Raw genomic sequence first — 257,567 nt, 5'->3', positions numbered from 1 at the left:
ATGAAATTGCTAATGTGTACTTTAGCCTACACATTAAATTCTGGTTTGCACTTATGCATATTAAAACACACCACTAAATACTCATCTGACAAGCTATATTTTAAACTTCAAACAAGGTTTTATTGTGCCTGGATGCATTTTAATATACCTACTAAATTTTAGCTGGAGTGAAAAATGGCTGGCAACGATGATTGATAAGGGGAGGGTGGATCCTCTCTCTTTATATCCCACACATTCCGCTTCCGCTTGGGGTATTAGGCATTGGCAGCCCCCACTGCTTGAGAGCTCTAGAGAGCTTTCCGGAAAAGATTTCAGACATGATCTTCTTGCCTTAAGCAGGGCCTGAGAGATCACGGCAAGGCTTCCCATTCCGGTAACTTGCCCAGCACCCAGGACCTCGGTGCATCCCATTAGAGCTTTTGGTCTTTGCCAGAACTGCGGTCAGAACGGGCTGGGATTAACTTTCCACAAGCCCCTCTCACATCCTTCCTAATTCCCTCTCTGCCGGGGTTTTGAAATTCCTTTCCTGCTCCCCACCCCTCGTGGCTGCACACAGCCTGCGGGCTGATGCCCAGGCAGCTCAGCCCAGGAAGGGAAAACCAGAACTGACATTTTCGGAGGCGCGGACGGTGCCCGGCGCTGGGTGAGGGCTTCATATCAAGTATCTCGTTGCATTTTAGGAATCACACCAGTTTTCTCATGGCCACTCGGGAGCTGAAGGTCACGCAAAGTCACGCCAGTCAAGCCTGCACCATATTTCCCCGTCACTCTTCTTTCCAACCTTTTCACTGCTGTTTTGGACTCTGATCAGCCAGGCTCCACGACTCACCATCCCCTGACTGTGCCACAAGGGCCTCCGCCTAGACTGTCCCTCCCCTTCCATGTTCTCGCTCCCACTCAGTGCTCAAGGTCTGGCTCAAGCTGTCCCTTCTCGGAGCTTTCTCAGGCCCTACTGCTCCTGCCCTCTTCTGAATCCCCATTTATTCCAGCACTGCTCCCTGGCAGGGAGTCTGTGCCTCGCCTCCCTGCCTCCCCCAGTTAAGAAAAATCCCCCTGAGGGCAGGCACTGTGTCTTACTCCTCTTGGTATTTACTGCAGGGCCTGGTAGGACCGAGATGGAAACTGCTTGGTTCTCTCAATCAGCAAGAGATTTATTTTTCCAGGACAAAGCACTCAACCTCTCTCCAGGCTCCTGTACTTCTCTTCCCTCTGCCCCCTGTCCCCCCACCCCGGAAGTCTGATGGGGCCCCGAGTCCTTCTATCCTGCCTGCCCTGCGCAGGTGATCCAGGCCTCACTCAGCTCTTTCGGGCCACAGCATCTCTCCTGGATGCAGCCTGCTTCTCCTGTAGCTGGAAGACGCAAAGGGCTCTTTTTTTCCATGTCTAATGACATCATCCTTTTCAAGCAGGGACTTTGGGAAATTCATAGCGAATGAAGTATGGCCACTTATTCAGAGAATGAGCAGAGTGTAGCGTCTCCAGGTGTCTCGAGGCTGCTGAGAGGCTGGTGTGTGGTTCGGATTGGCAGGAAGGTGAGGTACAATGGAATTAAGCACCTATAGGACAGGACAGGGGCCTTGGGATGGGGAACATGGATGGAAGACAGAGCTGCCTGCATCATGTGATTTCGGTGATGCCGTGAGACCCCAAGAGCCCCCAGTCATGTTCCTTTGAGCTTTTAATGGTTTCTTCTTTCCTTTTGTGCTCAAAATTCCTAGCATTTCAGTTCTTCTCTGATTTTGATTATGTGGCTCCTTCCCAAGATGCACAGGTCGGGAAGACTAATTACGGGTGGTGGGTAATACCCACTTGTTTTCTGGGAACATGGGCCCAGCTGGGGAAGGGCAAAGAAGGCCACAGTGAGTAGCCTTCACTCAGTTTCTGCAGAGGACTGGCTGTCACTTTGGGGACACTTTGACAGGAATAATGTGTCAGAAAAGCGGAACAAAGAGTCAGGGATAGGGTAGGAGAGGAAGGAAGTGTCTACCAGGGGAAAGGACTGCGGGGGTGTGGAGAGGACACCAACAGCCCTTGACGCAGGTCAGCCTGACTGGCTCCCTGAGATGCAGAAGCCCAGACTGGCCCAGCACCAGGCCATGGAGTCCCAGCCCCTACAGACAGGCTGAAGATGAGAGTTCAGACTAGCAGCTGGGACCAGGTGGAGCCACAGAGAGACAAAGGAGCAGTCAGCCAAGAGCTACAAGCAGGCAGGAGGTCGGAATGAAGTGCCGTCGTGGGTTCCTACTGTAGGGCAAAGCCCCAATCCAGCCTTTGTGGGAAGGGAAGAGAAGAGGAGGGGTGGCCTTAGAAAGCGTGCGGCTCCTGCAGCAGAAGGACTGAGGGACTGAGCAATTTCTTCACAGGAGATCCAGTTGCAAGGTAGGAACCGAGAATCAGGAACAAGGCAGAAGCACATTGAGCGATGTGAGAAAAACAAGGTCTTCAAAGACAGATGCGACATGGTTTTAAAAATCATTCTTATTGTCACAAAAAACACATAACATAAAATTTACCATTTTAACCAACCTAAAGTGCATAACTCAGCAGCATTAAGTACATTCACAGTGCTGTGTGACCATCCCATTATCTCGTTCTAGAATATTGTCATCACCCCAAATGGAAACCCCATACCCATTAAGCAGTTGCTCCCCATTCCCCGCCCCCCACCCCCAACGCTGCCAGCCCCTGGCAACCATAATTGCCTTCTGTTTCTATGGATTTGCCTGTCCGGGGTGTTTCACGTAAATGGAATCATACAATCTTTTGTGTCTGGCTTCTTTCACTTACCAGGATGTTTTTGAGGCTCAACCACGGTTGTAATGGTTAATTTTATGCATCAACTTGATTAAGCCAGAGAGTGCCCACATATTTGGTTAAACATTACTCTGGGTGTGTCTGTGAGACTGTGTCTGGTTGAGATTAACATTTGGATGGATAGACAGTAAAGGAGATTGTCCTCCCCAAATGTGGGTGGGCCTCATCCAACCCGTTGAACAGCTGAATAGCACATAAAGGCTGAGTAAGGGAGGATTTATTCTCTGTCTCTCTCTGCCTGACTGTTTTTGTCAAGCTGGGGCACCAGTCCTTTCCTGCCTTTGGACTCAGATGTAGACTGGACCTTACATCATCAGCTCTCCTGAGTTCCAACGTGCAGATGGAAGGTCTTGGGACTTGTCAGCCTCCATAGTCATGTGACATAATTCCTTATTATATAACATAATATTACAACGTTATAATGTTATAAATTTTATAATGTTATAAATTATTAAACATTATAAATTATAGCATAACATAATATTAACTTATGACACATATTAATATATTGTATTATATTTATCAATAGATTATGTACATATATATATATATATATATATATATATATCCTATTGGTCTGTTTTTCTGGAGAATCCTAGCTAATACATAACAAACATCAAGACTTGATCCCTTTTAATGGCTGAGTAATATTCCATTATATGGATATACTGCATTTTGTTTATCCGTTTGCCAGTTGATGGGCATTTGGGTTGTTTCCACCACGCACCAGGGTTTGAATCCTGATTAAGTCAAGACATTGAACCTCTCTGGCCACCTGCTCATCACATGTGAAATTCTTACAAGGATTAAATGAGATAAAGCACATACAAACCTGATACAGAGAGGGAAATCAACAAATTGGTTTCCTTAACTAATAAGGGGACCCAGAACGAACTGGGCCCAACAGCACAACTGTGTTTCAGTGGATTTTAGATCCTCAAAATCCCCGTCAAATCAGAAATGGGTCCAGAGTCAAGGCAGATGGACACCTACAGGTGGGGCACAAGAGATCTTAGTTCTTTTTTTTTTTTTTTTTTAAGTTTATTTATTTATTTTGAGGGAGAGCACAAGCAGGGAAAGGGGCAGAGAAAGAGGGAGAGAGAATCCCAAGCAGGCTCCACACCGTCAGCGCAGAGCCCAATGCGGGGCTCAAACTCACGACCCACGAGATCATGACCTGAGCCAAAACCAAGAGTCAGACGCTTAGCTGACTGAGCCACCTGGGTGAGATCTTAATCTGAGGGCAGAAAATTGTACCCTCTCTTGCCCTCCCCCTCTCCCTAGCAGACACACCTTAGGGAACTGAGGTTCAAAATCAGGGCCCCCAAACATGACCATACCTCTGTTTCAGTGTCTTAGGCCAATAAATATTGTGAGGAAATATCTCACATTTAACTTGTTAGAAATACCCCACATTTTGCAAATGTTTGAAAGAGAATGCACACACTGCCATCGTGCTCTATCTTAAAAATAAGTACTCTTCAGGTTTATTTACAACTTGTGTTCAGATTACTCCATAGCATAGCATGCACTCACGTTATATAAAACTTGTGAAAAAATAACACCTATCATTCCCTAAATCACAGTAATTTCATGCGTTTACATTTGCATTCTTTCTTTTTTTTTTACGTTCTGTAACTATAGATGTCTCTTTCAAAGATGTCATGAAAGGCAACCTGAAAACTGAATTAAAATGCACGGAGTCGTCCTGGCTCAAGGCACACAGACAGAACAGTTTATTCCACATTCAGCGGTGGCCAATTCAATGGCCAACCTAAGAGCATTGGCCTGGGGCTCACACGGCTCTGGGTGCATGTCCTACGGGGGCCATAGACATGGTCTGAGCTGCTCTGAGCCTCAGTTTCCTCCTTCATTCAGCAGCACTCCCCGAGGACCACAGTGGGCCAGGCATTGTGCCAGGCTCTGGGGTTACATAGATGAATAAGAACCTCCACCGCTTACCCTCAGAAACCAGAAGTCAAGTGGGAAAAAAGCTAACACACTTAACACCTTACCGGTGCCAGGGATTGCCCCCACTATTTCACATGTATTAACCCATCAGATCTCTCTAAAAACCCTATGAGATGGATAGTGTAACTGGAGATACTATGGTTATCTTCATGTCACAGATAAGAAAACTAAAGCTCGGAGCAGTGCAGTAATTTACATGGCTGGTCAAAAGCAAACCCAGGCAGTCTGGCTTTAGGGCCTGCCCCGTTAATCCCCACATGACTATGCCTCCATATGTATTTATATAATAGGCCTCCACGCAAGTGACACAGGAGCATAGAGCAGAGCAATTGATTTTACCTGAACAAAGTTACAGAAGGCATCAGACATGACCGTGTACCTTGGCAGGAAGAATGAGTGGGATTTCACCTGGCAGGGATGGGAGAGAGAAACAGAGAGCTAAGAGCGAGAGCAAAACGAGCTGGCCAAGTGTGTGGCATGGTCGGGCATGTGCAGAAGCCCCTGGCAAAAAATCAAGGCCACACAGTGAAAATGAAGACACAGGTTTATCCTGCAGGCCCTTCCAGTCTCTAATCCTGTGATTTGCTACAAATTGTATCTGCAGTCCTTCATTTAAGGGCGTGCAATGCTTCTGTACACATTGGTGATCAGACTGAGGTTTAAGAAAGCATATACCTCTCTATCCTAATGCCTAAACTTCCTTTAAGCAGTTTATACGGTGCATGGGACATTTCAATGCGCGTTTTTGGAAAATTCACTGAGCAAACATGTTGAGAGTGAAATCAGTGCACCGCGTCCTCTCCCTTCTGACTGTACCGCCGTAGTGGAAGGAGAGCCTCATGTCTTGCCTGCAGTCTCTGCTTTCTTCAATCAGTGTCTTCTCTTCTGTGGGGCATTAATCTACTCTGATTGCCCGGGTTCTCCATTTCCACGGCCGACCATTGCATAAAGCCTGTCCTCTTTCGCCTGGCATTCAGCACCTTTCTCCATCCTTTGTGGTCTCGCCTTCAACCTCGTCTCCCAGCCCTCCTCACCCCTCCCGTCTCCCAGCACTCTTCACCCCCCGCCACCCTCACCCCGTCTACCCCAAGTTCCAGCCCACTCCACACCATTTCCCATCTGAAGAGCATGAACCCTCTGCTTCTCTGGCCGCCGCGGACAGCAAGTCACGCCTTCGTCCTGCAGCTCTCTGCTCTTGCCTGGATGGCAGTACATACCCAGTCGTCCAGCTCGGTCCGGAAAACTTAGGTATGTTTCCCCAAGGCTCACCTGGCCTGCTTTTCATGTGGTCACTCAGCCTACAAATGCACGCACGTTTAGTGACCGTATGAAAACCTGGCCTGTTAATCTACGAATATTGACACGGTTAAGCGCTCACTACTTACAAAGAAGTGTACAGGAATCTTTTTAGCATTTTACTTAATATTATTTTTTTAAGTTTATTTATTTATTTTGAGTGAGAGAGACAGGAAGAGACTGTGCACACGCACGAGTGGGGGAGGGGCAGAGAGAGACGGGGAGAGAATCCCAAGCATGCTCTGCCCTGTCATTGCAGAGCCCAGCATGGGGTTCAAACTCATGAACCGTGAGATCATGACCTAAGTCGAAGTCGGACACTTAACCGACTGAGCCTTCCAGGTACCCCAGCATTTTACTTAGTATTCTTTCTTTTTTTTAATGTTTATTTATTTTTGAGAGAGAGAGAGAGACAGAAAGAGAGCGTGAGCGGGGGAGGGACAGAGAGAGAGGGAGACACAGAATCTGAAGCAGGCTCCGGGCTCTGAGCTGTCGTCGGCACAGAGCCGGGCGCGGGGCTCAAAGCCATGAATTGTGAGGTCATGACCTCACTTGCAGTCGGACACTTAACCAACTGAGCCACCCAGGCACCCCTTCGGCCACATTCTTGAAGTAAACTCATCGGTCCATTCACCAAATACATTCGGAGCATCTCCTCTGTTCCATACACAGCTAGACACTGGTGACAGAGCAGTGAGAAAGGCAGTGGTTAGCAAACTGCCAAAATGGAGCTTACAAAACTTTCTAGGTGGGAAAACAGACAAACACGAGAAAAGGATAAACATGACCCTGGCAGGCTCTAATAAGTCCTCATCGGCAAGGACTCATCAGCAGGGAAGGACATGGTGATTGCAGGGAGCTGCTTAGATGGGTGGCTCAGGACAGCCTCTCCAAAGAGACGATATGTGCACTGACACCCGATGAAAGCACAAGGCCAGCCATGGGAAGAGCAGCGGCAACGGCACCCTGGGCCAAAGGGAAGGAGATGCAAAGATCTGGAGGTGGGAAAGGGCGCTGTGAGCATTTGGAAGGGAAAGGAGCAGAGTGAGGCTGCTCAGGAAGCTCGAGAGGAGGGGAGCTAGGGCTGTCGTAGGGTTAAGTTAGAGTAAGCATGTGGGGTGTTAGCGGCTGCTCAGTAAATGCTAGTGGTCTGTCAATCATCATCATCATAAGTCTGGAAAGACAGAAGGTGGATCATGCAAGTCACTACAGCGCATGGTAAGAAATCTGGGTTTTAATCTACGAGCAATTGTGAGTCATTGATGGGCGTCTAGCATTGCTCCCCTGGCTGCTGAGTGGAGAGAGATCAGAGTAGGACAAAAATGGAAGGGGGGAGATGAACTAGGAGACCCTTATAATAATTGGGACAGGAACATAATATAGAATGTCTAAGCACTTACCTTCTATTTTGATCTTAATATGATTCTTAAAAATGAAACTGGGCTTCTGAGTCAGCTATACGCTTGTGACGGAAGATGCGTGTACCTTCTGATGTCCACGTTTAACGATGGACAGATTTATGTGGCCCTCTCAAGAACGCCACTGGCTGTTTTCCAATGGCAGCTACCGGATCTCTGGTTCTCCGGTCACTGTCTGGATGTCCCACAGTTCAGTTCAATTCTGACACTAACTTCCGGGGGTTAGGATCAGACCCCACAAAGGAAACAGCTCAGTTTCACCAGACTGCCCTCACTTCAGACGTCAGTCACGAGTCCTAAGGTGCCTGTACTTCTGACCGGCCGGCCGTAAGCTGGGGGTTCCCACCCCCACCCCCCTCAGGTTGAATAATTTGCTAGAATGGCTCCCAGAACTCAGGAAGACACTGTTCTTACTATTATCAGTTCGTTATAAAGGATACAGCTCAGGAACAGCCCAATGGAAGAGACGCATAGGGCAAGGAAGTGGGGGACAGTGCATGGAGTTTCCATGCCTTCCTCGAACATCTTCCAGCACCTCAGTGTACTCACCAACCTGGAAGCTCTCCAAACCCTGTCATGTAGGAGTTTTATGGAGGTGTCATCACGCCGTCATGATCCACGCAATCTCCAGCCCTCCTACCTCCCCAGAGGCTGAGCGGGGAGGGGCTGAAAGTTCCAGGCTTCTAATCAACGTTTGCTCTTTCTGGTAACAGGCCACCATTCTGAAGCTATCTGGGGGCCTACCAAGCATCTCTTCTTTACAGCAAAAGATATTCTTAACATCCCTAACACTCAAGGGATTCCAAGGGATTTAGGATCTCTATGACAGGAACCAAGGACAAAGGCCAAATATATATTTTTTACGATGCCACACCCACCATTGGATTAATTTAAATATTTTATCTGAGAAGAACACTCTTGCTTATTGCATCTAAAATAAAATACATGGAGGGGCGCCTGGGTGGCGCAGTCGGTTAAGCGTCCGACTTCAGCCAGGTCACGATCTCGCGGTCCGTGAGTTCGAGCCCCGCGTCGGGCTCTGGGCTGATGGCTCAGAGCCTGGAGCCTATTTCCGATTCTGTGTCTCCCTCTCTCTCTGCCCCTCCCCCGTTCATGCTCTGTCTCTCTCTGTCCCAAAAATAAATAAACGTTGAAAAAAAAAATAAATAAAATAAAATAAAATACATGGATAAAGTATGTTAATTTCCAGTGGCATTCTTTTTTTTATTTATTTTTTTTAACATTTATTTATTTTTGAGAGAGAGACAGAGTGTGACTAGGGGAGAGGCAGAGAGAGAGGGAGACACAGAATCTGAAGCCGGCTCTGGGCTCCGAGGTGTCAGTGCAGAGCCCGACACAAGGCTGGAACTCACAAACCGTGAGATCATAACCCGAGCCGAAGTCAGACACTTAACTGACTGAGCCACCCAGGCACCCTTTTCCAGTGGCGTTCTTGAGAGGGCAGCATAAATATAAGTAACTGCTAAGAACTACCTGAATGACTTATGTCATGCCCAGTAGACCTGGTTGTTTTGTAATAACCCATTGACTTCCCTGTACATTACCCTCATAGCCCTATTAGTTCATAGGTTTTTTTAATGTTTAGTTCATGGTTTTTTTAATATTTATTTATTTATTTATTTTGGGAGAGAGAGAGAGAGCAACCCCCTGCATGAGTGGGGGAGGGGCAGAGAGAGAGAGAGGGAGAGACAGAATCCCAAGCAGGTCCCTCGCTGTCAGCACAGAGTGGTACGCAGGGCACGAACTCACAAACTGTGAGATCGTGACCCGAGCTGAAACCAAGAGTCGGACGCTTAACTGGTGCCCCCAGGTTTGATTATTTTCTGTGTGTGTTTGTATAGACAAATATTTAACACAGTCCTTGGCACTGAATAGGTGTTCAATAAATGTTTCCCAAGTGCATGAAAGAAGACTGTGGGTTGTGAACTGAATGTTTGTGTCCCCTCCGCAATTCACATGTTGAAATCCTAACCCTCAATGTAATGGTTTTAGGAAGTGGGGATTGGGGGAGGCGATTAGGTCATGAGCATGGCATCCTCGTGGACGGGAACAGTGCCATTATAAGAAGATATCTCTCTCTCTCTCTCTCCCTCTGCAAGAAGCCACCAAGGAAGGCCATGTGAGTTCATAACCAGGGAAGAAGGACCTCACCAAGAACTCAACCCTGCCGGCATCCTGACCTCCAGCCTCCAGCACTGCTAGAAACAAATGTCTGCGTTTACACCTCCCGGTCTGTGCTATTTGTCACAGCAATCCCAGCTGACTGAGACATTACGGAAGCACCTCCACCTAAGACGGTCACTTCCCTCCGGAAGCTTCTAATCCATTTGGGAAGAGAACGGAGACACAAACACTTAAATAATATTTATTTTCACAATCCTCACGGGATAAAGGAGCTGATATGTGGTTGGAGTTAAGCTGGGCTCCCAACATACTCGCCGTGTGTCCCCTGATGTGTTACTTGTCTCTTACACTTCCATCATTTTCTGTTAATGGGCGGTTGTGAGAAGTAGATAAACCACAGAGAACGCTTCGAGCAGAGCCCGGAATGCAGCAAACGCCATCAAGCTGAACCCCGAAGAGGATATAATTTTTGCGCTGAGTAGCACAGGGGTAAGGCTAAAGGGATTGTTTGGGTTAATAAGAAACAAGATGCATAATGAGTTGATGGAAAGCCTGTGTGATTTGGCATCCTGTGAGCCTTGGAGGCTTCACCTCAACCCGGCAGAAATGTCTCTGGTCTTCAAAAGAGCAACTCTCGTTGGCAGCCCCTTCCACGACACCGGGACCTTGGCCGGGTCCTCCGCGGGTCCCTGCTGTGGAGTGTCAGCTTGGGCAGGATCCAGGGCACGCTGTGACTGAACCGTCTCCAGGAAGCCAGCTAGTCTGCGTTCGGCCGCAGGGAGGTTTGGGAGCCCACTACTGCCAATTCCAGCCGAGTGCTGGCCACGCGCTGGCAGTGAGGCTCTGGGAAGCTGTGACCTCTTATTTTATTAGATTCCGCACAGGCCCGTTTCCAAAGCTGGCTTTTGGCCCCCGCCACGGAGCTGGTGCAGAGCAATGAAGCAATGGCTGCTTCGCAGGAAAGGGAGATTGATTCATTACCCGGGGGTCTACACAGGTGATTTAGTGGCGGGCAGGCCACCCTGCCCACCTGGCTGCTCGCCCCTCTCCAGCTGGAACTCGGCGCCCTCCCGGTGCTCCACCCCCCCCCCTCCCCCCCGGGCCTTGGCAATACCATGGATTTAAAACGCTGGGAACACGACTCAGAACCAAAGCGCTACTCTTCCCCCTCGCACGCCTCACCCCTCCCAACCACCACTATCAAAGGCATGTCACACTTCAGAAAACCCAACTGGAGAAGCCCAGCAGAAAATAAAGGTGATGTGCCAAGCCCTTGACACGTCAGATTCTTCAACTGCACTGAAAATGGTATCTGACACATTTCTAGAGCATGACATTTTTACGTAAGACTGGATATGATTATGAGACTATCTGCCCATCTTCTAATGCTTCCCTTTGCTGCCCCATATCTAGTTCAATGACACAGTCTGTTGCTCTTGCTCTCCATTATCTTCCACTTCTTCTATTTATACAGCATAATCGTTTACATTGGAATTTATCATATATTTTATCGTTATTGGAGGGGGGCAGAAGATCACAACGACAGAGTCTTGATTGCCTGGGTTGGAATCGCCACCTCACCGCCTACTCTCGGGTGATCATAACCTCTCCGTGCCTCAGTTGCTCGATGTGGACAAATGAAGCAATGGGGCACAAATAAGATCTATGGGGCACAAATAAGATCATACGTGCAAAATACTTACAGGAGCGTCCAAAATGTAGGAAGCCCCTCCCTCCCTCCCTCCCTTCCTCAGTGAATGTTTGCCAGGGATCTCCTTATCCCCAAAGCCTCTGGCCAGTTACTCAGGTCACCACCTCTTTCCTTTGTTAGCTCCACTCATTACAAACATAATGGGTATGTCATTCGTTCATACAACTTTTTTAATAGAATTGTTAAGTATCTTAATTTCTGAGGATTATAGAAATAACATGAAATGGCAGCAGTTAACATTTACTTAGTGTTTCCTGCATGCTGGGCTCTCTGCTCAGCTGTTTACACATATCACCTCATTTAATCTGCCTAATTAATAGTTTCCAAAGGCTGGACGTGGGCTCGTGCTCGCACAAGACTAAACTTGTCACCAGTCTCAAATAGAGACATCAGAAAACATTTTTTCTTAAAGATATGTTCATTTGAAGAAATTAATCCTTCCTCCCTTTTTTGGTCTTAAAATACTCTTTCTTTTATGGTGAGGGTAGATGACAGTTTCTTTTCTGGAGCATTTCTAGTTGGAAAAATAAAAAACTGGCAATGATGTGTTAGTCACTAGACTTCGTTTGGTTTTGGTCCATTAAATCCAACAGTCCCAAACTGTTCCTCACCACAAATCTGACGGGTAGATATTATTATTCCCATTTTACAAAATGAGAAGCCAAGGCCCAGAGAGTTTATGGGACTTGCCCAGGGTCACACAGCTAGCAAAAGGCAGAACTCAGCATCCTAGCTCTTAAGTTCTTGGCAACAACATTTACTGAATACCTCCCACATGCGGGACACATATCTCATTTCATTCTAATAGCTGCCCTGTGAGGAGGTATGAGTCCCCAATTTATAGAATAATGGAACTTGAGGAGGTTAGGTATCTGCCAAGGCCCTAGAGTCTGAAACATGAAAGCAAGATCGGAGCACACTTCTCTGATTCTGATTCATTCTTTCTGCACCTACCGTGTGTCAGGTACGGAAGCTAAGCCTTTCACAAACAGCCAAAAACTGTTCTCTGACCTCAAGAGGCTCATAGTCTGAGCCAGGAGACATTCAACTTATCACGACGCCCTCTGATAAGCACTGTACTGAGGTGTGTCTAAGGTACTTTGAGAGCATTAGGGAGGGAGAAGTTTGTTGTGACAGACATTTCTGGCAATATTGTAATATCTTGCCATATTGTATTTTAAAGCACGCTTTATGAAACTCAGGATTTCAGGTATCTACTTTTTATGAACACTTGCCAGGAAATCTTTTCCATTAAGAGCATATTTCTTGTGTTAGATATAATAGGATGCTCTTGGTGAGGATTTTCTGAGGTCCTATAGACTAACACGTTTTATTTTTAAGATTGAAAAAATATTGATAACATTTAATTTTTGTTAATTTAATAAATCTTATTAATTTAGTAAATTTAATTTAATATATATTTCATATATAATGTATTATATATAATAGGATGCCCTGGATGAGGATTTTCTGAGATCCTATAGGCTATAGGCTATAGATCTTATAGGCTAACACATGTGTTATTTTTAAGATTGAGAAATATTTTGGGGGCACCCAGGTGGCTTAGTCAGTTGAGTGTCCGACTCTTGATTTTGGCTCGGGTCATGATCTCACTGTTCGCGGGTTCAAGCCCCACGTCGGGCTCTGCGCTGAAAGTGTGGAGTCGACTTAAGAGTCTCTCTCTCTCTCCTTCTCTCTCTCCCTCTCTCTATGTCCCTCCCCTGCTCATGCTCAAAATGAGAAAGATCTCAAAATAAAAATTTAAAAAAAAAGATGGAAGAATATTTTTAATAATACAAAAGACATAAGACACTTCCAATTCTGAAGCCTCTATTGTGTCCTGAAGTGCCAGCATGTTTCTCCCTGTGCCTTTAACTGTATCAGCTTGGCACTTTTGCAAAAGACTGAAGAGCACTTGATTCTGTGCCCCTCCCCCAGTCCCACCGCCTCATTCAGATTTTTACCTAACAGTCTATAAATAGTAAAATAGGAGGAAACACAAATAGCAAATGAAGGTTACATTACATTGGGGCAAGAAAAAAAAGTATTCAGGCTGAATTCCACTTTAATCCCCACAGAGGTGGCAGGTGAGATGTCCTTAGGCCAAATTCTTCTCTCCCAACTGCACTGTGGAGGCTGAGTCAGACACACCGGGCACAAGGATCTCCCACTGACGTCAGTGCACATTTGGAGAACAGGCTATTAAAACCGCAGTCAGGAAGGCAGCCTTACGGCAAAGTCGTGCCCTTGGACTTTGCCTTTGCAGGTTAATGTATCACCACATTTTCAAAAGTGTGGGCCGCCAGCTGGCTTCTGACATAGGGTATTGGGAATTGCCAAGTCCCAGCCTTTGGGGAGGATATTTCTCCTGGCCTATCAGGGCACATGGTCCACAATTTACGGTGTCCTTGAATCCTGTTCTTTCAAAGTAAATGATTATCCAACCCAACATTCAGAAGCTAGGCTTGCATCATCCTATAGCTCCATTTTTTAAATACGTTTCCCAGGGGTTCATTCACTCTTTGGCAAATACTTATGGAAGGGCTTGCTCTAAGAAAGGTTCAAATGCATGGAAAAGCAAACATAGACATACATGGTTCAATCCTGCATCAAGTTTAGAGTCTAGTTGAAAGCCAGGCAATCAATCAAATCAATCACACTAGTGAATCTGTAATACCAAATAGGAATTAATAGACTCAGGAGGAAAAGAAAGCTCTTTGCGAGCGAATAAGAAGGGAAGCTGACCTAGATTGAGGAGTTAGGTGTGAAGAGGGCAAGGAAGAGATTTCAGGCAGAGGCCAGGATGCAGGAGGGACAACGAAAATGGAGAACAGAGACAGCTTGGTGAAAAGCCAAGAGCTAGGCAGAGCCAGTCCAGGCGAGCAGAGTTAAGGATTTGAGCCAGTCCAGGTGGGGGGCTGCAGGGCAGAGTTAAGGATTTGATCCTCATCCTAAGAATAATAGGAGCGTCCAAAGAGTTCTAAGGTCAGGGTCATATTTGATGTGGTCAGACATGCCTTTTAGAAAGATGTCCCAAGAGCTGTGTGAAGAAGAGAAGGGAAGGAGGGTGTCAGATAGTACAAAGACCAGTTAGGAGACTACTGTGGTGGTCCCATCAAGACCCAATGGTACTGCCTGGGATGGTGGCAGTGGAGGGAGAGGAGAAAAGATGCCTCCGGTAAATGTGACTGGATGTAAGCAGGAGAGAGAAGGAGATTTGGGGGATGGTGCCTGACTCGGCCTCCACAGTGCAGTTTGGAGACAAGAATTTGATATGTAAGATACATATATATTTTTGGAACATGTTCTCTGCTTACACAGAGTTGGACTACATCTAGTTGAAGATTTATGCAGGCATATTCCTGAAGTCACCCATTTAAATTAGAGTTACATGGGGGCACCTGGGTGGCTCAGTCGGTTAAGCGTCCGACTTCAGCTCAGGTCATGACCTTGTAGTTCGTGAGTTCTAGCCCCACACTGGGCTCTGTGCTGACAGCTCAGAGCCTGGAGCCTATTTTGGATTCTGTGTCTCCCTCTCTCTCTGCCCCTCCCACTTGCGCTCTCTCTTTTCTCTCTCTCTCCCTCTCAAAAATAAACTTTAAAAATTTTTGAAAAAAATAAGTAAGTAAAATAAATTAGAGTTACATGTATCAACACGGATCAGTGTAAAAATATGTTGAACAAAACAAAAAACAACTTGCAGAATATGTGTAGAATTATATTATTTGCATAAAGTTTTAAGATATGTAAAACAATACTATGAATTATTTATGAATTCATACATACATGGTTTAAGAATATGCAAATCAATGATAAACACCAAATTTAGGAGAAGGATTGCCTTTGAAAGGGAGAGAAAGGACTGGCTTTGGGAAGGGGTCCTTGGGAGCCTTCCATTGTATCTATAAATGTTATATTTATCTTTTAAAACATCCGAGGCAAACAGAACAAAAATGCTAAGATTTGACAAGGCGCTTAAAATTAAGATGAAGATTTCTAGATGCCGAAAATATTTCAAATTTTTTTAAAGCTCACAGGGCAGTGGGGAAATAATAAGTGATACAAGAGAGGCATTGATAAAAGATCACGGAAGGATTGGAGAGGAAAAAATTAACTCTAGCAGGAGAATTTATGTTGCTAACTTTATCATCAATAGAAATACGGGCAATGAATTCAGTAAACATTAAGTGCCATCGCGTTAGCTCTCAGAGACAAGGTGTGACTATGGCACTGTCTGAAACATCAAGGCAGACGCAGACTTCACAGACACAACGAAGTGATACCAGCCAATGCTATGTTAGGCTTGAGTGAAAGGTTCTGAGATACCTATGTCTGCCTGGATACGTGGCAAAAAGCTTCACAGAGCAGGAAATCTCTAAGAAATAGAAATGCATAGGAAGAGAGAAAAGGAAGGCCAAGAGAGGTGGCAGCTACAGAATATACAAAGGCGTTAAGTTGTGAACACGCAGCATGACTAAAAATGAGCCTTGAAAGGGTCCAGTTTATGAACGGCTCTGCATGAAGTGCGAAATGCCTGCCTCTTCCCAATAAATATTGGTGGGAGGGAAGAAGGAATAAATCTGTATCTCGATCTTTGGACAAAAGGCAACCAGTGGAAGTATTCCATCAAGGGAGTGGCAGGATGTGATCGCGAGTGCTAAGAAGGGAAAGCTTGGCCGGAGTTGAGGAGAGCAGGGGTGGGGAAAGACAGGAGGCCCTCACATTGGTGCAGGGGGAGAGCTCCTATGGACCTGAAGCAAGACTTGGCAATGGAGAGCAAGAGAGGTGAGAGAGAGAAGATTCTCCTTTGACAGCAATGTTGAAAGTCTAAGTCAGGAGAATCGAATAACTTATTAGTTGTGGGAGGTGACAGAAAGGAAGAGGTGCAACACCCTTTTTTTTTTTTTTTCCCAGCTGGCTGGTTAAATCGACTTCCTAAAGATATGCTTTTCATAAGATAAAACTGCATCTACTTTAAGTATACGGTTTGATAAGTTTTGACAAATGTATACACCCACCACCAAATGTAACCACAAGCAAGACATAGAATATTTTCATCATCCAAAAAGTCTCATGCCCTCTGCGGTTGGTAAACAACTCCCCCACCCTCCCCCACCCAGGTAACCACTTACATGCTTTCTGTCCCAATACATCAGCTTTTTTTTTTTTCTAGAATTTCATATAAATCGAATCATACAGTGTGCACTCTTTTCTGTCTGGCGGATTTCATTCGGCATAATGTTTTTGAAATTCACACAGGATGTCGTCGATATTAGCAGACTGTGCCTTTGTTCTGCTGAGTATTACACTATTGTGTGGCTGGACCACACCTTATCTATTCAGTCACCTATTGATGGATGTTTGGTTTGACTTCAAGTGGAATGAAATTGTTAGGGACATTTCTGTGAATGTCTTTGTGTGGGTTATGTTTTCATTTCTCATGGGGGGCATAGCCAGGGGTTGATATTGCCAGACGATGTGGTAAATGCAAACTTAACCTTGTGGGAAACTGCCAAACAGTTCTCCAAAGTTGTTATATCCTTTCATAACCCCCACTAGCAACGTATATGTTCCATATCCTTGCCGACACTTGCAGTGACCACCTTTTTTATTTTAGACATTTTTGTGGGTATATAATGGTACCTGGTGGTTTTAATTTTCATTTAAGACTTGGTGATGGTAAGCATCTTTTCATATGCTTGTCCATTTGTATATATTCTTTTCTGTGTCTGTTCAACCTTTTGGTTATGAGTCCTTTATGTATCTTGAGAGGCTGGAAAGATGGAAGAAGCATCAACTGAGATAGGGAGCAGTGGGGGGAAAAACAGTTTTGACATGGTGGGGGAGGGAGGCAGGGGCAAACACAGTTTTGAGCCCCCGTGGTTAAAGCACAGATAAAACATTTAGGTTGAAATGCGGGACAAATACTGGAAATAGCCTTCTGGAGCCCAAGACAGAGTGACCCAGAAACGTGTTGAGTTGCGAGAAGTAGAGGCCCATCGGACAGCATCAAATGTCACGAAAAGGTTGAGTGAAGTGAAGACTGAAAAAGAAAATGGACGTTTGGATTTCAGCCATGGTTTTGCGATTGTGGGTGAGAATCTGTTGGAAATCCATTTAGTGGAGCCTTACCAGCTTTTTCAAAAAAATGAGATAGAATGAAAAAGTACATTGCAGGTACTAAGGTTAAGTGCGGTTTCATGAAACTTTTTTGTTATGTGTGTGCATTACATACTGGATTAGAGTGCAACATATATTTTTTACCTTGGACTAGGACAAAAGGAGAGCTCGGAAGAAGGAAGTAAGCTCCAGAGGTCCTTGCCAATGTTATCCTAATATCTGGGTAGTAGCCAAGGATCTGGACTTGGTGGGATCTGGGTTCATCTGGTTTCTTCCTCTTTGTTAGACGTTGAATAAAGTACAGAAATTCTTCAATTCTCATTTTCTTAAATTAGATTAGGAATAATGATGATATTCACCCCAAAGTTGGTGACAAAGCTGATTTGTGCACACTGGCGCCCTCCACCTCTCCCTCGAGACAGCAATCTTGGCTGCGTGTCAGCCCCGGACCCCTCTGATGGGCTGCCTGTGGCCCATGTGCAGGCTTTTGCCTCATGAGGATTAAATGGGGTCATGCTTGTAAACCACTGTGCACAACGCCTGGGACAGGCAAGCTCTTTATAACCATTGGTTGCTGTCATTCGATTAAGGAAATGGAGACAATGCACGGGGGTTAAAAAGCTCGGTTGAAAAAAATCCGACGCAAATGTCTATTAACTAATGAGCCAAAGGTGGTCCACCCATGCGATGGAATATCACTCGGTCACAAAAAAGCAGGGAGTGCTCATAGGAACCGGATGAACCCAGCGAAGTGAGAGAAGCTAGTCACAAGAAGCCACAGACGGAATAGGACATATTCAGAATAGGCAAATCCAGAGAGGCAACAGGTAGGTTAGCGGCGGCCAGGGGTTGAAGGGAAAACGGAATAGGGAGTGACTGCTCCACAGATGTGAGGTTTCCTTTCTGGGTGATGAAAATGTTCTGGAACTAGACTAGTGGTGGTGGTTGCAGGACATTGTGAATGTTCAAAATGCCGTTAAAGTATACACTTTAAAATGGTTAATTTCAGGGGCGCCTGGGTGGCTCAGTCAGTGTCCCACTCTTGATTTCAGCTCAGGTCATGATCCCAGGGTCAAGGGATCAAGCCCCACGTTGGTGTCGGCGCTGAGTGTGGAACCTGCTTAGGATTCTCTCTCTCTCTCTCTCTCTCTCTCTCTCTCTCTCTCTCCCTGTTCCTCTCCCCTACTCATGCCATAAATAAATAAATAAATAAATAAGGCTAATTTTATGTGTATTTTACCACAATTTTTTTTTAATTTTTTTTTTCAACATTTATTCATTTTTGGGACAGAGAGAGACAGAGCATGAACGGGGGAGGGGCAGAGAGAGAGGGAGACACAGAATCAGAAACAGGCTCCAGGCTCTGAGCCATCAGCCCAGAGCCTGACGCGGGGCTCGAACTCACGGACCGCGAGATCATGACCTGGCTGAAGCCGGACGCTTAACCGACTGCGCCACCCAGGCGCCTCTACCACAATTTTTTTTAAAAAGCCTTGTTCAACTTAGGGAGGCTTCATGGCCCTTTTGGCATCTCCCCAACCTGTTCCCAGAAAACACAGTTCAGTTGGGAGCATGATAGAAAGCATAGCTCAAGAAGACAGTAGTGCTGAGAGAAGGCTTGGGCAGAGGAGGGGAGGGTAGAGGGGAACCAGGAACAGGGAAAGTGTTTGAGGAAAAGGGAAACAATTTCTCCAGTGCAGAAAACGTCTGTCCGTCTCCCCCAGCGGCACAAATTTCTGTGCAGCTCTGAAGGCTACTTAAGGGCCCAAGTTATCTGCTGAGCAGCCTTCGGTGACAACTAGGACAATCCCTCTGTGAGAAGGACCCTAGGAAGTGAGGTGGGCACGAGTGGATCCTTCCTGCCCTCATTAGATGTGGGGCATATACTGTTGGTGTTCCTAAGGGAGAGAAGAATAATTGGACAGATAATTAATAATAATCCCCCATGGCCGCGTCTCTGACAGGTGTTTGGCTATGGCCCCAGGAGCTTGGAAGCTAAATAAATCTTTATTATAAACTGATTTCTCAGTGAATGGGACTATTGGTATTAATAATTAGAGTCAATTTACCATTACGTACACTATTGAGTGGAACAACAATGTGTATAATCTGGAGCACAAGGTGATTTCTTTTAATGCTTTGCATTGTGTTACAGGTATTTGATTCTCCTTCAATGTATTTACTTTCTTAATTATGTCTGACTTGAGACCATTTGAAAATCATTTTGCATTCCTAGAAGCGGGCCTTCTAGATGTCCTTCTCCTGGCTACTTTCCTCCCCTAAATGTGCTTGGCACTCCCCATCCTAAGATATTTTGACCTTAGAGTAAAAACCAGTTTTTAAAAATTGTCTAAACAAAATCACTAAGAGCAGGATATGTTAGAAGGATCATGGCAGAATTCAGGATTCTCAGCCAGACTTGCTATAAAACATGCTGGCAATATCTCCCAGTCAATAATATTTAAATCTCCTTGTTAGTCATTCATTCAGTAAACAATTTTTGAGGGCCATGTAGCAGGTGCGGAGATGCAGAAACAAACAAGATGTGATCATTGCTCTCAACGAACCACGTTATAGTAGAGGGAACAGACATAGAAACAAACATTTGCTCTCAAATTTAATAAATATAAGGAAAAAAAGCAATCAATTCAGCCTGGGGTCAAGGCCTTCAATAAAGATGTACATGAGAACTATCTCAGAGTATTGCCTTCTGTAGCCTTAAGATTTCACACCTATAGATCCAACCCAATCAGAGATTAAAACTCACTTGTGCACCTCAGACTCTCTCTGTTTAAATTATTGTGGATATTTTCTTTCTTTCATTTATCGTCACTAGTTTTATTGCCTTATTGTTGGTGCTTTGACTGAACACATTCCATTGTTGGTGGCGCCTTTTTTTTTTTTAATGTTTATTTATTTTTGAGAGAGAGAGAGACAGACAAAGTGTGAGTGAGGGAGGGGTAGGGAGAGAGAGAGGGAGACACAGAATCCGAAGCAGGCTGCAGGCTCTGAGCTGTCAGCACAGAGCCCGACGCGGGGCTCAAACTCACAGACCGTGAGATCATGACCCGAGCCGAAGTCGGATGCTTAACCGACCGAGCCACCCAGGCGCCCCAGTGGCACTTTAACTGAACACATTCCAGCATCTTTCCATCAACCTAAATGAATAAGTTAAAAAGCGTACCTGCTTATGTAGTCCCAGCAAACGTCTGAGGCCTAGAGTTTACAAATGAGTGTTTTTGGCCATCTGCAAGAAGACTCAGGACCACACCCAGGCTCCAGCTGTGGGCTCATGTGGACTTGGGACATTTGCCACCCTCTGTCCATGCCCTACCTCGGGTAGTAGAGTCCAGACACTCAACGCCCAGGGGCTACTAAGACATTGCTGGGATGGCAAGAGAGCATACATTTCATTGCTCCCAGGTGTCCAGGTAGATATCATGGGGGGTTGGTGGTCCACACATTTTATTCATTCCCTCTGGCTGGGAAGAAGCCTCTTAAACACCATCCCCATGGAAGAATAAAGAAGGAAAAAGCTGATTGAATCTGAGGGTTGGAATGGACCTCAAAGGTCCTCTCGACTCCTCTCACTTATTTGGTCATTTGTTCACGCGTCAACAGTTACTGAGCGCCTACTGTATGCCAGGCACCGTGTATGATACTGGGAACAAAATGTACTATGTAGTTCGCTGATCTATGGAATTTACAGTCTAGCGGGGGGGAAGGGCAGGAAGTCAGGAAACAGATAAATAAATGAGGTAATAACATATCAGTGTAGGAGGTGGGGGCGGGAAGTGGCAGGCACCTTAAAAAGAGTGGTAAAACCAACAAGGGCCAGGAGATTAGGGATTAGGAGATTAGACATCACCAGAGTAGGGCTGGGAACTTGGGCTAGAGATGTGGAGAGGCTATAAAAATAAGAGTTCAGCTGTCCCACAGTAGTCTATAAGCAGACTCAAAGAGGAGCCTGGGCCTGGAAAGAGGTATTACCTAGCTTTCATGGGTCACAGAATTTTGGAGGTTATCTAAATTTAGAGATTATCGGATGTTAGAGGCTAAATTGTAACTCCCCCCCCCCCCAGGATCAATACGTTTAAGCCCTAACCCCCAGTAACCTCTGAACAGGATGGTATTTGGAGACAGGGCCTCTAAAGATGTGATTCAATTAAAATGAGGTCATCAGGGTGGGTGGTGATCCAATCGGCCTGGTGTCCCTCTGGGGACTAGGACACTCAGAGACTGTGCACCTCAGGCTGTGTCTGTTTAAATTATCACTGACATCAGGGATATCACACAGGGACGCGGGGATGCCCACCCAGAAGAAGGGCCCTGTGAGGACACAGCAAGAGGGCGGCCTTCTGCGAGCCAAGGAGAGAGGTCTCAGGAGAAACCAACACCGTGATCTTGGACTTCTACCCTGCAGAACTGTGAGATTAATCTCTTGTTTAAGCCACTCCGCCTCTGGTATCTTGTTATGGCAACCCAAGCTGACTGATACACCAGCCTAGCATCATATCAGACACTTGCTAATAAACGGAATCGTGTTGAGGGGGCACCTGGGGGGCTCAGTTGGTTAAGAGTCTGACTCTTGACTTCAGCTCAGGTCATGAGTCATGATCTCACGGTTCCTGAGATTGAGTCGCACATAGCACTCTGTGCAGACAGCACAGGGCCTGCTTGGGATTCTCTGTCTCCCTCTCTCTCTGCCCCTCCCCCACTCATTCGAGAGAGAGAGAGAGAGAGAGAGAGAGAGAGAGAGAGAGAGAATTCCCAGAGAGAGAATCTTGGGTCCTGTGCCCCACTCCAGACTAACTAAATAACAACTTGTGTGGAGAAGGGAATAGAAATCTGGATTTGAAACAAGTGCCTCTCTAAATGATAGTAATAAATAGTACACGATTCTCATCCACACTGAAGTTGGAGAACTACTAGCACGTAGACCCACTTGTTCATTGTATGGATGAGAAAACTGGAGTCCAAAGCAAACAAGGGAAAGCAACACGTGGCACAGGACCTGCAGGCCGGGTCTCCCAATACTGAGCTTGCTGTTCCGTCCGCCGCCCCGGCAGGGGCCTGGGGAACGTGCTGTTGGAAGTCAAATCTAGCCTCGGAACATAGACTTCCCAGCAATGTCCATTAGGCTCCAGTAATCTGCCTGTCTGGAACTCAGATCGAGCAGGTCTGGATGTGGTGTAAGGAGGGCAAGGAATTCCCTTCTCTCTCAGCCCTTTGCTGAGACAGCCTAGTCACATGACTCTTAAATATTCTGTAACGAGGTTCGGTTCTAGCCTCTAAAGTCTTCCTGCTGTGGGTGAAAGCTATTTCTTATTCTGCCTGGCAGAGGAAAACTATTGTTTATTTTATTTTATTTTTTTTTAATTTTGTTAACGTTTATTTATTTTTGAGACAGAGAGAGACAGAGCATGAACAGGGGAGGGGCAGAGAGAGAGGGAGACACAGAATCTGAAACGGGCTCCAGGCTCTGAGCTGTCAGCACAGAGCGCGACACGGGGCTCGAACTCATGGACCGTGAGATCATGACCTGAGCCGAAGTCGGACGCTTAACCGACTGAGCCACCCAGGCGCCCCGGAAAACTATTGTTTATAACAACCTCCATTTAATTAAAGATGAGCCAACAACCTTGAGCCAACAACCATCTTTTTGGGGACTTGAAGCAAAACCCATCGTTTACCCTTTCACCTATTGGTTTGTTTTTATAGTTTTCCAAATTCTTCCTATACTGTGGGTCCCCAAACTAGCTATAATAGAATGTGATACATTATTATTAAATAATTAGATGAACAAATAAAGGAAGGATTATCCCTTTTTTTCCCCTCTTCCTGTCTAGGTTATGAGTTTCTGTGGTCAAAAAAAATAATAATCTGTAAGAACAAAAAAGACCTCAAGCAGTTACTCACAGAAAATCTGTCATGCAGAATGTTAGCTTTTGAGAAATGCAGATACATTGCGTCAGTCTTCACACATAATTACCAGCTGTGCTGACCCGGCATCTCCTGGCCTTCTTCCGTTCTCCAGATGCCATGTTCAGTTTCTATCTTCTGATTGCCTTGTCTTTTACCTCAATCTTGTTTTCATCACCTTTCATCATAAAGCACTTTCTTTTTTCTTTTAAATAATGGAAATCGTTGTCATGGGAAAACCTCAGTTCTGCTCTTAGCTGTAGCAGGGGCTCATGGACAGGGAGGAAGGGATCATTAGGGACAGGAATAGATCCCAGGCACATGATAGTAACGATGTAAATAAGCAAGGGCCTGAATGAGATCAAGCTGGCTCTATATTTAATGATTTACCAAAATATAACTGGATCCTGTCACTCTCTTGCTCAAATACACACACACACACACACACACACACGCACGCATAGTTTAACACGGATCTTGGCCTGCGTAAGTATTAAATACATGGTAGCCATCAAATATGAGAAGGAAAGGGAGGTGAGGGGGAAGGAGAACCCTTTCCAGGCAGCCAGCGCATGCTTTCAAGGATAATGGAAGAATTTGTTAATGGACACGTCTGTGAGGGAGAAAATGCTTGATTAGGGGTATTTTCAGGGGCTCTAAGGTACGAGACTCGAGGCGTGCACTATCGAAATCCTAAGTCCTCAGGATCAGGAAAGCTGGTAGCTAATATCATCAGACAGTCCATCAAGCATCAGTTCTGCCCACCAAGAGCTGCCCGGCTGGATCTGTCGCCTGGTCGTAGAGTCACAGAGTCGGAAGGGGCTCTCGAAACCACTGCACCCAGTATTCCACCCAGATGCAGTAACAGTACCACCTCATAAGATTGTCATGAGAATCAATGGGTTAATGCAAAACACTTGGAATAGTGTCTGATACATAATAAGGCCTTTGTGAGTGTCAGTTAAATACCATTTGTTGAGTGCTCTCTAAGTGTGGGCGCCAACCAAGATACTGCGCATTCTTCTCAACATGTAACCCTCTGCTGGACCCTTACCCTATTTTATACATGGGGGAGCTCAGCAAGATGAAGTGACTTGCCCAATGCATACCCTTAGTATGTGGAGTCGCTGGGATTCAAACTCGGTTTGATTTCAAAATCCGTGGTGCTCTTACTGCTAACTGTGACATTCCAGTGCCCACGACAAGGAGCGTCCCCAGGACTGCACACTTTCACAGACAGAGAATTCATCCTTGTAAGAGTGGCCCATCTTAGGGGCGCCTGGGTGGCTTAGTCGATTGAGCGTCTGACTCTAGATTTCGGCTCAGGTCGTGATCCCAGGGTCATGGGATGGAGTCTGCGTTGGGCTCCGTGCTCAGCACAGACCCTACTTAAGATTCTCTCTCTCCCTCTCTCTCTCTCCATCTATCCCCTGCGCTGCTCGCATGTTCTCTCTCTCTCTCTCTCTCTCAAAAAACAAACAAAAAAGAGTGGCCCATTCATAAAAAGTCTTTATACTGAGCTGAGATTTACCTCAGATAGTTTGTTCTCTTTGGGCTACACAGACTGAGCATCCTGCTTTTCCATTCCACAGGCCATCAGATACTTGCAAACGCTATCAAGAGAGTTAACAGACCCGGAGCCTGGAAATCACTCTTCAGATCAGCGTTTGAGATTCTCCCATGTTGTAACTGTGGGTTGGGTCAGACTGGAAGAGAAGGGTTTGAATGCCAGGCCACTGTGTACTTTAGTTTTTGCTTTCCACACACTCGGGGGCCCTTCTCCAGATGGTTAGACTGCAGCAGGGACCGGCGATTGTTGCTGTGGTGTGATGGGGGCAGAGCGAGGGGGACCCCCGAGGACATGGCTCCTGCCAGGTTTCACCTGCCAGAGCCATAAGCTTTCACTAAAATGAGCCCTAGGCTCCACAAAGGACGGCCTGCGCTATCCCACTGGTGTCCAGTAGGGGTCGACAGAGAAACCACTGGCAGGAGGTTTTCTCTCTGAGAACCTTCAGAGAGAAAATGAACCCGCACTGGCTGCCAACAGGATCCTGGTTACAAACCAGAGCTCTGGAGACAACACGTTGCATCCTGAACCCAGCTCTGGCACCTAAATAACCACTGACCTCAGGGATCTCTGCTTCCCCGCCTGCCCCCTTCCCCCCTCTGGATAAGGAGGGTGGTAATAATGGTTCCTACTCCCTACAGTTGTTTTTAAGGATTTCCTGACATAACCACATCAGGTGTTTAGAAACGTGCATGGCATTGCCCAAGTGCTCGATTAACATTACTTGTTGTTACTTGAAAGTTTCCTGTAGATGTAATTCACAGAGACACTTGGAGCAAATGTTACAAGCCCCATTTGATAGCTCAAGAAACGGAGGTTTAGAAAATGAAGTGGCTTGGCCAAAGACACTGAACTACGAACTGAGGAGTGCCGTCACGGAGAAAGCTAGCAGACCCAGGAAATCAGCCCCACCAGGTCGAGGGCTGAGGTGTGGAGAAGACAGAAAGGGGGAGGGAGGAGGCAACAGGGAGGAACCTCATCCTGGCAAGCAATCAGGGAGCTCGGTGAACAAGAGGCCAAAGGAAAGCCTGACCAAAAGAAGGCATGTTCACTGGCCTGCATGAAACCATAACAAAAGGGTCACCCGGAGGGTGTGCTGGGCAGACGACCAGTGACTTGTTCCAGGAAGAAAGCCCCCCAAAGCCTCCACTCTCTTAACTCCCTCATCCTGGCAGGGGAAGTAGTCCTCGGCAATCCAGTCTGCATGCCCCAAATACCCCCTCCCCAGCTGTAGTGCGGGCTGTACGAGAGTCCTCTGGTAGAGTACTGACGGGGATCTGAACACGCCATCCCCAAATAACACCACATTAGCATAAGGAGTAATTTGAACCGAATGTTCTCCCCCTATCTACAGAAAAGCAGATCAACATTTCCCTTTGTGAAGGCATTCTCCCTCCTGTCTCCCATACCAGGAGAACAATCCTGACTGGAGGCAGAAAGTCAGCACCAAGATGAGTCTACACAAACCTTACAAAACTAATCCTCAACAGGGCGCCTGGGTGGCTCAGTCACTTGAGCATACGACTTCGGCTCCGGTCATGATCTCACGATTCGTGGGTTCAGGCCCCACTTTGGGCTTTGCACTGACAGCACAGAGCCTGCTTCGGTTCCTCTGTCTCCGTCTGTCTCTGCCCCTCCCCCACTCACGATGGCTCGCTCGCTCTCAAAAATAAACATTAAAAATTTTTTTTACTAAAAATAACAAATAACTAAAAATAAAATAATCCTTATCTTCTATTATATTTAACCTTATATTTACTTTCCCTCAATTTACTGCCCCCAATAATCCTTTTCCTTTGTCTTGTTTCTTTTCTTCAAATATATTATCTTTGGGGTGCCTGGGTGGCTCAGTCGGTTGAGCGTCCAACTTTGGCTCAGGCTATGATCTCACAGTTCGTGGGTTTGAGCCCCAGGTCGTTCTCTGTGCTGACAGCTCAGAGCCTGGAGCCTGCTTCGATTCTGTGTCTCCCTCTCTCTCTGCCCCTCGCCTGCTCACACTCTGTCTGTCTCTCTCTCAAAAATAAATAAACAAAATAAAAAAAATTTTTAAATATATCATCCTTGTTAAACTGGCATATAAGCCCCCAGGTCTTTAATGTCTCTCTGGGTCTTTATTTCTTTTCTATGATGATCTAAGCACACATAAAAATTAAAATAAAATGTGGGGGCTCTAGAGTGGCTCAGTCAGTTAAGCGTCTGACTCCTGATTTCGGCTCAGGTCATGATCTCACAGTTCGTGGGTTTGAGCCCCACATCGGGCTCTGTGTTGATAAAGCAGAGCCTGCTTCAGATTCCCTCTCTCTCTCCCTCTCTCTCTGCCCCTCCTCTGCTTGAGCTGTCTCTCTCAAAATAAATAAACTTAAAAAAAAATTTAATAAATAAATAAATAATGAAAACATAAAATGTATTTGCATTGTCTCCTGTAATTTCTCTTTGGTCTATTTAACCTGCAGGCCCCCATAATATTACTTAAGAAAGTAGAAGAATACATTTTTCCCCTCTCCTAAAATTGGAGGTATTTTATTCTGCAAACTGAGAAAATTTAAAAGCAGATACCTTGTGGAAGGCAACACATTGACTTCAAAATTATACTTTTGAACTGTAAATATACATAACTACTTTATTGGTGAATGCCAGCACATAGCCTGGCACTTAAAAGAGTATATATATTCATTTGTAAGTTGACAAGTAAATAACTGATCCCAAAATATTGTCTGAAAACAGGTTCTCTGGTGTGAAAGAGAGTAACTGCTCAATAGATGTGGAAATTAAATGCTCTTGTTATGGGAAGGGCCCCTCATGAAGGCAGAGAAGATCAGATAAAACCAGCTTCACAGTTTTGTTGAACCAGTTCAGTTAGAACTGCTCTTGGCTGTTTGTGTTAAGACTTGACTTCTGTGCTTTCCAACTGTGTAGGAAGAGAAAAGAGAATGATGAGAAGGAATGGTATACTTGATTGTTGTTATATAAAAGTAATGAAAACGTGTGCGTGTCCAAAGATTTGGGGAACTAACTAGCAAGGGATAGTTCTAACAGATCACATGGACTGAGTAGCCTTGCATATTGTAGGGCTCAATAAATGTCTGGCAAGTTAGCTGAACAGAATTGAATGTGTACATGGAACTGAATTTTTTTTAAGTTTATTCACCTAGTTTTGAGAGAGAGACAGCACGAGTAGGGGAGGGACAGAGAGAAAGGGAGACAGAGAATCCCAAGCAGGCTCTGCAACTGTCACCAGAGAGCCTGATGATGCGGGGCTCAAATTCTTGAACCCTGACTGAGCCACCCAGGCGCCCCTATACATGGAACTGAATTTAAAAGAGAGTTCAGGCTGGTCTTGTCCACTTCTTGGGTTAGCGCATTATTTTGGTCAGCTGAAGAGTTTGTTTTTTCCTGAGCTCAGAAGTAATTGATAAGCACTTGCGTTGCCATGACCCGAGCCTCACCCTCCTCTTCTAATCCATTTCCTTTCTTTTCTTTCTTCTTCGTTTCCTCCCTGTTCCTTCTCCCTCTTATTCTTTTGAATCGATAATATTGCCTCCGTGATTGTTCTGTTTGCACACGCAACATCTGTATTAACCGCAAGAAGCATTCATTCACTCACAATTGACTGTTTCTCAAAAGAACTGCCTTGGGTTGTGGGTCCGTTCTCACGGACACTCTGAAATTCCTCATTTCCCTTTCATCAGAGACACATTTCCCCACATTTCATTTGGGTCTTGAGAGTTGCTAGACTTGTAGGAATGATTTAAAATCAATTAGAAATCAGGCCATCTAACACGGCGGTATTTCCCTGATGTCTTCATCTCATAACACCTCAGCCGCATCAAATTTTGTTGGATGGATAAAAATAATGAACACGTAAATGATTGATGAAAAGAATGAAATAAAAAAAAAAGAAGAAAACAGTGGGTTTTTTTCTGGCTCTGCCTCAAATACAGTTGTCCTTATCAATAAAACTTAAAGGCAGTGGAAACTCTACTCCAAAACATTTTGATATTTTAGATATTTTCTCCACCTTAACATAAGTCCATTGGACACAAATTAATCTTTGTTTGACTAGTCAGAGTCCCATTTCTCTGTGCTACAATGTAGAAATATACTTGGGGATTTTTTTAAATTTTTTTTAACGTTTATTTATTTTTGAGACAGAGAGAGACAGAGCATGAACGGGGGAGGGTCAGAGAGAGAGGGAAGACACAGAATCCGAAGCAGGCTCCGAGCAGTCAGCACAGAGCCCGACGCGGGACTCAAACCCACGAACTGTGAGATCATGGCCTGAGCCGAAGTCGGACGCCTAACCAACTGAGCCACCCAGGCGCCCCTTTTGGAGCCCTTTATCGTCCGCATGCAGGCATTGAGTCTAGGTGTCGGCTAGACGTAGTAGATTCTATCTCCTCCTTCTGTTAGCAATTACAGCCGCCACGACCCGCTCCCTAATGGAACAGGTTGCTTCTAATCTCCAGCTGGCTAAGAAACCAGTCATTCAAGCAAGTTAAAATTGTGTCCAATAGAAGAGTAAATCGATTCCGAGTGAAGAGTCATGAAACTCTATCGTAAAAAAAAATACACGAGCTTAAGTTTGTTGATTTGAGGCCATCTGTTTTAGTTGCGCAGTATTTGATTTTGCTTCCGAGTTGCTGTTCTTGTGGTTGCTGTTGTTGTTGTTGCTGTTGCTGTTGTTGTTGTGGGGGTGGCGAAGTTTTTGCCTTGATTCTGGGTCACCTACTTTGTTTCAGTTGGGCGAGGCTACCTAAGTGGTCCCTGACTCCTTTTCCATCCTAAGGGCTAGTCCCAGCTTCTCTTTCAAGGAGGCCCATTTGCTTAGTACAAGAATTAGATGATTAGAACATCAGACTACGAGAATTCCTGGGCTGGGACTTAGAACTCCTGGCTTCAAATATGAAATCCCCCAATTCAAGCGCCCAGAACATAGCATATATTCAAAAACTGTTAAAATTTAAAATAATAATAATAATAATAAAATGTAATGCTCAAATTCACTTCCCTTGAAAGCATTCTCGGAACTTATATGACACTGTGGCCTAAGACTTAACATTTCTTTTCCTCCCTCCTGGGTGAAAAATAAAATGGCTTCAAACACGCATACACATATGCAGGTATACAAATCAATCCTACCTAATTGAGGTCCCACCAAATTTGAATTCACGAAACGGGGACATGACTGAAATTTCTTTCTGGAAAGTTACTTACCAGGGTAAACAAAGTCACAAGAAGAATATTGGAGATTGGAAAGTAAACAATGTGCTGAAAGACCACACTTTAGAAGCATCCATTCACTGCACACGTAATTGCTAAGCTAATTGCGGATCATGGTCAGCTCTCGTCCCACAACTGGCCCTCCCAAAGCATTCACTTGGCAATATCTGCACCTGGTCTGAGCTACTATCTGTATTAGGAGTATCAAAAGTGCGTTTCTTTGGAAACATTCCCTAAATCAGACGTTTCTTCTCCCTAGTTAGTCTCAATAAACAAGGTTTGACAGAGCAGCCTAGAGAAAGGAATTGAACCAGAGCAATGCCGAGTCTACATTTATTCTTTTTTTTCCCCTTTCATTTTACAAAAGGAGAGGGATTCTAATCTTTTGATTTGCCTGATGTACTTTGACAGCATGGACTCCTCGCTGCTCTTACAAAGATGCTAAGTCCCAGGACGGTCCTCCATTCAAACCATTAGTCCTTTCCCCCTGCTCCTTCTAAGCCTGGCATCCTCCACAGATAATTATCCTTCTAGATAAAGCAGGCTATATTTTAAGAATTTCTTATGTAGTTCAATCGACATAATGGGTATACTGCCGGGGAGATGCATTTTAAAGTATTATTACCAGGAGAGAATTTCCCAAATCCCTAAGTTATAAGGATAGAGACAGCAATTTAGAAAGAGTAGAGCAGAAAGTCTTTATATGTGCATTTCATAAAATGGATTGTACTTCATGAATTTCAATGTGGCAGGATATTCACTCTGCTGTCCTGCCATTACCAAACAAGATGCTTGTTGTAAAAAAGAAATATGCATGACTGTTCAGGATGTTGTGTTATTAATGACTGTGTTCTGCACTCTGTAAAATACTTCATTGGAATGTTGTCACCTGCACGGAAAGATATGCACAAACTTTCTTACCTAAATTATCTTCCTGAAGACATTCAGAATATGCTAACTCCACAAATCCCCAAATAAAAAGCCAGTTTAACAAGCCCCCGTGTCCTTAAATTTAACGTAGGAATAAAATACCAGAATCCTGACATCTACGGATGATTCTTCTCCAGTGAGTTGCAAGATATTTCTTTTTATTAATTTGCACCATGCAGTTAGTTTTAATAAGCACAACTGTGTAAAAAACCTTTTTTTTTTAAGTTTGCAACTAGGCAATTTGCTTATGAGGCATTGTTGGTGGTAAAAATGGTATGGGGCTAATCAGTCTGAGGATAATGTGTACGACCTCCACAGAAGGGGCCAGGATTTCCTCTTCCGGGCACAGGAAAGGGAATGTGTATTTGCGAAAAGAATATATGGGTCTTTTTTCTAACACTAACCACTCCTTCTGTTGAGCTCTTGATTCCACCTTTTTCCACCTCTTTCAGGAATGTGTTTGTTTTAATATGTCAATCTCTTCTTTTTCCACTGGCTCCTCCTTCTGGGCGTATAATTCTACCCAAGTCTACCTCTGGTTGAAAATGTTTCTCGGGGCGCCTGGGTGGTGCAGTCGGTTAGGCGTCCGACTTCAGCCAGGTCACGATCTCGCGGTCCGTGAGTTCGAGCCCGGCGTCGGGCTCTGGGCTGATGGCTCAGAGCCTGGAGCCTGTTTCCGATTCTGTGTCTCCCTCTCTCTCTGCCCCTCCCCCGTTCATGCTCTGTCTCTCTCTGTCCCCCAAAATGAATAAACGTTGAAAAAAAATTATTTAAAAAAAAAAGAAAAAAAAAAAAAAGAAAATGTTTCTCTCGTTCCCGATGCTGGTCAAATTGCTCTATTAGCCTACAGGTGCACCCCTCACTTTTTTAACCTGCCACTCATTACTGAATGCCCAGAGACCTGCCTTCACCTCTACCTCTCATTAGAAATCACACTATGCAGGGGCGCCTGGGTGGCGCAGTCGGTTAAGCGTCCGACTTCAGCCAGGTCACGATCTCGCGGTCCGTGAGTTCGAGCCCCGCGTCAGGCTCTGGGCTGATGGCTCAGAGCCTGGAGCCTGTTTCCGATTCTGTGTCTCCCTCTCTCTCTGCCCCTCCCCTGTTCATGCTCTGTCTCTCTCTGTCTCAAAAATAAATAAACGTTGAAAAAAAAAATTTAGAAATCACACTATGCAAAAAACACAAATGGCTGTGTGATCCCAAATCTAATGGTAATGTCCTAGCCTCTGTGGAGCATCGAAATCGCCGGCGTTTCCCTCACTGAGACTCTATTCCTATCCCGGTGCTGCTCTTGGCACTCTGTGCTCATGGTCCTCTGAACTCCTTCTATCTCTGAGCTATCCTCTGTGCCTTTCCTCTTCGAGCCCCCCAACGGTGGGCACACGCCTGGATTAAATCTGTCTCTCAGAATCCACCTAGTCTCGTGGCTCCCAGAAATCCTTCCACCTGTGTGGCCATCCAGACTTTTCTCTGAGCTTTTCCCAAGAGCCTGTGTAGTGCTCCCAGCTGCTCGTCCCTCCAGGACCTCGGACTGATCAGGTCTAAAACTGGATTTGTGCGCTGTCCTCCAGAGCAGGTCTCGTTTCCAACTTCCCTCTCTCTTTCTCTCGAATGTACCTCAGAGACTAGATGAGACATGGTTTGACCTCATCTATTTTGCCCCTTCATCCATCTAGCCACCAATCCCTGCTACTTTGTGCCTTTGTGGGGTGCTTCTCAAGTCCTCTGCTCATCCCCGCTGTCACTGACAGCAGCAGTAAATGCCATGTTGATTTAGTTAAGCCAGAACTTAATCCATTTCCTTCCATGGTTCCAGGTAAGAGGTAATGAAGAGAAGAATATGGTGGTCATAAGAGTGATTTCCAAATAACCAACACATTCACACCTCCAAATGTAGGGAGTGAATTAACTGGCCCCAACTGCTGCTCTCGATATCCATCACCACATAGACACCTGGCCACAATTTCCATGAACCGTCCAGACAATGACTGAGCATGTCAGGAATACTGAGATAGGGCTCATACCGAGGAGATGGGACATTCCTCAGATGGGCAACTTTGGCCTGAGGACTCCCCAGTGGCCTTGAAAAACTCTCTTAGAGTTGCAATGATCCACCCAACCTTCCTTTCTTCTCTCTCCCCTTTACCCAGGATGAGACCTGCACTGTGGTCTGATGGCTCTTTCAGCCTCCCTACTACCCTTGTTGTCTGTCCATTTTCCTTCACAGATGTTCCCCTTAAAAAGTCTCTTGTGAGGCACCTGGATGGCTCAGTCGGTTGAGCGTCTGACATTGGCTCAGGTCACGATCTCGCAGTTCGTGAGTTGGAGCCCCACGTCGGGCTCTGTGCTGACAGCTCAGAGCCTGGAGCCTGCTTCGGATTCTGTGTCTCCCTCTCTCTGCCCCTCCCCCACTTGTTCTCTCTCTCTCTCTCTCAAAAAATAAACATTAAAAAAATTTTCTTTTAAGTATTTTGTATAGCAAGTCCTATTTGGCTCCTGCGTTCCCAAGGACCTAGAGCTACACAAAGAATTTATGCAAGTTTTGGAAGATAGAGTGTATTAGCAGCCATTAATCTCTGAAGGTCATCATGGTTAGAAGTGGCCATGATGCGACAGACAGATGCAGAGGGGCAGGTGCATTCCAGGTTGTCCCTGCTCTCCCTTACTTGACATTTAGCTCTTCTTGCCAACTGCTGGCCCTGATGACTAACAGTAGCCCATGCCCACTACCAGATGTTTGGCTGCATACTTACAAAAACAGGAGATACACAGAAGCGGCAACTTTCCATAGGCTTTTCTACTACCTCTCCTTTGTGGTCCCACCGTGGAAGCTAGACATAGCTACCCTCCAGATTCCCCAAGAAGCTCCAACTTTTCCACTCATACCAGTAACAGGAGGCCTAGTTAGAGACTCTTCTCTGACCTTCTAACTTTCCTTCCAGGGCCTCACTATGTCCATAGCTTCTCTCACAATAGTGTGAGGTGTATTACTACAGTGAACCCTCATTCCACAGTGGGTCTGCCTTCCTGATAGGACCCTAACTGACCCACCAGCCCTACATGTGCCTTTATTATCAACACCCAAACCACCAAAATAATGGCCTAACTCTCTCATCTTGACCAGTTCTGCTAGACTAATCTTTATAACTATACTCAAAGGATGAAAGGTGACTCTCCATTACCCGCACAATAAAATCTAAAGCATGGACGGGATCCTCCACAAGCTAACTCTCCTGGTTTATGCTCCTCATTCTCCCTACACGAATCTTTCTCTGCCAAATTAATCTACACACTTTCCCCTGATATTCCTTGTTCTTACCCATTCTACCTGTTCCTTGACTCCATGTCTCATCTTCCTCTTTCCCTGATCCACTTCTGATCCATTTATTCAAATCTGATACCTTCTAGACCAGTCAGTTCAAACCTCACCTCCTCTGCAAAGACTTTTCTATCTCGGCTAGAAGTGATTGCTATTTTTACAGAGCAACTTCCTAAAGCAATTAGGCCTTCTCTTGACATTTCTCTTCTATCGTATGTACCAGAATGTGGATTCTGAAAACTCGTTCTCTACTTGACATAAGATGAAATGAAACTATAATATGCATTTCATTTTTAATAGGCCTTGGTAAAAAGGAAACAAGCATCATATGCTGTTGAAATTTATATGCAAACCAAATAACATACATTACTTATATGAATTTTTATAACTCCTACCTTATGAAATTAATTGGGCTCCCCTTTCTCTTGTTTAGTGCTGAGGATTCAGCTGAACAGCCACTGAAGTCAGCAGGGCTAGGGCCAAGGATTAGGGTAGCAGGGTCAGGGTGATGGGGCCAGGTGTGGGAAGACATCCTGCATGGTCAGAAAACTGCTTACATATGGAAGGATGGAGAGAATAAGTAAATATATTAAGGATGATGGGAGAGGAAAGACTGGAATAAGCCCATGATGATTAGATGGAATTGGAAATATTGGTGTGGATTCACATATTTATAAGTATAGGTGCAGATGTCTGTGTGTGTGTGTGTGTGCGTGTGTGTGTGTGTGTGTGTGTGAAACAGAGAGAGAAAGAGAGATGAATTTTTGAGTGTGGTATGTTTATTAGAAATCAAAACATGTGGAAGGAAACCGATTGGGCACAAGGGGACATCGAACTGCAAGGCAGACCTAAGTCACTCTGGAGCACACGTGGCCTGTCAGAGTTCCTCACTGCACCAAAATGACCAAGCTTTATACCCTTCCCTTGACCAGTCACTAGAAGTGGGCTGGCTGCCCCCAGAAAGGTGGGACATTAGGCAAGAAAGTTCTCAGCGAGTCTTTCCTTGAAGCGGAACCTGAGTGGTACATTTTCGTGTCCATCACAATGCTTGCATGCACGCGCCCATGTGTGAGTTTGTGCGTGTACATATACAGTAGAACCTGGATTGCAAGTAACTTGTTCTGTGAGTGTTCCAAAGACAAGCAAGCATTTCTGATAAAGTTTAACTTGATAAATGAGTGATGCCTTGCGATACAAGTCGTACACAACGCCAAACATCACATGATCACAACTGAGCCAATGGTTCTTCTCTCTCTCTTTCTCACTGCAGGATTGTGACTGATCATCAATGCACTGTCACATTTCCACAAAATCCTCAAAAGGAGGCAAAAGCAAGTGTCATTGGATAGGTTCCTTGTTAAAGTTGCACAAAAGGAAAGATTCCATTGAGCCAATAGACAGCAACGATTCCATTAGTGATAGGGAAAGTCGTTCCTACACAATAACCCTCCTCTCTCTTGTCTCCCTCACACCAGCCATGAAGGTTTTCAAAGGTAAGTGCAGGTTACTTTGTTTATTTTTCTTTATATCTTGCATTTTCTTCATTATTTTTTACCATATTGCAGTATTAGAATCATTTTTATGCGAATATTTTTGGGTCATGGAATGAATCATCTGAGTTTCCATTATTTCATATGGGGAAATTCCCTTTGATATACAAGTGCTTTGGATTACAAGCATGTTTCTGGAACGAATTATGCTTGCAAAGTAAAGTTTTACTGTAGATGTCTTCTATGTGTATCTGAGAAGGCCCAGAAGCAATAAAACCCCAGTAGAATGATCATATTTAGTACCCAGATCTTGGTTACTAAATACCATTCTTTGCTCACCGGGCTCCTCAGAAAATGGCTGATTCCAGAGCTAATGTAGTAAAGGTACAAGATGCACCTGGGACAGTTTGTACCATAAAGCCAAGATTGATCCAAGAATGATGAGAACCTGTCAACAGAGCATAGGCACCATCTTGAAGAGGCCTAATCTGGCCAAATATGCAGTATTTCGGCATAAAAATAAATAATGACAGCCAGAAATTATAAATCACTGAGTAAAATAGGGATCCATGAGTCCATACTAACATAAAGAAACTGAGGGAAGGGGAAGGACCTGACTTAAAGTCAAATGACAACTAATAACAATTATAAAGGATTGACGGAATTAAAGAATCACCATTTGGCAATCATAACAGGAACAGTCAAGGCAAGGGTCAGCAATGAATGCTAAAATTAGCAACTAAAACTTCATGGAGGAACTAGGTATTTAAGTAGCCTCAAAATATCACCCCACAGTCAACTATACTGCAATTTAAAAACTATCTCCCTGGGCACCTGGGTGGCTCAGTTAAGCATCTGACTTTGGCTCAGGTCATGATCTTGCAGTTTGTGGGTTTGAGCTCGGCATCGGGCTCTGTGCTGACAGCTCAGAGCCTGGAGCCTGCTTCGGATTCTGTGTCTCCCTCTCTCTCTGCCCCTTCCTTGCTCGTACTCTGTCTCTCTCTCTCTCAAAAATAAATAAACATTATGGGGCGCCTGGGTGGCGCAGTCGGTTAAGCGTCCGACTTCAGCCAAGTCACGATCTCGCGGTCCGTGAGTTCGAGCCCCGCGTCAGGCTCTGGGCTGATGGCTCAGAGCCTGGAGCCTGTTTCCGATTCTGTGTCTCCCTCTCTCTCTGCCCCTCCCCCGTTCATACTCTGTCTCTCTCTGTCCCAAAAATAAATAAACGTTGAAAAAAAAAATTAAAATAAATAAATAAATAAATAAACGTTAAAAATGTTTAGAAAAATTTTTTAAAAAGTATCTCCCCATAAAATGCTTATTAAGTAAAGGATAAAATACTACTTATCTTTACAGTGGAGAAACCTGGTCAGACAGTATCTTACCACGTGATAGAAGAATGGGGTAACTCTTTTATCATCTCTAGTAATGGGGCTAATCAACATCATGTGCCTCTTGATCTGATGCGCAGAGAAGAGCACAGCATTACTTCTGCAGTAGTCCTGCCGCAAAGTGCATAAACTAAATGTAAACATGAAGAAGTATCAGACGAACCCCAAATGAAGGACAGAGTAACTGGCCTGTACTCTGAAAAAAATCCCATCATAGTCACAAAATACAAGGAGAGACAGAGGAAGCCAGTGGTATATTAGAGCCAGCTGGTATTGGCTCAGACCCACTCGAGAAAATCAATTGTGCGCATCTCTTCCTGACTCTACACTTCAGTGATAGTGACATGAAGTTGGTAACTTGAAATTGGCCAGAATGGGAATATTGACACCATAAAAACCAGCAGCCACTACAAATCAGGGCTTCTTTTTTCTCCCAGTGAGCTGGTGTAGCAGCACAGCCCTGGGACGTGCCGGATTAAAGGAGACGAAGGAGACGTGACCGCGAAATACAGCACATGAACCTGGATTTGATCCCAACTGTAAAGGACATGATTGGGACTCTCAGAGAAATTTGAATGAGCCTTGGGAATTAGACGATAGTACTGTGTCAGAGTTTATTTCCTGATTTTGATGGCTACACCCTGGTTTATAGTATAGCCTTGTCTTTAGGACATATACATTGAAGTATGGAAGAACAATGAAGCATCATGTCTGCTTATCCTCCAAGGTTCATAAAAAGCCTCTAACGCGAACTAAATGGAAAGAGGGAGAATCACAGGGCAAGCATGGTAAAATGTTAATACCGTGTCAGGGCATTAGGAATTAGGGAATAGCGTAAAGGCTGTATGAGAATTTTTGTACTATTCTTGCCACTTTTCTGTAAATTTGAAATTATTTCCAAAAAATTTCTTAAGGACTTGAATTTTAATCAAATGCTGTTCAGTCAGCATTTGGTTCCTCTCCTTTTCGTCTTGGGTTGGCTAGGGGTTCAATCCCTTTCACATTCAGCAAAGTTAGGGAAACACTAAAGGGGAAAATGGAGTTTAGTAAACCTTCACTTGTGATGCTGTGTAACTAAATGCGATCTCTACGGGGCTGTGCCCCTTCCTGGGTCTGCGGAGAAGTGGGAAAGCTTCTGTTTCATTTCTCTCCTCAGAAACTCGCGGATTTGTGGATATGGGAAGACTTTTATTTTACTGCCATTATAAACAACAAGGACAAGGGCTCCCAAGCCACCTGGGAGGCTCAGTTGAGCCTCCACCCCTTGATTTTGGCTCACAGCTTGTGAGTTCAAGCCCTGCATTCAGGGATGCTTGGGAGTTCAAGCCCTGCTTGGGATTGTCTCTCTTCCCCCTCTCTCTGCCCCTACCCTGCTCATGCTCTCTCTTTCTCTCAAAATAAATAAATAAACTTAATTTAAAAAACTAAAAACAGGGGCGCCTGGGTGGCGCAGTCGGTTAAGCGTCCGACTTCGGCCAGGTCACGATCTCGCGGTCCGTGAGTTCGAGCCCCGCGTCGGGCTCTGGGCTGATGGCTCAGAGCCTGGAGCCTATTTCCGATTCTGTGTCTCCCTCTCTCTCTGCCCCTCCCCCGTTCATGCTCTGTCTCTCTCTGTCCCAAAAATAAATAAAAACGTTGAAAAAAAAAAAATTAAAAAAAAAAAAAAAAAAAAAACTAAAAACAGGGGCGCCTGGGTGGCTCAGTCGGTTACGCGTCCGACTTCAGCTCAGGTCACGATCTCGTGGTCCGTGAGTCCGAGCCCCGCGTCGGGCTCTGGGCTGATGGCTCAGAGCCTGGAGCCTGCTTCCGATTCTGTGTCTCGCTCTCTGTCTGCCCCTCCCTGACTCATGCTCTGTCTCTCTCTGTCTCTCTCAAAAATAAATAAATGTTAAAAAAAATTAAAAAAAAATTAAAAAACTAAAAACATAAGCAATAAGGATGAGAAGGTGGGTAAAAGAGGAGCTTTTTAAGGGAAACGCTTTCGTTTGTTTTGTTATGAGCAAAATAGGTATTCAGATATTGGTAGTATCATGTTCTGAACCCTCACCAGTAGGTATTAACTGTTGTTTCTTAACAGGCTAAGAATTTATTAGTGTAAAAAATTAAGCATGGAGCCTCTCGTAAATTCCTTTTAATTCAACGTAAAAATAGTGAACAAAGATCACACAGAGAGCAGTGGTTGTTATTTCAAAATCACCCCCCTTTTTCCTTCCATCCTTTCTCCGTGGCACACGAGCACTGGGTGAGGTGTAGTCCTCTTGGGCAGGTGCAGTGCTCCCTGAGGTAGGGACCACGGCTTCCACTTCCTTTGTCCCCCATAACACGTGCCAGTGCCACCAGCCTTTGCCACGGGTGAGTGGGCTGCTTGATGAGACAACAAAGTGTTCCGCTAATGCCGCAAAAGACAGCGAGTCCTTCTCAAACGATAATCTGAATTGTCACCATAGTTGATCTGAGAGTCAGGATGGAACCAAGAGCCTGACAAAGAGCCTCCATCGCTTGAGTGGGAACAAAGGTCTTCACCCCTTCCATCGTCACAAAGCGATTTATAATGGAAGGCGGGATGCGAGGCACTGGCTGCGAACTCATTTAGCAACACTTTTTCTCTTGGCTGTTCAGATTTGCCAAATGCTCTCAACTTGACATTGTAATGTTTCTCTTTAGGGAAGATTAATAATGCCAATCAGGCATTTCTATGCCTATTTACCTGTTGTCAGTTAAGTTCCATCTCTATCCTAAGTTCTAAAAACAGCAAAGACTCAGAAAGCTCGCAGTTGGTTACCTGAGTAACAGTGAGTGCCATTGGGCGAACACCACAGTCACCTACAGGGACAGGGCAGGGCCTGGCGGACTTGGATGCGTGCTCTCTGATTCCAGCCGTGCCTTTTCCCAGCTTGTGGGACCAAATATGGACAACCAAGGGGCCTTGGGCTTGAGCATCCAGGGAAGGATTTCTAGCAAAAACAAATAAACTCCCACTAACATAGTGTGTGGACTAGTCTAAACTCATAAATACATACATTAAATCAACTTACTTTTTTCCAGTCTATAAAATGCTTTCCTCCGCATTTTGGCAACTCCCTAGTGACATCGTAACAGAGATGCTTTTGCACATAAATGGGCCTTCACTTAAATGTTGCTCAGGGAGCAGGAAGAAGCATTTGGACTTCCCTTAGCCTCTTCCTCCTCCCCACCAAAATATTGTACGGACATTGACCAACAATTAAAACTTTTACTCGCAATATAATTTATATGCAGTGAAATCAACAATTGAAAATCTTAAATTATTTTAATTGTATTAAATAACTACAACAACAAAAGGGATAATCCAGGCATGTTGGATTTTATCTTCTAAAACACCATTATTTGGTAGTCTCAAAACTTCCCCTATTTCCCCAAAAATTTATACATATTAACCAGTCACTTTTGGTAAATACAGTGTACAGTAAATTATTGTTTTATGTAAACAAAAATGCAGAAACTGGAATATAACCCTTTCAGTACGCCCTAGGGATTTAATTTTAAATGTTTAATCAGATGTTTTACACGTATTCTAAATGTGTCTAGCTTTTTAAAAATTGCTATATTAAAATTGTTCCTCTCTGCCACCTTTTCGTAGCTGGTAATGTTTAGTAGCCATTTAAAGCAACTTTTAATTACATACTGCCAATCAAAATCTTGGCACCGTGGGCTGTGTTTTAGTCTCAGGGAAGACACCACTCTTTAATTACCGGTGCATTGTTTCTAATTCCACTTCCAGAGTATATCCTCATCTGGAGTGACAAGATGTAAAAAAAAATTCTTACATTTCACATTTGGCAATTACAATCTAAACCGCACAGGACACAATGGTAATCAGACTATATTGTTTCAATCCTACACATAGCAGAAGTGGGAGATGGGGCTCCTAATGGAAAGAATTAATCACGGGCTTTTTTGATATTCATGGAAGGGGGAGACAGTGACATCCTTTTGAGGGAGCCCAGCTTCTGGCTGTGAAACCCATTCCCATGTGATTTCTTCCTAACAAGCCGAGGAGCTGCTTTAATCTTTAAACATGAAGCATCGTGCTTACAGTATCAAAGGTAGACAAGTTCTCCCACTGAGGTTCAAAAGCAGATAATAAGAAGAACCTGGTTGCTAATGTCAGGCTGATGTCAGCTCTGAAATCACTTTTCACTTGATTGAGCCATTTTGTCCTCAGAATCGCTCTGTTCTGTTCCACTGAATTTTTTCCAGCCCTTAATAGTGAGCAGTACATCCAATGCTTCCCTGGGGGGCTTTCTGTCAGAAGTTAGAGCCCCTGCGCCATAGACGTGTTATTTCATATCTAAACTCGCGTAGCCCGGGGAAAGCCGAGCAGATCCTCTCCACGCAGCCCCAGACTCACTCTTCCGGCTGCCTCCCAGGCGCCGACACCCCCCTAGTCTGCTGAGGAGACTATGTCCACTCCCACCAGGCAGACCCCCCAGATCGCCAGACTTTCCTTTTTGCCTGAAAGGCCCACCAAGATGCTGGATTTCACAAAGACTTTCACGGTTCGCTTGTGCCATTTGAGGAGCCATCCTGGAAAAAGTCTCCTACTAAAAACAAAGGTAAGTGAAACAGAAAACGATGCTCAAAATGAAGTTCCATTGAGACTCTTCAATACAGGAACAAACTAAGGGTTGATGGAAGGAGGTGGGGTGGGGGGGATGGGCTAGTGGGGGATGGGCACGAAGGAGGACACTTGTGACGAACACTGGGTGTTGATGTAAGTGATGAATCACTGGGTTCTACTCCTGAAACCAATATTGCACCGTACGTTAACTAACTAAAATTTAAATAAAACTTTGAAAAAAAAAAAAAAAAGAATAAAACCTTTAAAACTTTGAGGAAAAAAATGGAGTTCCAGGCGAAGCTGAGATAAAAGAAAGTCAAAGTGAATAGATGCCTCCACAGACCATTAGCATCCAACGTTTTTGCACACACACAACAGCAGACAGAGAGATTGCACAGCCTGCAGTGTGGGCACCATCCAAGTTTGGGGGAGTCCCCAAACTTCTACCATCAGTCTCAAACTTACCTTAATTTCTTTAGCAATTAAGCAAACAAGTTGTCTGGGACTGTCTTTTGGAGCCCAGTTTTGGACCACAGTTGCATTCCTCAAGTGAGTCAGATCTGGCACAGCTGTGAACCCTCCTCTCTGCCCCTCATACCATTTTGCCTCCCTGTTTCTATTAGTTTCTTAGGGCTCTTATACCAAATTACCACAAATAAGTGGCTTACAGCAGCAGAAATTCATTCCCTCCCAGTTCTGGAGGCTAGACGTCCAAAATCAAGGTGTTGGTGGAGTCATGCTCCCTCCAAAGGCTCAGCAAGAACGTGTTCCTTGCCTTTCCAGCTTCTGGTGGCCGCTGGCATTCTTTGACTTGTATCTGCGTCACTGTAAGCCCTGGCTCTGTTGGCCACATTCCCTTCTCTTATCTGTGTCAAATTCCCCTCTTATAAGGACCCAAATTGCATTTAGTGCCCCCCAGATAATCCTGGATCTCCCCATCTCAGGAACCTTAATCTAACCCCATCTGCAATTTTTAATTAAAAAAAAATTTTTTTTGCCATATAAGTAACATTCATAAAGTCCACTATTGAGACAATAATATCTTTTGGGGAGGTGGGGGGATGGGGGGTATTACTCAGCCTACCACACTGTTACTGGTTGCTAAAACAACTTTTTTTGTCACTTGAAGGCAGGAATTGGCCAACAGAAGAAAGCTAAGTAGTATATCCCAGCTTGGGACACCTCACAGAGCATCCCAGGCTCCTAGGGTCCTTTATGATTAAACTATCCAATAAGACAAGATACTCAGTTTCTAGTCAGGTCGAGAGCCTCCAAAGAATAGAAGTAAATTATAGAAAGGTTTTCAAGCTACCGTAAAACCTTCCTTAGGTGGATCCACAAAGAGCTATCTAAACTGGCCTGTGTTTGATTCAAGCAAACATATCATGTAAACTAAAAAAGTCCCAGGCAGTGTCCACATCTGAAGATTCTAGGAAAACCATACCATATCATTTCATTATCTTTCAGGTAACGAAAGCAAATCCTTAATCATAAAGGGATTCAACAACCTTTCAAGGGGTTGGACCAGAGGCTGGTGGCCTTCCAATGTTTAGATTTGGCCCATGAGTCTTGGACGGTCTCTAGCACGACCTTAACCTAAAATCCACTCTGACCTAATTCACCCAGCCTGCTGGCCTGTGCCAACCAAATATACTGGGTAATTATGCAGTATTGGACTTTGTCTCAGTTGGGTACACACATTTAGCTTATTTAATCAAGAGCGGTAATGCGGCAAGGCAACTTGGAAAAGAAGAAACACCAGAGCTCAGCTCAAGTGCTGGATTTAATGGACAATGCATAAGTAATGAGAAAGGCAGTACATGAAAAATAAAAGCAAGGAACCAAAAAACCTTGCTGGTGAGACTTTGAAAACTTTCCTTACGAATGTCAAAGCCTGTTTGTTTTTCTTGCAGCCTAGCTCCACCATGAGATGCTTGGCAGTAAAATCTACTCTGTATTAACTCTGAGTCCATTCATATTGCAAAATGGCCAATAATAATGATGTCCCTGAGCTGCTAATTGATTGTGAAATGCTTTAAGAGCTTTATGACAGCAGGAAGGTACAATTAGTTATTATTAGATCATGCAATTCATTCACTTAAAGGGCAAACAAAACTTCAATGGTAAGTGTTTCTACATATCTTCAATGGCAAGTGAGAAAACAGACTTGTCAGGCCACTGTTGTCTGCTATTAGCAATGTCACTCCTCCCCACAATGCAATTTGCATATTTTGTCACAATACGAGGTTTTCTTACAAATATATTTCAGAGCAGAGATAGAAGTGTGTTAATCTAGATGGGATGCTTTATCCAAAATATAATTTGGCCATCATATCTAATAACCAGCACTCAGTTGTAAATGCTTTTTAATTGCGTTAAATATCTGATAGTTGAAAGCAAAAAAAGGAAGTCATGAGTTGGACACTGTTAAGAAGCCCATCGAAGAAACTCCACATCTATAAAGAAAAAAAGGTTCAAAGTCACAAGGTTACTTTAAAGAGAAATATTTAAATGGCACTTACATAATAAGTTTCCTGTATGAATTAATATTGATACTATCCCATTTTCTGTTCCCTAAAACATCTTACCAATGAAAGGCACAATATTTTCCTCTGAGAACCACTGGCCCATAGCTATAGACTAGCTACTGCTCTAAATAGGCTCACTAAAATTTAGGGAAACACAAATTTAAAAGGGCTCCAAAGAAACAAACCTAGAAATGTAAGCTTTTGGCCTGTGGTTCATTATCCCACCAATTAGATAGAAAGTTTGCTGAACGTGTTCGCATTACGTCTAGTGGGGGATCATCTGGATTCTTTGACTGCCAGTGACAGGCACCCAACCCCACCATCCAAAGCTAGGGGATGTACTGGATTACACGGTCATGGAAGGAGTAAAATGGAGCTGGTCTTAGGGACGCCCACAGTCAGGGACTCAAATGCTCTGGACACTTTACTCTCTGTCTCTGCATTTTTCTGTATTTTGGTTTCATACATTTTATTGCAAGTGGAATTTCTCCACATGGCAAGGGAGACAGGAGACAAAGCACAGGCTGCTCTGGGCTTCCAGGCTTCTAGCTTAACGATCCGCAAGGAAGGAGAACTTCCCCGTCCTGGAGGTAGTTGAAAACTTCCATGAAAGGGCGCTGGTTGGCTTAGCTTGAGCGACATGACTATGCATGAACCAGTCTCTGAGAACAGGGGAACAGGCTATTATAACTGCTCCAGACAGAGTCATGTGCCTATAATACTCCCATGATTAGTAGGGCAAGGTCTGCTTATTTCAACATAATTAAACTAGCAAGTGAAAATAAGAGGGGATAGCATAACGATAGCCACAGCATCAGTCACTAAGGAAATCGTGGTGAGGTGAGTAGGCGAGTACCACGCACCCCCAGTTTGTACCCAACTGCATTCCCTGTGCACACATACGGAGTGGCCACTCCAGGCACACATCCCTATTTTGCAGTGGTCTCTGACATCAGACAGAACAGGGTTCAGTCAGGGAGAAGAAACATCTTCTTGGACAACAGCCCCCTCAGAATTCATATGTGAAAGTCCTAACCCCCAATACCTCAGGATGTGCCTCTATTAGGAGATAGGGTCTTTAAAAGAGGACATTAAGTTAAAATAAGGTCACTAGGATGGGCCCTAATCTAATCTGACTGGTGTTCTTATTAAGAAGAGGAGGATTTAGACACAGGCCAAAGAGAAAAGCCTGGAACAGGTTCTTCCTTCAAAGCTCTCAGTAGAAACCAACCTTGCTGACACCTTGATCTCAGTCCTTGAACTTCCAGATCCATGAGAAAATAAATCTCTTCCTTTTTGTAAAAGTTTTATGTATTTATTTTGACAGGGGAGGGGCAGAGAGAGAGAGAGAGAGGGAGAGAGAGAGAATCCTAAGCAGACTCCTCATTGTCAGTGAAGAGTCTGACTTGGGGCTCAATTTCATGGTTCAGGAGATTATGATCTGAGCTGAAATCAAGAGTGGGACGCTTAACTGAAAGAGCCACCCAGGTGCCCTGAAAATATACGTCTTTTACTAAGCTACCCCATGCATGGCACTTTATTATGGCAACCCTAGCAAACAAATATATCTCCACATTGTCACCCCTGTCACCAGCAAATGAGCCTCTCTGCCTCTTTCCAAGGAAGAAGAACCCATGCAACAACTAGTTGTTGTATGGTAACCAGTAGGATATCAGGCACTGTGTGTAGGCACAGGAGCTACAAAGGAAAGTGATATAAGGATGTGTGTTCTTTTCTTTCTTAATTCCCCACCTATCCAGGAATAGCAAATTCAAGGTATGTGTATATACATGTCATTATACCCCAACTCTCATGACCATGATCAAGATCCATAGTCAACCCTTGGACTCTACCCACTGAGCCCAGATTATTGCCTCAGAATCTTGCTTCACACAGTGCTCTAGGAAATCACTACAAATAAATCAAAATTGCCACTTGAGGTGAAACTTATTTACTCCAGGAGGAAGAAGCCGCTTATTGCCTACCCAGTATCTAACTATCTTCTTACTTAGTGGGGCAGCCATGTTTTTATTCAGTAAAGGGAACATTTTTCACCTTCTCCTCTAACACTAGTCAATAAAATATAATGGGAGATAGTGATTGGAAGATTCCTCAAAAAGACAATTGCCTGGGGTGTGCTATGTTGCCTTCCCCTTCATCCTTCCTGCTTTCTGGAATGAAACTGTGATGTCTAGAGCTTCAGCAGCCACTTTGGTTTATGAGACCACAATGAGAATGGAAGCTAACACTAAAGATGAAGGAAAAGAAAGAAGGAATCTGCTACCTTAATGATTGTGGATCCTCCATATCAATCTTAGATTATCTACATCCAGACTCTTATGTGTTTAAACCACTATTATTCTAGTTTTCTTGTTGTATACTACCAGACCTTGATTTAGAATGATGGTATTTTAGAGGTATTGTAGAATGGCTTACTCAACACCAGTGATCAACTTCTTATTTGTGTTTTTCTCTTACAAAGGCTTGAAACCTATACATACAAATACCTATCTCCCTTCCTTGCAGCTAGGAAAGCCATATGAAATGTAAGCCAGTTCTGGCCATTGAAATCAAAGGAGAAGTCCACTGGTGATTTTTGAAAAAGACTACCGTTTTCTTCCTTCCTCTTTCTGCCTGGAAGGCAGATGTGTAGCTGAGTGGCTCCATAACCATCTGGAGATCATGAAGCAACAAGGATGAGAATAAAAGGTGCTGACAAAGCTAGAGATGGAAGGGTAGAAATATGGGATGGGCCTGGGTCCCCTATGGCATTGCTCAACTACACAACCCCCAGACTGCTTTCCTCTGAACTTTTTGTTATGTGAGAATAAATGAACACTGTTTGCTTAAGCCACTTTGGATGGATCTTCTGTTATTTCTGGCTGAACGCATTCCCAGCTCTGTCTCTACACAAGCCCACTAGCATTTCGGCACTCAGCTGAGGCAACATCCCCACTGGAATCACCCCAAGCCTGGTGAATATTTTGCTTCCTGGGACAGCCAAAACAAATTGCCACAAACTGGCTTAACACAACATAAATTTATTCTCTCATAGTTCAAGAGGCCTGAAGTCCAAAATCAAAGTGTCAGTAGAGTTGATTGATTCTCCATTGATTTTTCAAGAGACTCTGAAGGAGAAACTATCCCCCAGGCACTTCGCCTAACTTCTGGTTACTCCCAGCAATCCTTGGTGTTCCTCAGCTAGTTATATCACTCCAATCTCGGCCTGTGTCCACACACCCTTCTTTCCTGTGTGTGTATTTCTGTCCTTTGTCTTCTTAATAAGGACACCAGTCACTGGATTTAGGGCCTACCCTTTACATCTGCACAGATCCTATTTCCAAATAAGGTTACATTCACAGGTACTGGAGGTTAGAGCTTGAAACCATTTTCAGAGGGCACAATTCAACACACCTACAGTGATGGACTCCCTCCTATTGCCCCCTTGGGGACCCATAGTATTACATTACCACATATGGCACTCAACTCATTATTTCAGAAAGAGCCTCAAGCTGGGACTTCGGACCAAGTTCTAATTTCAGTCACCTCACTAATCATTTCAATGCCCTCGCCAAGTAATTTAGCTCTTCAGTGACTCGGTTTCTTTATCATAACACAGCAATAAAAACACCTGCTCTGTCTACAAGCTTGATGAGAAAAGCCACTGAGATAATGTAGATGACACAGCCTTGAAAACCACGAAGATTTTCAAGGAGTAAGTCCTTCTGGACTTCCTCTCCTTCTTCAAGAGCATCATGATCATTCATCTCTGGCTTTCCAATGCCTAAGGGTGAAAAGGAAAAACGGAATGAGCTTGGGGAGCTGGAATCAGTAAGTCGAGACATCTTCTGCTTGCAGGGGGTGTTCCTGAAAACAGAGCAGGTCAGGACAAAGGAAGAGAGTGGTTGGACCATGGCTGAGTCTGCAGGAAATGACCCCGAGATGGAAGGGTGGCAGGCCACCAGGCAGGCCACCAGGCACTGCACAAGCTCTTCCAAATTGAAGCTTCCATACTGCCCTGGACCTCACAGCCTTGTTATCATGCTTTAGGGATTCTAAAAACATTCACTTTTTAAAATGTAAGAAACATATAATAAGTAAGTTAATGAAAGCACATGTAGCCTCTACCCAGATTTAGCACGTTAATATTTCACCATCTTCAATCCATATTCTCTTTAAGAAACAAAATATAAAAATGCAACTGAAGCCCCCTACACATAAAATCCCATTTTCCTCCCTCCTTTCCATTACTTTGAAGATTGTGTGTATCTTGCTTGCATGTTTTGATGTGTTTCTCCAAATGTCGATAGCTAGATTAAAAAATGCTCAATGTCAGGGCACCTGGCTGGCTCAGTCCATAGAGTATGTGACTGTTGATCTCAGGGTTGTGAGTTTGAGATTACAGATTCTTCAGCCACACGTGTAGAGATTACTTAAAAATACAAACTTAAGAAAAATGCTCAGTGTTGTTTCCTACACTGAAAACTTTTCATAAAAAAGCATCATTCTGTGCATATCCTCTTGGACTTGTTTTTTTTCACTCACCATGATTTTGAAATTTATCCGTGTGGCTACATAGAAATCTATTCATTTCAACTGCTACATATTATTGCATTACATGAATAAACCACAGTTTGTTTTTCCTACTCCCCTGCTGAGGAACAATTAGGCTGTTTCTAATTTTTTATATTATAACCAACGCACCAGTGAACAATCTTTTGTGTTCCTCCTCATGCCTATGTATGAGAGTTTCTCTAGATCTACTCATAACCCAAATTGCTGGGTTATAGGTATGTGCATCTTCAACCTCACAGACACTGAGTGTTAATGCCATTTGAATTAATCATTTTCTTCAAGAAGGTTTGAACTGTAGGGTCTTATTTAAGAAATCCTTCTCAACACGTATGGTTCTAGAAATAGTCACATATTTTTTTCACCTGTTTACATTGAGGCCTTTAATCCACCTGAAATTTATTTTTGTGCCTGGTGCAAAGTTAGTATCTAATTTTGTGCTTTTCCATCTGAATGGCTGGTTGTCCAGAACCATTCCTGGAAGTGTCCATTCTTTCTCCAGTGATTCGTGCTTTAACCTGAGGGGTAACTGTTCTAAAGCAGGGGTGATGCTCACCTTGAGCTCTTTATTTGGTCCCACTTGTCTTCTTGAGAATTCCTAGCACATTTTTATTTTTTTTTAAGTTTATTCATTTTGAAAGAGAGAGAGAGAGAGAACACAAGCAGGGGAGGGCCAGAGAGAAGGTGACAGAGAATCCCAAGCAGGCTCCACGCTGCCAGCATGGAGCCCAATGCAAGGCTTGAACCCACGAGCCAAAACCAAGGGTCAGACGCTTAACCCACTGAGCCACACAGGCATCCCCTCATACCACATTTTTAAATTAATGTAGCTTTATAATAAGGCCCTTTTAATGTTTATTTATTTTTGAGGGAGAGATAAAGAGCCAGAGAGGGGCAGAGACAGAGGGGGATAGAGGATCCGAAGCAGGCTCTGTGCTGATAGCTGAGGGCCCGATGTGGGGCTCAAACCCACGAACCATGAGATCACGACCTGAGCCAAAGTTGGTTGCTCAGCAGTCTGAGCCACCCAGGTGCCCCACTTTAGAATAAGTCTTAATAGCTACATAGCAAGTTCCCTTCTAACATCTTCCAAATTCCCTTGACTTTTCTGGGCCAAGTGACTTCTTAATAAAGAACTTTAACTCAGTAATTCAAGAGTAACTGACAACTTAAAGGAATAACATATTAGATGGAGTAAGTTTAACTAAAAACCCATTAGTACTTCTTGTCACTGAGCAAAAAGCAGGCTTAGAAAGAGTCTCAGGGCACCTGGGTAGCTCAGTCTGTTAAGCATCCGACTTCGGCTCAGGTCACGATCTCACGGTTCATGGGTTCGAGCCCCGTGTTAGGCTCTGTGCTGACAGCTCAGAGCCTGGATCCTGCTTCAGATTCTGTGTCTCCCTCTCTCTCTGTCCCTCCCCTACTGTGTGCACTCGCCCTCTCTCTCTCAAAAATAAGTAAATAAACATTGAAAAAAAAAAAAAAAAAGATCAACATAAGAGGCCTTCATATAGGGACCGGTGACGAGAGTCAGGCAGGTGAAGAGCTGAGATGGGGCAATGTGGAAAGCTGGTAGGGGGCTGGGTGGGGGAGAGGTGCAGATGACATCCAGCCTGCTCTGCTGGAGGTGCAGAGGGCCTGGGGGATGACATCCCTGTGGGGAGACAGCCTACACAGACAATCAGAGGTGCCCTTGCTGACAGTCAGCACCCACACCCAGTCATGTGAGAGAGGCCTTCATGGACCTTCCAGCACCATCCCTCTGCCAGCTGAATGCAGCTGCAGGAGTGACCTCAAGCAGCACCACGTGTGGCTGAAGAATCGCCCAGTCGACCCACAGGACAGAGGAAAATAATAAATCGTTGTTATTTTTTTAAAAAAAATTTTTTTTCAACGTTTATTTATTTTTGGGACAGAGAGAGACAGAGCATGAACAGGGGAGGGGCAGAGAGAGAGGGAGACACAGAATCGGAAACAGGCTCCAGGCTCTGAGCCATCAGCCCAGAGCCTGACGCGGGGCTCGAACTCACGGACCGCGAGATCGTGACCTGGCTGAAGTCGGATGCTTAACCGACTGCGCCACCCAGGCGCCCCTCGTTGTTATTTTAAAACACTAAGTTTGGGGTGTTTTGTTACCTGGCAGTAGATAACAGAAACCATCAGAGACATAACCACTTAAATATGATGGCTGCATTCCCCCCAAGACTAGCAGGAAAGCCCGGTTAATCGCTAAACAGGACACACTTTGCAATGCGAAATAACAGAAAATTCTATGTACTGATGCAGAACGGCGAGAAAATTCAGGAGGGCCCTGGGTTTTGACATGCGAATGAAGATGAGAGCACTCCCCATCAGAATCAGACAAACTAGAAAAGTATTCACAATCTACTTGAAGTCCTAGTCAATGCCCTAGGGCAATCTGCTTTTTAAAAAGAGAAGAAGAAAGAAAGAATCTTTAAAAAAAAAAAAAAAAAAAAAAAAAAAACCACCCTTCAGTTCCACTTTTCAAACTTAGGCAGAATGACTTTCACTGCTTCACTCAAGTTTGTCAAAAAGTAATTTTCTACCTAATTTACTTTCACAGGACGAAGACCTTCTCAGAGGCCGGAGGAAAAATCCCTTTCCGACAAGGGTGAGAATGGAACTAGATTTCCTCCAAGGTTCCCTTCCTTCTGTCTCCTGGGCACGTGTCAGGGATCCCAAGGACAGGCCTTGCTTATCCCCGCAGGTGGCCCCGTGTGTGGGAAGCATGGAGAATCCCTCCGTGGCACGGCCAGGAGTCTGCTTTTGATTCCCCGCCATCACTGATCTCTTAGCCCTAGAGTCATGGTCAATTGGAAACAGAAATCCTGGTTTCCTGGGAGCTGTTACACAGCTAAGAGTGTGAGAAAATCCAGTGTGGTTTCTTGTTTACACAGGGGTCAAATGGAGGTGGAACGAACTGAAAACCAATTTTGACTCCAGCTTTACTAAGTAATTTACAACAATGCCAACAGAGATAAAAATCTTCCCAGGAAAGGAAAGCAGGCAGGTAAATTACTGTGGCTTTCTAAGTGAACTGCAGGGTTTTTGCTTATCTTCTCTTTCTGCGTTCTTCTTCAAACAGCTGCTCCTTTGCTTCATTATTTCCGTATATAAATGGGAACACTTTTTATTAGCGAATGGCTCTGAAGGGTGATACCATTTCCCAGCCCAGACATCTCTGTGTGTGGTGTCCCCACACATACCAGCACACCCCAACCTTTTCCTTTGTGCCCCAGATCCAGTTGCGGGCTGTCATGAAACATTAGTGATTTTTAATTACAGAGTCTAATTACAGTGGTAGAAATTACCATGCAGAGAATAAGCTGGCGCCTGCACCAGCCCACTCAGACCTTTCCATCGTGATTCTACTCGCATTCTTGGACTCACTTATAATTTATGTGCTGTGGGGAAACGTTGAGAAGGTGGCCAAATTCCCTTGCAACCTCCGAATTAAGATGCACGGAAGAGAAGCAGTTTCGACATAGTGGAGAAGGTAGGATCTTTGCCAGACCCTGCACTTACATGGCCCGTGGGGAGGCTTGCTAAGTCCCAAGCTCGGATTTGCCGGAGAGGAAAGTCGGAGAGAACAGCAGGGGAGAGGGACGAGATGGGGCTCCTCTGCTACGTTCGGCAGCACCTCTTGTGGACGGTGCTAGACACTTTGTACAGAATCTTCACCATTACTTTCCACGGCAGCGCTGGGAGTGGGGTGTTCCTAGCCCCGTGCTCTGAGCGGTTACCTCACTTCTACCAGGAACACCTTCCTCCTTAACCAACCCGAGTTCCCTTCACCTGGTTAACTTTTTTTTTAAGTTTGTTTGTTTGTTTTGAGAAAGAAAGAGCATGGATGGGGTGGGGCAGAGAGAGAGAGAGACAGAGAGAGAGAGAGAGAGAGAATCCCAAACAGACTCCACGCGGTCAGTGCAGAGTCTGTTGTGGGGCTCGAACTCATGAACCGTGAGATCATGAACTGAGCCGAAATCAAGAGTCAGACACTTAACCGACGGAGCCCCCTAGGTGCCCCCCATCATCTGGTTACCTTTATCCTTAAGGACTGGCTCGGTCCTTACCACCCCTCCACCACCGCCTGGGCCTCTGAACACTACAGCAGTCTGCGTTTAGCACTATTAAAACCCTTGTTTTACGCTCTGAGGAAATTCCTTGTTTATTTTTCCGCCAGACGCTACTAGAGTCCTGCAGAGAGGAATTTGATCTTACCCATCTTTGTGTCCCTCAAATTTAGCACAATCCCTGGCGTATGGTCTGTGCTTGGTAAGTGTTTCGGGAATGGGCTGAGTGAATTGCCCATAGGTACACAGTTAGTAAGGGGTGAGGCTTCTAACACACCAGTTCAGGTCCGTTTGATTCCAAAGCTCTATTCGAGGCTTTCTATCAAGGAGTAATAGTATGCAGAGCATTGTTTCAGCAAAAAAAAAAAAAAAAAAAAAAGAGAGAGAGAGAGAGGAAAACTCATTATCCAACTTTAAATTGAGGTTAGAGGTCACGGAGAATCTTCTGGCATTCTTGGAGAATGGGCATTCAGTGATACGTTGCTGGTGAGAACAAGGATTTGGCGGTCTTGTGCAGGATGAATTGGCTGTTTGTGAAGACACCAGAGCAATTCTGTCCCCTTTCTAATCCTTGTGTGCCCCTGGGGGTCACGAGGACAGGGGGATGACAGCATCTCCTGCCCTTGATTTCAGAGGCACCCTGAAAAATATCCAACACAAGAATTTAATCTTGGATTAAAGATTAAATTCATTTGCATTAAATAAATGGAAGGAGCAAAATTGGTCTCCCGCCTCACCCCAGAGCTCGTATGTGGGAGTCCTAACCCCCAGAATCTCAGAATGTGACTGTATCTGGAGATTGAGTCTTTAAAGAGGTAATTAAGTTACAATGAGGTCGTTAGGGCGGGCCCTGATCCGACCTGACTGGTGTCCTTATAAAAAGAAGAAATTAGGACACTGATACAGAGAGAATATGACGTGGAGGCACAGGGAGAAGGCAGCCATCTACACGTCTCAGAGAGAAGCCTCGGAAGAAACCACTCTCGCTGATGCCCGGATCCCAGAATTCCAGCCTCCCGAACAGAGAAAATAAATTTCTTCTATTTAAGCCATGCTGTCTGCGGTACTCTGTTATGGGAGTCTAGCAAACTGATGCATTCCCAAAAGTAAAAACTGAACAACTTTAATTTTCAAACACTGGCGAGGTATTCTGAGTAAGTGAGTGACGGCCTTTAAGTGGTAGATGGCCATAATGAGTCTGGTTTCCTCTGTACCAAGAAAGCACAGGAAAAGGAACTTAGCCTGACCAAACTCTTTGTAATGATAGAATGTTCAATTGTCATTGCATTTCAGTGGGCCATATTGCAATAAGGAATGTTTTGTTTCTTCAATACAGATTTAGGTAGGTGTGTATGTGTTATTAGTGTGCACGTGTGTCGTTAGTGTGCAAGTCCTCAGAGTTGTACGTAGGGTCTCTCAGAAGACTGAAGAGGCCCATATGCACCTCATCTCAGCTAAGAGAACTTGGGAGGGCCAGTTAAAGTCCATCCTGAACTATTCCGTTGAATTGGAGACCAGACCACACAACTCAGAGCTTGTGAAATGTACTGATGGGACTTCCACGTTGCAGCTTTTTCAGGGTCAGGGAACTGATCTGAGAGCCAGAAAACCCCTAAGGGTGATGGTTTTGTGACCTGGGAGTTTTGAAGAAGAGAGTATGCTCCACCTCAGGATGGGGATGACGGCGGGGAACTGGGGCGTACTCCTGAGCATCCCCTTGTGACCGAGTGGACTTTGTTCATGCTTTTCCATTGCCTTTCAAGACAGTCACTTAGCAGTTTTTCTTTAAGATCTTTTCCCCTTCCAGGTGCCTGGGTGGCTCAGTTGGCTGAGCATCAGACTTCGACTTGCGTCGTGATGCCGTGGTTCATGAGTTCGAGCCCAGCTTGGGGCTCTATGCTCACAGCTCGGAGCCTGGAGCCTGCTTCAGATTCTGTGTCTCCCTCTCTCTCTGCCCCCCCCCCCCACTCATGCTCTGTGTCTCTTTCTCTAAAAAACAAATAAATATTTTTTAAAAAGATATTTTTCCCTTCATGCCCTATTTATTATAATTCCCTTTCATTATACCAGCTCTTTGGTAATGTCTGACACACTCACTCATCGACCTTTGGGTGATGGTGCCGTGGGTAGCAAAGGGTTGGACAGTAGAGGGGATAGGTACACCACCCAATCGTACCCCTCTGTGGATGCCCACACAAAGGGGTGCGTCCTACTGGGAGGACTGTACTCCAGGGGGGCAGGTAGACAGCCCAGTGAGAGGTGACCCACACCAGGGCTGGGAAATGGTGAGGAAGGATGGGTGACACAGAAATGAGGATCTGGGTGACTCCGGGGCATGACTGGAGGGAAGTGGCCTTCAGGACATGAGCCTGGCTTTAGGGTTACAAGTGTGAGTTGCAGGTGGGGGGGAAAAGAAATTGTCCTAAGTAGTCTTTTCAAAAGCGGGCTAAAAATTCCTCATGAAATGATAATTAACCTGAATTGCTTTTGTATGACTGTTACTTGTCATCTTGAATGGAAAGAGCTAGATTTAACGTGGATCATTTCTCCTGCATGCCGGGCAGTCTCGGCCTGGCGGTTCTCAGGACACAGCTCTGTTCAGGAGAGGACAGAGACCCACAGAGATGTGCTGTTCTCCACGACCGTGTGCGGACCCTTAGGCCATCATGGGCGGTCATCGGGGTCCACTTGGAGCCCTCCACTGAAGTCTATCGAGTCTTGCTAACAACACGAGACCCAGGGACAGCATCTACTCCCCAGGCACCTTGGCAGTCTTCCCAGCCCCGGCCCTGACTGGTAGGGAATTCACAAAGATTTATTCTGGCTCACACTGTCCCCCGCTGCTTTCTTTTCTCTTTCTCCTGCCATAAAATCTGCGTCATCTCATGTAATTCTGGCCCTCGATAAACCATATCTTTTCTGTCCTCTGTTTTCAGGGAAAAGAGGTAAATCACTGCTAAACAGGCTAAGATTGGGAATTTACTATTTTCATCATTTTTTTGCAGGGCACAAAGGGGGGCAGAAGTAAGAGGTTACTTTACAAAGCCTTGGCAGAGTGTGCTTTCATGTCTGTTGCCTCATGGTCGTCTCACCACCCTCCATGACAGGAAGGTCAGGTATTACCTCCAATTACAGTGAAGGAAACTGGGCTTTGGAGAAATTGATTTCGTCCAGGCCATGTGGTTAGAAAGTGGTAAACTGGGCCTCAAAGCGTCGCTGTGACACCACGGTCCACACTCTCTAATAGCCAGTCGCATTGGCATTTACTGAGCGCCTACTGTGTCCCAGGCTTCGCGTTGAGGAATGAGCTTTAATTCTCCACGCTCCCTGCTGTTAAAAAATCTCCAATTCACCTCCACATGTCTACATTCAAGGTGACCAACACTCGGAGAGGGTGCCACATAGGTCCCTGTTCAGAAGCTTCTCTTCTGACGGCTCAGGGCAAAGAAACAATGCCAATTATAGTGGTTCCTGGATTTTGGAAATCTGTTCCGGATTTAGGATGTTGAAGTTGACATGAAGTCAATCCCTCACTTTTAGAGTCTAGACCCGTGCTGACCAATAGAACTTTCTATGATGATATGGAAATGCCCTAAATCTGCCCTGTCCAATACGTTAGCTGCTAGCCACATGTGGCTATTGAGCGCTTGAAATGTGGCTAGTGGGACAAAGCAACTAAATTTTAAATTTGTATTTAATGTGTTTTTATTTAATATGTATTGCTTTATTTTATTTATTTATTTTATTTATTTTTGAGACAGAGAGAGACAGAGCATGAACGGGGGAGGGTCAGAGAGAGGGAGACACAGAATCTGAAGCAGGCTCCAGGCTCTGAGCTGTCAGCACAGAGCCTGACGCGGGGCTCAAACTCACAGACCGCGAGATCATGACCTGAGTCTAAGTCGGCCGCTTAACCGACTGAGCCACCCAGGCGCCCCTAATATGTGTTGCTTTAAAGTTACATTTAAATACCCACACATGACTAGCGGCTACCATATTGGATAGCACAGGAGTCTAGACAATCGCATCAGGCAGACTTGAATTCAAATCCCAAATGTGTGTGAGCTAACTTCTCTGAGCACCAGTATCCTAAAATGAGCATAATAAGATCTACTTAACAGAGGTAGTGGATGTGAAGTGTCCATGAGAAGGCCGAGGTGTCACAGCGGTGTTCTCTTGTTAATGTCTCCAATCCCTGCCAGACTATAAACTTCATGAAGGCAGGGACTCTACCTTATTTACATATGCATCCCTAGCAATAAGAACAGTATACAAAGTAGGCGTTCAGTAACTATTTCTTGAGATGAATTGAATAAAAGTTGGCAAGATGTCCTGAAGCAAGGCCAATGAAAAGAGAGTGGTGCCCACTGCCCCTTTGTCACCTTAGGCACTTTTCCTGAATTACCTGAATAACACCATCTGCCTGTATCAGAAGATAATACAAGAAACAAGAAAAATTTGTGTTAGTGCTACTATAAAAGATGTAGTTGAGGATGTTCACTGTGTTAAACAGTGAGATTTTATGAAGATGTTCAGAATAAATTTCTTTCTCCGGGTAGACTATCACTACTTGAGCAGTAATATTCTGCTTTATCCCATGACCTTCTTATGAACATATAACGAGGAAGTTTTCACATTTGCATCGGCTACCAAAGGGTGTCTGAAACATCTGAAAAATGTAGGATAAACTTATTTTTAAACAGAATGTTAGTTACTTTTACAAACAATATGCTAACATGGCTTTGTGTCCAAATTAAACGCACCATAGAATATCAGACTGTTCATGTGAAAAAAAATTATAATGACTACACTATTGTCCTGGTGTTTTGAAATGGTTTTTTGCCACTTCTGCTGTATATTTATTGTATTTTCTTTCCAGGCTAACAATTGGATCCACTGCTTAAAATTTAGAGGTACTTCACCTGCAAAGGTGAAGTACAAAACATGTTATGTGAAAATGTAACTGATGTACGTATGAAAATAAGCTTACTCTGCATTTCCGGACTTTGAACATCCTGTGGAAAGCTGAGAACCAAATCTGATGTTCAGATTTACTCAAGGGTTGTTCTGTTGTAAAGAACAGGACCCACTCAAGCTAACTAAACTGAGAAAGAAAGTTTCTGCAAGGAAATATCATACTGACATTAAGAACTGTCTCTCTCTCAGGAGACAGAATCTGATTAGCTCTATCCAGCCAACATTTTGCCCACCCTGGTGCCCAGTTTAGTCTGCACTGGCTGCAGAACTGGGCCCAATACAGTTGACCACACAGCAGAGAGCAAGGGAAGAGGTGCCTGAGACTGGTTTATCGTTAAGTAATGTCTCCTACAGAGTAGTGTCTCTTTATATTCTAGGAATCCTTGTAAGCTATCTTAAACACTTTTAGGAAGGGATAGGAGAGAGTGGGCAGAGAGGCTGAGTATGTTGGGAAGCAAATATACAATGATCATTTATTTAACAAATGTTTACTGAGTGTCTACACTACAAGACGGGATAAGAAACAGTTCTAATAAATCCAAAATTTAGTCTTGGTGCCACCTTTGGCACAGGTCACAGGCTGCCCACATCTGCTGTTCAGATTTTATATTTTCAAGCCTGTAGGATGGAGGCCAGCCTTCAGAGCCATGACCCAGGTACCCCAAGAGCTTCTATCACCAAGAAAGATAAACTTCCATGTCCATCGAACTGTCTGAGGGTGGGAAAATGCACTTATCCAGTTGGAAATAATTTTTAATAAGATCAGGACGAAAGAGGCTTCATGGTTAATTTTCAGTTAACCTCTTACTAAACAGAACACTTCGTTCCCCCATCGAAGCCCCTACTGTAAAAGATTTGCGTCAATGAGAGTAGACAAGCAAAAACAGAACAGTAACAAAAAAGAACCTCATGGAGCAAGATCGTTTGATAGTACATACAATCCGATTAATTGCTGCCTGCGTGACCTACAGGCACCTGTTAAACTGTGTTACGACATCTCAAGATAGGGAAACACCAAACCGAGCCTACTGTTTTTATGCATCTGACTGAGGAACTTTGGGAAAATCTTACAGGGGACCACGGCATAGTAATTATAATGATGGTTAACACACCAGGCACTACAATGTTAGGTACTTAGTATATAATATCTTATGGAAATAAGACACATATAGACATATACATATATATACACACACATATACATATACACGTACACATACATATACATTTATGTCTTATATATAACTCTGAGAAGTAGGGGTTATTGTCACCCTCAGTTTACAGATGAGAAAACTGAGTCTCAAAGACTGAATAAAACCTTTTGATTACCCAACCCAATCTGATTTTAAGGACTTTTTGTGGCCTACTAAGTCAATGTTTAAAAGGCAGAAAATAAAAGTGAAAAGTGTCCAGAGACCCCACCCAGATGATTCTGACCCAGAAATGGATTTTGGAGGGTCTGAATTAGTCATTCCTCTAAATGGGTTTTAATTTAAATCAGCAACAACCTCCACCCCCAAATCATGCAGAGAGGTGATGACCACTTATAAAAATCCGTAGGGAGTCTGACTCTTGAGTTCAGTTGTGGAAATAAGCCAAAAGCTGTTTTAACTCAAACACACGTGTGGTGGGGGTAGCATAATCATACCGAGTCAAGATCAAAGCTGACAACAGGGAAGTCATCTACTAAAGGAAATCATTCAAAGATCACAGCAGAATTGCTTGTTAAAAGCGATCATAAGCCGTGGTGCAAATATTGATGTTTCATAACATTTTTATTATTGTCATTTTAAACGGATGGCTTAGCAGACTATTTATTGGTCTGTTCTGGGGTCTCCCGACTTGCCTCTAATGAGTTGACCTTATAAAATTAGTGAAATCAGACCATGCTGTAAAGTGAAATCAGACCAGTCCTGTGAGGGCTCCCCCACAAAATCAACAAGCGAGAAACGCTGTGTCACTGGACAGGGACAGCGCCATGTGGAATGGCAGAAGGAATGAAGTCACCTTTGGCAAAAATATAAGATTAGGTAGTTTGGGGCAACAGAAGAAAAAGCATTTATGCTTTCAGCTTCGTTCTCACCAACCTCCGTGAGTGACACTCTGTCCCCTGCATTTCCTTCTGCCTTCCCCGTTGAGCGTTTCCTTTCCTCGGCCCAACAGACCTTTTTCCCAGGCTCTTAAACAGAAGGAAACACCCCTCCATGCCTCTGCCCACTCACTCCTCAGCACGAATGCTTGCTTTTCTGCCTCTCTTTTCCTCACCACCGTGTTGGCAGAATTTAGAATTATCTCGCTTCACTGAGGTCTGGGTCATAGGGAGTGAGGGGATCAGAGGGCAGGAAGCAAACGTCCCTGGTGGGAGAGCCGGTGGGCAGGCCGCCCTGGCGCGTGGGCAGGACACTCAGCAGCCGGCCCGCTTGCGGCTCAGGTTCGTTCCTCCCTACTCCACGTTCTTGTGTTGAATGCTCCCCAAAGCACAGTGCCCTGTATTTCTGAGCAGCTGGCCGGGTCCTAATCGGACCAGCTATGACAGCGTGTGGAAGTTTTCAAAAAAAAAAAAAAAGTGTGAAAGTGGTTTCAGACTAGAACCCTGAGAATACATGTGACTACATAAGAAGTTGGTTGTAGGGGTGCCTGGGTGGCTCAGCTGGTTAAGCATCCGGCTTCAGCTCAGGTCATGGTCTCACCGTTGGTGAGTTCGAGCCCCGATCGGGCTGCTGCTGTTGGTACAGACCCCGCTTCAGATCCTCTGTTCCCCTCTGTCGCTGCCCCTCCCCCTGCTTGCAGGAGCACGTACTCCTTCTCAAAAATAAACATTAAAAAAATTGCTTGCAGTGGTTGCCTCTGGGGAGAGGAACTGGAAGACTGGGGGGCGGAGGCAGAACTTGATTGTCACTGTCTTTAAATCCTCTTCCAGAGCTCGGATTTTGTATTGTGTGTTGGTCTTTTTCTTTTTTAATCAGGTTTTAAAGGACCTCGAGGGTCATTTAGTTGAAGCTAAGATGTCAGGCACGATTTTTTAAAAAGAGGATCCTTGACAACTGTTCACCTGCCTCTTCCCCAGACCTCTCTGAAGTCCTCTCGAATGGGGACAGTCCATCGGCCCAAGCCCCGCATTTGCCCACAGGACTGTCTCAAGAATGGGGGAGTGGGGGCGTGGGGGGGTGGGCTGGGCTCAGGGTCCTTCATGCGGCTGCCAAATCATTGCTTGTGCATCTTCAAATAAAAACTCGCCCTTCAAAACTCCTGCACTCTTGCTCATATTATGATGTGCCAATAGTATCAACATTTATTGAGATTTTACTAGATGTATAGCATTCTGAATGCTCTAAATAATCCAATTTATTCTTATTTATAGATGGGCAAGCTGAAACAAGTAAAGTTAAGTGACTGGCTGGCTACCGTGTGCTAATACTGGGGTTCAAACCCAGGTGTATCTAACGCCTGCGCTCCTAATTCCATCATGATGCTCCCTTCCCTTCCTCGTGGGTTGTTTACTGCATCACCCCCACATTCACTGAAGAGTTTTCTGGATGACATGGTGTTTGCATCTTCTCCTGACCTCACCTTTATCCTGGAGTGAGGGACGGGAGTGTGGAAGGGCCGGGAGGGAAGGTTGGAGGGCCACTCTGGATGGAGGGAAGCAGAATTAAAACAATCAGAAAAAAAATCACCACTACGAATATCCAAGCACTGCCTCCTCATTGTCTATCATCACATCTTCCCCAACACGTGCACGCACACGCGCACACACACACACACACACACTCATAATTACAAACACCCACGCTGAAGCCCTGACATCCACAGGTTCCACTGTTCAGACTTTTGTTTCCCTTCTTCCTAGGAGTTTGTGCTTTGACTTTTTATTTCATCTTTTATCAGGAGCATCACGAAAAGACTCCCTGGAAAGGGGAACAGAAAGACATACCTGGTGGATTCCCTCTGAATGGACCAAAAAGAAGACCTCCTCACATGGGGAGGCTGCGCGGGATTGGGAGCAGGTGAGGTCCAGAGCAGAACAGGGCATGGAAACAAAGGCTGGCCAGCAAGAGGCTAAAACAGGAAAGAAGAAAAGAACCGTGGTCTGGGAAGTTCAACCGGACAGAAGGAGGAAAGGATATCTTTTTCTGCCTTCCAAATGTGCAAATTAATTCAAGACATAAGAAAGTTAATCATCTTCCTCCCCTTGCCCCCTCCCTAATCAACGAACTGAAAATAAATAACTGAAATACTGTCCTCTCAGCCTTTACACAGTGAAACAAAACTACAAGCAGAGGTTACGTCCTGGAAAAAAAAAAAAAAAAAAGCAAAAAAAAGCCCACCGAGTTTATCTTTGGTTTTCAAACTCAGAAGTTTCAAACTCACAACCCTACTGAGGAACATGCACACCACAGAGAACTTAAATACAAGTATCTAGATAGGTATCTTTATATCACTTAAGTTTCCTATAGCTTGTATCTAGGCAGAAGAGGGGTGTCAAGTTTCTGACAGGGGACTGGCATACAAGAGAAACTCTGAAGGATTTAAACAGCTTTCTGCACAAGGCAAAACTCAAAACTGTCAAGAAGATTTACATTGTTTTTCTTTCTTACTTTCCTTCACCCTTCTTTTCATTTTTCTTTGCTTTTTTTCTTTCCTTTCTCCCCCAATGCACGCCCTTCTCTTTCCTTTTTCTACTCTTCTTCTCTTTTTTCTTTCTTTACAAAAAAAAAAAATAAGACAGAACAGCCAATAACGTTGCTTTCCCTCTATCACAGTGTGTGGGAATCAGAAAAAAATAAACGCCATACCTCATTAGGAGACCGTCAGCCCAGAAAGAGGGATCCAAATAAGAGACCTGGAAGCAGAATACCAGGAGATGTCAGAGAGCCACTCACAATCACTGGGATGGGGAGGGCTGCATCCTTGGGGGCAGTTTTGTTTAATCGGCTGAGGGGATGGAAACAGATACTCACAGATCCTCAGAGTACGTTAACCGAGGTTAACACCATGAGCACATGGCCAAGCTTGCACCAGTTCTCAATAAATAGTATTTCATTTGGATACCTGGATGGAACATATACGAAGGTCTCCAACATGATGCCGCTGATCTGCATGACAGTGTGACCCTTGTGTCAGAGACGACAGTGACAAAAAGAACCCGGATAATTTTTAGCAATATGATTTCTGTGGGTTTGAGCATCCGTGTGGAAACCTCGGGGGGACAGTAAAGAATAGCGGATTGGGAGTCAGGTAAAGCCAACGACGTCTGCTGTGTGCCAAATCTATGGGGGCAAGTTTGCAGACTCTCGCCCTGGAAGCTGCAAACTCTGCTGGGGAGGTAGCATGTTAATAGATATAGATATAGATATAGATATAGATATAGATATAGATATAGATATAGATGATATATATTATGTTAATAGCATGTTAATATATATATATATATCTTTATAAATACACACAAACACACTTATAAGTGCAACAATAAGGTTGAGAAAATATGGAGAAGAAGTCACTCTGCTTCAATGAATAGAAACAGCTTCCTAACCATCTACAGCCCCCAGTCTTCTGCCCTAAGCAGCTGCATTCTGTTCTCACCTCCAGCTCCCATGTGTGGGCATATACCCACCCAAATGCCAACATGACTTCTGCCAAGAGAGCTGCAGGTTCCTCACTTCTGAGGTCTCTAGCCTGTCCCTGACCCTGGCAGCTGATAGCCCCTTGGTCTCTTGTGGTTCCCCAGGCTTTTCACTTTTAGCATACTTCTAACCAGAATGACCCATTCATTCCTTGGCCCCTGCCTGGACGTTAGGGACGGCTGACTTCTGGCTCTTCCTGTCCACTGATATCCCACTCTCGAAGATTTTTGGCACACCCCCCCCCCCCCAGTGATCTGGCTAATGCCCAGACTTCAACACTTCCCACCTTCCCCTGCCCTCGGCCTGATGGAGTCCGAGTTTATGGCTTGTTGGTGGAATGTCAAGATCCAACCTTCTTGCCCCAGTTAAGTGAGGTACATGATAATAATGGAAAAATAGGGAAATTACCCAACCAACCAATCCCTTTAAGATTTGGCATCCAGAAATAGGCTTCTGTGGCTTTAAGAGACCAACCAAGGAGTCACCACACCAGAGTGAGTCTCTGCCTTTCTCGAGTTATAAAATGAACTAACACCACAGAGGAAGTCAGCAAGTATTGCCTACCTTGAACTACACATTGAAAAAGTCCGAGAAGTACCACAGCTAAAGCCCTCTAAATGTTTAGGAGCTCGAGCAGGCTGGGTTTACTGAGGTCTGATTGTGTGGCTTGGGTCTGCGTGAGGAAGGAACAGTGGAGCCAACACGGGGGACAGTCCATGCTAGCTGCCTTCCTTCTCTTTCTCCTGATAGGTACACTAGATATAAGAATACGGGACCTACTCTGCAGGGGGATGCTGAGGAAATATTGTCAGTCTCCCCACTGGATTAGAAGCCACTAGGCTGGAGGCAGCAGCTTACATATCTCCATACCCTCCATACTTAGGCCAATACCCGGTATGTAGTAATAGCTTGATTAATGTTTGATGAATAAATGATTAAGACTCTGTTTCACTCCATTCTGAATCTTCCAATTAAGTATTCCTCCAATTAATACTTATCAACTTGAATTCAAGTATCACTAACAGAGGTTAGGGGGCCTTTCTAAAATCGTGGCTTAGGAGAGCCAAAATGTTTAACTAAAGCAGTGGTTCTCCTTCTGCTTAGGAAGCGTATATCATCGTTGGCCCAAAATAAATTAATTTGGATCCAATAGAGTCTGGATCTTAAGGTTTCCTTTCGTAAGGTTGGTGTCACTGAGCTGTGACCCTCAGATAATAGTCTAGTATTCAGAGGTCAGAGCCTCAGGTCCAGCTAAGGTTAAGAGCAAACAATTGAATGGAATTGACTGAGAATTTTTCATGTGGACAAATTTCAAACAATGATGTAAAAATTATATTATGTTTCCTGCTAACACGATGGGAATGTTAATGGGGAGATGCAGGCCGCTCTCTCTCTCTTCTCTCTCTCTAAAGAGTAATTCCGAAGCACTTCATTGGAATCTTGAATAACAACGATGACTTGGATATGGCTTCTGGAAGCAGGGGCAGTGCCTGAGAATCACTTTATCTGAGACTGAAATGCGTCTACCTCTTTCATGAAACCCAGACAGTGTTGCACACGTACAGGGGACCCACTGAATATTAGCGGAGCCAGGACCCGATCCCAGGGGGAAAAGCTGTCATATTTTCCTCAAAATATCAGTCCGTTCTCTCAGAGAGCATCCCCAGATCCAGGGAGTTAGTCAGATATTTCCTAACCCTCCAAGTGATCTGCCACACTGCAGTCTAGTCTGAAAGATCCCCTCTGCTTACCAAGACTTGGCTGCTTCCTGGTGCAGACTGACTCCAGGTAAAACTGTAAAGATGCCCAAGTTTGTCTTTGTGGCCCCTCCAACTCAACTTTCTAGCCCCTTCATGCCCCCTCCCTCTGTCCAACCACCCTTAAGTAGGCCTTCAGATACAAGTTCCCAGGAAAGGCTTGGTATGCAAACTCAGGTGCCTGGATTTCCTATTCCAAACAGTGTTTGCTGTGGAATGAACGACTTTGTCCCCTCTAATTTAGGCGAAGAGATGTGTATGTTGATGTGGGCACATGCATGTGTCTACGTGCCTAAGGAAGTCCTTTCCCAGGACCTTTCAATTTCAACAAATGTATTGTAAGCACTTTGGAAAGTGCCTTTGGAAAGGCAGAGCGGTGAGGGGAAGTGACTCTCAATCTTGACTACAGATTAGCATCATCTGGGATGCTCCTGAAACTTACCAATGTCTCGCCCTTACTCAGTCCAGGCAATCAGAGTCTTGGCCAGGGTTTAAAACCACTGGTACGGTGGAACACACTTGGGCGTGGCGGGTTGTAGGTTCAAATCCCAGCCGTGATACTGACGAGGGGCATGATTTTTAATAAATCATTTAACTTGGGTATGTCTCAGTGCCTTCACCAGGAAAATGAAGTAATGGTACCAATCTCACTGAGGTGTAGGGCAGTTAAATGACAAGCAGGGCACCAGACCCATAGTAGGGGGTACAGTACCTTTGTTTCTTTCTTCCCCACTCTGCCAGGCTAGCATCTGTCGAGCTAGATGCTAGAAATCACACATACAAAGAATCAATTACCATGGCAGTATCTAGCCCTTCATAAAGATACCTCCCTTTGGATGAAAACATTTTTCCCCCTAGCAGTCCTGAAAACTTCTACCGGAGCAGTGACTTCTCACTTCTGGATGCACATGAAAGTCACTCTCGGAATTTTTTCTTTTTAATGCAGATGGATATTGGCTCCATTTCAAAGATTCTGACTTAATTGATCTGGGATAGGACCTGAGCATCAGGATTTTTAAAAAGCTTCTAAGACGAATCCAGGATTGAAAAGATACTGTCCTAGAACAAGGACAGATATATTATTCCAGAAAGAGTAATAAATAAAATGGTTCTGCCCTCCAGCTCTGCCACTTTCAGTATGACCTTGGACACATCATATAGATTCTCCAAAATTGAAAATGGAGATAATATTATTTGGCTTAAAGGGTAGTCATACAGATCAAAAAAGATAACGTAGGCGAAAGTGCTTTTGAAACCATCAGACCTTGTGCAATTTTAAGTTATCATTCCGGAGGTGACAAAGTCTTGAGTTAGCGTCATGGTTAACTACAAACCTTCCCAAGATTGTCCAGGCCCTGGGGCCAAATGGAGAGTTGGGATGGAGAGTCTGGGAATACAGAGGGACGTGGTGTTGACTGTAATAAGACTTTGAGAAAGACGTTCTCCAAATGAGAAAAGAGTAATTTTTTTCTCTGGGTCAAAAATCCATCAGACTTCAAGGCAAATTGAAACAGCAAATTCCTCACCGTCCCAAACGACGATTTATCTGATACATAAACAGCTAGTGGGACTTTTTATTTTTGCAATACGGTTTCTGCTTCCCAAATTTGGCTTCCTCCAGCTCCTACAATGCTCCCCCACCAACAGGTCTTTGAGGTAGATTGGAATAGTTCATTATTCTAATCACGCAGGCCCTGGGTATTGAGTTTAATTTAGCTGCCTGTGCGGTAGGATGCTAGGATATTTTCAAATCTTTAGCCCCTGGCGCTGTAAATCAGCCTGAACGTCAGCCAAGAAAAGTGTTGAGATGTAAGCCAGCCCTGCGTTCACAAAAACCACCCATTACTTCTGTTACAAGGGAAAACAATAAATGTCGCATTTAAACACTACTTTGTGGAGGGTCTTCAACATCAAGAAAGTTGAAGTGAGGGACTGTCACTGCACGCTGTTCCAACATTTCCTTAGTGGCACTCAGTCTTGGCCCCATCACTTGGGAATTGGTAGAAATCAGAGTCTCAGGCCCCACCTCTCACACTTAGAGTCTCCGAATCTGCGTTTTTAACCTGTATTTCCCCACAGGTGATTCTTATGACATGAAGCCCTGTCTGACAGAATTGTCTCATCAAATCCTCACAGACCACTGTGGCAGTTATTTCCCCATCTCACAGATGAATCAACTGAGACCCAGATGGGAGCAGCTAGGTCCAGGACTCAGCACCACACCATTATTTATGGACAAACCGAGACAGCAGAGCACTTTCCGGCTCATGACATCGACCTTGTTGTAGGGTTTGTTTGTTTGTTTGTTTGAACTATCACTGAGGGCATGGTGTCTATAATTTATTTTGCATCCTCTTTAGCACGAAGCAGCTTCGCAGGGATTATTCTTAACAGATAAACTGCAAGTGGAAGTAAAAGAGAAAAGTTGTGGGAGACACAGCATCCAGAAAATAAACATGACAAAAAAGTAAGATTTTCACCAAGAAGGACCTCTACAAGAAAGCTGGAGAAAGGCTTCAATCTATGGATTTCTGGTAACCCTGGAAACCTGCACCTCTATAGAGCAAGGATAAAAACCCTCAAAGGACTGGGATGAAGATTAGTAACATAATTAGATAGAAGGCAGACGGAACCCTTTGAGAAAGAAATCAATACGTACACAGATGCAGAATACCAATATAGGAAACACCCCTGCCCCCCTCACCCCTGCTGCTGGGGTGATGTTCTGCAGCAAAACACTGGCCAGGTCCTAGCTGGGCCAAACGCAGGGCAGGGGCTCTGACTGATGATATCACCCCCATCATCTTGCATTTTTGCCCTGCCTGATCCAAACTCGAAGCACCCACGATCCAGGCAGTGCCAGAGGCTGAAGGAGTAGCACTACACAGAGGAAAAGCACTGGAACAGGTATGGGAAGATGAACTAGCTGTGTGACCTTAGATAAGTCACTTAATGTCTCCAAATCTGTTTCTACATCCTTAAAATGGAGGATAACAACCCTGTCTTGTCCGCCATAGATCCTTTGAGTGTTGACTATGTTAGATTCTTTGAGTATTAGCTATGTTAATCCATGCAAAAGTGCTTGGGAGTTCATGATTTTATCATCATGGAGTCTGATAATATGTATAGCATTATAATTACTACTTTTTCTTGGCCATGCAGGCACAGGCACTTGAAATTCACACTGGTGCTGAAAAATGGCCCTGCGCTATGCAGAAGCCATTAGCTTCTGGGCTGCTTGAATTGTGTGTCAAACTAGGTGCTAACAAACACTAGAGGGTGTAATAAACACAGGTTGTTTAGAAGGGACAGGGAATAATCCAGAAAAGCCCCCTAAGGCAGCCCCACTGGCAAGTCACATTGCCTCACATTCCACTATTCTGGCGGTATTTGCTTCCCTGAAGCATTGTCCTTGGGAAGCTTTGAAATGCAAATATTCCCAGAAAAGGTTAACATATTAACTACTCTCTGGCACTTTAGTCTGAATTAGTCTATGCACGGATTCCTCAGATAATGTTCTTAAATTTCCCAACGAAGGGAATTGAATGGTGATTTCGATAGTGGAGAATTTTGGAGGCTGAGACCCTGCCTTGAGACCCACTACCTGAATAGGGATGCGAGGGGCCACTGGGTGCCTCACGGGAGGTAAAAGCCCCAAACCAGTGAGGTGAACACTAAATAAAAGTGTGTAGAGAGTGCTGAGCCGAATTCACCCTATACTTTTTCTCAAGGTCTAAAAGGAGAAGAATTGGATCCTGTAGTCCCCTGCCTGATCTGCCTCCCTCTTTGGGCCAATTATTTGCCTTTTCCTCTTTGTGGCAGAGTTTAGCTTGCTATTGCTCCAGAAAGTGGGAAAACAAAGCTAATTTAACAATCCCGACTGTTGCTCATTGTAAATCATTATTTATCGCAGACGAGCAATTATCTGTAAGACTTGCCAAGTGTACCTTGTTTTTATCAAAAAGTTCTTTAAAGTGGGTTAGAAGGCTTTGGTCCAATATAAGTTACCTTCAAAAAAAAAAAAAAAAGCATTCAGGGTTCTAAATGATCCTCAAAGGCTGTAGGCATGGGAAGTGTTCTAGAACCCTTTAGGGGTGTAACATGCTACCTCAGTTTTCCCAGGGTGATCAGTGTCTGGCGAGCTAAAGATCAGACTACAGAGGACAGCACTGATCCAAGCAAACACAAAATGAGTAGCTCACACTTCCCTGATGGACCCTAATGGGTTCTGTCCCCCAAGCCTGCACACTTGTGAACCTTTAAATCAGCCAGCCAGCTCCTCCATGTCCCAGCCAGTCACTGGTCATGAACACAAATGATCCAGGGTATCCATGGCAATCACCCTTGACCCCACCGTTGCTCCAAATTCCTTTCCCTCCAGTTCTGGTGGGTTCTAACCTCACTGGTCTTCCCTCCCAATTCTGGCCTTAGAGTAACTCATTTGACCTCTGAATTGAGATCCCAAATTTGATGCTCAGAACTCTGTACTCATTGTAATATATTGGATTTACTCATCACCCAATATTCTGATCCTTCTCCCCGAGAGAGAGGGTTATAAAAGCCTGCCCTGTGGAACTCCAGAGTAACTATAGGCTCACTTGGCCCATAAAAAGTGGGCAGAAAGGACACTAGGAACATTCCCTCTGTCTCAGTGACAGGAAACATTCAAGGGAGAGGCAATTCCATCAGCCTGGTCTCAAGATGCAGATGTGAGAGTGGCAGCTGATCCATGTAGGATACAGAAGTGAGAAATAAACATTTGTTATCATAAACATTGAGATTTGGGAGTCTTATTTGTTACTGTAGCATAACTGATTCACATCCCCTTGGAGTCCCACCACTTATGGCAACTTTAGACAGATTGCCAGACAGACTGTCAGACTTGGCTCTCGCCCCAGTGCACCATGATATTCAGAAAGGGAGGATAGACCCATCAGCCAGGGAAAAGCAACCTACTCATGTATTCTATGACGGTTCAGCACCTGGGCAGCGGTATGTAATGTTCTGAGTCCCTAGATTTCATCTGTTTCTCTGGGTTTAAGTCCCTTAACAAAGTCTCATCCCAGAATCTAGAACCCTACGTGATACGAAGGTCCCCTGTGGGTGAGCTAAGGTAGAATGTCATGGCATGGGTCTCTTTCAGGCTTTATAAGAGGGAATCATCCATCTGGCCTTGCCCAGACCATCTACTTGTCTAGAAAATTACCAAACTCTATCCGACACTACAGAGATGAATTTTCTAAGAACCCAGTAGTAATCATTAGAGGTGTTCCTTTCTATGTCAAGTTTTCTTCACGTATAGATTTTCCTTTCTTCTCTTTATCATGTTCTCAACCATAAAAATAAGGTGGCAAGGTCAAAAGACCATAGCTCTAGGATCTGACAAACATATGTCTTGATTATGCCATGTTCCCCCAGTGTAAACTTGAGAACATCTGTACCTTCCTGGGGCTCCCGTTCCTTGCCTGTAAATCTGGGGTAACCGTTCAGAGACTTGCTGGATGGTGGTTCTGACACCGAGTAAGAAGGCATTCCCAAAATAGGGGCTGCTCACTGTATCACATTTTCCAAGCCCTGCATTTCCTCCTTACTGGCAACAGATAAATTCCAAAAAGCTATCATTTAAGGAGGCCTTTCCTTCATTAAGGTAATGTGTTAAAATTGTGTATTTCAGTATTTTCTCTCCTACCCTCACCCCACACCTCAGGAGGATAGAGGCCATAATAGACTCCAGATGGCTCAGAGTGTAATAAATGTTCAGTACGGACTGTGAAATAAAATAATGAATGAATGGACCCAGAATGGTGAGCCTTACAAAATAATATGCAACTACTTATTCCTTCCACTTCTTCACCCTTAGTTCTCCTTCTGTTCGTATGTCAATCCTGTGTTCACTTGTGTCAGTCATCAAATGAAGGAAATGTGAATGTGTGTGCATGTATGTGTACGTGTGTTATGCCCTGAGCTCTTCGGGAGAGTCTTGTGTCAAAAAGAAAAAAAGAAGAAAAAAGGTATGTCCAAAAATGTATTCTGTTAAAGTAAAATTGGAGAGGAGAGCCCCTGCACCCACGTGGCGAGTCACAGCCTACCCCACTTCGACTCCGCCATGTCCCCTGGGTCCTGCAAAGAACACATCGATTCTGCTGTGCCGGCTGATCGTTATTGTGTTCAGAGTGTACACAATTTATTAGCAGGACTTACAGCCATCCAGTGATCTAAATTATACATGAAATCATAATAAAAATTTAAAAGGGTAACCAACACCCCTGCCTGCAATTTTGTAGATTGTGAAAAATACCAAGCGTTTGGTTTTGTTCTTAAATAGATCTCAGATCTTCCCTGGCCTCGGTGTCTGCCCGGCATCCAACCAAACCCTGCTTTGGTACGTGTGTTCAGCTGTAGTGGGATTCTTCCACGCTCTCTTCCGAAGCGCGGCATGGGTTCCAGAGGCTTCCAGGGGATCTGGGTCCATCTAGGTGGGAAAAAAGTCTTTATCACAGTCAGCCAAGCCCTCGTTTTGAAGTGCTTTGGAAAAGCGCGTTGGAAATACACGGTGGTTCTCTCCCCAAGAGCGCATTCAGAAAGTAAAGTGCAGTGCTTTGCAAATTGTATTCCTTGACCACGTGCCTCAAAATCCCTGGGATGGGTGGATTTCGATGCTGATTTCTGGGCCCTACCCCAGATGGGCTGGATCAGAATTTTAAGAGAACGAAGTACAGGGATCACTATTTTTAAATTTTTTTTTCAACGTTTTTTATTTATTTCTGGGACAGAGAGAGACAGAGCATGAACGGGGGAGGGGCAGAGAGAGAGGGAGACACAGAATCGGAAACAGGCTCCAGGCTCTGAGCCATCAGCCCAGAGCCCGACGCGGGGCTCGAACTCACGGACCGCGAGATCGTGACCTGGCTGAAGTCGGACGCTTAACCGACTGCGCCACCCAGGCGCCCCCAGGGATCACTATTTTTAATAAGCATCCTAGGGAAATCTTCAGCACATGCAGTTGTGAAAAGCATTAGTATATCTGTTTGGAGCCTGGGTTCCAGAGTCAGATGGGACCTAGTTTGAATTCTTACTAGCTATGTGACCTTAGGCAAGTTACTTAACCTCCTTAGGCCCCAGTGCCCAAACACCCGAAAAAGTGCCCCACAGTGTGTTGGAAAGATAAAATGAAATGCAATTGTGCATATTGTACTTCTCCAACTCCACGTGGATAGAAACATCATCTGGGGATCTTTAGAAAGTGCAAATTCTGATCCAGGGAATGTGGGTCGGAGCCTGAGATTCTGACTTTTTCTAATAAGCCCCCTGGTAAAGTCAACGCTGCCGGTCCCCCCGGCCACACTTGGAGAGACTGCCCGACAGAGTACATTCTGAATAAATGTTAACTGTTCCATTTCAATTGCCCCCTTATTCATTGTTTCGCTTTCCAGGGTCTCAGTTATCTGTGGTCAGCTGCGGTCTGGAAGCAGGTGATCCTTCTGACCTATGGTCAGAAAGTCAATGGTAGCCGAACGCCACATCACAGTGCCTATGTCATTCGCCTCGCTTCATCTCATCACGTGGGCTTGTTATTATTTCACATCATCGCGAGAAGGGTGAGTACACAGTACCATAAGATACTTTGAGAAAGAGAAGCCACATCATATAACTTTTATTACAGTATACTGTTAGAATTTTTCTGTTATGCTTACTTACTGTTGTTAATCTCTTACTGTGCCTAATTTATTAATTACACTTTATCATAGGTATGTAGGTACAGGAAAAATATAGCACATGTAAGTTGCACTACTATCTGCGGCTTTAGGCATCCACTGGGGATCTTGAAACATGTCCCCTGTGGCTAAGAGAGGCAAGGGCCACCGTACGAGAACTCGCTGGGCAAGCGTGAGAAGATGGAGCAGTGTCATTGTGTTTTAAACCCTGATCATCCATTATAATCACCGGTGGTGTTTTGAAAAGATCCCTGGGCTCCCATCTCCAAAGATTCTAATTCAGTATTTTTATGGTGGAACCTAGGAATCTATGTTTTCAAAGTGCGACAAATGAAGCGTGCCTGGGGGGGGATCAGTCGGTTGAGCGTCCGACTTTGGCTCAGGTCATGATCTCGCGGTCTGCGAGTTCAAGCCCTGCGTCGGGCTCCGTGCTGACAGCTCAGAGCCTGAAGCCTGCTTCAGATTCTGTGTCTCCCTCTCTCTCTGTTCCTTGCTGCTCATGCTCTGTGTCTCTCAAAAATAAATAAACATTAAAAAATTTTTTTATAAAGTGCAGCAAGTGAGCCAGGATTGAGAAATCTTGTATCTGAAGTTGTAAGTATCTTTGATGAAATTTATTTTGCATCCACTGAGAGAATGTCAAAATGTCCCCCTAGTACAAAACTCTTATTCACTCCTGCTATAGATTGAATGTTTGTGTCTTCCCCTATATTTATAGATTGAAATTCTAATTCCCAAGGGGATTATATTTAGAATTGGGCCTTCGGGAAGTGATTGGGTCATAAGGGTGGAGCCCTCATCAATGGGATTACTGTCCCTTACAAAAGAGACCCCAGAGAGTCGCTTTGCCCCTTCCACCATGTAAGCATACAGCAAGAAGACAACCCAGAAAGAGGGTCTCTACCAGATACCATAGCTGCTGGTGCCTTTGTCTGGACTTCCCAGCCTCCAGAACTGTGAGAAATAAGTTTCAGTTGTTTATAAGCCACCCTGTCTGTGGTATTTTGTTATAGCAGCCCAAACATACCGACACTATGATGCCAGTCTAAAGTGTAGTGCCCGAGTCATGGCCATTAGTAGGGAAAAGAGGGAACAGTGGTCATAGCCCCTAGACTGTTCTAGCAATTCATTATAGGGCCGGTCTCAGTTCCTTTCTGTCCCTTAAGGTACAAAGGAAGAGAGGGCCGCAGGAGGCAAACACCACAGGGAGGCCAACTCCATCACTTAATAGCTATGGCATCTTAGACACGTGTTTTAACTCCATGCTCCTCAAACACCTCATCTATAAGCTATGGAGATAACATCTAGTCTACCCACCTTATAAGCTCGTTATGAGATTCAAAGGAATACTCTAAAGCCTTGCTACTCAAAGTGTGGTCCATGGACCAGCAGTATCAGCATCACCCAAAAGGTCGCTTAAAATGTAGACTCTCTGAGCTACCGAATAAGCCTCTGCATTTTAACAAGATACCCCTACCCACCTAGTGATTCCAATGCAAAGTTTACAAAAGCCTGCATTATGCTGAAAAAAAAAAAAATTGGAGGGAGATATTATAAGAAGAAATAGCCCTACATTCTCATTGGAAAGGAACAAGCCTTATATTATACATGAACAATGAGAGATGAGGACAAAGCCACCCAAATCAAGTGCTCGCTAGTGTCCATACGTTTCCAGAAAACGACAGCAGCAACAGCACCATTAGCTGACATTCTTTCCAGCTCTGATTATAATAGTCAGCGCTTTCCACATGTTTTCGCAATCGAGGAGCAAATAATGATAATAGTTACACATTGCGGTGGGATAAAAGGATGGGATTGTTCAAGCCCAGATCAATTGTCTTGGGCACAGCTTCTGAAAGTTAAATGGGCAGGCAATCACTAGGTGTCTTGCAAAAATGCAGATTTTGAGATGACGCTTGAAGCGTTGCATTTTGAACAAGCTCCCAGATGATGCCCGTGCGTGGACAGTACTTCGGGGAGTAAGCTGTGAGGACCCAGGCCCCCCAGGCCCCATACCGGTGGCCCTGAGGGCCAGGGAAAAAGAAATATCTGAGTACACCTTAACACATCCGGGGTACAACGGATAGGAAGCTGTATCCTCACATTAATTTGAGGGTCGCTCCTGCTCCTGGGGACATCTTTAGTCCTAATGCACACAAGGTGAGGGTGGCTGGCTGGGAAGACACCTGCCCGGTGCCCAAGTATAAGCACCACTTTGTGGTGAGATGTATGTCTGTCAACAGCGCTGACAGGGAGGGAAATAGCCAGTGATTACATGGCGGTGCCATCTGGGAAACCCGTCAAGGTAAACCTTTCTGGTTCCCCAGAACCTCGTACTTGGGTTCATTTGCATATGTCTCCTTGGAGCAAGACCGTAAGTGCACAGTTTCCAGAAGCCGCGCGAGGTTCTCTCCCTGGCCCCTGCTGTAGGCGTAGATGTTTAACAACCGTGGCAGCTCACCCTTCGGCGAACTCCCTAGGGAACTGGTTTCATGACACTTGGCCTTGGTAGAGCGTTCCTACTTCCCAGGTTCCTGGGGGTATATGTTTGATGGGCCGGGTAGTGTCGTACCACCTCCTTCTACCTGGATTCATAATACTTTAGCAAGAAATTGACCTCCAAGAAGACAATGTCCCGAGTAAACACTGCTAAGAAAGCCTCGGCAAGCTCAATATTCAAACATTCATCACATAACTATATTCTTATTGGAGAAATCAAAAACCACCAGGGAAAATGAATACATGTGACTGCATAATATATTGTTAACTTCTTTTTGTCAAAAACACCTAAAATAAGGATGAAAGGCAAATAAGAAACAGGAGAAAAGGTTGGCAATTTAAAAAAGATTTAATACACAAAAAACAAATCAGTAAGGGAAAGACTCCTCGTGGAAGCGCAGATGAAGGACATCACCTAGGAATTCACACAAACAACGCATGTACAAATGCTCGATAAATCTATACCTAAAATATGCAAATAATCCCAAAATGCAGGCGGAAAGAAAATATTTTCCCTATGAGATTACTAAAGATGAAAAGTATTGACAAAACCCTTTTTAATGAGCATCGAGCCAATGGCACTGTCAGGTCCCGATGGGAACATAAATTGGTCAAATATGTCAAATAACGACGAAATGTGTCAAATGTGTCTTTAATATTCATACCTTTTTAAAAAAAATTTTTTTAACGTTTTATTTATTTTTGAGACACAGAGAGACAGAGCATGAGCAGGGGAGGGTCAGAGAGAGAGGGAGACACAGAATCCGAAACAGGCTCCAGGCTCTGAGCTGTCAGCCCAGAGCCTGATGCGGGGCTCGAACTCAGGGACCGCGAGATCATGACCCGAGCCGAAGTCGGACGCCCAACCGACTGAGCCACCCGGGCGCCCCATCATACCTTTTTTTAGAGAGAGAGAGGGCACACGTGAGAAAGGGGCAGAGAGAGAGAGAGAGAGAGAGAGAGAGAAGCAGAGCTCACCCGAAGTGGGGCTCGTGTTCACGAACTGTGAGATCATGACCCGAGCCGAGGTCCGATGCTTAACCGACTGAGCCACCCAGGGACCCTAATATTCATACACTTTGAGTCGGTAATTCAACTCCTAGAAATCTACCCTAAGGAGATACTTGCACTACAAGATGAATATTCATTCATTTAACAAATATGTATCGAGCTCCTATAGTTGTCAAGCATTAGATGAGGAGTTAGAGTTATAACCAAAAAGAAAACAGACAAAATGCCTGCCTTCAAGGAGCATATGTTATAGTCAGGGGAGACAAACCACAAATAAATTGTGTATGTGTTTGATGTGCGTGTGTGTGGGGGGGTGGTGGTGGTGGTGGTGATAATGGTAAGAAAAATAAAGCAGGGCAAAAAAAGAAAAAAAAAGGTAAGGGCAACAGACGGTGGAAAGTATTGCTCCCAACAGGGTGATTAGAAAGGCCTGTCCGACAAGAAGACACTGAACAGACCCTTGAAGGAAGTAGAGAAGCAGGGTGTAGGGATACCTGGGGAAAGATGATTCCAGGCAGAGGGAAGGGTGGCAGCAAAGGCAGGCCAGTGAGGAGGCCAGTGAGACGGGAGCAGAGTGGGGGAGGGGTAAAGATGTGGAACCTGACAGGGCAATGCTCTGAAATCACTCAGGGCCTTGTCAGCCACAGTAAGGCCATTGGGGTTTTACCATCAACGAAATAGGCAGAATCAGAGGGCTTTGAGCAGAGCGATGATGGTCAACGACATGGGTTTGTAAAGACTCTCTCTCGCTGCTGGGTGGAAAATAGGGTGCAAGTGGCCAAGAGCGTGAGCACGAAGACCACTTGGTTGTAATTGCAATAAACCAGCTGAAATATGATGGGGGAGGGGACAGTGGAGGCGGCTGAAGGTGGCTGAATTCTAGATATGTTTTGGAGGTAGAGCCACCAGGATTTCCTGACAAAGCAGATGTGAGTTAGAAGAGAAAGGAGTCGAGGGTGACTCAAGGTTTTGGCTGAAAAGTATGATATTTATCAAGATGGGAAAGCCGTTAGGAGGAGAAATTAGGTGAAATGAAGTCAGAGAAACAAAGGGCTTTCAACTCAAATGTGTGGTATGTATTAGACTTTGCAGTAAAGACGTCAGGGAGGTAGTTGGATTAGGAATCTGGCGCTCAGGGACAGGTCCGGGCATATAGATAGCATTTAGTCCTGAGGCCAGATGAGATCACCTGAGGAATGAATGTAGACAGAGAAGAGGTCTGAGATGTGAACACTGGGTTGCTCCAAAATTTAGAGATCAGGAAGGCCAGGGGAAACAAGCAGTGTGAAGAGCAGTGGCCAATGAAACAGGAGCAAAACACTCCTACTAGAAGTGGTTTTCTGGAAGGCCAGTGAAGAACTCCGGGAGAGAAAGGAATGGTCAGTAGGTGAAATGTTGCGAGAGAGATATAAATGGAGGACCAACCATTGGGTCACCAACTGGGGACCTTGACAAGAACTGTTTGTGGAGGAAAACCCGATTGGAGTCGATTCAAGAGAAAGTGAGTAGAAAGTGAGTAGAAAGTGAGGCTGGCAAGTATAAACAGTGCTCTCAAGAATTTCTAGGTGTCTAGGTAAAGAAGAAAACAGGCTGTAGCTAGAGGTGGGGTGACGTCAGGGAAGATTTTTTTTTTAAAAGATGGAGCTATTATCTGAATCTTGCTCCTAAAGAAATGATATGACAGAGAAGAAAAATGACAAAGGAATTCAGAGAGATAAGATGGGATCCAATTAACAAAGGTGAGCCTCTCTTGGATAGAACTAGACACAAAAAAATGGTTACACAATTATTTATAATGGTAAAAAAAAAGGAAATTAATGAATAGTTTATCAATAAGAACTGGATAAGTGATTTAAGGGATCTAAGTACAATAAAATAAAACACAATCTTTAATATTGATAGTGAGGATTCTGTATTTATCTACATGATAACATATCCAAAAAAAAAAAAAAAAAAAACAGTATAGCAGGATCCTGACTAAAAATGATTAAAAATGCTTTATCTGGATGATAAGATTTAAAGGTTGTTTTCACTTTATTCTTTAGATATTCTGTGTTGATAACTTTTTTTTTTTTTTTTTTTTTACAAAGAACACATATAATTTGCTCAAAGGTATTTTCTCCACTTAGAGCTGCTAAAACAGAAAATGCCCTGCCCTGAAGCCCTCTTAGAGGCTTTGAATGGTGATTTACCATTTAATTTCAGGCCCTTTCAAGACTTCTCCTTTTCCCACTTAACTCCTTCCACACAAACATCAATTCAAATCTGTCATTTATTAGCTACTTGCTTTTGAGCAATATTTTTTAATCTTAATAAGCTTATTTCTTTATTTGTAAAATAATGACTTAAAAAATTGCTGTTTTTTTTTAACGTTTATTTTTGAGAGAGTGTGTGTGCACAAGTGGTGGGGTGGGGGGGGGGGGTGGCAGGCAGAGAGAGAGGGAGACAGAATCCAAAGCAGGCTCCGTGCTGTCAGCACAAAGCCAGATCTGGGGCTCAAACCTACGAACTGTGAGATCATGACCTGAGCTGAAGCCAGACGTTCACAGACTGAGCCACCCAGGCACATCTCCTCGGAAGTCTGTTGTGAGGATCAAAGAAGATAATGTAGCTAAAACGCCTAGTATGGTGCCTGCATATGGGCATATGGGCATATAGGCGGTACATTAGGCTATTATTATCTGGTGTGGTCCGGTTTGCTTCCCTAGGGCAGTCCAACTACGCTATACGCACTTAGAGAAGAAGATGATGAAGGGGACCCACTCTTATCAATAACACTGGCACTGCCTTTGCTTCTTCCTATTTCTGGTGACCCTGCTCTCTCCTCTGTCTAATGCAAGGGGACTTGTGAAAGGAAGAAAAAAATTCCTAGTTTCCCATTGTCCGCAATCATTTCAAAATTTGACAAATCCGCCCTCTAGTGGCAGACATTATAATTTCTACCACTTACCCCCCAAATTGGAGTTGAACTGAGATGCTGCCTCTGTCCTGCCACCACCATGTAAATGTGAGAAGGTGCCTAAAACTGGCTCATTGCTCCCTTCCTTGGGTTAAGGCTTTGAAAGACCTTAAAATGCGAACCTGTGCCTACGCCTTCAAGGAGTGGTCCACCTGTGAATCTTTGAGCTTGGATTAGACAGCCAGAGGAATGAAACCTAGTAATATAAGGGTCGAGAAGGTCTATGGGAAGTTAGCCATTCAGGTGAACCCTAAAGGGGGCTGCTGGCTATTCAAAGGACAGAAAGCAGGAGGCATGATTCCCCCAAATGCTTCCTCTGTTGCCTCAAAAATTGTAATTGTCTATCTAGGAGTAATACCTCAAAACAGGAGTTAATGTAATAACACTGGAAATTAGGTCTTGAAGGAAAGGAATGCAAAACTTATCTAGCCTGGAAGGTGACTGTCTTTACTATGTTAGTGTGCATTCGTGCCGGCATAAAGGACCTATGCTACTCATCCCATTGACAAGATGCGTAATACCAGGCAAGCTATTTAGTCTTTTTGAGCATGAGCTTTCTCATCTGTAGAACGGGGACAATGGTGATCACCGTGCTCTCGGTGAAATACTTGGCAGAGCATAGATCATGTAATGGTTTTGTTTGTTCCTTTAAGTCTTCCTGAATGTGGTATGTTTGTGACCAGTGTTGAAGATGGGGGCACGTACCAGAGAGGGGGTATGCACACCTCTTCTGACCTGGGCCTGGTGCCTTGACGACATCAGGGGATAGATTATGAAGTCCTTAGGCTCTTGGAAAAACTAAGGAGAGAGAGTATAAGATGAGTAGATCTCTATTAGAAGATTTGGGTGCAATTCCAGTAGTAGAATCCCAATAGTGAAGTCTTAGGAGCAAAGATGGGAGGGAAGAGAAAGAAAAGGAGAAAAAAGAACACAGAAGCTTGAAATCTAGGAAAAGCTACTGGAGATGAGATTCAACTCACAGAAATAGGATAAGGGCTTTGTCTACAGAAGAGTCAACAAAAGCCCAAATGTGAAAGCCACAGACATGGTCTGAGAGAGACAGAAACTGCTGGAAGGGGCTCGGGGAGCTCCAGAGAAGTTGGTTCTGTAATAAGTGATGTCAAACTCATTCTTAACTGATCTGACGGAATATTGGGTCATCAAATGCCATTCACTTACAAATAAGGAAAAGGTGGTATGCGAGAAATGGTCTCATGGTCAAAGTTTTATCACATGGGAAATATAGAGGGAAATATAGCAATTCATTGCTAACCAATGAATTAAAGCCCAGTTATTTCTGAAGCTAGATCATCTTATAATAATCAGAACACAGAGCTGAAAACAGTCTCATATCTAGTGTTTGTGGGTGCATACTTTCTTTCATTTATTTATTAGAAATATATTTAGGACCACCAGTGGTTTGAACCCTGTGCTCTACCCAGCCCCATACAAGTGCAAAATAAATTAGACGTGGCAGTTTCCTCCAAGATGTTTCCAGTCCACCAGAGGATATGGCACAGTTATAAAATAATTATAAAACTAGGTAGAAGGGTTGTTAATGTCGAGCAGAGAAAGTTTGGGATACAGTCGGATCATAGCTGGCTAGAAGAGAAACACAGGAAGTACAGAGCATCGTTTACACAACTACTCAGTAAATGTGTACTGAGTGATTAGAGTGGAATGGAAAACATGGCATTAACAGAGAGGAATGGAAATATGGATTTGGTGTTGGAAACATCTGGGTGAAAACCTCAGTCCTGTGACTTGAGCCACGTACTCCGGGCAACATAAGGGCTCAATAAAATGGTAGGTATTAGGATGTTGTAGCCTACGGGTGCCTGGATGGTTCAGTCGGTTGAGCTTCCAACTCTTGATTGCTCAGGTCATGATCCCAGGGTAGTGGGATCGAGCCCGGCATCAGGCTCTGTGCTGAGCATGCAGCCTGCTTAAGATTCTCTTCCTCTGCCTCTGACCCACTCCGGCACTCATACACTCTCTCTCTCCCTCTGTAAAATTAAAAAAAAAAAAATGAAAAAGAAATACTAAAAAAAAAAAAAAAGACTATCTTAGCCTTGAAAGATGGGCAGATTATAGATGAGTGGAAAAGAAGGGAAGGGCATTTGTGTCCCATGACTTATCAAACATATACTTGTCTTGATACTCGGAGGAATCATCCTTGTCGTCAAGATGTTCATATTATAAGCTAGCAACACAGAGGCATGGTAGGAAGAGGAGATCAGCCCCGGAAGCCATACAACATTGGTCCCACACTACTAGGGAACAAGGAATCCCGCACACTTGGCACCTCTCTAATGTTGTGATTTTATCCTGTGAAACCCTGAGTGATGAACCAATGAAGAGAGTTGTTTCATGTATTTCACACCCTTGCACTAGCTTCAGGAGGAAGCATTCTCGGTTGTATTGTACCCCCCAAGCATATCTGTGTTGAAGTCCTAACCCCCAGCACCTCAGAATATGACCTTGTTGGGAATAGGGTCATTGCAGACATAACTGGTTAAAATGAGGACACACTAGGGGTAGAGTAGCCCCTAATCCAATATGGTGTCTTTGAGTGGTGTCCTTATGAAAAGGGGAAATTTGGACACAGACACACACACAGGGAGAACACCATGTGAAGCTGAAGGCAGAGATCAGGGTGATGCTTCTACAAGTCAAGAAACTGCCAGAGGCTAGCAGAGAGGCATGGAATAACTCCTTCCCTCCAGGGGGAAGATGATCCTGCTGACACCTTGATCTCAGACATCTAACCTCCAGAACCGCGAGGCAAGGAATTTCTGTTGTTTAAGCCACTCAGTTTGTGGTTCTGTGTTATGGCAGCCCTAGCAAACTAATACTGAAAGGTGCTAAGAATTTGAGAAAGGGGGGCGCCTGGGTGGCTCAGCCGGTTAAGCATCGGACTTCGGCTCAAGTCATGATCTCACTGTTCGTGGGTTCGAGCCCCTCGTTGGGCTCTGTGCTGACAGCTCTGAGCCTGGACGCTGCTTCGGATTCTGTGTCTCCCTCTCTCTCTGCCCCTCCCCTACTCGCCCTCTGTCTCTCTCTCTCTCTCTCTCCCTTTCTCAAAAAGGAAATAAACATTTTTAAAAGATGACTCTGACTCTGAACAGCAACAGGTGACAGCACTACCAAGATAAGATCTGGAAACATGAGACTGGCACTGAGGAGTCTGCCATAATCCAATGTCAGTTAGGAAATAACCATCAATGGATCTGTTGATTCCAAAATATACAGTATAGCATCAAGCTTAGGTGTTTCACTTTGGAATAAAAAGTCCTAACTTGGAAGTCTGTTGTGCTCACTTGCTAGGACGTGACCTCTCTGAGTCTCGGCTTCCTCGTTTGTAAAATGGCGATCTCAAGGTGACCCATTTCCTAAATAAGTAAGTATCAGAGCTAGGGTAAGAACTCCAAACCCTGTATACTCGCTCGACCACCCACCTGCCTGTACCAGCAAGTGGCCAAGGTCTCCATCAGTAAAGGAAAACACTACCCACGTTTTAGATAGTGTCATGATCTACCTCTATCACTTATTCATATTGGGACCCATTTGCTTCCCCTTCTCTCTTCCTACTTGGACATAATAAATTGCTCTGTTGTAACTTCACCTCACATGGGGCCCTGTGTAGGGCAGCGCTTCTCAAATTTCAATGTGCGTACGATTGCCTGCAGATCTAGTTCAAGTGCAGGTTCTGATTCAGTAGATCTGGGATGGATCCTGAGGGTCTGCATTTCTAACAAGGTGATGCCAACGCTTCTGATCTTTGGACCACAACTTGGGAAGCATGGGTGTAGATTACTATTACGTTCACAATGAAAATGATTTTGGATGAAGGGAACTCTGAGCAAACAGTGATGACTCGTATGTATAAAGCTAGATCAGTTAAAGCAGGTCAGGGGCGAGTGACTCAGTTGGTCAAGAGTTCGACTCTTGATTTCGGCTCAGGTCATGACCTCATGGTCCATGAGATCCAGCCCTGAGTTGGGCTCTGCGCTGCCAGCATGGAGCCTGCTTGGGATTCTTTCTCTCACTCTCCCTGTGCCCCTCCCCCCTCTCCAAACAAATAAATCAACGTTAAAAAAAAAAAGTAAAGCAGGTCGAATGGCAGTAACAAAGAAACCTGTGAAAGTTGCCTGCCCCAAGCCTGTACGGGTGGCCAAGCTGCAGTACGATGTTTTTAGAGTTATGTTTTTGCTTTTATGTAGGATGTTTACAGCTTAAATTTTAAAAATGTAATTTTCACAACTTCTCCGCAAGATAGCGTGGGTGCTAACATTCCTGGCACGCAGAGTGCCTAATAGACGTTGGGTATTTCTATCTCTATTTTATATAGAGAGGCTGAGCCTCAGAGAGTTAACTGTTTGTCCAGCAGATGTTCAAACCCACATCAGCTGCTTCCAGCTGCAAAACTCTTCCCACGCCATCTCCTCAACTGCTATGTGCTTGTCTGGGTTGTACACAATCTCCTTCCCACTCACCCCACAACTTTTCACTTAGACTTCCCTCACTTTTTAGGTATGTAACTCACAGTCTACCCACTAATGGCTTAATAAACATTAGTATATTAATAAATACTGTATTAGCGATGTGCTAAAAAAAGGCTGAAAATATGAAACGTGACCAATCAACTTCCCCAAACTCTCCTCTCCTTTCTCACTCTCCTCAAATAAATGGCCCAATTCCTCACCACCCCAGAACTACCCACACACCTTTAAAAAAAAATATTTATAGCTTTTAAAAGCCTTTCTCAGCCCATCTTTCCTCTCCGGCCGGGCACTCTCAATCTCACCGCTGGTAGCAGTTCTAAATTATCCTCTTGAGATACTATCACTTGTTAAACTCTCGTGGTGTTTATGCCAGAGAGAGAGAGAGAGAGAGAGAGAGAGAGAGAGGGCAGTTGGCAGATGGTAGGATGGTTGATTATTTCTGTTCTTGCAGAGATTCTCTTTCTTCCGGAGTTGACACGCGACAATTATTGAGAGTGTCCCTGCTCCCTACTCACCACCACTGTAATTGACGTTACACTCACACTGGATGTGGGCAAAGGTTCCTGTGCATTCAGAACAGTAAAGCTCCTGCCATCTGAGAAATGTCTTAAAGGGCTCCAATCCTGGAGGGCTCCAGCTGCGTTTTAAGGAGGGGCAGCATCACACAGCAACTCACTAGACTAACTCAAGTCATCACTGCCTACGGCCACTCTTCCTCTTGATCACCGCACACTAACATTCATTCCTGATGGCCGAACAACACTCGAGAAGCTAAATACACATGCCTCTACCCCACAGAACACAAGAGGACCTAATTAAAAATTAAGCCCAAAACACCAATAGACACTTAAATGCGGTTGGGGTTTGTGTGTGTGTGTGTGTGTGTGTGTGTGTGTGTGTGTGTGTGTGTTTCTGTTTTTGTTTTTGCCTCCTGTCGTCTGAAATAAATGTATTAAAATAGAAGCCAAAAAACTTAACGTTTATCGCATACTTTGTGCCAGGCATTGTCTCAAGAGCTTTAAACCTCACAACAATACTACATCCTTTTTAAAGCCGAGCACATTGGCTTTTGAGGAGGTTCGGGAACTAGCTCAAGGTCAAAGAGTTGTTAAACCAGAAATTTAAATCTAGGCAGTGGGACTCGAGGTCCAAGATCGTAACTATTATTCTATACTATTTCTTGGGATGCCCAGATGTTGTTTGTCCACAAGAACTTAAATGTAAATCTACAGGGGCACCTGGGTGGCTCAGTCAGTTAAGTGCCCAACTTCAGCTCAGGTCATGATCTCACAGCTCGGGGGTTCGGGCATCAGCCTCTGCATGGACAGCTCAGAGCTTGGACACTACTTTGGATTCTGTCTCCCTCTGTCTGCCCCTCCCCCGCTCGTTCGCTCTCTTTCAAAAAGAAATAAACTATAAATAAATAAATAAATAAATAAATAAATAAATAACAAATCTACAGGCTCTTTCAATTTGCATAAAAGGGGGTGGATTTAATAGCTCCTATCAGTAAACTAGAGAATGAACTGTGTCCAGGGACTTGAACATTCAGGATTCTCTGTGTTTGAGATGAATGTCAGTCTCATTCTTTCAGCTACCGCATGTTAGGAACCTTGCTGGAGAAGCTCCAGTGTCATATTATTTTTGTTTTTTAATTTTTTTATGTTTTATTTTTTATATTTGAGAGAGAGACCGAGAGACAGAGAGCGAGTAGGGAAGGGGCAGAGAGACAGAGACAGAATCGGAAGCAGGCTCCCGGCTCTGAGCTGTCAGCACAGAGCCCAACACAGGGCTTGAACTCACAAACCGTGAGATCGTGACCTGAGCCGAAGTTGGACGCTTAATCGACTGAGCCACCCAGGCGCCCCATCCAGTTTCATATTCTAAGATTAGCCCAGAGAGGAAAAAATTCATCCCTTCTGGCTCCAGTAAGAAAAATTCCTGTGAAAGATTCTGATCGGCCTGATTTAGGTCATGTACTCATCCTTTCATCAATCCCAGTGGCAAGGGGCAGAGAGGACTGTAATTTGCCCAATCTGGGTCACTTGTCTCCCCCTGTGGCCTGGAGGGGTGGATACATACCAGAGGAGGAGAGAAAGTTGCTAGACAAAATGTAAAATAGCTGTTATATTACGTAACATGGGGATACCTCTTTGGAGTGTGCAAGATGCTCTCATGATTCCTGCCTTTTGAGTCTCACAACCAGCCTACAAAGAGGGCACGCCGAGTATTACTTAAAAAAAAAATGGTGATGAATGGCATTAATTCTTTATCACTCTCTCCATTGAGAGACAGGGTTCACTTCTCTTGAATCTGGGCTTGCCCTATGATATTTAATAAAATACGGCTGAACTTGCAATAACTACTTATCAGTTTTGTCTTTAAAAGGCCCTGCACGCTCCACTTTCTTTCTCTGGGAATACTCACACTTACGATGCTCCCTTTTAAACTCTGCTAGTAAGAAGTCAGCCCACAAAGAATGGCCACAAAGAGTCATACCATTCACCAGATCCAGCTGAGCCTTCCACTGACAGCCAGAGTCAACTGCCAGCCATAAAGAGTGAGCCATTGTGGGCATTCTAGGGTGGTTTGGCTGGCAACAACACAGAACCAAAACAGAAACTAGGGCTCATTGGCTTCGTGTCCTACAGTTAGAAAGTCTCAGAGTTGTAATGCTAAACCAGATGCTCTGACTCTAAGCCCACTGGGCTTTCTTTGATTCCTAACTGCCTTCTATTGAAAACAGAACAAGCCTTAATTTAAAATCTCCGATTGCAGAATTTCTGCCCAGGATGCAGGTTGGGGAAGTGAAGCATATAATTCACTCAGCAAGCATTTAAGAAGATGTATGTGGCCAGCAACTGAACAAAATGCACTACTGGTTCTTGAGGAACTCAGAGTCTAATCAATAGAGAGGCCTATTGACAGCTCATTTCAATAAGAACTGGTAAGTGCTATGATGGGAAATGTACAGAGTACTTTTGAAAAACATGGCGGGCACTAAACCTACCCAACAGCATGAAATAATGGGCACATCTTTTGTTGGGTGTAAGAGGGTATCTCTGAGTCTATGTTGAGGATGTTGAAGAATATGTTTATTTTTTTTTTAATTTTTTTTCAACGTTTTTATTTATTTTTGGGACAGAGAGAGACAGAGCATGAACGGGGGAGGGGCAGAGAGAGAGGGAGACACAGAATCAGAAACAGGCTCCAGGCTCTGAGCCATCAGCCCAGAGCCCGATGCGGGGCTCGAACTCACAGACCGCAAGATCGTGACCTGGCTGAAGTCAGACGCCTAACCGACTGCGCCACCCAGGCGCCCCGAAGAATATGTTTAGAATGAAGCAATTATTCATCAAGATAACTATGACAGGAAATGGAAAGGGAGGAAAAATTCTAGTATTTAGGATAAGGACATGAATTCTAGTCCTGGTTTCACCCTCCACGCACATGTGCTTTTGGCCAAGTCACTGAATTTCCCCTTCACTTAGCTTCCTTATTTGCAAAGCTGAGGTGGGATCACACTATTTATTCTTTGTGTCCTTGGACAGTTTGTTTCTCTAACTCCCTTTAAGTTTTGATGTTCCTCAGAGTTTGGTCCTTAGTTCATTGTTCTTCTCACTCTGCAAACCCTTGCCAAGTGATCTCATCCTCTGGTTATCACTCTGCTCTGGTTGTCACTCATATGGAAATGAACCCCAAGTCTATATGCTAGCCCAGCTCTGTGGGCTATCTACCTCTGTAGTCATCCACTACTGCCCATCACTAAATGTTCCACAGGCAAGTAAAGTTCAATGCGTCCAGAGCTGAGCTCATCTCCTTGCCCACTTTAACTGACTCCCACTTCTGATTTCTCCCTTGATTGGTGGCACCACCTATGAGATTAATTTCACTCTCAACTTTCCCCCCAACCTCACCCATAGTCCTTTGTCAGTACTACTAATTTTGCCTCTGAAATATTTCTACAATTCATTCCTTTGTCTAGATATCCCATAAAAAGCTCAAATTCAAAATATTCAAAACTGAACTCATTGATTCCCCCTCAAATCTGCTTCTTTTCCTGAGTTCTAGCAGGATGTTATCCTTATCCACTCACTGTGTGTTGCCAAACATACATAGAACTTAGGCATCATGGTTGATTTCTCCCTCCCTTTGCTTTCCATAACCAGGTAACCACCAATTTCTGATGTTTGGCCTCGTTTGCTTCTTAAATCTACTCATTTCTCTCCATTCTCATTATGATCATCACTTCCTGTAGTAGTATGCTGAATTGATAGTTTTCAGCCTTCAGTCCCTTTGGCCTCTTCTGCACAATGATGCTGAATCTGATCATGGCAGCAACTTCCCTCTTCCCCACTCTCCATTTTCTAATTGTTTGATTTTTCGTGTTTTAACTGCAGGCTACAAAATCTAGGAGAGGGGCCATAATCCGTTTACCCTGGTCTCCCCTGCACCTACCACACTGTACCTGGCACATAATAGTTGCTCAATAAATACGAACCTGGACGCATCCCTTTTCTGATTACAGGTTATTTATAGTGAGTAAATTTGTAACATGTTCTACATGTATCGGACCTTTGGAGGCACAGAGTGTCATGATACGGTTCAGCGTTGTACAAACTGGAGGCCTTGAAGGAACGCTGTGAGACACTGCAGCATAATGTACCGAATGAATTGTGTAGGCAGTGCACAAAAGGATATATATCCCAAGCCATCTTCATAACAGGGCTTAAAACTAAAGTCCCCTCAACTCTCTGGGCAAATATTTTCCCCTTTCTGGACCTCTGCCTCCTGATCTATAACATGAGCGCATTGAGAGAAAGGTAGCAAACTTCAAATCCGCAGCAGGTATGAGGAATAATGGGCCGATGCGTAGGGTACGACGCGGGCGCGTGCGCGTGCGCGTGCGCGGGCTTTTCCGGCGCGGCAGTCCCGGCTGTCCTAGGGGGAGGCGGGACTAGGCCGATTCCCGCGGCTTGGCCCAGCCATTGGCGGGCTGTTTGAATGACGGAAGTGACGGGAGGTCGGCGATGGCTGCCCCGCAGGCGCACAAACGGCTGTTGGGAAGCTGGTGGGCCCCTGGCGCCGGGGCCTTTTCTGTCTGAGCTGTGATTCCTGACCCCGGGTTTCTGGTTCACGGGTGAGTGACGGACGCTCCTGCTTCCCGCGGCCCGGCCGTGCTGAACTCCTTAAGCCCCGAAACTCGAGGTGTGCTCCCCGGAAGGGGATGCCTTGAAGGCCCCGGGCCCTGCCTGGGGTCGGGCTGGCGGCGGTGAGGAGTGGGGGGACTGGAGGAGCGTCCGGACGCAGACCCGCTGCTTGCTGCGAGAGGCTGCTCCCGGACCTTAGGCGCATGTGGCCTTGCGCCCCCTCCCGGGGTGCTGTCGCGCGAGGTCTTTGGGCTTGCGAATCGGGGGCAGCCGGGAAGGCCTCCGCGGTTGCTGCTGTAAACGAAACGCTTTTCGGTGCGTCCTGCCCTCCCTTCCCGCGTGTCAACCGCGGACTTGGCCTGAAACCTTGTACCCGTTTAAGAGCACTGCCTGGAATTGTTTCTTGCAGACAGCGTGCTCTGTTTTGGTGTCTCTCACCTTTAATTTCTCAGGTAGTAAGTCCGGCCGCAAGCTGAGCTTTTAAAATAGTGGGGGAACGTTTGAGTCTTTAATACTAAAACAGTATTGGCAGTTTCACATTCATTAAGTCACGTAATCATCAGAACAACCTTTTGGGGTAGATGCTGTGATTTCCAGTATACTTTAAGAAAACGAGACCAAAGTAACGTAAGTGACTTGGCCAGTGTCTTCCTGCAGTAAATGGCCATGATGAGTCTTGAACGCAAATCTTCTAGGGCTAGTATTTTGTGACTACAGTATGTGCCATTTAATCCTCGGGACAAATTCTTAAAAGATAAATTAGTATCATCTCTGTTATTGGATGGTATTAATACGCAGAATTTAAAAATCCATATTGATAGGAATAAATGATTTAATGAATAAGAGAAGGAGCAGGGGAAACTTCCGTACAGTAGGATTGCGATTGGTAAGTGTAGGAGGAAGAATGGAAATAGAAAATGCTTTTTGGCAAACGCCACAGTTAATGTTTCAAACAGCCATCAGTGGTTACTCAGGAGCAAACGTATAGTAAGGAACATGATACTTACATATATAGCCTCAACTGTCTCTCCACCAGATACTTAACAAAGGAGAAGTGGAGAGACCTGGTAGACACCACCCAACCAAGTGATCAAAATTAACATCAGCAGCTGGCAGTAAGACATGTTAACACAATTTAATACACTGAGAAAGGTCGCATCATCACTTCTGCGGTGTTCTTGCCAAAAATGCATACTCTTAGTGCAACTACAAGGAAAGATTAAGTAAATCCATATCGAGGGACGTTCTACAAAATAACTGACCAGCAGTTTAAAAAAAAAAAAAATCAAGAGGTTGAAAAGAAAGGCACAGACTGAGGAACTGTTCCAGATTAGAGGAGTCAAAGGGGGCATTACGATTTCAGCAGTGGTGAAAATGTAGTTCACAGACCTTCAGCTCCTGTATTCTGTATCCATTTGCATGGCTGCTTCTGGCCAGTGACTGAACATGGCATGGACATTAAGGCAGGCCTATTCCTGAGACACGGGGACTTTCGCTTAAGAACTCCTCAGAGGTCTTACTGAATCAGTCTCTTTAGGCTGCATGGCGGTCATCTGCCCAAATTTCCCTCTCTCCATTAATTGTCAGATTTGCATGAAGTCTGTCTGAAATGCTCCCAGCTTTTACTGGCTCCCTCCCATTTTACCTCACACAGGCATCTCCTAACAAAATCTTTGTGGGTTTAATCCTGTCTTGTCCTCTGCTTCTTGGAGGATCTAGAGATCTACAACTGTTGAAAGCAATGGGTTGTCCTTGAATTGGGTCCTGGTTCAGAAAATGGACATTAGTGGAGTACTTGACAAAATTTGAATAAGGTCTGTAGATTCGTTAAAAGTATCGTGCGAATGTTAATTTCTTGGTTTTGGTCGTTGTGCTGTGATTGCCACTTAGAGGAGCTGGGGAAAGAGTACAGTATATGGGAATTCTAAGTCTGAAATTACTTACAAATAAGTTAAAAAATTAAGAAAATTATATGCAAGAGAAAAGTCACTCTATCACATCTAAGGAGGTAAAAGTAACCTATGTTTTCCTATGCTCCTGAAGCAAATAAGATGAGAAATACTCAAAGCAATCTGAAAAAATAGTGTCACCCCCCCCCCCCATCTTTTGAGGTTTAACTTAGAATGAAGTATAACCATCCAAATGTAACATGTGAGGAATTTTTACATATGTATACACCTGTGTCATCATTATACAGATAAAAATACAGATCATTTCTAGCACCCTTGCAGGCTCCTTTGTGTCCCATCCTAGTCATTAACCTACAGAAAGATGACCCCTATTTTAACCTCTCTAATCATAGATTGGTCTTGCTTGTTTTTGAGTTTCATATAAATGGAATTTTGTAGTGTGTTCTCTTTTTTGTCTTTTTTCCCTTGATACATTGTGAGATTTATCAGGTTTGTATATGAATTTTCAGAGACCTTCAGAAAAATTGTGAGGACTGAATTTAATCTTGCTCATTTTTTCTTTGTTTAGTACTTCCTTGTTCATCAGTCCCCACTCACAAAAAATACTGGTTTAAGCCAAAATTTCCTCATTCCACAATGTTTTAGCATGTCAGAAAGTTAGGAGCCATATGGAATAAGGAAACCAGATTCTTCCTTTGTATCTGCCAACAGATCCTGTTGCTTAGGTCAAGTCCTTTAACCCAAAAAGCTTTTTGATTCTTCATTTGTCAAATGAGGAAGACAGGGTCGCCTGGGTGGCTTAGTTGGTTAAGTATCTTTAAGCGGTGGACTCTTGGGGTGCCTCAGTCGGTTACACCTCTGATTCCCGCTCAGGTCATGATCTCACGGTTCATGAGTTCGAACCCCGCATTGGGCTCTGTGCTGACAACTCAGCCTGAAGCCTGCTTCAGATTCTGTGTCTCCCTCTGTCTCTGCCCCTCCCCCACTTGCACTCTGTGTCTCTGACTCTCTCCATCTCTCTCAAAAATAAACAAACATTTAAGGGGCCGACTCTTGATTTTAGCTCAGGTCATGATCGTGTGAGATCAAGACCCCTGCATCAGGCTCTGCACTGACATCGCAGAGCCTGCTTGGGATTCTCTCACCCTCTCTCTCTCTGCCCCTCCCCCACTTGCAAAAAAAAAAAATGAGGGAGACAGCACTTCACCTACTGTTATCAAGGCCCTGTGAATATCAGATAAATGGGATGCATTGGAAAAGATTTTTTTTTTTTTTTTTTTTTAATTTTTCAACGTTTATTTATTTTTGGGACAGAGAGAGACAGAGCATGAACGGGGACGGGCAGAGAGAGAGGGAGACACAGAATCGGAAACAGGCTCCAGGCTCTGAGCCATCAGCCCAGAGCCCGACGCGGGGCTCGAACTCACGGACCGCGAGATCGTGACCTGGCTGAAGTCGGACGCTTAACCGACTGCGCCACCCAGGCGCCCCTAGAAAAGATTTTCAAATGCAAGCCGTTATTTCTTTTTGGACTCAGAGTCCTATTAGATAACTTTAAATCCTCCTAGCCCAAAACAATATCCATCCATAGCATGTGCAATACTGCCTGGTAGTTATTTGTTAAATTAGTTTGAATATTAAAATAAAACGATAACCTCTGTCCTTCAGTTGTTAGGAATCTAGCTAGAAAGGGCACACTGTAATAGATGAAAAATAGAGGAAGGTAATACCAAGACAACATTAGATTGGTCCCCATGTGAGTGTAAAGGTAATATTCATCATAGGTGAGCAAGTCAGGAATGGGGTGGTGGGTGGGTAAGGCAAAAATCGATAGAGTCTCATGAAGAAGTGGGTCATAAGCTAACTTCCGAAAGCTCTGAGTATCCATGTTATAACCTAGGGTGGAGAGTGACAACACCTGGTCAACGGCATTAGAAGAGTAGATCTGAGAACCTAAACACCTGACTCATCCAAACAACAGAATTATGCTCAGAAATTTTTTAAATGGTTGTTGATTTTTTAAAAAATCACACCATAGTAATTATTAAAGAATTGTTGAAGGTTGATGTGATTCCATATGATACAGTGACACTTGGCGATCAACTTATACACAGCAGACTGAGAGTTGAATGTAGGGAGCAGGAGCCTTTTACAATTACAGCAGTCTTGCTGGTTATGAACAAGTTATCAGCGTTCTCGAGTGTAACATTGTAATTGTGAAAACATTTATGCTAACACATTTTTTTAAGTCTTTGTGCTTTTTTTACATTTAAGCTAGGTAAACTCTGGAAATCTTGATCAGAAGTCAGGTTCCAGATACTCTAGATGAACACACTGCTGTAATGGGGGAAAACGTTTCCAAGTAAATGCTACTTGTAAATATAAATCGACTTAGTCTATCTGAATTTTTTTTTCATATGTATATAGTCCTTTAAATATGAACTGTTAAATACATTTTAAAAATTGTTCTAATCTTTGCTACCCTATTTTAATAGACATTTTTTTTTCTTTTCTTTTTTTAAATTCAGAATCTCTAAAGTGCCCAGAAATGAAAAGAAAGGTAGGGAATGCTGGCAAGCTGAGATTGAGTCCTAATGAGGAAGCTTACGTTTTAAAGGAAGATTATGAAAGAAGACGAAAACTAAGACTGCTGCAGGTAAGATTCATTTAGAACAATGTTTCAAATTCTTTGTCTTCCCCAAATTATTAACGGGTTTATAGTAGAGAGTTTTAAATGTTGCATTTAAAGCCCTTTTCTGGGGCGCCTGGGTGGCTCAGTCAATTGAGCATCTGATTTTGGCTCAGGTCATGATCTCACAGTTTGTGGGTTTGAGCCCCGTGTTGGACTCTGTTGACAGGTCAGAGCCTGGAGCCTGCTTCGGATTCTGTGTCTCCCTTTTTCTCTGCCCCTCCCCTGCTTGTGCTCTGTCTCCATCTCTCTCTCAAAAATGAATAAACATTAAAAACATTTTAAAAAATAAAGCCCTTTTCTGGCTGTACAAGAGCCCTGGTTCTTGTGTATTAACTAGTTTTGGAAAATTTGAAAAATAGGCTGAAATAGTAAACAGATGAAGAAGAGTTTGAGGTTAGGGATTATTTGACTTGATAATTATTTGAAAATCGTTCTTTAAACATTTTTTAAATTATGTGTTATTGATGAGGATTCGAGTAGGAAGATTAGAATGGCTTTGAAGACTTATTGGAAAGATTATTAGCTGCTGCAACAGACTGATTAAGAAGTTGTAGATTATTCTTTTCTAGAGGTCTTCTCAGAGTAAGATATTTAAGTCCTTGTGAAGCGTGTTGTAGGTGCCATTCTGTCTAGAATTGGGGATGATGTACCACAAACATGGACTTCTCATCCAGCTCTGTCTGTATTCACCTGGGCTGGAAATTTTGTTGATCATCCTTACCTTTTTAACCTCTTATAGGTTATTAAAATGACCATGGTAATCCTGTTAGTGCTTAGATTGGAGAGGAGAAGATAGTAGCTAATGATTTAGAACTTTAGAAGTAGTCTTGAGGGTTTAACTTCTTACATCACTTGGATTTTCTGCTTTCCGTAGGCCTTACCTAATATATGGATATTCAGGAAAATTGATATACCTGAGGAGAATTCATTTAAGTTCCTATTTCCAAGTGGCTTTTCAGAAAACTTGAAGTAAGCCTCTTTTCATATAATCTGTTAAATATGCATTCTTTAGGTTCGAGAACAAGAAAGGGATATCGCCTTTCAGATAAGAGAAGATATAAAACACAGGAGAAATCAGCAATTAGCCCGTTTGGCAGAGGAACTAAGGACAGAATGGAAAGAATCACAAACTCAGAAAATAAAGACCTTGGAAAAACTGTATTTGGCAAGTTTAAGAAATATGGGAGAGGGACACCAACAAGCCAAAGAAAATGTAAGTGAACACTTACTGACCGCCTGTCTAGTAGTAGTAGTGGTTAGAAGTAAGTTACAGTTATTCAGTGTTGTCTGGTATGAATGTTTGCACGTATAGAATTTATTTGGGGCAGCCTAAACTTATGTTTTCTACAGTCTTTTTTTTTTTCTTTATTTAAAGTGGTTGACATACAATATTTTATTAGTTTCAGGAGTACAACATTGTGGTTCAACAATTACCTTATGCAGTGCTCACCCTGATAAGGGTAGTTACCGTCTGTCACCTACAGAGTTATCGCGGTAGTGTTGATTATATTCTCTATGATGTATTTTTTCATTCCTATGACTTATTCTATAGTGACAAGTTTGCACCTCTTAATCCCCTTCACCTATTTCACCCATCCCCCACCCACTCACCTCTGGCAACCACCAGTTTGTTCTCTATATTGATTAGTTGGTTTCTTATTTTTTTGTTTGTTCATTTGTTTTGTTTTTTTAGATTTCACATACAAGTGAAATCATAAGGTATTTGTCTTTCTCTGTCTGAATTCTTTTACTTAGCACATTACCCGTAGGCTTTCCATGCTGTTGGAAATGGCAAGATCTCTTTTTTTTTTTTTTTTTTTTTATGACTGATATTCCATTGTATATATACATACACTATAGTTTCTTTATCCACTTATCTGTCAGTGGACACTTAGGCTACTTCTGTATCTTGGCTATTATAATAAGTCTGCAGTAAACATAGGGGTACATATATCTTTTCAAATTGGTGTTTTCATTTTCTTTGGGTAAATACCCAGCAGTAGAATTACTGGTATTTTTTATTTTTAATTTTTTGAAGAACCTCCCTACTGTTTCCACAGTGACTGCACCAATTTACGTTTCCACCAACAGTGCGCAAGGATTCTCTTTTCTCTTATATCCTCACCAACACTTGTTGTTTCTTTTTGATACTCGCCATTCTGACAGGTGTGACGTGATACCTCATTGTGCTTTTGATTTGCATTTCTTTAATTAGTGATGTGGAGCATCTTTTCTTGTGTCTGTTGGCCAGCCATGTGTCTTCTTTGGAAAACTGTCTAAGTCCTCTGCATATTCTTAAATTGGATTATTTGATTTTTGTTGTTTTGCGTTGTATGAGTACCTTATGTAGTTGAGATGAATGCCTTATCTGATATATCATTTATCGGTATCTTCTCCCATTCAGTAGATTACCTTTTCATTTTTTGATGGTTTCCTTCACTGTGAAAAAGCTTTTTAGTTTGATGTAGTCCAGTTGCTTATTTTCGCTTTTGTTTTCCTTGCCTAAGGAAACATATCCAGCAAAATAATGCTGAGGCGGATTTCCAAGAGATTACTACTTATGTTTTCTTTTAGGAATTTAATGGTTTCAGGTCTTACATTTAGGTCTTTAATCCATTTGGGGTTAATTTTTGTATCTGGTGCAAGAAAGTGGTCCCGTTTTAATCTTTTGCATGTGGCAGTCCAATTTCCAACACTATTGAAGAGACTGTCTTTTCTCCATTGTATATTCTTGTTTACTTTGTCACAGATGAATTGACATATAAACATGGGTTTATTTCTGTGTTCTGTCTTCTGTTCCATTGATCTGTGTGTGTGTGTGTCACTACCATACTGTATTGATTACTATAGTTTTGTAATACAGTTTGAAATCAGCAAGTGTGATGCCTCCAGGTTCCTTCTTCTTTCTTAAGATTGCTTTGGCTATTTGGAGTCTTTGTGATTCTGTACAAATTTTAGAATTATTTGTTCTAGTTCTGTGGAAAATATTGTTGGTATTTTGATAGGGATTGCATTGACTCTGTAGATTGCTTTGGGTAGTTTGGACATTTTAACAATATTAATTTTTCCAGTTCTTGAACATTGTATACCTTTCCATTTATTTGTGTCATTTTCAGTTTCTTTCATTGGTGTTTTATAATTTTCAGAGTATAATTCTCTTCACGCCTTGGTTACATTTATTCCTGGGTATTTTATTCTTTGTGATATAATTGTAAATGGGATTGTTTTCCTAATTTCTTTTTGTCCTACTTTGTTATTAAGGTATAGAAATGCAACAGAATTGTGTATATTAATTGTGTATCCTGCAGCTTTACTGAATTCATTTATTTTAATAGTTTTTTGGTGGAGTCTTTAGGGTTTTCTATGTGTAAAATCATGTCATCTGCAAATACTGACAGTTTACCTGTTCCTTTCCAGTTTGGATGCCTTTTATCTCTTGTGTGATTTCTGTGGCTAGGAATTCCAGTACTGTGTTGAATAATAGAGTAGCCATCCTTGTTTCTGATCTTAGAGGAAGAGCTTTCAACTTTTCACCATGGAATATGATGTTAATTGTGGGTTTCTCATAAATCGCCTTTTGTTATGTTGAGATATGTTCCCTGTGAACCCATTTTGTTGAGAGTTTTTGTCATGAATAGATGTTGAATTTTGTCAAATGCTTTTCCTACATCTGTTGAAATTGATCATATGGTCTTTATTCTTCATTTTGTTAATGTGCTGTATTATAGTAATTGAGTTGTACTTTTTGAACATCCTTCATTCCTGGTATAAGTCCTATTTGATCATGGTAAATAATTCTTTTAATATATTGTTGAATTCAATTTGCTAATATTTTGTTGAGGATTTTTGCATCTGTGTTGATGAGGGATTTTGGCCTATGATTTTTCTTTTCCTGTAGTTTCTATCTGGTTGTGGTACAGGGTTATGCTGGCCTTATAGAATGCATTTGGAAGCATTCCTCCCTCTTCTATTTTATGGCATAGTTTGAGAATGGTAAGTATTAATTCTTTTTTAAATGTTTGGTAAAAATTCACCAGAAGCCATCTAGTCCTGGACTTCTATTTTGGGGGAGTTTTTTTTTTATTATTAATTCAACTTTAATGTTAGTAATCAGTCTGCTCATGTTTTCGCTTTCTTCCTGATTCAGTCTTGGAAGATTGTTTCTGGGAATTTATCCAATTTTTTCTAAGTTGTCCATTTTGTTGGTGTATAATTTTTCATAGTAGTCTTTTCTAATTCTTTGTTTTTCTGTGGTGTAAGTTGTCTTTCAGATTTTATTTACTTAAATGCTCTTTCTTTTTTCTTGATGAGTCTGGCTAAATGTTTCTCAATTCTATTTATCTTTTCAAAGAACCAGCTTAGTTTCATTGATCTTTTTTTTAAATCTCTATTTCATTTATTTCCACTCTGATCTCTATGTCCTTATTTTTTTTTAATTTTTTTTTTTTTTTTTAACATTTATTTATTTTTGAGACAGAGAGAGACAGAGCATGAACGGGGGAGGGTCAGAGAGAGGGAGACACAGAATCTGAAACAGGCTCCAGGCTCTGAGCTGTCAGCACAGAGCCCGACGTGGGGCTCGAACTCACGGACGGTGAGATCATGACCTGAGCCGAAGTCGGATGCCCAACTGACTGAGCCACCCAGGTGCCCCGTCTATGTCCTTATTTTTACTAACATTTGGCTTTGCTGCTTCTTGTTTTTTAGTTCCTTTAGGTATAAGATTGGTTGTTTATTTGATATTTTTCTTGTTTCTTGAGAGAGGCCTGTATTGCTTTTAACTTCCGTCTTAGAACTGCTTTTGCTGCATCTCAGAGAATTTGTGTTTCCATTTTCATTTTTCTCTATTTTTTTATTTCCTCTTTGACTTTTTCATTGACCCATCTGTTGTTTATCTTTAGTGTGGTTGTTTTTTTTTTGTTTTTTTTTTTTCTTACCCCCAGTTTTTTTCTTGTAATTGATTTCTAGTTCCATACTGTTGTGGTCAGAAAGGTGCTTGATATGATTTCACTTCTTAAATTTAATGAGACATGTTTTGTGGCCTAACATGTGATCTATCCTGGTGGATGTTCCATATGAACTTGAAAAGAATGTGTATTCTGCATTGTTTTTTGTTTTTTGGTTTTTTTTTAGATAGAATGTTTTCTCTCTATATTTTAAGTCCATCTGTCTGGATGATCTATCTGTGTATGTAAGTGGCTGTTAATATTTACTTTATATATTTATATGTTCCTATGTTGGGTGCATGTATATTTACAGTTGTTATAGCCTCTTTTCATTATGTAATGCCTTTCTTTGTTTCTTGGTATAGTCTTTGTTTTAAAGTCTGTTTGTCTGATAAAAGTATTGTTACCTGGCTTTTTTTCCCTTTTTCTTCCATTTGTATAGAATATCTTCTTCCAGCCTTAACTTTCAGTCTGTATGGGTCTTTAGATCTGAAGTGGGTCTCTTGTAGGCAGCATGTAAATGGGTCATAGTTTTTATCCATTCACCCCATGTCTTTTTTTTTATTATGTTTATTTATTTTGAGAGAGCGTGAGCGGGGGAGGGGCAGAGAAAGGGAGACAATCTGAAGCAGGCTCCAGGCTCTGAGCTGTCATCACAGAGGGGCTCCGACCCATAAGTTTTGAGGTCATGACCTGAGCCAAAGTCAGATGCTCAACTGACTGAGCCAGGCACCCCAGCACCCCATGTCTTTTTGATTGGAACATTTAGTTCATTTACATTTAAAATAATTATTGGCAGGTATGTACTTACTGCCATTTTGTTATTTTCTGGTTGTTTTTTGTAGTTTTTCCTGTGTTCCTTTCTTCCTCTCTTGCTCTCTTTGTGTTTTGATGACTTTCTTTAGTGTTATGCTTGGATTTGTTTCTATTTTGTGTGTCTATTATAGGTTTTTGGGTTTTGGTTATGAGGTTCATATATAGTATTCTGTATATATAGCAGTCTATATTAAGTTGATGGTTGCTTAAGTTCAGACATTCTAAAAACACTAAATTTGTACTCCCCCTTTTACATTTTATGTGTGGTATAATATTTTACATTGTTTTATTTCATGTGTCCCTTAACTAATTATTGTAGATATAATTGATTTTATTACTTTTATCCCGTAACCTTCATACTAGCTTTATAAGTGATCAACCAGTGGAATTTTTTCCTTTCATAGTTTTCTTGCTTCTAGTTATGGCTTTTTCTTTTCCACTTAAAGAAATCTCTCTACCATTTCTTGTAAGACTGGTTTCAAGGTGATGATTTAATTGTTGATGTTTTAATTGTGTATCTTGGTGTGAGCCTCCTTGGTTTCATGTTGTTAGGTCCTCTGTGTGCCTCCTGGACCTGGAAGTCTATTTACCTCCCTAGGTTAGGAAAGTTTTCAGCTATTGTTTGTTCAAATGTGTTTTTCTGTTCCCCTTTATTCTCCTCTGGGACCCCTGTAATGTGAATGCTATTATGCTTGAAGGTATCTTGGGTCCCTTAACCTATCCTCATTATTTTTATTATTATTCGTTTTTATTTTTGCTGTTTAGCTTGGGTGCTTTCCGCTACCCTTTTTTCCAGCCAACTGATTCATTCTTCTGCATCCTTTAATTTGCTGTTGATTCCCTCTAGTGTATTTTTCTTTTTCTTTTTAAGTTTATTTATTTATTTTTAGAGAGAGAGCATGAGTGCAGGAGAAGGGCAGAGAGAGGGAGAGACAGAATCCTAATCAGGCTCTGCGCTGTCAGCAAGGAGACATGCACAGGGCTTAAACTCCCAAACTGTGAGATCATGACCTGAACCGAAATCATCTTCACCAACTGAGACACCCAGGTGCCCTGTGGTTGGTTCTTTTTTATATTTTCTATCTCTTTTTTAAGTTCTCACTGAATTTATCTACTCTTAAATTTGGTGAGCTTCCTCCTCACCATTACTTTGAACCCTTTACCAGCTATATTGCCTGTCTCCATTTTGTTTAGTTGTTTTTTTTTTTTTTCTTTCTGTGCTTTTGCCTTGTTCCTTTTATTTAGAACATATTTCTCCATCTCCTTCTTTTGTCTGACTTTCTGTGTTTGTTTCTGGGAATTAGGTGGAACAATTCCCTCTCCTGGTCTTGAGGGAGTGGCCTTCTGTAGGAATGTCCCCAGAGTAGACTGAATGTGCCCAGCAGCTATTGCTGGCCAGCTGGAGCTGGTGTGGTCATAGCCCAGGGGCCTGATGCGCTGTACTGCAGGGCCGCCCTGTCACGAAGACTGAACTGGAGCAGGCTGGGGTTCCTGGGGTGCTCCATGCTGGGGCTGCCCCAGCAGATCTGCCTCAATTTTTTATATATTAGTATAATTTAATAATCCTGCTAGATGCATTTCCTAATAAGAATCACTTATTAGGAAAGTAAAATCTGTCTTTAACATATGGTGTTTAAATTGGAAGTATTCTCTTCCAGTACTTATTTATCTGGGTAAATAAAATAACCTTCTGAATCAGAAGTTGTTTGTTGCAAGCATTTTGGACAGATTTCATTGGGTTGAATGCAGATTTCCCATTTATGATTCTTCATACCTCTAGAACATGTATAGTGGAATATGTATACACTTGGATTTCATTCACAAACAGTAACAGTTCTTTGATGACTTTCAGAAAGACAAAGTAGAACGTAGTATTTAAGACTATTCCCAAGCCATGTGTTGTTTATTGTGATTTATGGTTGGAAAATACTAGATTGTGGTCCCAGATACAGTTGCACAAAATAACCAACCTGGTTCCAAAGAAGGAAGGTCTTTGATATCAAACAATTAGTGAAGAAAATAAACATCCTTGAAGTATGTGACAATGATATGTGGTCCTTGATCCCTGAGATTAGTCTGTTTTTAGTAATAGCCTTAGGATTGTGACATCTGATTTTTGTAGTTTTATTTATGCCACCGTTAACTTTGTGCTTTAAGTGCAGTGTTTCCTCAACCTCAGTCATTTGAACACCTTTGTGATTTTTGCCCTGGCTGGCGAACCACCCATATTATTTGTTTGGCATGTTAATCTTGTTTAACATAAGATTTTAAGTAATATATATTTTTAGGAACCTGATTTGAATGCTCTGGCACGGCGGGCAGCAGAAAGAAAAAGAAAAGCAGAAATGAGACATAAAGAGGCTCTGAAATTACAGAAAAATCAAAAAGAAGAACTAATGAAACAAAAAACCTGGTAAAATAATAATGATTTTTACCATATTTTCCACTGAAACCGATAGGGCTAGAAGTAGAGAATACATCGGATACTATTTAAACAGATATTAAATATAAGTCATGTGGTATATCAATTGATTTGTTAAACTTGGTTTAAAAATAATGTCTTGGGGGGCTCCTGGGTGGCTGAGTCGGTTAAGCGTCCATCTTGTGATCTTAGCTCAGGTCTTGATCTCAGGGTTGTGAGTTCAAGCCCCATGTTGGGCTCCATGCTGGGTATGAAGTCTACTTAAAAATAAAATGAAATAAAAATAATGCGGTGGGGGTTTGGTTTGCCTAGGTGAGCAAATTAACAAATGAGCTTTCTCTTCTAGTATGACTTTAGCAATTCCTTAGTTTCTGGAAAAATGTATGGCTAGTTCAGAATGAATATCCCCCCAAATCTGTCTGCCTCCGATATAAAAAAAGAAAAATCAGTGCAGTTAAGAGCATGGAAAGAGACTCAGACTGTTGACAAATCATTTAATGTGTATTTTTGCATGTTTTAAAAGTGATGGAGCCTCTTACTAGTCAACAGTGCTCATTTTATACAGTGGCCCACCTTTATCAACATTTCTAGTTTTTTTACTCTAAATCATTGTAAATTAAGAAGCATTAGTTTGTTGGGTCAGTTTCAGCGTAGGGCTTTATGTCTTTAGCTACACCTCTTTTACTTGTAAACATGTTCTTACATGTCCGTTGTGTAGAGACTTTTTATTAAACGGCATATTGAGCCTGTGGGATCCAACTGGAGGATTTCTTGAGATCCTCTGCCTTTTATATTTTAGACCTTAAAGGTTGTGCTATAATAGTACCTGGGAGATTAATTTAGGACATCTCTTGTTTTTTTCAAGGCATATAACAGCTCGAAAGGAAGCATTACTTGTGGAAAAAGAGAGATCTGCCAAAATTACAAGTCTGCCACCACCACCCCCAGCTCTTTTTGAGGTGAATTACTTTGAGTGTTGAGAAGAACTGACTTATAATTCTTTATTATTAGAATTCAATGCAGGTCAAAATTTCATTTGTTTAAACTTAATTTTTAAATTTGCAGGTAACACACGTCTAGAGTATTTAAAAATAATCCTAGATACTTTTTTACCCCTTCTTTAGTATATATCTCTGATGTATAAGGATTTTTTTTTTAAGCACAGTACTAATATTCGTGATATCTAATACCCAGTCTGTATTCAATTTTCAGCAGTTGTCTATTTTTTTTTTAGTTGTTTCAAAAGCTATGTTTTTGATTTTTAAAAAACTATAAATGGTTTGGTCTTAAAAATGCCCTTTATTTATTGGGGGAAAAAACCTGGATTACTTACCCTGCCAACTTTTTACATTCAAGATTTGGGCATTGTAAATGGTTAGCCTCTTAGAGGTAAAGAAGTTTGGTTTAGATAAATTAATAAATTTACACGAAATTACATAAAGTGGATGAGAGATGTCTATTTCTCTGTGGGAGTAATATGTGTGCTTTTGTGATTTGGAACTTATTTTAGAAAAGACAAAGTGGAAATTAATTTTAAAAGGTATTGGTTCTTTTGTTTTACAATAGTTTGTTGTAGTTACTGAAATGGCTGTTTGGATGATTATCACAATTACATAGTTACTTTTATCTAAAAAGTAGAAATTAAAAAACCATTACATACAGGGCTATCTAATTTCATTGCATATACAAGTATATCTTATGTAGGTAAGATCAGCAGAGGTACCAGATGTTGGCCTCTTAAGGCTTTGATTTTGTCAGCCTTCCTGCTTTTATGTGGAGCCATCTGCCATGTGACATTTGATCCAAAGATTCAAATGGGAGCATTTCAGATTTCGCTCACTCCCTCAAGTACCGTTTCCCTCAGTACCTCGTTAAAACACAAGCAGTATTTTATCCATGATGCCTTTTGATTACTTTTATTGTAATTCCTGATGTTCTAACAAGTCAGGGTCAAATACTTACAAAAAGCAAACAAAGCATTATCTGTGTGATTTGGCAAATAGGGATTGTATGCAAATGTGTAGTTGTACTTTTCCCCCCAACTTTTTATTATGAAAATTTTCAAAATACAGAGAAGTTAAAAGGCAAGTACAGTACAATGAATAGCTGTTTGCACCTATATGTGTGTATAGATTTCAAAGAGTTGTGTGTATAAATGCATACATTTGAATATAAATTGTAGCATATTTTATGCTTCTTATAAGAATAAGGACATTCTCTTATGCAATGGCAGTATCACACTAAGGAAATTAATATTGATTTTTTATACCATTTAGTATATAGTCCATAATTAAGATTCTCCAGTTGTCCCTAAATTGTTTTACTTTACAACTTCGTTTTATGTTTGTATTTATATTTATATTTATATATGTATAAAATCTATTGTCAAGTTAGCTTATAGTGTATACAGTGTGCTCTTGGTTTGTAGAAACAACTTCTTTCTTTTTTAAATAGGATTCCAGTCGGGCTTCACCCATTGCTTCTGCGTGTTTTGTCTTAGTCTCTCTCAATCTAGAACATTCTGTCACTCAACCCTACTCAATTTTCATATTTCAGACTTTTTTTTTTTTTTTTTTTTTTTTTTTCAACGTTTATTTATTTTTGGGACAGAGAGAGACAGAGCATGAACGGGGGAGGGGCAGAGAGAGAGGGAGACATAGAATCGGAAACAGGCTCCAGGCTCTGAGCCATCAGCCCAGAGCCCGACGCGGGGCTCGAACTCACGGACCGCGAGATCGTGACCTGGCTGGAGACGGACGCTTAACCGACTGCGCCACCCAGGCGCCCCATCGTATTTCAGACTTTTTGAGGAGACTAGTTTCTTATATTCTGTTTGTCTCACTTGGTTATGGTGGTGAATACAAGACATCTCTATTAAAAAGGTATATTTTGCTCTGTTCAGTTATCAAGTAATCTGGGAGGTGATACTTTGGCACCAGACAGGTGTCTATCATCCATCTACGTTTATGCACTGTCTTACTTCTGTTTGAAAAAGGACAGCTTTCTCATCACTGGGCGTGCACCACCATAACCAAGTGCTCAAACTTAGAATCCGTAATAAGAGAGCAACTTGCCATTATGTACCTTCTGATGTGATGCAGTAAACTACACAGCATCACCAATTTAGTATTCTTGCCTAAGTATACTCTAGTTTCTCAACCTATATTCCCCATTAATAGAAATACAGTGAATGATTCTCATGTAAGAAAAATGAATAAGAATAACTGGTTAGATACAAAACTACTTTTTTTTATTGGGTTCAGCTTTAATTGAAAATACTGTTAACCTAATAATCCATTGTCTACGTTCCTTTTTCAGAACATTGAATTAAAGAAAACTTCTCATGTGAAAACCAGTAGTTCTACCTATCATCACCTCCACACTTTTGTGAATAGAGAGATGGACACAAACCAGGTGATTGACTTATTGTTGTTCATGATCCTCACTTTATTTCTGTTCATTGAAGTGAGTTATATGTGTAATTTGGCACTATACACATAAGCATAAACTATAGGAAAACAACTACCAATGTCATCACCAAAGAGTAATGTGATTCATACATTAATGAATTCATTGTAGCCTTTGTATATATAAGTATATACACATACTTTTCTTTTTTTTTTTTTAATTTTTTTTTATATGTAATTTATTGTCAAATTGGTTTCCATACAACACCCAGTGCTCATCTCAACAGGTGCCCTCCTCGATGCCCATCACCCACTTTCCCCTCCCTCCCACCCCCTACCAACCCTCAGTTTGTTCTCAGTATTTAAGAGTCTCTTATGGTTTGCCTTCTTCCCTCTCTGTAACTTTTTTTCTCCCCCTTCCCCTCTCCCCTCATCTTCTGTTAAGTTTCTCAGGATCCACATATGAGTGAAAACATGGTATCTGTCTTTCTCTGCCTGACTTATTTCACTTAGCGTAACACTCTCCAGTTCCATCCACTTTGCTACAAGAGGCCGTATTTCATTCTTTCTCATTGCCAAGTAGTATTCCATTGTATATATAAACCACAACTTAATCCGTTCATCAGTTGATGGACATTTAGGCTCTTTCCATGATTTGGCTATTGTTGAAAGTGCTGCTATAAACATTGGGGTATAAGTGCCCCTATGCATCAGCACTCCTGTGTCCCTTGGGTAAATTCCTAGCAGTGCTATTGCTGGGTCATAGGGTAGATCTATTTTTAATTTTTTGAGGAACGGGACCCCCACTGTTTTCCAGAGCAGCTGCACCAGAGTATGCATTCCCATATACGCATACTTTTCAAAACCTAATTTTTATAGGCATCATAGAGTTTATTTAACCATTGTTCTTTTGTTCATTTCTTTTTGCTTCTGTGAATAATGCAAACATAATAATCTTGTAAATTTTTGTGTATAATTCTGAGGTATATTTAGAATAGACTCATGGAAGAGAAATTATTGGATCCAAATTATAACATTTGATACAGATACTTGATATGGATCATTAAATTGCCTTTTAAAAAGTATCAGCAACATATGAAAATGGGCATCTTATCATACCCTTATCTATTCCCTTGTATGGATTATTATGGTTTAGAAATTATTGCCAATCTCAAGAGTGATAAATGGTAATAATATAATATTATATTTATTTATATTTATATTTATATATATATTTATAATAATTTGTTATTATAATTGCTATTTCTTTATAACTGGATTTTAATTTCTTTTCATGTTGGATGTATTTGGCTACTAAGAAACTTTCCCAGTATAGCTTTCTTATGAAGTTTAGAGTGCAGCAAATACAATTTTGGTTAACTACTTATTGGCAGATGTTAAAATCAATATTCAATTCAAACCTGAGATAGATGAATATTCTCATCATAGAATTAACTTCTAAGAAAAAGAATAAATCTTGATTTGTTTAAAATCGTATTGTTATTACAGCTTTAATAGTATTATAACATAGGGACAGTAACTTCAGTCTGTGGCTAACTTGTTTTTGTGGTTACTATACCACATTTTGCAGTATTAAGTAGATGTTCTCTCTCAAATAAGATTGATGAAGAAAAACATTTTTTTTTTTACCTAGCTGTAGTATAGGGTACCGCTGATGCGGTTACAGTAAGTTATTAAACTTTCCTCTTTGATAGTAAATAAAAGGCCTCTCTCCTCTTTAATTTCTGGATTGAAGATTGGATCAGTACTTGTAGTTTTATAAAAACAGTCCCATAAACTAAAGCATTCTGATATTTGTTTTATTTGCTACTTTATACCATTACTTAGGAAAAAAAAAAAATCTGCCTTTAACCCTTGGGTTTAAAATGTGACAGTGGAGCAGCGTATTTGGTTTTCAGGATAACAAAATTACCTCTGAATTTTCATCTGCATCTTGTTCCTTTTTTTTTTTTTAATTTTTTTTTTAATGTTTGTTTATTTTTGAGAGAGAGATAGAGTGTGAGCAGTGGAGGGGCAGAGAGAGGAGGAGACAGAATCTGAAGCAGGCTCCAGGCTCTGAGCTGTCAGCACAGAGCCCAATGTGGGGCTCAAACTCACAGACTGTGAGATCATGACCTGAGCCGAAGTTGGATGCTTAATCAACTGAGCCACCCAGGCGCCCCTTGTTCCTTTTTTTTTTTTTTTTTTTTTTTTTTAATGTTTTTTAGTTTTGAGAGAAACAGAGCATGAGCTGGCGAGGGGCAGAGAGAGGGGGAGACACAGAGACATAGAATCAGAAACAGGTTCCAGGCTCTGAGCTGTTAGCACAGAGCCCTACATGAGGCTCAAACTCACAAACTGTGAGATCATGCCCTGAGCTAAAGTTGGACACTTAACTGACTGAGCCACCCAAGCGCCCCTGTATCTTATTTCTTTAGCAGCTTTCTGTAAATAAACAACTTTCATATGTTCAGTCAGCCTTTTTAACATGTACAAGTATAAGATGTTTCATTTGAATAGCCTGATAAAGTAGTTCTAAAATCTTTTATGTCATAACATTTGTCTTTGGCTTAAGAATGATGAGGTAGTCTCCTGTATCCCCACTTAGAGCCAGTTATTCTCTGAATTATGTTTAGCTACATTTACTTTCTATGCACACAATAAAGAAAAACATGTTTGCGTTTTCTAAATTACTCATGGCCTTCCTTGTGTTTGTTCCTTTGTCCATGACAGTTGCATAGCAACTTGTTAAAAATGGATTTTTTGTCCCTAGAAGTATTTTTCCAATCAAATACACTGTATTGTTTGCTGTGAGACCCAGAAATGTCTGTAGACAAGAAAAGCAGAAACAGTTGAACTCATCAGTTAGCCTGATGTCCTACTTAAAAAGATTTCTGTCCAAATGTCTGACGTACAAGATGCAGAAGTAGCATATTTAATAATATCACGTTGTGTGCACTGCAGATTTTAATTGATGGAAGAGTTTTTTAGAAACATGTTTTCTAAAAAGAAAATTTGTGTGGGATTCACAGTTTTTGCAAATTTCATGTACCTTTTGAGTTCAGCTGCTAAAAATTTAACAATTATTTCAACAAGATTTTTGTCTAAATTTTTAGTGTCATTAACACAAGTCTATAAGGGATTGTCTTCCTAAAGCATGCTTGTAAAATCTTGTTTTGAAGTTTGGGCACTCTAACCCTTTATTTTCATCATATCTTTTATGTACCTCATTGTGTTTGGAGTGAATATTGTGAATGTTGTGTATTTTTGAAATTTTTCCTTCCCTTAAAGTTTTGGTTTAGCAAAACTGACATTCTGCTATTAATTCACCTTCAAATGGTGTGGTGAATTCCCAAACAACACTTCTTAAAAATGTCATGGCCTGGTGTGCTTGGGCGGCTCAGTCAGTTGAGAGTCTGACTTTGGCTCAAGTCATGATCTCACTGCTTGTGAGTTCGAACTCAGCATTGGGCTCTGTGCTGACAGCTCAGAGCCTGGAGCCTGCTTCAGATTCTGTCTCCGTGTCTTTGCCCCTCCACTGTTCGTGCACGCGCTTTCTCTCTCTCTCCCAAATATAAAATAAAACATAAAAAAAAAATTTAAGTCATGGCCTAAATGGAATGAAATGGTGTTCTTAAAGATTACTTTATTTAATTTTATGCATTTTAATTCCCTAAATAAATTTTTTGGAAATTATAGTATTGATTTAATATAACCTTTGTTCTGCCTGGTGTTCTATGTAGATTTGCACAAATATTGATTGACTCAAAAGGGATATAATTTTTCTTGAATTGTACTAGAGTTTATATGTTTGCCTTTCTTCTAGCCATTATGCACCCACATAAAAGCTTCATTTTCAGTATGAGATAAAAAGTTATTTTGCAAATAGTGCAAGGTTTTCATGCTTGCTGTTGTAGCTGCAACTATAGCTATATAAATTTCCTTTTCTTCTTTAACCACGGTTCTTACTCTGGATTCATTTATCCTGAAATGGCAGGCGAGCACAGCTGCAGCCCGCAATCCGCAGGACATATGAAGCAGTGCAACTTTTTCTTGTAATACCATGACTTTTCCTTGCTTCTTGGGAGTACTTCCAGCATCACTAGTGGTACTTTGTATGAGTCCCATGATGTTATGCAAGGTTTATGACACTGCCCTAATAAACATGATGAAAAATACACAAGAACCACAAGACATCACTCTTCACCACTTTTTACCATATGCAGTTAACTGGAGAGGTAAATTGCTCATGTAGAAATGATTGGTGTCACAGTGTTTTAAGCAGACACAACATTTGTGCTCACTGCAAGAGCAACCAGAAGTGGCTAAAAAATTAATACAGGGTGCCTGGGTAGCTCAATCTGTTGCACGTCTTGCTCTTGGTTTCTGCTCAGGTCATGATCCCGCGGTCATGAGATTGGGCCCCGCATTGGGGCTTAAGATTCTCTCTCTCTCTTCCTCTGCCCCCCTCCCCTGCCTCTAAAAAATACAGATAAAAAATAAATCATGATGATAGTTCAGTACGTGCTACAGTTAATTCTATGCAGTTATGACATAAACATTAAACCTTTATGTCTGTTTACATTTCTCGACTGTGAGGGCCTCCACATCTGGTGTATAAGTGCTTGTGTGTGTGAGTTTTGATAAGTTTTAACTTTTTATATCAGTTATGGTAGTAAATGATAAAATAGACTAGTACCGGGGCGCCTGGGTGGCGCAGTCGGTTAAGCGTCCGACTTCAGCCAGGTCACGATCTCGCGGTCCGTGAGTTCGAGCCCCGCGTCAGGCTCTGGGCTGATGGCTCAGAGCCTGGAGCCTGTTTCCGATTCTGTGTCTCCCTCTCTCTCTGCCCCTCCCCCGTTCATGCTCTGTCTCTCTCTGTCCCAAAAATAAAATAAAAACGTTGAAAAAAAAAATAAAATAAAATAAAATAAAATAGACTAGTACCTTACATATATTTTACACATTCATGACATACCTAACTTTTCTTAATATTTTTGATATTTCTAGGCTACCTGGTTCATCTGGGAGTTTTTTCAGATTGTTGCAAATCTCCAAAAATTTTTCGAATATAATTATTGGAAAAAAACCCATGAATAAGTGGACCTGCACAGTTTTATACCTGTGTTGAGTCCACTAAAACAGCTTTCATAGTCATCGTTCTTAGTTCACCTTAGAATTTCAGCATATAAAGTATGCATTTACTATGCTTTTTAAGATGTTTACTTAAGGACACATTTGTAATGCTTAAACCTGTACTTGAAAGTGAACATTCAGGTTCAACAGTAAATCCAGGTTATATACCCTTTCCCCTCCTGTTTGCTACCACTGTTAGCTTGATGAGATAATAGCTGACTGTACAATCACATAATCTCTGATTATGCACAAGTTTTAGGAAGTCAGAAATTCTCTTAAAGTAGCTGTTTTGGTGACTTGGCCTCCCTGAGGTTGAAGTGAAGCCGCAGCTGTTGACTGAAAACCAAAGACAGATCTCAGTGCTTCCCTAAATGACCTTTGATGCGTGTGGGTTCTTCACTACTAGCTTTGTGAGTGCTGACAACGCTGTTATTTTAATGGAGTTTTGGAACAGAACAACAATGGAGGAATGTGTTTGGAGGAGTATAGTGTAATCTGGCTTAAAGTGAATGAATTTGTTCAACTTTCACTAACAATTTGATATTTTTCATTTATACATACAGTTGATAATTGTGGGCATTTAAAAATACAACTCTTTCTATTTTATATAAGTAGGGAAGCATGATTTTAAAGTTATTATTTAGTTATCACTTTGTTTCACAATTTTTAAATTTTCTGAAATGTACTGATGGACTGCTAGCCAGATCCTCGTGTGGCTGCTGAAGAAGAAGTGAAAAGACTGGAAGAACGACAAAAACAAGCAGCACAAGAGAGAATGGAACAGTGTGAAAAGGCGCATGTGCGGGGTTTCCAAGCAATGAAAAAGATCCACTTGGTTCAGGTAAGAATCCTGGCTGTAGACGTACCAATAGGCTGTAGAACTGATTAGTGGACGGGCTCAGAGGTCAGAGGTGTGAAGAACGTGCAAGTACACTCTTTGACTCCTGTCTTTGCAAATTTCCCATTTCACATTCAGGTTGGATGAAGCAGTTCTCACTGACAGTAGTATATTGCTGTTCTAACATTTTTTGCAATGATGAATTTATTAAAAGTTTAATATTTTAATCAGCCAAAAATGGCCTGAAGAGAAATTAATCACTTTTCTCATTTAATGAATTGCATTTGTGCTCTGCGAATTTTGGGATTCTGTTTACTAAATATTTACTGAGCAAAGCACTTGCTGACTTTGCAGAGTCTTGATTCAGAAGTAGAGTCATGGTTCTTCCTATCAGGGAGCTTTGAAAAAGTGTCACAGAGCTCTAAAATATGTATAATGAAGCCTGGCTTTATAAGTTTAGCTTTACTTCTGTCATGCTTATTATCGTTCAGTGTTTATCCTTATCCTTATCCTTGGAACATAGCAGAAAACAATTCATTTTAGAAGTCAAATGATTTTATGTATTTGACTAATGCATTTGGATGTTTTAAACACTCATGTGAAGAATGAGTTTTTAAGTGCTTCTGTGGGAATTAAAAGCCTTAAAGTGGGATCACTAGGTGGCTCAGTTAGTTAAGCGTTGGACTCTTGTTATTGGTTCAGATCATGATCTCACGGTTTGTGAGATTGAGTCTCGTGTTCAGCCCTGCGCTGACAACGCGGAACCTGCTAGGGATTCTCTCTCTCCCCCTCTGCCCCTCCCCAACTTGCTTGTGCACACTCTCTCTCCCTCTCAAAATAAGTAAATAAACATTAAAAAGAAATAAAATCCTTAAAATTCGTTGGTATAGTTTTAACTGATTCATACACAACCTTCTCAGTTAAATTTTTAGGTTTTTATAAGCTGGGAGTAAATTATGACTAAAATAACTGATTATCTGAATTATTACCAATACTTCTCATCCTAAGACTTAAACTGATAGAAAAAAAAAAATGTGAAAGATAAACAAACTGAACACATTGTTCCACAAATCAGTAATGTTTAGTGGTTAAGAAGGTAGACTCCACAGTCTGCCTGGAATTTCTTCTCTTCACTGCTTGACTGGTTGACCTCAGGCAAATTACCGAACATCTCTGAATTGTTTCATTGTCTGTTTTGAAGATTACATGAGTTTAATAAGCCCTTAGAATTGTGCCTGGAATTTCATAAGCTCACAGCAAATGTCAGTGGTGATGGAAGATGTTAATATAAATGATTCGAGTAGAATAATATGCCGGACTCGCGCTGAGCTAGAAAGAGTATATTCAAAGAACTTTGAAGTTAAATTGAATGGGATTGTTTGAATCTTAATATAAAAAAAAATGAATCATAAAACTTGACATAAGAATAAGAACGAGTAGTGTTGTGGGGCCCCTGGGTGGCTCAGTTGGTTAGGTGTCCGACTTGAGCTCAGGTCATGATCTCGCGGTTTGTGAATTCGAGCCCCACATCGGGCTCTGTGCTGAGAGCTCAGAGCCTGAATCATGCTTCGAATTCTGTGTCTCCCTCTCTCTGCCCTTCCTTTGCTTGCTTTCCGTCTCTCTGTCTCAAAAATAAATCAACAAAAAAAATTAAAAGAAAGAATAAGTAGCGTTGTGTCTATCGCCACTTGGCGAACACTGTTACACGGCTCTCTCTCTGCCTTTTTGTAGGCTCAGTGTCTCTAACATGAGAATGGTCATCAAAACCTGCAATCATCAAAACCACTGGTAGAGGATTTCCTTTTCCCTGTGTGAACCTTTTTGCTGCAGACCCCATTGTGTCCTGGGATCTCATTTCCTGCTAGTGTCTGTTGTAAATAGTATTTGGCCCCTGCATACCTCTCCAATATTATCTTTTTCCCTTAACCATCCTTGCCCTCAGTACCCTGTCTGTCCGTTACCTATAGCAGTGTATTTTCTCCAAATGCCCCATGCCTTCCTCTCTATACCTCCGTGCTGCAGTAATTATTTCTTATGTGTACTCCTCCACCCACTTTTATCTGCCTTAGTCCTCAACTCAAGGGATGAGAGGTCTTCCCTTATCCTCCCTTACTATCTTACACCACTAAAATTCAGTTAGATAACCTCACTGAAACATTCTGCTTAAACTTTCCTATTAGCCTACCTTCTTAGGCTTAAAGACCTATAGATAGATCCTGTTTCATCATGGGGATTGACAAGAGTGTGAAGTAACACGAAATATCTGTTAAGCCAGTCACTGTGGGTCTTGGTGCTTCTCTGAGACTGTTCTATGAGACTCCTCTAGTCTAGGAGTGAGGTTGTGTTCTAGCATCGAGCATGGTATCTGGCTTCCAGTAAACCTTTCGAGTGAAGAATTAATGACTTTTTGTGGTAGAACACAGGAGGGGGGTGGGGAGGGAACCCCAGTCCCTGTTCCTCGTGACTTCTCCACTTGGCCCTTCCTGTGAACAGTCCTGTCTAAGGTCTGTGCCTCCACTGGTGTTGATTAAGTCTCTCCGTTCTCGAAGACTCAGGAGAAAGTAATGAAAGAACTCAAACAGCTGCAGCAAGACGACCTGGCACGCAGGAGACAGACTGTGGCACAGATGCCCCCGCAGCTAGTTGAACTTGCGTACAAGCGCAGTGAGATGAAAGAAGACCGGCAGAGGGAGCTGGAATTCGCCTTTGAAGACCTGTATGATGCAGACAGGAGTAAGACCCTTTCAGTACGCTTTCCACAATGCTTTTAGAAGTGTTTGGGTGGGAAAATACATTCGTATTGTTGAAGCAGTCATTATTTTGAAATGACTTCTCGGGTTGAAAGAAGCTCTCAGGGGTTAGACTTGGAAACCATGATGGCCTTTAAATTATATGCTCAAGTTCTTCTTGGTCATTTCAGAATGGAAACACTCTCTCTCTATTTCTTTATTGAGAGGTAAAAGGAAACCTGATTTTGCGCCTTGAACCAGAACCTTTGCCTACTGTGACTGATCCGATCCAAGATGAAGAACTGGACCTCTCAATGGAACAAGAAAATTTAGCAGAAACTGAAAACATTCCAGTGACAGAAGCCGAAATAATATGTTCTAGTGAAGCAGACGGTAAACACTCCTGGGCTGAATATTACAATATTTCATAGGAAAAAATGCTAGTAATTTGCCAGTAGGAAAGTCTGGTCTAATTTTAGTGCAAACAAATAACTAATACTGATGGGAGTGACGGAAGAAGGAAACCATGTTTTTAGATTTCCATCATTAACGATCCTTTTCATATATGTGGGAGGAAAGTCATTTTGTTCACATGTACATAGGTTATTAGATTATTTAAGTTAGATACTCAACTCTAAGTTCATTTGAAAACTCAGCATTATTTTTAGACTTTCATCAAGTCACCACAGAGTTTCTACTCTGTTAATAGGAAAAAACTAGTAAATAGTTCATGTATCATGATGAGCAGCACAAATTTCAGCCTCTCTTCTAAACTTCCCCTCTGTCTCCACCATTCTTAACTTTGTCACTTGGCTGTGTCACAGTTACTTAAAACTCCCTGTCTGGGGCGCCTGGGTGGCGCAGTCGGTTAAGCGTCCGACTTCAGCCAGGTCACAATCTCGCGGTCCGTGAGTTCGAGCCCCACGTCGGGCTCTGTGCTGATGGCTCAGAGCCTGGAGCCTGTTTCCGATTCTGTGTCTCCCTCTCTCTGACCCTCCCCCGTTCATGCTCTATCTCTCTCTGTCCCAAAAATAAATAAACGTTGAAAAAAAAAAAAAAAAAACAAACTCCCTGTCTGATGATAAATCTATCCTCCCTTGTCTACTGAAACGTTGTCTTCCTCAACGTTAGCGAATGGTCCCACAGTCTGCGGTTATCTAAGCCAGCCCGGTGCGACTTACGTGTAACACTGCCCCCCTTACTTCACATCTCTTTAGAGACCAAGTTCTCTTTATTTTGATCTCTTTTTTCCCTCCATACCTTTGTTCAAAACCACTCAAGCTTTCTTATCATCTTTACCCCACACTGGTTAGGTAGCCCTTCGGTGTTCCAACTTTATGTGGGTCCCCTGTTAGATTGCTGGGTGAGACTCTTATTAAGTTGTAGGCTCTATCCCTGTCCCCTGTGCCCACACTGCCCTCTGAACAGTACGGTGACTGTGGTGTCTCATAAACATGAGAAGATGGGTTAAGGGCTCACTTGCCTTCCAGAATTCCTGCTTACACTTTATTTCTGGCCACTGCAGAATCTTTGATTTTCTTACCAGATCAGCCGTGCCTTGAGGAAGACATTTTTACTGTTTCATCCAGCTCTTTCAGTTTTTTAATTGGGAGTACTATTCAGATCTCTCGTTTGTCAGAATTGTAATTCTTGCCGTATCCAAAAGAACACTTTTCAGCTCCTGCAGTTCCCATTTGGAATTGCTCGCTTGATGTTGCTAACTCTCTTGATTTTTCGAAAGCATCTAGGAATCTCATTGGTTTAAAAATCCTTATTTTTAAATATTGGCCACAGATTTAATTTCTTAAATATGAGTGAATCACAAGCTAATGGTGAGTAAAAGCAGCCAGACAGAAAAGAATACCTAAGTATAATTCTATATTTATACGAAGTTAAAGTAAACAGAACTAATCTGGTTTCAAGGTTAGAACAGTGGTTATCTTTAGGGGTGTATTGACTGGGAAGGAGTATGAAGGAGCCTTATAGGTGTTGGTAATGTTCTACATCATGATCTGGATTGTATTACGTAGATATATGTAAAATTTTTTCAGCTGTACACTTGGGTTTTGTGTACTTTATTGTTTGTAAGTTAAAATTAGAACATTTTTTTAATGTTTTTATTTATTTTTGAGAGAGAGAGAGAGAGAGCAAGCGGGGGAGAGGCAGAGAAAGAGAGGGAGACACAGAATCCACAGCAGGCTCCAGGCTCCGAGCTGTCAGCAAGGAGCCCGATGCGGGGCTCGAACTCACAGACCATGAGATCATGACCTGAGCCGAAGTCAGATGCTCAACCGACTGAGCCACCCAGGCATCCCATATTATAACATTATTTATTTATTTATTTATTTTTTTATTATAACATTTTTTAAAAAGTATGTCAGACAAAACCATAGTTTGCCAGTTTTTGACTTCAGTAGATTGCTTTAATTTTATTCCTTGATTAAGCCAGAGAACTATGTATTTGCAACACAGTTCTGTCCCCTGAGAGAGTTGTTTTTACTATACTGAGTTTTGGTGTTGTCCTGTTAACCCATATGGAAGGATGTTTGGGGAAATAAGAATCTTGTTTTTGACCGAAGGGATCTCTTTATGAAGGTAGTTGAGCAAAATTTTCCCGATCGTACCGGGGAGAATTTGAGAGCACCTGATTGTCTTTTAAGGTTCTATCTAGTTCTGTTTTCCTCTGTAGCCTACTAGGAAGTACAGGGCCCGGGCAGCTTTTTGGCTCAGGTGGTTGAATGTCCAATTCTTGATTTTGGCTTAGGTCATAATCACAGGGTCATGGGATCGAGCGTCATGTCGTCGGCTCTGCACCGAGCGTCCCATATTTGGGTCTCGTCTCTAGAATAGAGTATAAAACCTTATAGAACATATTTTGAATGCTAATCTTCCACAAGTTAATTAAACGGTATGCATTCTGTCATCATTTAGCAAACAGAAAAACATCTTCCTGAAAACATTTTTAAGTTTGAAATTTGTGTTGCATGCATATTGTTGGAAAATAGTCGAATTTTGGTGTTTTTGTTTGAATTTAAATTGAAAATTCTTCCTGGTTATAAAATTGTGATGGGGGCCAAATAGCATTGTATATGCTGCTAATTTATAAATGTAGAGAATAATAAAGTGCTTTTATTATAACTAGTGAGTGTGGCAGGTACTAAGTATAATGGTAGAATAATTTGCTTGGTATATAACAGATGCTGAATAAGTGTTGTTCTTTTCTTTTAGCTTCCTTATCAATGAAGACCCACCAGGTTCCTTCAAAAATTCTTTTTAAAAAACTATTAAATAAGATCCGAAGCCAAAAATCTCTCTGGACGATTCAGTCCACGTCTGAAGACGAAAACGAAGTGATTACCACTGCTAGTGAGACTGAGAGTAAAGCCCCAACAGTCGAATCAGGAGCAATTGCTGATGAAGATAGAACATTATCCTCTGGGCAGGAACGAGGTGATTCTCTCCAAGAGTCTCATTTTGTAGCACATAGACCCTTTTTAAGTTGTTCAAAAATATGATACCTGAAAAATCAAAGAATAATTGGTCAAAGGAAGAAAATGCTTTAAAGCCCACGATGCTGCTACTTCAAGGCAGTAAATGTTAAAAACCTTAGTGAATCTCCTTCCACACACGCTAACATGGTAGTATTGTTTATATATGGTTGACCCTGGCACAAAACACGTTTGAACTACGTGGGCCCAATTATACGTGGATTTTTCCATAAACATATTAGAAGATTTTTTTGGTGATGACGATGATTTGAAAAAACTCACGTACGAACTGCGTAGCCTAAAAGTACAGAAAAAATTAAAAAGTTAGGTATTTAAGAATATAGTATATAGGGGCACCTGGGTGGCTCAGTCAGTTAAGCGTCCAACTATTGATTTCTGTTCAAGTCATGATCTCACGGTTTGTGGGATCAAGCCCCGTGTTGGGCTCTGTGCTGACAGCACAAAGCCTGTTTGGGATTCTTTCTCTCTGCCCCTCCCCAGCTCATGGTCTCTCGCTTTCTCAAAATGAATGAACTTAAAAAAAAAAAAAAAGAATACAGTATGTAATATCTATAATATACAAAATATGTGTTAGCTGACTGTATTATTGGTAAGACACCCGGCTGTCAGTAGGCTATTAGTAGTTAAGTTTTGGGGGAGTCAGGGGGCACCTGGGTGGCTCTGTCAGTTCAGGATCTGATTTAGGCTCAGGTCATGATCTCACGGTTTGTGGGTTTGAGCCCCACATCAGGCTCTGTGCTGACAGCTCAGAGCCTAAAGCCTGCTTTGGATTCTGAGTGTCCTTCTCTCTGCCACTCCCCTGCTTATACTGTGTGTGTGTGTGTGTGTGTGTGTCTCAAAAATAAATAAACATAAAAATTTTTTAAAAGTTTTGGGGGAGTCAGAAGTTATAAGTGGGGGTTTGGCTTCTAACTGTGGTGGTGTTCAAGGGTCAGCTGTCTATTTTAGGTCCAGTAATTAATGAACCAAAATTAACCGGCTTGCTATGGTTAAAATATTTAGCGTATTTCTAATTTTTCTTGTTATTTTTTGTGCTGTAGAGAGCATCCTTTTAGCAGTCTTTGCCCACATCTTTATTTCCTTAGGGACAACTCTTGAATTCCTGAATCAAAGAATATGAACATGTTAACAGCTTTTGAGTATATTGTGTCGCGTGTTTATTTCACATTCCCACCAGAGATTTGGCTTCTTTGTTACTCTTCAAGAATTTAGGGGGTTTTTTGGTAGACAAAAAGGTTATTTTAAATACATTTCCAGAAGTTACAAAAGTCAAGCACAACAGCGTCTGAAGTTACAGACTAACAAATGAATCGTGATGACATAACTCCTCTTTGATTTGTTTTTTTCCTTAGAGCTTTATCTTCTATGTATTTTTTTTTAATGTGATTGGATTTGTATGGAAATATTTTGCTACCAAGCTTCTGAACCAAGTGACTTATAGCTCATGTCTAGATTTTGGATTTTATCCTAAGTACAACAGGAAACCTTCTGGAAATAGTCTTCACTTGACCTCTTGACACCACTTTCTCTTGGTCTTCTTACCTTACTGGCTCCTCCTTCATAATTTCCTTCGCTGCTCTTCTCATCTCTACAACCACGAGTCCTTGCCCCCTGAGCTTGTTTCTCAGATCTTTTCACACTCCCTAAACGCCAATGTCATGACTTTACGTTACCATCTTCGAAGTGTGTGTTTCTAGCCTTGACCTCTCCTTGGAACCCCACTCATTTACTTAAATGTCTTATTTGACATCTTCCTGGGTAATCGTCATAAACTTTTCCAAAACTGGACTCTTAATATCCCCTCTAATAACCACCTGCTTTCCTACACTCGTCCACATTTCAGTAAGTGGCAATAAAGTTTTCTTGCTGAAGTCGAAAAGCCTGTCCTTCTGGTTCCCTTTTTTATATCGTACAACCAAATCGTCACAGATCCTTTTAGTCTCACTCTAAAACCTGTCCACAGTGCCACCACTTCTCACCACCTACTGCCCTAGTTTAAGCTAAATTTCTTGTCCAGTGCAGATTCTTGCAGTAGCCTTCTAACTGTCTTCTGTCTTCAGATTTTGTACCTTCCTGCTGTGGTGTAATCCCAGAGTCATCCTGTTAAAACACAAATCACCTCATGTCATTACTCTCGGGGAGGCCCTCCAACAGCTACCCAATTCGTGCAGTTAAAACCAACGTGCTTATAGTGGCATCAAAGCCTTGCATAATCTGCTCGAGCACACACCTCTCTCCCACCACCTCTCTCACCCTACTTCCTCTTGACTTCCTTTCCAGCCACACCTCCCTCCTGAACCACTCACCATATGCACTGTCTTCCTGGCTGTTCCATGCATACAGCAGACACGACTCATGTGGTCTTTGCAGATTGCTGGTCTTGGCTGGGATGCTCTTGGATATTTCTGTGCCTTACTCTTCCTTCAGATACTTGCTGAGACCTGGCTTTCTCAGAAAGGCCTTCTCTGTTCACTCTATACAAAATGGCAAGTTACTCCTCTCCCCCATTCCCCTTACCCTTCACTCCCTATCCCCTCTACCCTGCTTTCTTTCCATAGCTGTTACCAGCATCTCCTAGACCATAAATTTACTTTCTTGGCTTATTTGCTTCTTGCCTTGACACTCTGTCCACCCTGCACATCCTCCAATCCTGGTATAACCTCCATTGAGGGTAGGAACTTGGTTTTGTTCATTGCTGTATCCCCAAGGCATAGACAAGTGCCTTGTGCATAAAAAAATGCTGTTAGTATTTGTTGAAATAATTGAGTAGCTTAAAGCAAGAGAGGTAAGTTTGGAAAGTCAGATGTATATATGATATTTAAAGCCATGGGAACTCTTTCAGGGGAAAGAATTTGGTGAGAAGAGGACTTAGGAGACCATTGGAGGGACTCCAGCATTTAGCAGATAACTAAAGAAGGGCAGACAGCAAAGTAGTAAAAAGGACTGGCCAACAAAGTAGGAGAGAATACGATTTCGGAATTCAGTAAAAGGGGGATTCATCTTCAGTCATAACCAAGTTAATTTTTTGAAAGGCCCTGTATGAGTGGGCTTTCTCCAGCTTCATCTTGCTTCTTTCTCCCCCTTGTCTGACTACACCTTATATTCATTCTTAGACATCCCCACATTCTCTACCCAGCTGATCCTCCTTACTTTCAGATGTCCGCCTAAATGTCATTTCCTAAGACAAATCTCATCTGAGCCCCTAGCCTAATTCAGATTCGCTTATAGTACTCTATTATATAATCCTTTATTTCTCTTATATAGCACCTACCAGTTTCTAGTTTTATAATTTTTTCTGAAGATGAAAGGTGAATATGTAATGTTTCTGTCTGCCCACTTGCCTGTAAAGCCTCCTGTCCACCTTTTTAAAATGTGCCACTGTGTCCCCAGCATGCAGCACATAAGTAGGTGCTGAATAAATGAGTGAGTGAGTGAATGAATGAGTGCTTGATGCAGCGTTCCTGGCTCCCCTGATATGATCAGAAAAACTGATTTAACTTCCTTCTCTGCTCTGGTTTAATAAATAACCAAAATCCTGATATCTAAAAATGTCAAGGAGGGTACTTGGGTGGCTCAGTCAGTTAAGTGTCTGACTCTGGGTTTCAGCTCAGGTCCTGATCTCACAGTTTGTGGGATTGAACCCCTCTTTGGGCTCTGTGCTGGTGGCATAGAGCCTGCTGGAGATTCTTTCTCTCCTCCTCTCTTTGCCTCTTCCCCATTTGCACTCTCTCTCAAAATAAACTTAAAATAAAAATGGACTTTCCTTAAGCTTCTCTTTTTTAAACTTTGGTACCTTGCTTATTCTACTCTTTTATGCTTTTCTCTTGTGTTTGGAACTATCAGTACACCTTTTTAATCAGTTCTTCATTTTTTTCCTTTTGGTTCACAATTTTCGTCTCCCATCAGTCTTCTTTTATTAGGCTCAAGTTTAATGGATAAAATATGTGGTCATCTGGAACATGACTGGATCTTAACTAAATAAGACATATAGATGAACCAAAATTGAATTGTTAATCTGAATGCAAGTTGTTTTTTTTGTGTTTTTTTGTTTTTTTGTTTTACTTTGTTCAGATTTAAGCTTGACAGTGATAATACATTCATAATAATGTATCTTTACAGTTGCTGAAAGTGATACTTTAACAGTTGACTCTGGACCACTTAGTAGTGAAGAGAAACCACTTTCATTGGATACAGACTATGAAAAGGAACAAGGTATTTTTATCACATTCTCAGATTAAGCTTGCTTAACATTCTTTGTCTAATACAATTACATATGTGACAAATGAATAAAGAGAATAATAGTGGTGTCAAAATTCTAAATTATTGAAACTAATTTTTGTTTTGGGGATTCTCCTAGAAATAAATGAGACTCAGCCCATCACAACTGTAGCTCAGAGTTCGGTTCTACTTCATCCTCAAGAAGCAGCAGCCAGAATTAGAATGGCAGCAAGGCAGAAACAGGTAATCTGAACTTTTTATTTGTAGAGGTTTCTTTCTTCGGCTAGGTACCATAATTTTGTTTGATCAATGAAATTTGTCTTACTATCTGGCTACTTTTGATACTGTTTCTTCTACCTTGTTAGAAAGGACTTCATCTCTGCTTATAAACTATTCATTTAACCCTTACTACATTGTTTTGTATTTAATACTTTTGTATGTATCTTATTTTCCCTGTAAAGCTTACCATTTTTCTTTAAAGACAGAGACTTTTTTAAAAATTCAATTCATTTTACATAGTTTCTGGTTCAATGCCTTATACATAATAGTAAGTGCTCAATAAATGTTCGTTGAATAAATGAGTCCCTGTCATAATATTAGATACTCAGCTAGGCTTTATAAATCTCAAAAGTTTTTCTGAAATACTCTTTTTCAGAAGAAAAATTGTAAATTCAACCTCCTTAACTATAATTTTGGTCCCATCAGCTTTAATAAAAGATTTTTTTTTTTTTTTAACACAAATTACCTTGAAGGTGGTTAATTGTTACTAAGCTAGTTTATAGTCATAGTTTTTTATATAAATACAGTTGGGGAGTGAGAATGCTATGAGCCAGTATTTCTTCTCAGATAAGTGTTTTCTAATCAATATTCTAAAGCAATATTGTCCAATAGAGCTTTCTCTGCTGTGGAAACGTTCCATATCTGTGTCCAGTATGGTACCTGCTACATGGGCTGTTGAGTACTTGGCATGTGACTGTCGCCACTGAGGAACCGAATTTTAAGTTTTATTTAATTTGAATTCATTTACATTTTAATAGTCACATGTAGCCAGTGTACTTCTAGAGGTACTACTGAAATATCAACGGTCCAAATTCAGTGGGTCCTATGAGTGAGGGAAAGAAAGGAAGGTGAAGACAAGAACTCGGCCGTAGCCACTACTGCCTGATCAGGAATAGGTAAAATACCAGATTGAGACATTTTTTATTTTCAAAACCAGATCATTCTTCATTATCTCTGGTGGAAGTGTTCCTCTTGATAAAACTTCACATTCATTCCTTGTTCTACTTATTCAGTAAGTATTTGTCTGTTATGTGTGTTCTAGGGACTGTACGAGATGCCCTCTTTAGCAGGCAACCAGTCACACTAGTCCCGTGCTCAAGAAGCTCGAGGTTCCTCTGGCATGTTCTAATTACTTGGATCTGTGTGTGTGTGTTGGTGTGTTGGTGTAATTATTAGAGTTTATGTGTTACCCCTCTGCCATTGTCTTCATCTGTTTCACGCCTGACAGAAAAGACACAGAATGCTGCTCATGTTTTATTTGGCCTCTAGATAACTGCACCCCTTCATGGGTGGGCCTAAGAAATCAAATTATTTGTGAGGCCTTAGTATTTAATTTCTCTAGTCATTTTTCTTACTGAGAACACTGGAAAATTAAAGGTGCGAGCACAGAATTTGGCCGAGCATCATAACAGATAAAACAGTGGCAATAAGAGAGAAAACATTACCACTTTCTTCTCGACAGCTGGTACTCTTGGTGATGAGATCGGTTTCCTTTCAATGTAATGCATGTAAACTTTTGTTGAGTTTGTCGTTAATAGATCAGTAGTATTTTTGTTACTTAGATCATGGAAATCGAAGAGCAGAAGCAAAAGCAGTTGGAATTACTTGAACAAATTGAACAACAGAAGTTACGTTTAGAAACTGATTGCTTCAGGGCTCAGCTGGAAGAAGAAAAAAGAAAAAGAACTCAACAGACTGGGGTAAGATGCAGGAAATCTCATCCCTACATAGATTGTTGAGGGATAAGAAAATATGAGCAATCTTAGCATTCGGGAAAGTGAAATGCATTTTTAATCTTATTTGGTAATTTTTTTTCTTTTAGTGCTGTGTGTGTGTGTGTGTGTGTGTGTGTGTGTGTGTGTGTAGATATAGGTATACTTACACAAACCTGATGGCTTTCACCTTTCAGTTTCTAGAGGGTGCCATCGTATATGACCATGATTTATATGTAATGTGTACATTGAGCTCTTGGGCTTGGCACTAAAGGAGAATGGTGGGTTACTTCATTTCTTCATAATGGAAGTGCCAGTCTTTTGTATGAAAAATAAAGCTATGTGAAAGTTTACAGTCATCGAACTTCAGTTTATGTAAAATACTTTGGTACTTGTTTCTAGATTTGCCTTTCAACTAGTAGCTTTGTCTTTCGTTAGGTCAGCACTGCTCCAGCATCACGCGCTGTCAAATCCGATGAAGATAATCACAGGCAGATGATTCGTAACTATCAACATCAGCTTTTACAGCAAAACAGGTATTAGCTAGGGTACGGTTTCTTGTGATAGTGTGTGGCTGCATCTGCAGGATTTATTATTTGGTTTATATGAAGATCTAATCGGGATTCTCTTGGAACTACAACGTAGAGGTCTCTCAGAGGTCAATATGAATGTTGTTCCTTTTTTGTCATAATAGCCAACCCTGAATTGCTGTTGGTTAAATTTAATACTTGGGTTAATTGAACACTTGGGAATATAGGGCATGCTTTCCTCAAGAAAGAACAATGTTTGTTTTTTGTGTTTGTTTTTGGTAGGTTTCACAGACAGTCTGTGGAAATAGCCAGGAAACGATTACTCGAATATCAGACTATGTTAAAAGCAAAGTACCCACCCGTGTTAGCCACTTCATTGGTATCTGATTCTGTTGTAACAGTACCACCACAGAAATCTGAAAGACCCACTGTTATATCAGAGCATTGGGACCAAGGTCAGAGACCCAAGTTGAGTTCAGATGTTTTAGCCAAGCAGTCTCTGGAGTCAGAGGAACAGCCTAAGCAATTCTCACAGAGTGAAGTACAACAGGGAGACTATAAATTGCCTCATAAAGATTCTCATACACTTTCAAAGCCTCTGTCATATGATAGACCGCGAATATTACACGATCCTAGAGAAATAGCTGAAACGTCTACAGCAACAACTTCTCAAACTTTAGACTCCCAGCAAAGATTCTCAGAGAACAATGAACATATACCCTCTAAGCTAACTGAACATTCTTCATTCCAACCACTGGCAGCTGAGCGTGCTTTTAGTTCTCTGCCTGCTACAGTGGAATCTGGAAAAATCCAGGAACGCTTTCCAACCATAAGCAAAAGTACAGTTCCTGTAAGTCCTTCTGTAATCAGCCAAATACAGGATAAGTCTTTGCCATCCTCAGAGAATATCACAGCCCAGCAGGGTAATTTGAAGGCTCTCCAAGAACAGTTAGACCGACAGAAGGAAATTCTTCGGTCAAGACAGGAAGCTCAAGAACAATTGCTTTTGCACAAACAAAAAGAATTAGAAGGACAAACTGGCCTCTCGATATGCCTTCCATTAGTATCTTTGGATTCATTTGCTACACTGCCTTCTGCCAGAGCTGAATCAGGGAGAATTCAGGAATCTTTTCCAATCAGAGATGATACTGCAGTTTCCTCAGGCCATCTTGGGGTCCCACGACTTCAGGATAGGCTTTTGAGTTTTTCACAGCCTGTCTTATCACAGCAAGATAATTTTAAATTTCTCCAAGAACAGTTAAATATTCAGAGGGACAGCCAACAGGCTAGGCGAGAAGCCCAGGAAGTATTATGTGTACATAAACAGAGTGAAGTGGATGGAAGAATATGGTCTGAACAGACTGAACCCCCCTCTCTCCCATCTCAGGTGGCTCAGCATACATTGACTTTGCGACCTTCTGCCGGCACTCATTCTGGAAAAATCCAGGAGCAGTATTCATCTGAGAGTGAGAAGGGACTTCTCTCAAGCCAGGCTGAAATCCAGCAATCTCGGGATGGGTCTTTGAGTTTCCTACAGCAGTTCCTACCTTTGCATGATAGTATGAAGCTGCTCCCAGAACAGCCGACGGCACAGAAGGGTGCTCTTCAGGCAAGGCCTGAAGCCCAGGCGGAGTTGCTTTTGCAGAGACCAAGGGATTTGGGAGACAGTACGTCTGGGCAGATGAGTTCTTTATTCCCACCAGTGGTTGCTCAGTGTTCAGTTGCTTCACAACCTTCTGCTAAAGCTGAGCCTAGAAGAATTTCTTTATCTGAGAAGGAGAGTACCGTTCTTTCAAGTGACTTGGTACTCCCAGCATTTCAGGACCAGCCTCGTAGTTTGCCACAGTGGGAAAATTTGACAGCACGTCAAGAACAGTTACACGTGCAGAGGGTGATACTTGGTGCTAAACAAGAAACCCAGGAATTTGTACACAAACAAAGTGAATTAGAAACAACGGTTTCTTCTGAACAGACTGGCACCTCTTTATCCCTGTCCCAGGTAGCAGAGTCTGAAAGAGTCCAGGAGTTTATGTCAGTCCAGAGTGATAGTACAGTTCCTGTAAGCCATTCTAAGATCCCGAGAGTTCAGGAAAGACTTCTGAGGTTTCCACAACATACACTACCTCTACAGGATGATTTGGAGGAACACCACAAATGGCTAGGCCTGGGGAAGGAGGCCCTTCATTTTAGCCAGAAAACCCAAGGGAATCTATCTTCTGAACAGACCGACTCCTCATTCCTGCCCCAGTTAGGACAGCCTTCATTTACCTCATTACCTTCTGCTGAATCTGGTACAACCCAGGAAGCCCTTTCAACAGAGAGTGATACTAAAATTCTTTCAAGCCATTCTCAGATCCCACAGTTGCAGGATAGGCTTTTGAGGATATCACAACTTATCCAGCCTCAACAAGATAATTTGAAGGCTCTTGGAGAAAGGTTAGCTATACAGAGAGAAGCTATCATTCAATCTAGACAGGAAGCTCAGGAAGAATTACTTTTGCATAAACAGAGTGAGTGGAAGGAAAGAATATCTCCTGAACAGGTTGGCGCCTCTTCCTTCCCCCCAGTTGCACAGCATTCATTTGCTTCATTACCCCTTAGTGAATCTCGAAGAGTCCAAGAACCTTGTTCAGCTAAGAGTGATAATTTGGAGATACCAAGATTGCCTGACAGGCTTTTAGATTTATCACAACCTGTTTTAACCCAGCCAGATCACCTGATTGCACTTCAACAAGAACACTTGTCTGCACAAAGAAATCCCCTTCTGTGCAGCAAGAAAACCCAGAAAGAATTGGTTTTGCCCAGACAGTATAAATTTGAGGAAAAGTTACCTGCTGAGCATTTTATCCAACCTCACCAGGGTGATTTGAAGGCACTTCAGCAGCAGTTAGATATACAGAGGAGATCCATTCGATCTAGACAGGAAGTCCAAGAAGAATTACTTTTGCAAAGACTAAGTAAACTGGAGAAAAAGGTCTCATCTGAGCAGACTGGCTCTTCACCCTTATCCCAGGTAGCACCGCCTGTTGCTGATTGTGAAAGAATCCAAAAGCCTTTTGTACCCAGATGTAACAGTACTGTTCCTGTAAGTCACCCTGAAATCTCAACATCACAGGACAGACCTTCGAGTTTATCACAGCCCGTTCTGCCTCAGCAAGACATTTCGACAGCACAGTTGGACTTACAAAGGGAAGTGGTGCTTTCTAATGAGAAAGTCCAGGAAGAACTTCTATTAAACAAACACACACAGTGGACTGAAAGTGAGTCTTCTGAGCATGCTCTTCCCTCTTTGTTTTCAGCTCACAAAAGAGAGCATTCATTTATTCCGCTGCCTTTTGCTGAAGTTAAATCTAAAAACAGTTGTGGATCGTATTCCTCTAAGAATGAACATGCAGCTCCCTCCAGCAATTCTGTGATCCCCAGATTTCAAGATAGGCTTTTGAGTTTTTCACCACCTGTCTTAACTCGGCAAGATAACCTGGAATTTCAGAAGCAGTTGGATCTACAAAAGCAAGTTCTGCATCACAGCCAAAAATCCCAAGAAGAGTTGCTTGTACAGAGACAGATGACACTGCAGCAGCAGATACAGAAACATCAAGAGACTTTGAAGGATTTCTTTAAATACAGTCAGGTATGTAATTAAATTTGAATGCCTAGAAATTAAATAATGGACGTAACCCAACTCAGACAAGCTAAATGTTTTTTAATCTCAGGCCTGAATAAATTCTTAGTTATTGAGGATAAGTGGTTTGACCTTAACTGCTTTATTTTTCTACCTTAAACAATGTGGAAATTAAAAAGTAAGAATTGATCCACCGTGCATGGTGTTTCGGAGGTTAATAGTTACTGGAAGCCCAACTGATTTCGGCCAGTAGTTTGACATAGCCAAGTGCAAACACCATTAAAAATGTAGATTGTCATTTGAAGTTTTATCATAAAGGGTTTTGAACTTACCAAAAGGTTAAATTGCAGAATAGCGGAATTTCTTTTATGCAGATAGCAAGTCTTGTGCTTTCTGTATAGCACTTTGTGGACAATTGTATATGAATCAAAATTAGTACCATCTTTTTCCTTAAGTGATCATATTACCGCATGATTTTAGGGCTGATGGACAGTTAGAACTGCTGCCTGTTACTGAATTAGAGGGCAGACTCTACCACGGTCACGTAGACATCCTTGTTCTCAGTAGGGGAGACAGGAATATATTCTGAGTGTGAAGGTGTCTATTTTATTTTAAAAGGTTACTTCCTAAATCTATGGTTTAGTCTAAATAGAATTCCTTAAATCCTTTGATGTTCAAGAGAAGCTTGAGTTGAGTTCATGAGTACTTGAGTTCTAGGGATTTACTGGTCTTTTTAAGGAAAAGTAATGGGGAAAGAAAAGCAGGGGGGAGTACTCAAGTAGAATGTCTTATGAAAGATACAGTGGAAGCTGAGTTTTAAGTCCAACATTGTACTTTTCAATGGAATATGGTTTCTGTATAAGAAGCATTTCTCATCTTTTTTTATGTATAAAGCTGTAATAGTGTGAGTGATGGAATTATTTATTTGCTTGAGGTTCTAATTTAAGAAGGGCAGTACACATCTGATGAATTCTTCACATGATCTCTCATCTTGTGTCATCCCCACCCTCAATTGTCCACTTTTTCAGATAAGTCAGCCCACAGTTGGAAATGACGTACAAAGTCAGAAGCTCAGAGAGTGGCTTCCTCGTCCCCAAGACCTAGCAGGAGACGATCAGGAAAACATTAGGTCTGTTACTAGGAGCAACTCCGATGACAATCAGCTGCTTTCAGAAAGTAGTGCCAAGCAAAGTGGTAAGATAATTGCATTTTATTGTTAACTGTCTGCTGGTTACTCTTTGCTTTCACCTCCCGCAACCCTCTGGCTGAAGAAAAGTTTGTCGTATGTTAACAGATCTGTACTATGCCTAACTTTGTCTCTGACTTGATAGGCAAGCATCTGGACAAAGAACTGGGTAGGAGATCCTCCAAGCCGCCTGTAGCAAAAGTTAAATGTGGATTGGATTTGAACCAGCACGAACTTAGCGCTATACAAGAGGTAGAATCACCAGCAAGTGGCAGAACTTCTATACTAGGTAAACATACGGTTTGATAAAATAGGGTTTGGTTTTAATTTTTTTAACATTTATTTAATTTTGGGAGAGGGAACTAGCACTAGTGGGGCAGGGGCAGAGAAAGAGAGACAGAGGATCTGAAGCAGGCCCTGTGCTGTGAGTGGAGAGCCCAATGAAGGGCTCGAACCCACGAACCGTGAGATCATGACCTGAACCAAGAGTCTGAAGGCTTAATCGACTGAGCCACCCAGGCACCCCAATAAAATGTGATTTGTTTAATAGTTTGCCAGTTTTCTACATTTTTTTCAGAATGCTAAATTTTTGTTTTGAAGAAACAGACTGCGAATACTCATGAAAGAAAAAAATGGGTTTACATAAACAGTATTTAAAATTTGGACTTAAAGAAATGTGGCATTAGGGAACTAATTTCTTGTGTATGGTGAAAACCTATTTACTGTATTCCCTATGCTTCCTTTCATATCTGCCTTCTAAACCTGTTTCTTTAGGAGTAACTCTTTTTTTCTCTTCTTCTTTGCTGCTTTTCTACTTCAGTACCCTCACTGCTCTTTTCGTGTATCTTTTGAGGATAATTATTATGCTTAAAATTCTGGCTTTATGAACAGTTATAAGCAGGTATAGTTCTTCTCTCTACTTCTTCCTAGATGCAGTTATCTGGAAAATTCCTCCCTGCGATCTTTAGTAAATAGCCCTGTTTGAGTTTCATAATGATTTTTAGATTTCAGACTCAAGCAAATAATTGATCGAGTTTATCCAAGCAGATCCTTGTGTCGATCTCTCCGACACGCAGTAACCCATCACCACTTCTCAGTTCTTGTTCCGCTCTGGCACCTGCCTGTTTCCCTGCCCACTGCCACTCACTTCATGCAGAGTCCTGAGTGGCTGCTACAGCTTCCAGTGTTCCCTGTTTGCAGTCTAGCTTTACTCTCATTTTCCCATGGTATATTCAGAGTAGTCTCCCTCTGCATCTCCGTGTTTGAAACTCTTCACCGGGTTTCTCTTCGAGTTGAGGAGTAAGTCTAAATTAAGTCAAAGTCCCTACTGTCACCTGCAGGCCCTTCGTGATCTCGCTCCTTCCTTCAGGGTGGGGTTCACTGCTACTTCCCTGTAAATTTGTCCTGAGCTATCAAGTGTCCCACCCCCTGCCTTTGGGAGCTTTTATCCTAGCCTTTATCACACTTCTTTGGGGAATACTTCTAGTCAGAGTACGACAGGCACACAGTTTAAAAAGGCAAATAGCGCTAAAAGGTTATAACATGAAACAGCATGTTTTCCTGCCCCTACCCACCCTTCACCCCTTAACTTTACCAGAGACAGCCACTTTTCAAGTCTTTTATGTTTCTTCTTATATTTACCACTATCCTTGGCAATACATTTCAGGAAAAATCCAGCTAAGTTACTATCGTGCTAACGTGTTAAGTTTTTTTCACTGTTCAGTTAGTGTGCTATATTTCCTTTTTTGTAAAATTTCTTTTTTTTTTTAATGTTTATTTTTGAGAGAGAAACAGAGTGCGAGTGGGGGAGGGGCAGAGAGCCGGAGACACAGAATCCAAAGCACGCTCCAGGCTCCAAGCTGTCAGCACAAGAGTCTGACGTGGGGCTCAAACTCACAAATGGCGAGATCGTGACCTGAGCTGAAGTTGGATGTTCAACCAATTGAGCCACCCAGGCACCCCCTAAAACTTCTTTTTCTATAGCAAATTGTCACTTTTTATTTGCTTAAAGTTTCTGTTGAATGTCTGTCTTCTTACACTAATACTTCTGTTAAATACCTCTAATGTAAGGGAAGATCACACTATTTTCTCTTGAAACACCTAGTTGGAAGTTGGAGGACAGCTGTTCTGCATTGTTAATAAGGGTGTTAGCGCTTCCAGAAGGGACAAAAACTGCTTCTTAGAAAGGTACCAAACCACAGTTGTACAGAAAAAGATAAGCAGTACGTCTGTAGTTACTAAAATTTCATGGAGGTAGGAGGCAATTAGAGCAAGAAATAATGACTACAAAGACTGATGATAAAAGTAATGTTGAGAAACACTGATCTATATCGATCCTCTAATTTTCTTCTCTATAGTTCATTTCTTTTGGTTTTACTTTCTGGAAGAATTGCCTCAGTGTATTTCTCACTTACGAATTTTTATTTTGACAATCACATTGCACTTTCTAAAAGCTTACTCTTCCTGTCTTTTTCCTTTTTCATAGCATCCTGCTGTTGTGTCACCAATGCAATTAACTACTTTGAATATATGTATGTATGTGTGTGTGTGTGTGTGTGTGTGTATATATATATATATATATATATATATATACACATATATATATAGTGTTTTGTTTGTTTGGGTTCCTGTATTTTCTCTGTCCAAATTCTTTTGTTCCTTTTTTGTTGTTTCTGATTTTTTTAGAGGCTTTTCTCTAATATCTTGCATATTTGAGTGGGATGCTCATGGCTAATTAGAAATTCTGGGGGCGCCTGGGTGGCTCAGTTGGTTAAGCGTCCGACTTCAGCTCCTGTCATGATCTCACGGTTTGTGGGTTCAAGCCCCACGCCAGGCTCTGTGCTGACAGCTTGCTCAGAGCCTGGAGCGTGCTTTGGATTCTGTGTCTCCTTCTCCCTCTGCTCCTTCCCTGCTGGGACTTTGTCTCTTTGTCTCGAAAATAAATAAATGTTAAAAAAAAAAAAAAAAAAAAGAAAGAAATTGTGTAGTTGGCGGCCCTGTTTCCTGCTGGACTTCATTAGAAAAGGTGGTTTCTCATCAGGCACCCTCAATTTAGTATCTGTGGTTCTTTCCTTGAGGCAGTTTAGAGTTTAGTTTCTTCAAGGAAAGATCTGCCAAGCTTGATACAAGTCTGGCTGTTGCTGTTATGGAGCCAGACCTGGGGGGAATCTGCATTGAGGATGCAGACTTTACTACCCCTGACTTCCTTTTGGCACTCTTACTTCCTCCCACCCTTGTTTTCTTTCAGTGCCGAGCCCCCCCCCCCCCCCCCCCCCGAGTTCAGAGTGTACTGGATTCAGTTTCTCCAGAGCATAAATCGTTAGTCTCCTCTGGGGATAAATGTAGGCGGTGGGATGGGTCTGTTCTCAGTACATATTTTTAAACATTGTCCCTGTCTTCAGTTCCCTGGTGCACACTTTCCTTATGTAATATTCGGTGCCTTTAACTGCCAAGTTTTTCTAAGGTGGTGCACAGTAGATTAGCTTCTACTTTTGGGTATCTCCCATGCCTCTATTTCCTTACTTGTTCATTATAATATTTGTATCAAAGTATAATATTCAGAGAATTGCACAAATCATAAGGGTTTATTTCAGTGATTATCGCTGTAATAGCCATCCCCATGTAGCCACCACTCAGGTCAAGAACTAGAGTGTTACAGAACTCCGTAGACTGTCCTCTCGCGTCCTCCCAACTATGGCCTCTCAGTTCTCTCCAGAGCAAACCTCTGTCTTGATGTCATACCACAGATTAGCCATGGTTATTTTGACTTTATGCTATCAACACATACCTCAGAATACTATCAGTGGTTAGTGAATTCTCCAGGAACTTGATCCTGTGATTGGTCAATACTGAAGTATTATCTGATATTTGAACTAGGAGCAGCCTTAAAGTTAGGGAAATGGAAGTGAAGTAATTTAAAGGCCTGTGTGAAAAACTTAAGCGGTTATTATTTCCTTGCTACATACATTAGGTGTGTAAAATTTCAGATTTTTATCTGTAATCTCTATTGCCTTTTTTGTTTGTTTTTGGGGTTTTTTTTTTAATTTTAATTTTTAATTTTTTTTAAGTATTTATTATTTTGAGAGAGAGATGGCACAGGGGAGGGGCAGAGAGAGAGGGAGACAGAGAATCCCAAGCAGGCTGCATGCTGTCAGCACAGAGCCCGACACAAGGCTTGAACTCGTGAACCATGAGATCATGACCCGAGCCAAAACCAAGAGTCAGGCACTTAACCAACTCAGCCACCCAGGCGCCCCTAAATTGCCATTTTTGTTTTAGCTAACTGTGGAAATGTAATGAGTCCATCTTTTTTTTTTCCTTGCAGATTCTTGTCAAGACAGGGATCCCCTGAGGGTCTCAATAAGCCGAGAACAAAGTTTCTTTGGGAGCCCACTGGACTGTGAACCATTTGGTTGTCTTTACCCGGTTGCCCAGGAGAACGTCTGTGGTGCTAACTCCAGTGAAGCAGGTGAGAGACCAGTGGAATTCCTGTGCACAGAGATATTTATTGTAGTGTAATTCATAATGACAAGTGGTAGATAACTTTAATGACGGTTGGGAATAGAATCCTTATGGCACATCCATAATGTGCAGTTCTGTGTACTTGTTAAATAAAAGGGGTAAAACCTGTCTTTATGGTGTAAAAATTGTATGGAATTATCATCACCAAAGTGTTGGTACAGGTTTACCTTTGTTGGAGGCCAGGTTTCACTTTCTATTTTATATGCTTATGTATTGTAGGGTTGTTTGTTTTGTTTTGTTTTACAAAAAGCATGTACTATTTACACAAAAAGTTGAATGAGGGAAGTGGAGTTTATTTAGAGAATGGTAATTTTGCTTTTAAATTGTTTCACTAAATAAATGCTGATGGGAAGCATATGAGGATATAAAGTTTTCACAGTTGGCAACCTCTGCAAATTTTGTGTTTAAAATTTGTAACAATCCACATTTAACTTAATACTGTTAAATATTATCTTTAAAAAATTCTGTGGTATTCTAAATGACGTGCTTTATGTTCACTTTTAAATACTTGGAAAATAGAGTTGCAAGGGAAAAATTTTAAAGTACTTAATCCTGCCACCAAAACACAACCAGATTAATTTCTTCACTTACGAATTTCTGTTTTATAGGTATAATATTGCTTGCCCTACAAAGCATAGTTCCAGTGCTGCTTCATTAGTGCCAATACTTTTCAGCAGTTACCTTTTCCAAGCAGATTTCTTTTAATTTTAGCCATCACTGTAGTTTAATAGAGTGAGAGATGAGAGAGAGCCATTCTCTTTTTGGGGGTTTATAGAGAATTTTACATCTCTTTTTAATTGGGGATTGAAATACCTGCAAAGGATATAATTTCCAGTGAATTAGAGTTTTTGATATTATATTTATTTATTTACTTTTTTAAAAAATGTATTTACTTATTTTTAAGAGAGACAGAGACAGCACAAGTGGGGAAGGGGCAGAGAAAGAGGGGGAGAGAGAAATCCAAGCAGGCTCCGTGCTGTCAGCTTAGGGCCCCATGTGGGGCTTGAACTCACAAAACGTGAGATCATGACCTGAGCCAAAACTGAAAGTTGGATGCTCAACCAACTGAGCCACCAAGGTGCCCTGAGTTTTTGACATTTTAAAATGAAACTGTTACCATTCTTCTAAATTTAGCCAAAGAATACTTGTATTTCCTTTTTATTCTACCCGCAAGCATCCTCTAGCCAAAGAGGACCAGGAACATAGCCATAGTTGAACAAAGTGGAATGTTCTGACTTGTTGCAGTGAGGTAGAAAGCCCAGCACAGGGAGCTGTGAGGTGTTTCAGGACAGGTATTAGAAAGGACTTACCGTAAGATTCGGGCCTGTATTTGGTGATCTGGGGGAGGCTTTAAGGAAATGGGCCTTGCTTATGAGTATTGGATGTTATCAAGAAGCAATGGCAATTCCACTATTGGGTACCATAAAAACTTATCCAGGAGGTAGGAATGATGGTGCAAGGCTTATGAAAACTACGCTTAGTAAAGAAGCAGCAGTTACTCAGAAAAAAAAAAAGGCAAGAGAGAAAACACCAAAGTGCAGTAAGTGGTTGCTTGTGAATGGTAGGAAAAGGAAGAATTTTATTTCTTCATAACTTTTGAAATCGTAACGAGCATCTATTGCCTTTATTATAAATTATCCAAGGTTTTTCGTTTTGAGAGAGAACGCGCGGGAGAGGCAGAGAGAAAGGGAGAGAGAGAGAATCCCAAGCAGGATCCACAATGTCACTGTAGAGCCCGACACGGGAGCTCTAACCCATGAACGGTGAGATTGTGACCTGAGCCGAAATCAAGAGTCAAAGTTAAGACTCTTAAGCCAAAACGCTTAACCAACTGAGTCACCCAGACAGCCCTCTAAATTATCATTCTTAACTATGTCTGACAGATTAAACATATATAAAAATTACACTTTCTGTCTCGAATAATTCAGGCCATGGCAAAGAGATGCTTGATCATTTTTATGGTTTGGATAATACTCATGGTTTTGTTTATGTTTAGACATGCATACCAGTGGCCTGATTTTTGTCTTGATCCATCATAGTCACAGAATGGCCTTTTCTGTTGGTACCATGAAATTCCTCATGTTTAACAGAACACCCAGGCCTCAGTGATAGTGCTGGGTCAGCTCCTAGCTCTCAGGGACTGCTTTTCTCTTATAATCCTCCCTGGATTCAGATCTTTTCTGTCTTAGAAAAGAAGGTCCTAGCTTTCTACTTCTTCTCTGTTCCCTCCCTTCCTCTTTATCCAGGTCTTCATCACCTTGCCTTAATTTCTTTAGTAGGTTAAGTGGGATCACTAACTTCAAGCTCTGTAGACTTTGCTTTTGTAGGAAAGCAGGAAACGGGGCTTTGCTTCTGAAGGAAAGCAGGAAATTCTTGGGTAGCATGGGAAGATTACTCTGCTTAAGGCATTACCCTGCTTTCGTGATGCTACTTCCCTTTTTGAGTAATCTCATCATGGGCCCCGTCTATCGTCTATCGGGGACAAACCAGTGACCCTTTTTTCTCTGCCAACTGCCTTTGGGGACCTGTCCATTGAATTCTTCAACATCGTTAATTACTCTGACCTTGTTGCTTTCTCATTTTAATTTTTCACCTCTTACCAGTACCCAAATCCTCCCTCTTGGGGAGTCTTCTTGGTATCCGTGTAGAGTTGTGATTATGAATTGAAAAACTGCAGATTAATTTCCTATCTCCCAACTAGCTTTTGAAATGAGCTGCCTAAGAAAAAAATAACAACTTACCCTGCAATTCACCATATCTTAGTTTCTTTACTGAAAATTGTAGTGTGTATTGAAGAAACCGAGTAACAGTTTATTGGTTAGAACAGTTAGGTCACAATGATATATTTTTTAATGAACTAGAAGAGAATAAAAAAGTTTTTAAGAACAGATTGTACTTATTATAATATTTGGTATTAGCTTTGCTTCTGCTTCATTATCCATAATATAAATATTATGAGTATATGAGTAATATGCATGTGTGGCCTGGGTTATCTTTTAGAACACACTTCTCACACAAACATTTAAGAAACATACTGTTAATGAGTATGATATCTTATAATAAAATCATGGTTATAATGAGACACAAAGTTTATGTATTTAGTGGCACAGTTTTAATTTTATTCTGTTTTAGAGCCACAGATGACTATACGCTTTGGCCAGTTTTCTCATCAACTCTTTTGGAGTAAGAGAGAAATTAACTCAGAATACCTGAATTATCAAGTGAGGCAAAATAATGTTTATATATTTTTAATACATCAAATATAATTAAGAATCATTCATAATAAAAGCAGTATGTGCTCACTGTGATTTTAGAAAGCACCAAAAGTAAAATTCCTCTTTTTCCTACCACTTGTTGCATTTTGATGTTTTTGTCTTTTTTTATATGCATTTTTCTCAACTTTGAGATCATCTTGTATTCATGATAGAATATTCTTTACTTAATAACAAAAGCATTTCCCATCATACTAGCACTTTTCTATTTTTCATAGAGTAATAACAAGTACAGTTTTCCAGGGAAAAGATGACTAGGAAATGTTTTTAATGAATAATAAAATGAATGTTTTGGGGTTTTTTTGGTCTAAGATAAGGCAATCTTACAAAGCAAACTATGAAAGAAAATTGTCGGAAAACAGAAATGATGTCCTTTGGTGCTAAGAACTTGATTTGTAATAGTCTAAATTCTCTCCCCTCCCCTCCATTTCAGTCAAGGTCAAGGAGGCTGTGACTGAGAATAATGCAATATTAAATTATGCTGTGGAGGAAGAACATACATATCTGAGTCCACCTGTGAAGCCACGTAATGTTAGTAATGTCTTAATGTGTACCCCATTGTTAGACCTGTTTGGTTTTACATTGTCTTTAGTTTATACAAGTTGTGAAATGTTAAAGTCTGTGTTCTCTGAGATCTACTCTTCCTGAAGTGGATCAATGATGAAAATAGCCAAATCTGAGCATCAGAAGACTTTCCAGTCTATCTGATGCATGATCTCTGTAGTTCTGAGAAGCAAAAGTAATTTCAAACAGTAAGGGCCTATGTCTGGCATGTGTGTGTGTGTGTGCGTGTGTGTGTGCGTGCGTGTGTGTGTGTGTGTGTGTGTGTGTGTGTGTGTGTGTAAAGGTGATAGTATATAACCGAGAACTTGATGAATGAGATAGGGATGGGGTGGAGGAGATACGTGTGTGTATGAAAGTCTAATCAGTTCTGAGCAATGATGAAAAGGTTTTAGTACTGACCTTTACAGCTATGAAGGTTTCTACACTTGATCTGAGCTCAGAATTGATAACTGCTAAAAGAGAACTGTTACTGATTTGAGTTTTTTCTAGCTATTACTTCCTACATTGTAGTCTAATGTTCCCCTTAATTTTTAGGCTGAAACAGAAGAGATTTATCATGAGCCATTATCATCAATAACTGTTTCTACTGGGAGCTTTTTAAGTTATGAAAACACAGATTTGAGCCTTACAGATGCAGGTAATAATGTCAAAATGTTTGTAAATAAATTGAAGGACCAGCATCAGTGGAGTTTGATAGATTGGTGAGAGCAAACATTGAGAGATCATCCCAATGTGCTGAGAGGGATTGTTTCTTTAAATCTCAGGAGTAAACTATTCATGCCTGACAGAATATTGGGCAGTATGATACTCTAACCATGATTGGAAGTCACAGGCCTGCAGACCCACAGAGATGCTCTGTGGATCTCCAACTACATTTTGACAATTATCTGCTCCATGGTCATATTTTCCCATTCAGTGGAAATCTATCTGAGCAGATTTCTTCATTGCCCTGCTCCCTTATCAACATATATTGTTGGGCCTCCCAAAATGTGTCTCTAAGGAAGTGCCCAGCCATTAAATATTTTCCCTAAACTCAATTTTCAGGGTCATTTTCAGAGCATGCATCGAACCACAGGGAACAAGAACGTACCACTGCTAAAGAAGAGGAAACAAATGTATTAAGTTCTGTAGTTCCTGCATCACAAGTCAGTTATCAAAGGCAGGACCCTGGGGAAGTTCATAAACCTGTGTTGCCTGCAGTGGAAAAATTCACATCTGGTCAGACATACCTTCAGCAGATGATGGAAAAGCACATAAATGAAGCAAATTTGATGACTGAGAAGACAGACTTGCGGGGTAAAATGATTTTGAACAATACTTGTATATAACCTTTCATCCTTTTAGTTTGAAGGAGTGATTGAGCTTCATGTTTTTGTTTTTTAATGTTAATTCATTTTTTGAGAGAGGGAGACCAAGCGGGGGAGGGGCAGAGAGAGAGAAGGAGACACAGAATCCAAAGCAGGCTCCAGGCTCTGCGCTGTCAGCACAGAGCCTGATGTGGGGCTCAAACCCACGAACCGTGAGATCGTGACCTGAGCCAAAGTCAAGACGTTTAGCCAACTGAGCCACCCAGGCGCCCTGAACTTTATGTTTTTATGGACTGCTGCAGCAGTTATGACATGGACACGGCAAACAGGGCATTTAGTGCAAGAGGGGATCTGGGACATATCCGACTGAAGAACATATAGAAGAGATCAACAAATCTTCCGTTACCATTGCAAAGTTAGCTCTAACAGCTGAGGCCCTATTGCCAGTATTGAGAAAGGAGTCCACAGATGAGACCATTGAGTCCTAGTGTGATCATTTTTAGCTGTGACACCATGGGCAGGCTGCTTGTTATTCTTTCATCTTCTCTAAAAGAGGGATGTTGAAGACTAAACAAAATGATACACATGAAGTACAATGCCTGACCCATAGTAACACCCAGGACAGTGAACAAGGATTTTTTTCTTTTTCTTTTTTTCTAATGTTTATTTTTGAGAGAGAGCCCGAGCAGGGGAGGAGCAGAGAGAAGGGGGCGACAGAGGATCCGAAGTGAGCTCTTTGCTGACAGCGGATAGCCCAGTGCAGGACTCAAACTCACGAACTGTGAGATTGTGGCCGGAGCCAAAGTTGGACACTTTTTTTCTTTTTTAAAATCATTGATCCTAAAATGAACTGAGAATAACAAAGCTTATAGCAAAACAGTGATCATAATGGCTTCTTACTCCTAATTATTAACCTCTTACTTTAGAACTAGTAAAAATGGAAATGTTGTCAAAAGGTTTTGGTCATTGAGTATCCTCATGTTTTGTATGTTGGACATGATGATAGGACTTAATTTGAAAGCATCTACTGGTGGGGCGCCTGGGTGGCGCAGTCGGTTAAGCGTCCGACTTCAGCCAGGTCACGATCTCGCGGTCCGTGTTCGAGCCCCGCGTCAGGCTCTGGGCTGACGCTCAGAGCCTGGAGCCTGTTTCCGATTCTGTGTCTCCCTCTCTCTCTGCCCCTCCCCCGTTCATGCTCTGTCTCTCTCTCTGTCCCAAAAATAAATAAAACGTTGGGAAAAAAAAAAAAAAAAAGCATCTACTGGTAATGAAAAAAAATGGAAAGAATTTTGTTGAATTGGGAGTTAACCTAAAACTAAATTTTATCTTTTTTTCTCAAAATTCTAACAGTTGACCTTGACTTTCCGGAATTGGAACACACTTTTCCGAATCTGCATCATCAGCTATTTAAACCCTTAGAACCACATCCAGATTTTGATATGTTATCATCATACTCTGGGATTTCTCAAGACAGCAGAGACTTTTACCAGGTAAAGTAATGTAGATGCTTCATTGCTGTGAGTTTCCAAAAAGTTTTTCTTCTGTTAGAGCAGAACAGTGGTTCTTAGCCTTGGCTGCTGATTAGAATCCTGTGGAAAGTCTTTAAAAATCCCAGTGCTTGGACTGTGCCCAGAACAGTTAAATCAGAATCTCCAGGAGTGCTTTAGATTATCAGGATTTTTTTTTTAGGCTTCCCAAGTGATTCTAATGTGGAACCAGGATTGAAAACCAGCTGCACTAGAATTTTGTCCTGTGAGCCTTATCTCCAGCTAAGGATTATAATCCATAAGATGCTCAAGAACATTTTTATTGTCATTTGTTATTAATATTTTTAAGTTTATTTGAGAGAAAGAGCAGGGGAGGAAAGAGAGGGAGGGAGAGAGAATCCCAAGCAGGCTCCTCACTGTCACTGCAGAGCCCAGTGCAGGGCTCGATCTCACGGTTCATGACATCATGACTTGAGACAAAATCAAGAGTCGGATGCTTAACTCCCTGAGCCACCCAGGTGTCCCTGTTATTTTATTTTTTTGATTTTTCAAAATTAATGCCTCTTCCTACATAGTACAGCAACTGAGATTCAAATCAGGTCTTTTGCTCCCATACCCTGACCTCCCCGGCTGTCCTTACATAATAGTTCCTGCTTTTAGAAGACGATCTCATCATATTCTAAACTCTTATCTGGTTAATTTGCAGTTTGTTTTCTAAATAATCTTTTTTTAAAAAGCCTCTTTCATATTGACTGAAATGGAAGAATGGGTTTAAATAGTCAAATTACTAGTGTGAAAGAGAAGTGGTAATTAAGGAAGAGTAGTATCATAAGAACATGATTATTGATTCGGTTGGTAATACATAATCAGTATTTCAGCCTTTCTCTGTTGTTTTCGTCAGAACTCTGATTCTTCATGGGAAAGCCACCGTACTACCGTTTCATCCAAAAGTACAGCTTCCTTTACAGCGCTGAGAACCAGCCTGAATCCTTCTAACACAAGCCCGAACCAGCAACCTGACCCTCACTTGGCTCATGCTGCAGCTCAGATTTTTGCTACAGAAAACATTACTGAGGGTGTGTATGATTAAGTTAGAAAAAGTTAAAGAAACTCCAATACTTTTTCCATGGTTTACATCCATTTTCTTTGGAAATTGTGCCTGGCAGGTCTTGGTATGTCTCCACTCCTGCGCTCGCCAATCCCCAGTGTTACAACTTCTGTTTCTCTGTGTATCCGTTTAAGTAACAGGAGTAATAATGCTCAGTTTGCATTTTTACAGTATGGAATTTGATAAAAGCAAAAGCACTGCCTCTTGTTCCTCAACTTCCTTACGTCAGCCCTTCCAGTTAACAGTTTAAGTATCCTTATAAGACTTTTTATACAGGCCAGTAAAGCTTCCCGGTTAAGTGTCTTACCCTTAATTTCAGCTCAGGTTATGACCTTACGGTCATGAGATAGAGCCCTGTGTGGAGCCTGCTTAAGATTCTCGCTCTTTCTGTCTCTGTCGGCCTCTTCTCCTTCCCTCTTTCCCTTTGCCCCTCTTCCCTGCTCACGCTTTTGGTCTTTCAAAAAAAAAATACTTCTTGTACAAATTTTGTGTATACACACATATGCACACCTTTTTATATATGAGGTACATATGTGCGCATTTAGTCTGTTATTAAAATCGGTATTCTCTCTTAATGAGGGAAAAGTCCTCAGCATATCTAATAACCATATTTTCTTTATTAGACTGGGAGAAAATACATGGTATGAGCAGTGGAGTTATTAAAAATCACTGTGACCATCCTTTCGTTCTCTATTCACGTATACATACATCAGCTTTCACTCCCCAAGTGGTAGGAAGTAAGCTGAATTCATTATTTACTCAAACTGTTATCCAGGTTTTACAACATGTAATTATGGTTAACTTATTTCTTACAGGCTCTGAACAGTCTTTTCAACAGCTTCTGCCAGAATTTTCTTCACAGGAGGGGAGCCAGCATGTTGATCTACCAAGTATTTTTAGCATTGAAGCAAGAGATTCTTCCCAAAGCATGGAAAATCAGACATACTCTGCACAGACTGAATTACAAAATAGGAAAAAAAGTGTTCCTTTCCAGCTCTGTGTAGGAAGTTTACAAAATTCAGGCTTCAGGTCATCTGATGAGGCTAATGTATTTCATCACTTAAATCTACAGCATAGCACTCCCTGTGGTTCTACCTCTAGTGAATGCTCAATAAAAGCCCAACCAGAAGGCAGAGAAGAAACACTGGGCACTGAAAAACTATCAGAAAGAGGGATTGATACAATGTTACAAAGTCAAGGACTCAATGGAGGCAAAAAGGAAACCTGCGGGGTTTTAAATATAAATTCACAAGTAGAGGAAATCGATTCACAGTTGTGTCTGAGAACAGTGGAGATGGGAACTTCAGTTCAAGCACCATATTCTGTTCAGAATGAAAAGTATTTTGAGAATTCAGCTAAAGCAGAAACTCCAGAAATCCTAAGAAACCTCTCTCAACTAGCACAATCAGAGCTCTTTTTAAGTTCTGGATCATTACAGAGCTCTATTCCAATGTGGGTAAGTGAAATCTGTGTTGTGTGGAAATAAATTCATTTCCAAGGAAGACTTTTGAAACAAATTTAGAAGCAACAAAGCTACTTAACATTCCTGAGCTAGTCAATCATGTAATCATTGGAAATCTCCAATGAAATGAGCAAACTGCCAAATTTCAAGTTTTTTTTTTTTTTTTAAGTTTGAGAGTGAGAGGGCACATAGGGGGCGGGGCAGAGAGGAAGACGACAGAGCATTCCAAGCAGGTTCTGAGCTCAAGTTTTAAGCTGACCTTTAAATTTTACAACCGGTCTGCTCCCAATCGACATATCCCCTCTCATTTCCCTGAGGAATAGCTTGGCCTATGCTTCAGCACTTTCAGTGTGGAATTTCTTGGCACTTCATTGTATTAATCTGCTTGGTTTCAACTCCGGTCGCCTGAGTGTTACCTTTCAGTATCGTCCTTCCACAGATGAACATGTAATACAGATTGAGAGCAATAGTGACCTCTAGGTCACAGATATTTTGTTCCTTTTGGGGTGTTCTTTTGCAGATTCTTACTCAGTAGTTGGATACTTCCCTCTAAAGATGTAGTTTGAGAACAGTCCACTAGCTCCTGCTCCTTTAGATAGGTCAGTTACACCCTCAGGTTCTGCACGGCTGCCTGTCAACCTGCATCAGCCCTATAATATAAACACTTGGGCTTATAATTCTTGCAGTAGCTATCTTCAGACATTTTGCCCATCCCCAGAGTCTTCAGTATTTCTAAAAGTGGGTTGGGATAGGGGAGGCACCACATTGTCAATGTACATCACTTTTACATTTTTACTATTTCAAGGCTGTGACTTTGAATATGGTTTCTTTTTCAATTTTGTCACACAGTTGACAGAGTCTGGACATGGTATAATGGAAGAGCCAGAGCTTACATTAGTAAGCACCAGTGATATCAGTATTGCTGAAATGGAGTTTGCAAACTTAACCCTAGAAGAAAAGAAAGAAAATGAGGCAAAAAGCAGCTTTCAGGTAAAGGTCATAGCTCCCTTTAATGTGAATACACTTCATTTACACAGCAGCACACAGCTGAGAATAAGGAATTATTTATGATGCTGTAGATTTCATTAGGGCTTAGAGGGGTTGAAACTCATGCCTTCCATCCCCCAATGAAAGATGTAGGAAGTTCTGAGGCACAGAGAAGCTCTAGAAGATACATAAGTAAATCAGACCTAACGGGGATACAGAATAAGTGCTATTGCAAGTTTATTTTCAAATTATCAACTTGAGTACAACAGATTTATAGTCCTATTAGCTGCAGGTTCCTTGTACTTTTCTCCACTGCAAGCGGACCATTCCTATGGGGCTCACTTCAATTCTTAGAAGGTAGTCATTGGAGGAAATCCTGCTGTAAAGGTTAGAATAGATGAATTCATGGATTACAACAGAACTACAGTTGGAAACTGAGCAAGTCTAAGTCACCACCCATCAACTGTTTCAGTGTATTAAGTTGCCCTGTTACCAAAGTCCCAGGTTGTACGTGCTACTACCGTGGCAGGACTAATGTTTTTGTAGCCTGATGCTGAATTAGAGAATTCATCTTAGAAAAATAGTTCCACACCTAGTATTTGTTTCCATGATTACTGAGAAGGGTAATGGGGAGGCAGCAGACAAGAAGTGCAGATGCAGAAGTGGTAGAGAAGCACTTGACAAGAATCAGGTGAGGAAAAAAGCTTTGGGCTAGAGGAGGCTGGGCAAAAGCCATTCTCTAACAGAGCTGGAGCGTAAAGCATTTTAATAGGAATAGAACCATTTATTAAGGACTTTCCCTTCCCAGAAAACTCCAGCCCTGCCATTTAGATGTGAGAAACCACACAAAGCGGTGAAAGCAGAATAGGAACTAAATTCATTGGACGCAGATTCCTACACTGTATTTGGGGATTGAGAATAGGCATTCAACTTCCCATCTCCCCCAAACAGCAAATCTCCCTCTACCAAAGGGAACCAGGGGTTTAGAAACTGTTAAGGTTAGTGGAAGATCATTTACCTATGATTTTATCTATGATTTACTTGCAATTAGGTGAATGAATTTCTGCCTCTTGTATCAGAAAAAGAAACCTCAGATTATCCAGTTGTATCAGAACACTGTGTGGAGGAGCCAGTGGCAGTTTCGGCAGGTATGCCTTGAGCACCTGAAAGGGTCCCCTGCTCAACCTCTCAGCCTTCACATTCCCCACAATCTCGTAGACTGCCAGCACAAAAGTGTCAATGAGCTAAAAATAAGCTTCAATTTCATCTTTAAACAGAAACGCTGCCGAAGTTTACAGCTATACCTGGGAGCTTACAAGAAGCATTTGTAAAGAGGAAAAAATCATTTATAGAGAGATCTTCCCAGAGACAGAAAGAAATAAAGAATAAGATTTACTTTTCTGAGAAATCTCAGATCAAAACAGCTAAGGAGAAACCAACAGGTATGTTCCCCACATTTGCACCAATTCTCACAAAGAGCATATAGCAGGGTAATATTTGCCAGATCACTTATTCTCTGCTCAGGCTCATCTGTGAGTCGCCTGAAGGGTGTGAATAAGGTCAGAGTGTCACTTCCTGAAGACAGAAAGACTGCACAAGCCCTCATGCGTCAAAGGGCTTTAAGGTATGTATATGTTTGTGTCATGTGTGGTTACTCACATTCCTTAAGTGAGAGTACGAAGAATATGTTAAGAATTAAATTTCTTACAGATTATACAATCAGTTAGCTGAAGTGAAACAGCAAAGGGAAGAGAAAGCAAAGCAAGATGCATATGCCCAAAACCGAGCAAGGGCAAAAGAATTTCATAAGGTGAGTGAGGCCCCCTATAATCTTTCCAGGTCTAGGGCACTGCAACTGTTAATTTCATTTTTCTATTCCCTCCACAGAAAACACTAGAGAAACTTCGAGCCAAAAATACATGCTGACTTTCTACAAAATGTGTAAAGATTCTTTGTTTAAATTATGTGTAACATAGGTTATTTAAAGTGAATAAATTTTTATTTAAGAATTTTAACATGGGATTCCTTCCACTCCCAAGCACCGTCGTTCCTCCGAGTCAGAATCACGTTCTTCAAAATAGCCCTGAGAACGAGAGTATACATTGGTTAAATTTGGGAGACATTTCTTTCCCACATGGCTGTAAAGGAGCTAAATCTTGTATCTCCTCAGGAAAACATAGCAACACTGAGTAACTATTATATCCTATGGAGAACTTCGATATCTGGTCACAGCGTTAAGGGCTCTTGGTTTTAGCCCCACAAGCCCTCTTTGAAATGACCTATAAATTAGACCTTTAAGTTTTTTCAAATGTGTACATACCTTTTAAAAGGAGCTTTTGTTCAATCCACAGTTGTCACCATCAGTCCTATAGAAAAGGAATAGAAAAGTAAAACTCCATTTCCAGAGATGATCCTGTAAATAAAGCCAATCTCCCTCTATTAGATCTATTATTAATATTACAAGTTGCCCAGTTACTAGTAACAACAGAGATCTAGGCATGCACCATTCAAAATACTATGTATGGTCAGATGAGAATTTGAAATATGGCTGTTGTAAATGTTCCCAATAGGCTGAACGCTAGCAAAGTAGCATAAAGAAAGCAAGCCTAGTGGAAAAATTTTTTATGGTCATGTCCACAGCAAATGAGAAACTACATTCTCAAAGCCTTGGTAATGACCATTATACCATTAAAGATAAGATAAAGAACTAACTTGCCAGAGTTCTTTCCCTTGGGCTTCTTTAATCTCCACTCGAATATGGACATACTTCAGGAATTCCCCACCTATGGACGATTTTAAAGTTTAGACTAAATTTCTCAAAATGTGGTTCTAATTAGGTTCCAAAGTAGCCGGATACCCAGTTCTGAACTAATACGTATTGAAATTTCCAGGCTTAAAAATGCAGAGTTGGAATAATTAATTTTTCAACGCATTCCATTTTTTTATGTTTTTTGGGGGGGGGAGGGGCCAAGAGGAGGGAGACACACTTTAAGCTCTGATCTGTCAGCACAGAGCCCAACGCGGAACTCAAACTCATGAACCACGAGATCATGACCTGAACCAAAGTTGGACACTCAACTGACTGAGCCACCCAGGCGCCCCCACTTATTTTTTTAAATATTGTATTTACTTTGGGAAGAAAGAACATGCCAGTGCGGGAGGGGCACGAGAGAGAGGGATAGAGGATCCCAAGCAGGCTCAGCGCTTATCAGCCCAGAGCCCGAACTCAAATACACCAACCATGAGGTCATGAGCTGAAGTCACTGAACTGACAGAGCCATCCAGTGTCCCCCAGATTTCATTTAGATGGATGTTCAGAAAGGCTACTTTCATTCAGCCCAGTCAGAGCAGTTGAACATTTTGCCCATCATCATAACATCACAAATCACTGGCAAGTTGTATAAACACACGTTAATATCTAGGGGTTTTTTTTTGTTTTTTTTTTTAATTAGGATACAATAAACCACCAGGATTAGCTGTTGCCAAAATTAGGTAAACCAAAGCATTAAGAACATTAATGAAGTGTTATAAAAGAAAAAGCTTTCAATTCCTGTAAGATTGGGCACCTGAGGGGAAATCTTACCTGCAATCTTTGGGATCCAGTTTTTTTTTTTACTTTAGGGCCCTAGAAATCAAGTTTTAAGAATTACACTGATTGCTGTTTTGGCAAATGATCTATAAAATTGTTATCCCTTAATTGCTTCCAATATGGGAAAGTCTCGTTACTTCCACTCTACTCCATAGGCCTAGCAGAAAATGTTACAGGTCTCATTGTCACCACTGCAATAAACTTGCTGTGATGCAAGCATTACCTGTGTCTCAATGTAGCCACATTAACAATTCCTGGACACCATGAATGATAGTGCCCACTTCCACCTTAGAATGAATGAGGCTTTTAAAAATTTCCTCTCAAGCTTATGTATAAGCTATACAAAGGTTTCTGATTCCGTATAGAAGTCCTGCTGTTTGCTAGCAATAAAAGCACCCACCAGAAGCAACAGAAATAGAAAGCCTTACATGTTTAGGGTCAGACTAGATGGACCCCTGGTTCTCAATTTCAAACACCCTAGAAAAAAAGAAGCATTAGTTCCTATCAAAGATGATCTCAAATTCAGTAATATGAAAAACTATAGGAATATTGTTTCAATAAAAATACCAGGTTTAACATGCACGAAGCCAAGAAAACCAACGATGCCAGATACTGAATTGATATTGCACTGTCCTTTGAACACCCAGCAGGAACAAGCTGCTGAATGCAGATACCATGCAGTGCAATCATGACTGAATTGTAAACCCCTGTACTTCAAGGTTGCAATACCACTGAGAAACTTATCTCTAGAGATTTAAGTTCTTGTAATACGTAATTTGACTTTTATTCCTAATTATCATTCCAATGAGGCAACTACATTAACTGCATCTGAAATTATAAATCTAGTCCCCATTATCTTTATCCTGTCTCTGTATTATACATATGGAACTATTAAATCAAATACTAAAAGAAATGATGCATTAGAAATCAAGACTGTGGCTTCTCAGATTGCTATTAGGCAGAATTTAAATTCAATATCCGTACTGTAACATATACAAATACACAGGTTATTAGGATGAACCACAGCAATGGTTTCATAAGGATACAAGACGGGAGGGGGCATTTTCATGTTATTCCCTAGACATGCAGTCTCCTCAGTTTGTCCAATTCGGTGTATAAATATCATGGCAAGTACCTTTGCCAAGATCTCGATACCTTTTTAATTTTAGAGAACACACAAGTGGGGGAGATGGGCAGAGGGAGAGAAAGAAAGAAAACCTCAAGCAGGCTCCCCGCTCAGTGCAGAGCCTGACACAAGGCTCAATCCTATGACCTTGGGATCATGACCTGAGCCAAAATTGAGTCGGACTGCTCAACTGACTGAACCACCTAGGCACCCTAAGATCTAATACTTCTGTGGCATACCCAAATAACTACGAGGCACAACAGTAATGGGATACCGTACTCACAACTCACATTTTTTTTCAGTACTTTTGAATTCTTAATAAATTTCAACAAAAATTAAACATTCCACCTACCTCTAAATGTAAATGAGTTCAAATCATATTCACCCCTACAGATAAAATACCAAATAAAAGATTAAGAACAATTTAAATGTGTGATTAAAATCTAAAATAGGTGCTTAGCATCCAAATTGACAATCATGGGTTTTTTTTTTTTTAAGCTATCGTCAGCTCCGTCAGAATCAAGTTTTAGTTCATGTCTGTAATCATTCAGCAGTTGAACAGTTAAATTCATCATGTGAACTGTAACGGTGCCCCCAAGATTACACTGTCCCCAACAAAAACTTACCTAAACTAGCACGCCCTGAACTATACAGATTCTTGGGATACTCCAATACCTAAGATTTAAAATATATGACCGTTAGGTCTTTCAATGTTTTAGCAGACAGATGTCTTGTAGTTCTTTCCCACAGATCTAACACATAGTTCTGTGAATAAAGGAAACCACACATATACTCTATGAGGCGTTTCCAACGATGTAGGTCTACAGAAAAAGCCCCATCGGGATAGACCTCAACCACTGTTTACAGTTTTAAAACTGAAGATTCCACAAGAAAACAATTAGACCTGTGATCTGCTCTAAATCTGAGTTCAAAATTGTGCAAAAAGCCAAACATCCTATTTACAACAAACTTATTCCATAATTTAATCGCATGATAAGGATTTTCTGAATGGTTGGTTACAAGAGTGTATACTGAGACAGACATGCAAAGTACCAAGTAGCTATTCTAGAACCACCAAAGGAAAAAGATTTCCATGTCTAAAGTCTTGATTTTTACAAACTCCAATGAAATTCCCAGGATTACAGCAAAATGTTTAAGATTCTGCCTCATTTTAAGAACGATAGTTATTTGACTTAAAAAATTTCAGGAAAATATTAATATGGCTGTACTTATGTTCTTCCCATTTAGGAATCCCTGGAAGATAATAAAACAAATTGGATGATTGTGAATTAACCTTTCCATCATTCAGATTTAGGAAATCTCGTGTAATCATTTCTAACATTACACTATTAAGTCCTAAACCTCATTTTAGATTATGCATTAGTTTAAGCTAACATAGATGCTTAAAGTGGGAATATCCTGTATTCTGATTATTGCCATAACCTAAGTTACAGTTTGGGGACCCCTTCCTGCAAGTGAAGTAAAGCTTTCATTTGTCACTATAAAATGTATGAACTCTAAAATCTTTTTCTGAAATCACGTCATAAACAAATTAAAACTGGGAAAATGTCTTTCAACAATGAAACCTGTAGAGGTTTATATTATCTGATAAAGTACACTTAAACAAATCTGATCCAAAAATTCACCAAAAGACATTCCTTCACTGAAAGCAGAAGACATACCTTTAAGTCCAGACATTGTGCTCTCAAATGAAAAGCCTACAACAAGAAGGCATCTTTGTTTTATGTCAACATTAAAATCGTAATACTAATTCACCATAGTTGAGAATTCCCTTTTGTCTTGTGCTTTAGTCATTCTACAGTCCTGAAACCAACTTTCAAGTTTATCAAACCCCCCACCATCACTTTAGTTGGTTGTAGGGATCTTGTTCCGTCTTACATGTATCAAAACTCATATTGAGCCATGAGTTCTGGGTTGCAAAAGAGGATTTATTTTCTGCACTTGTCTAAGTCTTTGTCCACAAAACTGAACAAAAACAAGCACAAGTGCAATCAATACAGCATATTTAGTGGCATAATCAGCAATATACAGTGGTGATGAGAAGAAAATTGTAGTTGACACAGTCTAGGTAGTTAGGAAGTTCTTATTACAATAACACGTTTGACACTAAAGGTCTTTGAATAAAACTGGGATAAAAACGGCTTCAGGTATCCTGAGGAGATGTCAATCATTAGTGATTACATTTATAATAAAGTTTTCAGGAGATAATCTCCATACTTCTTTGCTCAAAATGACACCTTTAAGCTCTTGCTCTGAAACAAAGTATGGGCAAAAACAGTAGGATCCTGTTTATTATTTATCAGGTGATTATTTTTGCTATGCAAGCCTTAATTCTTTTCTACATGTAAACAATTCCACAGCTTTAAAATGCTTTTCCTGATAATTCAGAGTTTCACTAATTTGTTCAGGTTCTTTTTATTTTCTCCTTAGATTCATTTTTATCACTGACATATATATTTGCATTTATCATCTTTATTTTCTACGAAAAGCTGTTTTTCTCTGTGCTGTTTACCTCAACATTCATATTCCTATCTCCTTTTCAGGCCATTCTATCCTCTGTCCAATGTTTTTGGACCTTGATGTTCTCCTTCTAGACACAGCTCCTTCTTCAGTATATTCCTCTTGTTCTAAATACACATTCTTCTTCTTTGGTACTTCAGAACTTACTATGAAATAATTATGGTCCTGCATAAAAAACATCCATATTAAGCAACAACTAAATTTTACTACTTTTGTTATCCCACATAACTTAACTCTAGGTTACTGAAAAAACCTGAGGACGGTCTAAATGTTAAAAATCCAAATTCAGCTTCTTTTCCTCACTAGACATCCTAATAGCAATTACTGAAAAGCCCATGTTCTCACCAGGTTAAGTATCCAAATAATCCCTATTTTTATTTCCTGCACCAAATCTATTAAGCTTTTCAAAAACTAAATTCAGAATCGAAGATAGTAACTAGTAGAATAAATTCTTCCTGTACCAACTGCTATTCTAAGACGAAATGAGACAAAGATGTCACTTACCACCAATTTGATATCACATTCGTCATCATGTTCAAGATTTGTTGCAAGATCATCCTCTGCTCTGTAACATTAAAATATATCTTCACTCAGATGACAAAAACTTCTAGAACCCATTAGTAGTATACTATCATGATGTACAACTGAAACATCAATACTAATTAGAAAGAAAATTTACGGTATCATGTGTAACACCCCAAAATGGATGTCTCATGTGCCAAACTCATAGCTCAACTACCAACCCAAATGATTTACTGTAAAATATAAACAAATTGATAGCATGATATGGAACATTAAAGTTCAGAAACATTTAATTCGACAAAACCTATGACCAAAATTATTTCACGTGAGTAAACTTACTCTGACTCAATAGGAGAGAGAGATCCATCATCATCCAAGTATTTATATCTACGGCTGTCAAAGTCTTCTTTTTCTAAATCTTCACCAACATTCATTTGTTTCAAGGATTCCTTGAGGTAGTATTCATACTTCAGCTTTTCAAGGTAGTTGAAAAATCCTCTTGCCACTGCTTGCTACATAAAAACGCTGTATTGTAAGTAATGGCCTCACAAAATAAAAAACTTTCCTGACTCAGCAGATGCCTTATGTTCCAAAATAGAAAGGATCCCTCTGCTAAAAACTCTTATATGATCTTGATTTAGTTACTCTGCCATATGTGGACCACATATGCCAGATGCTGGTTTTAAAAGGAATTCATGGTCTACCTAGCACATTATCAAATTTACCTACGTTGGTATACCAAGAAAACCTAAGCACAAATCTTGTTTGCATTAAAAAATGTCTTTAGAAGCTCCCAAAGAAACAAATCTCTATAAGAGAATTAGCTTAAAACAAAAGCTTGGAGAATATTCTTTCAAATATATCATCAACTCTAGAGCAAGAGGCTTATGAATTATGCAGTCATTTAAAATATTTGAGAGTTTACTGCTAAGTAACTGTTGGGCAGTTCTATCAGAAATTGAGTATTTGGTATCAGAAGAAAATGGCCTATTCTAAAGCCACTGCACATGGAAGGTATGGATAGGTTTGGCTTAGGTTACCATAAAACCACTGGGAATCATTTCAGTTTTAGGAATGTTTAAAGGCCTGATTAAATCAAGTGATTTTATATCAACAGCCTTGAAACACCTCATATATGGATATGTTCACTGAATAGACCAGTGAAGAATCCACCCAGGAACCCAAGTGGTATTTGTGCTAAAGGATGGGTTGTGGTCTTGAAGTGGCAGTTAGTACAGAAGAGTATTAACAAAGTTGCAGATTTTATGTTCCAGGTACATCTCAATTCTAAAAGTGGCCACCAAGGGGAGCCTGGGTGGCTCAGTTGGTTGAGAATCTAATTCTGGATTTAGGCTCAGGTCATGGGAGACTGGCTGTAGATTACTGCTAGAAAGCCTAAGACCGACTGCAGGTAACTTCTACAGTGAAAACTACTTCTGGGAATGGAATATAAAAAACAAGAACCACAAGTCTTAACTCTGTTCAAGTAAAGGGAAAGACCATGCTTATAGCTGTGCCAATATCAGACATGAATTCCTTACACATTTCGTCACCTACAAACACAAGTAGTTAACTCTGGAAGAGACTACCAAAAGAATAAAGAGATACAGTTGAAAGCAAAGTAGTGTCTGACCTTATTTATCCTAAATCAAGCAGGGCTAAGTTCTAGAGAAATCTAAATCCAGACATCTCCTGGAATGCTTCTGTCAAACTCCCTGGAACGGGGCTGGCAAATGTTGAGATTGAGCCCCACGTTTTTCTGGCTCACCACTGACAGCAGAGACTGCTTGGGATTCTCTCTCCTCCTCTCTATACCTCTCCCCAGCTCGCTTGTGGGCTCCTTCACTCAAAAATAAACTTTACAGGGGCACCTGGGTGGCTCAGTTGGTTGAGCAGTTGACTTCAGTTCAGGTCACGATCTCACAGTTGAGGAGTTCGAGCCCTGCGTAGGGCTCTGTGCTGACAGCTCAGAGCCTGGAGCCTGCTTCAGATTCTATGTCTCCCTCTCTCTCTGTCCCTCCCCCACTCATGCTCTTTCTCTCTCAAAAGTAAACATTTAAAAAAATAAACTTTACAAAAAAGTGGGGGGCACTTAAAAGTGGCCAACAAATCATTTCAGGCATTTTGGCTATGTGTATCCACATTTATAAAATACTGACCTCAAAGGTTAAAATCTTCCTCCAAGGTAGTGGTTTTCTTTCATTCTCTGATTCTAAAAATGGGAACCCAGATCCTTTGTCTCTAACTTGTTTCCTATTTATTTGGGAGCGTCTAGTATTTTTTCTTCCTTTTGGTCTTCCCCTTGGTCTTCCTGTTGGCTTGTATTTCCTCTTTTTACGTTTCTTTTTTTTGAATCTTTCAAAAATAGCTTTTAAAGTCAATGGTCTTGGTTCTAAAGATGAGTCACTAGAGGAATCCTTTGCTTGAACACTTTCAGGTGAATAAACAAATTTTCTGATACGGTTTCTTTGCCTCGGTTTAGGTGAGGAAGGGACACACTGAGTTTTAAATAAGCTGCTACCAGATGAAGAATTATCACTGGAAAAAAAAGGGGAAAAATTAATCACACCCTCTTGTATTACTGAATACTGATTACTGTAACACACTTTTCTTCCACAGACCAAAAGCAGGAAAACATGTTCAGAATAATTTTTAAAAAGATGGGCTCAGTACTAAGCCAACTATTTCGTTCTAACTACTGAAAATGGCCTATAGTGCCATGATCTCATAGCATTTACCAAAAAATGATCTTCCAAAAGAAAGAATATTAATTTCCAAAGATGGTCTTGTTTACTGCTAGAACTTGCTCTAAATAAAACTAGAGGAACAAAGTAAACAGTTGACTTGAATACAGTATAAATGCCCATTTCATTTCCCTGTTAACTAGATATTTCCATCATATATATATATATACATGTACATGCCAGCATTCTCCATAATGTGCAGTATCACAAAGTAATTTTTAAGCAAGATCACCCACTGATGTCCATTGCCCGTTTGTAGGAGTAATTTCGTCAGGAAGAGACACCAAACTGGCCAAGAGTATTGCTTCCCTGGTTAAGAATGTGTCCCACTGTTAATTATATAAACAAGCCAAAGACCTGTAACAGGTTTTCCTTTTCTTTTCTAATTCTTGAAAATTACCTTTACTGCTTACTAGGTAATTCAAATACAGTAAACATTACCATCAAATTTAGTCAGCTTTGCGATAAAAATCTAGTAATGGCTGATTAAAAAACTTAAAAAGCACTTACCTGTGATTTTCAATTTCCACAGCTGAATCAGATGCCATTATAGGGTTCAGAGAATTCATTCCTGTTATGTATTCTCCAAGCCCCTCTCCAAATTACTCATCACTTATTACTTGCTTCAGATTTCCGACAACTCGGCAAACATGATGTGGCTTCTCCGAACGAATGCTAACATAAACAGCTATTATCTAAACAAAATTTCACGTAGTCAGATAATGCCACTTTATGTAAATTAAGGAAAAAATCAAATACAAGGCCTTTAATATTTTTATATAGGAACTATCCATTTCAAATCAAAAATTCTAAAATCTAGAAAGTGAATTCATGGTTTCCATCTTTCAGTTGTGTCTTCTCAATCTATCCAAGTGGAATAAGATTATAGTACATTTCCAAAAAAAGTATTAAACATCTTCCCGTAATACAGAATGTAAATTCACTAGCCATATTGTGTGCAAGTATTAACACACCGTTAATAGCCAAAAAGCCATTTGTTAAGAGCAGATGAGCACTCCCAGGAAAAACTACATACGAAGGCAAGAGGCAATGCTGCCTCAGTGTATCAGGAGAAATAATCCCCACGATTTACTCTGTCAATCCAAACCGCTGGCCTCATTTTTTATTTGTAGCCTCTTCTCATTCATACTGTGATTCCAAGTCACTGTGAAATTTCTACCTTGGCATATAGGATTTCCTGATAAGTCCTGAATTCTCAAACTTTTCAAGGAAAGGCTAACAGACTACACAATGGTGCCTTTCATCTCTCTTGTTTTAATCTCCTTGGAAGCTCTTACAATAACAAAGCAAAAACTGTCTTATTAGTTTGCTACCTCATCTCCCCCATAGGTGATGCCTACATTCTTCCGCTCTTGTGTTTAGTCTTTACTTGGGAAGGACAACTGAGTAAGGAAGAAAGGAATCCTAGAATTAAATGGCAAAGTATCTCAACTCAGCAAATCCTTAAAGTCACACAGATCTTGTATCTGCAAAATACCCAACGGACTTGTGGTAATTTTCAGGATATGTCTTGTTGCAGCTTTGCATTTTCAAAATGCAAAATCTACGAATTCATGAATTGCTCAAAAACAGCAATTTAACAAAAATTGGGTCCAATGGCACTGATGGGATATACCGGAGGTTAAATCTGCCTTTTAAATATCACAGTGGCATTAACTCAAAAACCACTTTTTCGGAAACGGTTTAGAAAGCACTCCTGGGGCCCCTGAGGCGCTCAGTCGGTTGTACACTTCAGCTCAGGTCATAATCTCACCGTTCCTGCGCTCGAGCCCCATCCTGTCTCCCGATTCTGCCACTCCCCTACTCGACACTCTCTCTCAAAAATAACCATTAAAATAAATTTCTAAAGAAAGCACTCCTAAGTGTCGCTTCCGTCCCACGATCCAGCGCTCTTGCGTGGTGGTAACAACCCCTTCAACCACTCACTATGCCTGACCTTCGAGCAGAATGTCTCCGGGAAGCACCCAACCTCATGCAAGGAAAATGGCGTCAGAAATGGTTACCTCGCAACTTAACGAAGATTAACAAAACGTGTGCTCGCCCGTAATACTTAATTTTAACAACTTCACTAACATACAACGGAGCACGCCTACAAACGCGTAGGTGTGGGCCGCCATCCAGCCACTAGGCCCACAGCCGCGAGCCCACCACCCTCAGGGCCTGCCTTCTGCGCTGTGGCTGCAACCTGCCGAGCAACGCGAGGATCCCGGGGAAACCTAGCTCCTCCCTCGCTCACCAGGCCCGGACGATCACGTCCTCTTCCTACCCACGCAAACTGGCAAATGACTTGCACCAGGAGCGCCTGCTCGGCACGGGCTGAGCAACCCAGGCCTCGGAGGTCCGCATCCGGCAACCTCCTGACCGCCAGCACCCCAACGCGCAGAGGACCACCTACCTCCACGGCCTCTCGAAAGAAAAGGATGGCCCATCGCACCACCCAGCTAATAGTGGGCCCGAAATCTCGCGAGAACACTTTACGCCACGAGGAACGTGAAAGGTGGGAAGCAGCAAGATGCGGGAGCGCCATTTTGATCGCCGCGAGGGGCGGGGCGATTGGGGTGGGCGGTGCCTGAGCTCCCTAAAGCGGAGGAGGCGGGGTTGACAGACGCATTTCTCGGGGTTCGGGAGTTGGCTCGGCTAACTGAATAGGTAAATGGAATAGCCAAGAACTTTTCGGCAAATGGGGTCAACTTTTCGGAGTGGGTGTGAACTGCCAGGAGGCAGCCACTCAGCCTGATCTGTTTCCGGTGTCTCGCATTTGCTGAGCCGCCGTCTGATTTCCTAAAGCCTGGTCGGGGGTGTGTGCGTGGAGGTGAGTGTGGTGCCGGCTGTGTTTTGTTAGATCTACTTCTGTCTTCAGAAATCTCTTCTGTGTGAAACTGTGACAGACCCCTGCCTTGACCGTGACTCAAAATGTGTAACCTTTGTACTGGAAGCCGGTGTTACTCCATTGCACACCCGGTTCCCCTCTCCACCTTTGGACTTGTTTTGTTAGCTCACTCTTTCCCTCCAAACTGAGGGTCAGCCTCCTAGAGCTGGGCAACGTGTCGCAAGAGACACCAGCGGTGGATTGTTTTTTTCTTCTGGGTGTTTGACTTCATTCCCCGAACGGCTACTGAGTGTTAAAACAGTTTCAACTAGTCTAGTTTGGGTGGTTTTTTTCTTTCTCCTAGAGGAGTTACAAAAAGGAATGAGCTGGTTTGGTGTGTCCACTTTCAGATCTCTTGTATCATATGATAGACCCGTAAAGTTGCCTAGTCTCGTAGAGTCAGTGTGGTCTCAGGATTGAACAGACCTTGAAGGTAAACTGATCTCTTTACACAGTTTCTCTCTACATACTGAAAAATTCCAGGCATAAAAGTCGAATCCCTTAGGTAGGCGGGCATTTCCACAAGTCTGTGAACTACTTGGAAACGCCACGACAGGTATGGTCGTGTTACTCGCTGTCATATTTGGGAGCAGCCCTGGCCATGTAATTTGTGAGACTCCGTACAAAGTAAAAATACAGGCTCCGTTGTTCAAACAGCAGGGCGAAGCGCCACTAAAGGTACTAAAAAGTAAGCTCTCTCCTTTCTTCTAGTATCTCCTTTGGCTTGTCACGGTGTTTCAACTAATAGCATCAACTTTCTATTAATTATAACAGCATGTTAGTATTCATTTGTTAATAGAAATTTGCTATTTAATGTCAAAATAAAAATTTGGGGGCGCCTGGGTGACTCAGTCCGTTAAGCATCGGACTTCGGCTCAGGTTATTATCTCCCAGTTCGTGAGTTCAAGCCCGATGCATTGGGCTCTGTTGCTGACGGTTTGGAGCCTGGAGCCTGCTTCAGATTCTGTGTCTCTGTCTCTCTTTCTCTGCCCACCCCCCACCCCCACCCCCATTTGCGCTCAGTCTCTCTCTCAAAAATAAATAAACATTAAAAATTTTTTAAATTTAAATTATTAGCATGTTTTACTTCTTCTATCGTGCAGTGCCAGTTTTAAATACAGATGAAAGAACAGTCAACTCGTATGCAGAATTGCTTAAATTTCACAATATGTATTTTGTAGCTCATACAAACATGTATTTTGTTCTTACCAGAACAGTGGAAACTGCACAAAACTAACATATTTTTTTTTACTTCTTGATGTATGCAACACCAACACTATGGAATCCGGGGACCTTAAGTCTTGTCTCCCTGAACTCCCACAGATGGTGGGTCCACTAGATTTCTGTGTTCTTGGGGCTTCACAAATGCATTATGGGAGTGAAGTAGCAAGGAATGGTGGTGGTGGACATGCCCGATGCACCTCCGGCCTCTGATCCTGCACGTGCTCCATTGTCCTAGTGGTCCTAAAAGTTCAAATATAAAGTTAAGAATTGCAGGGTGGTGGACAGCAGAGCACTAAACCAAGTGCTGTTCTGCATACATGGCCCTGTGCAATTATACTAGTTGCACACCCGCAAGCCAGCCCTATCCCAGAGACTTATGTGTCTGACACGTTGTAAACGTTCAATAAATAATTAAGGCTGAAATGGTGCCCACTAGGAAGGCACTGGGAAGACGGATAAGAGAGCCCTAGTCCTATCTTCAAAAAGATCACTGCCTAGCAGGAAGAAACAAAGCAAACAGATGACACCTCTGAGTGCTCTCAAGATGACTGTATGCAAATTCTTCCGTCTGTGAGCTGAGCTGTGTCATTCTATCTCAGGTTAACCTTGGAGTTCTGCCTTTACAGTGGGCTACATTTGATTTTCAATTATTTTTTTTTAATCTTTCTTTTAATAGCTGGGTGATCTCAAATAATACATTCTCTCTGGCCTATTCCTCTTTTGTGGAATGAGAAATGTATTATCTCTTTGGAGTGAGAGGTTTTGAGAGAATGTAAAGTGGCATATCGTACGTACCTGTTAATATAGCATGCACTCAATAAAAAGTTATCAGCTTGGTTGCTACAGTTATTCTGCCCTGTTAGGCATTGTCTTTGCAGTTCCACTTACCCAACTGCCTTCTATTTATATTTTTTCCATCTCTAGGCCCTACTGCTGGGCCACTGACTCCCAGCAATGGAATCTGGAGGGTAAATATCCTGTGCTCCCAAAGCTGTCCTCCTAGAGCCACTCTTGAGTTTGTATTAGAACCTTTTTTTTTTTTTTTTTTAATGTTTATTTATTTTTGAGAGAGAAACAGAGGATCTGAAATGGGCTCTGTGTGGAAAGCAGAGCTCGAACTCACAAACCATGAGATCATTACCTGAGCCAAAGTCGAACGCTTAGAGAAATGAGCCCCCGGGTGCCCCTGTATTAAAACTTTTCTGGGCTTCCTGGGTGGCTCAGTCAGTTAAGCTTCTGACTTCTGCTCAGGTCATGATCTCTCAGTTCGTGAGCTCAAGCCCCACGTCAGGCTCTGTGCTGACAGTCCAGAGCCTGGAGCCTGCTTCAGATTCTGTCCCCCTCTCTCTCTGCCCCTCCCCTGCTCACACTCTGTTTCTTTCTCAAAAATAAACATTAAAAAAAACCCTTTTCTAACCCCTTTCTCTCATCACTCCCAACTCCAACCTCCAGCCCTACCTCCCACATAAACACACACACACTACCACTGCCTTCTGGGCTGTTGGCTAACCTGAAGTTCTACATTTCCAAACCAGTTATTCAGCTGTAGCCTCCTGGGTTTGGACTTTGTTTCTGTTTTGGTGAGGAAAGAAAAACAAACAAACAAACAAAAAAAAACGACAACAAAAAAAACCCCTGACCTTTTCAAGGTAGTACAAAGTATAAAATTAGGATTATATTTGAATTTAAACTTGTCTTTATTATTCCTACTATAAATAAAAATATCTACAGTGCTTTTATTTTCCTCATTATAAATATAGTATTGAGCAGATTTTGACATGTTCTTAATTATTACTTGCTGCTTTCTGATAAAACATAAGATGTTCACATTTGGAAAATCTAGGTGAAGGTATACAGGAATATCTGTGTGTGTTTTCTGTCCATCTGAAATTAATTTCCAGAGAAAAAGTTAAAATGTCTCATTCCTGAACAATTATAAATTGTTCAACTGAAAAACATGCTTGAGATCATTGAAATATGATTATATAGGACTCAGGGCCCATAATCAACAGTTTATATTTTATTTGGGAGACTAGATTATGCATATAATTAAAGGGTAATAAAAGTTGGTATTTGATGAAGTACTTATGTGAACGTTAAGTCCTACATGTATGCGCTAGCGTGTTTGTTGAGGATATGTTGTTTGAAATCACCACCAAAACCAGAAGCCCAGTTTCTAAGAAACCTTCGAAACTTTGGAAAATTCAAAAAAAAAAAAAAAAATGGGGGGGGGAGGGAGAATTTTTCAAGTGATGTTGAAAGACCACCTTCCACTTACTAAGCAAGCCTGTATCAAGACTGTTCAGGTTAATAATTAATGAGATGTTCCATTAACAATTTTAATGAGAATCTGAATAGTGCTCTTAGAAACACCCTTAAGAATGTTACCAGCATTCTTTGTTGCAGTTGACCTAGAGCGGGATCCCCTGCCCACCTTACATTATTTTTGCTTGGGTTTTAGGGTTTTTTTTTTTTCCCTTCATTTTATTTACCTCCCTCTGCTTGCACGCTTCATCACCTCACCTGAACTCTTAAGGTAAGATACTAATCTCTGTGTATATATGTTTCCCTATTGTAAAATATACTTAGCATATATTTTTAAAACATCAAACTATAATCAGGTTAGAATAATTGAACGTTAAAGCTGCTTACCAAGAAAGTATGTTTATTTGTAAGTAAAAGTAATACTTTGAATTTCAGTAGCTACTCGTTTGCAGAATTTTGCACTTTTCTTAGTAATTTAAAATTTCTTTTGTAAAAGTGGTAGTCTAAGAAACTTGTTTAATTTTTAGCCTATATGTCAAATATGGAAGACACAAATTATCTATGAGAGAATTAATTCCTTGAGCATCTTATACTGTTATCTCTAACCATTTAAACAGTTATCTATAAACCATAAAAACTACTTTTTGCCTCAGGACCTATATTCCTTAGATCATTAGAAAACTACGTGTTAAATTCACATATATGACTAAAGAATCATGTGCCTTCTTGGTTTGGCATTTCCTCTTGTCTATTTTTTTTTTTTTAATTTTTTTTTTCAACGTTTATTTATTTTTGGGACAGAGAGAGACAGAGCATGAACGGGGGAGGGGCAGAGAGAGAGGGAGACACAGAATCAGAAGCAGGCTCCAGGCTCTGAGCCATCAGCCCAGAGCCTGACGCGGGGCTCGAACTCACGGACCGCGAGATTGTGACCTGGCTGAAGTCGGATGCTTAACCAACTGCGCCACCCAGGCGCCCCTCCTCTTGTCTATTTTAAGTGTTGACTGTTTAAAGAATCAGTATTAAAAAAAGGTTACTCGTGCATTTCTCGCTTGGAATATTAAATACCAGAAGCTGTGATTGCCTTTCTATGAGGATAGAAACCCAAATGCCCTTCTGCTCTTTTTATATAACTGAACTCTTAGTGTTTCTTTCCAGAACAACAGCTGTTCATGCTTCCTTTACCGGGAACTCTTGTGACCATTAGCCTCCCATAGCTTTACGTGTACATCCTTGCACCTCAAGAAGAAATGGCTTGCGCTGAGTATTCTTTTCACGTGCCAAGTCTTGAGGAGCTTGTTGGAGGTAAATACAATAGTAACTGAAGGGTTTTTAAATTATTCTAAGGAAAACAATCAAAAGTAAAAATATTGTAAGACATAATTTATGTGGTAGTATTTTCAATGCAGAGCTCATTTTCCTTTTCGGTGTCTCTTCTGTACTATTTTTATTGAGAAAGTCCAAAATTATGTCCCTCCAAAAAAAAAAAAAAAGTAAACTCACCACTTGAAGATTCTTAAGATACCAATGTTACAGAGTGAACATGAATATAGTAATCCAATATTTAAGTATGTGCGATGCCCGAAAAGTCACACCGTTTTAGCTTTTTACCAGTTACAATATTCTTTAAGTATAAAATCTGTGGTATATTAACCATGTTCCTAACATTACTACTTTTTCCCCTTCTCCTGATATGATAGACTGCCAATGAACTCGCTTAGATTTCTGTATATATTTTTCTGCATTTCCCTTTGTTCAAATAGGAATTTAAGGCAGCTTCGCAAGATGAATTAGGTGGGGTGACAGATAAGAAAAAGAAAGTAAAAATAGGACTATGAAATGAAGCCAGGAATAGTACTAAGCCAAAACTGTATAGCCTGTCAGAAAGCTAACATTTGATTGATGGCCTCTAGCTTGTATTCTGACGGCGAGTATAAAACCTACCCTTACTTTTCAAAGTGCGCCCATCCTGACAGTTCATCTGTCTTCCTGATTAAGGTTGAAGTCAAAAAGCGTACTCGGGTTTTGCTTGGTTATGACTGTCTTCTTCTGACCTTCCTAGTTTTTCCTCAGTTGGATGGCGGCTAACAAATCATCTGTATGACTAGTATTCTTTGCCTGTATTTTCTTTCTGTCAGTCTTTCTGTCTTCCCTGTTATGAGAGGACAGCTAGGAATCTTTTCTTTGAGGGCCTTTCTACATCTATCTTCGCTCGTGTGTCTGTGTTTCTATATGTTCTTTCTATATGTACAGGATATTTTCAGTACAAAATAGATTGGAATCTAAGTTTTTTGGCTTGCAATTGATTTTCAGTTTTACATAAAGTCCTATAGCAAGAATTTGGTCTCTTTGAAATTGGTAAAAAATAGATTTAACGGTATTTCCACATGCTGAAATATTATAATTTACATATTGATAAGTCTGCTGTCATTAGTTTAGCTAGGGGAATTTTCCAGGCAATTTGGTTTCTGTTTTCATATGGATAAAAGATCTGGTATGGAATGTCTATGTGGCTAGATTTAGGATGACTTCATGTTTTGGAGAGGTTGATTCTACAAAACTTAAACTAATGGCTGACACTATCAGAGAAGTTTTTATGGAAACTTTCCATCCTTAGAAGTACATTGCTCCTAGCATTATAAGTTTGAAATATGTTTTTTTTTTCCCTTTTTGTATTGAGTTACAATATGTCTGCAGTAAAGTGCACTAATCTTAAGTGTACATCTTGATGAATTTTAGCATGCTTACACTCATGTCACTACCACCCAGACTGAGATATAAAATACTTCGGCATTCCAGAAGACGCCTTCAGGTATTTAGCCAGTCACTATCTCTACCCAAAGAGGTAACCACCGTTCTGACTTCTGTCACCTTAGATGAGTTGCCCGATTTTGAAGTATGTGTAAGTGAAGTCCTATAAAGTCTTTTGTGTCTTACTCCTTTTGCTCAACGTTTTCTCTTCAAGTGTCCGTGAAGTTGTTACATGTAATTGCTTACTGTCTAACAATTTAAATATAGACATTTCAATAGGCCTTTGGAATTCTGTCTGCAAAAGAAAAATAGTCCTCACCTTAGTGCAGTGTTTAAATCTCTACAGATCTATAGTGATTTTGATGGGGATTATTTGTGTTTAATTCTGTCTTGTGATTAATTGTGTGTTGGTGTCTAATTATATTAATAAGACCTTGTGATTGTGTGTCTAATGTCTAGTTATATTCATTAGTAAGACCATTTCTCTTTTTTTTAATGCTTATTTATTTTTGAGAGAAAGAGAAAAAAATGCAGGTGGGGGAAGGGAAAAGAGAGAGGGAGACACAGAATCTGAAGCAGGTTCCAGGCTCCAAGCTGTCAGCACAGAGCCCAATGTGGGGCTCAAACCCAAGAACCGTGAAATCATGACTTGAGCCCAAGTCGGACGCTTAGCCAGCTGAGCCACCCAAGCGCTCCTCTCTCTCTCTTTTTTTTTTTTTTTTTAAATTAAAGTAAGCCCTGCCCAACATGGGGCTTGAACTCATGTCCCCAAGATGAAGAGTCCTTTGCTCTACCAACTGAACCAGGCCCCTCCCCTTGCCCTCTCCCTCCCCCGCCTTTTAATTATACAAATTTAGACTGAGAGCGTGATACCCAAAATGTTGAGGGAAGGTTTGATATATGGTGGCAAATTTTTACCTGATGTTAACCCTTTTCCTTTTCTGTCAGTTCTGCAGAAGGGCCTCAAAGATAACTTTGCTGATGTCCAGGTGTCTGTGGTCGATTGCCCTGATTTGACTAAGGAGCCATTTACCTTTCCTGTAAAAGGTAAACAGTTTTTGCAATTCACTTTTTTCAGTCCCCATCTTCTTCTGAAACTAAAATTATTATGAAGGATTGTCTTAAATTACCTACAAATAAAGGATATTGTCCCAAATTTTAGACTAAATTGTGCTGAATTTCTGTGCAGTTTTCTTAATTTGAGCAAATTTCGTTTTATTCCTTTGTGGGAAAATGCTGTTTTATGCACTTATGTTATTTTCACAGGTTATATCATCGATATTCAGTAGGCTAGAATCCTTGATATCACATGAGAGTTTTTTTTTTTTTAACTGTTGGAGCGACTGTTAAGGAAATGTAAATTTCGCTGTTTATATTTATTTATTCAAGACCAGAAGGAATCTTGAAAGCCTTGTATTTGAGTCGTCTGTTAAATTCTTATTTGCCAAACATCCAGCCGATGTTTAAAGTAAGAAGGAAGGAAAAAAATATTGGTTGAATAAATATAATTTGTATGATAGATAAACACCTATATTTGGTGACCTAATTTTGACAGTAACTCTGCAAAGGAAGTGCTCACCCCAGTCTAGAGATGAGAAGACTGAAGCTCAGAGAGGCTAGGCAAGATCAACAGTAATCATAATCAGGATTCAAATCCAAGTCTCTTTGTTCTCAAAGTCTGACCTTCTCCCATTATGTCCTATTGTGATGAGGAATTCGGAGATAAACACTCACACTTCCTCTTTGATTATGTTACTGACATAATTATAATTTTTTGTTAAAAAGTAATTTTACACAGAAGTTCTAGGGGCGCCTGGGTGGCGCAGTCGGTTAAGCGTCCGACTTCAGCCAGGTCACGATCTCGCGGTGCGTGAGTTCGAGCCCCGCGTCGGGCTCTGGGCTGATGGCTCAGAGCCTGGAGCCTGCTTCTGATTCTGTGTCTCCCTCTCTCTCTGCCCCTCCCCCGTTCATGCTCTGTCTCTTTCTGTCCCAAAAATAAATAAACGTTGAAAAAAAAAAAATATATATATATATAAAATAAAATAAATAAATAAAAAAAATAAAAAAAAAGAAGTTCTAGACTCTGCTTCTTTCTCTGCCACGCACAGATTTCATTACCCTAAGGAAGCCAAATAATATATTTGGGCTTCAGATATATTAAAATGGAGAGATTTGGCTTTCATTTTCTTTCTGGGTCTTTCCAGCTTAAACAGTCTCTGATTTTAAGTATTCTTGTAAATTCTACATGATCTCACGGCTCGTGAGTTCGAGCCCCACGTCGGGCTCTGTGCTGACAGCTCAGAGCCTGGAGCCTGCTTCATATTTCATATTCTGGGTCCCCCCCCCCCCCCCCGCCCTCTCCCACTCATGCAGTCTCTCTCTGTGTCTCAAAATAAATAAATAAACAAACAAACAAGCATTAAGTATACTTGTAGATTCTGGAAGTTTTGTGTACCAGAGGTAATATATTCTCCCCACTAAATAAGTAGTCAATGAAAGTAAAATTAAAAAATCAGAAAACACAGAAGAGTACAAGGAAAAGGAAAAATGATTCATCTTAATTCTGTCATCCAAAGAGGTTTCTAGATGATAACTTGTAAGCCTTTAAATTGCAACACTAAGGAAGCTAGATATGTACGTTTATATGTATCTTATCTTTTACAAGTGTTAGGTACTTTCTACCTGGTCTGACTGAAGTCACCAATGACTTTGATGTGTTTACTAGTATTATTTGGTTTCTCACATATTTCATAGTATTCGGCCATGGCTGCCTGACATTCTGTCTCCCCTTAGTTCTCTCTCCTTTTTCCTTGATTCTTTTGCCTTCTCTTCCTTGGTACCTTTCCGACTTCCATGATGTTCTTTCTTCCTCATTTTTCCTAGCTCCTTTCTCTTTCTGGCAGGCTCTTAAATCCTGACATTTTCTGGAATTCTTTCCTCAACCTCTTCTTATTCTGTACAGTCTCTCTGCATTTTTCCATTTACTCCTATGATTTTAAATTACTGTGTGGATACAAGAACTTGAAATCTGCACATCTCACCTAGGTAGGTCTGTCTTTTTCTTGGCTATAGATGAGTAATTCCAGCTGTCCACAGGACATCTCCACCTATATATGCTAAGGACAACTTGAGGTCAGCATGTCTAAAATTTAGCTCAATCCTTCACCATAGTTGTCTATTCTCCCTTGTCCTCTTTCTTAATCTACTCTTCTCCATCTCTACAGTCTCCATTTTTAGCACATTACTTGTCTTTTCCCAAGACTACTAAAATAGTCCTCTAATGGTTTCTTTAAATTTCAGTATTACTATCACTTATGAGAAAGACTCTTATCCATGAGTAATTTCTGCTGATCCCATGGAAGAAATTTCTAAAATCCCTAATTATAAATGGGATGTATAAAAATCCTGTACATCTTCCTTCTGCATAGCTAAAGAAATAGCGACGTATGTGTATACTTTGTTTTGTGATATTGTTAGTATAAAACTGACAAGACTACTTTTTTTCAAACAAAAAGTAATTATTTTCTACTTTACATTAAAAAAAAAGAAGGTGCCTTTCCCAAGTTGTGTCTAGCTGTACCCGTGATGTTAATTAAAAGTGTCAGTATGGGGCTCAGTCGGTTGAGCGACTGACTTCAGCTCGGGTCATGATCTCACAGTCTGTGAGTTCGAGCCCCGCGTTGGGCTCTGTCCTGACAGCTCAGAGCCCGGGGCCTGTTTCAGATTCTGTGTCTCCCTCTCTCTCTGCCCCTCCCCCGTTCATGCTCTGTCTCTCTCTGTCTCAAAAATAAATAAATGTTAAAAAAAAAATAAAAAAAAAAAAAGTGTCATTAAAAAAAAAAAAGTGTGAGTAGAAAGTTCCCAACGTCTGAAGTTATCTCTAATTACTTGCATTTCTATAAACAACCTTGGGAATAAACAACTTTGACAAGAGGATCTCCCAATATGGATTTGTTTAAATTTTTTTTTTAATGTTTATTTATTTTTGACCCAGAGAGAGAGACAGAGCATGAGCAGGGGACTGGGCCACCCAGGTGCCCCACCCAATATGGGTTTGTTAAAGAACTAATATTCTACTGGAGCAAAATACGTTATACTAAAGTACAATTTTAACCAACTCCTTCTCTACCAAAAGCATAGATTTTTTTTCAGTTTTTTTAATGTTTGTTTATATTTGAGAGAGAGACAGAGACAGAGCACAAGAGGGGGAAGGGCAGAGAGAGGGAGACAGAATCCTAAGCAGGCTCCAGACTCTGAGCCACAAGCTGTCAGCACAGAGCCCCACGCAGGGCTCCATCTCACCAGCAGTGAGATCATGACCTGAGCCAAAGTCATACGCTTAACCGACTGAGCCACCCAGGTGCCCCCAAAGCACAGATTTTTAAAGGAATAGGTCATTACAGACTAATTGTAGAATTCTCATCCTATCTGAACTTCGGCTTCAATTCTAGCCTTTGCTCTATTATCAACTTTCCGTTGCCTTTATGCTTGATAATGACAGTATTAGATATATAAGTAGTTAGAATAGGATAGGGATCATAGCTATTTCCGTCTTTCAATCCCTACTATTTGTAAAACTATAAGAATGGAAGAGTTAGGTGGTACCCTTTAAATAATAAATAAGTTAGTGCCTTTTGGCATTTTATACTTAAGTTAGAGGTTTGCCTATTTTTAAAGTTACTTTTTTTTTTTTAGGCATCTGTGGGAAAACTAGAATTGCAGAAGTAGGAGGTGTGCCTTACTTATTGCCTCTTGTAAATAAAGAAAAAGTAAGTGTACTTTTACTCTTGACATTCACATGAAGATTATTAGAAGTTGAGTTGATTCCTCTTTTTATTATTAGAAGACCCATTGACCAATGTGGCATGGAAGTATTAATGGACTCGGTGAAAAAAAGTACAGATTTGTATAAGTTGTGATTTAAATAATATTTTTTCTTCTTGTATAGGTTTATGATGTAAATAAGATTGCAAAAGAAATTAAGCTTCCTGGAGCTTTTATTCTTGGAGCAGGAGCAGGCCCATTTCAGACTGTTGGGTTCAACTGTGAGGTCAGCATACATATAATTATTTTACTTTATTTTATTATTATTTTTTTAAATTGTTTCATTATTTTATTATTTTATTTTATTGATTTGACGTTTAGTCTACCTATTTTTCTCTTATTGCCCTACCCGAAAGTCTGCTTTCTGAATGAATTGGTATCCTCTTTCTTTATAGACTTGATATTGTTTGGTACCGATTTGGACTATAGCCTATGCTCCACTATAATGGAGCACCAGCCCCTAATTTCAGATTTTCTAGGGTATGCACTCCGTGTTAGATGAGTCTAACATCCTAATGTGGTCTGCTGAGGTCCCTGGATTGTGCAAGATTTTAATCCTTTATCCATCAGAGAATTTCTGCCTTCACTGTAAATCTTTCCTTTTGATATGAAAGCAGCTTTTGATGAGAAGATGAATGGAATATTTAATGATCTCATCAATTCCCTCTTTCAGACTAAATAGCAAGGACCTACCCCAGTGGTATAATGATTATTTACAAAAGATACTATCGATTCCTGTGTGTGTTAGTATATTTACAACATAAAAACACCACGGTCTCTTCCCATGTCTGGACCAGAAAAGTAAAAGACCTCTTAAGTCTGCCCATTCCCTCATCTCTTCAGATGTGACCATTACTCGATAGTCATACAAGGTTCTTTTGTAGAAAGAGTAATATAATTTACCTAGTGTTCAAGATAGAAAAAAAGTCTAAAATTTAAAGCCCAGTTTACAAGGTTTTTGAAACACTGTAAGAAATACTAGACATTTTATAAAATGTTTTTTCAACTTTTTGATGTTTGTAAATCTTCAACATTTTGAATCTAAAATTAAATATTTCATACTTCATGTTTTCTTAATAGGTCCTGAAATAAAATATCTTAAGTCAAGGATCCTCAAGATATTCTCTTCGGATATTGATGCCAGGATTGACTAATTTACTTTTCTTATTTACATTTCTTTTCAGTTTATGCCAATTATGCAAACAGAAAGTGAACACAAATCTCCAGTAAATGGAAGTTACTTTGCCCATGTTAACCCTGCAGATGGAGGGTGCCTGCTCGAGAAATACAGTGAGAAATATCACGATTTTGGGTGTGCATTACTGGCTAATCTTTTTGCCAGTGAGGGCCAACCTGGAAAGGTGATTTTTTGTTCACAAAGACACAGTATTCTCCAGAAGTTCTCAGATAGCTAAAAATTTGAACTTTAACTGCCACAAGTACGGTTTTCTTAAAAGTCAAAACCAGCTGAGCCAAATTTTATTACAGATTCAGAGAGTACTACAAGTAAGGTGAAAGTCTTATTTAAAACTGAGGTGAAGAATACTTAGTAAGCAATGCCTTGTTTTCTGAGGAATAAAAGGTAATGCTGTTCATGTGCGGAGTGAGTCAAATAGATGAACCACGCAGCTGAAATAGACAGATACTACCTACCTGCGGTTACTATGTAGGTAATTTGTTCATTGCTGATTGATCAGACGTTGGTTGAGCTAGACAGAAATTGTGGTAGCAAAATATTACATCAAGAAAGAGGTAAAAAAAATTAATGCCTCACCTCGTGTTTACTTCCTGTTAGAACACGAAAAGATCATTTCAATGTTAGCAGTTGTGAGAACTCTCAGATTTTTAAATAGAGGGAGCTACTTCGGCTACTTTGAGAAGCCAGGTAGTGAAGTAAAAAGACCTAATTAAGTGGAGGTAACACAAGTCCAGAATTTTAAGGGAAAGGAAAAGATGTAATCACTTTCTCCTCCCTTCTGACTTACCAGAGGTTAACCCCTTTGAGCCAGGAATTCTCAACCTTTTGCCACCTTGACATGTAAATGATAAGAATCTCTAGAGCTCAGTAGAAGACTTCGCTATAACTCTCTCTGTCCAAGAAAACATGAATAAGACTTATTAGAGTAAATGATAACTCATCATACACACACACACACACACACACACACACACACACACACACACACGTACGCTATGTATTGTTGATCAAGACAGGATTGAGACATCTCGCTCAACTCCTATGTGTGTGCTCCAAGCAAACAAGTGACTGCTTCATGGCATTAGATTATATGTTTCATTTTGATAGTTATTCACATAAAATTTTGCAACTTAGAGCAACGGAATGCATATTTATGTCCTCTGTAGGTCATTGAGGTGAAAGCCAAAAGAAGAACTGGAAAACTTAACTTTGTGACTTGTATGAGACAGACTCTTGAAAAACATTATGGAGATAAGCCTGTAGGGATGGGAGGTACTTTCGTAATTCAGAAGGGAAAAGCGAAGACTCACATAATGGTAAGAGTCTTTGTGTACATGTGTATATGGGTATGTATGTGCACATACTTAAGATCTTGAGATTTTTTAATATACATTGAGAATTCTACCCTTAAAACACCCTGAATGCTTTTACTATGATTGTATTAATTTTACTTATTTATTTATTTAATCCTTTAAGTTTATTTTATTTTGAGAGAAAGAGAGAGCAGGGGAGGGGCAGAGAGAGAGAGGGAGAATTGAGAATCCCAAGCCAGCTGCACGCTCAGTGCAGAGCCCGACACAGGGCTCGATCTCGCAAACCGTGAAATTATGACCTGAGTGGAAATCAACAGTTGGACGCTTACCTGACTGAGCCACCCAGGTGCCCCATGTATTACTTTAAAACTTAAATGACAAACAATAATGTAAATCATACTGTAAGGTAATGTCTAACTAGAGTCCTTTCTTTATGTTAATATATTGGAACTTTGTGTTTTTAAGATGTAGATAGATATGAGTATAAGCCTTAGAAATAGATTATCAATTTTTTTTGGATTATCATTTTTATTGCCAGAATCCCAAACTGCATATGTTGACTTTGCTATCTAGATGGTTGTGGTTTTGGGGAAAGGAGTCATTATGAAAATTATAATCTTATGGGCTAATTATATAAGTTTATAAGACAATAAAGATGGAATACCGTATGAAGCAAGACCCAGGGCATTTTTTTTTTAATTTTTATTTTTTTTAATGTTTATTCTTGAGAGAGAGAGCGAGCACGCGCGCGTGCACACGCGCATGAGTGGGGGAGGGGCAGAGAGGGAGACACAGAATCTGAAGCAGGCCCCAGGCTCTGAGCTGTCAGCACAGGGCCCAATGTGGGGCTCGAACCCACAAACCATGAGATTATGACCCGAGCTGAAGTCAGACGCTTAACCAACTGAGCCACACAGGCACCCCGAGGTTTTAAAATAATGTTTTGTAGGTGAATGAATGAATCAAGCGTAAAAGTAATTACAACTTAATTTCCTTTTCATTCTGTCACTAAACTCATCAAAAATGTTTGGTTTTAATGTTTTTTATCCTGATAATTTTAAATGGCAAATCAGCTGATTTTGCAAAGAAAGACACAACATTTATGAAACTACTTAATTTTCCAAATTGTTAAAAACAGAATTGTAGATAAATCTAATTGCAAATACCAAATAATTACAGGAATTTTTAAAACTCAAGTACACAATACTTTATTATTAACTATGGGCATATCTCATTTTATTGTGTTTCACATTATTGCATTCACAAATACTGCATTTTTCATACATTAGTTTGTGGCAGCACTGCATCAAGCAAGTCTTTTGGCACCAAATTTCCAACAGCATTTGCTCACTTCCCCTCTCTGTGTCACATTTTGGTAATTCTCGCAATATTGCAAACTTTTTCATTGTTCTTATTATATTTGTTATGGCAGTCTGTCATCAGTGATCTTTGAAGTAATGATTGTACTTGCTTTGGGGTGCTACAAACGGCACCCATATAAGATGGTCACCTTAATAAATGTTGGTCTGTTTTGACTTTTCCACCAACCAGCCCTGTGTCTCTCCCTCTCCTCAGGCCTCCCTATTCCCTGAGACACAACAATATTAAATTTAGGCCAGTTACTAACCCTACAGTGGCCTCTCAGTGTTCAAGTGAAAGGAAGAATCACACGTCTCTCACTTTAAATTAAAAGCTAGACATGATTAAGCTTAGTGAGGCAGGCATGTCAAAAGCCAAGGAAGACCAAAAGCTGGACCTCCCATCCAAATAGCCAAGGTGTGAACGTAAAGGAAGAGTCCTTGATGGAAAATTAGAAGTGTTACTCCAGTGAATCCACAAATGGTAAGAAAGCAAAAATAGCCTTGTTGCTGATATGGAGAAAGTTTTAGTGGTCTGGATGGAAGATCAGACAAGCCCTAACATTCCCTTAAGCCAAAGCCTAATCCAGAGCAAAGCCCTTCTTCAATTCTATAAAGGCCGAAACGGGTGAGGGAGCTGCAGAAGAAAAGTTCAAAACTAGCAGAGGTTGGTTCATGAGGTTTAAGAAAAGAAGCCATCTCCATAACATAGCAATGCAAGGTGAAGCAGCAAATGCTGATGTAGAAGCTGCAGCAAGTTATCCTCCAGAGATCTAGCTAAGGTAATTAATGAAGGTGGCTACACAAAACAACAGATTTTCAAGGTAGACAAAACAGCCTTCTATTGGAAGAAGATACCGTCTAGGACTTTCATACCTATAGAGAAGTCAGTGCTTTGCTTCAAAGCTGCAAAGGACAGGCTGACTCTTCTATTAAGGGCTAATGCAGCTGGTGGCTTTAAGTTGAAGCCAGTGCTCATTTACCATCCTGAAAATCCTAGGGTCCTTACGAATTATGCTAAATTTACTCTGCCTGTGCTCTATCAATGGAACAGCAGAGCCCAGACGATAGCACATCCGTTTACAAAATGGGTTACTGAATATTTTTAGCATGTTTTTGACACCAACTGCTCAGAAAAACATATTCCTTGCAAAATATTACTGCTCATTGACAATGCACCTGGTCACCCAAGAGGTCTGATGGAGATGTACAATGAGATTCACGCTTTCATGCCTGCTAACATCGCATCCATTCTGCAACCCATGGATCAAGGAGTAATTTCAGCTTTCAAGTTTTATTATATGAGAAATACATTTCAGGGGCGCCTGGGTGGCTCAGTCGCTTAACCATCTGACTTTGGCTCAGGTCATGATCTCATGGTTCATGTGTTCAAGCCCCATGTCATGCTCTGTGCTGACAGCTCGGAGCCTGGAGTCTGCTTTGGGTTCTGTGTCTTCCTCTCTCTCTGCCTCTCCACTGCAGGCACTCTGTCTCTCTCTTAGAAATAAATAAACATTAAAAAATTAAAAACAATACATTTCATAAGATTATAGCTTCCATAGACATATGTCAGCTCAGGGAAAAGTCAGTTGAAAACCTAGAAAGGATTCACCATTCTAGATGCTATTATGAACATTTGTGATTCATGAGAAGAGGTCAAAATGTCAGCATAAATAGGAGTTTGGAAGAAGTTGATTACAACTCCCATAGATGACTTCGAGGGGTTCAAGACGTAAGTGGAGGAAGTAACTGCAGAAGTGGTAGAAACAGCAAGAGAACTAGAAGTGGAGCCTGAAGGTGGGGCTAAATTACTGCAATCTCATGATCAAACTTGAACAGATGAAGAGTTGCTTCTTAGGGATGAACAAAAAAAGTGGCTTCTTGAGATGGAATCTGCTGGTGAAGATGCTGTGAAGATTGTTGAAATGACAACAAAGGACTTAGAACATTACATGAACTAAGTTGCTAAAGCAGCTGGAGGGTTTGAAAGGATTGACTCCAATTTTGAAAGTTCTGTGGGTAAAATGCTACAGAACAGCACTGTTCACCACTGTAGCACCTGATCACTCAACCCTGAGCCATCAACACTGAGGCAAGACCCGCCACCAGCAAAAAGTTTATGCCTTGAAAAAACAAGTTTATGACTTGCTGAAAGCTCAAATGATTGTCAGCGTTTTTTGGCAATAAAGTATTTTTAAATTTAGGTATGTACATTTTTTAAGATATAATGCACACTTGATAGACCACAGTATAATGCAAACATCACTTTTACATGCAATGGGAAACTAAAAAATTCATTTGACTTGCCCCTATTTTATTGCAGTGGTCTGGAATTAAACCCACAACATCTCCAAGGTATGCCTGTAGTTAACCATAATGTGCATTATATCTCTAAAACTTACCCATCTTGTAACTGAAAAATGTTGTACCCTTTGACCTTCACCTCATTTTCCCCATTCCCCAGCTCCTGGCAACCACCACTTTATGTGTCTGTTTCTCTAAATTGGACTCTTTAGATTCCAGTAAGTGATACCATGCAATATTTGTGTGTGGCTTATTTCATTTTAGCATAATGTCCTCCAAGTTCATCCATGTTGTTACAAATTGCAGGATTTCCTTCCTTCCTAAGCCTGAATAACATTCCTTGTATATGTGTGTGTATACATATGTCATAATTTTACATATTTACACACACATATATATAATCAAATCACACATTTATACACACACACACACACACACACCAGTTTCTTTATCCATTCATCCATTGATAGATCCAGAAGTGGGATTACTGGATCATATGGTTCTATTTTTTGAGGAACTTTCATACTGTTTTCCATAATGATTGCACCGGTTTACATACCTACTAACAGCATACAAGTGTCCCTTTTTCTCCACATCCTTGTCAACACTTGTTATCCCTTGCTTTTTTGATAGCAACCATCCTATCATCCCAGGAATGAGGTGATATCTCATGGTTTTGACTTGCATTTCCCTTCCCTGATGATATTGAGCACTTTTTCATATACCTGCTGGCCATTTGTGTGTCTTGTTTGGAGAAATGTCTAATTTAGTTCCTTTGCCCATTTTTTAAGTTGGTTGTTTTTTGCTATTGAGTTGTGGGAGTTCCTTGTATATTGTGCATATTAACCCCTTATTGGATAAATATTTTTTCCCATTCCATAGATTGCCTTTTCATTTTGCGGCTTGTTTCCTTTACAGTGCAGATGTTTGTAATTTGATAGTCCCACTTGTTTATTATTCCTTTTGTTGCCTGTAGTTTTTATGTCATATGCAAGAAATTATGGTGAAAATCCCACATTCTGAAACTTTTCCCTTAAATTTTCTTCTAAGTTTTATATTTTAGCTCTTACAGCTAGGTCTTTGATCCATTTTGAGTTCTTTTTTTGTACATGTATAAATTAAGGGGCCGACTTCACTCTTTTGCACATGAATATCCAGTTTTCCCAGCACCATTTTTTGAAAAGATAGTCCATTTTCCATTGAATGGTTTTGACACCCTTATTGAAAATTATTTGACCATATATGCAAGGGTTTATTTCTGGGATCTCTGTGCTATTCCACTGATTTGTATGTCTGCCTTTATGCCAATGTTACACCGTTTTGATTACTTGTAGTAAGTTTGATATCAGGAAGTGCTAGGCCTCCAACTTTTCTCTTTTCCCCGAAGATTGGTTTGGCTCCTCAGGGTCCCTTGAGATTCCACATGAATTTTATGATGGATTCTTCTATTTCAGCAAAAAACTTTATTGGGATTTTAATAGGGGTGGCATTAAATCTTTAGATTGCTTTTGGTAGTATTAACATCTTAACAATATTGTTCGATTCATGAACACAGGATATTTCTCCATTTATTGGAGTCTTTTTAAATTTCTTTTATTTTTTAAATGCTTTATTTTTAAGAGAGAGAGAGACAGAGTGCCAGCAGGGGAGGTACAGAGAGAGAGGGAGACACAGAATCCGAAGCAGGCTCCAGGCTCTGAGCTGTCAGCACCGAGCCCAACGCAGGGCTCAAACTCACGAACCTTGAGATCATGAGCCATAGTCGGATGCTTAACCATTGAGCCACCCAGGTGCCCCCTTGGAGTCTTCCCAAATTTCTTTTAGCAGTGCTTTGTAGTACAAGTTTTTGTTTGTTTTGTTTTTGCTTCCTTGAATAAGTTTATTTTATTCGTTTTGATGCTTCTACCAACTTCTAATGCCTTGTTCCCCACCCACACACCCCTCAATGTACTGGTAGCAGTAATGAGATTTAAAATTAGGATGAGGATATATTTCCAGGAAAACTGAGAAGCTATGAAAAATAAAAAGATAGTAGTAGCCTCATTCTTTCATTTATTCATTCATGCATTTTAGCTTATACACTTGATTGGTGATCCTTTTGAAAACTATGGTATATAATTTGTTTTGATTCTAAAAATAGTCAAATGTATAAGAAGGCTTACATTTCTAATGTAATGAAGTTAGATATAATTTGCATTTTAATTCGCAATAATATTCTATATATTTAGAATGATCTTTTATTGTAGCCCACAGAATTTTCTTCCTGTCCTTTGAACTCTGATGAGGAGGTGAATAAATGGTTGCACTTTTATGAGATGAAAGCTCCTTTGGTTTGTCTGCCAGTTTTTGTCTCCAGAGACCCAGTAAGTTTATGTCTGTCTTTTATATTGCAGTATAATACAGTGATTATGCTTAGGTTTTAGGATATTCTTTTAAAATTAGGCACTTTCTGAGTTGTCATTTAAGAGCTAGGGTAGTCTCCAGAATTATCTTGAAAGATGAGGGAGCAGGTGGCTAACGCCCCTATGAGTTAGTTAGGCAGGGCAGATTTTACCTTCGAGCAAATGAAGGCACAGGTATTTTACACGACACCCAAAGTCATGTTATTAAATAGTAGAATCAAGACCATGATTCGGGTCTCCTATCACCTTATTTGTTGCTCATCATACCATTCCTTATATTCTAACACGAGACACTAGAAAAAGATATGAGAGAGACCAATTCAGAGAAAGTAGCTACCACAATACTGACTTTTGATCCAGCGGTTACGTGTCTAGGAATGTATCCTTAAGTATATGTGTAAGTATTTAAAATTGTTAGTTAAAAGGTTATTCATAATAGCATTACTATAATAGCAGAATTGGACATAATCTAAATGTTAGTTGAGAATGGTAGAATCGGTATGTGTGTACAACAGAATGCCATGTAGGTGTGAAAGAAAGCAGAAGCTCTTTTATGATCTAATATACTAAGATCTCAAGCTATATTTTTAAATGAAGAAAAGCAAGACTCATCACAGTATGTACAGAGTGCAAATTGGAGTAAAAATTACAAAAGTTAACATTTCTGGAAGGGTATATAAGAAACTCCTTACACCGGGTGCCTGCAAGGAAAGGGAGGAAGGAAGTAGTAAAGGCAGAAGATGGAAAGACACACTTTACGGAATATATCCTTTTTCACTCTTTGAATTTTGAATTAAGTATATATATTGCTTACTTAGAAAATAAAATAAAAACTATTATAACAAATAAAAAGGTCTCCCTCCCCCTTAAACAATTCCTATCCAAGATAATTTAAATACTGACAGATAGCTTGTCTGTTGTCCTAGGGGTTTGATTTGCGATTGGAGCACACCCATTGTTTCAGTCATCATGGAGAAGGTGGACACTACCATTATGACACTACCCCAGACACAGTGGAATATCTTGGATACTTCTTGCCTGCAGAGTTTCTGTATCGCATTGATCAACCAAAAGAGACCCATTCAATTGGGCGAGATTAAATCAAATGAAAAAGAAATAATTAAGGTTAAGTAATCAACTCATTAATTGATACTAATATAAAATCCAATAGAAATGATCTCACGACTTAAATCCCATTGTTTTGGCCATTAACTGAAAGGTATGTTGACCTCTGTACTCTGTATTATCTGATATATCTTAGAGATTATTGGGAACAAACATACGTAATGAAAAACGTTCATTTTTTTATTCTTTATTCACAGCAAAATCAGTCTTATGTTTATACCTTAAATATAACATGATCAGGAATCACGTGATTATACCTACTATCTACTGGTAATAACTTATATTTGTATAACATTATTAAATTTTTCAAAATACTCTCACAAGTCCTAAGTAGATGTTTCTGGGTATTAGAAAAATCAGTGTTGCAAATGCTGATAGTTATTGAATCTATAGTATTAAATTTTAAAAATCCATTTCAGAAATCAGAGTGTACTTTTTTATTTTTGTGGAATAAGGTGGGCAGAGGAAGCAAGTTTCCCCCTTTTGGTGGGGTTGAACCATACTCAGAGTTCGCAATTTGACTTTCACAAGCATTGGCAACTAGGTGGTTAGCCATGATGCCTCCTTTGTTTGGGTTGCCAGTTGGAAGCAGTTTGTATCTTGTTGGCTATTTGCCAGAAGGAAAGGGAAAAGAAACATCCAAATACAACACTGAAGTGGGTATACTTTAATTTATAAGTGAGGCCGTTGGTACACATGACACTGTCCTTTGTGAAATAAAAAATTATACTCTTTTACTGATTGAAATTGTTGACATTATCCTCAGTATTCTTCTCAGTATTCTTCTTTAATAATCATTAGCCAGAAATCAACTGTCTAATCGTAATCTTGCTAATGCTAAGCATGTGCAGATTTAGGAGCTCTTTAATAGCAAACACATACTAAATCTTCAAAAAATATTTTTTGATTGTCTTCTTTGGATGTTACCTATAACCTGTCCTGTGAGTAGAAATTTGTAAATGTTATTTTTACAAGAAGCACTAGTTTGAAGCAAAAAATGAATAAAAAGTTTATATTCACAATATGATGTTTCTTTTTAATATCTTGCCTCCAGGCAGAAAAAAAAGAGCTTTGTTTACCAGTGTAGCATGAATGCCTTTAATAGTGCCTGGCCAAAGCAGGCAGTCAATAAATATTTGTTGAATGAATGAGTGTATAGAAGATTATGTCAGACACTTCACCAGATGCGGGCCTCTATCATTCAATCGTTTATATGGGGAGGGGGGGGACTAACAGTAAACAAATGTGTTATATGACAGGTAGTATTAAGTCCTATGAAGAAAAATAAAACACAGGATGGATTGTAAAAGAGTACGCTATTTTTTTTAAAAGTCAATTTATTTTTGAGAGACAGAAAGAGACAACGTGGGCAGGGGAGGGGCAGAGGGAAAAGGTGAAAGAATCCCGAGCCATGCTGTCATTGCAGAGCCCGATGTGGGACTCAGTCTCACGAACCATGAGATCATGACCTGAGCCATGACCTGAGCCAAAATCAAGAGTTGGACGCTTAACCGACAGAGCCACACAGGCGCCCCCAAGGAGGATGCTATTTTGTTGAGTCCATCCCACATGAGCAGGATGGACTCATCACCCCAAATTAGGTTTGGGTGTCAAGACTGATAAAGTCACATACACCCCAACAGGGTATGAAAGGATTTGCCGCTTGCATAATGAGGCTTTCTGAGGAAAGCAGGACAGCTCCCAAGCAGGTCCAAAAATGGCTGAGAGAACAGAGAAAGGAGCCTGGTTTGGGGTTTCTGTGGTAATGAACAGTTAGGGCCAAGGTGATAGTTCCATATGCAGTTTAAATTTCCCACAAGTGTCAAAGAAGGAGCAGCCAGGCTTGCTCAAATATGGAGCAGAATGGGAAGAGAGGGAAGTGAGGCTTAACAGCTGTCAGCAGTCAAACATAAAAAGTGGAATTAGGTTCCTTATTACACATTTTATATAGGGAGATCAGAAAAAGACTCTAATAAAGAGACACTTGAGCAAAGACCTGAAAGAAATGAGAAAGTGAGCTATGAAGTTATTTGTAGAAACATCCTTCTTGGCAGATTCAAAGGTCCAGGAACAGGAGGGGATTTGGTATGTTTGAGAAGCAGTAAGAGGCTGGGGCGCCTGGGTGGCTCAGTCGGTTGAGCATCCAACTTCGGCTCAGGTCATGATCTCACAGCTCGTGAGTTTGAGCCCCGTGTCGGACTCTGTGCTGACAGCTCAGAGCCTGGAGCCTGCTTCTGCTTCTGCTTCTGTGTCTCCCTCTCTCTCTGCCCCTAACCCACTCGCATTCTGTCACTGTCTCTCTCAAAAATAAATAAACATTAAAAAAAAATTAAAAAAAAAAAACAGAAAGAAGCAGTAAGAGGCTGTTGTGAACAAAATAGAATCACCTGACTGGGCAGCAAACATCTAGTGCATGCTCTGAGAAGCATGTAAATGTAGTTTTGTAAATGCTATACATGTATTCAGAAAGTTTTATGTTAATGCCATGTTTACTTTAAAATTCTAAACGTGACAAGTATGTCCAATATCATCAACTATTGGAGGTTCTAGCCAGGAAAAGCAAACAAGAAAGAATAATGACTGAAAAGGAAGAGAAACATTTTTGGCAGAAAGCATGATTGATTCTTAGAAAACCGAAGAGAGTTTCTAGTGAAATTACTAGACTGTATTCAAGAAGATTCCAAAATATAAAATCAATGTATAATAATGTGTTACATTTCTTCATACCAATAAGAAATAGTTAAAAATGTAAATTTGAAAAAGATATCAATTACAATGCTATCAAAAGTACATAGCAATATTTTCATTTACCAAAAATTAGATATAACCATCATGGGGAACATTATAAAACTGTTGAAAACCTAAAAACATGAAAAATAAATACTTCTATCTAGGAAAATGCAATATCATAGAAGCATCAGAAGCCTTTCTTGTCAAATCTATAAATTCAATTCAATGCCAGTCGAATGCCAGTGGGCCTTTCCATAGAACCAGTTGATTGGAAAATGTATGGGATAGCAAAGGGCCAAGATAAAGGTGATTTTCAAGACAACAAGGTCAAGGGTATTTGATATCAAAATTTATAAACTTGTTAAAGTAAGAGTGTGGTTTTGGCACACTGATGACAATCAAACCAATAGACTAGAAAATCATTTCCAGTTTCTGTTGAAACCTTTCATCCATTTCCCCATTTTCATCTAACATTACTGTTCAGTTATTTTAAAGTTCTTGCCTACCATCTCCAATGTTTTGATCATCCATGGATATGTTCCTATTGTTTTAGGTTTTTATTATCAGTCACTCTTGCCTGCCTTTTTACATTTACTGCTATCATATGCTGGATATTGTGTGTTCAGGTATCTTCCACGGTGAGGGTTTCCATCTTTCTTTTGTTAGGTAGATAAAGTGAGAGACCGATTTCCTCAGTGTAATCAGAGACTGAGCTGGAATAGGGTAGGGCTGCATTTTACTTTTTTAAGTTTATTTATTTACTTAGAGTACCCGTGAGCGAGGGAGGGGCAGAGAGAGAGGGAGAGAGAGAATCCCAAGCAGATTCCTAGCTGTCAGGGTGGAGCCTGACATGGATGGGGCTCAATCCCATGAACCGTGAGACCTGAGCTGAAATCAAGAGTCAGGTACTGAAATCAAAAGTCAGTTGCTTAACTGACTGAGCCACCGAGGCACTCTGGGTTACATTTTAAAGAAGACTCAGGCCACCCCTGCTTATAGCCTGTTATTCCTTGTGTTCTGTGGAGTTTTAATTGAGAGCCTAGCAGATCTCTGTCTCCTCACCCCTTAAGGATGGTTCATCTCTTCCCTTTGGAAGATTTGAGCTCCATGAACCCTCAAAATGTGACAAATATTTTTTCATAGAACACTTCTCTTTAAGCAGGACTTAGCCTCATATATATCTCTGAGTCTGCAGAAGACTTCACTTTTTTTTATACTTAGATCTTTAATCCAATTGGAATTTTTATTTATGGTGTGAGATAGGGGAATGTAACTGGATTATTTTCCATATGTGACAGATTGTTGGCCTTGATCCTCCCTTTATCCATATCCCCTTTCCATGTAACTCTGCAGTTTCTGCAACTGAAAAGGCTGAGTGTCCCCTCTCCTATCCTTGACTTTTAGGCTTGGCCATGGGCCATGTGATTGTTAGACATGTAATGCAGGCAAAACCTCTCTCTTGTACCTCGGCCATCACCATAAGAACACATCCTGAGCAGCCTGCTAGTCCAAGAAGAATGAACGAAAGACACATGGTACAGAGTCATCTGAACGACCTGGAGACCTATATCTTGAAGTAGAACCCACCAGCCGAGCCCAGCCTCAATTCTGATTCTCAGGTGTGTAAGCTAACCCAGATGAGATAGCAGTTGCCAGGGCCAAAATGCAGAAGTATGAGCACCTTAAAAAGATGAAATGAAAAGTATGGTTAAAACCAAGCACACTGGGGCGCCTGGGTGGCTCAGTCAGTTAAGCGGCTGACTTCGGCTCAGGTCATGATCTCGCAGTCCGTGAGTTCGAGCCCCGCGTCGGGCTCTGTGCTGACAGCTCAGAGCCTGAAGCCTGTTTCGGATTCTGTGTCTCCCTCTCTCTGCCCCTCCCCCGTTCATGCTCTGTCTCTCTCTGTCTCAAAAATAAATAAACATTAAAAAAAAAATTTTTTTTTTTAAACCAAGCACAGTGATGGGCACAAAATTTAAAATAAAGTATTAAAAACTTTTACAAACTTATGCATAGAGTACAGTGGTTCTCAAACATGATTGTGCAAAAGAATCACTTGAGCTTGCCAAAAATAGGTTCCTCTCTTGAAAATTCACACTCCCAACACACTCCCACATATTGTTTCCTTAGAGACTGACACCAGGGAAATCTTATTTTCCTAAACACCTTAGGAAATAATTAAAAAACTTAAATGTATCTTGGTCAGTACAAAACTTGAAAAGCCTCATGATTGACGTGGGGTCGCGAATAGTCAGGGAAGAATTCTTGAGACGTTTTTGGTGCAAAAAAGGTGCTTTTCTTATAAAACGGGGCCAGGACCCCATGGGCTGGGCAGAAAGAGCTGCACTTCGGCTTTGTGAAGCTGGCGCTTCTGTATGTACTTAGTGCTCAAGGGGGGACATGCAGAGAGTATTAGATCCTAAATGTCTTCTCGAAAGATTTCTCTGGTGCGTATCATGCAGCTCGATACTAATAACTATCGGTGAGATGTAGAGGCGGTCATGAGACCCTTTAAAAATGCAGCCGTCAGCATCTATTTGATCTTTATCAAAACTATGCACACTATAGGTCAGCCTTCTGGGCTAAAGGTGAACACTTTTCTGCTCATATCCTTCATCGATGATAAATGGTATACACAATTCCTTAAATAGGAGTTTTGCGATATCTGTCCTCCTCTGTGGAATTAATACTTATGACATAGTCTCGGGCACTCAGACTGTTAAGTTTTACCACTGCTTCTTAACCCTTTAAGTATTGCTTATCTCCATTACTCAGGCATAAAATAAAAATTAAGCTCATATTACATGCCAGTGTCTATTATTAAGCTTGCTGGAGATAGTCCCTCTCCAGGAGTTTACCACTAATGGGAAAACAGATAATAAGCACGATGTATTGTTTTCCTCAAATTACATCTTCGTTTTATCACTCTTCAGACATGTTTCTTGAGGTGTAAGCCCTCAAATCTCACATTCTCAGAAGGACGCCCATTGCTAAGACCCAGGGACCCATTCATTTCCTTTTCCCGACTTCTTTCCGGCCTTCTCCAGCTTTCCGCCTTCCATCGCTTCAAGCAAGTAACTTTTAAAACGCAGATGAACACCACGGACCAGCCCGCCCGCGCCCTCGGCACTAAGATCCCTTCCCACCGCCCTCTGCCGGCCACGCCTCCTTACAGACGGGGAAGTTTTTCCCGGCGCTGCACTGGGATTCACCGGAAGCGCTCCCCCCGGAAGCGTGGAGAGCCAGCGCCTGCCAGTCGGGTTCCGGGAGTTTCCGAGCGGGGGCGGGGAACTGCAGTGCATTCTGGGAAAGCCGCCAAGCCCTCGGCTTTGTTTGCCGCCCCAGCGCGGCGTTTGGTTTCCGGAGGTCCGCAGAAGCACTGCGGTTCCCGGCTTGCGGGCTTTCCTCGGAGGCGCCTCTCCTTCCCACCTCGGGTTTTGGCTCGCGCGGCAGTCCTCCCGACGCCGCCAGCATGTCTGGGGTGCGCGCTGTGCGGATCAGCATCGAGTCGGCCTGCGAGAAGCAGGTCCAGGAGGTGGGCCTGGATGGCACTGAAACGTACCTGCAGCCGCTGTCCATGTCGCAGAACCTGGCGCGCCTGGCCCAGCGGATCGACTTCAGCCAGGGTTCGGGCTCCGAGGAGGAGGAGGCGGCGGGGGCCGAGGGGGACGCGCAGGACTGGGCTGGCGCCGGGTCCAGCGCAGACCAGGACGACGAGGAAGGTAAGGCCCGTGTGTGCTACTCCAGTCCGCGGGCCGGTCTGGGGACCCCGGTACCCGCCCAGGTAATGCCACCCTGCGTCTCCCGTGCTAGACGAGATGCGGTGCGTGGGCGAACTTTGAAAGTAACTTCAGTGCGGAAGAGTGATCGTGCTCACTGTGGTCTTTTCACAGCCTGACGATTTAGGGCGCTGCCTGCCTGCTAATACTCCTTATCCTTCTGCACGTTTTCTTGAATTGGAGCATTTGAGGCACTGTCACTGATGAAGCGTTTAAGTCTGTTATGGGGCATACTTGGTGAAGAAGCCTGCGGTTCATATCGCGGCTCTGCCACGTCTAGTCGAGTTACTTTGCAATGTGGATGATGCTAATTACACCTACTGAAAAGAGAGAGAGGTCTGTATTGACTGGAATATAAGATAAAGTCTAAGAGGTAGGCTGGGACCAAATCGTGTACAGCCAGTAGGCCAAGATAAGCATGTGACTTTTATTAGAAAGCCAACTGAAAGCTTTTGAAGGATTTTAAGTAGACTGATGATTCTGTTTTTAAAAAGATTATTTTGGGGCACCTGGGTGGCTCATTGGGTTAAGCGTCCAACTTGGGCTCAGGTCATGATCTCACAGCTCCCTGAGTTCCAGCCCTGCGTGGATCTCTGTGTTGACAGCTCAAAGCCTGGAGCCTGCTTGGGATTCTGTGTCTCCCTCTCTCTCTGCCCTCCCCTGCTCGTGCTCTGCCTCCCTCTCTCTCTCAAAAACAAATGAACATTTTTTAAAAATTAAGAAAAAAAAGATTATTCTGGATCCTATGCAGCGAAAGGATTACAGGGAAAATGAAACTGGAAGGAGGGAGACTGGTTAGGAGAGAATTATAGAAAAAGTGTGAATGGGTTTTGGATTTTCATTATTGTCAGGGATAAAAAATAGTCACAATGATTTAGGTATGTGCAACAGACCCTGTGTAAATGGGAATTTAAAGATGGCATTTCAAATCAGTGGTGTTAGGATAACTGGGGGTCCATTTGGGAGTAAAAAGCAAATACTGCCTCCTACTTCACACTCAGATTAGTTCCACAAGGATTGAAATACAAATGAAGAGAATAAAGTAAAAATTGGAAGGAAACTATAATTATAAAACTTTGGGAGTAGAAGAGACCTTCTTAAGATAGGAAATACAGAAAATATAAAGACAAAGAGACAGATTAATTACATAAAAATTTAAAATAATAACAGAAAAAGGTGCCATGAACAAAGTAAGAAAATAAATGACTGGGAAAAGTATTTGCAACATACAGGACACATAGTAGTCAATATCCCTGCTATTCAAAGATTCCCTTCAAAATTGGGGGGGGGGGGGGGGGGGGGAAGACAAGGCACTGGAAAAATAGCCCAAAGGCATAAACAGCTCACAGGAAAAGACTTCAGATCTCACAATTAGGGGGAGGCAAATTAAAACACTATTCTGTGCATTAGCAGCAACATAGTATCCAGTGTTGGGAATGTGAATTGGTAAAGCCTTAGCAGTTCACTATGTGTCAAAAATGTTAAACGTGTATCTCCTTTGACCTACTAAATCATGGCTAGGAATTTAACCTACAGAAAAAGTTGTCCACGTACACAGATGTGTGTTCAGCATGTTTACCATTACTGACATTATGGAAAGCAACGTACGTGTCCGTTAAATAGGAATGGTTAAACTTACTGTACAGCTATGCTCCAGAATGTCAAATAGCGTTAAAAGAATGAAATAGACCTATGTACTGACATGGAAGTAGCTGTAGGACATATTAAGTGAGGAAAAAAAAAAAAAAAACAAGTAATAGAAACATGGAAGTAAATGTATATAAATGCATCGAAAAACAGTTGGATGGGTACACCTCAACTGTTAATATTGATTACTTCTCGGGATGGGCCAGAACTAGGGGTGGGGAACAAAGGAAAACTTTTACTTTTTTACTCTATAACTCTATTTGAACTCTATATAATGAGCATGTATTTGGTGGAATTTAACGAAGTGATTTAAGAGGTTGGAAGGCATGTTAACAGTTTTTAATATCGGAATGCTGCCCTTATAGATCATTTAAAAAAAATTTTTTTTTAAGGTTTATTTTGAGGGAGAGAGAGAGAGAGCCCGCATGTGCGTGGCAGTGCGGGGAGAAGGGCCGAGGGAGAGAATCCCAAGCAGGCTCCTCCCTGTCAGCAGAGAGCCCAAAGTGGAGTTGAACTCAGGAATGTTACCCAAGCCTACCTGAGCCAAATCTTGGCCTGAGGCAAAATCAAGAGTCAAGTCATTTATCTGACTGAGCCACCCAGGTGCCCCTGTAGGTCACTTTTATTTTTGTACTTTAATGTATTTTGGAAATTCTCTCGTTATTCAAGTTTTGGTTTGTTTGTTTGTTTGTTTGTTTGTTTAATGTTTCTTTTTGAGAGAGAGACACAGAGTGTGAGTAGGGGAGGCGCCCCTCAGTTACTCAAGTTTTAAAAGCTGGAAGAAAAGGGTTATTTAAAAGTCTTGCATTCGGGGCGCCTGGGTGGCTCAGTCGGTTGAGCATCCGACTTCGGCTCAGGTCATGATCTCACAGCTCGTGAGTTCGAGCCCCGCGTCGGGCTCTGTGCTGACAGCCCAGAGCCTGGAGCCTGCTTCTGCTTCTGTGTCTCCCTCTCTCTCTGCCCCTAACCCACTCACATTCTGTCTCTGTCTCTCTCAAAAATAAACATTTAAAAAAAAATAAATAAAAGTCTTGCATATATTGAAAAAAAAATACTGAAATGATTACCTGTAATGTTGGAATGTTAGATTTAAGCTGTGGAAATTAGATATCATGTTTGTTTTGCCATTGTAGGAATGCGAGCTTAAATATTAACACAAAGATTCAAGAAAGGGTACGTGGAATGGGATAAAACAGGAAGCGATTTGAAATGAAAGTCATTGTTCTTTTAGTACTTACAACATCTCAGTGAGATTTCTGCCTTCTAGTCAGTGTAACTCATACCTGTGTGTTTCTTTTTTTCTTTCTCTTTTTAGGGTTGGTAAAATTTCAGCCTTCTCTTTGGCCCTGGGACTCAGTGAGGAACAATTTGAGAAGTGCCTTGACAGAGATGTGTGTTCTGTATGATGTCCTTAGTATTGTTAGAGATAAAAAATTTATGACTCTTGATCCCGTCTCTCAGGATGCACTTCCTCCAAAACAGGTATTTGTGGGTTTTAATTGAATAATGATGCCATTTTATTGAGTCCCAGGACCACTTTTCAGGCTGTGTGCCTTCTGTGCTCTTTGCCTTTCATGCAAAATTAAGTCCAGATGAAGCTGTGAAGACTGGTTCAAAACAAAGGTGTGAAACCCCATCTCCTTTATTTATCATTTTATTAATGGTCCTGAGACCCTTAGAGGAGTTAAGTTTCATTAATAATATAACACTTGAAAGTTTCCCAGATCTTAACAAATTCTTACAGCCCGGATCATTGGTCTGTAGTGTATTACACAAAAACGTGATAGTGAAATGGCTGTGGAGTCAGACAGACCTGGGTTCAAATCCCACCTCTGCTGTCATTAGTCCTGGGTCCTTCAGCAAGTCAGTTTTTTCAAAGTCTCACTTTTCCCCTCAACCTGTTTCTAGGGCCTGGTTTAAAAAGGCCAAATTATGAAAGCTAGGTGAGATTGTTGCAGTTTGAGGAAGAGCGTGTTTAATTTTTGAGCACGAGAGGATGAAAGGGAGGCAACAGAAGGATGCACTAGTGAATGGAAAGTCTGAAATGAAGGAGGCCACTTGGGAGGTTCTCAAGGAAAAGCAGCATTAGGTCCACGACCAGGTTAATGGCGAGAAGAGGAAGGAATGGTTGTTCTTGCCCATTTGTATGTAAAGTGCATTGAATGTACTTACTCATGTGGTAATAGTTTCGGAATCTAGAAACTGCCATGCTGGAAGACTTCTTAGAGATCATTCAGCCTGGTTCCTTCGTTGTACAGAGAGAACACCGAGGCCCAGAGGGATGCGTGACACATTCCGAGGCAGCACAGCCCGTGGTTAGAGAGCCAAGACCACAACTCTGGCTCCTTATTCCTAGCCCACGGCCTTTACCTGTGCTCTTCCCAGAGAGGGGTCTCCAGGAATTTCTTGATCTCTCCAAGAATTTAGAATTCACTTCCCTGATACGGTCCAAAGATTATTGTGACCAGCACTATTCTTTAAACCTGTGGATGGGAATTTTCCCCGTTCTTGGTTACGCTGTAGTGCGAAAGAATTCCTGGCTCTTTCTCTTGCGCAGCTGACCTGCCATTCTGCTGTTGCTATGTAGAGTTAAGGAACATAACTATTAAGAAAATTAAAAATGTATTACGTTTTAAAAATTGACAAGTGATTATTGTGACATTTTATGAAACTTGGTGATTTTGATTCATGCAGCCAGAAGACTTTTCTTCTGTTAAATTTGGCTTATTTGGAAGTGTATCCGGTTACTAGAGTACACAAATCGGTGGTGATTAATGGGTATTTAGGCATGTACATATAATACATAGATTATGCTATCTGATCAGTTTTCCAGAAATCAGCCTTCAGTGAAGTGCATTAATTTTAATGCTGTGTGGCTTCAGTCTTTATTCCAAAGGCACATTGGTAGCTTGCCATCGTGTAATTATACAGCTGTACTCATTGGGGTCATTCATTTATTCCAGAAATCAAGTAGTAGGTGCTGAGCATTGTTCTAGCGTCCGTGGACATAGTGGGTCTTGCCATCGTGGGTGACTTTGAAGCAGGGATTACAGAGAACGGTATACACGTGGCCGGGGGTGGGCATTTGTACGACACGAGAGGGAAACCCCATCTAGACTGGGCAGAGTTCACATGAGTTCTGATTTGTAGTCCAGTGTGGTGTTTGTGGTTTAACATAAGTTCATTTGAGTTGACGGGAGAAATAGTTAAGGTTGTTATTTTTCAAAAAAACCGTGCTTTTCTTTAATTTCTTAATTTTCTCCTGAGTAGGTATTTTATTATTGAGAAATGTTGAAATCATTTACAAATACAGAACTGTATGGTTGGATTGTTTTTGCTAGAACCCTCAGACACTGCAGTTGATATCTAAAAAGAAGTCGCTGGCTGGAGCGGCACAGATCCTATTGAAGGGGGCAGAAAGATTGACCAAATCAGTCACTGAAAACCAAGAAAATAAGCTGCAAAGAGACTTCAACTCTGAGCTTTTGAGATTACGGCAACACTGGAAACTCAGAAAAGTTGGAGATAAAATTCTTGGAGATCTGAGCTACAGAAGCGCAGGTATAGATCATTGTTAGAAACAGTCCTTTTAAGCTGTAGCTTGTCACAAAACTATACAGGGTTGACTGTGATGTTTATACGTATGGCTATAATGTATGGCTTCTTAGTTACGGGTTACATTTTGAAATTTTAATTTCTGTACACATAAGCCTGATAAGCTAAAATTACTCATATAGCCTTATAAGTGAATATATAGAGAGGGAGGGAGGGATTCAGTTTGAAAATCTTTAGATGCATTTAACAGAAAGCTTATGTGCTAACACACCCGGAACCATAATTGACATTTTAGAGATAAAGGAGCTAGGACTGGACTCGATCAGGGGCTCCTTTGTAACCCTTAAAAATTAAGCAAAAGGGGCACCTGGGTGGCTCAGTTGGTTAAGCATCTGACTCTTGACTTTGGCTCAGGTCATCATGTCATGGTTTGGGAGTTTGAGCTCCACGTCAGACTCTGTGCTGACGGTGCAGAGCCTGCTTGGGATTCTCTCTCTCTCTCTCTCTCTCTCTCTCTCTCTCTCTCACTTTCTCACTCTCTCACTCTCTCTCTCTCTGCCCCTCCCCCATGCTTGCACATGCTCTCTCTCTCTCTCAAAAAATAAATAAAAATAAGCTTAAAAAGTTAAAAAAAAAAAAAAACTGAGCATAAAAGGAAAAAGAAATGTTTCCATTCCACCTTAATTCTTTTTTTCTCCATTAAGTCATCTAAGCTGTTGTCACATCCTGGGTTAAGGGAGAGAGTGGTGAAAACACTTTGCCTTTTGCCCCATTCTACCAAGGTTGCAGGAATATATTTTGTTGGCATATACCAAAATTTGATGATCTTGAATTCACATCTGTTTGTACAAACTTTTTATTGTTGACCTATAATACGTTTCCGGAGGTAATCATGCTGCTGTCTTGTAAGCCACTAAGGTGTATTCAGAGGAGCGACACAGTAAAGGTTTACAAGACTCCCAGCTCAGTGGACTAAAAGCTTTGAGTGCCAAGGGACAAAGCAAGGAGCCCTGGCTGTGATCACCATGGTAACAAGAGAGTGATAGTTTAAAAAGACTCATTTGCCAGAGGGAGCCATCGTTGTCCTACCATTAAAAGCAGGCAAGGTGAGGTGGTTTAAGTCAGTACCGGAGAACCTAATTGTCTCAGCATTTGATGTAAATTGGGGAATTCTGAAGGTAAAATCCTGTTTCAAGATGACCAAGACTTTTTTCTGGTTTTTTTACATATTTTTAAAAATTAATTACTTAATTATTTCATTTACATCCAAGTTAGCATATGGTGCAATAATTTCAGGAGTAGATTCCAGTGAGTCATCCCCTATGTATAATACCCAGTGCTCATTCCAACAGGCGTCTTCTTTAATTTCTCTTACCCATTTAAAATGCCCATCCCTCAACCCATAACCCTCCAGCAAACCTCATTTTATTCTCTGTATTTAAGAGTCTCTTATGTTTTGTCCCTCTCCTTGTTTTTATATTGTTTTTGCTTCCCTTTCCTTACGTTCATGTTTTGTATCTTTTTTTTTTTTTAAATGTTTTATTTATTTTTGAGACAGACAGAGACAGAGCATGAGCAGGGGAGGGGCAGAGAGAGAGGGAGACACAGAATCCGAAGTAGGCTCCAGGCTCTGAGCTGTCAGCACAGAGCCCGACGCGGGGCTTGAACTCACAAACCATGAGATCATGACCTGAGCCGAAGTCGAATGCTCAACCGACTGAGCCACCCAGGCACCCCTCATCTGTTTTGTATCTTCAAAAGTCATATGAAGTCAAGATATTGGTCTTTCTCTGGCTAATTTCGCTTAGCATAATATTCTCTAGTTCTGTCCACGTAACTGCAAATGGCAATATTTCATTCTTTTTGATTGCTGAGTAATACTCCATTGTAGATGTGTATAAATGTGTGTGTGTGTATATATATATATATATATTTATACACACCACATCTTCCTTATCCATTCATCCATCGATGGACATTTGGGCTCTTTCCATACTTGGGCTATTGTTGATAGCACTGCTATAAACATTGGGGTGCATGTGCTCCTTTAAAACAGCACACCTGTGAAATATTATATACTTAAGGTATGTTAAATTTATGCGTTGTTTCTATTTTCTTGTTTTTAATACCCCATTAGGATCTCTCTTTCCCCATCACGGTACATTCGAAGTAATAAAGAATACAGATATTGATCTGGATAAGAAGATACCTGAAGATTACTGTCCCCTCGATGTACAAATTCCTAGTGATTTAGAGGGGTCTGCATATATCAAGGTATTTGCCAAAGTATTTTTTTTTTTTTTTTAATGTTTACTCTTGAGAGAGGGAGACCACACAAGCAGGGCAGGGGCAGAGAGAGAGGGAGACAGAGAATTCCAAGCAGGCTCCGTCTACGCTGTCAGCACAGAGCCCGATGTGGGACTCAGACCCACAAACTGAGGTCATGCCTTGAGCCGAAGTCAGACATGAGCCGAAGTCAGACACTCAACTGACTGAACCACCCAGCTGCCCCTTGTTAAAGTATGTTTTAGTAATTTCTTCACCCAGAAGTTAATTTGCTAACATTTTCTCATGTTTTTATTGTCCCATAGGTTTCAATTCAAAAACAGGCTCCAGACATAGGTGACCTTGGCACAGTCAACCTCTTCAAACGACCTTTGCCCAAATCCAAACCAGGTGTAGTTATGTTCTGTCCTCTAACTTTTGGTCCTTTCTGAGCTTACATTCCCAAATAAACTGGTGATAAACGTAGATAGGAAAAGTCGGTACTCTGGAGTAAAGACAATTAGAAATTTATCCGGAATATATAATCTGTTAATTAACCGTTGGTGAATAGCTGTGCAATCTTTTTTTTTAAGATCGAACTTCTTTACCAGCTTTCTATGTAAACGAAAGGAAAATTTTTGAGTTTTGGGAAAGATATGCTGTAATACAGTGTTTTCTGAACTTTTGTCGTATGCATTCAAGTCCCCACTTAAGCGAATTAATGCATAATCCGGTCAGATAATTGATATATACATATGTCCCCTGTCTTTCAGGTTCCCCACATTGGCAGACGAAATTAGAAGCAGCACAGAACGTTCTCCTGTGTAAAGAAATTTTTGCGCAGCTCTCTCGGGAAGCCGTTCAAATTAAGTCACAGATCCCTCACATTGTGGTGAAAAACCAGATTATCTCTCAGCCCTTTCCAAGTAAGAGCAGCCAACTGTTTTGAGTTTATAAATAGGACTTTGTGGTTTGGGGAACAGGGCAGAGGGGCTAGTTACATAGTTGGCTGCGTTGAGGGAACAGTAAGGGCGAAGCGGTAGTGTGCTGTCCATAATGGTGGCTCATAAAGCGCGCAAGACACAGCACGTCTCCAATTCTAGTCTGTGTCCTAAGTAGTGTCACTCCTGGATTTTAAACCACATACGCGAAAAACGTGTACTAGCAAGGCTGTTATTCAGCAACAGTTGCTTTGAGGTGTCTGCTGACAACGTTCGTGGACTATTTTCCAGGGATCCTGTCCTCCTAGCTAAATAAGATGTCAGTCAGACAGTGGTTATTAAATACCCGTAAATTCCTAAATTTGTGGAAATTGGGATTTTAATTATATTATTATTCAAGAGCAGTTGGAATTGCCCTGGAGATCAATTTGTTGTTAGCCGTGTCACTGATTTTTGTTTGTTTTTAAAATTGTGAGATGTAGCTTCTTGAGTCTTGTCAAAGGAATGGGTTTTACAAGTGAAAAATTCCATCCATGCTTTCATGACAGCAAGGAAGAGTATTTGTCTTTTTTCTAATCAGCAAGACCAGATACCCACTTGGTGGGGTTTTTTGTTGTTGTTTTTCCAAGGTGTTGTTTTTGTTTTTTTTTTTTTAATATTAATTTTTGAGAAGAGAGAGTGAGCATGGAGTAGGGGCAGAGAGAGAGGGAAACAGAATCAGAGGATTGGAAGCAGGCTCTGTGCTGACTGCAGAGAGTCTGATGTGGGGCTTGAAGTCATGAACCGTGAGATCATGACCTGAGCCGAAGTTGGACGCTGAACTGACTGAGTCCCCCAGGCGCCCCAACTGTTTTTGTTTTTTCAAAAATGGTGTTGTGTTTTTTGTTTTTAATTTAAAGGCAAGAAGAAACTAATTAGCATACAGTTTCTGTTGAACTCTCTTTATCCACAGCTCAAAGTCAACAGCCACGTTGTAGGTCAATAGAACTTGAATTGTTAAAATAGGTGATGGTTTATTGTATTCCTGAATAGTCATTTTGGTGTGAAAATGGTAATCGTGAAGCCTGATCTCCAAGTTTAGAATGCTCTTTTGAGAAAGGGCTGTGATTATACTTTATGAAGACAGTTGTGCTTTTCTATATCTTCGGTTATTTGCATCTGTCCTACTTCTTTTTATAAATAGGCTTGCAGTTACTGATTTCTTTGTGCCATTCCTCAAATGATAAGAAATCCCAAAAATGTGCTACTGAGAAGCAAAGTCCAGAGGACCATCTTTATGTCTTAGAGCATAATTTGCATCTACTAATTAGAGAGGTAATGGAATAAATGTCTCTTCTTGCGTTTTGGTAAGCATACCCAGTGCGGTGAATGTGCACAGGCTCCTCTCTGCTGAGTCCTCATTATTCCCCTAGTGATGGCTTTCACCGTCTGTGATGTGAAGGATCCTTGCTCTGTGTTCGGGGAATACGCCGATAATCAGAATTCTCAGTCTGTGTTCACAAGCTTAGCTTCTAGTGGTAGAAATAAACCTGAAGCTTGATACAGAAGCACCAGGAAAGTGTGCAGAGTGCAGGGTGCAGAGGGAAAAGTGATTCTGATTGAGTGATGGGGAAAGTGTCATGCCAGAGCCTGTGAACAGGATAGTTATTTCAGGACATATTCTGCTTACAGGTTAACTAGAACTGTGTTTGCAGAGTGCTGGCTCACAGTTTAGGCTAATTTCAAAAGAATCCCCTGAGAAACTTAATAGAAATATGTATTCCAGCCTCCCCTGCCTTAAATATGTAAGTATTAGTTGCTTTAAGGAAAAAAAAAAGTTTTTTAAATTTGCAATTGTTTACGGTGACAGATGTTAACTAGGATTATTTTGAATCATTTTACAGTATATACTAACATCAGGTCATGATGTTGTCTGCCTTAAACTAATACGTTCTATGTCAGTTATGCTTCGGTATGAAAATTAACTGAAAATGGCTATTCTTGTTACAGTTTCATAAACAGACCTTGAGTTCCATCACGATGCCTCATCCAGCAAGCGCACCTTTTGGTCACAAGAGAATGAGACTTTCGGGTCCTCAGGCTTTTGATAAAAACGAGATCAATTCATTACAATCCAGTGAAGGGCTTCTGGAAAAAATAATTAAACAAGCAAAGCATATCTTTCTGAGGAGCAGGTAAAGATGAACAAAGTAATGGTTTTTCTTCAAAGCTTCAGTCGTTTTTCCTTTATTACTTACCTCCTATGCATTATTTTTGGCATGCTGTAACCTTTTGTGCCAGGAAGGGGAAGGGGGGTGTGGGATAAGAGTTGACACGGATGGTCCTGTCAGGTGTGGGGAAGACTTAGCTTCAGGGCCCATGTAACTTACAAGATGGCTTCTGACGCTGGCTGCAGTTTCGGAAGGCACCTGACTAGGAGTATGCCCTGAACCCCACACCTTCTTCAGTGACCCATCCAGGAGATACTTGTTCCTGAACTGATTCTAATCTTTTTTTTTTTGAAGCTTTCCCTATTTTTTGGGGCTGTCTCACGTTTTAGGACTTGGGAAGGTGCTTTCCCATATGTTGACTTCTCTAGCTTTTGTTCTCTGGCATCAGATGGTATTAGTTATTTTCAGTGATGAGAAGTTTCCAACTTAGAGAAGTTGTACAACTTGCTCCAAGTGAGACTTCTAAAGAGTAGCAAAATCAGGGTTCATACCCAGCTCTGTGGAGCTCTGGAGCTCATTTTCTTGCTTCCATGCACACGACAGGAAAACCTTGGTCTGTGAGCGTAATTCGTTCGGAAACATGCTTGTCATCCAAAGCACTCTTCTCCTATCAAAGCGAATTTCAGGAACCATTGGCTCAGTTGTGATCATGTCACACTGGGTGTCACGTACTGTTCGAATTGTAAGACACGCTCGTTTATCAAGTTAATATTTGTTAGAAGTGTTTGCTTCTCTTGGGGAACACTAGCAGAACAAGTTACTTGCAACCGAAAGTTTTATGTTTACAAAAGAACTTGTACTTAAATGTGCCTTCTTCACATGCTAAAGGTTTGCGCACCTGAGTGGCTCAGTTTATTTTGAGAGAGACAGAGACAGTGCAAGTGGGGGAGGGGCAGAGAGAGAGGGAGGCAGAGAATCCCAAGCAGGCCCCGTGTGCCAGTGCAGAGCCCGATGCCGGTCTCAAACTCACAAACAGCGAGATCGTGACCTGAGGCAAAACCAAGAGTTGGATGGTTAACCAACTGAGGCACCTAAGTGCCCCAAGCATCTGACTCTTGATTTCAGCGTAGGTCATGATCTGGAAGCAGGGTCATGAGATTGAGTCCTACATGGGATTTCTCTCCTCTCTCCCCCTCTCTCTCTTTCTCCATCTCTCAAAACAAATAAACTTTAAAAAAGAAAAAAAGAAACATGTTGAAGGTGCTCTTGTATTTTAGTATTGTTCCTTGGTGAAGAGAGCTGTTTTTTTACTTCATTTAGAATGGTGCCTTGATAATATTCCAGACTCTCAGGTGTGGGCACACTGTGCTGTGGATGAGTGTTTATTTTTGATTTTTATTTTTTTTATGCTAATACAAGGCATGGTTTTCTTTTTAAATTTTTTTTAATGTTTTATTTATTTTTGAGAGAAAGAGACTGCGTGAGTGGGTGGGGGGGGGGGGGGGGGGCAGAGAGCGAGACACAGAATCCGAAGCCGGCTCCCGGCTCTGAGCTGTCAGCACAGAACTTGTACCCGAGAACTGTGAGATTATGACCCGAGCCAAAGTTGGATGTTTAACTGGCAAAGCCGCCCAGGCTCTTCTGCAAGTCATGGTTTTAATGGCACATACGTTTGTAGTCTTTAAATGGAAACCTAAGCCTGAAGCTTATAGTAAAATGAATTAGGAAGACATGTTCTGAGAAGACAGCATGGTGCAGTAAAAGGAATAAGAAATTTGGGGTAAAAAAATGTGCTTAAACCAGGGCTCAGGAGGCGCTTGGGTGGCCCAGCTGTTTGGGCATCCGACTTCGGCTCAGGTCATGATCTCACGGTTCCTGGGTTTGAACCCTGTGTGGGGCTCTGTGCGGTTTGTGGGTTAGAGCCCCACATTGGGCTCTGTGCTGACAGCTCAGAGCCTGGAGCCTCCTTCAGATTCTGTGTCCCCTTCTCTCTGCCCCTCCCCTGCTCGTGTTCTCTCTCTCAAAAATAAGTAAACATTAAAACAACAACAAAAACAGGGCTCAGTTACTTGCTAACTAACTTTGGGGCGTTTTTTTGTTTTTTTTAGTTTAAGTTTATTTATTTATTTATTTTTAGAGACAGCATGTGCATGAGTGGGGGGGTCGGGGGGGCAGAGAGAATGGGAGGGAGAGAATCCCAAGCAGGTTCTGCTCTGTTAGTGCAGAGCCAGACGTGGAGCTCAATCCCACAACCGCTAGTTCATGACCTGAGCCAAAATCAAGAGTCAGACGCTTAACTGACTGAGCCACCCAGGCGCTCCACTAACTTTGGTTTTCATATCTATGGCCCTCCACCTATTTCTCTGCCAGTTAGGGATATAGGAGTCTGGTCTTCAGGTCAAATGAAATAATATATGCAGAAGTTCCTTATAAACAATAAAATAGGGTAGGTTACTGTTGTCACTTTCATTTGTACGTTTCAGTTATAAAAACCTTTAACCTAAAGTCAGGGGAATGAAGGTAGCTATTTTTGGAATCCTCATACATTTTCAGAGTATTGTTATAGTGTTGGAGGCAGCAAAGCTTTAAAAATATTCCTGCGTTCCCCAGTTATAAAATAATTTTCCAACGTATCAACCCCATCTGTATAAATACCATACACAAGCAAGACCTGTTATTAACATGCTCATGTATTTTGATATATATGTGTGCTAGGGTATGTGTATCTTTTTTTTAAAATCTGGAATCGGGGCGCCTGGGTGGTTCAGTCAGTTGAGTGTCTGACTCTTGATTTTGGCTCAGGTCATGTGCTGGGGATTGTGGGATCTACCTCTGTGCTGCTTAAGATTCTCTCTCTCTCTCTCTCTCTCTCTCTCTCTCTCTCTCTCTCTCCCCCCCCCCCCCCTTCGTGGTCTCTCTCAAATTTAAAAAAAAAAAAAGGAAAACCCGGAATCACAAAATTTTATACCCTGCTTTCACTTAATATTATAAATGTTTTTATCTTTCATTAAATGCTTTTCAGAGATATTTTAATAGCTGTGCAATACCCCATTATCTAAACACTCCATGATTTCTTTTACCAATTCTCAGTCACTAGATACTTTTTGTTTCCAGTTTATTGAGGCATAATGCTAAGATCAGTGCTCACATACATATCTGTCTGCTGTAGGAATTTTTGGAAGAAATTCTGTCAAGGAAACAAATCCCAGAAAAGGAAGAGAAAGTTTAAGAGGTTGAAAGAAACCAGTACTGGAGCAGAAGCAGTGAAAGAGCAAACCCCAAACCCATTTATGTAAATGGCCTCTTGTCCTCAATGGCAGTTTGCATTTCTTCCCAATCAAGTACTGGAATCAGATAACTAGAAACCGGAGACCTCCAGTAGTCTCATTAAGTGTCATGAGTTATGCTTTGGTTCTGGGTAGTAGCTGTTTGATTAGTATGTTAGACTACCGGTTCTATACCTCAGCTTATGGCTGTGTCACCTTAGGCAAATTAGTAAGTGTGGCTAGACTGAAAAATAGAGATGATCATAGTGTCTACTTGACAGGGTTGTTAGTGAGATGAAACGATACAGTTCATGAAAGCACTTACTATGATCTGTGGTACATAGTGAGGAGTTAAATCATATTTCTCGTGTACATGTTTATCTTTCTTGGAGTGTAAGGTTTTCATTGTGCAGAACGGCTCCCTGGCTTCTCAGGAAAATGATTGTAGTTCCGTGATAGTAAATGGGCCTCCACTGTGGGTGTGCCATTTGTTACCAGGGACCAAATATTAACATCCATGAATGATTTCTATTCTCTTCAGACCTGAGGCAGATACCCTAAAAGTACCCTTCTTCCTCTGTTCTGATGAGTTTTCCTGAGAGAAAACAAATTGGAGTTCAAAGGAAATAAACCTTTTTTTAAGAAAGGTCTTTGCTTTTCAAATGTAGTATTTTTGAAACGTAGTCCTCCCGTTAACATTAATAAAGTGATTTATAATCTTACTATTTAAAATGGTAGCTTTTTAAAATTTTCACCTTCTTTTCTTTAAAAGAGCTGCTGCAACCATTGACAGCTTGGCAAGTCGCATCGAGGACCCTCAGATACAGGCTCACTGGTCGAATATTAATGATGTTTATGAATCTAGTGTGAAGGTTTTAATCACATCGCAAGGTTATGAACAGATATGCAAGTAAGTGTCAAAAATAAGTTGTTCGTTTCAAACGTTAAGTTGCTTTTTATATATTGATGTCTGCTGAATGATTATATCGAGATTTGGGGTTTTATTTGCTGCGGTGCCATAACATTCCAGTAAATTCTATCAACTGTAGAGGTTTTGTGCAAATGCGAGGTAAGAATGTCTGAAATAGTCTCCGTAAGGTAAATGTCACATATTTGAGTTGTGGCAAAAAATGAACCTCATCATTGAGCCGCCACACCTTACACTCTGGTCCGCTTCAGTTCTTGCTCGAGGCGGTGGCGAGTCTGGGGTATTTGAAGTGAGCAGGGCCATTTGTGTTAGAGCCTATACTCTCCATATTGTGCCTAAAACAGCCTAAGTTTTGTAGCTCTCCTGGCGGGGGAGATTAGAGGATTAAACCTGTGTCTAATCCAGTTCGTGATTATGCCCTTAAAATGGGGCTGAAAGCTGTGTCTGTAAAGGGGGTGAAATGACTTTTGTCCCGACCATTCACAGAGAAGTACTCTCCTTCACTTACATTCACAAATCACGGGCTAAGATACACGGGACAAATTGGTGGTTGCCAGAGGTTGGGAGGCGGGGTGGGCAAAAGGTACAAACTTCCATTTGTAAAAGTTCTGGGATCTAATGTACACCATGGTGACTATAGTTAATAATACTGTGTTGTATATTTGAAAGTAGCTAAGAGTAGATCTTGAAAGGTCTTATCACGGGAACAAAAATGGGCAGCTTATGAGGTGATGGGTGTTAACATACTACGATGATCATTTCATAAAATATATACACTTATTACATCATCATGTTCTACATACACCTTAAACCAATCAACGATGTGTGTCAATTATATTTCAGTAAAGTTGGGGAGAATAAACCAAGTTAATAAAATTAAGCTAGTAGCCATGGAAGGCATTTTGGCCTCCGTTTGAGCCTCTTTTGAAATTTAACAACTGGGGTTCCTGGGTGGTTCAGTCAGTTAAGCGACTAACTCTTGATTTCAGTCCAAGTCATGATTCCAGGGTTATGGGATTGAGCCCCATGTCAGGCTCTGCACTGGGTGTGGAGGCTGCTGGGTATTCTCTCTCTCTCTCTCTCTCTCTCTCTGTCTCCCCCCCCCCCCCCCGCCCCTCTCCTGCTTGCACTCTCTCTCAAATAAAATACTAAAAACTAAAATTAACAACTGACAGGATATAGTTAAGTCCCCTTCCCCAGGTCAGTCTGAGAGAGCCATTAGCAAACATTTATCAATGTCGGTGAGTACCTTTTCTTTTTCAAGTTTTAGTTGCTTTATTTCAGGCAGACCTAACTAGCCACTGTGCTCTCTCCGTTGAGCAAAACACACTGAAAACAAAATCACCACCCTCAGGAGTAGGAGAGTATAATACCCTTAAATTGTTGTTTGTTCATTTATTTATTTATTTAATGTTTGTTTATTTTTGAGACAAAGACAGAGCATGAGCAGGGGAGGGACAGAGAGAGAGGGAGACACAGAATCCAAAACAGGCTCCCGGCTATGAGCTGTCAGCACAGAGCCCATTGTGGGGCTCGAACCCACGAACTGTGAGATCATGACCTGAGCTGAAGTCGGACGCTTAACCGACTGAGCCACCCAGTCTTAACAATTTAAGAATTGTTATTTAAAAAAATTTTTTTTTTAATGTTTTATTTATTTTTGACAGAGAGAGACAGAGCATGAGTGGGGGAGGGTCAGAGAGAGAGGGAGACACAGAATCCGAAGCAGGCTCCAGGCTCTGAGCCATCAACACAGAGCCCGATGTGGGGCTCGAACTCACGGACCGCGAGATCATGACCTGAGCCGAAGTCGGACGCTCAACCAACTGAGCCACCCAGGCGCCCCAATTGTTATTTTTTTAATATAGAGACTTTAATTCACTTATTTTTCAAAAATGAAAAATCGCTAGGGAGCATGATGTAAAAGATCGGATATAGAAGATAAAGGAATACACAGTGGAAATCAGTCTTGCAACTTCCAGGAAAAGATGGTGGGGTGAAGGTAGATCATGGTTTTCTTCCCCTATACTATAGAGAAATAAGGAAATAATTGAGGTGACTTGGAGTGTGGTGGGAGAGTAGCCTTTGAATAAGGTAAAACAAGTTTGGCATGCATTTTAACTGTTACAGCTAGGTGATGGGGCCATTGGCTTTCATTGTATTTCATTGCATTACTTTTGTATATATTACTGTATATGCAAAATCTATTATGTACTTTTGCTTAAAATTTTCCACCATAAAACATTACGAGAAAGAGTACAAAGGAGTGGAAAAGAAAAAAATTGTCAGCATCGAGTTCTTTACGTTTACAAGACCGAACAAATGTGAGATTATGGTTTCAGGGCCCGGGGTAAAAGTTCTAAACTTCTGAGAAGAAGGATTGTTGATAATGTATCCTTGACAGCATCAGGAGGGAAAGGAAGTAGTAGAATGCCCTTTTCCTCATTTTTTATAGCTGGGGTCAACTTAGGTTATTTAAAGTTGAAAGTAATTCTCTTAGGACTTCCCAGAAGCATCTAAAAAGTTTCTACACATCCTTCTAGGAAAGTCTGTGCATTTACAAGCATATATATCCTACTTTTTTCCTACAATATTGTGTGCTTTTAAAATATTGAGACGTAATTCACATAAAAAATTTACTATTTTAGAGTGTACAGTTCAGTGGATTTTAGTATATTATTTATGTTGTGTATCATCACTAATTCTAGAACATTTTCCATTACCTCAAAAAGAAACCCTATACCTATCAGCAGTCATTCCCAATTTGCATGTTTTTTTAAATATTATATTGATGAATATTGGTGAATTGCATTAGGTTATATTGGTGAATAAGCATTCCTTACCACTACGTACAGATTTACTTCATTCTTTTTACAGCTTCATTGTGTTCATTGTATGTACCGTGACTTTTAATCAGCCTTCTGTTGATGAACATTTTATTGTATTTTTAAATATTTATTTATTTTTGAGAGAGCGCAGGTGGGGAAAGGGCAGAGAGAGAGGGGGATAGAGGATCCTAAGTGGGCTCTGCACTGACAGCAGTGAGCCTGGTGTGGAACTCAAACTCAGAGCCACAAGATCATGACTTGAGCCGAAGTCTGACGCCCAACTGACTGAGCCACCCAGGTGCCCCCTGATGAACATTTTAGTTGGATGCCAGCCAGGTAACTTGTACACGTGCAAGTACATCCGTAGGCAAGTATATCCGTAGGATAAAGCCCTCCAGGTGTAATTGCTGGGTCAGAAGATAAGGACGTTTAAACTTTGTGTTAATGTTACCGAATTGCTTTTCAAAGCGGTTGCCACACCTATGCTTCTACCAATAGTAATCATAATTTTTTTTAAGTTTATTTATTTTGAGAGAGAGAGAGAGCATGCACAAGTGGAGAAGGATCAGAAAGAGGAGGAGAGAGAATCCCAAGCAGGCCCTGCACTGACAGCGTGGATCCCGACACAGGGCTCAAACTCACAAACTGTGAGTCGAGCCAAAATCAATAATCAGACACTTAACTGACTGAGCCACTCAGGCGGGTGCCCCAGTACTCAGGCTTTTTACCATTTGGTTAAGTTTGTAAGTTTTTCCTTTTAAGCCTTCTGAATTTTGTGTTTTTCTTTGAAAGAAATATACTTTAAATAAACTTTTTATACGTTTATAGTATACTAAATATACTTTAAATAAACTTTTAATACGTCAAAATTACAATTTTACATAGATAATTGACACAATGTTTTATTCCTAAGTGGGCACTGTAAAGTCAAGTCTAAAAAAAGAAGTATTTTCAAATGTGAGGAGATAATAATGCTATTTTATCCTTCGGTTCATCTAGATGGTTTGATTTGGAGAATTTCATCTTTCTCGTAGATGTTGTATGCTAGTGCTAAAAATTTGTAAATTGGTTTGGAAGAGGGTCGTTATCTGCATGTTGTTTTATGAGTTTCTTTATTTGACCTAAGCCAAGTTAATAGAGTATATATTTTGACTTGTTTGCCGATTATTTCAGGAGAGGGTGTGGAGTTAATAAAAGCTTTTCCCTTTCCGTATGAGAATTTGATCTTCGGTTAACTCTTTAGCTATAGTCCCCTAGTAACATGCTAAGAAAAGATGCCACCTGTGTTACTAGGCAACATTGCTTTTGGCAAAAATGATCCCAAACTGGTAAAGTGGATCTGGACTGGAAGGAATTATAAACACCTGATGGAGGTGCCTTTGGCTTTTCCCAGATGGAGTGACTTCTCAAACTGGGCAGTATCTCCTGCGGGGGGGTCTGTGGAGACCATGTCTATGGAGTTGTCATGAGGACATGTGGCTCTTATACGGAATGAGGCTTCTAAGTCGGGGCAGGTCCCCCACATGCCCAGTGTAGATCTCATCTCAGTGCAGCAAAGGTGTGCAGATTGTCAGAGCAGAGTGGCAGTGGGTGTTGGACGGCTGGCAAGCTGGGCTTCCTCTCCTGCATCCTTCTGCGCGCATGGGTGACCTAGGGGCATCTGGTGGGAGTCTGACGGTTACCTTGAACCTAAGACAACCCCTCTCTCCCATGGGTGTGTTGGTGTAGGTTATCAAAATTGTTATTTTCGGTTTCTTTGGTGTTAAGGTTTAATGTCTGTGGCATCATATGAGGTAATTTTGAACATTTCTGATTTTTAGTATATGTGTCTATAAAGGTCCATTCAGCTGCAGTTGAATATCGGAGTTGAGCAGATCCGAGTTGTACACAGGGATGGAAGAGTGATCACACTGTCTCACCAGGAGCAGGAGCTACAGGACTTCCTCCTGTCACAGGTAAGAGTTACAGACCGCAAGTCTGGGGCCTCTTGCCCTTGTTACTGCTTAAAGAACAAAATGAGTAAGGAAGAGTTAAGGTATGTTATAAAAAGAAAGCTATTTTTGTCCGCCATCTTGCTTAATTTCTAGTGCACATTTGACAACTTAATGACTAATTGTGAAACTTTGATAAATTGTCCTAGATATATTTCCAGTTAGTTTGTGGTTAAGATGAAGGAGCAGCTCGGAGACTGTAAACTTCGGATTTCTCACGTTTGCCTGGGTTTACAGCCCCTTTGGGTCCACACAAAAGTGGAGAATTACCCCAGAAAACCAGAGGAGAGATCAGATACAAAACTCTAGAGACCCTCCATGATAATAAGTGGGATATTTTACTTAAGCCCTCAGATATAGTTCTTCCGTGTTAAGGAGCAGCATGGAAAGTGCTGGGTTCTAGTCCCAGGTACACCACAAATTTGCTTTGTGACGCCAGACAAATTTCTGGACCTTCCTTTCCTCTTCTGTAAAGTTAAGAATAGTATTTCTCCTGTGTTCTTCATGGAGTTATGATCCAGTGAAAAATTCACTTGTGGGAGAAAGGGTAGGTTTAGAGAAGCTAATACGCTTTTCACAATATACACATTTATATTTCACATAAAGCTGAAAAAAACATGCTCTCCATCCTAGAAGCAATAATCTTCTATACTGACTTCTTTCTTTGGTGCCAAGTAAATAAAATGCATTTGTGAGATACAGCAGTTCTTGGTTGATTACACTTAAACTGACTTTCGTGTCACACACACACATGCACGCACACAGAACTATATTGGGAGGCTGTTGGGTAGCTCCGAGAACCAATGGAAAGTCTAGAGAACAAGGCTGGCAGGTGGCGGAGATCAAAGGAAGCTGCCCGGTGAGAAGCACAGCCAGGACAGCGGCTGCTGTCAGTTGCCATCCTGACACTCCCACTGCCTTCATCGCTAGTGGCAGAGTGCGCTCTAACTTGCCCCTGTGCATTAGTCAGGGTTTTAGTAGAAAATAGGTGGCACTCAGTAATTTTTCTAAGGATTTGCAAAAGTGTGGGTGTAGGAGAACCGCCAGGGAAAGTGTGGTAACCTGGTGCTAGTACCAACCAGGTAACCAGGCCGGGGGGTGCTGAGTGGTCACCAGTCCTAAGCCAGAGGGATAAGGGGAGGGCTTGTAGGTGCCCTAAAGGGGGAGAGTCATGTGGAACAGGCCACCTTGGAAAAAAACTAGTCACCTTTCATCACTGGATACAAGCTCACGGGGAAGGGTACCGACCTTGCTTTCCTCTCTCTTTCGCCATCTTCTGGCTCCCATTACCTTGGTTGCTCCCGTTGTCTGAACCCACCCTGAAGCCAAATGATGTAACCATATGGGTCATCCTCTCTGGGTGGAGTAGGGTGGAGAGTGGATTTGCAGGGGTAACTGGAAGATACTCAGCACACCCCGCTGCCTTTGGAACTGCGCCACATTCAGTGATCCAGGTGGCAGTCTTCGGTTGGCCAAGTTTAGGTCACGTGTCTGTGCTCAAGCTGCCATCCGGCAGGGAAGGCGAGCATCAGGCTATTTTAGCCTCTGCGGTGGAAGGTGGGATCCTCCCCCGGTAATCACAGAGGAGGGTTCCTCACACAGAAGATAGGATTCCTGTCTGTGCTCAGCAGCAGACACCCCAACAAAAAGTTCACAGTCATGATGTCAAGCTACCGCAAAGTACATATCCATGGCAATTACACATAAAGTTTCCTTTTTCGTTCACAGATGTCACAGCATCAGGTGCATGCAGTTCAGCAGCTCGCCAAGGTTATGGGCTGGCAAGTGCTAAGCTTCAGTAATCACGTGGGCCTTGGACCCATAGAGAGCATTGGCAATGCCTCTGCCATAACGGTGGCCTCCCCGAGTGGTGACTATGCGATCTCAGGTACTGGCTGCTGCTTGGAATGTGAAGAGGCCTTTGGGAGTTTGGTCTTAACATTTACCTGTAATAGACATACTTGGGAGTCATTTATCTCTGCAGTGAGTTCATATAGCAGTTATGCTGAGCTTTTATCTGATCATAGCTATTATTCAGAGCAACAAATTATTCTCTTCTAGTGGTCTTAAAAATGTTTTGCTTGGTGACACATTTTCCTAAGAGATCTGAAAACTGCCATCAGCATCGTTACTCCTAAAGTTCAAAACCTTTGATGGATAAATGCTTTTTGAAAATGTACTGCAAATTGGCAAGAGTAATATCGGATCCTAAGGACATGACGGGATGGAACAGAGAGGAGAGGTGTTTTTGGAGTACTTGCAGCTTTAGTGTCGTCTTTTCTTCTTTCTTTCTTTCTTTTTTTTTTTTCTTACCGTTTATTTTTGAGAGGCAGAGAGAGAGCACAAGCAGGGGAGGGGCAGAGAGAGGGAGATACAGAATCTGAAGCAGGGTCCAGGCTCTGAGCTGTCAGCACAGAGCCTGACGTGGGACTCAAACTCCCAAACTGCGAGATCATGACTTGAGCCGAAGTCGGACACTTACCTGACTGAGCCACCCAGGCGCCCCTAGTGTGGTCTTTACTAATACCTGTTCTAAATATTTGAAAGAGTGAGCAATTAGAAATTTTTCCCCCAGAACCATGGTCTGAATCTGTAGGCTTGGTCATTTGTCCGATCTTTATTGATAAGAGTTTCAAAATACCCATTTCTTCTTCGCTGAGTAATGAAGCCTCATTAAAACCTGATGTTCGTAATTCAGAATAATCTTGCCTTCTCCCTCCCAGCCCTGATTCTGAACGTTTGAGTTTCCTTCTATATTAGATGTGTATCAAGTGTTTTAGAAAAAAAATAAATTGGTTTTCTGAAAATATACAGGACATACAACTTTCCTAAGCCAGAATTCATCTTGCCACATTTTTATGATACAAACAGTAATTCGTGAATATTTATACCAGCCTAGTATATATAAATCAGCAAGGTTTGTTTGGTTTTTTGCATATGAAAACGGACCAGCGCTTTTAAACAAGAGCTTTTAAGTGCATATGCAGAAAAGGTTTTTGTATTCGTGGTAGAATGAAGTTGTGGGACGCTTCCTTGTTTTCTAGTTTGGAAATTGACCATACTGATATTTTGGTTTTGCTCCGCAGTTCGCAATGGCCCTGAAAGTGGCAGCAAGATCATGGTTCAGTTTCCCCGGAACCAGTGTAAAGACCTTCCAAAGAGTGATGTTTTACAGGACAGCAAATGGAATCATCTTCGTGGTCCGTTCAGAGAAGTTCAGTGGAATAAGATGGAAGGTCGAAACTTTGTCTATAAAATGGAGCTGCTTATGTCTGCGCTCAGCCCTTGCCTGCTATGATCCTTGTTACCAGCACGGTCTCTGGATTGTTTTTTGGCAGAGAAGTTTCCAGAAACGGACTTGAGAAGATGAACCATTAAGCACAAGGAAGAGAAATTTTCCAAAGGAGTATTGTTTTAAAAAAATAATTAGCAGATGTTTACCTAGCATTTTGAAACCTTTCACTTTATAAGTGACGAGTGCTTTGAAATGCAGAAGCTTATGTACAGTTATAGGGTATATAGTATAGGGAGATGCAAAACAACTTTTTTTATGCAGTTAACTTGAAATGTTACTAATTTATGGGTTTGAATTAACTTTTTAAAATATTCCTTTGATGTTGACATCAAATAAAGCATATGGTTAAAAATTCCAGATACTCGTTGAACTCTTAACAACCTAAATGAATGGTCTTTTTTTTTTTTTTTTTTAAAAGAGCACTGATGATTTTAAAGTTTATTTATTGAGAGAGAAGAGAGCAGAGGAGGGGCAGAGAGAGGAGAGAGAGAATCCCAAGCAGGCTCTGTACTGTCATCGTGGAACCTGTCCCTGGGCTTGAGGTCACAAACTGAGAGATCATAACCTGAGCCAAAACCAAGAGTCAGTTGGTTGCTTAACCGACTGAGCCACCTAGGCACCCCAAATGAATTATGTCTTTTATCAACTCATCTCATTCTCCTATTCGTTAAAAAGATTGCTTAAGAATATACAAACGCTCTTATGACCCAGCTTTCGTACAGAGAGTGCTCACAGTGAAAGAAGACCTCTTCCCCTGAACTGGAAGGATCTACACGCTGGCAGGAAGATCCTCTCCCCCCTTGTGTAGCAGAGCTATTAAGGCTACGCTTGTCTTGGCAAATCAACCAGCTCTTCCTCCGATTGCCTTTATGTATGCCTGGGTCCTCTGAGAGCATCCTAGAAAGTGCTCAGCCGAAGGCACAGAGGGCAGAGTATATTTTTAGGGTTTTCTCAGGTCCCTTTTTTGTCTCTTCCGCCACTTGAATGACCTCTGTCCCTTAAGACGGCAAGTGCTCACACACCGCCCCGCCTGCCCCTGCAATTCTCCAGCCTCCACCCAACAGCTCTGGATTCCTTCTTTCAGTGAAAGTATTGTCCTGTCTCACTCCATAAAGCGCTCTTTCTCCAGGGAAAAATACGAATGGATCTGTGGATTGATTACATTTTACAAATAACATATTTGAACCTTCTGGAAATAGTGCCCCAATCCTAAAATGCACCTGAGTTACTTCCCTTAATAAGAGACTTAGGTTTATATGGGTCTTTTGGAACAATTATAAATAATACATAGGGAGTGTATTCCTTATGAGAAAGGCTTTCAATTTTTTTAAAGATACCCTTTTAATAAGTTATGACTAAAATCACTTCATAAGGTTTATATTTCTCCTTTTTTCTTTTAAAAGAAAAATGGAACTTGTAAGCCACAAAGTACCATAACATCTCTGTGTGTGTTTGCTTGTTTTCCCCTCCTGATCGAGATGCTGCATCTTTCTATCCATGGAAACTCTAAGAAACTGTTAAGACTCTACAATTATAAAGCTTTATAAAAAATAAATCTCTTCATGGTGGCCCACAAAAGTTGCCTTAGCTAATTATCCTAAGCTAATCCATACAGATCTACTCACATGTGGAGTCTTCTGTAATTTTGAAGGCTCATACTCAAAGGACTTTTGCCAGGAGACTTCGTTTTGGTGGGGGTTTTGTTGTTTTTTGTTTAATTTCCATCCACTGCAAATTGATAATTTGGTAAATATAATAAAAATGAGTTATTAGAAGAGTTACAGTTGAAAGAGATCCAGAATAAAAGCCCCCCTCTTACTATAATAGACATAAAATGGCTATCAACTAGAATAAACGAACGCTTTGTTGTGTAGGATTATCTGGTCAGGAGCCAGTGCAACGACCACACCGAGTGAAGCGGAGAGCCCAAGGTGTAACCACGCGCTCTCTTAAGCTTCATCTGAGGACAGTGGAGCAACCGCATGCTGCCACGATCTTCATTGCTGGGGAGTGAAGAGCCATTACCCGCTACTTAGAAAACAGTGGAAAAGGAAGGAGAGGCAGGGGGAAGATGGCAGCTCGGCCGCTGGGCCAGCAACTCGTGTGCCTTGTGTTGATTCACATTCTCCAGCTTAATTAATGTTGCAACCTGGATGACCCGGCAATGGAAGAATATACCGTGAAAGTTGGGAGGCCAGAGGGAGCAAACCAGTTAGTCCCTAACCGTGTGTTTAATGGGCTGGCAAAAGAGCTGGGTTCTGATGTCGGTTCTACCCCTGCTTAGCTGTCTCCGTTTGGCAACGTTACCCTGGCTGCACCCGGTCCCTTACGTGTTAAAACAAGGACAAGAATGCCCCTGCTCACCTCAGTGGTGGTTCAAAGGTCTCAGTATGGTTGGCAATGGATGTGAAGTTCCAAAGGGCTGGCAGATAGAAAACATTAAGTGGCTGTTCTCGGAAAGTCCAGCGTTTTAGAAGTCAGTAAGTGGTTAAGACGCCGGCTTTATTTGTATTTATCAGTAGGAGAAAGCATTTTAGAATGTCCTGTTTTGCTCAAATTTACAGGTGACAAAGACAGCGAGTGCATCTGTGGCCATGAAGATTTTTGGTTTTTTCCAGTTCATTTTGAAAGCCATGCTCTGTGGTCAATTTCTTTCCATACCTTGGTTCACTTCTACTTCGTACTCCAGTTCCTCGTTGCCTTGGGACTAAAGTCTCTGACTCTCACTTCAGGGTGGGAACTGATGTTGACAGGCAGTTCACAGCTGAGAAACCCTGTGTCTGAAATAGCAAGTGCCAAGTGCCAAGTGGCAAGTGCTACGCGAACTTTGTGACTGGAGCTTCGTCTTCGTTCTCAAGTTTGCTGTTTCCTATTTACAAGTCCACCTCTAGAAATTCATCCTCTAGGCATACTTCGCAAAGGACAGAGTCACAGAGATCACTGTCTGCAAACTGAAAAATTGAGACCGATCTAAATACCCAAAAAAGGAAATGGCCTAAATTATGGTAAAGGAGCCCGAAATAACTGGTGCTCATTTGTACTTCTTTAAAAGTTGAGCTCACCAAATGGCCAACGTGTTTTTCTGCTCCCAATATTCTGGCTCCCCTTGATGAGGAACCAGGAAAACTTCCGTATTATACTTTATTTCTCTTCCTATTTACTGATTGTGAAACATTTGTTGTCGAACCGACTATATTTGGCTTGAAGTGATAGATGAGGGAGAAGTTTGAGATATAAAAGCACACGTGCAACAGGATAGAGAGCCTAGAAATAAACCCATAGCTACATGGTCAGTTAATTTAGGACAAAGGTGGCAGGAATATGCAATGGGAAAAAGTCTCTTCAACAAATCGTGTTGGGAAAACTGGACAACTACATGCAGAAGAATGAAATTGGACCGCTTTCTTTCACCATACACAAAATTAACTCAAATGGGTTAAAGATGTAAATATGAGACCTGAAACCATAAAACTCCTAAATGAAAACATAGATAGTAATCTCTTGGATGTCGGCCTTAGCAAATATTTAAGGATATGTCTCAAGGGAAACAAAAGCAAAAATAAACTACTGAGACTTCGTCAAAATAAAAAGCTTCTGCACAGCAAAGGAAACTATCAACAAAACCAAAATGCAACCTGTTAAAGATATGTGCAAATGATATAGCCAAAAGGGGTTAAAATCCAAAATATATAAAGAGCTGATAAAGCTCCACACCAAAAAAAAAAAAAAAAAAAAAAAAGCCACAACCTGATTTTAAAATGGGCAGAGGAACTTAATAGCCATTTTCTCAAAGAAGATATACAGATGGATAACAGACTTATGAAAAGATAGTCAGCATCACTCAGCATCAGGAAAATGCAAATCAAAACCACAATGAGATGCCACCTCACACCTGGCAGAATGCCTAGTATCAAAACGACAAGAAATAACCATGTTGGTGAGGATGTAGGGGAAACGGACCCCTCATGCACTGTTGGTGGGAATGCAAACTCGCGCAACCACACTGGAAGACGGTGTGGAAGTTCCCCAAAAAATTAAAAACAGAAATACCTGTGATCCAGTATTTCCACTGCTGGATATTTACCCAAAGAAAATGAAAAGATATGGACCTCCTGTGTTTATTGCAGCATGATTTACAATAGCCAAGGTATAGAGGCAACCCAAGTTTTCATCAATAGATGAATGGATAAAGAAGAGTGGTGTGTGTGTGTGTACTTCTATATATGTATATACACCTATTATGCTAAGTGAAACAAGTCAGAGAAATACCATAGGATTTCACTCATATGTGGAATCGAAACACAAAAGAAGAAACGGAAACAGACTCGAATACAGAGAACAAACTGGTGGTTGCCAGAGGGAGGTGGGTGGGGGAATGGGTGAAATTGATAAAGGGGATTAAGAGGTACAAACTTCAAATTATGAAAAGTCACAGAGATTAAAAGTACAGCACAAGAAATACAGTCAATATTGTAATAACGTTACACGGTGTTACACGGTGACATAACATTGCGTGTGGATCATACTTCAATTAAAACAGAAACCAAAGTGCGGCACCTGGGTGGCTCAGTCGGTTAAGCGTCCGACTTCGGCTCAGGTCATGATCTCACGGTCCGTGAGTTCGAGCCCCGCGTCGGGCTCTGTGCTGCCAGCTCAGAGCCTGGAGCCCGTTTCAGATTCTGTGTCTCCCTCTCTCCCTGCCCCTCCCCTGTTCATGCTCTGTCTCTCTCTGTCTCAAAAATAAATAAACGTAAAAAAAACAGAAACCAAAGCTTTCTGAGGTTAAAAATGTACATTTCTCTTAGTAGAGTCTTGGCTGTATTTATTCATGTAATTTAAGATTAACCCACCCCCCCCAAAAAGTAACATACAATCTGCAAAACTTCCCAATAATTTAGATGAAGCCAGTGATGTGTCTCTTACCTAAATCTATTCACAGCTTTTCTTTTGACGCACTTTACAAATACTCCCGGTCCAAGCCCCTTGGGACCCAAAAGGCAGTAATAGAGAACTGTGATCTGTGTTTAGTATTTGAAAAAGCCTAAAGGCGATCACACATTTACCCAACAAAACTTCACCATCAGATTTCTTTGCCAGAACACCATCAAATCAAAGTGATACCAATGATTTCGTTCTGACCAAGAATTCTAATTGACACTTTAGTATTTGTGATTCATAAAAACAGGAAAATAAATAATTGTTTAATAAATTCATTTTGTTTGGCAAGAAAAGAAATTGTTCAAACCATGAAGTACCTGAAGGAAAAATACTTTTAACATTTTTAGGGCCAGAACTGCCCAAAACAAACCCTGGTCTGTTGCATCAAAGGAATGTAACCTACCTGTTTCCACTTTATAAGGTGACATCTAAAGCTGAAACTTTAGGGGTGCCTGGGTGGCTCAGTCAGTTGAGTGTCTGACTTCAGCTCAGGTCATGATCTCGCGGTCTGTGAGTTCAAGCCCTGCGTTGGGCTCTGTGCTGATAGCTCAGAGCCTGGAGCCTGTTTCCGATTCTGTGTCTCCCTCTCTCTCTGCCCCTCCCCCGCTCATGCTCTATCTCTCTCTCTCTCTGTCAAAAATACACACACACAAGAAATTTTAAAGCTGAAACTTTGGATTTCTTTTACATGAACAATACTCTTTCTCCCTCCTCCAAATAGTCCCTAATAAGCTTTACAATAAAACCCACCAATATGATGAAACAATCACTCTGAAGTCCTGAAAGAGTAAAGGATTCCTAGGGAACAGAGCTGACTGTGTTAGTTAACAAGCAGCAGCCACCTTGGTTGAAGGAACAAGTCTGCCATTGAAAGAAAGATGGCTCAAGATATTTATTTTTGTATATATCATTTGAAATAAAAAGTGCCTTCTGAGTGAACAATTGTAATGTATCCATGCTAGGGATTGCACTGTGCAGGCAATAAGAATGAAGTTTAGGAATAAGTAGAGACACGAAATAATGCCTAAGAAACATTAAGGGAAAACAAGCCAATTGTAGGATAACACATATCACAGAAGCCCATTTGCCTAAAAAGAAAACAGATGGACTATTGGGATGTGTGCATGGAGAGAAAGAGAGAGAGAGAGAGAGAGGTGTGTTCACGGATGCCTACGGCTAGAAGGATACATGCCCGATGTAACTACTCTTCCCTCTGGGGAGTAGGACTTGAGGGAGAATTTTACTTTTTACTTTATATACAGACTTGAGTATCATTTCAATTTTAAAGAAGGATTTCTCACCTTTGCAATGAAACCAAGCCCCAACGCCCACCCGATTTCTAAAAGGCAGTGGAAGTGGTGTCCTGAGCCTCACCACGCGCAGACTGGAAAGGCCGCCACCCCTTGAGAAGTTGTGTGGTGGACAGACGTGCCCACAGTGGCCACAGGGCTGGCTCCGCGTCCCTAAACCAGAGGTGCTCGATGCTTCCCTGCAGCGGCCAAAGAAACCCAGGCTGGCATATGAAACCGATGGCAGAGGGAGGGTTCCCCTTGCCCCAGGGTTTGACAGTAGGCTCCTGCTCAGGGCAGGTCTCAGAACTGGCTACCTCGCACTGCGCAGCTCCTCACCTTCCTGTGACTTCTATCCCAAGGGGGCGTGGCGTGCTGTGCGTGCCTCCCACGGGGGCCTCCGCCGTCCTTCCAAACCCGGAACACGATGAAATGATAAAGTACGGTGTATACCTTTTTAATTTTCTTAGATCGCAATCTGAGAGGATGTTCTGTTGACAGAGCATGTTATGTTCCGTGCGGCATCTCACGCACTGTTGAACACGGTGGTACAATGGTCACATCTTTATTTCAGCCCTTTCCGGAAGCAGAAAGGACTCTGTTGAATTATGGTTAATATTCTGGAAGCAAAAACTTCCAATTAGGCTTCTGGGAGGATGCAGGGCAGAATGACGGGAAGGTGTTTTTCAGAATCACTAAAACATGTTTACAGTTCCTCATCATTTAAAAAAGGTGCCAGACCCATGGCTGTGGCTGGGGGTTTTGCTAATGCCCACAGGTGATGGAAACCTCACCCAGGGCCTCTGAGCGCTTGGCAGGACTGGGCTCACACACAAAGGGCTGGGGCTTTATTTTCAGGCTTTATTTTGTTCTTTACAACAATTTTTTTTTTTTCACAGTTTAAAACATAACTTATAGCTTAACGTTTCCAGTGGCCAACCTCTGGAATTTCAGATTTTCTTTTCTGAAAAATAGACAAACACTTCAGGCTCTGGAATCAAATACTTTCCACAAGACTGTTCAGGATGGAGGGAGCTTTAAAAGTGCAAAATAAAGAAATGGAAAGCCAGGGGCATAACTTTTCATGAGCTTTGGGGTGGGGGGCAGTTTAATTTACATTTGGGTTTGCCATGAAGGCCTCTCACTGGTTCCGCTTTTCCATTTCTCCTTTTATTCTGGAGATCACCACCCCTGACTTCTGACAAGCTAGAAGCACAGTTCTGGAAAGCAGGTGGTGTAAGAGAGCACACACAGATGCCAGCAGCTGCCCAGATCCAAACGGGTTTCCCGCTGATGCGCTTTCTGTGGGAAAGAGAAGAAAGAACTAATCCGATTATCCTCGACCCCCTTTTTATTCCCGTACTCCCACCCTGCTTCTTCATGATAGCGGGGACTTGTATGAGGAACCCATCCCGGTGGGGGACTGGTTCCCCTGACTGCTGCCTGGGGAAAGGGCACAGGTGTGCATGCTTACAAGTGTGTGCACAGGAGGTGGCCTGGGGGGGTGAGAACCTTCTCTGTGCAGGTGCTCAAGCTACAAATCAGTTGTGTAGACCAACTGCTCTCTTGCCTTTTGAATCAAGTAATGCCTTTAGAGTCTTTCTCTAAGAGCACAGAGCTCCTGTGTGACTACCCCAAAAATCCCTTCTTGTTACCCCGGATTATTTACAGAAAGGCCTAACTTCTCCAGGCAACTTTTTTTTGCCACATGGGAAGTAGGAAAGATATGGACACTGGGGACTTCAAGCGAAGACAGGGGCACCTGAGTGGCTCAGTTGGTGAAGCATGGGACTTCGGCTCAGGTCGTGATCTCACAGTTCATGAGTTCATACCCCAAGTCGGGCTCTCTGCTGTCAGCACAGAGCCCATTTTGAATCTTCTGTCCCCCTCGCTCTCTGCCCCTCCCGCCCCCCCCCCCCACCCGTCTCTCGCAAAAACAAACATTTCAAAAAACAAAGAGGAGAAGAGAAGGGAATGCTCCACTAATTGGGCTGGTGCGTTTGGTCTGTAGCTAAGAGTGTTGGAGAGAGAAAGGATAATGGAAAACAAGTTCATGCCTATTTAGAGCTTGCCAAATGGAAGTTGGGGTGGAGAAACTTTCAAGTAAACACGGTGACTGACAAGCCGAGAGCCTGAGAGCCCAGGCCACTTGTGCTCCAGTCCCCAGGTCCCCATGGAGCCCCAGTACACCAGAGTGTGTATCAGTTTACAGCACTCGGTAGCCTGCTTGGCTTTCCAGACCCTTGAAGAATCCTCCTGCTTTCCTGAAATTGCTCAGCGAGCTCTGTGCATACTGTGGGCTTCACCTGATACCCCGACTGTGAGGTAGGTGAGCGCCAAGTGTTCCTAAGCCCACTTGGGAGGGAGCAAGGGCCTGACTTGAGACAAAGTGTTGGTGACGAGGGACACAGTCGTACCACCCACCACGCAGGCTCGCTTTCCTAGGTACCAGAACCTGGCTTGTCGGGAAGCCATTTGGAGGCCAGCTGCTGCCCACAGTGGAGATGAACATCTGTGTTCCTCACTCTGGCCTAAGTAGGGGCCAGAGGAGGGAAAATCCAACTAATGTTGGGCTACGAGAGGAAGAGAGAGGTCATTTTCTCCCTATTCCTTGCTTCTGACACTGGTCCCTCAGGAACAAGCGGAGCCCCTCTCCCTAACCAGGCCCCGGGGTCTGCTCCAAGCACCTCATTAGGGCCCAGTCTCTCCCCCTGCATGGCAGGCAGATCATCTAAAAGCCTCGGGTTTTCTCACAGTAGCTCCCGCAGCAGAGGCTGGAGGGACCAGCAGAGCAGAAAGGAACACAGAGAGCCTGTCCAATGCTGGCTGCACGCTAGGTCCGGGGCCACTCCGGCCTCGGACACGGGGACACCTCCAGCGGCCACCCCCAGGGCCGCGACGAGCGTAGCCAGTAAGCGGCCCGACCAGCACGAGGCCACTGGCGTGAGTCCGCAAAGCGGCAGCCGAGCGAGGCTCTGGCCCAAAGCCTCAAGCACGCTTCTCCTTGAGCTTCTTGCAAGCACTAGAACGGACTTTGTCCAATCCAGAGTCCTCGAGTCCACGGAGTCAATTTCGCTAACATCCGCAGTCCCCTTGGGACCGTGTGGCTACTGGCCGGGCGGCAGGAGGCGGGGAGGGCGGGTTGGCGGCGTTCACGCCCTTTGTGGAAAATACTCTTCTCCTCTTGAGGTAGGAATGTAATTGGGCGCAGCCTTGGCTAACACTCCACATCTTGCAGCTCAATCTCCTCAGTGGTGCTCTCTGCAAAGCAAAAGACAAGCCGGTCAGTTGCCCGCCAGCCACGGGGGCGGTTCTCGGTGAGACCAGGATAACAAGAACCACCTCCAGCCATAAAAGCGTGAATGGATCACCACAGGGCCCAGAGAATTACCTTTGAGTTTGTGTCTTCTCTTCCTCTGGAATTTATACGCACACTTATTACAAACCCACATGAGGCTGATTAACAGCGCGGCCACGGCAGCGAGCAAAGCAAGGAAGACAGCCACAAAATGGAGGTCTTCGTAGAGGATCTCTACGGGGCGGGCAGGGCAAGGGGAAGATAATGGCTCTTTTAATACCACGAAGTCGCTGCCCCACACGTGGGCAGTTCAGAGAGGTGCCAGGCCCCGGGGGGGCTGCCTTACCCGACACGTGCAGCACGATGGTGCCAAACTGGCTGCTCCCCAAGCGCTCCGTCACCGTGATGATGTAGTAGCCCGAGTCCCTCACGCCCACGCCGAAGAGCTGGATGGAGCCGTTGTCGAAAGTGCAGAGCCTGTCCTTGTGGCTCTGGGAGATGTTGGCCTGAGTGCCCGGCTTCCACTCCACGATCTTCTGTGCGCCCCAGTTGGAGGTGTACTTCCATTCAATGGTGGGGACGCCATGGCAGGAGTACTCAACCGAGAGCAAGATGTCTTCCTCCACCGTGGCATTGATGGCCGACTGGGGGATGTACAGGGACACACCCTGACCTGCAGGATGGAATGCCAGACGTGGGGCAGCGTCTGTATGAACTCAGAGGAAAGCGGACTTTCACCACTCGTTGATTTATTCAGCAACTATTTATTGAGTGCCTAGCACATGCCAGGCTATCTTCTAGGTTCTGGTGCTGGCACGACAGTGGTGAACATTATGGACCGAGTAATTGTACCCCGCATCACGAAACTCCCATGTCGGAATCCCAACCTCCAGTGTGACTGTATTTGAAGATGCAGCCGCTAAGGAGGTAATCAAGGTTAGGGGCACCTGAGTGGCTCAGTCGGTTAAGCGTCTGACTTCGGCTCAAGTCACGATCTCACAGTTTGTGAGTTTGAGCCCCGCATCGGGCTCTGTGCTGACAGCTCGGAGCCTGGAACCTGCTTCAGGTTCTGTGTCTCTCTCGGCCCCTTCCCCACTCATACTCTGTCTCTGTCTCTCTCTCTAAGATAAACATTTAAAAAAATTAAAAAAAAAAAAAAAAAAAGAGGAGGTAATCCAGGTTAAATGAGGTCATAAGGGTAGGGCCCTGATCCAATAAGATTACTGTGTTCATAAGAAGAGACACCAGAGAGCTCTCTCTCTCTCTCTCTCTCATTACCTCTCCATGGGAATGCAAGGGGGAAATGAGAGAAAATGCTATGTGAGGTTGCAGCAAGAAACAGGAAGAGAGATTTCACCAGAAACTGAACTGACCTGTGCTTAGACCCGGGATCTAGGACTGTCCATCCTCTGGAACTATGAGAAAATGAATTTCTGTTGCTTAAGCCCCTCAGTCTGTGCTATTTTGTGTGTGTGTGTGTGTGTGTGTATGTGTGTATATATGTGTGTGTGTACACACACACACACACACACACACACACACACCCTGAACAAGATCCAAGGTGACTGTTTACTGGATGAACAGTAAACCTCCCTGGCGACTCCATTCTAAACGGGAGGCACACAAGGATGAAATAAACAAATGAAATCATTCTGGATAATGACAAGTGCTTTAAAGACAATAAAACAGGGCACTAGTGACCAGTGGGGTAAAGGTGGCTCTAGAGAGAATGGTCAGGGAAGATCTCGCAGAGGAGATGACCTTTTTTTTTTTTTTTAAATTATTTTTTTTCTTAAATTTACATCCAAGTCAGTTAGCATGTAGTGCAATAACGATTTGATTTCAGGAGTAGAATCCAGTGATTCATCCCCTACGTATAACACCCAGTGCTCATCCCAACAAGCGTCTTCCTGAATAATGCCCATCACCCATTTAGCCCATCCTCCCACCCACAACCCCTCTAGCAACCCTCAGGTGGTTCTCTGTATTTAAGAGTCTCTTATGTGTTTATATTCTTTTTGCATCCCTTCCCTTATGTTCATCTGTTTCATGTCTTAAATTCCATACATAAGTGAAGTCATGTGATATTTGTTTTTCTCTAATTTTGCTTCGCAGAATACACTCTCCTTGCATCTATGTTGTTGCAAATGGCAAGATTTCATTCTTTTTGATAGCTGAGTAATATTCCAGTGTGTGTGTGTGTGTGTGTGTGTGTGTGTGTGTGTGTGTGTATGTATGTATATATATATTCCTCTTCTTTATCCATTCACCAGTCGATGGCCATTTGGACTCTTTCCATACTTTGGCTACTATGAACAGTGGGGTGCCTGGGCCCAATAGAATCAGCACTCCTGTTATCCTTTGGATAAATACCTAGTAGTGCAAGTGCTGGGTTGTAGGGTAGTCCTATTCTTCATTTTTTTGAGGAACCTCCATACTGTTTTCCAGAGCGGCTGCACCACTTTGCATTCCCACCAGCAGTGCAAAGGGGTTTGAGGAGATGACCTTTTTTTTTTTTTTTTTTAAATTTTTTTTTTTCAACGTTTATTTATTTTTGGGACAGAGAGAGACAGAGCATGAACGGGGGAGGGGCAGAGAGAGAGGGAGACACAGAATCGGAAACAGGCTCCAGGCTCTGAGCCATCAGCCCAGAGCCCGACGCGGGGCTCGAACTCACGGACCGCGAGATCGTGACCTGGCTGAAGTCGGACGCCCAACCAACTGCGCCACCCAGGCGCCCCGAGGAGATGACCTTTGAATGGAGACCTGAATGACAGGCATGCAACGTGTGGAGACTTGAGGGAAGAGCAGGTCAGGCAGAGGGAGCATGTGAACAAACTGAGGGGATGGTGAGTGCTGGTGTGTCTGAGGGACAGAAGGAAGGCCAGCATGTCAGAATGCAGTGGGGAGAGACAGAGGTGGGGCTGGAGAGCTGGCAGGACACGGGCCACAATGTGAGGGTCAGGAGTGGGGTTCACTCATGGCTGATGGGAACCACAGGAGGGCTCAGGCAGGAGGGGACATTCTCTGCTAAGCTTGAGAATGTCTGCTGTGGAGAACATTCTGGGGGAGAGGGGATAAGCCCAGATGCAGGAAGAGCAGGCATGTGGCTGCTGCAGGGGACAGATAAGAGATGGAGGTCTAGGGGCACCTGGGTGGCTCAGTCGGTTAAGCGTCCGACTTCAGCTCGGGTCATGATCTCACGGTCTGTGAGTTCAAGTCCCATGTTGGGCTGTGTGCTGACAGCTCGGAGCCTGGAGCCTGCTTTGGATTGTGTGTCTCCCTCTCTCTCTCTGCCCCAACCCTGCTCATGCTCTGTCTCTCTCTCTCTCTCAAAAATAAACAAACATTAAAAAATAAAATAAAATAAGAAGAAGAGATGAGGCATAGCCTCACAGGGCATGAACGGGGAGAAGAAACATGCTGGCGAACTAGATGTGGGCGGCGGGTGAGTCAAAGAGGCGTCAAGCAGAAGTTTCTGCACAACCGTGTACTAGCACCGTTGACTGAGGTCATACATATATGCCGTCATACGTGTAGTAAGCGGGTGCCGTGCACAAGCCCCGGGCAACCACCTGCACAAATTGCCTCATTAATGTCTCGCACACAACCTACTGCAATTCTATCGAGAATGGAGCAAAACCTCATTGTCAACAGGACTAACTAGCTTGTCCAAGTTCATTCTGCAAGGTTGAGAGTCACACAAGCTGGCTCCAAAGCCCACATATTTAATCTCTATGCTCAAATCAGTCATCATTGGTTGGCAGTGGAGAGCACGGAATGTGACAGATGCCCCCGCACCCTCCCTGAGAGGACCGGCCAGAGACGGCTGGACATTGGGTAACGAACAGGGCAGGACTTAAGCCCAGAGCCCATCCCTTGGTTTCCACCCTCCACTTGCTGTTTGGCCCCTCAATCTTTGGGTGTCCAGATGCTCCAAGGCCCCTGCTGTGTGGCTCTAGGTAACCACACCTGTTAACTTTTCCAGACATTTCTCCCTGCCTTCTCCCATCCCCAGCATTTTCCACTAGTGTTTCTCTCCGAAAGGCCTCGGCTAGGTGACTAGACATAATCTGATAAACATCAAGGGGAGACACCGGGAGGTAATAATGGTTCTCACGGGTTACAACGGCCGAGTAACAGAGATCGATTTTCTCGCCAACTCTGGGCTTTAAAACATGTTAAATTCACAGCAAAGTTGAAAGGCAAGTACAATTAATATGTACCTTCTCCTTAATTCACTAATTATTAACATTTTGCCACATTTGCCCCCTCTCTCAGGAAGAAAACAGAGGTCAAATTCCAGGTCAGCCCTCAGAGGGCAGGAGTATTTTCTTCATCTTTGTGTCCCCCAGCAGAATTCCGGACACAGAGGGATTGGTCAGTAAATCTTTGTTGAGTTGAATAAGTGAATGACAAATATTTATAGCAACAAGAAGGGTAAGATTTCCTGAGAAATGCTGCTGCTGAAATGGTTTGACAAATTTGCATATCTAAAAGGTAACATGTGGGGCGCCTGGGTGGCTCAGTCGACTTTGGCTCAGGTCATGATCTCGCGGTCCATGAGTTCGAGCCCATGTCAAGCTCTGTGCTGACAGCTCAGAGCCTGGAGCCTGTTTCAGATTCTGTGTCTCCCTCTCTCTGACCCTCCCCCGTTCATGCTCTGTCTCTGTCTCAAAAATAAATAAACGTTACAATAAATAAATAAATAAATAAATAAAAATAAAAGGTAACACGCAAGTAGGAAAGAGAACTATAATTTAGGCAAGACTTCACGTGCCAGTTACGATAATACATACTTACGTGCTTACCAATCCTTCTAATTTTTTACATGAGTCAGCAACATGCCCATGTAGCTAGGAAATGGAAAGGATGGGACTTAAGTGCAGTTTTGTCTTATTCAAAACTTTTTCCTAAAGACACCACCAGAAATGTAGCAATATTAAATGAATCCCGTCATTGCTGAATATAGAATATGTAGAAATCTGTTGCATTTCTATATACTGTGATAAAGTAGCACAAATAGAAATTAAGAAAACATTCCATTTGCAATTGCTCTATAAAGACTAAAATACCTGGGGGTGAACCTAACCAGGGAGGTGACAGACCTCAATGAGGAAATCAAAAAGAAATAAAAATATCCATAGAGACAAGAATGAAAACACACCGATCGAAAATGTTTGGAATACACACACACACACACACACACACACACACACACACACACACAATAGAGTATTAGTCATAAAAAAGGATGAGATCTTACCATTTGGGACAACACAGATGGACCTTGAGAGTGTGATGCTAAATGAAATAAGTCAGACAGAGAAATTCAAATACCGTATGATTTAACCTACATGTAACATTTAAAACACAAAACAAACCAACAAACAAAAAGCAGAAACAAGCCCATAAATGCAGAGAAGAAATTGATGGTTTCCAGAGGGGTGGGGGTAAGGAGATGGGTAAAATGGGTGAAGGGGAGAGGGAGGTACAGGCTGTAGTTATGGGACAAGTCATGGGGATGAAAGGTACAGCACAGGGAATGTAGTCAACGCAACAGTGTTGTATGGTGACAGAGGGTAACTGCATTTGTGGTGAGCACAGCATAACATAAAGACCTGTGGAATCTCACTGTGTAACACTGTACGTCCACTATACTTCCATTAAAAAAAGCAAACATACAAAAAACTGTTTTTCCCACTTCACCTTGTGAGGATCATTTATCTATGTTTTCAGATTTCTCTGACCCCAAATACGAACAGTTGGAATATGATTACCATAAGATTTGGAGAACCATATTTAGAGCTAGTGATAAACCTGCACCGCAACATGTATATTTCACGCACACTCATGTTAAACATGTTGGTCAAGGTTACTGACAGATTAGTTTCCTGGGATACTGCCAGCCCTTTCAATACCCTTAGGGACCTTCATTTTGAGTCTTATAGGTACTCTGGCCCAAGAAATAGCAAAACTGAAAAGCAAACAGACAAAAATAACAAGCCCAAGTTTCTGAGACGCTGATACAGCTGGAAACTGATCGACTAGTCTGTATTTTTCCTTTGACCATAAAAACCTCCTCCTGGGGTGTCTGGTTGGCGAGGTCAGGGAAGCATGTGACTCTTGATCTGGGGGTTGTGAGTTTGAGCCTCATCTTGGGTGTAGAGATTAACTAAAAAAAATAAATAAATAAACTTAAAAAAATAATAAAGATTTTAATATTAAAACCTCCTTCTAATCAAACCAACCAGGCATTTAACTAGGTTTTTAGAACAAAGAGTTCCTTTTCCTATCTATCTATAATTAGGAGGGAAAATTAACAGTTCTAAAAATTTAAAGGCAAACTGCTTGTCACCTTAGTTTAAAAAGTTGAATTAATGAGTAACCCGCCTCTGTACCTCATGCTAAGATCACTCAGAACAAGTCCAGAGAAAGTTAGTAGCGAGACCAATCCTTAGACCTGGCTCAAAATGTTCTATTCAAGGAGGTTGGTTTAATAAATCAGAGTTCACTTGTAAAATGGATGCCAGGCAGCCATTAACAAGGATAAGTTTTGCATGGACAAGGGAGAGTGTCTACAACATGTTACTAGGTTAAAAAATAGATTTATAAAGCAGCATAATATGATCTTATTTACGTTTGTATAAATAGGTACCTATTACATACAGAAAATGTTGTAGTAATATATGTTCACTGTCAACGGGGATTGCCCCTTAGAGACTGGATGGCAACGGAATTTTATTTTCCAAATTATACATTTATATAAGTTTTGAATTTCAGTTGTTTACTGAATAAAAAAATAAAATGTATTTTAAAAAACCTTTTTAGGGGCGCCTGGGTGGCTCAGTCGGTTGGGCGTCCGACTTCAGCTCAGGTCACGATCTTGCGGTCCGTGAGTTCGAGCCCCGCGTCAGGCTCTGGACTGATGGCTCAGAGCCTGGAGCCTGCTTCTGATTCTGTGTCTCCCTCTCTCTCTGCCCCTCCCCCATTCATGCTCTTTCTCTCTGTCCCAAAGATAAATAAACGTTAAAAAAGATAAAATAAAATAAAAATAAATAAATAAATAAATAAATAAATAACCTTTTTAAGGTTCTCCTGAATAGACCAAGCAATCTGGTGGACAAAGTTTAAAGAAAGGTTAAAAGCTGACCTTGGTTTATATCTTCACTTGCTTTCTATGTGAAAAGCAGAGAAGAACTAAATTCTACCCATTTCCCAGATGCACATCCCTCCTTTAAAGAAGGTGTCACAGAATTAAAGATTTTTAATAAGGCAGAAGTCACTGGAACCTGAACCAAGGTGCTCCTTGAAAGCCTGACTTCCTGGTACTGGGGAGACCCACTTAGAACTAATCAGAGGGAGGGGCACCTCTGACTCTCGATTTCGGCTCAAGTCATGATCTCACACTTGGTGAGATTGAGCCCTGTGTCAGGCTCTGGGCTGACAGCACAGAACCTGCTTGGGACTCTCTCTCCCCCTCCCTCTCTCTCTGCCCCTCCACCGCGTGTGCTCGCTCTCTCAAAATAAATAAACATTAAGAAAAAGAAACTAATCAGAGGGAAAGTGCCAGCAGAAATCAGCTACCAGGAATGGGCTGGAATATCCTACTCAGAATGGTTCCTTACTCCTTTTCTGACAAATAAATTACAGAGGTTGTATTTTGCTGCTTTAAAGAAATGGATGATTGAAGATGGATCTATTTCCTGAAATCACAGCAAAGGTCAAGCCTATTCAGACCACAATTTCGATGAACAAGGGTATCGACTAATGGACGGATGGCTGGTGCAGACTCTGGGTGTCAGGAGTCATGGAGGCCACCTCTATCGGGACAACTCATCTTATCCGGAAAGCCACCTGTGCAGCCAGCGTGACCATCTGACACAGCCGAGCACCAGCAAGTGTTGCTGTCACCCTGAGCGAGCCTGTGAGCAGTAAACTGGAAGTCAGAAAGCCTACATCAGGAACACTGCTGGAGCAGGGCGGCGGAGCGAGGAAGCACAGGACAGAAGTGTTATTCCAAGAGGTGGGGAGGTGTGGTGGAGGCCCATGATGTGAGCAGATCCACGTGGACTCAGCCCGGGCGGTGTCCTCCCCATGGAGAAATCCCTTCACCTTCGAGAGCCTCAGCTTCCTCTGCTGTGGAAAGAGGACCGAAAAGCCTCCAGACGAAGGCTGTGAGGCGGGGGAGGGCGGGTGACAGGACACGTGTGAGGCCCCGCAGGGCACAGCACTTGGGCCCCCGTGCTTGCTCTCCTCGGCTCAGGTCTGTGTCACTAGCCTTGGGATGACCAGCCCTCCCGGGGTGCCCAGGGGTTTTCCCAGGATTGGGGAGTGTCAGTGCCAGAAGCAAACCAGGACTGTCGGCTACGCGGAGACTCACAGAAATGTTGAGGAGCAACGAGAAAACTCCAAGGTACACAAGAGCTGATCTCTGAGGCACCCGAGGGTGGGGGGCAGAGGCAGAGGTGAGGGAGGGCCAAAGCCACTCTTCCCTTAACGCTCTGCCTTCCTAACGCATCTCCAAGGTCAGCAATCCCACTGCAGCCCCACAGTCACTGAATGCCACCCCAGAACGCCATCGCATTCTCCGCAACAGGGCGCTGGCTCGCGGGTGTGGCCTGGTGAACAGTATTATTATTATCCCCATTTGACAGAGTAGCACATGTTAAGTTCACTGAGGTTACAGAATTTGTGCAATGTCACATTAAGTGGCTGAACTGAGACTGACATCCGGTGTGCATTTCACTGCCCTGGTACGAGCCAGGGAGTTTGCAAGGAGCTGGGGAAGGGAGCAGACAGACACAGAATTTGTGCAATGTCACATTAAGTGGCTGAACTGAGAGTGACATCCAGTCTGCATTTCACTGCCTTGGTAGGAGCCAGGAAGTTTGCAAGGAGCTGGGGAAGGGAGCAGACAGACCCTCAATGAAACGAAGCCGCGGGGCACCTACGTGGCTCACTTGGTTAAGCGTCCAACTTTTGATTTCAGCTCGGGTCGTGATTTCAGCTCAGGTTCATGGGTTCGAGCCCCGCATTGAGCTCCACATCGACAGCACGGAGCCTGCTTGAGGTTCCCTCTCTCTTTCTCTCTCTCTGCCCCTCCCACGCTCATGCTCTTTCTGTCTCTCAAAATAAACAAATAAGCTTAAAGAAAGAGAAGCAGAGCCTTGAAGGATAAAATTTTAAAATTGTGGGAAAGGGAGGAAGCGCCATCCTGGCTGGGAGAACAGTGAGCCCACCCAGGGAGGCAAGAAGGATCCTCCGCTCCCTCCGGCCCTGCTGAGTAAAAGGGTGGTAGGTAGCCTGAGGAATCTGTAGCAAGCTGGAGATTATCTGAGGGAGTTAGCCCTCGGGCAGGGAGGCCCTCAGATGGCAGTTAAATAGAGGCACAGCGTGATCTGAACGGGGCTTCCTGGAGGGCGATCTGGCAGCAGATGGAACATTTACACCACATGGCTCACACTGCCCTGAGCCCACCACATGCGCCTGTCCTACACACCTTCAGGACAACCCATGACCGAGCCCCAACAGTCGAGAACAACCCCAGGCACTGGCTTTGGCCTGTACTTGGCGGGGAGCGAGGGCAGCAGGAAGTGAGCGTGTGCACAGTAGGTCTGCCTGGAACTCGTTTCCAGTCATTTCAGAAGCCCCAGAGCCCAGCACGGTGCCTGGCACTTTGTGCACACTCAGAATATACTGGAATGGACGAATAAAGACACACGTGCCCTGCCTGTCAAACTGCTGCCCCTCTGGAGGGATCAGGAACAGGAGGATCTGTGCCGAGCTGAGGGGGATGCTGGTGAGGCCCCTTCCCCTCCAAGTCTGCTGAGGGCCAAAGAGCTCAAAGGAGAAACAGCAGTTTTAAGCTGCAACTAAAATATTTACCTCGCTGCCTAACTTTTGTCATTCTTCTTTTTAATGTTTATTTATTTTGAGAGACAGAGAGAGCACGAGTGGGGGGAGGGACAGAGAGCGAGGGAGACCCAGAATCCGAAGCAGGCTTCAGGCTCTGAGCCGTCAGCACAGGGCCCGACTCAAGGCTCGAACTCGCGGACCGTGAGATCGTGACCTGAGCCGAAGTTGGACACTTAACCAACTGAGCCACCAAGGCGCCCCTAACCTCTGTCATTCTTGAAACAAGTAGCCTGGAATTTTGGAGACCGTTCTACGTTGGAGGCCAGCATGGCAACCCTAAACATTGGCATTTGGGTTTAGACGCCATGAATGGTGTTGAGGATGGACACGTGTGCCCAGTTTACAGGGTATCTACCCCTCCTGTTAGCTCAGGTAGTAATTCTCCCTCTCAGTGCCTGATTACTCAGGGACCAAAGCTCAGCTCGCCCCTGACCATCTTACTGTATAATGAATGGCCTTGAGGAGTCACCCAGTTGTCAGCCAAATCCAAACAGTATGGACAGATGCAGCTTTAGGCGAAGGCTTGCAGGGGGCTCCCCTGCATCAGGTTCCTGTAGTTGTACCCCAACCAAAAAAAAAAATCACTCCAAAATAGCATTTCTGTGGGTCACCGCCTGTGACCACCTGTCTTATGCAATTATCACAGCCCAGCAAAACCCCGGCTGGGAAAGCTGAATGGGTCGGCCGCTGTCCGCTGGGAAGGACGAAGCAGTCTGATAACGTTACGTTGTCAGAAGCAGGACGAAGTTATACTCCAACATTACTGTGGGGATTTGTAAATGTCACCTTCTTGGAGGGCAACATGGTAAAATCTATGAAAATAGTATTAGCACACACCTCTTGACCCAGAAATTCCATGGTTATGAACGGATCCTACAAGTAATAAGGGAACACAAATGTAGGTTTTGTTACTGAAGCACAGTGTAGTCTTTTGTAGTAGCAAAAGACCAGAGGCATCCTATATGCTCACCAGTAAGAGACCAGTAAGGGAAAACGGGCTCTTACACTACTCGTAACTCTTCCAACACCAACTACCCGCAGGGAGAGCACACCCCACCCCTAAAGGGCTCAGTCTTATGAGACCGCCCCCACTGTAGACACCAACTACAAGTCCAGGCCTCCGTACTACCTTTTTTTAAATGTTTATTTATTTAGGGGGGAGGTGAAGAGGCACAGAGAGAGGGAGATAGGGAATCCCGAGCAAGTTTCGCACTGTAGGTGCAGAGCCCAATGTGGGCCTAGACCTCACGAACCTCGAGATCATGACCTGAGCCGAAATCAAGAGTTGGATGTTTAATTGACCGAGCCCGCCAGGGCGCCCCTGGGCCTCCTTTACTTCCGACCAACTGGCTATAAAACAGAGGTTTCCGCCACCCCCTCCTCAGGTTCAATAGTTTGCTAGAATGGCTCACAGAATTCAGGAAAGCACTCTACTATTATCTGTTATTTTTATAAAGGATACAACTCAGGAAGAGCGACACGGAAGAGAGGTGTAGGCAGGTATGTGCAAAGGTTCCATGCCCTCTCCAGGTGTGCCACCCTCCCAGCACCTTGATGGGCTCACCAATCCAGAAGCTCTCCAAGCTTCTTCAGTTAGCATCTGGGGGGAAGTTCCCTTACTTGGGAAGAGTTGATAAAATCATTGGCCATTGGTGACTGACTCAATCCCTAGCCTCTCTCTTATCTCCAGAGGTTGTGGTGGAAGGAGGTTAGGGCTGAAAGTTCTAACTTTCTAATCCCATGGTTAGCTCCTCTACCAACCAGCCTTCATCTTCCAAAAGTCACCTCATTGGCAAACAAAAAGACAGACATCACTCTGGAGATTCCAAGGACCTCAGTTAGCTTTTGTGTCAGGAACCAAGGAGTAAGACCAAATATTGTAACAGGAGATGCTCCTATTACCTAGTAAATGACTAGGATATGAGGGGCTCTGTGTCAGGAACCAGGGAGAGGTAACCAAATATGTATTTCTTCCTATGTCACAACTGGTTAAACAAAATTATCAATATTCATATTCTAGTACTACAGAGACATTTAAAGAATGAGACACATCTATACGCACTGATATTCGATTATCTAAAAAATAATGAAAAAGCACAAGGCATAACAGTATATAGAGAATATTTCCATTTAAGTAACAATATGTATATACACACGCACATAGATTTATCCACATAACGACATAGAAAATCTCTGGAAGGATACTCTAAAAACCAGTCATGTGCTCGTCTTTGGGGACGGACTGGGTGTCTGGGGTTGAAGAAAGCCTTACATTTCACTTTATGCCTTTTTGGACAGTTGGGCTATTTTAGCAAGTTTGTGAATTACTTAAAAAATAAAAAAATGGCGTGATCCTCAAAATAAATAAGTTGCATGCCAATCTGAGCCACGGACTTTTCACATTGGAAAATGTTAGTAATTCACAGGTACTATCTCCACCTGGGAGGCAGGCAGGCAGGAGACCTGGGTTAATATGCTTCACGGGCTGCCTGGGTGGCTCAGATGGCTGAGAGACCACTCTTGATTTCAGCTCAAGTCATGACCTTAAGGTTCGTGAGATTAAGACTACCCCCACGCCACCCCACCCCACCCCCACCGCGTTGGGCTCTGTGCTGACAGTGTGGAACCTGCTTGGGATTTTCTCCCTCTCTCTCCGCCCCTCCCCCACACATCTGCTCCTCAAAATAAATACATAAACTATCAAAAAAAATACATAAACTATCAAAAAAAAAAAAAAAAAAAAGAACTATGCTTCACTTGCTTATTTACTTTACATTACTTTCCGGACAAGGACACGGAGGCCCAGAGGCGTAACACAGAGCCCAAGCTCTCACCAACTAGAAAATCAGAGCTGAGGCTGGAACTCAAGGCACTTTCTTTTCTTTTCCTTTCTTTTAACATTTATTTATTCTGGGGAGAGTGCAAGCGGGGGAGGGGCAGAGAGAGGGGGACAGAGGATCTGAAGCCGGCTCTGGGCTGACAGGCTGACAGCAGTGAGCCCCATGTGGGGCTCGAACTCATGAAACCTGAGATCATAACCTGAGCTGAAGTTGGACCCTCAACTGACTGAGCCACCCAGGAGCCCCCCCAAAGCACTTTCAATGCTCCACAGACGCCTCTAATAAAAATAAAACACTGAGGACAGAGGTGGAGTTTTACACCTCTTTTATATTTCCCCACATCGCACATGGCTCAGTGCTGGTAGAGACTTGCGAGGCCCATGTCACCAGAGGCAACAGTCCCGAGCTGGGCTTGCCAGTACGGGAGCTACTAGCCACACATGTAGCTATTGGGCACTTGGAATTGGCCAGTCCGAACGGAGATGTGCCCTAAGTGTAAATACACCCCAGATTTTGAAGACAGCATTTAGTATGTTAAACAGAAGGCAAAATATCTCATTAGTAATTTTTTTACATTGATTACATGTTGGAATAATACCCTGAATATATTGGGTTAAAAATATATGATTAAATCACACCTGTTTCTTTTTACTTTTCTAATGTGGCCACTAGAAAATTCAAAATTACATATATGGCTTGCAATATATTTCTTTTAGACAGCACTGGTTTAGACACTTTCCACTGCCTTGCAAAATAAAATCTGTTCTCTTGCAGTTGGTTATTCCACCCTCTCCCCTCAACAGCAGGAGAAATCCCCCAGTCTTTCTTCTTCTCCTTCTCCTTTTTGTAAAATTTTTTTTTAATGTTTATTTATTTTTGAGAGACAGAGAGACAGAGTGTGAGCAGGGGAGGGGGAGAGAGAGGGGGAGACAGAGAATCTGAAGCGGGCTCCAGGCTCTGAGCGGTCACCACAGAGTCCAACGTGGGGCTTGAACCCATGAGCCGCGAGATCATGACCGGAGCATGACCTGAGGCAAAGTCGGATGCTCAACCAACTAAGCCACCCAGGCGCCCCTTCTTTTTTTTTTTTTTTTTTTTTTTTGAGACAGAATGAGAGAGAGAGAGAGAGAGAATGGATCCTAAGCAGACTCCACACTCGGCACAGAACCAGACTCGGAGCTTGATCTCACGACGGTGAGATCGTGATCTGAGCTGAACTCAAGAGTCAGACGTTTAACCAACTGAGCCACCCAGGCACCCCTCTGATTCATTCTCCGAACACACTGGCAACTCTCCTGTGGGGCTTGGCATCGCTGTAAGCACCTCCAGCATCCCCCTGGACAACCCATCCAGCACCCTTGCCTACCAGAACATTCACCCTTGGCCTCCAGTAAAGCAGCCCGCCCTGACCACAGCCTTTTCTCGTTCCTGTTTACTCTTCAACTGCTCCCACTGGCCTCATGCGTCCTTCCCTTCCGACTCCTTCCACTTTTCCCCATCCATAATCCTCATTTCCCTCCCTAGCCAGCCTGGGTACCATGGCCTGCCATGTTCCAAGCACTCTTGTCAGTTCTTCCTACTCCACTGGTGTCTGTGTTTTCATCACATCTGCCGAGTCTGGGTCCACAGCTCTCTACTTCCTCTCTGCTCAAACCCGAGCCGTCAACACTGCGGGAGAATGTCCCTCAACAGACACCCTCCAGAACAAAGCACACGGTTTCCAGCACACATTCATGATCACCAAATTCAAGAGGACCCTCCATACTGCCAACCTCACAACGCTTTTTCTTGTGAATTTACTCCCTTTTCCACGATTACTATGACCAGCTCCCTCCAATCTCTTTAGACCTCCAAATTCCTCTTCCTTCTCAGCAAACGACCTTCTCCTCCTGGGCACCGCTGGCCACCTCTCCTACCTGAAGCACACTTGTGCCTTCTGGACTGCCACACTCCCCGGGTATCCTGGCGTCCCTTCTGGCTTCTTCTCTGACCACACAGAGAACACTCCGCAGGCTTCCTCAGACCCTGAGAAGGCACACCTGCCTGCCGGAGCAGAGGGTGGCAGAGAAGGGCAGGATGTGGGCCTGGGAAGGCCACTCTACTCACACTGTGTGTAACCAAAAGCCACAGGTGCCGTTTGGGTGGCACCACACCCTGGCTGGATGACTCTGCAAAGCTTTTTATCTCTCTGCCCCTCTATTTCCTCATTTGTAATTAGGGACCATCAAGGCTTGGCTGTCAATGATCCAATAAAACCCCCCCCCAAAACCCTTAAGGCTGTGAGAAGCTGATAGCCGGGGCACAGGGGGAGCTCCCTTCCCTGATTTTCTCACCCAGATGGAGCTCTGATTCCAGGCCATGAGAATCCAATCCAGTCTCCTTCCATTCAACAAGCACTTAGGAAGGGAGGCCAAGGGGACTAACATTCACAGAGCACCAATTCGGGTCGCTCGCTCTGCGTGCAAGGCCATTATTAGTTAATGTGGTGCCTGACCAGCTCCACTGCCATCGTTCTCAGAATTCCCATGCACAGGGCCTTTCAGCCGGCCTCCCCGGCCACAGCTCATTGGACCCAAGTGGGCCACTTGACCTTATCTACTCATTCACCATAGCCGAGAAGCCTGATTGAATCCTGACATCCTTGATTGAACATTAGATCATCTGGCGAAACTTTTAAGAATCCTACCCCTTTGGGTAGAGGTACTCAGAATCATTTGGGGGGAAAGGAAAGAGGGACGGAAGCCTTTGCGATCTTTAAAAGTCCCCATGTGGGGGGCGCATAGGTGGCTCAGTGGGTTAAGCATCTGACTCTTGATTTCAGCTCAGGTCCCCATCTCATGGTTTGGTTCATGAGTTTGAGCCCCACATTGGGCTATGCAATGACAGTGCAGAGCCTGCTTGGGATTCTCTCTCTTTTGCTCTCTCTCTGCCCCTTCCCCGTGCTCTCTCTCTCTCTCAAAATAAATAAACTTAATAATATACAAAATAAAAGTTCTCATGTTATTCCAGTGTGCAGCCAAGATTGGTAACTACTGAGTGAATCCGCACTAAGGGGCTAGCCGCTGAAGGCTCATAACCCCTCAAAGAAGCACTTAACAAAGCCTAAAGCCAAAGCAATGGAGGCCTGCCAGGTAAGAGGGATGTGTGGGGCACCTGTGCCAGCTCTTTCTGGGAGAAATGAATTTTTTCTGGCATCCTGCAAATGTTATTACTTCTAGGGATGCTTTGGGGGTTAGGGAGGAAAGTTAAATAATTCCATTTGCCCCTCCCCTTTCTCCAAGGCTATAATGCAGTGGTTCTCAACATTTAGCTGGATCAGAATCACCGGAGGTCTTGTTAAAATGCAATTACAGTCACTTAAGCGTCCGACTTTGGCTCAGGTCGCGGTTGGTTGGTGAGTTCGAGCCCCACGTGGGGCTGACAGTGCGGAGATTGCTTTGGAGTCTGTTTTCCTCTCTCTCTGACCCTCCCCCGCTCGCACTCTCCCTCTCTCAAAAATAAATAAATGACCATTTAAAAAATAAAATACAATTGCTAGGCCGCATTCCATTTCTCATTCAGTAGTCTTGGGGGAAGGCCTCAGAGTTTGCATTTTTAACAGGTTTCTAGGTAATGCTGCTGGTCTTGGGACCGCATGCTCAGAACTTTGGTAGCTGTGAATCTGCAAGCCCTGAGGGGCACTGAGGAGGCTCCCAGGATCCCTGCAGGCTGGCCCCTCCTCTCCTTCTCCGACACTGCTAACACCTCTTACGCCGCCACGCCACGCGGGGGGCGGGGGTGGGTACCGCCTCTGCTGCAGAACCTCTCATCTTGGAGAAAGGAAGCTTTGGGACGCCCAGTCATTGCCAGAATGAGGATCGGTGGTTAAAGATCCAAATGAGGAAGGTTCTGGTAAAGAGAACTGAGGCCGTGTGGGTGTAATAGATGCATTCATGGACTCTGGAGTCAGAATTTAGGTCTGCCAGTAATGGCTGTGTGATCTGGGATAAACTCCTTAGTCTTCCAGCGTCAGTTACGTACTTATGAAATAGATACACTACAATAGTGCTGTGACCCAACCTCCTGCAGCAGAAAGAAGTTTCAGTGAGACAATACCTATAAGGAGCGTATCACAGTTTCCAACGCCTGGTGATCACTCAATAAATATTAGCTATTATTAATGAAAATTCTCTGACGATCCACTGAGCTGCTTTACTGAAGTAGTGAGCTCCCCATCCCTGGGTGTGTGCAAACAGAAGCCGGAGTTGTACCAGGGACCGGAGCTGGTTCTTCCAGCCCAAATCCCATAGCAGGTATAGACTGGAATGAACACTTGTAAGTCTTATGATTTCCTCACAGAATTCCTTTTGGGATCTCTCCCCCACTTGCTGCAAAGCTGAACTCTTCTGAATAGCCATGGGCTGCATTTCTACCCGGATGTCAAGGAAGCCAGCCGGGCATGGTGGAGGCGGGCAGCCTGGCCCTGCACAGCCTTGTGGGGGAGGGGGGCAGGGTGCCGCAGGGTTCGCTGTCGGCACAGTGGGGCTACAGGACTTAGGGTCGGGCCTGGGCCAGTGTCCAGCCTGGGGAACTGGAAAGTGGGGTTCTCAGGTAACTCCACAGTTAATATGTGTGGAACAGGAGGACTAAGGAAGAAATGAAGTGGGGTGACTTCCCCATGGTTCTTTGAGAGGTATTTATAGGATGCCTGAAGGCCCTTGGAAGAAAGGTATAGAGCAATGAAAGGATTTAGGCACATTCATGACTAGGTACCACAGTTAGGGTACAAAGTTCCCCCTTCAGAGGCACTAAGGGGCCGATTCCTCTTCACCCTGTAGATTTTACATATCACTTCTTCCAGGAAGCCTTCCCTGATCGCTCCACTCTAGGTTAGGGGGCCCAGCTCTGTGTTCCCATAGCTCCCTGTTCCTGTCTATCAACACACTTATCTCGGTCCGTGGTAATTCCTCGTGATTAATGGCTCATCCTCCTCGATCAGCTGTCAACTATGAACATGGTGGTGGGGCGGGCAGATCCATTTTCTTCACTGTTGAGTCCCCAGGGCGCATCACAATGCCTGGCACTGTGGGCTTTCCATAAGCGCCTAGTGGAATGAGTGCCTTTAGGCAAGCTCCTCAACCTCTCTGAGCCTCAGTTTCTTCATCTGTATAATGGGGGCCAATAGCCAACAGCACCTATTTGCAGGATTATGTGAAGGTGAGTGGAAGCCTGCTGTTTGCAGTACCTGGCACAAAGCAGGTGCTCAATAAACAGCCACACATATCGTTGTCTTGTAACTATTATTAGCAAGTATAAAAACTCAGGAGAGACTGCCTTTCCTTCTCTTCGGTCAGCTGGAGTGGTCTTCTAGACAACACATCTGCTGTGTCTCCCCTGGCGCTGAAAGTCCTCAGTAATCTGCTCTCAACTTTCTTTTCCATCCCCATCCCTCAAGACTCCTCGCCACCCAATTCTAGTTCACCAGACTACAGACCTCTCCCCTCTGGGCCTTTCTCCCCTCGTTCTCAGCTCAGACTCCCCCCTCCCCTATCTCAGGTGTGTGCTCCCTCAAGGTGCCTCCTCCGCCAGGGCCCCCCCCCCCCCCCGGGCTCCTGTAACATAGTTCCCAGCCTGCCTTGCATTCATGTCAGAGGACTGACTGCCCACCTCCCTGCCGGAAGGAGCAGGTGAGCGCCCAGCATGTGCTGAGGTCCGAATGGCCAGCGCCCAGTGACGTGTAACACGATGGATGGCTCATTCAGGCTGGGGCTGCCACGTTGAAACCATGGTCTCCTCGACATGAAGGGATAAGCTGTGGTTCAAGAACCCCTGAAATCCCATCCTAACGTATATAGAAAGCTTGGTTGATGGCAACAGGAGAGATCAAGCCTGCGCTTCTGCTTCTGGGCATTGGCTTCCAAAAGGAATGTGATCTATTCCCCTAGTGAGCCCCGGGGGAGCGAATGTTACATTGGTAGAAAAGGGCAAATCGAGAAGTCTCCCGTGAGGTCCCCTGGTCACTGCCTGGGGCCAAGGGACCCACATCTCCCTCCCAATTCTCTGGCACTAGAGTAAGGGTCTATCAGAGGAACTATTCCAGCAGGCTCAACCTATGATCCAGAGCCAGAGCCTTCCCAAACTCTGTTTCTTTAACTTTTACACAACTTACAAGATTGCATAGGAAGAAATTGGCCAAGTGTTGGAAGACCTGATTTAACCAAAGAACGGTCACCTGCTATTGGCGCAAAGGGAGGAAAGAGGGCAATGCTGGGTCTGTGCTTCTTAATTCCTGTTACTCAGAACTGCCTCCCTCCTTGCTCACCTGACTACCTCCTACTTGGACTTCCCCGGTTTCCGCTTCTAGAAGCCTCTTCCCAAATCCAAACAAGCCAGGTAAATCCCTTTCTCTGTGGCCCCAGGGCACCTAACATCCAATCATCAGGCTAGGATGTGACTCACCCCGCCCTCCCCGCCCCTGCCCTGCCCCAGGCCATGCCTTCCCCTCCTGCTGAGTATCCTGGCCTCTCACACCGTGGATACTCAGGAACTATTGAGCAAACCCCAAACCCGACTTCCCAGCTAGGTAGCCTTGTCTTCCTGACCTGAGCCTGGTGGGAAAGTATCTATAGGTTGGTCAGGATAAAAACCACAAATAAGACATGTGAGGCTCCGCTACACAATGGTGGGTGTTCTGAGGCCAGAAGGTAGGAGAGACATGTACGCTTCCTGACTGTTTCCGTGGGATGAGACTCATGGAGGGGACATAGAAATGGCCTAGTCCAGGAGCACTGCCTGGTCACACATTAGGATCACCTAAGGAACTTAAAATCAGAACACAGCGGTACTGGCTCCCGCCCTTGGAGATGCCAGTTTGACTCTCTAGAGTAGGGTGTGGGCATCTGTAGGTCTTACAAGCCCCCCACGGGGTTCTAATGTGCAGCCTTGGCTGAGAACCACCAAGCTCACTGCCCTGTGCACTCAGAGAGGACGGGGACTTGCGTGGGTACAGGGTTTACAGCCAGCGCTGGGACTGGGACCGGCTCCCCGGGCTCTTCCTTTTCTGCCAGCTAAGGATTCCTCAGGAAGTCCCAGAGCAGCCAGGCTCCTCTGGGGTCTGCATGACACAGGCCATAGCTGTCCCCAGGGCGCGACTCAGCAGGAGGAAAGGGCAATGTGCTTCCTGAAGCACACTCGAACAAGGAACGTCCAGTGCTCCCTTTACGGTCCAATGTGCTATTTCTTCTTTGCCCACAAGGCTGACTGGGGCCTTCCCAGTTATGGGAGAAAATCATTTTCTAACTTTGAACTTGCCAACCTGGCCTCTCTCCTACCCCCATTTACTGCTGGATAAGTAAATACTTTCCTGTCCAGGGAAAACGCAGGTGCGGGCAGACCAGGCCCACGAATGCACTGGACCAAGGAGGCGCAGTGTCAGCAGGGTCTTGGAGTGGGGTTTCCGCTAAGATCCTGGTAGATGCAGGGGAAGGCAGCAGCACACTTCCCCTTCCCTTGTTTAGCATGTCTGGACCAGGCCCGAGAAGGAACCGGGCACCTATTTTTTGAGTGTCTGCTGTATCCCTAGAATTGTCTACTCCATCTCGTCCTGTGGTATACACGACTCATATTTCAAGACTCAGCCTCACCTTCTCCATGAAGTCTTTCCTACTCCCCAGATAAGAAGTCTCCCAGTGACTGACAGAAGCAACACACATCCTCTCAGGAAGGGCTCAACTTCCGTCCGGGCCAACGGAGTTAGAGCAAAGCAATCAATTTGATATTGATGTGTCCTGACTTGAGATATATTAAAATATATTTTTTAAGAGTCTAACAGCAGACAGCAATGAAAAGCAACCAAGCTGAGCAGCAAAAAGGAAAAAGAATAGTAAAAAAACGAGAATAGGTTAAGGGAACTCTGTGAAATCATCAGGTGTAATAACATGTGCATTGTAAGGATCCCAGAAGGAGAAGAGGGAGAGAAGAGGGCAGAAGACTCCTATCAGGGGTGCCTGGGGGGCTCAGTTTGTTAAGTGTCAGACTTCGGCTCAACTCATGATCTCGCGGTCTGTGGGTTTAATCCTCATGTCCGGCTCTGTGCTGACAGCTCGGAGCCTGGAGCCTGCTTTGGATTCTGTGTCTCCCTCTCTCTCTGCCCCTCCCCTGCTCATTCTCTCTCTCTCTCTCTCTCTCTCAAAAATAAAAAAATCAAAAAAAAAAAAAAAATGAAGAGGGCGTCTGGGTGGCTCAGTTGGTTAGGCGTCTGACTTCGGCTCAGGTCATGATCTCACGGTCAGTGAGTTCGAGCCCGGCGTCAGGCTCTGTGCTGTCAGTTCAAAGCCTGGAGCCCGTTTCAGATTCTGTGTCTCCCTCTCTCTCTGCCCCTCCCCTACTCACGCTCTGTCTCTATCAAAAAATGAATAAACATTAAAAAAAAATTTTTTTAAATAAAAAATTGAAGAAATAACAGCTGAAAAACCCTAATCTGGGGAAGGAAACAGACTTGCTGATTCAGAAAGCACAGAGAGCCCCTAACAAGATTAACCCTAGGAGGTTCACACCAAGGCACACAATCATTAAAATGATGATGATGACGAAAGAGAATTGAACCTTTAATTGGAAAAGCAGCAGGAAGGGCGCCTGGGTGGCTCAGTCGGTTAAGTGGCCGACTTCGGCTCAGGTCATGATCTCACGGTCCGTGAGTTCGAGCCCCACGTCGGGCTCTGTGCTGACCGCTCAGAGCCTGGAGCCTGTTTCAGATTCTGTGTCTCCCTCTCTCTCTGACCCTCCCCCGTTCACGCTCTGTCTCTCTCTGTCTCAAAAATAAATAAACGTTACAAAAAAAAAAAAAGTGAAAAGCAGCAGGAGACCAGGGCACCTTGGTGAGTCAGACAGTTAAGCATCCAACTCTTGATTTCAGATAAGGTCATGATCTCCAGGTTTCGTGGGTTTGAGCCCCACATTGGGCTCGTGCTGACAGTGCAGAGCCTGCTTGGGATTCTCTGTCTCCCTCTCTTTCTGCCCCTCCCCGACTAGTGGGGTCTGTCTCTCGCAAAATAAACAAACTTAAAAAAAAAAAAAAAAAGCAGCAAGAGAAAAGCCAACAGTTACATACAGGTAAAACTCCATAAGGCTATTGACTGATTTCTCAGCAGAAACTTTATAGGCCAGAAATGGCATGATATATTCATATTCAAAGTGCTAAAAGGGAAAAACTACAACCAAAAATGCCCTACCAGGCAAGGGAATCCTTCAGAATAGAAGGAGAGTTTCCCAGGAAACAAAAGTTAAAGGAGTTCATCACCACTAACCCAGGCTTACCAGAAATGTTAAAGGGAATTCTTTGAGGGGAAAGAAAAGGCCGTAACTAGAAGTAAGAAAATTATGAAACAGAAAGAATTTCACAAGTAAAAGCAAACATATAGGAAAGTAGTAGGTTAACCAGTTACAAAGTCAGAATGGAGATTAACGAGCAAAAGTAGGAAAATCAATTATATCTACAAAAATTAGTCACGGGATAGGCAACATAAAAACATGCAAAATATGATATCATATACAGGACATATTAGTGCTTTTAGAATGTGTTCCAACTTAAGCGATCATTAACCTAATATAGACCGCTATACATATAAGATGTTGTATTTGAACCCAATGGTAACCACAAATCAAAAATCTGTAATAGGTGTGCAAAAACCAAAGAGAAAGAAATCCAAGCACAACACTGAAGAAAACCATCAGACCACAAGGCCAGAAAACAAGAGAAGAAAGGAGCAGAGAAATACAAAAACAACCAGAAAACAATGAACAAAATGGCATTAAGTACCTACCTATCAATAATTGCTTCAAATGTAAATGAACTAAACGCTCCAATCAAAAGCATAGGGTGACTGAATGGATTAAAAAAAATACCCATCTGTATGCTGCCAACCAGAGACTCACTTGAGACCTAAAGACACATACCTATCGAAGTGAAGGGCTGGGAAATCATATACTATGCAAATGAGAGGAGAAAAAAAAAAGCCAAGGTAGCAATACTTCTATCAGACATAATAGGCTTTAAAATGAAGACCGTAACGGGGTGCATGGGTGGCTCAATCGGTTAAGTATCTGACTCTTGATTTTGGCTCACGTCATGATCTCATGGTTTGTGAGATCAAGCCTTGCATCGGGCTCTGTGCTGACAGTGCGGAGCCTGCTTGGGATTCTCTCCCTGTCCCTCTCTCTCTGCCCCTCTCCATCTCTCTCTCCCTCTCTCTCTCTGAATAAATAAATAAACTTAACAAAATAAATGAAGGAAAGCCTGGGTGGCTCAGTCAGTTAAGTGTCGGACTTCAGCTCAGGTCATGATCTTACAGTCTGTGAGTTCGAGCCCCACGTCGGGCTCTGTGCTGACAGCTCAGAGCCTGGAGCCTGCTTCGGATTCTGGGTCTCCCTCTCTCTTTGCCCCTCCCCTGCTTATACTCTGTCTCTCTCTGTCTCAAAAATAAATAAAAACATTAAAAAAATTTTTTTAAATAATAAAATAAAAAAATAAATTAAAAAAACCATGAAGACTGCAGCAAGACACAAAAAAGGGCCCTACATAATGATAAATGTATCAATCCAACAAGAGGATATAACAATTGTAAATATTTATGGACCCAACACAGAGTTCCTAAATACATACAGCAATGATTTTCAGGCATAAAGGAAGAAACTGACATAATACAATAATAGTAGGGGACTTTAACACAGCACATACATCAATGGGTAGATCATCCAGACAGAAAATCAACTAGAAAATAATGGCTTTGAACAACAAACACATTAGACCAGATAGACTAACGGATATGTACAGAAGTTTCCATCTCAAAACAACAGACTACATATTCTTCCAAGTGCATATGGAACATCTTCCAGGATAGATCACATGTTAGGTCACAAAACACGTCTTAATAAATTTAACAAGATTGAAATCCTATCAAGCATCTTTTCCAACCACAACCATATGAAACTGAAACTCAATTACAAGAGAACAACTGGAAAAAACACAAACACATGGAGGCTAAACAACATGCTTCTAAACAACTCAATAAAGAAATCAAAGAAAAGACGAAAATACATGGAGACAAGTGAAAATGAAAATACAACCATCCAAAATCACTGGGACACAGCAAAGCACTTCTAAGAGGGAAGTTTATGGCAACAGGTCTACCTCAGGAAACAAAACAAATCTCAAATAAACAACCTAACCTTACCCATAATGGAGTCAGAAAAAGAAGAACAAAGCCCCAAACCAGTGGAAAGAAGGAAATAATAAAGATTACAGCGGAAATAAATGAAGGAGGCAGAAAACACAGTAGGAAAAAAAAAAAAATCAATGAAACCAAGCGCTGGTTCTTTGAAAAGATAGCATTGACCAACCTTTACAGCCAGACTCATCAAGAAAATAAAGAGAGAAGACTCTAATGAATCAAATCAGAAATGAAGTGGAAGAAATAACAACCAACAGCACAGAAATATAAAGAATTTTAAGAGAATATTGGGAAAAGTTATATGCTAACAAATTGGACAACCTAGAAGGCGTAGGTAGATCCCTGGAAGTATACACCCTTCCACAACTGATTCAGGAAAATCTGGACTAATCAATTACTAGTATTAAAATTGAATCAATAATAAAAAAAAACTCTCAACAAACAAAAGTCCAGGACCGGATGGCTACACAGGTGAATTCTCTGACTCAGTTAAAGAAGACTTAATACCTATTCTTTTCAAACTATTCCAAAAATAGACGAAGGAAAACTTCTTAATGGATTCCATGAGGCCAGCATTACCCTGATACCCAAACCAAACAAAGACACTACAAAAAGGGAGAAAACTACAGGCCAATATCTCTGATGAACAAAGACGCAAAAATCCTCAGCAAAATATGAGTAAACAGAATTCAACACCACAGTAATAAAGTCATTCACCATGATCAAGTGAGATTAATATAAAGATCCAGGTGGTTCAAGATTTGTAAATCATTCAAGGTGATACATCGCATTAACAAGAGGAAGGGTAAAACCATATGATTAGTTTAATAGATGCAGAAAAAGCATTAGACAAAGTACAACACCTGTTCACGATGAAAACCCTCTATAAAGTAGGTCTAGAGGAAACATACCTCAACAGAGCAAAGGAAATCTATGAAAAACCCACAGCTTACATCATATTCAAGGGTGAAAAACTGAAAGTGTTTCCTCTAAGATCAGGGACAAGACAAGGATGTCCACTCTCACCACTTTGATTCAACATAGTCCTGGAAATCCTAGCTGCAGCAAGTGGACAAGACAAAGATTTTAAAAGGCTCCAAACTGGTAAGAAAGAAGTAAAATTGCCACTATTTGCAGATGACATGATACTATATATAGAAAATCCTAAAGACTCCACCAAAAAACTATACAAACTGATAAATGAATTCAGTAGAGTTGCAGAATACAAAATTAATATGCAAAAATCTGTTGCATTTCTACACACTAATAGTAGCAGATAAAGAAATTATGAAGACGATTCCATTTACAATAGCACCAACAAGAATAAAATACCTACGAATAAATTTAACCAAGGAGGGGAAAGACCTAAACTCTGAAAACTATACTGATGAAAGAACACTGATGAAAAACTGCATTGATGAAAGAAATTGAGGACAACACAAACAAATGGAAAGATATACCATGCTCATGGATTAGAAGAGTTAATATCATTAATTCTTATTACCATTAATCCATATTACCCAAAGCAATCTACAGATTTAATGCAATCCCTATCAAAATGCCGACAGCATTTTTCACAGAACTGGAACAAAGAATCCTAAAATTTGTATGGAGCCACAAAGACCCCAAATAGCCACCCAATCTTTAGAAAGAAAAACAAAACTGAAGGTATCATAACCCTGAACTTTAAGATATACTATAACTATAATAATCAAAACAGTATGGTATTAGCACAGAAACAGGCACAGAGATCAACAGAACAGAATACAAAGACCAGAAATAAATCCAAGATTATATGGTCAATTAACTTACAACAAAGGAAGCAAGAGTACATAAGAGAATACTTGTCTCTTCAACAAATGGTTTCGGGAAAACTGGACAGCTACATGCAAAAGAATAAAACTGGACCACCTGCCTACACAATACACAAAAATGAACTCGAATGGATTAAAGACATAAACGTGAGACCTGAAAGCATAAAACCTCTAAATTAAAACAGAGGCAGTAATCTCTTGAATATCAGTCTTTGCAACATTTTTCTAGATACGTCTCCTCAGGCAAGGGAAACAAAAGCAAAAATACTCAGGACTACACCAAAATAAAAACCTTTTGCTCTACAAAGGAAACCATCAACAACACAAAAGGGCAACTATTGAAGATACTTGCAGTGGTATATCTGCTAAGGGATTAATGTCCAAAATATATAAAGAACTTATACAATTCAACACCAAAAAACCCAAACAACCTGATTAAAAAATGGGCAGAAGATCTGAATAACCGTTTTTCCAAGGAAGACATACAGGTGTCCAACAGACACGTGAAAAGATGCTCAACATCACTAATCATCAGGGAAATGAAAATCAAAACCACAGTGAGATACCACTTTGCACAGGTCAGAATAGCTAGTATCAGAAAGACAAGAAAAAACCAGTGTTGGTGAGGATGTGGACAAAAGGAAGCCGTCATGCATTGTTGGTGGGGACGAAAACTGGTGCAGCCACTGTGGAAAACAGTATGGAAGTTCCTGGAAAGATTAAAATTAAAACTATCATGGGTTCCAGGATTTCCGCTGCTGGAAAACCCAAAGAAAACCAAGACACTAATTTGAAAATAATATATGTAACCCTATGCTTATTGTAGCATTATTGTACAACGGCCAAGATATGGAAGCAACAGACGTGTCATCAATAGATGAATGAATAAAGAAGGAGTGGTATATATCTACAACGGAATATCACTCAGCCATAAGAAAGAATATCTTGCCATTTGTGACAACATGGATGGACCTAGAGGGTATTATGCGACGTGAAATAAGTCAGACATGGATAAGACAAATACCGTATTATTTCACTTATATGTGGAACCTAAAAAACAAAACAAACGAACAAAAAACCAGAAACATACCCTTAAATACAGAGAACTGGTGGATGCCAGAGGGGAGGAGGCTGGGAGGGTGGGGACACGGGATTAAGAGGCACAAACTTTCAGTTATAAAGTAAATGTCACGGAGATGAAAAGTACAGCATAGGCAACGCGGTCAATCATCTTTTAATAATGTTGTTGGTGACAGAGGATGACTACGCTTATCTTGATGAGCACTGAGAAATACATAGAATTATCAAATCAATATGTTGTACACCTTAGGGGCCCCTGGATAGCTCAGGCGGTTAATCGCCCGACTCATGGTTTCATTTCCGGTCACGCTCTCATGGTTCACGAGTCTGAGCCCCACATCGGGTTCTGTGCTGATGGTGCAGGGCCTGCTTGGGATTCTCTCTCTCTCCTTCTCTCTGCCCCTCCCCTGCTCGCTCTCTTGCTCTCTCTCAAAAGAAATCAATAAACTTAAAAAACAATTTACAAAATCTAAAAAAAGTATATTGTACACCTACAGTAATATTGAATGCCTTGTATGTCCATTATACATACATACATACATGTTAAAGAAAAAAGTCTGACAGCAAATAGGGTGTCACATAGAGGTGTCCTCAGGTCCTGGTGGTAATAGAGAAAGGAGGGTCTCCTGTCTGCAGCCCCCTCCCAGACCAGCATGGAGTATTTCAGATCTCCCGTGGAGATCAGAAATGAAGGAATTTGGAAGACTTTCTTTTTTATTTTTATTTATTTATTTTTTAATTTATTTTTTAATTTTTTTTTTTTTTTAATGTTTATTTACTTTTGAGACAGAGAGAGACAGAGCATGAACGGGCCCTGTCCTGGAATGGTTTCTGGGCCTTTCCGGGGGCTTCAGTGAGATTCCCCCTACACTGGCTCTCCTGCCCCTTCCCACCCATCCCGTCCCCAGCTAAGCCCAGAACCCACAGCTCCATTCTAGCCGTGGTGGCTTCTGGCCTATCCACTCCCTCCCCAGACCAGACTCAGCCCGCTCCTCTGTCCTCTTGGGGACTGGGCCACGAATGACTCAGTGGGGCCAGTTCTCCAGTCTGGGTTCGGAACTTCCAGGGCTCCCAGAAGGTTTGCACTTCCTGCCTCTCCAGACTCACCACTGCAAGCTGGCACTGTCGTTTGCTTGTCTGAGGGCATGACTCTGAACTAGGTTTCCCCACCGAGGCCTGCTTCCTACAGGCAGAGGGGGGCCCTGAACGAGTGAGTGAATGAATGAATTACACACTGTGGCAATTGGCTGGCGCCTGAAGTCTTGGGAACATCTGTTGTGTAAGAATGGTGGTCGGAAACGTGTTGGAGCCTTGAAAAACAATTGAAAAGGTCACTGCCAGGCCAAACACACCCACCTACCTGAGAAATAACAACCTGTTACTTCTCCCTCAACAGGCAGCCAGAAGTGCATGCCCCGTCCCAGTCTTTCTGGGTTTCTGAGATGTGCAGTCTCCAAAGCTGGGCTCTAGTCAGAGAGGTGTAAGGGTGCAGTGCTAGAGTGCTCGGGTTTGAACCCTGGCACCCCAACCTCCCCAGGAACAGCAGGCGACTTGGTGCAAGTAGCAACCTCTGTGTCTCCTTTCCTCACTTGTGAAACAGAAATCGAGTAGCACTTAAGAGGGTTGCCTTGTGGATTCAAGGACAGAAGTCTTGTTAAGTCTGAGGGATCGTGAATGCGTCCATGCTTAGTAAGAGCTGGCTCTTACCATTGGCCCTCCCACCTCCAATGGCCCTGCACTGGTCACTCTGAACCTCACTTAGCTAATCTGTAAAATGGGAATGACGATAACGTTAATGACTAGACGAGAAAGTAAAACTTACAGTCTGTAGTTTGTGCCATTGGGAGTTTGTGCAGCTGTGCCTTACATCCAGACTCCCCACACTAGGGAGATTCTAGGGTCACCCAAAGCCCGCCACTCGGTGCACAGTGGCAAGGGCCACCTCAAGCCCCAACACCCAAACCCAAACCCCCAGAACCCCTTTACTTCAAGAGTCTGCGGTGGGCTCTTCTGCGTTTAGGGAAGGCCTACAGAATGTCCTGGTGACCGGGGAAGCCCGGAGGAGGACGAGGGGTCCCCACAGTAGGGGGCGGGGCCCGCGTGCCTTTGGGGTCGGAACACCTCAGCTGCAGTCCGGTCATTCCAGGAAAAAGAAATAGAAAATACTGCAGAGGAGGCGGCCGCCCGGGCCCGGAGCCGGTTATCTCCCCGCCGGCTTCCGGCTCTGATAACGCCCCGCCGGGCGGGGCCGGGACGGGCACCCCCAAGTGGCCCAAGGTGCCAGGACCGGAGAGCCTGCGGTTTGCTCGTCCCCTCCGGCCGCGATCGGCGCCCTAGGGGACGCGCCCAGCCCCGCCGGGGAGCAGCGCGTCCCCTGACAGGCGGGGCCCCCAAGGTGGGCTAGGGCCTGTGGCCCGGCAGCCGCGACACCCGGGACCCGAATGCCGCCCCACGCCGCCCTGCGGTCCCCCGCCGCGCCCCGCGCACCCCGCGGTCCTCCGCAGCCCCCCTGGCCCCGCCGCCCCGCCGCGCCCCGAGCCTCCCCGCTGCGCTCGCCCCGCCGCCTCCCCCCCCTCCGCCGCCCCGCGCTTACTTTGCAGACAGCAGGCTGCGGTCAGGCAGAGGGCGAGGAGCCCCAGGGATATGCCGCGGTTCTTCCTACTCCCGCTCGGCAGAGGCCTCATGAGCAATCCCGGCCCGGCTCCGGCCCGGCATGGGCTTCCAGGCGGCGAGCGCGGGCCCGACTGTGCGCTGTCACAGCGCCGTGCGGCTCCCGCCCGCCCGCCGCCTCTGCCCTCCTCCTCGGAGTCTGGCAGGTCTTCTAGGGCCAAATGCAGATGAGCTGATCCTATAGTGGTTGAGCCAGTTCCCAAGGAGTGGGAAGGAAAAGAGAGGAGAGACAGAGAGAATGGGAAAGCAGTGGGAACGCACACGCTCAGAAGTAAATAATGGCAAATAAAGAGCAGGCTCCTTCCGTTCACACCCAGCGTCCTGGTATTGTTTCCAGACTCAGCTGGATGCTGGATACAAGAGGGAGGGAAAGTACTAGCTGTTGGCTGAGGACCAAGAGAGACCATCTAATGGCTCCATGGGCAACCAGAAGGCTTTTAGGAAAGTGAAGTGACAGCCTGGGGTAAGAGGGGTGGGAAGAAGGGGACAACAAGAGAGCCTCAGGCAGCTCTGGGTGGAGCCATTGGATACTAATGATATCCACCCACCATCCATCCATCCATCTGTCCACCATCCACACACCGGTCCATCCATCCGTCTACCCCCATACCCATCTACCCATGCACCAATCCATCCCTTCATCTATCCAAGTGTTCTTGGACAGCCTATTTGTTTGCAAAGGGCCTGGCCCCTGGGAGATACTAAGAGAGCATTGAACCAGATAGTGTTTGGTTCAGGGATGGGCACATGGGCCTTTGGAGGCTGCCCTGACGTCATTGCTGGGATTGCTGAAATCAGAGGATACAAACCTGAGAATACTGGGGAACCATCTTGCCTGTCACGTGGAGAGCCTGTGAATTAAGAAGGAAGCCAACGGACACAGATTGAGCCAGCTGGGAGCCGCCAAGAAAGACTGAGCCCTAAGAACATGGTTTGACCTCTGGGATTCTGCACATTTGCCTTTGCCAGTTACGAGCAAGTAAATACCCTCTCTTGACGGAGAGAATTTAAGTTAGATTTCAATGACATAGAATTGAGAGAGTCCTGACTAACACAAGTGGTCTTCTTGACATTTTTCTGTTTTCTTGATCCATGTGTGGGGATTTAGGAATCACTCGTATTTGTTTATTCATCAAACTGTATCAAATCTGCCTTTACACCAGGCAATGTGCTAGGCTCTGCAGCTCCAAAAATAAATAACTCGTGGCTCCTGGTCCCAAGAAATTCACAAACTAGTGGAGCCCAAATGATCCAAATTGAGAAAGGCATCCAGGTTTGAGGGCTCTTCTTGCTGAGGCCAAGGTGAGAGGAAACTGGCTGTTTTGCTCATTGCTGCAGACCTGGCACAGGGTAGGTGTTTAATAACTATTTGCTAAATGCATATATGGACGAGAAAAACTGAAGTCTGAGACATTTACGAGAGAAGAAAGAATATCGTGAGATCAAGAGCTGATAAAGGCTAGAATGACCCAGTGATGCTGTAAGTTTATATCCCGCCTCTGTCACCTCCCGGCTCTCCAGCCATGGAGAAGTGACAACAACTGTCTGGACCTCTGAGGGGACTGGGCTGTGCCAGAAACGGTCGACCCTGTCTGCACATTAGAAACAAAGCACCAGGGGATTGAATGTTACAATATGGAACTGGGTGTCCCTCCAGTTCAATGAATCAGATTTTCAGGGTGGTGGGGGGCAGGGGCTGGGCATTAGCGTTTCTCAAAAGCTCTCTCAGTGATTCTGATGTGCAGCCAGGGTTGAAAACCACTGCTGTGGATTAGTTAGAAGCTTCTTGAGGTCATGTTTGATGACACTTAGAACTAAGTTTATCAGATCCTTTCTTTAAATTTTTTTTTTTAACGTTTATTTATTTTTGAGACAGAGAGAGACAGAGCATGAACGGGGGAGGGTCAGAGAGAGAGAGGGAGACACAGAATCTGAAACAGGCTCCAGGCTCTGAGCTGTCAGCACAGAGCCCGACGCGGGGCTTGAACTCATGAACCGCGAGATCATGACCTGAGCCGAAATCGGACGCCTAACCGACTGAGCCACCCAGGCGCCCCTCAGATCCTTTCTTTAGGGTAGGGTTGCATAGAGGGGAGCAGGAAGATAGCATGAGTCCATTTCAGCCATGATTATATTTACCGTTTCCTTTTCTCTCTCTTTCTTCCTTTCCTCCTCTCTGTCTTTCAACAAATATCGGTTAAGTGCCTACGAGATCCCAGGCATGGCATCAGTCTGGTTGAGGCAGAGAAGGAGGAGTGGGAAGGAAGACCGGAAAAGTAGACTGGGACTAAGACTTGAAGGGCTGATATACTGAATACTGAGTGACGGTGCTTGTTTTTGCTAAAAGGATGTAATTCGAGAGTCACACCTAATCCGATATATTGGCTCCTTCTTTGCCATCTTTGGCATATATTACAGCAATTAGGTATTGGGTCACTCTTCTCACCAACCAACCACTCTGGAAAAGAATCAACATCCACCAGTGCTTATTTTCTCAAAGGCTTCGGAGCCACTTTTCACTTCCAAGAGAAACAAATGATGTGTTTACAGTGCCCAAGGTTATGACAGCCCTATAGCTGCACACAGTTCTTGTTTTTGAGGACAGTCCTGATTTTACATATGCTCTTCCATTGTTCCTGTATGTACATAAGAATTTGTGAGGCGATATATCCTGGTGTTTCTGGAAAATTGACACTACGTCCAGATGATCTGTAGCTTCTTGCTTCTTTTGTCTCTCTTGAAAATATGCTTATTGTTTATCACGAATGGACGTTGGTAAGGTGCCAGGAGGGTGGCGGGGCTGGGAGGGGATTGAACGTTACAATATGGAAGACCTACACAAGCTTCATTAAAGTTGGTTCCTTGGAGCTGGGTTTTTATGGTGCTATATAGTGTACTAAGGCTCTTAACACTGGACTGGTTTGGTCCAAACTGCCTGCATCCTAGAGTGTAGTCTCTATGACCTACATTCCCAATGAGCCTTAAGGGTGAGTGCCAATGCCTATTATGTATCTCTCTCTCTTTTTTTTTTTTAGTAGTTTTTTTTTTTTTTTCCTTAAGTTTATTTATTGAGAGAGAGAAAGAGTGTGTGTACTCATGGGAGAAGAAAGGGCAGAGATTGAGGGAGAGAGGGCACCCCAAGCAGGCTCCGCACTGTCAGCGCAGAGCCCAGTGAGGGGCTGGAAACCACGAACCGTGAAACTACAGCTTGAGCGGAAACCAAGTCTGCCGCCCAGGCTCAACCAACGAGTCTGTTCTTTTTTATCCCGGGTTTGAAAATCCCTACTGCCTGATAATAGAGAGGCTGGAGACACAGTGCACAAGAACTCCAAACTCCAGTTCGGGAGTCAGACAGACCCAGGAGAAGCCCAGCTCTTCTACTCCTAGCTGTGTGACCTTAGGCAGACTATTTAACATTTCTTTACAGCAGTCTCCTTGGCTGTCAAGTGGGATTTCAATATTCTTACCTACTGGTGCTGCTGTGAAGGTCACTAAGACACAGGTGTGAAGGGGGTGACTGCACGGAAAACTCTGGATCCTTTATCACAGAGTTGAGATTACTAGTGCCTTGCATAATAGGTGCTCAGTAACTGAATAAATTTCCCTGTGGTATTCGTGCTTTGTAGTTTGGGCTCAAAGATTGTACTTCTAAAGGACGGAGACCATTTATTCTAGATCTTCTATGGGTTATCTCTTCCTATATAGCGCTGAGCATGTAAAAGGTGCTCAGTACAGATGCAGTGGGGGCACTGGGGCGGCCGGCAAAAGTCTAACTTGAATTCTGGTCTTAGCTGTTCCATTGTGGAAATGATTTAATGTCTCTGGGTCTCAGTTTGTTCCTCGGTAAAAATGGGATATTAGGCATTGGGTACACGGTCCGGAGCAGATGGCATGTGCTTGATCTCAGAATGTGGTCTGCAGATTTTCAGACAAACGTAACAAAACAAACATGAAAATTAGAAAGACAAATAAACAGGGGCGCCTGGGTGGCTCAGTCGGTTAAGTGTCCGACTTTGGCTCAGGTCATGATCTCGCCGGTCGTGGGTTCGAGCCCCGTATCGGGCTGTGCTGACAGCTTAGAGCCTGGAGCCTGCTTCAGATTTTGTGATTCCCTCTCGCTCTGCTCCTCCCCCACTCATGCTCTGTGTCTCTCTCAAAAAAATAAATAAACATTAAAAAATCAAAAAAAAAAAAAAAAAAGAAAGACAAATAAACAAACTGGTTTTCCTGAACTGGCTGGCATTTGTAGTTGGCTCACAGGGTCTGATATTACCATTTTGTGCCTGGATGGGCTGGGCATCCTATGGACAAGACAGGCTCTGAGCTGTTCCAGTCTAATTTCAGTAAAAGTCAATGAAAACGTCATGAAGGCTGGGCACCATGAGGGAGTCCTGCCAAAGAAAAATAAGTGTGAGACCAAAGCTTATCAATCGTATTTTAAAAATCGCAGTTTACCACTATATTCAGTAACAATTACTGAGAACCGTGTGCCACACAGAATTTTCTGATCCCGTGAACCATTACAGGAGACAGTGGCTGGTGTAGGGGCGGTCTGCTCCAGCAGGAAAGAGCATTTTGTTTTGAATTGCCAGTGCCTGGTGATCATCAAAAATTTTAGGTGGGTCTCATTCTTATTTTTCATTCTCTTTAGACGCTGAACCTCCTCATTTTGCATCAGGGGCCAGTTGCTGGTTCCTGGTTCGCCATGGATTGAAAACATTTAGGTGCCCTTGGACTACACCTCTTTGGTTCCTTACACCCTGAACATCCTTTTCATCACCTAGTTCTCAGCACAAGCACAGTCATTGCCCCATGTTTTAAAACCACCTTTACTGAGGTTTCATTAATGTGCGGGAAACTGCATCCATTGAAAGTGTGCAGTTTGAGGAGTTTAATTATGTGGATACACCCATGAAACACCCACCACAATCAAGATACGGAATATTTCCATTGCTCTCGAAGTTCCTCTGTGCAGTCGGTCCTTCTCTCTGCCCTCAGCCCCAGGCAGCCATTGGATTGTTTTTGTTATGGCAGATTCATTTGCATTCTCTACAATGTTGTATAAACCGAATCATACAGTACGTAGTGTTGGGTTTTTTTCCATCCAGGATCATTTTGAGATTCATCCTGTTGTTGAATACATCAGCATTTCATTTCTTGTCCACAGCGTGTGTATTCATTCACCTGTTGATGAACATTTGGGTTATTTTCAGTTTTTGCCAGACATGAGTCTGTTTTACTGTCTTCGGTGCATAATCGCTATCTGATATTATCTTGTGCTTTTATTTGGTTGTTTTTGTGACTCCCTCTTCTCCTGGGCTAAAACAAAAAGTGATTTAGTCTCTTGTCCTTTACTTTATCGGTAGTGGGGACACATGATAGGAGGTCATGAATTCATTAATTCCAGGAATTTCAATATTGGGCTGTACTCGGAGCGTTCCTGAGTTCAAACACCAAGTCTGGCACCATTAGGTTTGTGACCTTGAGCAAATGGCCTCACCTCTCTGAATATCAGTTACTACATCTGTAAACTGAGTAGGAATCATACTGTCTCCCAAGGTTGTAGCGAAGATACATGTAGATTACTAATAATGGAAGGTCAGTGCTGTCCACATTGTCTTGTAATAACTCACTTCATCATTTAATCAATTAATCACTCCCATGCAGAAAGTACTCTATCACTCTACCCATTTCACAGACGAGAAAGTTGAGGCACAGAGTCAGTAAGTGCCAGAGCTTCACTTGCACTCAGGCTGTTAGGCTTATGAGACTGCTCTCCCCGTCACTCTGTTATTCTGCTTCTCTGTTATTAAATGACACAATATGTGAAGTGACCAGCACAGTACCTGACATATACTAGCTTCACAATAAATAGTAGTTTCCTTCTTCCTTAGGTGTAAAGTCACAGAGAAAGGTGCCAAACATCCTAGCATTTACCTATAATTCCGGAACAGTATGTGCAACGTTGCAGCATGTAAAATTCAATGGAATTTTATAGACCGGATGTACTGCATTATTGTCAACCCATTGACATTTTAGTTTCTTAGTCTACGATATGATTAAAAGTATTGAGAAGGTTGATAAGTTTGTCCAGTAAATCAGTGTTAATATGTTTTTCCAGTAAATTGTGAACCCTCGTTGGTACATGTGGTCTAGGAGACTCCTGAGACCCTTTTAAGGCAAGGTGAGGGCCGGGCCTGAGAGCCGGGTCTGCCCCAGAGGGGGTGCAGGTTAGCACTGTCAGCAACTTGTAAACAACCACAATCAATGCCAAATGATCAGTGTGGGGGAGGTGCCAATCCTCAGGGATGGGATGGTTCTTTTCTGATTTGGACCATAAAGCACTTTACAAACAATAACTTTTGAGGAATATTCTTATGTTTGTGATTCATTGTTTTATATATTTGGGGGCTCCTGTATTCGGCGCATAGACATTTATAACTGTTAGCTCTTCCTGATGTATAGACCCTGTGATTATTATATAATGCCCTTCTTCATCTCCTGTTACAGCCTTTAATTTAAAGTCTAGTTTGTCTGATGTAAGTATGGCTACTCCAGCTTTCTTTTGACTTCCAGTAGCATGACAGATAGTTCTCCATCCCCTCACTTTCAATCTGAAGGTGTCCTCAGGTCTAACATGAGTCTTTTGTAGACAGCAAATAGATGGGTCTTGTTTTTTTCCATTCTGATACCCTATGTCTTTTGGTTGGAGCATTTGGTCCATTTACATTCAGTGTTATTATTGAAAGATACGGGTTTAGAGTCATTGTGATGCCTGTAGGTTTCATGCTTGTAGTGATGTCTCTGGTACTTTGTGGTCCTTGCAACATTTCACTCACAGAATCCCCCTTAGGATCTCTTGTAGGGCTGGTTTAGTGGTGACGAATTCCTTCAGTTTTTGTTTGTTTGGGAAGACCTTTATCTCTCCTTCTATTCTGAATGACAGACTTGCTGGATACGGATTCTTGGTTGCATATTTTTTTCTGTTCATCCAATTGAAGATTTCCTGCCATTCCTTTCTGGCCTGCCAAGTTTCAGTAGATAGGTCTGCCACTAGTCTTATGGGTCTCCCTTTATAAGTTAGAGGCTGTTTACCCCTAGCTGCTTTCAGAATTTTCTCTTTATCCTTGTATTTTGCCAGTTTCACTATGATATGTCGTGCAGAAGATCGATTCAAGTTACGTCTGAAGGGAGTTCTCTGTGCCTCTTGGATTTCAATGCCTTTTTCCTTCCCCAGATCAGGGAAGTTCTCAGCTGTGATTTGTTCAAGTACACCTTCAGCCCCTTTCTCTCTCTCTTCCTCTTCTGGAATTCCTATGATACAGATATTGTTCCATTTGATTGCATCACTTAGTTCTCTAATTTTCCCCTCATACTCCTGAATTTTTTTATCTCTCTTTTTCTTAGCTTCTTCTTTTTCCATAATTTTATCTTCTAATTCACCTATTCTGTCCTCTGCCTCTTCAATCCGAGCTGTGGTCACCTCCATTTTATTTTGCACCTCATTTATAGCATTTTTTAACTCCTCATGACTGTTTCTTAGTCCCTTGATCTCTGTAGCAATAGATTCTCTGCTGTCCTCTATACTTTTTTCAAGCCCAGCAATTAATTTTATGACTATTATTTTAAATTCATGTTCTGTTATATTGCTTAAATCGTTTTTGATCAATTCGTTAGCTGTCGCTACTCCTGGAGTTTCTTTTGAGGAGAATTCTTCTGTTTCGTCATTTTGGACAGTCCCTGGAGTGGTGAGGAACTGCAGGGCACTTCCCCTGTGCTGTCTGGAGTAACTTGTGTTGGTGGGCAGGCCGCAGTCAGACCTGATGTCTGTTCCCAGCCCACTGCTGGGGCCACAGTCAGACTTACCTTCCCCTCTCCCAGGGGCAGGACTCACTGTGGAGTGGCGTGGCCCCTGTGTGGGCTGCTTGCACACTGCCAGGCTTGTGGTGCTGCTCTGATGGGATCTGGGTATTAGCCGGGGTGGATCCTCAAGGTGCACAGGGGTGGGAGGGGCAGGCTTAGCTCACTTTGCCGATGGTGGTCCCCTGTGGGAGGGGCCCTGCAGCACTGGGAGGGAGGTAGGCAGACCCCTCGGAGGGATGGATCCACAGAAGCACAGCGTTGGGTGTTTGCACGGTGAAAGCAAGTTCGGTGACAGAAACTGGTTGCCTTTGGGATTTCGTCTGGGGGATGGGCGAGGGAGATGGTGCTGGCCAGCGCCTTTGTTCCCCGCCAAGCTGAGCTCTGTCGTCCGGGGCTCAACAACTCTCCTTCCCAGTGTCCTCTCACCCTCCCTGCTCTCCGAGAGCAGAGCTGTTCACTTTTAACATTCCAGATGTTAAGTCCCGCTGGCTGTCAGAACTCACGCAGTCCAGCCCCTCCGCTTTTGCAAGCCAGACTTCAGGGGCTCTGCCTTGCGGGCGGGCTGCCCTCTGCCACCCCGGCTCCCTCCTGCCAGTCCGTGTAGCGCGCACCGCCTCTCCCCCCTTCCTACCCTCTTCCGTGGGCCTCTTGTCTATGCTTGGCCCCAGAGAGTCCATTCTGCTAGCCTTCTGGTGGTTTTCTGGGTTCTTTAGGCAGATGTGGGTGGAATCTAAGTGATCAACAGGACGAGGTGAGCCCAGCGTCCTCCTACGCCACCCTCTTCCCCTGGATCTCCTGTTGAGGAATATTCTTAGAGCTACCACCCGTGAACTCTGTTCACAGCCTGTTATCCGAGGATCCAATCTGAGAGAGGCCTTCAGATCCAGGGAGGGGCTGGAGGGAGGGGGAAACTGACTGATGTTGCCCACAGCAGCATCGCTCTCCCTTGGTGGAGCATTAGCCCAATGGAGGTAGGTGCAGGACCGGTGACTCAGGCACGGGCCCATTCCTGATCTTGGGGGACTTATCCATGCCATGCCCCTGTGAGAACTGGTTGGGGGGAAATAACAAAGGAATCACTCTCCTGTCCTCTGGCACTTTCCAGTCTTATGGAGGCAGAGGAGCTAACAAGACCAGCGCCTCGTTGTAGGACAATGTGTGAGGGAGTTTTAAGGCACAGAGTACTTTGTACTCCTGATGAGGGAGCCTAAGGCAGGCTGAGGGCAAAGCACAAGCTAGCACACCGCCCCTCCCAAGGTGGGATAGTGTGATATTCCTCAGGCACTCCTGGCTGCCCAAGGACAAAGGAAAGGTCAGAACACAAATGTTTAAACTGATAGAGTCTCCAAATATCTTAGTACAATGACAAGGAAAGGACAACCTTATCAACAGCCTGATGCCCAGGAACTCCCTGCAGTTTTAACATTAATGTTCTGCTAGAGGGAAAAACAACCTTAACCTTGACAATAGCTAGGCCTCCAGTAACCTGTGAGTCTTTAGCATATGAAAATCCCTTTAAGAAACTTCCCTTCAAGCTATCTCCCCCGCAGACTATGAGTCACTCCTCACAACCCCACTGCAGCTCTTTCTGCCCACAGCTCCTGTCCCTGGGCTTTAATAAAATCACCTTTTTGCACCAAAGACATCTTTGAGAGAATTCTTTCTTGGCCATCAGCTCTGAACCCCACCGTCATCCCAAAATACCTCATCACTCCAGTGCTGAGGGGATGAGAGTTTGGGTGTCAGGGTAACCAAGTGTGGTTTCTTGGAGTAGTTAAGTCTTGAACTTTGCCTGATCTGTCCTTGGGCTGACTTCATGGGTGTATGACCCACGCTCAGAGGCCCTCACACTCTTGGATTAAAACTCTGCTGTCACCATCTTGAAATTCTAAATGATTTTTGAACAAAGCGTACCACATTTTCATTTTGTACTGGGTCCCACAATTTATGTCCTGATCATCTTTATCAGGTTACTTCCACCAATGACTACTTTTCCTCCCAAATAGGCTTCTCCTTTTTAGCTTCCTCATCTCACCAAAACACACCAGCTTCTTCCCAGTCCTCTGGACTTGAAACCTTAAGGCAGCTGTTAGCCTTGCCTCACCCTCCACAGCCAAGACCTGAGGAGTATTCCTTCGCATGCCCTGATGTCCTGCATCCTCGTGTTTCTTACCATTTCCAGAGTCATACATGCAGTCCAGTCCCCCTCGGCTTTTGCCTGGAGTCCCTAGACCCTTGCTACTTTGGGTGGTCTAGGGATCATCAGCACCAGCATAAAGTGGACCTTGATGGGCATGCAACACCTTGGGCCCCACCCTAGGTCTACATTTTGACCAAAAACGTAGGTAATTCTAATGCGTTGTAAAGTTTGAGAAGTCCAGAAAGCAGACTCTGGCTATATTTTGGAATCACCTGGGGAGATTGGAAAACCACCAATGATTGGGTTCTATCCTTAGAAATTCTGATATAATCATTTAACATCAGTATTTTCTTTAAAGCCCCTCTTTCCCACTTGTTTTAGTTCATCTATCGCTGGGTAACAAATTGCCCCAGCCCTTAATGGCTTCAACCAACACATATCTGTTACCTCACAGTTTCTGTGTTCAGGAATGCAGACACAGCTTAGCTAGATCCCCTGCTTCAGGGTCTCTCATGAAGTGGCAGTCAAGGTGTTGGCCTAGGGTCTCTCAGAAGACAGCAGTCAAGGTCCAACTGCAGCACGATCTGCTTCCGAGCTCACTCAGCTCCCTATGGGCCACTGGACCGAGGGTCTCAGTTCCTTCTTGACTGCTGGGGGGAGGCCACTGTCAGTTCTTTGCCACTTGGACCTCTCCAACATGGAAGCTTTGCTTCATTAAAGTCTGTGTGTGAGAGAATCTGCTAGCAAGACAGAAGTCACCATGTTTTGTAACCCATTCACGGAAACAACATCCCATTACAACAACCGCCACCAGGATTGAGAACCATTGCTCTAGAACAAGGATGTAAACAAACCTTCCTTTATCTCCACTCAGATGAAACAGTGATTAAAGGGATTTCAAAGCTATAGCTGGGCTCTCCGGGGTCAGTGTGGATATCGAATAGTGCCATCTGGCAAGGTCAAGATATAGGTCAAATATGGAATATGCCAT

The 257,567-nt window shown here is 42.5% G+C and overlaps 5 protein-coding genes and 11 non-coding genes across 36 annotated transcripts; 6 read left to right on the top strand and 10 right to left on the bottom strand.

Annotated features, from left to right (window-relative positions):
- The first annotated feature begins 89,160 nt into the window (after positions 1-89,160).
- CEP295 (centrosomal protein 295) lies at positions 89,161-145,983 on the top strand. Of its 9 annotated transcripts, none has more exons than XM_045483621.1 (29): positions 89,161-89,298; positions 93,747-93,874; positions 94,923-95,123; positions 101,961-102,085; positions 102,960-103,053; positions 105,413-105,508; positions 111,338-111,478; positions 114,025-114,208; positions 114,430-114,597; positions 117,433-117,654; positions 121,833-121,925; positions 122,071-122,174; positions 123,773-123,910; positions 124,361-124,458; positions 124,735-128,083; positions 129,103-129,268; positions 129,406-129,549; positions 133,585-133,728; positions 137,487-137,584; positions 138,152-138,254; positions 138,662-138,913; positions 140,275-140,414; positions 141,313-141,487; positions 142,335-142,975; positions 143,831-143,971; positions 145,020-145,116; positions 145,246-145,410; positions 145,493-145,592; positions 145,679-145,983. In XM_045483621.1, exons 2-29 carry the CDS (start codon positions 93,767-93,769, stop codon positions 145,863-145,865), a joined length of 7,674 nt encoding a protein of 2,557 aa, XP_045339577.1. In that variant the 5' UTR covers positions 89,161-89,298; positions 93,747-93,766; the 3' UTR covers positions 145,866-145,983. The 9 variants fall into 9 exon arrangements, with proteins under 9 accessions (XP_045339577.1, XP_045339578.1, XP_045339576.1 ...); XM_045483622.1 differs by having other exon boundaries at positions 89,161-89,366; XM_045483620.1 differs by lacking the exon at positions 89,161-89,298 and having other exon boundaries at positions 145,679-145,778; positions 145,856-145,983.
- Positions 137,706-137,785, top strand: LOC123602832. Its single transcript, XR_006714599.1, has one exon. It is a non-coding gene; the product is annotated as a small nucleolar RNA U2-19 (small nucleolar RNA).
- Positions 137,987-138,056, top strand: LOC123602831. Its single transcript, XR_006714598.1, has one exon. It is a non-coding gene; the product is annotated as a small nucleolar RNA U2-30 (small nucleolar RNA).
- Positions 145,984-146,122: 139 nt separating the features above from the next.
- LOC123602819 lies at positions 146,123-146,249 on the bottom strand. Its single transcript, XR_006714586.1, has one exon. It is a non-coding gene; the product is annotated as a small nucleolar RNA SNORA25 (small nucleolar RNA).
- Positions 146,250-146,523: 274 nt separating this feature from the next.
- LOC123602827 lies at positions 146,524-146,648 on the bottom strand. The gene has a single exon (XR_006714595.1). It is a non-coding gene; the product is annotated as a small nucleolar RNA SNORA32 (small nucleolar RNA).
- An 88-nt stretch (positions 146,649-146,736) lies between these two features.
- TAF1D (TATA-box binding protein associated factor, RNA polymerase I subunit D) lies at positions 146,737-157,020 on the bottom strand. 6 transcript variants are annotated; one of them, XR_006713931.1, is made up of 9 exons: positions 156,907-157,020; positions 155,001-155,185; positions 153,906-154,284; positions 152,086-152,258; positions 151,729-151,789; positions 151,217-151,389; positions 150,366-150,401; positions 147,552-147,558; positions 146,737-146,751 (listed from the first exon to the last, which is right to left on the bottom strand). XR_006713931.1 is itself a non-coding variant. In XM_045483638.1 (8 exons), the coding sequence occupies exons 2-6, from the start codon at positions 155,057-155,059 to the stop codon at positions 151,225-151,227; spliced, it is 837 nt and encodes a 278-aa protein (XP_045339594.1). In that variant the 5' UTR covers positions 155,060-155,185; positions 156,907-157,020; the 3' UTR covers positions 147,993-148,034; positions 149,036-149,070; positions 151,217-151,224. The 6 variants fall into 6 exon arrangements, 3 of the variants coding, with proteins under 3 accessions (XP_045339594.1, XP_045339595.1, XP_045339593.1); XR_006713929.1 differs by lacking the exons at positions 146,737-146,751; positions 150,366-150,401 and adding exons at positions 147,986-148,034; positions 149,310-149,358 and having other exon boundaries at positions 147,552-147,593; XR_006713930.1 differs by lacking the exons at positions 146,737-146,751; positions 147,552-147,558 and adding exons at positions 147,993-148,034; positions 149,310-149,358.
- Positions 147,277-147,349, bottom strand: LOC123602816. Its single transcript, XR_006714584.1, has one exon. It is a non-coding gene; the product is annotated as a small nucleolar RNA Z40 (small nucleolar RNA).
- On the bottom strand, positions 147,723-147,862 carry LOC123602821. The gene has a single exon (XR_006714588.1). It is a non-coding gene; the product is annotated as a small nucleolar RNA SNORA1 (small nucleolar RNA).
- Positions 148,105-148,242, bottom strand: LOC123602818. Its single transcript, XR_006714585.1, has one exon. It is a non-coding gene; the product is annotated as a small nucleolar RNA SNORA8 (small nucleolar RNA).
- Positions 149,192-149,264, bottom strand: LOC123602841. The gene has a single exon (XR_006714608.1). It is a non-coding gene; the product is annotated as a small nucleolar RNA SNORD5 (small nucleolar RNA).
- LOC123602829 lies at positions 149,408-149,538 on the bottom strand. The gene has a single exon (XR_006714596.1). It is a non-coding gene; the product is annotated as a small nucleolar RNA SNORA18 (small nucleolar RNA).
- Positions 150,568-150,694, bottom strand: LOC123602833. Its single transcript, XR_006714600.1, has one exon. It is a non-coding gene; the product is annotated as a small nucleolar RNA SNORA40 (small nucleolar RNA).
- CD1H11orf54 (chromosome D1 C11orf54 homolog) lies at positions 156,917-179,166 on the top strand. 6 transcript variants are annotated; one of them, XM_045483630.1, is made up of 10 exons: positions 157,084-157,160; positions 161,066-161,140; positions 162,028-162,174; positions 164,569-164,667; positions 168,316-168,389; positions 168,569-168,670; positions 169,629-169,805; positions 170,809-170,958; positions 176,864-176,980; positions 177,946-179,166. In XM_045483630.1, the coding sequence occupies exons 3-10, from the start codon at positions 162,120-162,122 to the stop codon at positions 178,117-178,119; spliced, it is 948 nt and encodes a 315-aa protein (XP_045339586.1). In that variant the 5' UTR covers positions 157,084-157,160; positions 161,066-161,140; positions 162,028-162,119; the 3' UTR covers positions 178,120-179,166. The 6 variants fall into 6 exon arrangements, with proteins under 6 accessions (XP_045339589.1, XP_045339587.1, XP_045339590.1 ...); XM_045483633.1 differs by lacking the exons at positions 157,084-157,160; positions 161,066-161,140 and adding an exon at positions 156,917-157,008; XM_045483631.1 differs by lacking the exon at positions 161,066-161,140 and having other exon boundaries at positions 157,072-157,160.
- A 4,967-nt stretch (positions 179,167-184,133) lies between these two features.
- On the top strand, positions 184,134-207,876 carry MED17 (mediator complex subunit 17). 3 transcript variants are annotated; one of them, XM_045483618.1, is made up of 13 exons: positions 184,161-184,596; positions 187,616-187,782; positions 189,642-189,861; positions 191,993-192,129; positions 192,447-192,531; positions 192,894-193,046; positions 194,245-194,375; positions 195,051-195,235; positions 198,381-198,503; positions 199,250-199,387; positions 204,071-204,188; positions 205,953-206,112; positions 207,311-207,876. In XM_045483618.1, exons 1-13 carry the CDS (start codon positions 184,347-184,349, stop codon positions 207,520-207,522), a joined length of 2,079 nt encoding a protein of 692 aa, XP_045339574.1. In that variant the 5' UTR covers positions 184,161-184,346; the 3' UTR covers positions 207,523-207,876. The 3 variants fall into 3 exon arrangements, 2 of the variants coding, with proteins under 2 accessions (XP_045339575.1, XP_045339574.1); XM_045483619.1 differs by lacking the exon at positions 198,381-198,503 and having other exon boundaries at positions 184,134-184,596; XR_006713928.1 differs by lacking the exon at positions 207,311-207,876 and having other exon boundaries at positions 184,158-184,596; positions 204,054-204,188; positions 205,953-206,060.
- Positions 188,767-188,902, top strand: LOC123602820. Its single transcript, XR_006714587.1, has one exon. It is a non-coding gene; the product is annotated as a small nucleolar RNA SNORA46 (small nucleolar RNA).
- Positions 207,877-214,511: 6,635 nt separating the features above from the next.
- VSTM5 (V-set and transmembrane domain containing 5) lies at positions 214,512-246,891 on the bottom strand. Its single transcript, XM_045483617.1, has 5 exons — positions 246,497-246,891; positions 217,391-217,717; positions 217,138-217,278; positions 216,434-217,007; positions 214,512-215,048 (listed from the first exon to the last, which is right to left on the bottom strand). Exons 1-4 carry the CDS (start codon positions 246,585-246,587, stop codon positions 216,964-216,966), a joined length of 603 nt encoding a protein of 200 aa, XP_045339573.1. The 5' UTR covers positions 246,588-246,891; the 3' UTR covers positions 214,512-215,048; positions 216,434-216,963.
- Between the last annotated feature and the right edge of the window lie 10,676 nt (positions 246,892-257,567).

Source organism: Leopardus geoffroyi, chromosome D1 (genome assembly GCF_018350155.1).
Source record: "Leopardus geoffroyi isolate Oge1 chromosome D1, O.geoffroyi_Oge1_pat1.0, whole genome shotgun sequence".
In the NCBI taxonomy this organism is placed as follows: Eukaryota; Metazoa; Chordata; class Mammalia; order Carnivora; family Felidae; genus Leopardus; species Leopardus geoffroyi.
The sequence above is the reverse complement of the archived record's forward strand: the minus strand, read 5'-3'. Positions and strand labels throughout refer to the sequence as shown.

Coding starts and splice junctions, on each gene's coding strand:
- CEP295 (XM_045483621.1), top strand. CDS start 93,767: ATGAAAAGAAAGGTAGGGAATGCTGGCAAGCTGAGATTGAGTCCTAAT. Junction 138,255..138,661: donor TTTGAGCCTTACAGATGCAG/GTAATAATGTCA, acceptor CTCAATTTTCAG/GGTCATTTTCAGAGCATGCA. Junction 145,411..145,492: donor AGCTAAGGAGAAACCAACAG/GTATGTTCCCCA, acceptor TTCTCTGCTCAG/GCTCATCTGTGAGTCGCCTG.
- TAF1D (XM_045483638.1), bottom strand. CDS start 155,059: ATGAATTCTCTGAACCCTATAATGGCATCTGATTCAGCTGTGGAAATT. Junction 152,259..153,905: donor GGAAGATTTTAACCTTTGAG/GTCAGTATTTTA, acceptor GTTTTTATGTAG/CAAGCAGTGGCAAGAGGATT. Junction 151,790..152,085: donor CTCTCTCCTATTGAGTCAGA/GTAAGTTTACTC, acceptor TTAATGTTACAG/AGCAGAGGATGATCTTGCAA.
- CD1H11orf54 (XM_045483633.1), top strand. CDS start 162,120: ATGGCTTGCGCTGAGTATTCTTTTCACGTGCCAAGTCTTGAGGAGCTT. Junction 170,959..176,863: donor AAGCGAAGACTCACATAATG/GTAAGAGTCTTT, acceptor CTTTTATTGTAG/CCCACAGAATTTTCTTCCTG. Junction 176,981..177,945: donor TTTTTGTCTCCAGAGACCCA/GTAAGTTTATGT, acceptor CTGTTGTCCTAG/GGGTTTGATTTGCGATTGGA.
- MED17 (XM_045483618.1), top strand. CDS start 184,347: ATGTCTGGGGTGCGCGCTGTGCGGATCAGCATCGAGTCGGCCTGCGAG. Junction 184,597..187,615: donor AGACCAGGACGACGAGGAAG/GTAAGGCCCGTG, acceptor TTCTCTTTTTAG/GGTTGGTAAAATTTCAGCCT. Junction 195,236..198,380: donor CATATCTTTCTGAGGAGCAG/GTAAAGATGAAC, acceptor TGTCTGCTGTAG/GAATTTTTGGAAGAAATTCT.
- VSTM5 (XM_045483617.1), bottom strand. CDS start 246,587: ATGAGGCCTCTGCCGAGCGGGAGTAGGAAGAACCGCGGCATATCCCTG. Junction 217,279..217,390: donor CATCGTGCTGCACGTGTCGG/GTAAGGCAGCCC, acceptor CCCGCCCCGTAG/AGATCCTCTACGAAGACCTC. Junction 217,008..217,137: donor GAGAAGACACAAACTCAAAG/GTAATTCTCTGG, acceptor TTTGCTTTGCAG/AGAGCACCACTGAGGAGATT.